General features: G+C 42.0%; 30 protein-coding genes, 5 long non-coding RNA genes and 1 other non-coding gene across 117 annotated transcripts; 17 read left to right on the top strand and 19 right to left on the bottom strand.

Annotated features, from left to right (window-relative positions):
• Positions 1-8,453: 8,453 nt before the first annotated feature.
• LOC118508044 (sex peptide receptor-like) lies at positions 8,454-39,601 on the bottom strand. Of its 41 annotated transcripts, XM_036047471.1 has the most exons (21): positions 39,048-39,179; positions 34,813-34,863; positions 34,672-34,697; positions 34,403-34,593; positions 31,788-33,100; positions 31,362-31,648; positions 30,965-31,093; positions 28,984-29,149; positions 28,429-28,914; positions 28,185-28,329; positions 27,504-28,110; positions 27,283-27,400; positions 26,983-27,211; positions 25,373-26,894; positions 25,047-25,287; positions 24,823-24,976; positions 12,327-12,826; positions 11,892-12,022; positions 10,342-10,403; positions 10,139-10,261; positions 8,454-9,424 (listed from the first exon to the last, which is right to left on the bottom strand). In XM_036047471.1, exons 5-21 carry the CDS (start codon positions 32,365-32,367, stop codon positions 8,812-8,814), a joined length of 6,093 nt encoding a protein of 2,030 aa, XP_035903364.1. In that variant the 5' UTR covers positions 32,368-33,100; positions 34,403-34,593; positions 34,672-34,697; positions 34,813-34,863; positions 39,048-39,179; the 3' UTR covers positions 8,454-8,811. The 41 variants fall into 41 exon arrangements, with proteins under 41 accessions (XP_035903364.1, XP_035903361.1, XP_035903348.1 ...); XM_036047468.1 differs by lacking the exons at positions 34,672-34,697; positions 39,048-39,179 and adding an exon at positions 39,523-39,582 and having other exon boundaries at positions 34,403-34,648; positions 34,728-34,863; XM_036047455.1 differs by lacking the exon at positions 39,048-39,179 and adding an exon at positions 39,523-39,568 and having other exon boundaries at positions 34,403-34,697.
• On the top strand, positions 16,690-21,429 carry LOC118508049 (leucine-rich repeat neuronal protein 3-like). 2 transcript variants are annotated; one of them, XM_036047502.1, is made up of 5 exons: positions 16,690-17,060; positions 17,143-17,818; positions 19,280-20,061; positions 20,131-20,523; positions 20,613-21,427. In XM_036047502.1, the coding sequence occupies exons 2-5, from the start codon at positions 17,702-17,704 to the stop codon at positions 20,884-20,886; spliced, it is 1,566 nt and encodes a 521-aa protein (XP_035903395.1). In that variant the 5' UTR covers positions 16,690-17,060; positions 17,143-17,701; the 3' UTR covers positions 20,887-21,427. The 2 variants fall into 2 exon arrangements, with proteins under 2 accessions (XP_035903395.1, XP_035903396.1); XM_036047503.1 differs by having other exon boundaries at positions 16,692-17,060; positions 17,143-17,194; positions 20,613-21,429.
• Positions 39,602-39,706: 105 nt separating the features above from the next.
• Positions 39,707-41,899, top strand: LOC118508056. Its single transcript, XR_004905736.1, has 2 exons — positions 39,707-41,301; positions 41,380-41,899. It is a non-coding gene; the product is annotated as an uncharacterized LOC118508056 (long non-coding RNA).
• Positions 40,511-40,654, top strand: LOC118508595. Its single transcript, XR_004905812.1, has one exon. It is a non-coding gene; the product is annotated as a U4 spliceosomal RNA (small nuclear RNA).
• A 458-nt stretch (positions 41,900-42,357) lies between the features above and the next one.
• LOC118508043 lies at positions 42,358-60,064 on the bottom strand. 6 transcript variants are annotated; one of them, XM_036047452.1, is made up of 14 exons: positions 59,704-60,064; positions 58,650-59,645; positions 54,546-54,665; positions 54,345-54,449; positions 52,032-53,691; positions 51,777-51,958; positions 48,910-51,679; positions 48,708-48,842; positions 48,035-48,097; positions 44,742-47,077; positions 44,578-44,674; positions 44,084-44,509; positions 43,915-43,999; positions 42,375-43,852 (listed from the first exon to the last, which is right to left on the bottom strand). In XM_036047452.1, exons 4-14 carry the CDS (start codon positions 54,377-54,379, stop codon positions 43,149-43,151), a joined length of 8,493 nt encoding a protein of 2,830 aa, XP_035903345.1. In that variant the 5' UTR covers positions 54,380-54,449; positions 54,546-54,665; positions 58,650-59,645; positions 59,704-60,064; the 3' UTR covers positions 42,375-43,148. The 6 variants fall into 6 exon arrangements, with proteins under 6 accessions (XP_035903339.1, XP_035903340.1, XP_035903344.1 ...); XM_036047446.1 differs by having other exon boundaries at positions 42,358-43,852; positions 43,915-44,509; XM_036047447.1 differs by having other exon boundaries at positions 42,363-43,852; positions 43,915-44,509; positions 54,345-54,472.
• A 63-nt stretch (positions 60,065-60,127) lies between these two features.
• Positions 60,128-62,980, top strand: LOC118508048 (feline leukemia virus subgroup C receptor-related protein 2-like). Of its 2 annotated transcripts, none has more exons than XM_036047500.1 (4): positions 60,128-62,028; positions 62,099-62,193; positions 62,367-62,544; positions 62,609-62,980. In XM_036047500.1, the coding sequence occupies exons 1-4, from the start codon at positions 60,799-60,801 to the stop codon at positions 62,795-62,797; spliced, it is 1,692 nt and encodes a 563-aa protein (XP_035903393.1). In that variant the 5' UTR covers positions 60,128-60,798; the 3' UTR covers positions 62,798-62,980. The 2 variants fall into 2 exon arrangements, with proteins under 2 accessions (XP_035903393.1, XP_035903394.1); XM_036047501.1 differs by having other exon boundaries at positions 62,367-62,541.
• Positions 62,977-63,521, bottom strand: LOC118508055. The gene is made up of 2 exons (XR_004905735.1): positions 63,380-63,521; positions 62,977-63,217 (listed from the first exon to the last, which is right to left on the bottom strand). It is a non-coding gene; the product is annotated as an uncharacterized LOC118508055 (long non-coding RNA).
• Positions 63,191-63,965, top strand: LOC118508054. The gene is made up of 3 exons (XM_036047507.1): positions 63,191-63,351; positions 63,497-63,666; positions 63,734-63,965. Exons 1-3 carry the CDS (start codon positions 63,309-63,311, stop codon positions 63,788-63,790), a joined length of 270 nt encoding a protein of 89 aa, XP_035903400.1. The 5' UTR covers positions 63,191-63,308; the 3' UTR covers positions 63,791-63,965.
• Positions 63,966-64,031: 66 nt separating this feature from the next.
• Positions 64,032-67,121, top strand: LOC118508046 (exocyst complex component 1). The gene is made up of 3 exons (XM_036047498.1): positions 64,032-65,989; positions 66,081-66,591; positions 66,661-67,121. The coding sequence occupies exons 1-3, from the start codon at positions 64,176-64,178 to the stop codon at positions 67,006-67,008; spliced, it is 2,673 nt and encodes an 890-aa protein (XP_035903391.1). The 5' UTR covers positions 64,032-64,175; the 3' UTR covers positions 67,009-67,121.
• Positions 66,971-68,403, bottom strand: LOC118508052 (DNA-directed RNA polymerase III subunit RPC7-like). The gene is made up of 4 exons (XM_036047505.1): positions 67,995-68,403; positions 67,738-67,917; positions 67,540-67,668; positions 66,971-67,462 (listed from the first exon to the last, which is right to left on the bottom strand). The coding sequence occupies exons 2-4, from the start codon at positions 67,888-67,890 to the stop codon at positions 67,085-67,087; spliced, it is 660 nt and encodes a 219-aa protein (XP_035903398.1). The 5' UTR covers positions 67,891-67,917; positions 67,995-68,403; the 3' UTR covers positions 66,971-67,084.
• A 103-nt stretch (positions 68,404-68,506) lies between these two features.
• LOC118508053 (mpv17-like protein 2) lies at positions 68,507-69,745 on the top strand. Its single transcript, XM_036047506.1, has 2 exons — positions 68,507-68,878; positions 68,944-69,745. The coding sequence occupies exons 1-2, from the start codon at positions 68,719-68,721 to the stop codon at positions 69,378-69,380; spliced, it is 597 nt and encodes a 198-aa protein (XP_035903399.1). The 5' UTR covers positions 68,507-68,718; the 3' UTR covers positions 69,381-69,745.
• Positions 69,444-72,366, bottom strand: LOC118508047 (N-acetylgalactosaminyltransferase 6-like). Its single transcript, XM_036047499.1, has 2 exons — positions 71,938-72,366; positions 69,444-71,869 (listed from the first exon to the last, which is right to left on the bottom strand). The coding sequence occupies exon 2, from the start codon at positions 71,853-71,855 to the stop codon at positions 70,026-70,028; it is 1,830 nt and encodes a 609-aa protein (XP_035903392.1). The 5' UTR covers positions 71,856-71,869; positions 71,938-72,366; the 3' UTR covers positions 69,444-70,025.
• Positions 72,088-72,736, top strand: LOC118508057. Its single transcript, XR_004905737.1, has 2 exons — positions 72,088-72,225; positions 72,306-72,736. It is a non-coding gene; the product is annotated as an uncharacterized LOC118508057 (long non-coding RNA).
• Positions 72,737-72,744: 8 nt separating this feature from the next.
• On the bottom strand, positions 72,745-75,917 carry LOC118508050 (G2/mitotic-specific cyclin-A). Its single transcript, XM_036047504.1, has 6 exons — positions 75,091-75,917; positions 74,768-75,003; positions 74,279-74,701; positions 73,999-74,203; positions 73,666-73,913; positions 72,745-73,592 (listed from the first exon to the last, which is right to left on the bottom strand). The coding sequence occupies exons 1-6, from the start codon at positions 75,313-75,315 to the stop codon at positions 73,502-73,504; spliced, it is 1,428 nt and encodes a 475-aa protein (XP_035903397.1). The 5' UTR covers positions 75,316-75,917; the 3' UTR covers positions 72,745-73,501.
• Positions 75,918-76,352: 435 nt separating this feature from the next.
• On the top strand, positions 76,353-79,635 carry LOC118503354 (ceramide glucosyltransferase). 2 transcript variants are annotated; one of them, XM_036036542.1, is made up of 2 exons: positions 76,353-76,668; positions 77,134-79,635. In XM_036036542.1, exon 2 carries the CDS (start codon positions 77,868-77,870, stop codon positions 79,062-79,064), a length of 1,197 nt encoding a protein of 398 aa, XP_035892435.1. In that variant the 5' UTR covers positions 76,353-76,668; positions 77,134-77,867; the 3' UTR covers positions 79,065-79,635. The 2 variants fall into 2 exon arrangements, with proteins under 2 accessions (XP_035892435.1, XP_035892434.1); XM_036036541.1 differs by having other exon boundaries at positions 76,355-76,481.
• Positions 79,636-81,051: 1,416 nt separating this feature from the next.
• On the top strand, positions 81,052-137,808 carry LOC118503340 (protein pangolin, isoforms A/H/I/S-like). Of its 6 annotated transcripts, none has more exons than XM_036036505.1 (5): positions 81,054-81,283; positions 82,476-84,584; positions 134,138-134,261; positions 135,193-135,360; positions 135,437-137,808. In XM_036036505.1, the coding sequence occupies exons 2-5, from the start codon at positions 83,098-83,100 to the stop codon at positions 135,560-135,562; spliced, it is 1,905 nt and encodes a 634-aa protein (XP_035892398.1). In that variant the 5' UTR covers positions 81,054-81,283; positions 82,476-83,097; the 3' UTR covers positions 135,563-137,808. The 6 variants fall into 6 exon arrangements, with proteins under 6 accessions (XP_035892403.1, XP_035892402.1, XP_035892398.1 ...); XM_036036507.1 differs by having other exon boundaries at positions 82,733-84,584; XM_036036508.1 differs by having other exon boundaries at positions 82,814-84,584.
• On the bottom strand, positions 99,690-100,423 carry LOC118503369. The gene is made up of 2 exons (XR_004905181.1): positions 99,943-100,423; positions 99,690-99,836 (listed from the first exon to the last, which is right to left on the bottom strand). It is a non-coding gene; the product is annotated as an uncharacterized LOC118503369 (long non-coding RNA).
• Positions 107,438-120,279, bottom strand: LOC118503348 (zinc finger protein 260). 9 transcript variants are annotated; one of them, XM_036036525.1, is made up of 6 exons: positions 119,862-120,279; positions 114,267-114,296; positions 112,561-114,176; positions 110,064-110,447; positions 109,704-109,982; positions 107,438-109,628 (listed from the first exon to the last, which is right to left on the bottom strand). In XM_036036525.1, exons 3-6 carry the CDS (start codon positions 113,254-113,256, stop codon positions 109,302-109,304), a joined length of 1,686 nt encoding a protein of 561 aa, XP_035892418.1. In that variant the 5' UTR covers positions 113,257-114,176; positions 114,267-114,296; positions 119,862-120,279; the 3' UTR covers positions 107,438-109,301. The 9 variants fall into 9 exon arrangements, with proteins under 9 accessions (XP_035892418.1, XP_035892416.1, XP_035892415.1 ...); XM_036036523.1 differs by having other exon boundaries at positions 112,561-114,191; XM_036036522.1 differs by lacking the exon at positions 119,862-120,279 and adding an exon at positions 117,254-119,714.
• Positions 122,146-124,304, bottom strand: LOC118503343 (tRNA (uracil-5-)-methyltransferase homolog A). The gene is made up of 3 exons (XM_036036512.1): positions 124,022-124,304; positions 122,636-123,956; positions 122,146-122,569 (listed from the first exon to the last, which is right to left on the bottom strand). Exons 1-3 carry the CDS (start codon positions 124,208-124,210, stop codon positions 122,259-122,261), a joined length of 1,821 nt encoding a protein of 606 aa, XP_035892405.1. The 5' UTR covers positions 124,211-124,304; the 3' UTR covers positions 122,146-122,258.
• Positions 124,320-130,071, top strand: LOC118503351 (protein disulfide-isomerase). Of its 6 annotated transcripts, none has more exons than XM_036036538.1 (4): positions 124,320-124,480; positions 124,848-125,073; positions 127,593-128,863; positions 128,946-130,071. In XM_036036538.1, the coding sequence occupies exons 2-4, from the start codon at positions 124,920-124,922 to the stop codon at positions 128,994-128,996; spliced, it is 1,476 nt and encodes a 491-aa protein (XP_035892431.1). In that variant the 5' UTR covers positions 124,320-124,480; positions 124,848-124,919; the 3' UTR covers positions 128,997-130,071. The 6 variants fall into 6 exon arrangements, with proteins under 6 accessions (XP_035892431.1, XP_035892430.1, XP_035892428.1 ...); XM_036036537.1 differs by having other exon boundaries at positions 124,376-124,500; positions 128,946-130,057; XM_036036535.1 differs by having other exon boundaries at positions 124,376-124,480; positions 128,943-130,057.
• Positions 136,573-142,682, bottom strand: LOC118503350 (alanine--glyoxylate aminotransferase 2, mitochondrial). 4 transcript variants are annotated; one of them, XM_036036530.1, is made up of 6 exons: positions 142,324-142,682; positions 140,702-140,999; positions 139,780-140,608; positions 139,595-139,708; positions 137,816-137,950; positions 136,573-136,927 (listed from the first exon to the last, which is right to left on the bottom strand). In XM_036036530.1, the coding sequence occupies exons 1-6, from the start codon at positions 142,352-142,354 to the stop codon at positions 136,808-136,810; spliced, it is 1,527 nt and encodes a 508-aa protein (XP_035892423.1). In that variant the 5' UTR covers positions 142,355-142,682; the 3' UTR covers positions 136,573-136,807. The 4 variants fall into 4 exon arrangements, with proteins under 4 accessions (XP_035892423.1, XP_035892425.1, XP_035892426.1 ...); XM_036036532.1 differs by having other exon boundaries at positions 140,702-141,025; positions 142,324-142,604; XM_036036533.1 differs by lacking the exon at positions 142,324-142,682 and adding an exon at positions 141,275-142,146.
• LOC118503352 (protein amnionless) lies at positions 137,966-139,780 on the top strand. The gene is made up of 2 exons (XM_036036540.1): positions 137,966-139,098; positions 139,162-139,780. The coding sequence occupies exons 1-2, from the start codon at positions 138,057-138,059 to the stop codon at positions 139,578-139,580; spliced, it is 1,461 nt and encodes a 486-aa protein (XP_035892433.1). The 5' UTR covers positions 137,966-138,056; the 3' UTR covers positions 139,581-139,780.
• Positions 142,683-144,506: 1,824 nt separating the features above from the next.
• On the bottom strand, positions 144,507-145,443 carry LOC118503367. The gene is made up of 2 exons (XR_004905180.1): positions 144,760-145,443; positions 144,507-144,653 (listed from the first exon to the last, which is right to left on the bottom strand). It is a non-coding gene; the product is annotated as an uncharacterized LOC118503367 (long non-coding RNA).
• A 478-nt stretch (positions 145,444-145,921) lies between these two features.
• Positions 145,922-156,990, top strand: LOC118503335. Its single transcript, XM_036036499.1, has 8 exons — positions 145,922-146,668; positions 147,131-147,308; positions 147,403-148,320; positions 148,417-148,758; positions 148,818-153,107; positions 153,322-153,598; positions 153,663-153,929; positions 154,020-156,990. Exons 2-8 carry the CDS (start codon positions 147,270-147,272, stop codon positions 154,457-154,459), a joined length of 6,573 nt encoding a protein of 2,190 aa, XP_035892392.1. The 5' UTR covers positions 145,922-146,668; positions 147,131-147,269; the 3' UTR covers positions 154,460-156,990.
• Positions 156,991-174,030: 17,040 nt separating this feature from the next.
• Positions 174,031-175,249, bottom strand: LOC118503356 (exosome complex component RRP43-like). Of its 2 annotated transcripts, XM_036036547.1 has the most exons (5): positions 175,080-175,249; positions 174,877-175,019; positions 174,550-174,774; positions 174,364-174,484; positions 174,031-174,304 (listed from the first exon to the last, which is right to left on the bottom strand). In XM_036036547.1, exons 1-5 carry the CDS (start codon positions 175,097-175,099, stop codon positions 174,079-174,081), a joined length of 735 nt encoding a protein of 244 aa, XP_035892440.1. In that variant the 5' UTR covers positions 175,100-175,249; the 3' UTR covers positions 174,031-174,078. The 2 variants fall into 2 exon arrangements, with proteins under 2 accessions (XP_035892440.1, XP_035892439.1); XM_036036546.1 differs by having other exon boundaries at positions 174,550-175,019.
• Positions 175,250-175,307: 58 nt separating this feature from the next.
• Positions 175,308-177,545, bottom strand: LOC118503349 (probable maltase). Its single transcript, XM_036036529.1, has 3 exons — positions 176,354-177,545; positions 175,687-176,282; positions 175,308-175,624 (listed from the first exon to the last, which is right to left on the bottom strand). Exons 1-3 carry the CDS (start codon positions 177,413-177,415, stop codon positions 175,543-175,545), a joined length of 1,740 nt encoding a protein of 579 aa, XP_035892422.1. The 5' UTR covers positions 177,416-177,545; the 3' UTR covers positions 175,308-175,542.
• Positions 177,546-178,424: 879 nt separating this feature from the next.
• LOC118503347 (maltase A3-like) lies at positions 178,425-180,655 on the bottom strand. Its single transcript, XM_036036519.1, has 4 exons — positions 180,084-180,655; positions 179,444-180,010; positions 178,773-179,380; positions 178,425-178,695 (listed from the first exon to the last, which is right to left on the bottom strand). Exons 1-4 carry the CDS (start codon positions 180,558-180,560, stop codon positions 178,557-178,559), a joined length of 1,791 nt encoding a protein of 596 aa, XP_035892412.1. The 5' UTR covers positions 180,561-180,655; the 3' UTR covers positions 178,425-178,556.
• LOC118503346 (maltase A1-like) lies at positions 180,643-183,502 on the top strand. Of its 2 annotated transcripts, none has more exons than XR_004905174.1 (3): positions 180,643-182,201; positions 182,264-182,367; positions 182,449-183,133. XR_004905174.1 is itself a non-coding variant. In XM_036036517.1 (3 exons), exons 1-3 carry the CDS (start codon positions 181,101-181,103, stop codon positions 183,031-183,033), a joined length of 1,794 nt encoding a protein of 597 aa, XP_035892410.1. In that variant the 5' UTR covers positions 180,643-181,100; the 3' UTR covers positions 183,034-183,502. The 2 variants fall into 2 exon arrangements, 1 of the variants encoding a protein (XP_035892410.1); XM_036036517.1 differs by having other exon boundaries at positions 182,260-182,367; positions 182,449-183,502.
• LOC118503357 (COP9 signalosome complex subunit 7b) lies at positions 183,119-184,784 on the bottom strand. The gene is made up of 4 exons (XM_036036548.1): positions 184,414-184,784; positions 183,874-184,347; positions 183,627-183,765; positions 183,119-183,374 (listed from the first exon to the last, which is right to left on the bottom strand). Exons 1-4 carry the CDS (start codon positions 184,609-184,611, stop codon positions 183,349-183,351), a joined length of 837 nt encoding a protein of 278 aa, XP_035892441.1. The 5' UTR covers positions 184,612-184,784; the 3' UTR covers positions 183,119-183,348.
• Positions 184,785-184,905: 121 nt separating this feature from the next.
• Positions 184,906-185,797, top strand: LOC118503365 (DNA-directed RNA polymerases I, II, and III subunit RPABC3). 2 transcript variants are annotated; one of them, XM_036036562.1, is made up of 3 exons: positions 184,906-185,045; positions 185,130-185,413; positions 185,483-185,797. In XM_036036562.1, exons 2-3 carry the CDS (start codon positions 185,203-185,205, stop codon positions 185,722-185,724), a joined length of 453 nt encoding a protein of 150 aa, XP_035892455.1. In that variant the 5' UTR covers positions 184,906-185,045; positions 185,130-185,202; the 3' UTR covers positions 185,725-185,797. The 2 variants fall into 2 exon arrangements, with proteins under 2 accessions (XP_035892455.1, XP_035892454.1); XM_036036561.1 differs by having other exon boundaries at positions 184,934-185,045; positions 185,116-185,413.
• LOC118503362 (gonadal protein gdl) lies at positions 185,614-197,419 on the bottom strand. 5 transcript variants are annotated; one of them, XR_004905175.1, is made up of 5 exons: positions 197,206-197,419; positions 196,979-197,139; positions 196,573-196,905; positions 188,053-188,493; positions 186,070-186,603 (listed from the first exon to the last, which is right to left on the bottom strand). XR_004905175.1 is itself a non-coding variant. In XM_036036555.1 (3 exons), the coding sequence occupies exons 1-3, from the start codon at positions 197,376-197,378 to the stop codon at positions 196,628-196,630; spliced, it is 612 nt and encodes a 203-aa protein (XP_035892448.1). In that variant the 5' UTR covers positions 197,379-197,418; the 3' UTR covers positions 196,291-196,627. The 5 variants fall into 5 exon arrangements, 1 of the variants encoding a protein (XP_035892448.1); XR_004905176.1 differs by lacking the exons at positions 196,573-196,905; positions 196,979-197,139; positions 197,206-197,419 and adding exons at positions 185,614-185,911; positions 188,858-189,041 and having other exon boundaries at positions 185,976-186,603; XR_004905177.1 differs by lacking the exon at positions 196,979-197,139 and having other exon boundaries at positions 197,206-197,416.
• Positions 190,856-192,668, bottom strand: LOC118503359 (peptide methionine sulfoxide reductase-like). Its single transcript, XM_036036551.1, has 4 exons — positions 192,444-192,668; positions 192,156-192,358; positions 191,812-192,072; positions 190,856-191,498 (listed from the first exon to the last, which is right to left on the bottom strand). The coding sequence occupies exons 1-4, from the start codon at positions 192,453-192,455 to the stop codon at positions 191,264-191,266; spliced, it is 711 nt and encodes a 236-aa protein (XP_035892444.1). The 5' UTR covers positions 192,456-192,668; the 3' UTR covers positions 190,856-191,263.
• On the top strand, positions 192,744-194,843 carry LOC118503358 (peptide methionine sulfoxide reductase-like). Its single transcript, XM_036036550.1, has 4 exons — positions 192,744-193,248; positions 193,334-193,536; positions 193,620-193,880; positions 194,195-194,843. The coding sequence occupies exons 1-4, from the start codon at positions 193,237-193,239 to the stop codon at positions 194,427-194,429; spliced, it is 711 nt and encodes a 236-aa protein (XP_035892443.1). The 5' UTR covers positions 192,744-193,236; the 3' UTR covers positions 194,430-194,843.
• Positions 197,420-197,967: 548 nt separating the features above from the next.
• Positions 197,968-202,488, top strand: LOC118503360. 3 transcript variants are annotated; one of them, XM_036036552.1, is made up of 5 exons: positions 197,968-198,206; positions 199,060-199,138; positions 200,805-200,944; positions 201,174-201,233; positions 201,297-202,488. In XM_036036552.1, exons 1-5 carry the CDS (start codon positions 198,011-198,013, stop codon positions 201,473-201,475), a joined length of 654 nt encoding a protein of 217 aa, XP_035892445.1. In that variant the 5' UTR covers positions 197,968-198,010; the 3' UTR covers positions 201,476-202,488. The 3 variants fall into 3 exon arrangements, with proteins under 3 accessions (XP_035892445.1, XP_035892446.1, XP_035892447.1); XM_036036553.1 differs by lacking the exon at positions 197,968-198,206 and adding an exon at positions 198,213-198,908; XM_036036554.1 differs by lacking the exons at positions 197,968-198,206; positions 199,060-199,138 and adding an exon at positions 199,289-199,335.
• A 122-nt stretch (positions 202,489-202,610) lies between these two features.
• Positions 202,611-205,210, bottom strand: LOC118503342. The gene is made up of 4 exons (XM_036036511.1): positions 203,997-205,210; positions 203,337-203,907; positions 203,110-203,273; positions 202,611-203,032 (listed from the first exon to the last, which is right to left on the bottom strand). Exons 1-4 carry the CDS (start codon positions 204,876-204,878, stop codon positions 202,694-202,696), a joined length of 1,956 nt encoding a protein of 651 aa, XP_035892404.1. The 5' UTR covers positions 204,879-205,210; the 3' UTR covers positions 202,611-202,693.
• A 2,605-nt stretch (positions 205,211-207,815) lies between these two features.
• On the bottom strand, positions 207,816-210,471 carry LOC118503364 (mpv17-like protein). Of its 4 annotated transcripts, XR_004905179.1 has the most exons (7): positions 209,981-210,471; positions 209,462-209,772; positions 209,206-209,391; positions 209,045-209,133; positions 208,677-208,874; positions 208,422-208,534; positions 207,816-208,348 (listed from the first exon to the last, which is right to left on the bottom strand). XR_004905179.1 is itself a non-coding variant. In XM_036036559.1 (6 exons), the coding sequence occupies exons 3-6, from the start codon at positions 209,332-209,334 to the stop codon at positions 208,128-208,130; spliced, it is 552 nt and encodes a 183-aa protein (XP_035892452.1). In that variant the 5' UTR covers positions 209,335-209,391; positions 209,462-209,671; positions 209,981-210,334; the 3' UTR covers positions 207,816-208,127. The 4 variants fall into 4 exon arrangements, 3 of the variants coding, with proteins under 3 accessions (XP_035892452.1, XP_035892453.1, XP_035892451.1); XM_036036559.1 differs by lacking the exon at positions 208,677-208,874 and having other exon boundaries at positions 209,462-209,671; positions 209,981-210,334; XM_036036560.1 differs by lacking the exon at positions 208,677-208,874 and having other exon boundaries at positions 209,462-209,692; positions 209,981-210,334.
• Between the last annotated feature and the right edge of the window lie 33,147 nt (positions 210,472-243,618).

The raw sequence follows: 243,618 nt of genomic DNA on the forward strand, positions 1-243,618 counted from the left end.
AAAACGCGGGAGGAGAGCGACATTTCAAAAAGCTTAGTGAGGGGAGAGGCTAGGCTAGGGAAAACGTAAAAGAATAATAATAATATAAAGGATTCAAATATCTTTCTACAGGCGCAAAGCTGCGCATTGCCTCGGTAATTCCAGAACAGGAAACGGGAACTCTGTTTTTAAACAGCCACAGGAAACAGCCAGGCTGATTTCCACAGAGAAGAGAAAACGCGGGAGGAGAGCGACATTTCAAAAAGCTTAGTGAGGGGAGAGGCATGGCTAGGGAAAACGTTAAAGAATAATAATAATGTACAGGATTCAAACACTTTGCTGCACGCATAAAGCTGCGCAATGCCTCGGTAACTCGACGCAAAAAGCTGCGTAATGCCTCGGTAACTCGAGATCAGGGAGCGAGAACCCTTTTTAAACAATCACAGGAAACAGCCAGGCTGATTTCCACAGAGAAGAGAAAACGCGGGAGGAGAGCGACATTTCAAAAAGCTTAGTGAGGGGAGAGGCTAGGCTAGGGAAAACGTAAAAGAATAATAATAATATAAAGGATTCAAATATCTTTCTACAGGCGCAAAGCTGCGCATTGCCTCGGTAATTCGAGAACAGGAAACGAGAACTCTGTTTTTAAACAGCCACAGGAAACAGCCAGTCTGATTTCCACAGAGAAGAGATAACGCGGGAGGAGAGCGACATTTCAAAAAGCTTAGTGAGGGGAGAGGCATGGCTAGGGAAAACGTTAAAGAATAATAATAATGTACAGGATTCAAACACTTTGCTGCACGCACAAAGCTGCGCAATGGCTCGGTAACTCGGCGCAAAAAGCTGCGCAATGCATCGGTAACTCGAGATCAGGGAGCGAGAACCCTTTTTAAATAGCCACAGGAAACAGCCAGGCTGATTTCCACAGAGAAGGGAAAACGCGGGAGTAGGGCGACATTTCAAAAAGCTTAGTGAGGGGAGAGGCTAGGCTAGGGAAAACGTAAAAGAATAATAATAATGTACAGGATTCAAATATCTTTCTACAGGCGCAAAGCTGCGCATTGCCTCGGTAATTCGAGAACAGGAAACGGGAACTCTGTTTTTAAACAGCCACACGAAACAGCCAGGCTGATTTCCACAGAGAAGGGAAAATGCGGGAGGAGAGCGACATTTCAAAAAGCTTAGTGAGGGGAGAGGCTAGGCTAGGGAAAACGTTAAAGAATAATAATAATGTACAGGATTCAAACACTTTGCTGCACGCATAAAGCTGCGCAATGCCTCGATAACTCGACGCAAAAAGCTGCGTAATGCCTCGGTAACTCGAGATCAGGGAGCGAGAACCCTTTTTAAACAATCACAGGAAACAGCCAGGCTGATTTCCACAGAGAAGGGAAAACGCGGGAGTAGGGCGACATTTCAAAAAGCTTAGTGAGGGGAGAGGCTAGGCTAGGGAAAACGTAAAAGAATAATAATAATGTACAGGATTCAAATATCTTTCTACAGGCGCAAAGCTGCGCATTGCCTCGGTAATTCGAGAACAGGAAACGGGAACTCTGTTTTTAAACAGCCACACGAAACAGCCAGGCTGATTTCCACAGAGAAGGGAAAATGCGGGAGGAGAGCGACATTTCAAAAAGCTTAGTGAGGGGAGAGGCTAGGCTAGGGAAAACGTTAAAGAATAATAATAATGTACAGGATTCAAACACTTTGCTGCACGCATAAAGCTGCGCAATGCCTCGGTAACTCGACGCAAAAAGCTGCGTAATGCCTCGGTAACTCGAGATCAGGGAGCGAGAACCCTTTTTAAACAATCACAGGAAACAGCCAGGCTGATTTCCACAGAGAAGAGAAAACGCGGGAGGAGAGCGACATTTCAAAAAGCTTAGTGAGGGGAGAGGCTAGGCTAGGGAAAACGTAAAAGAATAATAATAATATAAAGGATTCAAATATCTTTCTACAGGCGCAAAGCTGCGCATTGCCTCGGTAATTCCAGAACAGGAAACGGGAACTCTGTTTTTAAACAGCCACAGGAAACAGCCAGGCTGATTTCCACAGAGAAGGGAAAACGCGGGAGGAGAGCGACATTTCAAAAAGCTTAGTGAGGGGAGAGGCTAGGCTAGGGAAAACGTAAAAGAATAATAATAATGTACAGGATTCAAACATCTTTCTACAGGCGCAAAGCTGCGCATTGCCTCGGTAATTCGAGAACAGGAAACGAGAACTCTGTTTTTAAACAGCCACAGGAAACAGCCAGTCTGATTTCCACAGAGAAGAGATAACGCGGGAGGAGAGCGACATTTCAAAAAGCTTAGTGAGGGGAGAGGCATGGCTAGGGAAAACGTTAAAGAATAATAATAATGTACAGGATTCAAACACTTTGCTGCACGCACAAAGCTGCGCAATGGCTCGGTAACTCGGCGCAAAAAGCTGCGCAATGCATCGGTAACTCGAGATCAGGGAGCGAGAACCCTTATTAAATAGCCACAGGAAACAGCCAGGCTGATTTCCACAGAGAAGGGAAAACGCGGGAGTAGGGCGACATTTCAAAAAGCTTAGTGAGGGGAGAGGCTAGGCTAGGGAAAACGTAAAAGAATAATAATAATGTACAGGATTCAAATATCTTTCTACAGGCGCAAAGCTGCGCATTGCCTCGGTAATTCGAGAACAGGAAACGGGAACTCTGTTTTTAAACAGCCACACGAAACAGCCAGGCTGATTTCCACAGAGAAGGGAAAATGCGGGAGGAGAGCGACATTTCAAAAAGCTTAGTGAGGGGAGAGGCTAGGCTAAGGAAAACGTAAAAGAATAATAATAATGTACAGGATTCAAACACTTTGCTGCACGCACAAAGCTGCGCAATGCATCGGTAACTCGAGATCAGGGAATGAGCACCTTTTTAAACAGTCACAGGAAACAGCCAGGCTGATTTCCACAGAGAAGAGAAAACGCGGGAGGAGAGCGACATTTCAAAAAGCTTAGTGAGGGGAGAGGCTAGGCTAGGGAAAACGTAAAAGAATAATAATAATATAAAGGATTCAAATATCTTTCTACAGGCGCAAAGCTGCGCAATGCCTCGGTAATTCGAGAACAGGAAACGGGAACTCTGTTTTTAAACAGCCACAGGAAACAGCCAGGCTGATTTCCACAGAGAAGGGAAAACGCGGGAGGAGAGCGACATTTCAAAAAGCTTAGTGAGGGGAGAGGCTAGGCTAGGGAAAACGTAAAAGAATAATAATAATGTACAGGATTCAAACGTCTTTCTACAGGCGCAAAGCTGCGCATTGCCTCGGTAATTCGAGAACAGGAAACGAGAACTCTGTTTTTAAACAGCCAAACGAAACAGCCAGGCTGATTTCCACAGAGAAGGGATAACGCGGGAGGAGAGCGACATTTCAAAAAGTTTAGTGAGGGGAGAGGCTAGGCTAGGGAAAACATAAAAGAATAATAATAATGTACAGGATTCAAACACTTTGCTACACGCACAAAGCTGCGCAATGGCTCGGTAACTCGGCGCAAAAAGCTGCGCAATGCATCGGTAACTCGAGATCAGGGAGCGAGAACCCTTTTTAAACAGTCACAGGAAACAGCCAGGCTGATTTCCACAGAGAAGAGAAAACGCGGGAGGAGAGCGACATTTCAAAAAGCTTAGTGAGGGGAGAGGCTAGGCTAGGGAAAACGTAAAAGAATAATAATAATATAAAGGATTCAAATATCTTTCTACAGGCGCAAAGCTGCGCAATGCCTCGGTAATTCGAGAACAGGAAACGGGAACTCTGTTTTTAAACAGCCACAGGAAACAGCCAGTGTGATTTCCTCAGAGAAGGGAAAACGCGGGAGGAGAGCGACATTTCAAAAAGCTTAGTGAGGGGAGAGGCTAGGCTAGGGAAAACGTAAAAGAATAATAATAATGTACAGGATTCAAACACTTTGCTACACGCACAAAGCTGCGCAATGGCTCGGTAACTCGGCGCAAAAAGCTGCGCAATGCATCGGTAACACGAGATCAGGGAGCGAGAACCCTTTTTAAACAGTCACAGGAAACAGCCAGGATGATTTCCACAGAGAAGAGAAAACGCGGGAATAGGGCGACATTTCAAAAAGCTTAGTGAGGGGAGAGGCTAGGCTAGGGTAAACGTAAAAGAATAATAATAATATAAAGGATTCAAATATCTTTCTACAGGCGCAAAGCTGCGCAATGCCTCGGTAATTCGAGAACAGGAAACGGGAACTCTGTTTTTAAACAGCCACAGGAAACAGCCAGTCTGATTTCCACAGAGAAGGGAATACGCGGGAGGAGAGCGACATTTCAAAAAGCTTAGTGAGGGGAGAGGCTAGGCTAGGGAAAACGTAAAAGAATAATAATAATATACAGGATTCAAACATCTTTCTACAGGCGCAAAGCTGCGCATTGCCTCGGTAATTCGAGAACAGGAAACGAGAACTCTGTTTTTAAACAGCCACAGGAAACAGCCAGTCTGATTTCCACAGAGAAGGGAAAATGCGGGAGGAGAGCGACATTTCAAAAAGCTTAGTGAGGGGAGTGGCATGGCTAGGGAAAACGTTAAAGAATAATAATAATGTACAGGATTCAAACACTTTGCTGCACGCACAAAGCTGCGCAATGGCTCGGTAACTCGGCGCAAAAAGCTGCGCAATGCATCGGTAACTCGAGATCAGGGAGCGAGAACTCTTTTTAAACAGTCACAGGAAACAGCCAGGCTGATTTCCACAGAGAAGAGAAAACGCGGGAGTAGGGCGACATTTAAAAAGCTTAGTGAGGGGAGAGGCTAGGCTAGGGAAAACGTAAAAGAATTATAATAATGTACAGGATTCAAATACCTTTCTACAGGCGCAAAGCTGCGCATTGCCTCGGTAATTCGAGAACAGGAAACGGGAAACGGAAACGGGAGAACAGGAAACGGGAGAAAGGGATAACGCGGGAGGAGAGCGACATTTCAAAACGCTTAGTGAGGGGAGAGGCTAGGCTAGGGAAAACGTTAAAGAATAAAAATAATGTACAGGATGCAAACACTTTGTTACACGCACAAAGCTGCGCAATGGCTCGGTAACTCGGCGCAAAAAGCTGCGCAATGCATCGGTAACTCGAGATCAGGGAGCGAGAACCCTTTTTAAATAGCCACAGGAAACAGCCAGGCTGATTTCCACAGAGAAGGGATAACGCGGGAGGAGAGCGACATTTCAAAAAGCTTAGTGAGGGGAGAGGCTAGGCTAAGGAAGGTTTGCAGCGGGAGAGCACGAATGCATGGTTACTATCCGGTCCTGATGAGAGGGGGGAATGGAAAGGAATCGTAAAAGAATAATAATAATGTAACATGTAACGTTTTCTGCTTGCTGCGATGGTACGGCAAAGATGGCGAAGAATCAGCAATGGCGTACGGCAACGATGGCGAAGAATCAGCGATGGCGTACGGCAACGATGGCGCCTAATCTGCGATGGCGTTGCTCTACGCAGTGTCGGCTCGTGTTGCGGGTGCGATGGCTTCGACGCAATTTCCCCGTTGCAATCCTAGTCTTGATTTTTCGTGATTCGTTTCGCCTGGGTACCTATCCTGCTAGCTGGAAAGCCTCGTGGTTGGTTCCAGTGCTTAAAAAAGAAGACAAATCCAATGCCTGCAATCACCGCTGCATCACATCGCGATGCGCCTGCGCTAACGTTTTCGAACTTGTTGTGTATAATGCTATTCTCGTTGCTGCCTCGAATTTCCTCAGCACTACTCAACACGAATTTGTCCCCAAGCACTCAACCACAACCACAAAATTGGTTGAATTTGTCAGCCTTTGCCACAGGACCATCGACTCCGGTTTGCAGGTGGACGCTGTATATACGGACATCAAAGCTGCCTTTGATAGTGTCCCGCATTCCTTGCTGCTCGCTAAGCTCCAGGCGTTGGGTACACCCGTTTAATTGCTGACTTGAAGCCGTTCATATCTCGCAGACCGATCATACCGCGTGAAAATGGGGCCCCACATGTCGCGTCGTATTCCTGCTTCTTCAGAGGTGGTGCCTCAAGGGAGCCCTGGTCCTCTGGTGTACGATTAAACTTTAAACGGTTGATAATTCTGGTGGCGTACGAAAAAGCTGAAGAAAAATGCTGCAACACGGTGGCACGCTGTCAAAAATAAGTGTACTTTCGTTTTTCAGGTCATTTTCTGGATATTGATTCATGCTGGTTTAAGGCAGGCATGCAGTAATTGTTTACAGTTTTTTTTTACGTGGAGTGTAAAATAGCAAAATATAACTACTGCGAAATACAGCGAAATTGCAATGCTCAGAGATTTTTTGTTGCGTTACTTTTGAACTACTGGATCGACTCCCCAATACTATTCTCTGGCAGTGGTGGGTCAAGATATTTGGAGGCCCCTCTAATAGTGATGTTAGAGGGAAACAACAGGATTTCCCTCACGGATGAGGCCCCCGTGGCCGACGAGGCCCCGAGCGGCCGCTCCTTCCACTCCTATGTTGATCCGTCTCTGCTCTCTGGGCTCAATTTATACGTCCCAACCAGGACGCTTCGCCCAAGGTCGCTGCTTGACATAGAGGATCACCCAACCCGTTTCGGCATCATTGATCCCTATCTCCGTATGTGCCGTGAAACCACCGTATTAGTAATCGCCACCAACCGGGCATGCCACGCGATGCGCCTTTAAACTGTATTCGAATCGTTCGTCATTCTTACTGTTAAGTGTTTTATCAATTAGGCTTCAATGTTCTTCGCGTTCCCTGCGTGGCCCGTTGATTTATTGAACAATAAAAAATAAACCTGCGGATGTCTCAGAGGTAAAAAATAAAACTTAAAATGACACAGCCACCCTTAGAGCAGAAATCCGCGAGCTACGCGAAGCAATTAAAAAGCTTACGATCAAGGAACGAATGAGAAGTCCATCATGATCGAAACATTCTCGATTCAGAACATTTTCTGGGTCGGGACATCGAGCTCACGGCCTCGTCAATGCTGGTATCATTTTCGCTTTAGAAAAGATGACAAAAACTATACTGAACCGTGTACATTGTTTTGCTAAAATAAAATATGTTCTAAATAAAAGAGCAAACCTTACCTAGGCAGTCATTGAAACAACGGATAATACCACTCGGATGCAGAGAATTGTGATATATTTCACTTAAAAAATTATACTTCAACATTTTATGGAGCAGCGGCAGATTAAAACAACCCGAGAGAAAAAAAAAGAAATAATAAAATAACGTGCAGGGATGTAGTTATTTACAACGACTGGTCACCCTTGTTTTGCGTCGAAGTAGAAAAATTTAACTTATTTATTGATCAGATGGATACGATGCGATCATTAAAAATTTGTCACATCATAATAGGAAAACTTTTTGAAATTCTCTTGTCTGCTTCATCTATAGAGTTTTAACGGGTTTCAGCAAAACCTTCTTCTGGTGCCATACGTTGCTCATTGTGCAGCAACCGAACGAGACCCTGTCAACCGGTACGCAGATACTTGTACTTGAGCGACAGTCGAAGCCCCTCACAGAGCAGATCCGTTAATCTCACTCGGATGCACGGAATTGTGATATATTTCACTTCAAAAACTATACTTCAACATTTTATGGAGCAGCGGTAGAATGAAACAACAGCGAGAAACAAAATGTGATTTCTAAAATGTACTACAATGTTAAACAAAGTGTTACTTTCAATGTTCTACATCGATTGTGACTTTTTTAATTCCGTAACAACGGCCTGGCTTAATTTTGCTGAATAAAAAAGAACGTTATAGGGATCATAATCTCGACGTAGGATCGGAATGCGGGGGAGGCAGGATCTAGCAGCCGAATAAAGAACGCAAGGTGGTGCGGAACCGGGGCGGTCCAGTAGCCAAGGCGATAGAGGCACCGGTCTTCACACAGCAGAACCGGAGTATCGAAGTACAGTGACGTAAGCGTTCTCAATTTTATGCACTACACTACAATAGAAACCCCGCGTATTCGCGCTGCAGAAAATTGAAACATTTTACCGAGATTTTCACCAAAATTTTCTTAAAAACTTGTTTGAACCCATAAATCATGAAAAAATACATATTTTTAAGCAGCTTAATTGCACCTTTATTACAGTCCAGAAGAGCTAGGATGGAAAACATGTGATTTTCCACAAAAGTCCAAATGATCATCGCTGTAAGAAGTTGAGAATCGCATTCACTGTTAGACAAATATTTTACACAACCAACGACAGCCGAAACTTAGTCTGGAAACAATGATAATCTTGTGCATGTCAATTTTTACAACCGTTCTGAAATTAAAAACGAAACCAACGCTCAGTTTTAGCCGAAGGTGGTGCCAAAGGTGTTATGGAACGCACCAATGTTGTTTGTTTCCATGGATGAGGGTATCACTAATGATTAAATTTTCCCAATTTTTTGTTTCTTTTTCCCTAGCTACTGTCACATTCACCTTTTATACCCTGGTATAAATGTTTATTAATGTAGACTATTATGACTGCATTTATGGCCATATATTGCGATGCACTTAACGTACGGCAGTTAAAGTTTTTTAAACATAAACATATGTTGCAATTTATTCAAATTATCATTTATAATTATAATCATAATCATAGCTCATAATTCATAAATTTTTATTCATGAAGAACGGCCTGGCTGTATTGCTTAAAACTAAATTACAAAAAAGAATACAATTCACGATGGTTTGGAGACATTTCCTTCTCCAAACCGTGAAAGGGCACCTTATACCGGGTGAGCTCGGCCTTAATTCATAAATTGATCCTAAACAAATTATTTCCATCCGATTTGAAATTATGTCCATTTCTATCTTGTTAAAACAGTATATAATTCATTTGGTTAAATAACTGTTTCATTGGTAAATGTTCGCGGTCCATTCACTGAAGTGTATTTAGACGAACTATATTCATTTTTTATCTGAATTAACGATTTTGATTTCAAAAAAATTTCTTTGAAGGTTTCACGAAACTGACGCGACATTCCACAATAAATAGCAAAATTAATGGGATAACTTACGATAAGGAAAAAGTTTGCGAATAAAATAAATAAATTGGCTATGTAATAATCCAGGAATTCATACAAAAGAGATGAAATAATATGTAAAGCAGTTATGACGCCTAATGGTATTTCTACAACTAAAAATACCGTAACCACAACGATCAACATAAGTGTAGTGCAGTTAGAATCGCGTACTCGTTTACTTTCACGTTTTTTATTATCTTGAAAAAGTCGTTCCCTTTTCTGTTGAGCTTGCTTCATCGCCCTAAAAAGTAAAATATTGAGGGTTACAAGACTAGCACATGGTATCAAATGAACAAATAAAATACGAAACGTAAAATAAGACGTATAATATAAGTCTTCGCTAGTGTATTCGTGTATCCATTTAGCTGTTTCGACGTGACAAACGTTCGTTAATTGACCGCCCCATTCTATGGTTATGAGTGTATACGACCTGAAGGAAAGAAATCGAATGAAACTTGTAATATGTTGAATAAACCTATTCGAATCATTAATGCCTATAAACTTTTTTCTTATCCGGTAAGAACAGCTTATGAAGTTTTTGTAGCGAAAAATAAAATATGTTTTCATCTGAACAATTTTAAGCAAACATGAGAAACATTGAACTATTAATATAAAACGAATAATTCATTTAAATCTTTTTATGACAGTTGCAGTGAGCAAGCGTGATTGCACCACACGTCATCGAGACCAAATCACATCGTGATCGAGGCTTCTTTCTATAAAATTGCGTTGATATACAACGTATAGAAATGTATAAAAGCATGAGTGTATATGCAATCTGAATATGATGTTGATAAAGTTCATTAAATATACATATGGGAGAATTTCGGCACGTAACAAATCATATAACCAGCATAAAAGTGAGTTATAGGTCTAGTTGATAACTGGAGAAGATTATTTGTTAAATTTGCTTAGAGTAATGGGTGTTTGGCTTCATCTGAGCTGCTTTGTTAATTAATGGCTATCCGTTCGTTTAACCATCCACCATTTCATAGAAATAGATGAAGACTTGTCAGTGCACCTCTTCAACTAATATCCCATATAATCCTATTCTACACAACGATAACTTCTACTTCATCGATAAGTTATAATTAGGCTTCGAAAATTTTCAAATATTTACATACCACAACGATAAACTACATACCTGTCAAAAAATCTACAACTTTGATGTAACAGTGCTGCAAAAAATATACAGCCAATGCATTTCTTTACTCTAGAAATAGTACACCAAGTTCGAGCTGCAGGAGCATGACAAACGTAAATGTATCTGTAAGAAACAAAATGTTCCATTAAAAAAATGTTTGTTTTAAAAGTTTAAGTAAATTAATTGAGCATTATAATTCTTACCTTTGTACCGCTAAGGCTAATGTAAGCCACACTGATGCTGTGTGACACATTGCGGGAAGAATCTGCAAGAAATTACAACAATATATATATATATATATATATATATATGTATATATATATATATATATATATATATATATATATATATATATATATATACATATATATATATATACATATATATATATATATATTATAAACAAGCTTCTTCTGCTTTCTTATGAGTGAGATTCAATTTTCTATTATAGGAGCAATATATTGCTCCTCCATATTCAAAGGCTCAACCACTCTTTTCAGGTTTTCGACGTCTGCAGTCATTTGCCAACCTTTTTCTACTATTTTAGACTTAAATTCGAGCTTCTTGCATAGATCTGACGATTGCTTCTACGCGCGTTATCAACGCGTCATTCCCAAGTCTTTTTCTATCTTCACTGTATTTTTTTAAAGTAAAAACTAGGTGGTTTTCAGTGTTTGGTACTTTCTCTGTCTGGTACAGTCTCTTTGTCCCACTATTTTCATAATGCTTACCCAGTATTTGGACAAATCAAGTCCAGATAATATGCTGTTCGTTGTTCGTGTGCTCTTTATATTAATTCCTTTATTCCATTGCTTTTTTTAATTCGATCGATATTCTGCAAATTTTCTGCCCCTGTGTTTCACTTCTGCTCTATAATATTCTCTCGTGTTCATAATTTTCTGTTTTAGAATGATTTCGAAATCTACCATTATATACAAGCTGATGTTTAAATTTATAAATTTATGCGAAAATGCTCAGAATGCAAAGATGTAATATATGTTATAAATGTCAATTTCTACTATGCGCAAATGATCAGATACGATGACCATGTTTTGGAGGTAATAAAGTCTATACATAACAATACATCATGACAATACGGCACAAGCCGTCATAATTAAAATATAAATAAATAAAAATAAATCATAAGCAATACGGCCAGTCCGTGCCTTATGAACAAAAAATAAATAAATCGTGTAAGTTAACGAGCTATAGTATGTTAGATGTTTATTTTGCCCTTATAAATTGTTTGATATTAGTGTATAGTTAGTGTAACTTATTTAAAGACTAATTTAGATTATGATTTTTTCCTAAGTCAATTTATGAATATCATGTATTATCTAACTGAGCATCGACATCGGCGGTTTTATGGACGCAATAAATATAACGACTTTTACAGCAGCATTAAACTTCGTGTTGTAATAATTCTTATCGTTATGTGCATGTGCACAAGGCAAACCAATAGAAATATCCGCGAAAGTTTATCTTTATGTATATAATAATGCTTAAGCATTTCATGTCCAGATCTGGAAAAAAATGATAAAGGCAGCGCAACATTTTTCCGCATAATACAATCCCTATCCTTGAAATATAATTTTCATCCATATCCTACATGAAATTCGATAGAAATGTTGGAGTTACGTATGCCTTACGTATAATAAGGAAAATTAAAAGCATCTATTATGATGAAACAAAAATGTTAAGGGAACAAATGTTGTTGGATTGAGGCTGTATGTGGTAACATATAAATACTTACCTCATTTAGTGCATTCCACACATAGCATGCTATTATAGGAGCCAGAGGCTTGTAATGATTTCCAAATGTGTACATGTAAATTAATCCAGGAGCCGGAAAAAGAAGAGTGAACATGTCGCACAGAGCCATTGCTGCAATAAGTAAAATCGAATGTTTAGAATAAGTGAAATAAAAAAAAGGATTTTTACACTGTTCATGATGCTCAGCCCATCAAATATGGCGTTAAGCAGACGTAATGAATTATAAATAAACAATTACACAAATTAATTGATTTATCCCGTGCGTAATCATCATCATTACGTCCCTTGCCAAACTTAGCTAAAGCCTAGATAGATGAGGCATCACAATTATAATTTGGTAGCTAACACGCGATTTATTTATAGTGCTCTTTTTAAAATAAATTAAAACTTTTTATGCATAACATCTTTGACTCACCCATAAGTATAACATTTGTCGGTGAAGCCATAGTTCTTTTTTTAAGAATAACGATTATTAACGAATTTGCTGCCAGCGTAATCAGTAGTACAAAAGGAATGCAGTACCCATACAATGGAATGCTATAGTTGAGAATAGTTTCACATGATACATTCAAGTACGATGTATTTCCTTCAAATGTAGCACAATTATCGTAACTGTATGCTGTGTCTTTGCTATACTCTTCAATATGTGTAGTATAGAAAGCACTAGAGTTGATCTGAGGTACTTCATAGTTATTGGAACTTGATTTTGGAATTTGATATTTTGACTGCCGAGATAAAGATTTATTAATGAAGTTATAAGTTTCATCCATATTTGGCGCGTCTGTTAAAACCATCGGAGTTTCGCTGTTTCCTGCATTTATGATATTAGAGACATAATGATAATCACGAAACATACGCAACGAATTATATATGATTATTTCATCCATGCCGCAGTTGTGATGTTTGAAGAAAAATCTGTAAATAAAAAAAATGCTTCTTAACACTCTCATTAATGCTTTCTTGGTATTTAATTTTTGTTTCAATATCTGTTCTATTTATTCGAACTTTCTGAACCATGTGCAAGATAAATGGCAATAAAATTTATAAATAGTTTCTCGTAGATCATCATCGTGACGAGGGTGACGAGTAGTTTATTTAAAGCATTACCAGATTGCCCTATATAAAAGATTGATGTGTCTTTATTATTGTGTTTACTACTCTTACACGGGACTTGTTTCTCACTCTTTCTAGCAGAAAGAGAGAATCATGCAATCTAGTAAAATAGATTCTGATATTTAAGAAAAAAATCATCAAAACTATTCAATACCCCGAGATGTAAATCTCGGATATGGAATAGAAATTTACTTAAATTGGTAATTAAGAAAGAGTTACACACATTTTTAACGTTTTAACATCACAATTTTTGTTTGTTTCCATTTTAATTGATTAATTTTTTTAAATCATTACTTTCCCCGAATTAAAATGTGTATATTAAACCAGTTCACCTTAGGATACTCATCGAAAACTGCAGAAAGAAGCGAATAAAGCGCAAATTTTCCACACTAAACGATGTCCACGATACATTGAAGAAGCATAAGTTTCAAGAAGTGAAACTGCATTCACAACAAGGAGGATAACTGACTGCTTATTTCTGCCATATTCTGCCATTTTAAACAGAACGTTCCAATATCTGTGTCGTGACAATAAAAAAGCAACAAGTAAGTGAAATCAGTCATAGGTCTTTTGCTGCTTTTTACCTGTCTATTTTAAATAACATTTGCAATATACTGTGCAGGCATTGATTATTGAACTTTGTTGGTAGAAATTTAATTTATATCATTTCGAACATAACATATGTTACGTTCATGATTTATTATAACATGTCCTCAATATTATTCCTGATTTTTTTAAGTATCACTAAGCCAGGGAGGAATACGGCCAGGCCGTCCTTTATGAATAAAAAAAAAAATAAGCCAGGGAAGCACACTTTTTTGCAACTCTAAAATAAATGCTAAAGTATTATATTATTTAATGGAAATTTCCACTCCACGCTACGGCTATTACTCAATTCGAGTGTTCAATCACTTTAGTTGTTCAGCACTTATTACATGTTTTAATTGAATTCAAATGATTTTATACCGATGAATCACAATTTAATACACGCCATCGCTGCAATTTAATCGCGTATTAAAATTAGGGTAAACAATAGGGACACGTCAGGAGTCGAACACTGTTTCTGCCGGACTGAAATGTTTTCTCAGTTCGCTCAAACGAGAGCTTGGATGTTAACTATCGTTTGGAAGAAAACTGTTCTATGTACATCTCTCAACGAACTTTCTAGGATCGGGTTTTAGTTCGATTGAGGAGCGCAGTTGCGCAGATGAGTGCCAACTTTTATCGGTGCAAGAGAGCGATATGGAACTCAAAAACATGCTACGCTACGAAACAATACAGTCTTTGAAAGTAAGCAAATAACACCCAACATCTTTATAGAACAAATAACAGTAATTGAACTGATTTCTTAATGATTGAAAACACGATGTATTACTTTTGACTTCCAACATCTTAATAGAACAAATAACAGTAATTGAACTGATTTCTTAATGATTGAAAACACGATGTATTACTTTTGACTTCCAAAACTGAGTTTCGCAGTAACGTCAACTGATGAAACACACAGTGCAAAAGATGCCCACTATCTTTTATAACTGTCTGGCTCCGTGTATCCGTAATTACTGTGCGAATGTTTCGGGGCCCAATAACTCAATATTAATCTGCTAAACGCCGTTGCAGATTACGTCATTTTTATATACGTATCAGCTATCATATGTATTGCTTTAGGTCCGAGTTTTTTGCTCATAAACAATGTGGGATGGATATAAAATTCCTAGCCTAGAGAGATCCGCACTACATGCATATCTAGTAACGAGTCTGGAGCCTGCGGATCAGAAATTGCTCATAGAAAAAAATGTGCAGATGTGAGAAAATGTAAAGAAATTTAAGTTAATAAAAAACTAAACTATTGAGTTACATATGCTGTTACAGCTACTAACAAGATGTATTGCAAGAGCTAGTAACAATATGTCTTTTTATACTCAAGTATCGGTTAAAAATAGCTACAATGTGCGACGCACATGTAAGAAATGATTTATCACAATATTGCTTTTGATGATCAACAATCTTTTTATCACAATAGCTTCTGTCGTCAAAAAAATAATCTATTGTTATGTCTTATTTCGACACCTTAAATTGCATAATGTTGCGAACGCATTTGTTCCAATACACGTGTACTAAAATATAGTTCAAAATAATTTATTTTTGAAGTCGAGTGTTTATTTTGTAGTTGGTAATTCAAGGTGTTGGATGTAATGTTATCTTAAATGTTGTGGAATTTCGATCTTCAAATCTTTATCAATGACTCCTCGGAGCGTTATATAAAAGAAAGGTGAGCGCCGCAGACACAGACTGCATGTAAAATCAGAACAAAAAGTTTTTGATGGACGCACTGCTATATATATATATATATATATATATATATATATATATATATATATATATATATATATATATATATATATATATATATATATATATATATATATATATATATTGCTGGCAATGAAGGCGGCTCAACTTTTAAAAGTATGAAATCTTTTTTTAACACACGGTTGTGCGGACAATTTACTGCGGGACAATCATTGAACATACGATTGTTCTTCACTGTCCAAATGCAGACACTGTAATTCAAGCCTCACACACTCTACACTCCAACACCGTATGCATCGTTCCCCAAATCAATCTGTAACAAGTGGCACACGAGTCAGTGTGTTCTGCACTTCTGGTGTTAAAGTATTACTAATCATTATATTTCTGCAAGAGCAAAACTCCGCATATTCACCGATGCCTTCGCACCGGGTCACGGAGCATCCATTAATGCGCGTTTTGAAAACGGGGAAGCCATGGTAAGCCTACTAGCGTCTAAGTTCCGCCACACTACCACTCTTAATAGTGCTAGTTAACACTGCTAGTTTTTTAAGAGGCGAAGGAGGTCTCAAATACCCAAAGCCTCTATAAATAAACGATAAAAAACTGCAAGATGTAGTCTCCACGCAGTAACTGGGAAACATTTATGGTCTAAGTATAACCGTTATACCCTTGAATCTCCGTCCCTTTTCGCGAACCCTTTCGAGCAGCAACGTCATAACGGAAAGAAATCGACTTTGATTGATTGAGCTGCATTCGATTTAGAAGCATTTGTTTCGCACGTACGACCGGGACAACATTTATAAATAATTAAATAATTGAATTGTCTCTAGCCGTAATACTTATTATATATAGTTGAATAATATAGCGTCAACACATGATGTGTTGACAATACGGTGACAAACCGTAATACTTAAATTATAAATAAAATAAATAATTGAATAATATCCACATCAAGGGATATTATTGAACTATTGAAGTATAGAAATAAATTTTAGCGTATAGTGCTAAAAACTACCGTGCGCTCCTATGGCTTACATAAAACAGACAGTTGAATTGGTCAATTTGTGAAAACGTCGTCGCGATTATGTTTCGAGAAAAAAACATTGTGCGTGAAATTATCGTGCGCAATTGTGATTTTTTATTAAGAGTTTTGGAACTGACACGGCGGGACAACTATAAATACAGGAAAGAAAACTCATTTTTAAAGACTTGAAAAATATACGTTTCGCCAAACGTCACCCGAAATGGTCACATTGATCCGAATGTTCAACATGCTCAGAAACTCACCCTCCCCCCCCCCCCACCACACCCTTTTCTCTCCCTTCCGAACTCAGCCATCTACAAGCCAGTATCTAGCAAACAGTCTTACTTGCTGATCGCGAGAGATCACGCAAATTCTGCGTAGCAAAATCCTATTATCAACATATATTTGTTAGATTTAACTGATTCAAATTAAGCACAACTTTTTGAAAGTACAGAATTTTCGTTCATCAAATTCTTCGTTCTACTACCATCTAGCTGATTAAAAATAAGGGTTGTCTCATGCGAATTGTTATGGTATGCTTTCGTAAAAGTGGCTTATAATTCTGCTGCATCTGAGCCGTTAGCGTGCTTGTGTAGTGTTGAAACGTGGTTGGCCTTGAGTCAACACGACGTATAGCGCGCGTAATCGGTTTCGCATTATGTGGTTGAAAGATTGGAGGCATATAATGCTTTTGTTGTGGTATGTGGTATGAATAAATATGAATGATAAATTCTTATTTAATTTGTTTTCTTTGTAAAATCAAATCTCTTTTTTTACTCAGGTAAACTTACAGGTCGTCTGAACACCATAAATGAATCCTATATTCAAGCTAGGTAACACACAATCAGGCTTACCTTATCTATTGAATTTTTTGATAAGATAGCAATGACTTCTGAGCTGCTGTGAAAATGAAAAAAGCTTATAAGCTAGAGAAAGACGCATGAACAAATGACAAGGACGTTCCAAGATATGTGAGGTGCATGCGTTATCTACGGTGATACGATTTTCTATGCGCCGATGTGATACGGTGTTCGATGTGCCGCAATGTAAAATACGACATCATTCCAAGCGTTCTAACACCGGCCTTAAGTTAACACCTGCGTTCCAGTTTTCGAAACCGACTGTGGGGAGGATCGAGAAATCATTCATGTTTCTATTTGAAGCGAGTACTAACGCCGAAAAGTGAAAACAAGCTAAATAATTATAGTGCAAAAAAACAAAATTCAAAGTTGTTCGCTTTGACTACAATTAGTAGTTTGAAGTGTAGATTAGGGCGTGTCTTGTTCAAATCTATCAGTGATACCTTAGTAATATAAGTAACAGCATACAACGGAGTGAAAATGAGATCTTCAGTGCGACAGAAATGTTGTTCTAATTGGATGTTTATTTTAGCTACAACAGCTTTATTACAAGCATTTACTTCCGGTTTCGTTTTTGCAGTCGATGTTGCTGACCAGGTAAATTATAGCCTAATTTTTACTGTACCACTGAGAATCTTACAAATTAATTGAATTCAAAGACAAAATATACTTCGTTGCTCATTGGTTTAATTAATTTTTTATATATTGGAATAACGTTTTGTTATATTTTTGTATTGCATACTTAAATTTAAATAGCATCTGCGAACTTTTTTTGAAAACATAAGTTAGTCTAGTGTTCGTTTAGTCTAGTACTATGTTATTCTGTTATTACTGTTACTGTTATTCCCTTTTAACAAATTCGCAGGTTAATACTGTAACTGTAACAGCTTTAGTATTTCCTATCTCTTATCACATCTATGAACACTTGGTACGAACACCGCCTTATCGAAAAGATAACAAAATTGACGTGCGGCGTTTTTAAGGTTAAGGTTTTTAGGTGCGATTGCTTTGCTGATGTATCATACCCGAAACACACATACACATTTTAAGCTCTAAGCTTAAGGTTTTTATATCGATGACAGTTTAAAGCTGTGTGCAAAAACAACTTCACAAAATAATGAATCATGCTTATTTCAAGGAAACATCTTATACAACGTTACTCCACTCGAGTATGGTATGATAAAAAACAGTACCTTTTCAACGCAATAAGCTGAAAGTATATCGAGAACTGGAAACAATCTCTAGATTAAGAATTGTATTTATTTATTAAATATGACGCTCCGGTGCCGTATTGTCATTAAGAATTGTATCTAACCGATTTTTCTAGACGGGACGACGTGAATTATCCAGTGGCCGAGATATAGTGGTGTCAGTCTTTCACCATTCAGGAATGGATATTAATTTCCATATAGATCGTTTCTCCATAGAAAAGATTTACCATCTAGTCTATCGAGCTTTGGTGACAAGTGTTTATAATGTTTTGTAGCCGTTTTAAACCTTTAACGCCACATGCTTTTTTTTCGCTTAACAACAGTACAAAATTCTAACGATTAATACCGAATGAAAACCATATTTTGGATACACAATGTTAATGAGTGTTCACCCACATAACGGTCGATACAATCAATTATTCTGTCATGATTAGTCAACTTGGTCAGGCTTCTTTTGTATACGATATTGAAATTAGATCATTTAATTTGATTAAATAATCATTTTATTGTTTTTACACTGATTCTAACAGAAAAAATATTTATTCAATTAATAATTGATTATCACCAATAATAATTGATAATAAACGTATAATAATACAGTGTGGTGAAATGTTCGCATCAATCCAGTCGTCATTGCATTGCTCGTACAGCGATCGAGTCGATCTGGTACCGCTCTCGGGAGCCAGTGGTGAATAGTTAGGATAGCCGTTATTAGTCTTTTTTTGCCGCCTTACTTATACGCTCCTACGCCAGAAATCCTTTCATTCAACTTTTCATATTTAAAAAACTTTTAATACATACCTACTTTTGTTGTAAAAATTAATGTTATGTTTCTTTCCTGTTACAGAATACGACTATTGCCAGCACTGTGACCTCAGCTGAAAACTCTACAAAAACGACAGCTTCTATATTGCAAACGTCTAACCTATGCCAAAACTGCAATTGCAAAGTAGATTTTGGCATATTTGATTGTAGCAACAGAAAGATTGATCCACAATTTTCCCCAGATGACTGGCAATCGTTAAGCACAAGCGAATTTGATGTAAAATCAGTGCTGCTTGTATCTACTGGCATGAAAGAAGTGACGCAGTTCCCGTCAATGAATGTTACTCTTTTAGATTTGAGCCACAACGAGATTGCTACTATTGAAAGCAAGTGTTTTATGAATTTAACGTTGTTACAGGTTTTAGATCTGTCACACAATCGGCTTAAAAGTGAGGCACTTACCCCAGACATCTTCGTTGGGCATTATTCGCCAAACGAATATGTACCGATGAAACATCTACGTGTTTTGCGTCTTAGCGCAAATGAGTTACACTCATTAAACCAGGATTTATTCGAAAATCTACCGAGTCTAGAAGAACTGAGCCTGGATCTAAATCCATTCAAGGTCATTGATCAACAGTCTGAAATTGCCATAGCCAGTATCGATCGTCTTGTCAGTTTAGATTTAAGCTACATGGAGCTAGAAGATATTCCTAAATATCTTTTTCATACGCCTCAACGATTGCAATATCTCAACCTCACCGGAAATCTTTTACAAATAGTACCACCAGCATTGACCTACGCTAAGGGTCTGAAATGGCTAAGTGTTGATGAGAATCCAATCAGTTCGATCGTAGTGGGCACGTAAGTTCGTCAATCTGAATCTTCAAATCAGGAACATAATCCGCAAATTAACAATTGTTTATATTCTAGTGAGTTTCCATCCTTGAAGCAGCTTACATTCCTCAGTCTATCCTACATGACTCAGCTAAGAGTGATAGGCCGAGGAGCCTTCAGTGGACTGGAGGCATTAGAAGAAATACATATTACGAATAATCCACATCTGAGCTTTATTCATGGACATGCCTTTATGCGAAATGACACTGATAACCCCGAACGGTTTGATTGGTCACCGATCAAGCGTTTGTATTTGCACAACAATAATATTTCCTACCTCGACGCACAATTACTAGTTCAATGGGATTCAATGGAAGTGATTGACATTCGCGTGAACCCATGGGCTTGCGATTGCTCTAACCGGTGGGTTCTGCTCTCTCTTCTACCCATCATCGAACGAACAACGCCAGCGATCCTCAATAATATTGAGTAAGTTTATAGTCTCACAAGATCTAAAAAAGACATGATAAACTACATGTATTATTTTTTTAACCACTTTCGCAAAATCCGCTCCTTAGCTGCAACAGCCCACCGCAGATGGCAGGTTTGTCCATGGTGGATTTGGAGCACAAGCACACGCACATGCGATGTCCTGACGGGGCTGGTAACAATCCTTCAAATGATGGTGCCTTGCTGATGGGATTATTAATCGGCGTACTCTTGGCGATTCCATTCACTGCAGCGATTTGGTGTGTATATAAACGAGGTTGCTTTGGGTTGTTTGGTCGTGGAAACTCAACCGCTTACTCACGTGCATTCTATAGTCGCACTACACTCAACGAGGAATTTTAGTGCATACAAAGGGAGAGAGGAAACAGACATAACTTACTGCGTTATAAAAAAATAATTCTGTATTCTTGTACTTCGAACATTGTTACTCACCGCATTGTAACTAAATGTAGCTGCAGAAACATCATGATTACTAAGGTGTACCAATGGACGCGTGCGTATTCGCATGATAGATAAAATCGATTATAAAATTAAAAATATGTTCAGCATATGCTTTCCATAGAATCATTAACTAAGCTTGATATATTTGTTTACACATTTTTTTCAACACTGATTATAACAATCTGTCTGAATGAAAATTTGAATGATTCAAAACAGGAATTCACATTCAACACCCTTATCAAACACGAGGAATTACACGAATCCAAACTGTTCATTACACTTGTAACCGTTCTTCAGTCGTTATGTATTGCAGCTATTATATTCCGTAAACGAAATGGAATGATAGTCAAAGATTAGTGATATTTTGAAGTATTTTTTCTACCAATGAACAATATCCAAACAAGGCTTTAAATAAAATACGCAACATTTGGTTTTGTTTCAAGACCTTTCTGTGTTCTCTTCTATGGTACGAAAATTATTTTATTGTACCCTTCTCTGTGTAAAATTAAACGCCTATCCTACCTTAACGCAGTATGATTTTAAATTATAATTTTATCTTTCTATGTACATCATTAACTTCGACGATAGCTTCTATTCAAAATTACCTACCACATTTACATAAACTGCTGTGTCGAATCCTGATTTCAAACTGATTTGTTTTTACAATTTTTGTGACGCGAAGTTTTGTTGAATGTCAGTAAGTTTTGTTTGTTTTTGTTTGTGAATGCTGGAGATTGTTTGAATTTGTATTTTTTATTTACTTTGAATAATTCGCAATATTCGTAACAGGATGAAAGAATCTAGTATTTACTGAAAGATGATGTTCATGATATCTAATGCTAGTACTACATTCAATATACTGCTAATTCGAGTAATATACTCGATATTTCCTGACCGTTGTTTTACTTCCGCCGCACACACATAATAAACGCACTAACACTCTTGTACCCTAATAAAAACACATGTTAAATAACAAAAATCAATCGTCGAGTTACTTATATCTAACTCGCCTGGATATAAAACAAATTGCTAACGAAAGATTTTTGGTTTCTCTCAAATAAATTATAAAACTGCCTAATCATGCAATTACATAGACAACCTTTTGGTTTTTCCTGTATAACCCAGCTTGCCTGCTCCATAAAACGGAAAGACAAAAAAGTTATTTGGAAGCAGTCGGATGGCAGATGAAAATTGTAACTGATATAATTCACCGGATTATTCGCTCCTGGATTTCTGGATCTTTATTTTCCCTGTCTCTGACACACTCATTTTAATTTATCCTCCTTCTATTAACTTTAGCTTAATTTCAACTATATTACAGCTAGTATGTCAAATGATTCTTTTTAAACAAACCCCCATCCACTACACAAAAAAAGGATCATGGATAATTGAACTCGAAATTCGTCTTAAAAATGGCGAAGAAAAGCTTAACAGCAGTAAAATTAGTAGTACGCGGTGGCACTATTGTTTATTTAGCTTTGCAGCTAAGGAACTGTGAATTGTTGATATACTTTCTTTCCTCTAAGATTTACATAGAAACTGGCATTTTCCTGCTTTACTGTTGTTTTCATCTAGCCTTGTGTCCTATTCGCTTTTTCCATAACACTTTTGTTATTAAATGAGCGGCTTTGCATGTCAAGTAAATTAAGCAGGTAAAGAATTCCGTTTTCTTGCAATGAATACCAAGAGAGAGTTGGTTTCTATAGTAGTATCATGTGAGGACACTGCAACCCATGACGACAAACTAATTCTCTTGACTTTTGTCGTTTTGTCTAGTTTGTTCTTGATGTCTCTTCTATATTGGCTTTTAGCGAGCTTAGTCAAATTAATTTACTAACAAAAATGTATAAATTACACATTCTTTACACTCAATGCATTCCAGTTCTTCGTAGCAACTATCATTTGAACAATCAATATTCCTCAACTGATTTTATTTTGAAGGAACTGCAATTTGAAAAAATACATCATCAACGTGTTAGTTTGTACCATCGGAGCTATTTTATCCATTCCGTTTTAAAGAATCAGGGAAAAATATTCGCTGATTCTTCTGGCCTTTCGTCCTGCGGTCTTGAATTATCAGTCAAATAGTTCTTAGTTTTCTGCAGCGATGTTACTTTTTATGTTAAACTCGTTTTTGTTTTGCATCGTATCGTCAAATACATTACTACAAGCCTCAAATTTCCACAGTTGATAATGATATTTTACATTTGACAATTTTGCCACCAGTAAGATATATTTACATTCCATTCGGCCAACTGTAAGCACCTTTACCTTTGTATGTTCCGCGTAAAGTTTGTTTTCATAACTTAAATTATAACCAATATCTTACACTTTAACCTTACGTGCTATACCATCGGGATCCTTGCGACTAGCAAATTAGTGCTGTCAGTTAGTTTACTTATAATATTCTTTGATGCTTAAGCGAGAATTATGTGCTAATTTGTGGGTGTTATATGTACTTGGCTTTTAGTGCATTTTTTCATGTTCGCGAAAAAATCAGGTAATCAAGACTCACAAATATAACTAAGAATTGTCTAATATAATTGGCGTTCACTCTATCGAATTGAATTGTTACGGTAATTTCATGCGAATAAAATGTAAATAAAAAGACTCTGTTGCCAAATCTAAACTGGAAAGAAATGAAACTTGCTTAAAAATCTCATTAATGATAATCAAAATATTTTCCTTTCTATTCCTTTATGCAAGACCAATGACAGCTATGCTCGTGTAAAAGAAATATAAATTATATAAAACTAAATAGCTGCGCTTAAGCATATTTTCTAAATTAATTAATAAATGATTTTGATTTGGAAATTTAAAATCAAATTTGAAAGAGCGCGAATATTGTCAATGATATAAAAAAGTTTTCAATTATTGTTCACGAATAAAAAAATTATTGACCTATAGCCACGTAACATACGAAACCTTTGTCTTGAAATTGGTTAATTACTCAAAGAATCTAAAATTCGAATATTAATAGGAATCGCGATGTGCAGAATTCCAGGGAATTCAGAATAACCTGTATTGAGTTTCCTCTTGCAGGGGAACTGGTAACAAAGTAACCAATAATATTTAATTATACAACACCAGGAGCCGCAGGGATGTTATGGTATTAAAGTTTTAACGACCCTTGGCATAGTATTTGGTGGTATTCGTTTCCTTTTTTTTTTTGTTCTTTACACCCTCTATACCGTCACATTTCAAATGTGTGTTTAATTGGGCTATGAAACGATTGCTTTACAGTTATCGTAATAACAGCATTCCATCCCAGTACATGCGTGATGCTCCCGATACTCTAAACTATACAACTGTTGCATGGTATGAGATAACATCACTGCTGGATACAGGCATGAAGTTTAAGATAAATCGTGTATCAGTAGCACAACCTCTGTAGTAGGCATTTAGAAAGGCGGTCGCAAGAGTCTTTTAGAATCGTTGCTATGTTGAAAACAACGTGTCTATTTTGGATGCCTTTGCGCTATTGTCTAAATCATTGTGGACCGAAGTTGCTTGTTATAAAGCAATGCTTATTTGATTGCTACAACGATTGTGAGTACTGCTTTACTATAGGTTCCCTCGGACAAAAAGACTTCGTAATGAAAATACATTTTCCATTAGTCCTTGCACCTTTCATCGATTTCCTTTTTAGTGTTCTGTATATATTCGTTAATTTGTTAGCTCACAGTTTTTACAGAGCTAACATATTTAAATGTAACTATATATTGGTAGACCGGACGAGCGTGATTGCAATGATTACAATTAAATCATACAAGGTTGCTCGATCTATATAATACATTCTACTTACTTCAGCCTCAGTCGCCTGAAGGTTTTGCTCACCTTTGCGGAGAGTGAGGCGACCGAATATCAGGTTTAGGCCCATTATTCTGCATTAGTCGACTATCGGTTCCTTCTATTGAATAAGGATCATCCTCATCTTCGTCGAAACCATCCTCGTGGGCACGTAATGGTTCTGTAACGTCATCCAACAATGCTATAAAATACAAAAATTAATAATTTAGAAATACTCATGAACGTACTTATTAACTTTGTTGATTGATTACCTTGTCCAGGCTGGACGGAATTATCAATGGCATCTGGAGAGAAAAAGAAGGATACCATCTTAAAATGATCATTTGCATCTGGCAAGAGCATTCGAATAATGTCCACGAAGGAAGGTCGTGCTGTAGCCCTATGTTGCCAACATATTCTCATCAGCTCGTAGAGCTTATCAGGGCAATTCTCTGGACGTTCCATGACACCACCGTCTATAACGTATCGCAATACTTGATCATTGGTTAATCCCTGCAGAAACAAAGGATATTAAAAATCAGTTCAACTGCCATTATTCCAAGATATCCGTTCAAAAAATTCTGATTAAACCATGTACCTGATACGGTTGTGAGGCAAGGGTCGCCATTTCCCACAGGACAACGCCATAGCTGAATACGTCGCTGCTGCTTGAAAACATGCCATCTTTCAGGCTCTCTGGAGCCATCCATCGTACTGGTAAAAATCCTTTCGTACCTTTTCTATAATAGTCTGTTTCGTATATATCGCGCGTCATACCAAAGTCACCTATTTTAACAGTTAGATCCTCGGCTACCATACAGTTTCGTGCAGCCAAGTCACGATGGACGAATTTTTTCGCCGAAAGGTAAGCCATTCCATCAGCAATTTCAATTGCCATTTGGTAGATTTGCTTTAGTGTTGGAGGCTGTGGTGACGATTCTTCACCATTTTCGTAGTCCGGCCGATGACGCCGGAGGTAGCTTTTTAAATCACCATTCGCCATCAGCTCCATGATAACTAGCGTCGGCTGGCCGACAGAAACGACACCATAGAGTCTTACAACGTGGTGCGTATGAAATTCTTTCATAATCGTTGCCTCAATAAGAAAACTATCGCGCTCTCGCTCAGTAGCATTCTCCGTGACAGTCTTAATGGCACAGGGTACGTTTGTGTCGTTCCCCAGCTTCGTCATGATACCCTTGTAGACCATACCGAACGAACCTTGGCCGAGTTCTTCTAGTTGAATTATATGCTCACGAGGAACTTCCCACTCGTCTACCTTGTATGTGACCCCTGCATAGTCAGGATTAACCTGTGCAAACAGTCGCATATTTGACATTTGTTTATATTTGTTCATAATGTAGCAGACACCAATTGTCAGCAGCGATACTAGTACCACTGCAACAGCACCAATTGTTATTAACCAGCCTACAGTGAGCGTATCTGACTCACGCTTCTCCAGGCTCAGAAATTTCGGAGGAGAATATGGACCATTGCCTGCGGTCGTTGTGGCCATAATACGTATGCTATAGTTTCCTGCATCTAACTTTGTTAGTAAAGCATACCCAAGCGATGTGTGTACATCCACAGTAACGCAGCGCACAGTGGGTTGCACTGAATCTAGATCAGTTCGATGATACTTTATCGAGTAAGACACTAATGCCCCATTAGGCTTTGACGGACCCTTCCACCGCACTCGAATTACACGTTGGGTATGGTTAGACTGATCGTCAAGTTCGATAGAATCTAGCGGTATGTCGTCTGCGTCTGGTTTTGTAGGTGTTCGATATATAAATAACACTTCTGAACCACATAAATCTGCCATATCTTGCACCACTACCCCAGGTACCTTAGTCGCCTGCTCACGGCAAGCGTGGACTCGAAAGGTATAAAGCGCAAAATGTTTGAAATATGATAGGGGAAATGTAATTCGTGTTTGATTAGTTGTTTCTCCGAGGGTCCGGTAGTATTCTTCGTTGGGATCTTTCATGCTCTCGTAATTTGAAGCTATTCTTGGCTTGTTTTCTGTATTAGATGGAAATATGTAAGAGTTGTTCCCAGCTGGGACAGTTGCACTGCTTCCGCTGTCTTCCCGCCGTTTTCGACTGGATTTTGGATTTCTGAAATATACAAAATATGTTACTTCAAGTTTTTAAATCATATCGTCATGTGCAAACTTGTGGTATTGTGTTAGACAAAAATACCCACTTGATGTAAACATAATTATGCAACCAATCTTCGAAGCCTATTGACATCTCCACCTCATTTACATCTATCTTCAATCCACTCTCCGACTCCGTTACGCCTGATGCCGAACAGAAAGCCGCACACTCTTCCTTTGAGCATTGATTTTGATTATCTTTAACCGGGGATGCTGTAGTAGCAATTGATGTACTTTCTACAGGGATGTTTGGCTTTGTTTCGGGTTTTTCTATTTCTGTGAGAAGCATAAACAAATATTTTCATAACGATACACTTTTGCAGCATAAATAAATATGTAAAGCTTACCATCATGACAATAATTGCGTTGTTTTATCATGTCATTTCGCTCGTCGTTTAAGGTTGCACCTATTTTGTATGCTGATAGTTTCCCATATATTTTTGTCGGTTCTTGCCATGAAACAACCTTTAGTTTTTTGGAGAATGAAACAATGTGTTACATCTTCTAAAGCATCCCTTTTCAGCCCATAACTTTATCAATTATCGCAAATTGTTTTAATTTTACTCACCAGCGTATTATTTTCTATGTAAACATGTAAATCTCGAATGATTCTTGGGGTGCCGGGTGAAGTTCGAAAGTACGTAATATCCGTTTGCCCACCTAGGTTCTCTGAAGACAATGTATACGTTTTAACGTAATATGCATACTGTGTGAAAGGTTGCAACCGTGTCAGAATGTGTGTTGCCTGGTCTAATTCCTGCATGTTAGCCACGTCGTCAACACGCCATCCTTGCGAGTTGCAAGCATCGCGTCCGTCATAGAACGTAACATTTTCGTGCGGTGCCTCAATATAGTATACGACGTATCCGAGTAGTTGCCGCATGTCTGGCAGGTCTTTGAATGAGTCCCATTGGATAATAACTGAATCTAACGATATCTTCGTCGGCTTTGTTCTTAGCTTCTTAATTTCACAAGCTACTCGAACCCCGTTAGTTTTATTTAACTGTTCTTCATTTTCAATGCCCACACCATCTCCGAAATGGCTTTTTAGAGAAGTAATTTTCTTCACACATAACATTGGATTGTCATTGAAACGAACATTACCACGCTTTATGGTAACATTTTGATTCCAAAGTTCTTGAAGATTCTGATTATCGATCACACTCAACGAAAGACTGCAAATTTGAGTGAATGGTTATTAATAGTAAAAACTTTTCTACTATTAGCAGCAGTAGCATCATGTACTTACTTTGCATTTAGAACAGTGCCATGGATGATTTTTAGATTCCTGAAAAATCCTAAAGACATCAGAGCATAAGAACGAACAATGGTGAGATAGCCGTAAATTTCTTCGATCGAGTAAAGAACTTTCTCCAATTCACGAACGACATTTTCTATATGACAGCAAAAAGAAAACAAAATCAATGTTAATATTTTTACACTACCCCTATTCCTAATCCCTTCAGTAGAAATCTACCATTTTTTACACATACCTCCCCCAAGTTGTCTCAATCGAATAGAAAGAGATCCTTGAATGATCGTACATCCGCGTAATTGTTGTATTTGTGATATGCTTTCAATAACCATGCCCTTGCATTCACTGCGACACGGGCCCTTACATGGAACACAGGTTAGCCGTTGAGTCCCAGGAGCGGGCGTCAAAGTATATCCTACAGGGCAATCAAGCCGACATTCACCCTGTGCAGGAACATACGGATGATCATCGGTAATATCAGCAACTCGCTGAAGTGGTTTGTACAACTTATAGCATTCTTCTTCCGTTAAGCACCGGCTTTCGCTAAACAGGAACATATGATCTGGACATTTGTCCACACACCGAGTGTGATTGTTTTGAATATAATAGTAATTGCGACACACCATGCATTGCGATTTATTTCCACTGCTGCACTGACCAAGACAGGATGTGTTGCAACATTCACCAGTTTTTGTGCATGATTTCGGACAGCTTGTAGGACATTCTAAGGCAAAATATAGAAGAAAAAAATCATTTTCATGCATTTTTGGCACTACAATAATCCAGAACATACTTTGTTGGCAGTGGTTTGATGACCAGCATAGATGGCTTGGTTTATCGTTGTGAATCAGACGATTTACCTCTCGCGATGGACATCTGATCATCTGCGTCATTCCATTTGGAAGTAAAACGGTAACATTACTCGGACAAGTTGTGCATTCATTTGCATCTTGATTAGCCTAAATGAAAAACATGTAAAAATAAAAAAATAAGAAACAATTAATGAGCAATTCCACGATAAGTACGAAAAAACAAATTCAGTACAGGTGTATAGTACAGCGAGAATCTGAAGCTACTTTCCATCACAATGTTTTGCTGAAATTGATACAAAATGCCCTCTTTTTAAAATAATTACTGTTAAGGAATGATACAAATATTAATGACTTTGTTAGTTTGTGTTATACATGAGAGACAGCCTGGCATGCCATGGCAGCATGGGGCTGCCAGGTACTTTGTTTTGTAGGTCTTCCTTATCGTCTGCAAGAATCTTTAAAAATCACTACAAAGCAGATTTTTTTTAACTTCTTATTATTCCAGAGCGATGCGACAAACCATCCTAATGCTCCATCTTACTTTTCCTTATTGTTATTTCGACGTTATCGCTCTATATGACGCTTCAATCCGTTTGCTAAATCGCTTTATTCATGTTGTAAACATACTTTTGAACTAAATATACGTTATTTTCTGAGATTTTTTTTTAATTATTATCTAACGTTGTTTTACCGTTCTCATAATGCTTTATGGCATAACATATCAGCTCTGATACCGGCATTATGTCATTGTTCGGTTTGGGCCTACGACCAAAATCAAATTTGTTTGATAACTGTGATCCTACCTTATCTGTCATTTCCCATACGAAGTTTGTACGAATAGTCGTATACGACCAAACACTCACACCAGCCTAACATAAATGTCGATGTAAGCTTTATATAACTAACTGATGAATGAATTCCAAAAGTTGCATCCGGTGTTAGACAAGGCTTTGTGTTTCGTAAATAAACAAAATTGTGATGCACAATCTTAGATTCTACTAGCTTTCATAATCTTGTTCTTTAATCAATTCAAAGATAAGGACAGCTTCCTTTTCCGTTGTTTAGATGGAGAATCAAATATAAATTAAAACTACTTGTAATATATGAAATAGTGATACTTTCTGGCATAGTCTTAGATACGCTAGCTGCTATAAGCGAAGGGATTGATATCATATCCTATCGAGGAAATTCCCACTTAAGCTGGAATGACTGTCACATCTACAGGGAAATTAAATAAAGGAAGTTAGGATGGCAGGACTAGATTTCTAGAGGTTCTATAGGAAAACAAGAAGAACTACAACGGTCTCTAAACACTAGCCACCAAGCACGCCAGTTGCATCATATGCAGGGTAGAGAATACCTAGCCAGATATTTCATAGAAGTACCGGGGGACATACATTATTACAAACATTGCAATAAAAGCTTATTTTGTATGAAAACTACTGAGTCTACTCCCAGTGTACGACGTGGAAGACACTTTGAATGGTGGTTTCAAATGGGATACAATGAAATTTGCTGCACATGCAAGACTTTCATCATAACAATTAGAAATGGCCAATTGGGGCTAAGGAAGGTATCAATTATAGCTTAGTCAAACGGACAGTGTTAATCTACGTAATAATCTAGTTAACCAATAGTTCATCTATGTGGTGGAATCCTTCTATTCTCGCCTTTTTCTTTCTTGACACTACAAACTCGAAAGGTCTCGGCATGCCATTTCTGGCTTTTTGTGACATGATTTTACCCGTAGATGGAAAGTCAGTCAGTCCTAGTCCATATCTGCACATTATTTGGTTGTACATTTTTTCGCAACCGCAAAACAGCATATACAATCGAGTATGCACACGTATAAGTTGGCTATAATTATTTGCAAACACTGTACATTTTATGTTACTCTTTTTAATCTTAGCTCGGTAACATCATCACAGCGATGTTACATTATTATTATGTTTTGCTTATTACCTTTATCCAGTTCTCTCCTTCAGGTGCTATTGTCTTCCAATCAATCGTATCTGCGTGACATAAATTAGGATTTTTCTCAATCCGTACACCTCCTCGCTGAATGTCGATCAATGAAGTAAGACCCAGCTCCTAAAATGATGAAGGAAAATGATCTTTTTACAAAGGCATAAATCAATCATAGCAAACAAATAAGAAGTTTTTTATAAAGATAATGTAGTTCTTATATTGAAGAACTGTTTCTGGACATGTTGAACTATCAGACGGCAGTTGACGCTCTTTTCTCGTGATCCATTAAGAATACTACAAAATTAATGTTGCAAATTACGATAAAATGGGTGACGAAAATAACTAATACAAAATCAACCGCTTTTTTACTATTGCTTACATTTTAACTTACCTTTATATGCATTAATTCGTAAACTACTAGAGCATAGTTGTTAGCAAGCTCGCTACCTCTGATGACGGTCAGATTCGGGAAAAGCTGCCCCAGAGTTTGCAGTCCATTAACACGGAACAACAGCAGATATCCCGTAATTTCCGTAAGCAATGGAAAGGTGTAATTGTCAAAACTGTCGTTGCCATACTTGTCAATCAGCATAATCTGTACGAAGCCCTCCACCACTCGACATTTTCTTAATCGTTCCAAATGAAGAGGTGTATTACGTACATCGACGCTCGAACACACTACAGCGATAAAAAATCGTAAAATCATTAACATATGTAAACATATATTAACATTGTGTAATCAAATAGATATCTAGCAAATTCACCATCGGTTCCAAACATCGAATATGTGAGTATGTAGGTTTTCACATCAACCTACCTTCACCAGAGCTTACTATAACAGCTTCTTCCTTTGGAGATGATGCCCCAATCCGATTTGTGCTCTGCAAAGAATCCGTTCCTTGAGTTGCTACGACGTTTGCGCTTATTGTGATCACATAGAAGAAAAAGAGTGCCTTTCCAATTGCAGAAATTCTTTTCCAGCGCCATCGCTTCCACAGGCTAGTGCGACTGTGTCGTCTCACACCTCTAAGGTACTCGTTCGCAAAGCAATGCACAATGCTCCAACGACTATCATTTTCTATATAGCAACCACTATCACTCTTCCTATCCTTATGATGATTTTTAACGTGATTGTTAATCATGTTCCTATTGCTATTACTGTTACCTGCACGTGTAACAGATTCGCTGTTTATGCTGATATCAGTTGACCAACTGTATTTACGAATAGGAAGGTAGTATGAACAAAATAAACTCAAGGATAACCACTGATTCTTCAGCTCACGTTCATATTTTAAAAAGGTGCCTAATTCATGCCAAAACAAGCCGCTTGTCAAGTCACATCCATCGTAATATTCATCAGGCGCATCGTTAGTGTTCAACAGATGCGTATCGCTCATCTTGGTTAAGGTGAAGCAACAATTGTGCTTTTATGTATAGTTACTGATTATTACTTCCACGATCGTTCATGTGTCGAACACATATCATACCGACAAACATCATTTCAAATCGACCCTACATTACTTGTAGGTTTATGCCACGTTTTAAAACACCGCACCGTTATTGCGTTACAATTTTACATCTCTTCGCGTTTGTTATAGTTGCACTTTTTATTCGTAGTTCATGTGATTGCTGTATGTAATCACAACACGATGATGTGTTCGTTTTTTCTTACGTATGTTTAGATCGAAATAGATTGTGACGAATTGAAACATTTTCAAATATTTTTGCCAGTTTCAATTCTTTCTCATAAATGTGTAAGTTATTCATGAGTTTTTTTTTTCTTGCACGATACATAGTCCATTTTTATAATTTCCTGACACGGAATATAAGTGATACAAATTGCACTATTATCAATCCTCGTTTAAGCACTGTAGAGTAAACCACACTTGATATTCATCGCTCACTTCATTTTGTCGTCGACATTTTGTTTTGTTGGCAATTCACAACTTTCTTGCACCAAACACCAACATTATATCTGTCAATGGTAAGTAGTGGCAGGTTTAATCGGCATATACTCCACTACATGATGAACTACGGACCAGTACATACAAAAAAAGTATGTTTTAAATGTACATTTCTTAATCAACCCAAAGCAGCTTTTCGCTGCTCCATGTGGAGGTCGTTTAAAATCTGTAATGGGAAAACATCGTGATTAGAAGTCACAAACCAAATGATTTAGCTAAAATAACAGGCATACAATTTTACAAAATAGCGATGCGAACAGAAACATAATTAATTACTATTACGAAACATTTGAACCGTTAATCAGATTTTGCATATTCCATAACGAGATGTCTATTACAAGTTAGTTTAAATGATCATTTATATACAAGAAAACCACAAACATACAATAACCAAAATAATTTCAACTCAAATGAAAATTTTAACAATGTTTCGTATTTTTTGTTCACCAAATAAACTATTGTACAACTATAATGCAATTATATTTGAAGACAAATTTTATAATTCAACATTGCACTGTCTTCAACATAATGTCTTAACATTTGAAAAGCGCGTAAACAGATCATTCAATTGTTCAGGAAAGTCATAATAGAGATAACAGCTTTCGAAATACGCACAATGTATGATTTGTAAAAGAGCACTAGTGCAGTGCACCGTGCGAAATGCAATCGAATTTGTTCGTGAGCCAAATGGTACGCTTTGTAAACGAATCGGAAAAAGGGCAAATCCCACATGCTTTCATCAAACCATCTTCAAATGTACCGTACACAAAAACACATCACGCATTTTCCTTATCCCTAGCGACGGCATCCAAATTCGTTCCTGCCTCAAAAGCGTTATGTTTACGTGCGTATATGTGTATATGCGCTTGAATGTATGTGTGAATATTTCTGTAAGAAAGCAAATATCAAGCACATAACGAAGTAGGGGAATGGAACTAAAGGGCAAAAAAGGCCCGACGCACTGAGGATGCGGCGTTCGTCGCGAGAAATGAAACTCTGAGCCGGCGTCAATCGACCGTAAACGGTGTCAACGACCTCAGAGTGTACACAGATACACATACACTTCTCCCTGTTATTCACACATTTCACACTCTTCATGAAGCGCACTAAACCCGAACCTGGTACAATTCCAATAAAAGCGCGAGAGCGCTTATGCTGCAGAGTGAAGAGACAAACTGTGAGAATCATGCGAGAGATATCCGAGAACTACATTTTAAAAGTAAGCAAACATTATGTGAATAAATTACATGCAGATTTTGTTATGTGAAACATATACTACTGACAGTGATTTTTGGATCATATTCGTTACAGCTAATAACACGTATTCTAAGTATTTCAGATAAATCTTTCACCACGTATTTCAAAGCGCTGTTATTTGCCACTTTTTGGAGTCATAGTCCTTCCAGCCCAAATCTATCACAACAACAGCTCTCTTAACAGAGTGTATTACGCTCAATGTAAAATTTACCTCAATAACTATTTGATTTCCAATTCAAGTACGTACACTTCAACAGCCCGTCTGCATCACGACACCGATATTCCTATTGTTGTTCCACTAACGCGTGATCCAAATGCACTGTGCAGCCCTGCATTTTAAAAGGGCTTTTTTTCTTCAATTCATCCATACACTTAAACTGTAAGCTAAACATCAAATCACGGCTGCAAGAAATTAGGGTTCAATTTCTGTTGCGGCACTTCTCAACATCATTAATCACTGAAATTTCAAATAACACATACACTTCACACACTGTAGTAGATTTTAGCTGAAAGGTATTATAAAGAAATAACCACACCTTATTATTTTCATATTTTGCACACCCTCGAGCTCGTTACTAATATGTTTTAACTCCCCGCTCGTTACATTTACACTTCATGTACTTGATTTCGAATGCACTGATTTCACAATGTCGTTCTCGTATTTTTTATGTTCTGCAATTAAAGTGAATGTATTAATTCAAAAATAATATAAAATTACAATTACAACATAAGGAGCAAAATACAGAATAACATATTTATTCTGCTTTGTCTTAATAGTTGAAAGTCACACCATAATGTCCAGTCTAAAATCTTCACATGCAAACCGTACGGTCTCTTATTGCAGAAAACTCGCCACAATCACTGATTCTTGTTCTATGCCAAACATTTAACAGCTTATTATACTTATAAAACATTTACATTACATATCGGATAAACTATATCAAAATCTTCATTTCCGTTCAATCTAGGTAGTATTCAGAAAATTATGATGATTTCTTACTTATTTTATTATGAATCAACGAAAAAAAGCAGACTAAGAGTGAAGAAGAGCTTGAGAGAGAGAGAGAGAATAGAAGACAGGATAGAGCGAGAGAGAGAGAGAAAGAGAAAGGAAGAAAAGGATTTTTTATGTATTTCCATAAGTTTGCCATACGAATTGCTATTTATTATCTATTTTTATGTAAAATCCCTTTTATATTATATAGTACACGTAATAAACACTATAACGATTAAATATACATAAATACTTGTGTTGCATATTGTATTGTTATTCGAAACATGTGTTTGCGACAAAACGTATACATCCCCAATAGCTTAACCAATCCACTTCTGCGTCACATCTAAGTCAGCAGATTGCACCACGGTCAGCAAAACACCATACGTCACTTGCACGTCAGACGTTACTTGCGCAAAAGAAAACAACACTTCATACGTTGGACGGATTAATAGAAATATAAGGCTAACAAAATAGTAGAATTTAAATACCCTTTTGCCTCCCCCATGTCATCCGCCCTCTGTTCTCTACGTTCTGCTTTTCACGATAGGCATCAATATTATCATATTGGGAAACCAGTAACTTCCAAATCTCCATTATCAACTATCACCCACATGTTCCGCTATTTCTTGTGGGCTTTCCGTGTACCGAGGTCTTGTTTTTCGCTGATTCAGAAACATGAACATGTCTTGTTCTTGGGCTAGTTATAGTTCAAGATTAAGTCGCGTTAACGAATCCTGCTTGTTGAAAGACTACAAAAAACGACGATGCTCTTATTACATTTCCGTTAAGGTAGCGCAAGCGCCGTTCTTGATTTAACGGACCCTACAATATGCTATCATGACGCAACCACATAACATGATAATGAATATGCGTAGAAAGCTGAACGCTATCCACGCAAAAATGATTGAAAGAAGCTTTAATTAAGCTTTATTACTGAACAGCTGTATGGCTTTACTTTGTTACCAAACGGCAAACGAAAAAAAGAAGAAATCCCAAATGAATTGAAAAAAGTACATTGATTGTGAGCAATTATGTGCCTATTGATGCACACAAAGCTAGGCAGTATAAAGTTAAGCCAAACAAGCTCAAACACCAAAATCTATTAAAATGTTCAGTTAAAATGTAGTCAGCAGCTAAACGTAACCTACTGCAGAAAGTTCCACATCCGATATCTTTTGTTATGCACTGTGTTATAGAAATATGGCTCAAGAGAGTCAGGCTAATTCTACATACACTAGACTTTCAATCATTTTAATTGGTATTTCGGACCCAATTTCCTCATTCTTACGTATTGCTGTGCGCCAATTTTATCCAGTATTGTTGTAATCTGTCCTTGAACAAATTTCCTTCATACATGATGTCAGAAGCAATGACTTCACTTTTCAAATCCCGTGAATAAAGCAGTTTTTTTATACGGCTAATTTAACTAAAAAACAGTTCTCTACTTTACATTTCAGCGTTTTGTAATAAAAAATCTCGAAAGCCAAGAGATGAGGTATTTTACTACTATTATTAAAAGATGATCCGCATTTTTGCGCAGGTTCGTGTGATATACTTCCAGGACTTATCTCTCGAAAAAGTTTCATCACAATAACGTCTGACAAGATCATTTGGATCAATTTCGCACAGCAAGAAAACAACAAGAAAAATTCGATATGCGCTCTTGTGTTTGTCTGTGTTCGTGTGCATATGTTAGGTGTGGGAGGGATGAGATGTGGAAGGTTTTTGCCTTTGTGTGCATTGCATTAGACAAGTGAAATAGTACAGACAGTTTTAGACTGTTTCAAATTATGTTTGCTTAAATCCTAGAAACGCCTAAAGTAATAAACTTCCAATAAGGCAATTTACCAGTTGAGTCAGAAGCTATGAAAACAATAATCTATCAGCGTCCACAAAAAAACGTCCTACTTTCTCATACTAATAACGAATAAAATATAGCAATACAGCTCGGGCCATTCCAACCCAAATAAATATTGTTATCATTCCATGAGCCGCTGAAACCCCGAGAATTGTTTCGTACAAGCAAATTATGGGAAAAAGAACAAACTGTCATGCAATTTCTACTTTTATCATTAAAACATAGACTCTAAATCTCACATTTGAGATTACAAGATTCTAACGAGAATCGGCAATATTCAATATAAATTGAACTACTAAATAAAAACGAACGTCGGAATATTTTCCATGATGATTTGTTTTGCTTTGCGCGCCTAAACATGTGCACCAACCACTGCACTACCAACATCACAATTCACTGTTGCTACCACCACTACATAAACACAACACATTCGCACAGCTATTCTCTTCGGAATCATTTAACTCCTCGCTTGCTGTAGCTTACACATAAATGCACTACACCTTATATGAACGGATATTTCCGGTTTGGGCACATCCCTCTGCTCATTATTGAATGCTTCAATATGTTGTCATTGTTTCAGGACTATCACCTTTCCCTTTCCTAGAGTGTACAAGTACCAACACTTCATACTATATTGAGCGTTGGCGTCATAGATCGGAAACGTACTACGAAAATTCTTCGGCAAACCACATCCTCGTAGTAGTAATCGGAATTTTTGTACAACCATTCATGATCCCGCTTTGCGTGGAGAAAGAGAGAGTGATGAAAAGAGAGAGTCGCACCACTTCACGCACACTTTAGCACCACGCAATCATTTCACCAACACACTAAAGTGCGAAAGGCACCAACGATAGAGCTTCAATTCCATTGATAAAAATACTCATCGTAACGTACACCGTAACTACTCTCTCACCTTATACACAACATTCGAACACAAACAACAATAGTATCGGCATTTTCCTTCCATCTGTATCAAATTGTTTTCTATGCAGTGTGAATATTTACTGAATTCGATAACGAAACCAACAACGAGCTAAATAATGTTATGAAGGCGTAACACAGCTCTGCTTAACGGTGACAGTTGGGTTTCAATTGCTAGTCATTTAAAAGTGGAATTTTTGTATACGAACATAGTAAAGTGTTGTACATGAACATGCAGAACATAGATCTCGTACTGGGACAGGCTCATAAACATAATACATCAAGGGGCTGAAAATATGGTGGTGGTAAAGTCTGACTTAATGAAACATCTTCAAGCGATTATAATATTATTTAAAAACTGTGAAAGAAGCTTAATTATGCGTGCGTAAAGGTTTCACAAACACAGAAATGCACGCACAAACGATACACCGTGTGGAATCCATCTTTTTTCTAGCATGTAGGGCTACCGTCGTTATTTACGACACATTCTTTCACGCACACTATTAAACACAATCCGTTTCGTTTCGCCTATTTTGCGTCGTTGATAAAATAATACGCATTTTCGAAGAACTGCATGCATACACGCACATATACGTAAATCATATATAGTATTATATATAAATATATATACATCATTTATTTATATATATATAAACTATAGTATTATATTTATTATATTATAGTATTATATATATACATTTTTTGTTTATATATATATATATTTACATACATAACATGACCATATAAATATATGACTATAATCACATATATATGACTACATTTCTACATATAAAAACACTGTTACTGTTATTCCGAAATATGCCGTAAACACACACACACATACACACAACAGCGCAGAGCAGACACGTTGCTCGCTTAGCACGCATTTTGCAGGCAGAATAAAAACTTTTTTTTCGTCGATTCATCGTGTGCTCATCTCACGCTCTCGCCCTTTTCCGCGTACGCCGTTTTACACATACGGACACACATCGAGCAGAAACCGGCGTAAAGCTTTTTGTCACAATCAGATGATGTATAAATGCCTTATTATTGCGTTTTTTACTTTCATACTTCCCCTACCAACTCAATATCTTTCGCGAGCCAAATTGGGCTAAAAAACACTTTTCTCCTTCACGCTACAAACACGACTGACTGCGATGGCGACGAACAGACAACGACGTGGAATTGACGTCGATCTGGGGAGATGATGCTGGCTGCGGGATGGTGGTATCCTGCTCGACAGAGCATACCTTGCTTGCACACACAACAAAACAATTTCTCAAGCAGAAAAACCAACCCAACCATAGTTTTGGAGTAACAAGTTTCAGCTATAACTCGACATTAATTTTACAATGCTGATTCGGGGTTATTTAATTGTCTCACATACTGCAACTAATTGCACACACTATGTATCACTTGGGCTGCAATGCTCTCACTTTTATGGCGGAAAACTAATACGCATAGAATATCAATTGATTTAATAAACCACGATCAGTCAATCGCTTACTTAAAAAGAAGCTAATTCTTACTAAAAAATATCAAATAAAACCTGTACTTCTGTAGAAATTATTTGCACGCCGATGGCGCAGCCTTTGCTATCGTTTGTCAAACAATCGACATTGCTTGTAATTTTCTACATACATTTTATGACGATCTCGTAGTCCCATAGTCTATTATGATCGAATGACGTTGGCCCATAGTTGAACAGATAAAAATGTGCGTAGATGATATAGCTGGGAAAATGCAGTCCAACTGTTAAAAAATAATGAAACTTAAATCGCCATTAAAGTAAAATACCCCAAAACCACAGCCGAATCGGAAAGAATTCGAACTTATTGAAATGGACAAATAATAACAAATTACTTTAATAAAACCCGATATTTATTGGTGACATTCTTGAGTAAAACTTGCGTTGATTTTGTATCGCTCCCATTAAAGGTCAAATTCAATTAAACCATCAATTTACAATACATGCAAAAACTGTTCACCATTCGTGGCGAAATGTCTTTGGTTGATTCAATTGACTATTGAAACATCCAATTGAAAATTATTCAGATTTTTTTCAGAAAAACATTTTTTGTCTCATATTGGCTTAAGAACACAAACAGGAACGCCGAGCTTTAGTGTGATGGTTTATGGTTAGACATCAGTAGTATATCCTTTTGAACTCGAAAATAAATATACGATCTGAGAGGAATATTTTGAACATTTAGCCAAAACCAACATATTTTCATCGCTTATGAAGCCTTACAAAAGAAAACTAGAAATTACATTTGTAGAGTTCTCTTTCTTGTCACAATAAAGCACAAGATAGTCGGAAAAGGAAAACGAGTTTGAAGCATATGAGCACATTAGCATAAACAGCAAATCCTTGTTGTGCATGCAACAAAAAGGACAAAAGCATTGAATTATAGCTGAGCGTAGATGAATGAAGAAGAAAGAATATTTCAGGGATTTGAAGACAAAGATTGAAGAATATTGTGTGTCGCTAGCATAATGATGCCGCGGAAACGATGGCGCCTAGTGCGTGACTGAAAGAAGCTATCTTTGCGCAACGCCGATATCGTAACCGATGATGTACAACAGAGGTGCGTTAATAATTGCTTGTTGAAAACTAATACCAACATCCCGCCTGGCAGACGTGAAATAACGTCCACTATGGCAATTTTTTCATGCTTCGAAAGAGGCGACTCACCGCATCACGTATCCACACCTAGCAGTACTTGGTTGAGCAATTGAAAGCTGACAGCACCGGTAGCTTAGCGAGCATGCAGAGATGTTTTGGTATCCCTTGCATGTCGCATCCAGTTTGAGAACAGAATCTGTAGTACCCCACCTATGCAACATTCGAATCTAATTTGCATTGACACGAACTGCGATCAATAGCTTTCACCACACACGGTTAAGGAGTAAATTGACTATCAGAAGAAAAAACAAACGATCGTGCCTTATAAATATGAAGAGTAAAGGTGAGACCGGGCACATATTTCATCGTAATTGAATTATCATTCGATTTCATACTTGACGACAAAAACAACATTCCGGTGCGTGACAAAGAGCACGATTCAATTGTCTTAATCAATGTAATGACCGTGAGATGATTGTCTTCAATGAAGATCTGAAAAAATAACAGCAAGATCATGTGCACTAGAGCACGGTTGAATAGTTTTTGCCCTGTCAACGGTATATTTTAGTGCCGGTAAGAGGACTGTTAAGAACTTTGTTTTAGACCAGTGCACTGTTTTAGTTCATCAATAAATATCCGATTGCCTGTTATTGTGCATAAGTACCTAATTGCCTGTATACATATATCTACCAGAATCAAATAAATCAAGTAATATATCCAGGCCGTTCTAGTTGAAACAAATATATAAGCAACATTTATTTATGCAGTTGCGATATTTCCATTTAGCAACACATCTCCCAGCTCTTTACCTCCCAACAACTCCCAGCAACTTTAACGATCAACTCCCAGCGATTTCCTTATGCGAGGCTCAGGCGCTGCTTGTAAATCTGCCACCAAAAAGCGAGGGGGAAAGGAGCACATTAGCCTCGAAGCGCATCGCATATAACGTCGTTCTTCAGGGCCCCCTCAACCAACTTGGCCCTAGGCGACATTGCTGGAGGGATACAATGATCCTGAGCATTAGCATTCCTGTTATCAAACTCTTTGGATAAAATGACGCTCTGACATATTACACTTTTTTATGCAACCAACAAATTATTGCAATTATTATACATCGAATTCATCAATCGTGCATATGTATTGTCCATGCTAGGGAGACAATTCTTATTTAAGGCGGATTACAGATCGCACTCTTGCGTTGATATTTGCTGCGCTCAATTTCTGAATTTATTTGTAAGATTACTTATTTATTGTGACAATACGGCGTCAAACCGTAAAACTAAAAATATAAATAAATAAATACATATTTATAGAATATATTTTAATATTCCGATTGGCTTCAGCACTTTTGTATGAACAAGAACCTGACGGATCCGTTCTGATTACAAAATGGTACGAACGTTAGTGTCAAATTACTATGTTTGTTTAGTGGGTTGTAGTAAAACGATATCTAACAGCTGTAACTATATTGAATCATATTGCATATTTTAGCGTAATTTCGGGTGAAATGATTTATCACAATATTCGGGACGAATAGCATGCACGTTCTTTCACCTCGAAAGTTCTCGACGTGCCATTTCTGCTTTTCTGTGACTTGGTTTTACTCATAGCTGAATAGTCTGAATAGTCCTTATGGAGAGGCAGTCTTGGGATATGGTACCCGGTCATGCCGTGTTAAGACCGGAGTGACTATCGCCAGGGCCACCTGCAAGTAATCTAATTATTTTTACGACAAATTTGACAATTATTCTGCATATTGATGTCTATTGTTCAGTAATACGTTCAGGTGATACGTTCAGTAATATATTTAGAATTCAGCATTTTAATTTTACAATCACACACAGTTTCTTGTGCAGCATTTTTAACCTTTTTATAATTTGCATGTCATAGTCTAAAATTCTCGATAGTAATTTGTTTCTTACTGTCTCCTCGAAATCCATAATAAAAAAAACCTTTAACGTATTAATGGTAGCTAAGCGTTGCATTATTTATGCCATGATAATCACACAAACTAGGTTCTTAATATAAAATGTGGTATTAAAAAATATCTGCATATTTGTACAATATGCTTGAAATAAACATTTAAGCACAAGCAGGTTTTTATGTATACATATGTCAATATATATCGAAGCAAATTTATGTGCAAAAAATAACAAATGTAACCGTTTATTCATTATTATAGTTTCGATAAAATAAATGTAAATTGAAGAGCCGGGCAACCTAGTTGCATAATTCAGAAAAAAGGTGCTCTGTACCATCGATCATCGTTTGCAGGAACAAGGAAACGAACTAATACACTGTTGTATCCTACAAGTGTAACGTTCTCGCGTAAATAATCTTTATACTGGGTATCTTATTATTTTTGGCTTCTTTACAATAACGTAGCAAAAGAAAACATTTTCGAGATGTAATTTTAAGTTAAAAGAGTATCGAAAATCATTGGTTTACATTTTGCAACTCGCACACGTTCAGCTATATAATTATTGGACCGATACACAAAACAATACTTACATATAGATACATATATTTACGGTATTACTGCTGTGTACTTTTTGCTACTGTTGAAACTGTTGATTTGGTAGCTGATGTTGGAACTGCTGCTGCTGCTGCTGCTGTAACATGGGTTTCGCATCTACACTATTGGAAGCAGTCGCATTAAAGTTCTCTAAATCCTGCTCTATGTCCGTGGCACTGCCAGCTCCACTATCTGTGTTACAGCCTGTGCTGTAAGATGATGCTGTCGTCATGGGCATATTTTCTGTACTGTTTACCTCATATCCAATCCTGTTCACTGCAGCCATAGTGGGCGATGAAACGTCTGTCATCATTTCGGGGGCAGAAGTCGATATCGAGGTAACGGATAGGGATGAAGAATGACTTGAAATAATTTGCTGAGTTTGGTTTGAATGCGGTCCAGACGATGCAACAATACCGGAAGGTAATTTCATTTCCTCTTTTTGCTGCTTAAGAAATTTTTCCAACTCAAGAAAATGTCGCAATTTTAATTCCTCGTGCTCTATATGCTGACGTTGTAGCAACAATTGTAGTTGTTGACGAGCACTTGGCATTAACTGCAGCCCGCATAGGTGATTTTGGATGGCGATCAAATTATGTCCAATATCTGAATTATTGAAATTTGGTTCTAATGGAAGTTGCGACGGTTGTGGTTGTGAGGCTACTGTAAGGGATTGAGGATGTTGAGACTGTTGAGAACTGATGGAATAGTTGGAGCTATCCATTGATGCCGTTTGTACGCTATCTGTAAAATGAATAAATAAATTAGCGTTTCGCAGGTAAGAACGATGATGGCAGACTCCTTACTGTTGAGATTTGCAGACATTGCAGCTGCTGGTGCGTTCATTTGCATTGGTGGCTGTATGTTTATTGATTGTGAAGGATGCTGCTGCTGCAATATGTTTTTTGTAGATGTAGCGTTTGCTGAAGATGCCCCAACATACGACTGCTTCAGAGAAGTCGGTGGTAAACCTACTTGTTGAATGCTTCCTTGCGAATTCATGCTGATGGAACTCGATGTAGTTGAATCTAAATTTGGAGTTTTTGGGAGCATTTGATTCAATTTCGCTTCCAGGTCGTTTGTTGTTGGAACTTCACATATAATTGGTGCCATCTGTTGGTTTTGTTGATATTGCGATGGAAAGGTTTGGCAGGATTTTTCATCCGTTGGTGAAGGTGAAGAGAATGAAGTATTTGCCTGACTGTCATTAGGTTTTGTTACGACTGATTTCAGCTGAATATTAATTGCTTGTGGTTGTTGATCAACTACATGCGGTGTTTCCAGAACAGGTTGAACGTGGAAACGGGAAACTTTACGTATCAATGCTCTTGGTTCATTTGGAACCCTGATTTCTCCACCTGTTTCACCACATGGGCTTGTCACCACAGATTGAGTTTGTTGCTGAAATGTGAAGAAAGCAATATCAGTTTAATGAACAGGACAGATTTCTTTTTTTTCTCAATGCTTACCGACAATGACGGCTCATCCGATCCACTCACAGAGACTGGTTTAGATGATTCCGCTCCAACTGTAGGATGTAGCAATTTCAGTTGCAGGTCTAACACACTGTAAGAACAAAATAAAAGCTTTGCTGGATAGTATTTGATTTCTTTGAATAGCTTCTTATACTGACCTATCGATGCGATCAACACTTCCTTGGTTGGCTAGTTGGTTTTCGCGATTAGACGGGATATTCGTACCAATGCTAATATTAGATTCGACAACTGATTGCTGCGAAGCACAGGGTTCTGATGAGTCTGGCGCCATCATAGATGTACTGTTAAGCTCTGCAGATGTCCGTCTTGAAACGTATAACTGTGACTGTTCCTGTAAACTGACGTTAGATGCATCATGCACTGTACTGTTTTGTTGTTGCGTAGACTGTGATGTTAATTCGCCAGCCACGACTGCTGCGTAGCTTGTTCCTTCAACTATATATTCTTGAGTTTTAGAAGCTGTGCCATCTGTTGTGCCGATCTCATTAATATCAGTTGACGATGCGCCATTTCCATCCGATACATATTCTTGCGATTGGTAAAATACCACTTGCTGCGATTGTTGTTGTTGCGATTGTTGTGATAATCCCGATTCGGAAGGATACGGAGCCGGGTGAGGCGAAACCATCGCTGACAATGCAGTGGCACTGGCCTGCGATGATAGACTCGTTGACCCGCTTGATTTATTCGTGTTCACGTGAACGTGCGTTATGTTCTCTAAGCCTATTTTGAGCTGCTCCAACGTTTCTGGCATTCGATTACTATTGGCCATCGATTCCCGAGACCCCTGGTCAACCGAAAGCTGCGCAGTTATTAAACTGCTCTGTTCTATAGGCCTCATTTGCTGATTCTGTTGCATTTGTTGCTGCTGTATCATTTGTTGCTGCTGTTGCTGCATCTGAAAAACAACTTGTTGCTGCAGTTGTTGATGATATTGATGCTGCTGCTGAAACTGCAGTTGCTGTAGCTGTTGTTGATCGCATTCTGTGAGATTTGCTTGATTAGCTTCGTTTACCAACAAGTTATTTCCTTGTTGTTGCTGATACTGTATCTGCTGCTGTTGGAGGATGGCCTGTTGAATCGATAGTTGTTGTAATTGTTGCTGCTGTTGTATCTGATATTGCACTTGCTGTTGTAGTTGTTGTTGCAGGACCGTAGGTGCTTCGAAGCTGTTCGATATTTGCTGAGTAATTGCATATGCTTGTTGCTGTTGGTTTCCTATGTCCAGTGATTGTTGTTGAAGGAACGTTTCTTGTTGATGTTGCATGCCATCGTTTAACGCATTTGGAAACATGGGATTCGCTGATTCCATATTTAACAGTTGTTGAGTTGGCGTAACTTGTGGAACATATTCAAAAGAACCAGGCTGACGTGGTACGTTCTCTGAGGTTTGTTGCGGATGTTCTGTTAAAGGTTCCACACAATCAGTATGAGTTTCTATTCCAGCGTCAGGAAGCATAGGCTTAGAAGTGTCTACCACGGTTGATTTGTCGATCTGCGGCTCGTTTACATCAACGACATCCGGCAAAACTACGGGGGTAACAGAAAAACGCGAAAGCTTACGTTCTTTCAGCTGGGGAGTCGCTATTGGTGTTTTAATCAACTCGTTAGACGGCGAATCAACCTTACTTTCACCAATTGGAAGCACTGTTTCAACACCAGCTTGTAACGATTCATTTGTCTGAATATTTTCGGAAATATTTACACTGGATGCCGAAAACTGACACATATTTTGACTAGAAGATTCCATCACGGAAAGGTTGCGTAAGGCTGTGGAAAATAAAGCACCATTGATTGGATCCTCTGCCACAGCTATGTTGGATGACTCTGAAGTGGAAATACTCTCTTGTGGTAATTCGATCTGATTTGCCATTACTGTAGTGGTTTCGATTTCTTCCGAAGTAGTAGTTCCTTCATTAAGAACCAGGGAAGCGGTCATTTGACGTTCGCCAGAACATGAAATTGTGCTCATATTGTCGTGTTCGCCGATACTTGAACGTGACTGTACAAGATCTATATTGCCTGCAGAAGTGATTGTGTTTTCCGGTGTGTTTTCATGCGAAGTGTAATCTGTACTAACAGTACTCGCTTTACGTGAGTTTTCATCGCAACTACTGTTGTTATCATTTGCGCTTTCATCAGTTATCATGCAGACTGTAGTAACAGTTGTTTGATGGTTGTCGTCACTATTACAAATCATCTCATTATTACGTTCTTGGTCCTGCAGTACAGGTGCAAAGCCAGCGCTTTCAGTACTGTTTCCATCACCTGGCTGTGTTTTTTCGAGGGAAGTTAATTCGCCGTTCGTTTGCGTTGAAATTAAAGATGCGATTAGTTGTTGTTGAGACAGCGGCGAAGACGATGTTGAAGATGTGGTTGTACTTGATATTCCTGCTCCAAGAGCCTGACGATCAATGATTGTTGGGTCGAAAATATGGGTAAAATGTGCTGCAGTAGTCGATGTTTCATCACGCTAAACATATGTATTCCCAATGCCCAATATGTATTTCCAATACATATGTATTGTATTTGTATGGAAATAGATCATGATAAAAGAAAAACAATAAAAAGAGCAAATGAATGTTCATATAACTTTTCAGTAGTGAAGTAACATACTTTTGGAACAAACAACTTATTTGTTTTTTTTTTAAACAAAGCAAACAAAAAATCGGATCACAATTTTTTTGTGCAAAATATAAAAATTGATTTAATAAAATCAAACAAAAATGATCAAATGATGTATTTTTAAAAGAAAAACAATCCTTAACAAACATAACTTATTAAAATATCACGAAAATTACAACATGCAGAAAATTCCGCAATACAAGGAATTTTTGATAAATAAACGAATGCGTGTTTAGTTTACTTGTTTATCCTATTTTTTAACTTATGCACAGTTTACGGAAAAGAGAATGTCGCTTTGTTTAGAGAATTAATGTATGATAAGTTATCATATATAACTTACTGTACTCATATTGAATGAAATTCATAATCGTTATATAATTACACCGAACAGACAAACAAAAGAATAGTTAAAAAACTATTAAGTGTTATTGCAGGAAACAAAGGAAAAACAGCAAATTTAACATTTGAAAATTTAAGATAATTTTCATTTGAAATACAGCGTTGCTATTTTGAAAGATGTACCAATTTAACTTGCAACATGTTTTGATTAATATACTTAAAAACAGCAACTAGATATTATATATCATTAAACAAACAAACAAACAAACAAACGAGCAAACAAATAAACAAAACGAGAAAAAAAAGCAAACAACCAAACAATCAAACAAACTAACTAACAGACAAACTATATGCAAATAATATTAACAGCGTGACACGAGAACATGTAGATACATTGAATTTAATAACACGAACAGGAATAAAAACGAAAAGTAAGAAAGGGGAAAATTTCATATTCTTCACTTACAGATCTATGTCTCTGATGTGTTTTAAAATTCGTACGCTGTCGTGTTAGAGACGCATGGCGCACCTGGTAGTGGTTGTTGTTTGTTGATAATTATCGTTGCGGAAAATTACAATGATGTTCGATTAATGCATTAAGGAATTAATAATATGATCTGAGCAACAACTTTTTAAAGTTTTTGCGGGCAATTTTACGAATGATATGAGAAGGATGAAAGTGTTTTAAGGGAAAGCAACATGAATGCATCTTAGCATGCATAAGTGACAGTAATACATAGGATGTACTAAATCATGATTAGGAATATTTATTATTTGTCATTTCTTGCTATCCTTTACATGACAGTTTTAAATTGATATACATCAATTTAAAAAAAAACCTCATAGGTTTAACGAATAGTTGAGAATGAGTGCATTTTCAAATGGGTCCCGTCTCTCGGAATCCTTATAACTTTTGTGGATTTGTTATACATTTTTAAACAGACCCTTAAAGAAGAAGACACATCATGCATAGCAAATGAAAGCATGAAAATTTCTTTAACGGAGCATAGATATTGAATATGATACGGTTGGTTATCAGTTGCTACACACACATGTACACCCTAATAGATTGATGTAGGTAATTCGATATGGGAAGAATAGAGGAACGATAATGAAGAAGCGATTTAAAAGATTCTTACCTTTTCCATTGAACGACGATAACATTGCGAAGCAATTGGTAGTTGATTTGGATTTTCTTTTAGTTGCCTTTGAATATCACGAACCATTTCGATGAATATTGTTGTCTGTGATTCACTGAGAAGATCTTGTTTAACCTAGTGTTGAAACAAAAATACATCGTGTCAGTATGTTTGAATTTCGTTTCGCCTTTTTAGCACTTACTAGATCTTGGGCCACCTCGACCGGGTTAACGTTGCTCGGATCGAACTTAAACTTAATAGTTTTAGGACGATTTTCCATCTCGCATTCAATTATACTGTTTTCATATCCAAGCACATGCAGTTTCGGATTTCGTTCTGTAGAACGATGATTTCGGCGTTTCTTCATTTCATTTGTCAATCGCTTTGGTAGCGCAGCCTGTGAGGCAGGACCGGCTGCGGATATATTCTGATCTTGTAAACCAGCTGATGACAACAGGTTTCCTATAGATGATGTTCCGGTCGAAATAACTGTATTGGACCCTTGTTGTCCACCGATAATCCCGCTAACATTAACATTTGTTGTTAATGGCCCAGTTTGATGCAGCAGTGTAACGTCTTGTGAAGTAAGGGCCATTTGTTGAGCAACCTGTTGCTGCTGAAAATTCTGTTGTTGAATTGAAGGCTGTTGATGTAAGTACTGTTGCTGTTCTTGTTGTTGCTGATGGTATTGTAATTGTTGTTGAAGATGTGAATTATTCTCATTCGATGAAACTGGAACAGTGTTCGAAAGCACCAATGAGCCCTCAGTTTCTTGTTGAGAAGAACCTTGTGAAAAAGGCTTAGAAATCGTTTGCTGCACTATAGCTGTGATTGGGGAGGATTGCTGCGCCATCGGAGCATTTTGTAATAGGGTCGCTTGAGCAATTTGTGGTTGCTGAGACTGTGGCTGTTGCTGATTTATTAAAGATGGTGATTGCTGCTTTACAAAGTGTTGTTGCGATAATGGGGATTGTTGTGAAGCTACTTGATGTTGCACTAAAATCGTGGTAGAAGAGCTCGGTTGTGGTGGTTGTGATGTTACAATTTGATTTGGCATGGTTTGATGTAACTGCACTGATGTATCGCATACGTGTTGGGACATGTAGATATTTTGATTTGCCTGTATTTGCAATGGTGGGTTATGTGTAAGATTATTGGTAGATTGTTGAGATTGTTGTTGTATATAAACGTTTTGCGCTTGCATTTGTTGATGATGCTGCGATTGCTGTGGGGTTTGTTGTTGTGCCTGTTGTTGGGGCTTTTGCTGTACCATTTGCTGAGCTTGTTGCTGAACCTGTTGCTGTGACTGTTGTGTTTGTTGCTGCTGCTGTGGCTGTTGCTGTGGCTGCTGCTGTGGCTGTTGCTGTGGCTGTTGCTGTGGCTGTTGCTGTTGTTGTGGCTGTTGCATCGCCTGCAGCTTCAATTGTTGTTGATTATTTTGAGCTGGCTGACTGTGAATAGGAATGATTCCCTGCAGTTGTTGTTCAAGAGTGGAAATTTGTTCCTGCAGTTCGGCCTGTTGTTGCTGTTGTTGCATCATAGCAAAGTTTTGTTGTTGTAGATGTAATATTTGCTGCACCAACTGCTGTTGTGCTCCTATTTGGTTCATATATTGTAAATTAGCGCCTTGAGATTGATTCTGATGGGTCGCTTGCTGTTGTTGTAGCTGAAGGAGATAATGTTGCTGTTGTTGTGAATCCACAAAGACTTGCTGTTGCATGAAGTTTGTTTGTTGCGTTGTTGCAAGATTAGTCTGAGCTGGTTGACCCGAAACAATTTGACTAAGGAACTGTTGGTGCTGCTGTTGCTGAATAACTTGTGACATTGGCTGCTGTAATGGAATAGCTTGTCCTATAACAAACTGACCCCCAACTGATGGCTGTTGATAGGTTTGTTGTAATTGCTCATTTCCCACAGGAACAGAAATCTGTTGTTGATAAATTACTTGTGTTTGCGCAGATGGAAGCGATGATGCTTGATAATATCCCTGATGTGCTTGAGCCAGCTGCTGCTGTGGTTGTTGAACCGATTGTGCCATTTGCGGTACTTGAAGTTCAGTTACTTGGAGATCATTTTCCAATTGCTGTTGTAATTGCTGTTGTTGATACAATTGCTGTGCAATTAGTGCTTGTTTTTGGAGAGCTTCTTTGTCTTTTTCTACTTGTTGTTGCCGAGCTCTCTCTTCTCGTTCTTTTAGCAATGTTTGAATCTGAACTTTGAGAATCTTCGCTACAGTCTTGGAGTCGTCTTCCATCAATATACCAGATTTATACATTTCATTAGCGATTTCTTCAGCATCATCAACACGAATGTCAAAGTCGAATTGAATGGCTTCATTTTCTTTGTGTTTATTAACACGTTTCTTTGGATCCATGATGCGCAATCGAAACTCCATGCGCACATTTTCCGGGTTAGTTAAGAAAAGATCTTTTGATATAGGCTCTAAGCGAATACCAATGTCTTCACAAAAAAATTCACAATTCAGTAATTCCTTACACGTAGGACGACCTTCTTTCTTATCATGTATGCATCGTTCAATGATCTCTCGCACTTCGGGATTTTCGACCTTTTCCAGACTTTGTGGTTTCACGCCTGATGTTACTTTTTTATAAATTTGCGCTGGTGTATTACATTCATTGTATGGATACTCTGAAGTAGCCATCTCCAACATGCACATGCCGAATGCGTACACGTCAACGGCCTCGTCATAATGTTCCTCGTACATTTCCGGTGCCATGAATTCCGGCGTACCAATAACCGACTTGGCAAAGCTACGATTTTTCAGCGTGGCTAATCCTAAATCACCTATCTTGACACTCCCTGTCGTTCCGGTTATAAATATATTATCACATTTCAGATCACGATGAATGATAGGTGGCGTGCGTGAATGTAAGAAATGCAAACCCTTTAGAATTTGCCGACACCAAGACTTTAGCACCTTTGGATTAATTTTTTTAAATCGACGCAAATATCTGTAAAGTACCAAACATAATTTTGATATTTGCAATCGAAGCATGTTGTTGTGTTCTAACCACGTAAAAATCTAATTTAAAAGATAATAATACTTACGATTTTAATGTACCGGAAAGCATAAGCTCAGTAACGAGAACAATATTTTTTTTCTTGTTTCCAGCCGTCGGTGCCGCTTCCCAATAGTTATAAAATCGAACGATGTTTGGGTGTTGTAATTTTTTAAGCATTTCCGCTTCTTCTCGAAATCTGGCTCGTTCAACACGATTTACTTTCTTCTCCTAAAATAAATAAATAAAAAAACACGATTTTAATGTTTTGCCAGTTAGAAAACTTCTCAAAATCTGCACGAACCAACAATTCACACCAAGCAACAGCTACCCCGGTTTGAGTATCTAATCCACGATATACAGTTTTGAATGATCCTCGACCAACCTCCTTATCGTATTTAAGAAACCTTCCACAGGGTGATATTCCAATAGCTTCATCTTCATCGTCTTCTTTCTTTTGCTGCTTACGTTGCTCCTCAAATTTCTCTAGATCGAAGATTGGACCATACTGCACCAACTTTTCTTCTGAAGGCTTAAATTGGAGAGCTAAATTTTCTGCTTCCCGACTTAAAATTTCAATATTGTCGTCCAGATTTCGAGGATATTCCGTCTCAATTGTTTCGTTTTCGATAAAGTTTTTTGAATATATTACTGACATGGCCGTATTTTCAAGACTTTTGCGCACAAACCGAAGAATGGTTCGACTTTGTGAATTATCTGATCCGCGCGAGCTTCCTTCTTCGGCGTAATGCAAATTCTCAATATCTTTTAGGCGACTCTTTACATCGATTTCTTTTGCGTCTTTTTCACGAACCTCTTTCTTTTCATTTTCTTTCATATCGTTCTCATTTATATCACCGTATATACTAGTATCATTAGTTTGCATTTTCGATCGACGTGTCTCTTTTGCTTCCGCGCTAGAATTATCGTCGTAGCATTTTGCTAAATCCTCTTTCGCTTCCTCTTTAGTAAGCATTGCCGTCATTTCGACTGGGTGATTATCCTCGGCAGAATAATCACCCACAATAGGTGTCACATTTTCCTGCGAGTCGCACAATTTTTCTATATCATCGCTGGCCTCTTTAAGAACGGTTGATTTGGATTCTTCAATTTGCTCGACCACCTTATATTCTTCTTTGTCCGTAGTCACGGGAGACGCTTTTGAGATCATCCCGTGACTTCTGACAGTATTGCGTTTCTTTGGTGACGTTTCATTGATGGCCAAAGCTGCTGCTCCAACTTCATCCTTTCGATTTCGCGTTTTACAAGTTGTTGGAGTTGCATCACGCGACTGCTGATGTGGTTTAACATGGGGTTTCTGTTGTTGCTTTCTCTCATCCATCTTATCATCGTTTTTATTTTGTGGATGGATTTTTTTGTCACCGGGGGATGCACGACGAAAATGGCCACCTGTTGCTGTTACCACGGTACAACTAGCAGTATTTGCAGATTCGCCTACGGATGAAATGGTCGTAGTAATAACAGTACCAGGAGTAGTATTTGCAGTGATATTGGTGCAGTTCGATGAATTATTACTGCTGCCGCTACTGTTGTTATGTTCGAACACTCGTGATATTAAACCCCCCGTGTTGACAGCCGTTGGATTTGTACTAGAAGTACTAGATCGGATCGTATGAAGAGGATGATAGCGTTGTTGTCTTAATGTACTGCAATTGTTTTGGTTATAGGTAGTGATATTGTTGTTGGTACTTGTATTACTGTTGCCGCTACTGCTCGGACTTGCAGTGCAGTTTGCTGTGTTGTTACAAGAAGAACTACTGATGGCGCTACCACTGCTATTATTGTTTATACTGTTCAAGCTCGTCGAAGAAGTCGATTGACTAGAAGAGCGTAATCTTCTTGCGCGATGATTATTGAATTGCTGCTGATTCCCCGAAGCAACTCTCAAACTTTGTTGTGTTTCTTGATTGTTCCCTACAGGTGTAGTTGCTTGGACCGAATTGCTGTAAAAGAAAAATAATCAATTGTTTTAACAAAAAGGTAATATATTTTTTGTAACACATTTTAAATAACAAAGCATTAAAGCCCCTGTACTAGAAACATTACATCTACCATATCAGTTTAGTAATGGCCAATAGGCAAAGTAATTATGCACCAATCGTGACATTTGTATATTTTATCTATCAACATTAAAACAATGGGGATGATTTGGAGAAGGAAATGTCTCCATACCGATGTGAATTGTATTTTGTTTTGCAATATAGTTTTAAGCGATACGGCAAGGCCGTTCTTTATAAATAAAAAACAACAATACGGGTACAAATATCCAATAAAGCATTTTTAAATGCTTTCGATTAACAAACCTTGACAGAAGAAACGGTAGATTCAGTTCAAGATAAAATCATTAGCTAGCAATTAAAATCATCTTTGTCCTTACAAAAGTCCTTAGCTCTGTAGCTGAAAGTATGCATAGTAATGTCACCAACGATAGATACATTTTACGTAATTATAGACGAATATTTATATAATAAATTGATATCACGAAGTTTAAATTCAGCCATAATTATTACATATTAAATTCGATTTTAAATAATCCTAACATTGAATGCATCATTACTATAAATAACAAAACTCAATTCAACCATAGGATGCTTACCTTCTGCCAATACATGCTCTTTTCGTGGCTCCCATTTGTAGGGCATTATTGCAACATGTTATACGCGATGTTCACAAACAGTTTTTGTATCGCGATGCGGTTTGTCTGTAGATATAACCGTGTGTTTACTTTTATAAATTATTGTAATATGACCTTTTTCGTTGCCAACGCCGCACATAAAATGATGAAAGATGGACTAACCTTTTACTTCGATTAGTGGCGTAAAAGATATTCACTTCGTATTTTTATTCGCTTGCAGCTTGAAACTGATAGTCTAGGTTGTTTCTGTTCGTCGTCATACCATACGTTTTATCAACAAATCTGTTCAGAAGAAGTTATAAATAGTGTTATATAGTATTCATGAAAGTATAGTATATATAAATATGTTATGTTATATATTACATATATATTTGTTTTTTTTAATACATACAATTGTTAAATTGATGAAAAAAATTTAATAGCACGATAAACCCTTCTTAGTATGTAGTGCCCAAGAAAAGTTAGAAGAAGTACGTTATATAACTTTTTTTTGCAGATATACCAAACTTTATAATTTCCTCATAGGAATAACAACCATGGACAAGAATAATTTTACAGCAAATTTTAAAACTAATGACAATCACAACAAGCTGATCAAGTATTGGGCTAATTGTTACTTTGCCGCAAAACAAGTGTCTCCATGTTTACAACAAAGTGCTTTTTTAGATTTAACACCTATAAGACATTGATGACGTAGATTGTGTAAAACTTATTCATGTTTTGAATCATGAAAACACTCTTTTGATAGACTGAAACACGCTATAATATGTTACGAACGTTATCGATCAACTGAAAATTTGCCTGGCAGATTTTTTCTTTCTTGATTTGAATTTACACCATTTGCTGGATAGTCAGTTCTGCGTGCGGAGATATAATACAGGTGGGATACGATACCCGGTACTTCCTTACACCGCCACTGTCTCGACCAACTCATGGGTCATCATCAGACATTACATTTCCTTGTTGGTTGAGTGCGCTGTACAATTATTATCAAACTTAGATTTTGACAGAAAACTTTGGAAGGTATGGGAAGCAACGTGGGGTTGAAGAATATTTTTTAAATTTTTAAACTGAAAATATCTTCAAATATTTTATCCTTATAGATTATGATTTTTCATTCTATTATTTATAAAAAAAATCTCCAGATATAACATACAAAGCGAAAACAAATTGAAATATGAACTATGCAGAATATGAACTACTATTCTCCTTTCTTGGCCTAACGATCTCTTAGGTCATGTCTGACATTTTTGGCTTACTAGACTTATTGTAACCGCATAGTTGGATGGCCATTCCACACGATGGGGAAACGGCCTAAATGAGACTAGAACCACAGGCCTGTCGTGTGAAGACCGGCGCTGCTGTCGTATCTTTCATCGGGCCGCCCCGGTATGGAATAAAATATGGATAAAATAAAAATGGAAGGAATTTAAAAAAATAATTTCAAAGTAACGACAAATACAACTGCCGGACCAGTACAGAGAAGTGTACAAAATATAAAAACTTCTTCAATGTTGGAATAACATTTATTTTTATTATAATACAACACTATTATAATAGCCAAAAGGGATTTTCAGTTTCAATCGAAAAAATAAAACTTAAAATTGCTTACTTCATACTACGGTTCCCAAACGTTTTGCTAGAAAACAAATCTGCAAATAAAGGTCCAAGCTAGTTCAGCACTAAGCAATGTTACAACTCTATAATAAATGCTATAGTCCATCGTTTCTAAAACTCTTAATGCTAGTTAACTATGTAAAAAATATTGTTCAACATTGAGCATCAAATCCAACGAGTTGCAACGAGCTTTTCTCACGAAAACTATGCTTGTTTAATTGCATAGGCAATATTGTCGGTGTTTGAGATTAAAGTTGATCATCAAATTCAATTTCTTTCTGGCTTCTCGTCATTCACTCTCAAGATATTATCATAATTATTGACATTCCATCTTATTCAACATGACAATACGGCGTCTGACCGTAATAATAAAAGAAATAAAATAAACCTTATTCAACACACATAGAAAAGGAGCTAAAACTAAAAGTCCCTTTGAAAGACTACATTATGCAACTGCTAGATTCCTAGATTATTATTCTTTTGACAAATTTCTTGTCATTTTCCTACTTCGTTTCCTACAAATCAAAAATAATATACAATTCATTAACACTAAAACATATTTAACACCCAATCAATGCACTAAAAGGTTTTCAAAATGAGAATTGCTTTTCAAAATGATCCGCGTAGACGGGTAAGTCGTTTATCGCAGGGTAAGACAAGTAATAACTAAATAAAACAATGATTTGATCAAACAAACAAACATTTCCCAAGGCATCATATCTGACGACATCTTGGACATGAACGATGGTATTCTATTATGCTATATTCCATCGTTTCTAAAACTCTTAATGCTAGTTAACTATGTAAAAAATATTGTTCAACATTGAGCATCAAATCCAACGAGTTGCAACGAGCTTTTCTCACGAAAACTATGTAATGCGGATAGGAACACTTTTGTTAAAGTTGAATGTCCAACAACATACAAACAACCAATACGGCCAGACCGTCTTTTATTAATAAAAAACAGTATTGTTTATGAGGAAAAAAGGTTGAAAAAAAAGCAACGCCAGTAAAAGGTGGTCCAATGGTCTGGACGGTAGTTGCTCTCATAAGACAGAATCGGGTACTGATATTGAAACCCATCTTGACTCTCCAGCTTAGAGTAACATCAAGTCAAGCAAACCAGCCCAGAACGTTTCTCGATGTTGTGGTGCTATAGAAGCCGAACTGTTAAATATTGTTGCATTATGAAGTCAATCTGCCGATTTTTTTGGTAATACTAATGGTAGCTTAGAGGGAGGGTTGGGGGCGGTCCGGTGGCCGAGGCGACAACGGCGCCGGTCTTCACACGGCCGGGGTTTAAAACCCATCCATACCGTCTCCCCGTACGCAGGGCTGACTACCTTGCTACGGGTGAAATCAAGTCACAGAAAGCCAGAAATGGCAGGCCGAGTCCTCTCGAGATTGTAGTGCCACCGAAGAAGAAGAGAATGTAGCTAGCAGTTCCTCTCAATTTGCGGGGAATATTACAGTGTTTTCTAAGGTCATAAAACAAATGTCTTGTCCTTTAACACAATAAGCCATCTTAACTTCAAGCGCAATCCAAGCAATCTACGTCGTATTGTTGTTATATATCGGTATATTGCTTGAACCTTGGGGACACTAGTTTTCTGTATCTTAATAAAAATGTTGCTTTGGGGATTCATATCTTCTTATTCTTATTATCAAAAAAAAAACTGATATAGTTTTCAGCACCAATGATTTGTATATTTTTTTATAATGGTGTACTACCCGCAATTTCCTACGAGGTAAATATATTTGAACTTAATAATAAAACTACATAATAATAAGTAGTGATTTTTGGTAGACGTTTTGTTTTGCTGATATGCTGCTTTTTGCACACGTATATCTCACTTTAACACTACTTTTGACAACAATGTATGCCTGTTAGATCATTCAATTCAACTGTATGGAATAAATGTACTACTCTAGTGAAATTTTGTACATAAAAGCTAACAACCTAAAGTTTTATAAGAGTTCTGAATTTCAGCTAGCATTTGACAGTGTTTGCAAGCACTCGCTCGCTGCCAAAGAAATGAAAACGGAATGTCAGAACAAAACGAGGAAAAGATACGGCTGTGCCGCACCGCATCCGCCAATTGACTTCAAGGAATTTTCTTACGACGAATTCGTTTGCGCACACAAAACATATACACGCATACATACACGAACACACTATGCTACACTACCACTGCTGCTAACACACGAACATTATCTTCATCTTCTTCTGCGACACGATTCGCTTGACAAGGCGACGTACAAGAATCTCTTTGCATTATTGCTGACTGGCAAAACGAAATCAACAATGTGAAAATATGGTATGGATGATTTCATCACTATCAGACTGAATTTTTTTCAGATTTTGAAAACAACACAATACATCCGATGCCAATTTTTATACAGACAAGGCAGGGATCAAATTTTGCAGGCAGGGTGGGGCGCGAGAAAGGACGAATAATCCAACAGATATCGATCTAGAATTTATGCGTTCCTTCTCCGCTACGTTTTATTCTTTGTACCCGTGTTGTATGACGTTTACACTACGTAGCAATAGCGACTAGATCATTGTATGGCAAATTGAAGTGAAAAAAAAGAATCATGAAGAAAGCATTGAGGGCACACAGTTTTTTCACCAGATTTAGCACGCACCTTACTGCTCTTATCACACTGTATGCTACGCTTTCTGCAACTAAAACTGCGCACAATTCATTTCACTCGACACATATTTTTGTTTTGTTTCCAATTATCGCACTTTAAATAAGGTGGCTTATACTTTTTTTCCAATCCAACGACACGGAAACCGGCTCGAACGAGAAGTTTTTTGAGTACCGTAGCTTTTGCATCCGAACGGCACGAACTTTTCATTACAATTACGTACGAACTCGATTATCCGTGTTGTTTCACGGATAAGCCATCTGCTGTTTGACAGCTTTGCCTGCTTATTTATGTTCCACGCTACGTTCGTCTCATTTCTTATTCCAAACAATTGAAAAAAATCTTTCTGGGAGCACATATCCATATGTAGAAGCGTACACTCGTCGGAAAGCTTTCGAAATAAATTTTGCAAGATTTAAAAATTAAGGCCATCTTATTTATATTTTAATTATGACCGCTTGAAGCCTTATTGTCAGTGTTATTTTTATTGTGTATTAGACAACAGTTTAAATAGAGCACACTGTCTACACACAGACCCTTTCGAACCTCATCGTAGTCTATTGGAACGTTGTTTGCCTATTCCTCCCAAACAGATGGCATCGGCATCGTACCTCTGTACTCTACATAGCGTGGCTTCAGAAGAAATATGATATCACATGCATTGAACTGAGACGAGCAGCTGGACCTTTCCATCCCGGAATCAGCTGCATATTTCAGTTTCTGAAATCTCACCCATTTTTTTGATTTCAAATTCATTTTTCTTCGTTTTCGCTTGGAAAGCGATATGTCAGGTGTACATGATGAATCCGCTTATGTGTTATGCCAGGGGAGAGACTACTCTGATCGTCCACTATCGAACGATCGTAAAATGGTTTCAATACAAAATTCGATGTCATGCTCGTTACGACATGGCGCAATAGTGTACAATAGCAAACGTAATGTCTTTTGATCGTTGTATATTGGGTGTGTGAGCATACCGAAGAAGGAATTCTAAAGATAAACAAATGATAGTTAAATTGGTGTTACAGTGTTTACAATAGCATCTTACCCGTAAAACGTTCTCTAATCCACAAAATTTATGATCTTGGGAAGCTAGTCGGAGGGTTCTGATAAAAATGTCCCAATCGTGCTGTGTGATGGATGTTTTAAACAGTTCCAACCAGTTTTGCCTCCAACCAATGGGCTGCACATATGCGTACGTGCTTAGTTGTTTGATAATGCTACCCTGGCACCTGAAAGAGTTGCTTTCGTTTTGTGCTGTTACTGTCGGCACCTTTTTTAGTTTTTGCATAGCACGACATAACTTTTTGCGTGATACTTTAAACTGTATTTTTGGTTTAACTTTATAACTGGAGCCAGACATAGATGCGTTCTGTTTTGTTATCCTCATTTCATCTACTGACATCTACAGGGTGGTAACAAAGTTTTGGTCGGCACAGTGGGATGCTCCATACCCTTCATTGAACCGATGTTGAACAATTAATTTAGTTGTGCTTTGTAAGATTTGTACGATGCACAACTAATTTGATTTTTTATTTTTGTTTTTGATTTTGCGTTGATTTGAGTTTAACCACAAACTTCATACTAGTCGAAGCAAGAAGGGGATATAAGAAAACTGGATTTAACTGAAAATGTTGATGAAACTTTTTTTTAACAAAACTAATGAAAATGTTGATTAGAGCATCGGTTAAAAAAATTCTTTGGAAATAGAAAGATGAATAACGTCGAATCTCATCGATCATCACCTAGGCGCCAGAATAAGACAAATATATTATAAGGTTAAGCATGTGCATTCGAAGGAACACTGCACATACCTTGCGCTGCCACATTTGCTAGCAACAGTGTGCAGCTTCTTATCATTTAAAGTAAACACTAAATTGAGGAGAGCGAGCGCTAGATAAACAATTAAAACAAACTTATCGCTCAATCTTCATACTTGTTTTGCTTTGGCAGCTTCCCTAGGATGTTACAAGCCAAGTTTAATGCATCAAATATGTATGCACGAGCAGCGCAGCCAAGCACATATTTTTCAGAAACGTGCACCTTCGGATCAGTGGTTTATTAACAAAGCTACTATCTATAGCAACTTATTCATGTTACATTTTCTGCAAAAATAAAACGATTATCTGTAAAAAGCAGTGCGATGGAAGTGCGGTGTGTTCCCAATGAATCTAGTTTCTTAGTGCATTCAGTGCGACAGTCAAATCTTGCCTGTACATTGGATAGGAAAAAGTCGCTTTCGACGCCGATCATACCGTCACAAAACGAAAATTATTTATGTGTTCCAAAGCTGGATCATAATCGATTCCGACAAAAGCTTCCGGAAATGGGAACAGATTTTTCTTTCGACGATATCGCCATTCATACCGAAGTTCAACGTGCAACAACATACCAAACCATCGCGAAGAGTGTCTCACAATCTACATTAACAATTCCCGAAAACTATAGTTTTACATCAGTGCAAATACAAGTTTACAAACGACGGTGGTTCCTACTAGTGTTGGTCGTCCTTAGTATAGCCATATCGTACGTACAATGGATACAATACAGTATAGTAGCAAATATAATGGCTAAATACTACAATATTGCACCAGCATGGATCGACTGGACGTCCATGATCTTTATGGTGATCTACATATTTGCTGTGTTTCCAGTGTCGTATATCATGGACGTAAAAAACATGCGGCAATCTGCTGTGATTGGAGCAGTTGGAACAGCCCTAGGCGCGTGGATAAAAGTGTTTTCAGCTGATCCTTCTCAGTTTCAAATCGTCATCGTGGGGCAAATTGTGTCAGCAGTTGCACAAGTATTTTTGCTTAGTATTCCATCGCGTTTGTCGGCTACTTGGTTCTCACCACAAGAAGCTTCGTCTGTTTGTGCTTTTGGCGTTTTCGGAGCACAGCTAGGAATTGCAATTGGATTTTTTCTAACTCCTATGGTTATCGTTAATCATGAAGACTTTGGTGCTATTGGTGTAGATTTGCAAGTTTTTCTGATGGGAGTAGCTGGTGTTTCCACTATGATAGCATGCATGGTAATAGCTGTATTCAAATCAGAACCACCATTCGCCCCAAGCCACGTGCAGGCCTTGCAAAGAACGATGAAGCCCCGGCGGAAAGATTATTGGCCATCGGTTGGACGGCTGTTAAAGGATGACAACTATCTCATACTGGTTATCGCTTATGGCATCAACGTTGGCTTATTCAACGCTTTCTCAACCTTGCTCAACCAAATCGTGCTGAATTACTTTCCTGATAGTGCCTCCGATGCTGGAAGGATTGGGCTGGCGTTAATTGTACTTGGGTTAATTGGCTCGATGGTGTTTGGTTATTTACTTGATACTAGCCATAAGTATAAAGCAACCGCTGTATGGGTAAGTTTCAACAATTTCACTTATCCTGTTGCTTTTACTATGAGAATTAATTTTGTACGTGGGTTTGCAGGTATGTCGGCTTTCGGCAGTAACGCTGATAATATTCGCACTTGCTTTAGAAAGCCGTTCTAAAAAATTATTAGCAGTAGCTTCTGTGTTTCTTGGGTAATTTTGCTATATTTTGCTAGCCATATGCAGGAAGACAAAATACGCACACACACACACACACACACACACACACACACACACACATATATATATATATATATATATATATATATATATATATATATATATATATATATATATATATATATATATACATTATATCTTTATAGTTTTTTCATGACAGGTTTCCAACCCATCGGATATGAGTTTGCAGCTGAGCTTACTTTTCCTGAACCTGATGGTCCAGTAATGGGAATATTGAACATTTCAACACAGATTTTTGGCATTGTTATCACACTGATGATATCCGGAATCCAAAACGTTTTAGGCGATTTTGTGGGAAACGTTGTGAGTAGTTAATGCCTTCGATGCGAAAAACAATACATTTATGAAGCTCTTTTTCTTTATCAAGGTTTTTGCAGCATTCCTCATACTGGATGCAAATATTATAGGTTTAATTCGCTCAGATTTGCGGCGTTACAATACTCATTTAGAAATAGAGAGCGAGGCTGCTAGAGAATTTGCGGAGGATGCTGGTGTTCGCTATGGAGATATTTCAAACTATGAAGATTCCGCACTGAAACTGAAGATAGACGTCTGATTCGTATTCATGTGCTGTAAATCGAAATTCTTATCCTATTTTGGGATTTAACGAATATATTTTAAGTCGGATTTTAATTGTAGCCATGAAAAAAAGCAGGTCTCGATATCGGATGTGAGTAATTTTATACCAAAATCATCTCATTGTATAATAATGCAAAATAAACATTCATAAAAGAGTTGATAGTTCTGATTTTGGGTTTATTAAATAGCCTGATGAATAAAGCGCAAATCTAGGAGTAAATATATGTTGGTGAAGAGCGTGTTATAATTTTTTTTAGATCTCTGGCGTATTTAACTTTATGTAACACAGTTGCTAACCGTTCCGCAATTCTTTTGAAACAAACGTCTGAATCATCTGACAACGCCTGCTTCGCGCATAAGCGTCTTATGTCAGCTTGCAATGAATCTGTCAAGTGTGCTATGAAGTAGAAAAAAAAATAAAAGAAATTTTCTTGTAGTTGCAAACTGTACAGTATCTGCGTTTTTCAGCTCTCCAAGAAACAAAGAAAATGCAGCCTGTTCGTTCGGTTGCCAACTTGGCCATCCGCAATGGTAATGTATAAACAAAATATCGCTATACCTGTAACATTTTGCACTTCAACTGTATTCTGTTCATATTCTCCTCCATTACATAACCTTGCTGCTTTCTGCACAATCTACCTGATCTCGCTTACGGTGCACGGATACAATCTATCAGCTGCGTTCCTGTCTCGCGGATACCATGGACCCAGCAATTTCCGTGTGTACACAATGAACGACATGCCTGTCCCTGAAGGCGATTTCTTCGAAGAACACCGACGTAAGAATCGAGTGTACAACACCGTGCTCGCCGCCGGCATTGTTATTTTTGGCATCACCCTAACCGTGGTAATTACGCTTCTGTATTAGCGCAGCGCAATGGAAGACTGCTAATCGTTTTGTTGTACCTTTTCAGGCCAAGGAGAGCGGATTGATCTACCTTAACTACAACCCTCCGAAGAGCCTGGATTAAACAAGCGTCTGGAACGAGTCGCCACACGAATGGCATGTTAGATGGTCCGTGAAAATAAATCAATCTAAATGATATAGTCATAACCCGCTGCGTGATGTTTGTTGCATTATTCATGAAATGGTCGATTAAGTTGAAATAGTTAAAATAAACGCTCATGCGATACTGCTATGATTGATACCCCTTGAACTTGAAGAGCGTTTGACAGCTAAACGTCATATAAAAATAGAATGACATATTGTGCTGGCTCACAATATAAACAGCAAAGCTGTGTTGTAACGAAACATTGAGTTGCTGCGAATAATATCTGGAGATTTTGAGTGCATTGATGCGCAGATAAAGTAAAATTTGTGATTAATTAGCAAGTGTTATCCTTAAACTGTACGGCATGGCGGCAGGAATAAAATACATCTTCCAAAAGGAGCTGTTTGACGCTCTAGACGAGCGAATATTGTCCGTATGCAATGTTAGCAAATTGCACAAAAGAAAAAAGACGTCATACTTATGTATTATTTCTACGGTAAAGCCGAATATCGTAGTCAGCGTTTGTCAGATCAAGCAATACGATAAAGGCGTGTACAAGAAAAAACGATCCTGGTCACTGCAGGAGATAAAGTGCATCGATGGGCGTAACGAAGCCGTAGACACGCATGATTTCGACTTGATCATAGATAAGCCATTCCGATGGTTTGCAGCTAATCTACACGAGAGACAAAATTTTATCTCTGTCTTGTGGAAACAAATCCATAAGCATTGCACCGCAGCGGAACGGGCCGTGTTCAAAAATATTCCAAAGCAGTGGCTTTCGGAAAATTCGCCAGAAAAACAAATTGATGATAAGTACACCAATCGAGGCAATGCAGGTCAATGTGACGAAGAAGAGGAATTGGAAGAGTTCGAAAATGAAGATTTTCAAGCTCTTACCGAAAAAGAAGAATCGCATCTTAGCAAACTTATTGCAGAATGCGACTATGCGATAAGTAATGCAGAACTGTTTATGGATGATTTGAGTCACAATCTTTTACAACTGGACGGTGCCAACATTCAAAGCGTTCTGGCATCCGAAAAGCAAGTGCAAATGCTTATGGAACGGATTGAGGAGGCCATCAAGGAAGCTGAGAAGGTTGAAAGCAGGCTCGATGACTACGATGAGATTCTCTGCCACGTACGCGATACGATGGAAAAGATGGGAGAGAAGAATCAAATGATTGAGATTGCAAATACCAACAACGTAAGACTGTTGCAAGAACTTGAAAAGGTAGTAACGCAGCTAGATTTGCCACATGTTCATCAGCTTGCTCTCACAGATACCGATCTGACACCGAAAGGTTTGCCAGCGGCAATTGCGGCAGGTAAAGCGCTGCAATTGGCGATGAACAGCGACATCGATCCTGCCCTTTTGCGGCTCACGGCGGTTCAGGATCAGCGAAAGCGGTTTGAAAAATGGAAAGCGAAATTCTCGCAAACAATAAGCCGCCACTTGAACAATCTATTCATACACCTCGGAAATCTAGGTGATTCACAAACTTCGGGTTCAAACGATTTGTCCCTGCCGAAGCACCATAACGTGCATAAGGAGTTGTCTGTTTTTATAGAGCTTATGCACTGGATGAAATCTATGGATCGTAAGGCTTACGAAGCCCTCATTAAGGTTTACACTACTTCACTCAGCAAGGTTTACGACCGGGACATTCATTTATTTTTTGAATGTGCAAAACAAGCACTAAACTTCAAGCAATTCAATTCGAGAGAGGACATCAATAACAGCTCCATGAGCAACAAGCTAAAGCTTGGTCCACAATCAAATAAACAACCCGCCCAGCCGTACGGTATTTTGGGCATAAACAAAGAAGTGTGGTCCCCAGGAGCCGAACCATCGGAACGGCAACGCTTTGACTCTATTTTGGAAAAAGTGCTCGCCGAACTGGAACCGGTGGCGTTGAACGAACAACATTTCTGCATTGCTTTCTTTCAACTGGACATTATTAGTCCTACTGGAAAGAATACGCAAACGACGTTAGATGCGGCCAGCAACGAGGCAGAGAACCAAAAGGACGAACGTGACACTGCGCTGCATATTCCGCAGCGAAGGATTGATCGTCAAATAAACGAGGAAGTACGCAGGATGATGGGAGAACTGTTTGCAAATCTTGAGTCAGAAATTAACAACTTTATACTCAGTTTCGAAAAGCTGGATAACTAGTAAGTAGTTCAATTGGCCAATAACCAACAAAGGTAATTCAAAATATTAGAAATATAATGTTTTATCTGTTCCATATATTTCTGTCACTAGCTATTCCTTATACGTACTGGTGCGCCTTACCCAACATGTTATGTCGGCTCAAGATGCACAATCATTCCTGAGCATGACATTTGCTTCAGCTCTTATACACGTCAAGCGAAGCTTTGATAAATTTATGCAGATACAGCTGCAATCAATTGAGGAAGCCAAACTCCCGAAGCGATCTAAGTGTGGTCTTCTGCCGTATGTGGAAAATTTTGAAGAGTTTGCAGTAACTGCCGAAAAAATTTTCAAAAAAACTGAACGACGCAACGATCTGGACAAATGGTACCTCAAATTGGTTGAAGCCATTTTTGAACGCATTCCTGTACATGCCGCGGAACATTCAAAGACACCACATCAAGTAGTTAAAATGGAAAACTATCATCGTATGCACTCTACATTGTCCCAACTGAAAATTCCGGTACTAGAACTGCAAAGAAAGGAAGCGAAGACACGTTATAATGATGCTCAGAAAGCATATGTTACAAAATATTTCGGACGGCCATTGGAGAGATTAAACGTAAGTATTAAAAATTGCACATTCGGGTGTTTTTACAAACATTTACATTATTGCGTTCGGTCTTTATAGCAATTTTTCGAAGGAATTCAAGTACGAGTGCAACAAGGCGTCAAAGACACGGAAATTAGTTACCAAATGGCATACTCAAAGCAGGAGCTCCGTAAAGTAATAAGCCTTTATCCAGCTCGTGAAGTGAAGAAAGGGCTTGAGCAACTTTATAAGAAAGTGGAAAAACATCTTTGTGAAGAAGAAAATTTGCTTCAGGTAGTCTGGCGTGCTATGCAACAGGAATTCATAAACCAATACAATTCATTAGAGCAATGGATACAACGTTGTTACGCCGGTTCAATGATAACCCTAGAATTTACGATAAACGATCTTTTGGTATTTTTTTCCGAGATCGCTCAGTCACATTAGCCTTCTGTTGGGGTTGTTCACTACTCAACAGCAAACTTTATTTAAAATAGGTACAGTTATATACGTGTGGTTGAACTTAATAAACTGGACCATCGTCCAAATTATCGTCTTCATCATTGTACGCTTCGCCGTTATCGAAATAATTGTTACCATAGTCATTGTCGTCGTCCATTTCTTCATCGATGAGCTCTTCTTCTTGATCTTCTCCATCTTTATCATCTTCTGAATCACTTTTCTCCTTTTTAACCACATCGGCATGATCGCTTGATGATTCTTTTTGCTCAAGTGCTTTTAGCTTCGCATCAATGTCATCCGCACTTCGTATGCGCTTCGCTTTCGTTGTTGTTCCGGGCACTGCTTTCATGCGCTTGAAGCTAGGTCTTAATTCGGCAGGCATCAGTTTCCACAGAAAGTCACCTTCGCGCTTTGTTTTTGGATCATTTTCTATGACATTCTGCAGCATATAATCAACCATATACAACAATCAAACTTAAGACACGACGAGAACAAAATTATGCAAATCAAACTTACAATCACTTTATCACAATAACGCTGGACAGACAGTTTGGAACTTTTCTTGGTTGTGTAGTACGTTGATTCTCGCAAATACGAGATGAAATCTTCCTTCCACAGTATTTTATAATTTCGATCAGCGTTGGACTGGAATGGGTAAAGAAAGTAAATAAATTATGCCTAGACTACATTGTCTACAAAACTTCTCTACGTTACCTCCAGCGGCACTGGTTTGGACAGTAATGGGGGATACAATGGTGGCGGAGCTGCCGATGTAACCGCCTGTATTTCTTTGCTAGTGACACCCAACGATTGCAGTTGCTCTTGCGTTAATGTGCCACTAGTTTTACCACGACCACGTCCAGCCATATTTGCCAAGGAAGCGCCGAAAATGCACTGTTAAAAGTATTTAGATTTGGAGTTTCTTCGATAGGGTCCTTTTGTTATTGGGCGCGAATGAGCGCAGAACGAACCTGTACACTTGTGGACCGGCAAAAACAGGATATACGTTTCAGCAGAAAAGCTTATTCTTCCAGCTCCGCTGTTGATGTTTACACCGATGACGTATTGTATCGTATACACTTCTTTGGCATAACATTTAGAGAAACAAGGGGCGAAATACCCATTGCCATTTCTTGTGGGTAGAAAAGCAAAACCTTTTTTTTATCTCAAACCGTAAAACAACATAAAGGAGGCTTGAAAGAATGGTGCAGCTGTCGATGAAACACCGAATAAGTTGGAAAAACACATGCAGCGCAATTCGACTATCGCAACATTTTGTTCCGTTTTCCCCTACATATGTCATGCGTATACAGCTGTATGCTGCCGAAATATGACATGGGTGGGAAGATATTCTCTCGAAATATTCATATGTACAACGATGGACTAATGGTGGCACATTCTTTCCATAATCACCACCCATAAGATGAGTTTTTATTTTTTTAATGAATTGTAGTAAGGTTTTTTTCCTATTATTGCGCGACCACTGTGCGATCAGCTGACAATTATGCAAGTACAGTTTCTTCAAAAACATAACATAAACACTGCGCTATACAAGCCCAGCGTATTTCCTAGCTGAAGCGTTTTTCCTTCGGGCGGAATAGTGCTTTCTGTAAAAAAATTGATACAAATTGACGCCGGAACAGCAAACACATTCTAACAAGCGGCCAGTAACAGACGCAACCACAATAACCCGCAATGCGAAGAGTATGGAAGTTGCTTTTCGGACGTTATCTTTTGGTTACTAATACCGTTAGTTCCGGTGTGTTGATGTTGGCTGGCGATATGGCAGCGCAGGAAATCGAGAACAGACTCGAAAATAAAAACGCAGCTTCAGGGCGCAACTGGCAGCGGATGTGTAAGTAGCGCTGGATGCTTGTATGACTGTATAAATTAATAGCTGTTTATCCCATTCCAATACAGGCAATATGACATTGGTTGGTCTTTCCCAAGGTCCATTGCATCATTATCTGTATAAGTGGATGGACGCATTACTTCCCGGGGCTTCGGTCCGGACCGTGTTCAAGAAAATTGCCATCGACCAATTTGCCATATCGCCCATTTTCATCATCACTTACTTATACAGCGCCGGTTTACTGGAAGGCGCATCCGTTACGGATTGCACCGACGAACTACAGCACAAGTACTGGACTATCTATACTGCGGATTGGCTTGTTTGGCCACCCACGCAGTTTATAAATTTCTACTTACTAAGTCCAAAATATCGTGTCTTATACATTAATGCCATCACCATGTTGTATAACGTGTTTCTTTGCTACATTAAACACAACGACGATCTGGTTTTGCAGCTAACAGGAAAAGCACGAGCGAAAACGGATCCTTCTAGCACCTCTTCGTGATATTAACGCTGGTATCGTTAGTCGTTAAGCTATGAAGAGTAAAGACGGACAAGCACATTTCAATATTGATAGTTACCCTTTTAGTTTGTATTTTAACAATCTCAGCTGATCTTAGCTATTGGTTCGCAATATTGTACTTAACAATTGTGTACGATGTAGAAACGCTGTTTATTCTATAATCGCGTTGTGTCATAACCAGTTTATCACGCGTTACAAAGTCGAACTTTAATTACCGATTTGTCGTACGAAGTTGGAAGTTTGTGTGTATAATACATGATTGTTTGTCAGATTGTATCTAAACATAGTAAACGATAACGAACTGAAATCGATTCGTAGAATAAAGTAACAATCGGAGTGTTATATTATTCTAAATGACCTATATTCGTAAAATATCTGAAGCAGACTGTAGTTGCAGCACGTTACTATGGCAGAATGTAATGGAACTCATCAACTGAAATTTTGACTACGATCGATCCATATTTGAGCAAATGTGTACAGCTCTTCCGGTGTAGCGGTTGTCAATGTGCCGTGGAGCTTTTCGGTAGCTTTTCACAACCAATGCTTGTAGAAGAATTTATACCAGTCTGGAATTGTGTTGTGAAACATGGACTTTATCTTTAGCGATAGCAATCAAATGATGTTTACTCAATCAATGATCTTAGCGCCGTAAATGTCCCATTGAGCTATCGAGGTGGTGTTAACGAAGCCCCAGTGCCACTTTTGCCGCGGGTTACTGAGATCACACGGATTTACAAATATTTCCCGATTGTTTAGGTCCATATCTAGACAACGGTTGTTTTTGCCTTGCTTTAGCATTTGCGTTTCAGGATCGTACCGCCACAACTGATTGCCCTGTCCGCCGTGGCAATGGTACAGAAGAACTTTAGCATTAGGAACACTCTCAGAGACATCCCAACACAGCTCGCCGAATTTGATGCGTAAATCCCGATGCCAAGACAGTTGGAAAAACTGATTAGGCTGTGGCTGCGTCTTATCCTTGGCGCATGAATAAAGACCGATCGTTTGTTTTTCGCCATGGTTCAGCGTATCGACGCACAGAGCCGGATTGGCGACACTCTGGATGGCACCGTTCGCAAAGTCCGGCGGCTCTATTGGAGGATACTTTTCCACCAGGTCGAATGCAACATGCGTCATGAACCATTTGAATGGTTTACATTGCAAACGCTCGCGGATTGCCAGCTGTCGCGAAATGTCGCCCACATCGGTGTTTTCGTACTTCTTTCGATCGCGCATGTAAAGATACTCTTTATACTCGTCCATCCACACTTCGGCCACGCGTTTGTAATTGCGGGTGAGAAAATCTTTCTTGCGCGGGTTACCGAATGGTGCATACCCACGATAGATGTGACCGACTCGGGAGCATGGTGCGTCGTACATTTTGCCACCACACTGCCATATTTTGAAGCTCAACTCATACTGTTCTCCACCCCAAATATCCAATCCTTCGTCGTAGCCACCAATCTCCCAGAAAAACTTGGCACTGATCGCAAACAGCCCCCCTGCCATTACAGGGCTTTCGAACGGTTCAGTGGGGTTTTGCAAATCCTTTGGTAACAGAGGAAGTCGTTTGTAGAAAAACTTCCAATCGAAGGCACCTCTCGCTCCTTCATCCTGCGCCCGATACTCGAACGTATCCCAATCGATGACGTCAATGAAAGGACATACGCATGTACGGTAGTCTACGGCAATCGGTTCAAGTAATGGTGGCAGCCAGTTCACGTTCGCTTCCGTGTGCGAATCCAGGAAAATGAGCACATCGGCTGTTGCAATTTTTGCGCCTGCCAAACGGGCCGTAATTAATCCGGACCGCTCGGGTAGTCTTACGATCTTTACCTTTGGCATATTTTCAGAGACGTAATCATCCAGCTGCCTTTTCAAGAAGTCTTTAGTGCTACAATCGTCCACGAGAATAATTTCAGCAATGAGCTCCGGAGGCGAGCGAAGCAGCACACTTGATGCAGTTCTTAACAGCGTGCTCCAGTGTTCATTGTAAAATGGAACGACTATACTTACGTTGGGAAGTTCGTTCAGGTATTGTTTCTTCCGACAGCCGCGATGGCGAATGTCGGGAAGCGATCGATTCAGTGAAATCTTATCACTTAGGACTGCATTAAATCCATTCTTTTTGAACAGTTTGTCCTTCATCTCACTCTCGGTTTTGTCCAAGTGACCGGCCTTTCCTTGTTCTCCGATACCGCTGCGTCTGGCCTCTTCATGAATTAGATCGTAGTTGTGCCAATCGACGCGTTTGTGATGCACATTCTTCGGTGGTTCATTGAAAAACGATCCTTCTCTTGCGTGCGATTCTTTTTGGACGAGCGCCGCCGGGTCGAAAACTCCATTCAGTGCTATTTTTGCATTTTCGCTGAACGACCGGATGGCCAGTGTGAGAAACAATAACACTCCAGCTAGAATGAACGCAAACTTCACTAACGTACGCGCGTTTCTCCTCATTACCGCACTTGCCCCTGAAAAACAATTTGATTGACAATCATACAATGCAAAACGAACTAATAAATACTGCAATGCTACGTACCGCTCGTGATACACCGATGCAAACAGCCAATATCGCTGTCAATGATACGGACGATATGATGAGCTGGCAATCGTACGCTACAAAGCTACACTCACTTGGCACAAGAAGCAAAACAAATCGTTTTCAGTAAGCGAAAGAAACGCGGTAAATTATAAATCCCTGTGCTACCAACAATTCCAGATGGTGCATTCTGCGTACAATCCCTGAGCGTGATTGCACTTTCACGCCTTTCACTGAGCAAATGTCGCGATACGATAAAAACAAACCTCAGCAAGAAACTTCAAACCGGTATAACGGGACTTTTGCTAAGAAGCACACCTCGCACGGTACTTCGTATTCCCAGAATTGATAATTTGCGTTATTTCTAGTACGAGAATGCCGACACCGTTAGCGCCACAGCCGCTTATTTGGAAGCATCTAGATTCTAACAATAAAACACCCACTCCGCTGCTGAAAGATTGTTATTACATCGTTCGTGCTCGCAACAAGTGGTTCGCGTGATTAGTATGGTTAATTTTTGAGCTGCAACTTCGTTTGACATGCTGTTGAACTGTTTTATTTGTACATCGCGAGCTGCTAAGGGGCCAATGTCTCACCAGTCGTTTTCCTTGGATATTTTATGCAAATGATTAAGTTTGTCTGGTTGGATAAAATGAAGTATTAACAGCATCAGTAAATGGGGGGGATCGACGCCGTATGTCTTAATAATAACAACACAGAAAAAGCGTCGCTTTCCGTCATCATGATGAAATTGGTGGTCGACGAAACAAACGGAATAAAAAGATAATCCAATTTCGGAGACGGCTCTTTATTATTACTGCTTCTATTTATTTCGATGTAGAATGATGAAATGTTTAGTTAATTTAGAATGTTATAACCGTTGCAACTTATAAATATGTCGTGCAGATATCGTCTTTTGTTAACCGTGGTCCCTCGTAATAGTTTGCGCTATTGTGCAAGACTTAGCGTTATATTTGTTTGCCACTCGGATCCCATCTGCAGGCCTTATTTAGTTTTATTGTCATAAAAATGTTTACAAAGTTCTCACACGCCTTAGCTAGAAATGGTGGAAAGTGATTCTCAGATGTCGCGATAGTTGTGTCACAATGTGCCGAATCATTTTCATAACTGTGTAGCTACTCTACTGCAGCATGACTATGTCAGGACAAAACATTTATGACCAAAGGAATCAACTCCAAAACGATTATTATTCAAATTTGTCAAACGATGTTAACAAAAAGAATTGTAGCAACTATACAAATTCGTAAACAGTACTACACATTTCTTACAGAGAACTACAAGTGAAAAGCGTAAAGCTTTACTTAACAGACAGATCGAAAAAATACATGAAAGGCATACCAAATATATTCAGAACATTAGTCTATCTAATCGTGGACTTCAACTCAAATATAAATACATAAAAATGAAACATTATCACTAACCGAACAAAAAAAGCCGCTTGGGATACTGATGGCGTTAAACAAAAAAAAAACAACATGTCGGGCTGATCTGCGCTTTCCATACCCTTTGTCAAGTCGCTGCCAGTATGTGCTTGTAGCCGGGTTTATGCAGAAGAGTTACATAGCACCTCACACATTTGGTCGAGTGCAGTTTTAGAAAGTTCAGCAACAGCCAAGTTTGAGACCTCGAGGAATCTGAAAATTGGGAAGATAAAATGCAAAGTTAAAATAGACAATGTTAGCCCTTTTTCTAGTACGTTTCACATACTTTTTGGATTTATACTTTTCCTGAATTGCTTGTTGTTGCATCGTCATCGCATCGACATGTGTCTTGTTTAAGTCCAATATAATATCTTTTAATTCCTCCACTTTGTACCCAGTGTTGCGCTCTAACATCTTGCACCACATCGGAAGATCGAGAGCGCGTCTTGCTAATGCCAACGCTCCAGCAGCAATTTTTGATGGCATATAGGTCAGGTAAGGATCCGCTTCCAGCAGTGCTAATTCGCAGAGATACTTCACAATATGGGAGAAAAAGAAGACATGTAATTGATATTGTATTCTTGTAATTTAAACTAGCAGAAATAAGCTTATTATTTACCATAGCCAAGTATTTAACCTTGTCCGGGACGTCATTCATCACGCAGTAAGTATTGATGAACACCAATGCTGTTGGCACGGTCAAATCGAACGATAAAACCTTCAGAATCAGTTGCTCCATGCGCAATACTTGTGTCTTGGTATAAGTGTCGTCTGTGATGTAAACAAACTCGCTAACATCCGGTGGATATATTTCCTCGTATTTGCTACAATTTTAAAGAGAGATATTCATAAATGCGACACATCAAATCAGGCGAACCAATCTGAGTGTGAATGCTTACGCTGCAATAAGCATAGCAGCTGTCCCGACCAGCTGCAGTTTGGCACGCACTACCGACATGAAGCTAAGAAACCGATCGATGTACGAGACAGCCAGGGCGAGTGTTTCTCCCTGGAGTTTGTACTCGTCTGAAACTTCCACCAACCAATCGACGAGAATCGTACGCATGGAGTGAGTTATGTCCGTCTGTTTCAGCATGTACCCCGGCTTTGGGCGATTTCTCTTTTCTGCCTCTTTGAGGTAAACTAGGATATCTTCTTGGTATTCTTCTACCTCGAAGAAACGCTCACGATCATTCCTTGGAATGGGTCCATCGACAATGATCATGCTTGCCGATTTGTCTATGGACATTGGGGAATAGTTTTCTGCCACCGACATGGGAGTTACGAGCAGTTCCGCATGCTTCAATTCCTGCAAAGGAGCGCTAACGAGCCCGAAAAGTGGTAAAATTATTATACTTACATTCATTGTTCATGCCAAAGGTGCTTACCGTTTCTCGTGGATCGTATCTACTTTCTTGGGAACACACATTTCGGTCAAATTTTCCTTCGATTCGTCATATATCTCGAAACCCTTAAACGGTTCAGTTAATATAGTTGATTTTGTAATAATCTTAGCTTGCAAGGTCTGCTTTGCATCGACGGCATTTTCATCTCCAAGTTTCCCCGGTTTTGGCAACGGTTTGACTCCGACGGCACGTTGATACTTTATTTTGGTATCTTTGACCTATGAGGATCATTATTTCATAAGTTAATTGGAATTTAATATGGTACACTCTAGGAGCGTGGATCCTTCCTCACAACATAAACCTACCGTCTTTTCTACATTCGTTACGATGTTAGTTTGCACATCACTAAGAACGCTACACATCACGCTTTGTGGTTGCTGTTGCTGATTGCCCATGGAGGGTAAAAGCACATTTTTTCCAAAGGGTGCCAGAACTTTCGTAGCATCAATGACGGCGTGTTTATTTTTTCCTGCTGGGGGAAGAACCCGGTTTTCCTTTTCCATATCTTCACGAACGCGGAAAGTCGCCATTTCTCACACAATTTCGTATAGCGTCCTCGCTGGCAATCGGCAAGCTTTCGGCCTCCTTGCTTTTGTAAGCAATGGTTTATAAGTGTGACAAGCGTGCGCGTCGGGGGCTGCTTCGTTAAGAGCGCAGGAAAGGCTTTGTTTTACGTACTTGTGTATGTGTGCGTGAGTGTATCTCGGACAATTTTTACGCACTTTGAAATGTGTGGCTTACGAGTTAATGAATATTATTGACAGTAAAACTGCGCATATCTTGTCCTTGTCCAAAAAATGAGGAAAGCCGAATTCGAGACTATCGAAACAATAGCGAAAAGCGCTACTTCCAGCTTGATTGCATTCGCCACGGAGCGCTTGGCATCAGGACGCGTCTTAGCAGCACATTATAAGTATGAAGATACTTTTATCATACGAATATGAATAAAAATGCACGCAATCTCGAAGATTGAGATGGAAATCACTTGAAGAGACACATTAATACACAAGTGAACGGTACAGACACACAAAACGAACAAGCGTAATGGAAAAGCACCTTAACGAAAAGAGCGCTTCCTTTTTCAAACAGAGTAGAAAATGGAGGCAAACGAATTGAACAGCTGTCGGCAACGGTTTTCCGGTCGTACCCTAGTGTAGAGTTCGCGAAAAGGTACCGCAATCTGTGACGTCACAGTCGTGCACTGTGGTTGCTGAACGTCAAATTATATTATTTGTTATTTTATTATATTAAAAGTAGATAATTATGTTTTTATCATCGTTCGTTTAAATGAATTTGGAGCATCCGTTGTCCGTTTGTTTATTATAGTATTTAAATGTTTAGAAGTTGCATCTTAGGCAATTTTCAATTCAGCTACATTTAGTTTAGTAGCTGACGCCATTTATTTCAAACCGCATCAAATCCCAAATATAGTGGGACAATGTTATTAAACTGTCACTACTTATATTATTTTATAGTCATTTATTCAATAAAAAAACAAAATGAAAACATATTCAAATGCATTTTCTCCAACGTCATTTAAACATCACGCATGGTGTCCCGTTGTGATATTAGTGCGAGGCACCTGTCATGACAGCAATTGTACGAGTGCGTGTGTGAAAGTTTTCCTGTGATTTCCTGAGAATTTTTCGTAATCACGACTGATGCAGTTTAGGATTGGCTACTCCTATCGTGTAAAGTAATTAATATGCTGTTGTGATCCTATCTAGGGATTGTTTCTGGTGCTGTGTGTACATGCTGTTCGCACACTTTCTGAGTCACTAGCGTTGCTACATTAGTTATGCACTTTGCAAAACTCCAACCCAGGGAAATCATTACTGTTGCAGAAAAATATCCAAACAGTTGGAGTATATTTCGTTTTTGAGGTACGTATAAGTATTATACCTTTTTTCTTTCTTTTTTGTGCAAGCTAAAATGACTTAAGTTGCAAACGCAAAGCGAAACGTGTAGAACGTATTAGGAAATGAATGACACTGAGGGTAAATGTTATTCCGAACAAGCTGGATTTGTCCATTGCGAGTTTGTGTGAATATGTGACTTCTAATAGGTTATTTCGTACAAGGAATCGCAATCGACGCATTCGTTACCATATTCTTCTTAGTATCCTATCAACGGTGGTGTAGATATGGATTGGAATAAGATTTGCTGTCATGTGATTTTTCTTAGATAAATAACCATCGTCTTGATCCGAGAAGGCGCGTTTACAATTCTCCCGCGAATTCACTGTTTCCTATTCGATTGGATCTTAACACTAGCTCGTATTTTACAGTAGTTTAAAATAGGTGTTAGTTAATGAAGCATTTCAACCGGTTTTGTTTTTATTTTCACAGATATTCATCGTTGTACGAGCGCTTAAGTTTGGTCCGAAGGGTAAACGTTCTATCGTCATACAAATCCGCCCCGTTCCGATTCCGAAGGGCAATTGATTGACCTGTACATGGCGTAACGCATACCATAGTCGTGTGTCATCGATCGTTAATTCAATTCTAGTCTGACCATTCAAAAAACTAGATCACCTAGTCTTGCGTAGCGATAACCCACAATTGATGGAACCGAAATAGGCAACATTCTACTGGCAGTAATTCAAGCGAATCCAGCAAGATTGTGTCAGTCGAGTTACAAGCTCCGAATACACAAATCTTGACTCGGGATGCAGCAGCGTTTCAGCACCGGATTTTCATTGCGTTTGCCGACATTATCATTGTCGCGTGGTATGCGTCATCGTCTGTTATCAGAAGGTCGGCGTACCTAGAAAGAGCTTACGATGGTTTCAGCAGCTAGCGATTGCTAGCTCAGTGACCGTACGAATGCTGTAGAGTTAATCACAGTTCTGCATCTGATTGGCCAACGGCGGTAAAATAACATTACTCGATTAGCATCATACAACCGGATCGTGCTACAAGTGAAAACAATCGACTGTGCGAGTTATCGGAAGAAATCAAGAAGAAAAGAAGCGAAGCATAGTTTTGCATATTTAGCCGTGCATGAGTGTATCCAAGCGTGTGTAAGAAGTTGTGGTGCCTTTAGTGAACGAAAGGGCACATAACAAATCAATCATGAAACAATGTCGCCAACGATGATAACCATCATACACTGCTTGGCTATCGGTATCCTGATATTCTGGTGCGGAAAATGGATCATTCATTTGACTGCTATCACCTATGGAAAGATAAAACTCCACAAAAAAGCTTCCCAACAGCCCCGAGAAACACCATATCCCTCGGTGTCCATTTTGAAACCACTTATGGGAGTCGATCCGAATCTTCAAAGCAATTTGGAAACATTTTTTCTGATGGACTACCCGATCTATGAGTTGCTGTTTTGCATCGAATCCCAGGATGATCCAGCGATTGAAATAGTAAATCGGCTATGTGATAAGTATCCTAGCATTGAGGCGAAGCTGCTCGTTGGTGGCTCGAACGTGGGAGTAAATCCAAAGATAAATAATCTCTACCAGGGATATGTGCAGGCTCAATACGAATTAATAATGATTTCCGACGCAGGAATTCGAATGAAGAGTGACACACTAACCGACATGGTTAACCATATGACAGAGAAGGTTGGTCTTGTACATCAGATGCCATTCGTTTGCGACCGAGAAGGATTTGCTGCAGCATTTGAGAAGATATACTTCGGCACGGTGCAGTCACGCATTTACCTATGTGCCGATCTGCTCGGAATAAACTGTCACACGGGAATGTCGTGCTTAATGCGAAAAGACGTACTGGATCAACTTGGAGGTGTGCAAGCGTTTGGATGCTATCTGGCAGAAGATTTCTTTCTCGCTAAGGCCTTTCACGATCACAATTGGAAGTTGACGATCAGTAGCCAACCAGCGTGGCAGAACTCTGGGATTTGTGATATTAGCAGCTTTCAGGCACGACTCACACGATGGGCTAAACTGAGGGTGGCCATGGTACCGACGACCATCCTGCTTGAACCGATGTCAGAGTGCATCATTGTGGGTTTGTTTGCCTGCGGTGCCGCCAAAGTACTCTTCCGATGGAATCCTCTGGTATTTTTTCTCATTCATACGCTCGTGTGGTTCTTGTCCGATTGGCTTCTGCTGTCGATAATCCAGAATGGAGCGCTACCATTTAACAAATTCACCTTTTTCGTTGGATGGGCTTTTCGTGAAATCAGTGGCCCTTATCTGTTTTTCAATGCCTTGTGGAATCCAGCTATCAGATGGCGAACTCGCGTGTATAAGCTAGCTTGGGGCGGTGTTGCGTACGAACTTACATCTCAAATTAAATCATAATTTTGGTTCATCTACAATGTAGTAATGAAAGTAATTAACGATTTCTTAGGATCGCACTGTCCCCTGTTGCTGTAACTATTTCATGTAGAAACTTTTCTTTCCTTCGAACAAACTTCCCTTGGAAATAAATTGTGCATATGTAGCTCGTTTCTCTTACACTAAAGCGCACACGTCCGCTGATATTACGATCATTCCAAATGATACCAATCGTTGGAACGTCTCGTTATATTTTGGAACAGAAATGTTGTGTTTAGTATCTATTTCCTTAGATTTTCCTTTTAAACCCTAATTTCCTTTTAAACAGAAGCAAAGAGACAGAAAGAGAGAGAGAGAGAGAGAGAGAGAGAGAGAGAGAGGCATTGTTTGCTGCTGATGTACGTCGAAGCGTACACTTCAAACCTTTAATGTAACAAGATCCTTTTGTAAAACTGTTCAATGTACATAATATTTATAACGTCGGCGAGGACTACGAATTAAGTTTAAACACAATTTGGATAAAGAAAAAAGTTAATACGATAAAAATTGAACGTAAGAACACAAAAAAATAAACAGTGAAAAGTGTGAATTTAAATTGTATGATTTTAACGTTTAAACAAAATCTGAGAAAAACAAAACCATTGGATGATTTGGATTTTAGGAAAATCGCACATTAAACATTCTTCTTCTTCCTTGGCACTACAACCTCGAGAGGTCGCGGCATGCCATTTTTGGCTTTCTGTGACTTTATTTTATCCGCAGTAAAGTAGTCAGCCCGGGTGGCGGTCTTGATGGGATTTGAACCCCAGTCGGTCCTGCTCTTGTGAAGACATGCGCTGTTATCGCCTCGGCCACCGGACCACCCCAACGTTAAACATTACAAATAGAAAAAAAATCCTTCGTACGTACAGGTTGTCTGGATGGGATTTAAACCACGGACCTGCCGTGTGAAGACCGCCGCCACTGCCACCACCGGATCGCCCCAAATTATACTTTTTTCAAATGTCTTCTAAATATTGAACTTGGCCTAAGTTACTGTTCCGAATAAAAAATGGGGTTTGAATCTATTTTAGAATAGGTATGAAATAAAATTAAGAATCTGAAATGTTGGTTTGGCTGTCCTAACTAGTACTACTGCAGTAAAAGGCACCAAAACATACTCCTAAATGTTTTTGTTCCAAAGGGGTTCGCAGCAAAGATAAGAAAATCGGAATTAGTGGAAATTAAAATGAGTTCGCTGCAAAGATTGATAAGGAAAGCTTAGCAGCAACCGATTTGAATAAAGGTTAAAGGAAAAAGACTTAATCGCTGTGGGAAGATTGTTTCAAACCTGAAGACTGTCCTTATCAGCTCACATGACGAAATTTGTTTAGGAAGGATTCCTGTGCATCTTTAGCGCAGAACTAATTTCATCATACAAGAGAGAAAAGTTTTATTCTCGAAAATATGTTAATCACAAGTGTGAATGATTCATTTAAACTTAAAGCAATATTTCCTATCAATATAAAATGGAGTTTATTACCAGAAGCCATTCTGCAGAGTATGCAACTAGGCATTGGTACATATTGTATATAATCCGCTTTTATTGAAACAATCTTTCATTTAAATGAATGAGACCAAATGTCGGTACAAAGAGTAAATATGATTTAGATGGAAATGTACAACAAAAACGTCATGAATATATGGAATGATAGTTGAGCATTACTAACCTACTTTAAATAAGCAGCAGACGTTTGCAACGCTGTTACACATACCAGGTACTGTGTCAATCTCTAGCATGTTTTCAAAATAAACCATTTTAAATCTTTAACTAAAGATATTTTGTTACAATGTGAATTCGGCGTTCCGGATATTCTCCATTATTATCGCAGATTATTGAAGGCGTTCGTAATTTGACCGGGCTACAGTATTGAACCTAGGTACAAAACGGGCATTCACATCAACGAATAATCCGTGGCTTCGAATTATCCGGGAATTCTGGGAATGAAAAACCACGGATAAACGAGGCTTCATTATTTTCTTCTTCGTGAAAGCAACAACACGTAGAATACGGGACGCAAGAGCACACGAGCGATGATAGGAAAATATAGATCCAAAGCCAACAACATCAGAAGCCGCTAAAATAACGAGACATACTGTCCCTAATTAATGTGAGTGTCGTCATCAGTAGAACATCTCGTTTCCGGAAGTAAAAAATACATGTGAGACTGGTGCCAAAGTTTGAAGATAAAGAAACAACTATGGTAGGTTGCAGTTTAAAATCGATGCAGTGAAACTTTTTATGTTTGCTTGATGTGTCGCTCTGGCACGATAAAAAATTAAACAAAAGAATCATAATGTTTGGGATGTGTAATGCAAAACCACAAACTCGCCAAAACATGTGCTTAGGCCATTTTGCTAGGAACAAAGTGCAGTGTAGTACAAAGTATTAAAGTATGTCTGTTGCTCTGTTTATTGCAATTGTTGCTGCTTCCGTTGCATCTTATTAAAATTGATTGAGCTTGTGGTAGTTTTTGGCGAGTATTATATGCTGCGAACGGAGCACGGCGCGTATGATGTTGATGACGACGAGTTGGCATTTATTTATAGATTTGCCTCCTTCATTCGTGTGCTGTGTTGTTGTGTCGGAACATTCATAAATTTATGCTTATGCACGCGTGTACTGCAGCAGCTCAACCTGCGTTCGTCGCCATCTGTGTACGGCATTGATGTATCAAGAGAAAAAAGCAAACAAACAGTACAAGTTTGCGGACATGGCCGTTCAGCAAATCCTGAAAATTCGATCGGGAATGCATCAATACCATGGTAAACTACGATATGTGTAGGTAGGCTAAACATTAACGTGGAACACAAAACCAGCAGAGGATTAATGACGATATGGCGCACTGTTTAGCACCTGCAAGTTTTTGAAAATGTTTATTTGATGAATTTTGTTGCGTCACTTATTCAAACAAAAATTTCCCGGCGCACAAGGCGTCTCCATCGGTGGTATACATAGCATCCGTACGTCGGAAGTATAGGGTTAATGGTAACAGTTTGCAAACCATTTTCCTATTCCGTGTGCTCTTATAAATTTGTATGCATGTGTTTGGCATCGTGGGCTCGTGTTTGTGTGTATGTGTGACGTTTAAGGTATTTTCAAGTGCCATTGGAGAAGCGCAATACCTAAGAGTGCAACAATACGACCAAGTTGTGCTGTGCCCTATGGAAAAAGAAAAGTGATAGTGCTAATATAAGAAATATAACGAAGATTATTGGAGTGCAAATAGTATCACGTGAAGCAGAAAAAACGAAATCAAAAAGGGAGAAAATGAAATTATTGGAATGGAATGCAACCATTTGTGTGTTTTAGTAAACCGTATGGTGGAAAAGTGCTACAGGTCATCTATTTGTGTTGCGGAATTAATTAAAGAAGATTCGCATTGATCTTTACAGTAATGCTCCAACCGTTGTTGTATTGAGTGAAAAAAGCAGTTTAGAAAATGATTATCTATTGATGGTTAAATTCTCCATCATCGTTCCTGTGCTGGCTGGAGTATTGCAGTTGATGGCTCAGCGGAATAAAGTATCGTGTGAATGGTTAGCTCATCTGAGTTTGCCGTGGCAAGAACCACATTTTCACAGTGTGTAATCCGTGTGTTAGAAATAGTGATGTGCCATATTAGTGTATGTCCATTAATTTTCATCAATAGAAAAAACTGTTGGTTTATTTTGTTCAACATGTGTTGTGTACGGTTGTAGTTAAAATGAAAAGATGTTCTAATTATTGACAGTTAAAAGTGGCTTCAGCAGTACCAAGGAATGACCCCGAAACCCGCCCAGTTCTCTATTCTTGGCTATTAAATTGGTTTTCAATGCTTGGCAAAGCAAAACAAAGCGACATAGGTAATAATAAAAAAACTTTCTAAAGAAGACAAGCGGGGGATTGTGCAATATTTATGTACAGTGGCCGCCAAGACGGTTTCCGCTGTGGTGGTGGTGTGATACAGCAATCTCATCAAAAATCCAACCGAATCGTAAACGACGTACAGAGAACGTTTGGTTTGATGTGCACAGAATGCCAAACACAAACGAAAGCTCACATTCCGGCACGACTACGACGGCGGTTGCAGCGGCAGCAACAGTGGCGGCGAATGCTGGAGACGACCTCGGCAGCACAGACGAGGTGAAAGTGTTTAAGGACGAAGGCGACCGGGAGGATGAAAAAGCTTCGTCTGAAAACCTGTTGGAAGAAAAGTTTAATTTGATAGATCTAACGGAAAGCGCAGAGAATCTGGTGAAAAACTCATCTGCTCGCCAGGACCTCAGCCCCACATATGTGCCCGCGACCCGTTCTCAGCCCACTCCGAACGGAAGTGGTGCAGGGGCTGGCAGCGGTGGTACCAGCAGTGCAGAAAAGCTTAATTCTCCGGACCATTCACCCGGTTTCGGTGGGATGGGCTATTTGCCACCATATCAATACTCCAGCGGGACAGCCAGTGCATTACAGGCCGCTGGTTCGATGGGAAAAGGAGCTTTGGGGTTGTCGCAGTTTTTTTGCAATGAGGATGTGCTTTCGAATCCTCCACCCGCGCACTGTGGCATTTTGCCCTACCAGCTTGATTCAAAGGCAATCGGACTATCGGCTCGCCAGTCGTTGTATTCGTTCTCCACCAGCCAGTACCCGTACCCGTCGATTCTTTCCTCCAACATGTTACCAGTACCACCGTCATGGCATACACCCTCCATGTACTCTACTGCGCCCAGCTTCCGAAATTCGTATCCTTCTTCACTGCAGATCTACACCACATTGGCCAGCGATCTATACTCGCGCTATCAATCCTCGCAGTCGCTGCTTAACTCAGTGCACTCTCACAGCGTGCTTAACCAAAGTCTACAGCAGGTGAAACAGGAAACAGGAGTGAGCTTGGTGGGAGTTGGTGGGAACGGCATTGGGCAAGATATCGGGGTCGGACACAATTATAGCGTGCGACAACACGTGCTTAGTCCGGGAAGCAAATCGACAGGAGTTGATCTGCCCCAAGAGTTGACAAATCGCTTTGGTCGAGCACAAAGCGTTGGCAGCACGGGAAGTGGCGGTGGCGGCGGCGGTGGAGGGGGTGGCAGCAGTGCTATCGGTAACGGGGCTAGTAGTGGAGGTAGTAGTGGGAGTGGTACGGTCAGCGCTGCCTCGAAGAAAAAGTGCGCCTCCGAGCGGTCTCAACAGCAGCAGCAAACGCAACAGCAGAACCAGCAACAGGCAAACCGGCCACATATCAAGAAGCCACTCAATGCATTCATGTTATACATGAAAGAAATGCGTGCGAAAGTGGTGGCCGAATGCACGCTGAAAGAATCGGCCGCCATTAACCAGATCCTGGGACGCAAGTGGCATTCTTTGTCGCGGGACGAACAGAGCGTTTACTACGACAAGGCGCGCCAGGAACGTCAGCTACACATGGAAATGTATCCCGGCTGGACGGCACGAGATAATTATGGATACGGTTCAAAAAAAAAGCGGAAAGCGAAAAAGAAGGATCAACTGGGCAACGAACCCCCGAGCAGGTATGTTTGCTATTAATGCTACCGTCCTACTTGTATCGCGCATTTTCATTTCTTTATCATTTATTATTAAATAAGACGACTCGTAGCTGTATTCTCAGATATTTCATTCTTAGTAAAGTCATGGGAAAACACTGACAGCCGGTGTTCATGAATGTTGATTGATTTTGGTATAGATCTTTCATACGCACATGGTGTATTCAAACATACACTCATCTGTCTAGATTTGTTGCTTTATACCATGTTTTGTTTTGCTGAAATATTGAATCATGTAACGATGACTGCCCGCAAGACATAACATCCACATCACACGATGTAGTAAAAGCGTGTATGTGGTCTTTTCAGAGCTGTTTGGCAAAAAAAAAAAACATGAAAGGAACAGCCTTTTCCACGCTTCAGTGTTGGCATGTTTAGCAAAAGTAATGTCTAGTCCAATAATTAATGTTAGCTGTTTCCAGCTTGGCGGTAATACACCGTTGTTCCACATTTCACAGTTCACATTTGTAGTGTTGTGGAGCAACGATAATGCTGTTTTAAGATTTGTATACCGGAATTTTTCCTTTGGATTTTTTTGATAACCTTCTTCGTTATATTTGTTTTCTCATTCTATTGAGGAAGAGTTTCTGCAGTTTTATAGCTTTTGAATATTTCTGCATAAAATATGAAGGTTAGGTTAGGATGTGCTACCATAGACATAATATCTTAACGCACTATTTAGCTATGGTCCGATGATAGAGGCGACAACGGCGCCGGTCCTCATACGGCAGGACCGGGGTTCAAATCCCATCCAGACTGTTCCCCCTGTAGTGAGGATTGATTATCCAACTACGTGGTATCATTAAGTCTGGTAAGTCAGAAATGGCAAACATGACCTAAGAGGTCGTTAGGCCAAAGAAGGAGAAGAAAAAAAAATGTAACAAAAGCGTATATGGTGCTTTATTTAGTTTCTTGACAAATAAATATGGAACGAATAGCTTTTAACACGTTTTACCACAGTCTATTTTTGCGGCGTAATATAGCGTAGATAGAATGCTGTTTTCTATCCTTTAGGTAATTCTTTTTTTGTGGGAATTTTTGATTGAATTGTTGCTGGCTAATATACTATATAATGCAGCTTAAACTAACACATTAACTTCGAAAGGTACTATCGAACGTACTACTACTATAATATTTTTTATCTCGTTGCTCACGACGCCTTAAAATATTTCTTATTGTTTATTTCTGTTAAAATTTCAAGTAGAACATAAGTTTTACTTCTATAATGTTGTAAACTGCATCCCCTATTAATTGAACTCAGATTAAACTCAAAAATGTAGCATTAATGAGACTGAAAATGAAATGAAGGATTCGTCAAACAATTCGTTTTATTGCAGGCGTAAAAAAATTTGTATACGTAATGAGGAATCTGACAACTACGATGGATCGCGTATGTCGGACGAGTACATGGGAAGTTATGGCACGGTAGTGTAATAAAACACCTCTATCGCATCTCCCTCACCAACCTCTAGCCACCTTTCGTGCCGCCACCATGAAGCTTTTCTAGACGATCGGGAAACCTTCTACATCCCTTTTAAAACAAACAACAGCGGCAAGAACAACGCGAAACTTTACCCAATAAGACTTTAAACGACAAATTGTATATGTGTAGGAAATAGAGGCATAAGCGAAACAATCGAGCGAGTAAGTCTAAGCTGACAGTAGTGCGATGTATCTGTTAGCATTTACGCAAAGATCGAAAAAGTTGTACTTTTAGGTCAACCAAAGTGACGCCCTAACGGCGTATGTATCGATTAATTTTTTGTGTTAAAATTATCTGTGTTCTATTGTAAAACATACGATTAAGTGGTAGGAATACTTGGCCAAAGATAATGTAAGCGGAAAAGTAAATGGTGTGGGATAATAAGCAATGTAATTGTTGAAACAAATTTCAGTGCAATCCGAGATATGATGAGACACTCCTAGTGAATTTTTAGGATTGTGTATGTCATGTATTATTAATTTCTGTTTTAAGAAAAAAAAACAAAGCATAGCGTCGTACTTATGCCGGTCTCTTTTTCTTATTAAACGAAGAATTATTATTTTATATTAAACAAAATTGCGTTGCACGCTCAGACTAGCATGAATAGGTTGTTCAGTTATAACTTTGGTTTTACCGAATTAATGACCAATTACAGGGATGCCTTCGATGTCACACACACAAAATGACATACTTTTCAAACAAGGCATAATAGTTTCATATTTACTCTCGTTCATGAGCAGAGTCTGAAGCATGTTTCATGATTGAGATATAATGTTTTTTATTTAAATTTTATCATCACGTAAAACAATCTGTCGGAAACCAGAGAACGAAAGAGCTATAGTCAATCCGTACGTGGGGAGCATCTAAACATGAGCAATGATTGCTATCTGCAATTTTTTTTTTCAGTCAGAAAGAGATTATTTGAAATCAAGTTATAGCCCACTGGATGTACACATATATACATATATAGTTTGCAAAAACAAGATTGATACCGAAGATGCTGTAGGCAAGATTTTGAAATTAGAACGAAATTTCCGTTTCTTTAGCAGTTTTTGGAATACTGTGCGGATATGAATTATGAATTTATAATTTGGTTATTTCAATTGCTGAATAAGAAATGTATATGAGCTGAGTTTTAGTCAAATCATTTTCACTTTCATTCAATCAGTATCGCATACATAGCTTGCACAAACTCTGATTTACGGACGTGCTGTTATTCAATTAAACTGTTTGTATAACAATTGTTTTATCGAATAACGTAACGTTTGTCGTCATCGTTTGTCAATTTGGGAAGTAAACACCCCAACCGGAACTTCGTTAATTTTCCTTAGAGCTGTATTTTTGTCACCCTTGGTGCTAGATAAGTTGGAACTGATAAGGAGGCCAGACACTAGTAAGGCTAATAATTTTCTAGTGTTCGTCTCCGCATAATGGTAACAGAAGAATAGATGGTACCGGAACAAGGCTAATTAAAAACTTCCGCAAAACCGAACCGAAGTTCTTTCGTAATCATCATTCTTTTTCAATACATCCATTCATCGTGGGTAAGGGAACAGTTATACTTATCCCTTCTGTTTGTTCGTATATGGGTTCTACACGGTTTCGTGCGCCATTTTGTGCCCCTAATTTGTGTGGATATGGCTCTGCTTCTATGGAGAAGCGAAATTGAACCTTTAGTTTATTCTACTGCATTTCAGACGAAGGATTGTTCAGCATCTGCTTCCTACCGGGGGTGAAAGTAAGAGTGTAATCATGTACATGTACCGCTGCCAGTTTGAAGATGGACTGCGCTCGGTCCGTTGTACGATGCTGCCGTTTGCAGCCAGCGTTAGTGAGTGTCATCATTAGAGAATTCGCTAATAATCGGGTTCGCGCTCCGTTGGCATAGGCGCTCCGCGCAGGAGTAACAACGTGTTCCTAGTCTCGTGGTTTTGTGAGGGATGGATGAACGCATGCGATGTCATGGCGAGTGTTTCAGTTAGGGGAAATAGAATCTTTTCATTTTGCCACCTTCACCGTTTTCCCTCCAATCGTCAACGTTCGCGGTGACAGGCTCTCGTAGCACAAAGAATGCTGTTTAATATAATAGGCAAGAACAAGGGAGTAACAAAAATGATGTAGGGTAGGGGTTGAACATTCATCATGTGTTACGAATAAATAATTTTAAGCTTTTAAATTAATTGATAAACGAAAATGATGCAATGCAACTATTCTGTAGTAATGCGAGTTTAAACGCCAAAAATGGTTTGCAGAGGAGTGATTAATGTGATTGAAACACCGTACGATGCCAAACAGTTAAAATAAGCCAGTTGTTAGTGTGATGTTTGTACCTTTTTATGTGTTTAATATGCATTCATGTGATGAGCCACATTTCTTTGAATATTGCATGACAACGGCTTATCGTTGCAATTTTAAAGTTGCTCACTTCATTTGCCTTACCTCATTCGTGGTTACAAGTTAACTGCCGGTTCCCTCAATTTCTGTTTGTCATCTTTCTTACTATCTATTGACACTACTTTTCTTGTGCTCCCCAGCAGGCATCATTTGAACTGTCCATTAGTACTTTACAGAAATGTCAATGAGACATAATCCTATCGTTACCAAAACGATGTTCAAATTTGGTGTTACTCACACTACTCCATGATTTATTTCATCCCAAGATTTAATGAGCGGCACAGTTAAGGGTTGGGTATCGCATTTCCATTTCCCTCTTTTTGCTGTGGTCTAGGTAGCTAGAAAAAGGGATCTATGCATTGTATGCACCGTTCCTTCCTTCATTCGCGCTATGCAACGAACAATACAGTAAAATACGAACCAAAATGACACAACTGCATGTGTGTAGCGCATTATCTTAGTAATGATTTTGCTTGCGAAATGCGCTATTCATCGGTGCGTCGGCTTTGAAACAGAAGGTAACCAACAATTGTTGCTGTTTGCTTTTCCTGAGAGCAAGGCACATGAATTGCTGCACCATTCTCGGGTGCCATAGTTTTGAATGGTTTGCTCCGCTCGGGTATAGGTTTAATCTTCAAATGATTTCCAGGGCGTCTGAAAGGATTCGGCGAAAGCTACGAGCGTCCCTACATCTTTTGGGAAGCAAACACAAGGATCAGGGCCAAAGCGTATTTACAAAAGAAAAGCAAACAAAAGCAGTAACTTTTGAGAACAACAATAACAATAACCACAGCGCACCCTGCACTTCTGTGTAAAGCCACATTGGAACAAATGAAACGGTTGATGCGAGCGAAAGAGGAACGATGCAAGTGTTGGGAAATGGGAGAGTGTAAATATAATTGTAAACAATACTTTACCCCTATTCCTTAATTCTCAGTTTTTGTTTCATTCCTCGTGAACAAGTATCTTGTGGAAACTCTCCGGCCAAAAGAACTTTTCTCCTCGATTCGCCCGATGGCGAAGCAATCTTGTAATAAGCTTTATATGCTGTAAAAAATGTACGCTCTAAAAATGTACAGAACGGTTGTCGCAAACAGCACATGTTTCATACGAGGAAACCCATCATCGTTGATATGGTTCAGTCGGTTAAACTCAAATTTTCACGCATACAAATTTTAAGAAGGCAATGAAAACATAATAAATCCCGCATCGAAATATTGATTGTATAACGTTCCGATTTTCTCCCGGAGGAAAAGTGTGTGAACATTATTTGTGTTACATAATCATTTGGCAATGCATACAATCTTAAAATTTGACCTGACGATGAGCAATTTCGTATTTTGTCATCTTGCCATATAAGGTAGGGATACAGTAAGAACGGACCGTAGAGTGAGCGTATTTCACATTGGTTGATGTGATTTGCTCGGCGGTTTATTTCTACAAGAAAGGTTTTGAATTATTGATTTGTCTACATAATCGAGGAGCAGGTTAAGAAATAAATATCTCCAAATTTATGTATTTGATAAATTTCTGTTCATTCATGGAACATATCGTCTGCCTAAGAAAACCCATGCTCCAGTCTGAGAACTCGCTCAGCAAATTATACCCACGAACTAAATGGTTTGCCAAAATCTCTATACTTTCGTCATATTTCAAAGATCGCACGATTGGGAGCATTTTTGCGAATCGAACTTAATTCAATATGAGTTCCATATTTTTTGTGCAAGAATAATAAACTTTTTTACTTATTGCTTATTAAGTATAATCTTTAATTAATCTGTTTGCATTAGCCGATGCAGCGAGGTCATAAGTCGAGCTAGCTTAAAGTAGAATAGTTGCTGAAAATAATTTCAAATTGGCTTTCGGATGAAAAATCAAAACTATTTTTCACAGACCAATTGCATCCCGACTATCCTAAGTAAACACTTACAGGGTAGGGTGTCAATAGTATTTATCCGCATTGAGCACGAGCGAGTGTGGAACATCAAACGGAACAACGCATACTAAATTCAACTGGAATGAACATATCTATATCCATTGTAGCATCCATTTCTGGCGATTAGGATACGTTGTCCAAGTCTGATCTGAATGTAGCTCCCACTCCCCTTCAGATGAGAGGAATCGGACGAGAGTGAAGGGACAGGATAAAGTTAAATAAACACATATCGATGTGTTGTGCTCCCTTGGATGTATAAATAACCGAAACAAAACAAAAACAAAAAGATTAATGTTTTGTTATGATGAACGCCTACCATCTATTCCATCCGTAGTCGGAATGAGCCAACGAAAGCAAAATGGGGAAAGGCAGACACAAGGCAATGGATGCACATGAGTTTTATGTCGGCTTTCTTTATAATTCCACACCTTGAAAAAGAATGAGAGTTTACCTTGTTGACAGAAATCGATTGATTTTATTTTTAATATTAGTTTGACTTAGCAATACGGCCAGGCCGTTCTTTATGAATAAAAAAAAATAGTTTGACTTCACTTAATTAAACTTAGTTTGACCTAGTTTAAGTGTGTTTTGTGAATTTATGATTCGCTGTCATGACACGCGGTGGTGACAATACGGCGTATGTCCGTAATAATAAATAAATAAATAAAATAGTTTGACTTTTCCTGCACATAGTATCTGCATACAGGTAAACTCGTTTGGCATTATATACTACCACATATAGAAAATGAGCGTCGTCCAAAATCCTGTCTTTTCTGTTATGCTTTTAGACGGAGCAGTTAATTCTCTCCCATGCTCTATGCGGGCATAAATGGAAAATTAAACACTACATAAAAACGAATTTATAACTACTTAGCCCTATAGAGTTTATTGGGAAATTATGTAAATTAAATCCCTGAGCATAACGCAAACGCGTCCTTCGAAAAGATAAATCAAGTTAACGCTGTCCCTTGGTGTTTGTTTTTTTTTTTCCTAATCTAATCTCATCTTATATTGTTTTTGCCAATCTTAGGTGCTTTTTCTTCAAAAAAATGATCTGCTCCCGGTTTAGGCTTATCGTCGAAGAACTTTCTATTGCTATTGTGCAAAAGTTTCACTTTGTATACGAATTCAATGCGATTAGAACGGTCTCTTACTGGTGCCCTGCAAAATTGATCCCGATGGGTTGAATATATCATGACACGTGTTCAGACCAGTTCAATGTTAAATATTTCAATACAATAGAATATTTGAAGTATGCGCGTGAACATTACCAACCGAAGGGGTTTGCGAAGAAAGATATATTACATGCATTGGAATGTTATATAGCTTCGTATAAAAGCATTTGCCAACATTGAGCAAACGCTAGCGCACTACTTATGCATATAGGAAGGCATGATGGTGTGACATACTCTGCGGACAAATTTCTTCTTTTTCTCTCTTTTGTTTCTAGTTTTTCTTGACTTTATGCTAGTAGGTGGTAAGACTTTTCCACACAACAAGGAAATGATCGGGATGAGACTTGCTATCAATTCTTTCGGATAAAGTCCGGCATTCACAACCTGCAACATCTATGCAAATATTTCGAAAAAGAATGCCAACCATCTTCTTTAGTCTATCAGAATTTCCCAGGATTGCACACGGATTAGAATAGGCTGAAGCTTTGTAGGGCCCTAATTCTCTTATACATATATATATACATATATATATATATATATATATATATATATATATATATATATATATATATATATATATATATATATATATATATATATATATATAAGGGGATAAATGTTGACTGCACGATCCGTTTCAATTCTTCGAAATTGTATACTGTATAAGAATTTGTGTGGGGCGGTCAGGTGGCCGAGGCGACAGTGGCGCCGGTCTTCACACGGCAGGGCCGGAGTTCAAATCCCATCCAGACCGCCTCCCCGTACGTAAGGCTGACTACTTTTCTACGGGTAAAAATAAGTCCTGTGAAAGCCAGAAATGGCAGGCCGAGACCTCTCGAGGTTGTAGTGCAAGAAGAAGATAAGCATTTGTTTCATAATTCTTTAACACTGTCTAATTATGCATCTACAAGCATAGTAAGAAATTGTTCTTGGAGTGTAACACAAAAAAGGAATGTATCATAAAGGGCTTTTTGTACTGATAAAATATTGTGCACTATTGTACGTATTCACTACTTCTGCTTGCTTTAGCTGCCATACAGTGAACTAGAAAAAATCGAGACATCACTCTTATCCTGTCGAAATTAATTATCTATATTTATCACGGAACAGTGTTTGAAACTAAATGTGTATATCAGATTGCTTCAGGTTGTATGATTATGTGGCGCGGGTCTGCGGAAAGAGTCATTCATTATGTTAAATGTGTCAGAGAACAAGTTTTCACCACACTTCTGTTCTCCTCTGCGCTCTGTCGCTTGTATTAACCTTTTTAAAACATAATTAAACATTCAATTTGAGCCATGCTGTGATTTGGTTCGTAAAAAAATACTTTTTCTGTACACACTTATTTGCTTGTAACCGGATTTAAAACTGACTGTCAAAACCGGATGCAGCAAGCAATCAAACAGGATTTTTTCGATCCGATCCCTCACAGCAATACGGTTTGGACACGTTTTTGATGGTCACGTGCCGCCTATAACCAGTACGGAAAATTTGGGGAGTGTAAAAAAATGTTTGCTACACATGACCAAGAGCCTATTTTCAAACGGCAAACGACTGTGCACTAACAATAGATAGAAAAAGAGCATTTTCAATGATCATTCCAACGTGCAGTGCGAAAACCGAAAAATTGAGAAGCGAGGTTTATTTCCGTTTTGCCAGAGCAATTATTGTGTGTAGTAGAAGAATGATATCAACCATTGAGAAGCATTTATTCCTTGCGCACCGGACGAAAATTCGTTATGTTTTCTGGGAGCTATCATTAACATTTTTCTGTAACGGCCTGCAACTGAGAAGCCAAGTATTGCCTTTAAGAGCTGGCATATACAATCGCTCTCAAACGTAGATACGGCACGAAAGTTTTCAATATACTCTATTCAGTTCCTTTTACGGCACATGGGTATTTCCTGCACATGGAATTGTTTTTGTGTTGGTAGAGGGATTTCGTTTTGTTTCTAAGGAGATAGAGTTGAGGCTGTTGCAGTAACGCTTGCAATTGTAAAGGACAAATTCACGCTAAATCGGCAATTTGACAAACAAATACGAAAAATATACTGTTTGTAGCGGAATAGCCGAGGAAATAAAAGGTGCAAATGTGCAAATGTGGGCGCGACAACGGTACCGATTTTCACACGGCAGGACTAGGGATCAAAACCCATCCGGACCGTCACCCCCGTAGTGAGCACTAATCCTCCAACTACGTGATATCATTAAGTCTAGTCTAGTGCAATAGCTAGATAGCAAATACACCTCTACACCATCTGTGTATGTATTGATACTGATAAATGCAATTCTGTAAGTTGAAAAGTCAACCTCGCTTTTGGTAGCTGGCGGTTGGCAACTTGGCTACCGCGGAGCAGCACATCTGTTATTTATTTGGCATAGCTATTTACCGAGCTCACTGGAAGAAAACTTGAACAGTAAATCATTATTCAAAAATATTTTATGTTTCTTATATATATATAAGAAGCAATACGGCCAGGCCGTTCTTTATGAACAAAAAAAAAATGTATATATATATATATATATATATATATATATATATATATATATATATATATATATATATATATATATATATATATATATATATATATATATATATATATATATAAGAGGAATATAATCCTTTTGGCCCATTTTAAATTTGACTTACTTATTTTATATGTTGTAGAAATGGTTTTATATCAAACCGGTGATGGCTGCTTGCTTAACTAAAGTCAGAACTGACGAGATATTGTGTTTAAAATATTAAGACTGCGGCGAATTTCAAGAGTTCACAGCAAACGAACGAAGCAATAGAACAATAAGGATAATAATTTCGGACGTAACGAATGCATTAAATTTAATTATCCATTCAACGGTACTTCTGTCAAAGCTACTTCAGCTGTTTTACTACATGCGAATGTGACAGGTGAAATCAACAACTTACTTCCTGTTGCTAATGTATGCTTTTACTCTCAGGCATAGTGTCACGAATGGTTCATGTTGAATATTAAATCCTTTTTTTGGTAAGATATTTCACAGACGTAAAAGATATCATTCGTCGTTTTGATGCACTAGCTACATCTGCAAGCTTGATATTAGTGATTTTCTATCTTGCCCTCAAGTGATTTATAATATGCATCCTTCACTTGCCTTTTTCTTGTCCAATAAAAAATATACACTCAACTAAGATATTTTTCAGACATGTACACAAAACAATTGCTTTTTTCCTGGCTAAATAGTTTGTGCGGAGCGGTCCGGTGGCCGAGGCGACAGCGGTGCCGGTCTTCACACGGCAGGATCGGGGTTCAAACCCCATCTAGACCGCCTCCTCGTAATGTAGGGCTGATTTCTTTGCTAGGGGTAAAACCAAGTCACAGAAAGCCAGAAATGACAGGCCGAGACCTTTCGAGGTTGTAGTACCAAGGAAGAAGAGGAAGAAGATAGTTTGTGCAGACGGGAAAGAAAGGCATTTTACATTTCTTCCATGATGAAGAAAAGTGAATGTTGAAGTAAGCCGATGTGATTAATGGTTCTTGTGTTTGTCCTTCAGCTTTACAATTTGTTCTATTTGTTTGGAATCAACAGAGTACAGTTGGTTGGTATTGTATTCATCGAGTATAATTAGCGGGAATTTAGCAATGGTTCGGTAAAAGTGTAACCCATTGCATGAATGATGAAGCGAATCAATACCCAATTGCTTTAACAAGCGTTTGCGACATAAAATACGCTACTTGTAACCGTACCATCCTTTGTAGCGTTGAACAAGAAGCAAGTTTTTAATGAGTATTTACCCAGGGCATCAGAACTGCTGCTGATCCGAAGCTAAGAACTTTGTTGTAGAGCCTTTTGGAGGGTCACCCAATGAAGGATTCATTGCGATTAAAACCTGTTCGCGTAACACATTTTCCATCTACTACTGGACACTCACACAATTTTGTTTGAGAAGCAGATTACAGTTTCTGTTTACAAGATTCTTTCCGAACAGCAAAATGCGAATACGATCAGAATGGTTGAGGATGATTTGAACTAAAACTGCTACCTATATACTGATGGAAGGCTAGTTTATAATCAAACAATACAATTTTCAAAAGAAGTCAGCATTAGACAAAGCACTATGGTAGTCATAAATGAGCTAATTTGAAGCATTTGTGCCAAAAAGGGAGAATCGTCATTTAAGGCTTACGCAATATATTCTGTTCGTAGCTAGTCAAAAAGAGATGCAAAGTACTATTGAATTGTTTGTATTGTGCCAGATCTAATCAAAACAGCATGAAAATTAGAGTTTTATGTTAAATAGACCAACAACGAAGAATTTAATTCGAAACATTAGCTATTACACGGCGTTTATCTTTTACATTTTTTTTGTTTCGTTTTGAATATGTTGTTCCGGTTTAATTGTTTCTTTGATTTTTTAAGTACATTAGCTGACACTTTGATATCTAATTTTCTTTATTTAATTTTCTCCTTGAGGCAATGAAGAGAAAGAGACTTGATTATAGAAATACAGGGAAAATTATTGATAGCCGTTCAACTGCGACAAATCTTACAAAGCGGTATGTTGCAATGATGAATTATTTTAGATTAATTTACTACAAAGAACTGGTTATCAAACAGATAGGTAAGAAGTGTAACACAATTTGGCAAAGAGTATACACTTGATCTACGATTGAGATTTTTCTTATTATATGTACTTTAGAGAATTTTCGATTGAAATCTCAACTCAGCACGCAAACATGTTACTGAAAGTCTGCAGAATTATTCATTTCGTAGACAAATTCGTATCGAACGTGTACCGAAAGAGGATCATCAAGCTCGCAAAAGAAGAGCATAAGTAAACTTCGGCATGATCCCTATCGAGGAAAGCAAATCGCGTATCTCTAAAGATGACAACCAAATAAAGCTTGAAAGAGTAATATGAGGGCGCCAAAAATATATATGCCAAAGCAAAAGCATGTTTGAGGAGAACGAATATGCTTAAAGGTAAAACGATCGAATTTATCACGAAGTAATTATTTTAAATAATGACTTTTTTTAGACTTTTGCAAAAAAGGATTTTTAGAGCTTAACAAACTGCGCAATGTGAACGACACGTTCACCGCCAAAAAACAAAGGTAAATCTAGTGGATAAACAAAGTTGTAAAGCGGAGTCAGGCAGATAGTGATCGGAAGGCCATGAAATATGTTGCGGTTTGAGTCCGAGCGTATAGGGAACGCAAATGGGACAAATAATCTTAGACCATGAAAAATACCGAAAACAAATGGAATCGAATCAAAGCTTTCGAATATAAGTGAAAACATGTAAATATCCCATAAAAAGAATTATGGCATGTCTATATTACATGTCATACAAAACCATTGAATTATTGAAGAAACCTGTACACAACGCACCAAAAAATCGAAGAATGATGAAGCAAAGATACTACCAAAAAAAGGCCTTTGGGATTAAGATCAGTTCTTGCACAAAGGCGACTCTCTCATAATTTGATGTCTACCGCAAAGACAATGATACAATATGAGGAATATTGTGTGAAAAACCAATGTGAAATGCTAAGAGAGCCAAGAAGCATGTGTGTGAAAAATTAAGAGTAAATATTTGTGAAAATAAAAGAGCTATATATACAACAAACTACAACAACAAAACAGGTAGAAAGAAGCAGAAAATGGCAAAAGCTAATTTGCAGTAGAGTAATGATGAAAAAAACAAAAGAAAAGGAAAAACAAAGGATTATAAAATCACATTAGACGAAAACACAGTACATGTTATTGTAAACATTTAAACCGTGATTCATATCGTATAATTTATTAAAAAATTGAGAAAAAAAAATCAAATTTTGTTTCCTTTACATCTGACTGACTATCCTTTGTCACTGTGGTACGTTGCACATGGTAAGTATGGTATATAATTTTCCAAGCTTCTTCTGCCTGTCTTCTTAAGCTCTTCAATCTCATTTAAAGCCACCATAAGACAGGTACAGTATACACTTAACTATGTTTATCCTGGAGGTTATGGCAATGGATCGTTTATACCATAAAAGAAAATTATTCACTCATACTCTGAAGAGCTTAATGTGGTAGAACAAAAACTCTTATTGTTTGTGTATGAAGCATAATTGTACACGTATTCAGCGAATGTACAACATAACTGTACTGCAATACCATAGAAACGTCGACTATTATTGATGGAGTTATTGCTCGAGACGTTATCAAAAGCTGCCTCCAAAAAGGAGCAAGAGTGCACGAGTATGTGTAGTGCAATCAGTGTAGAATTAATTCGAAACGTTGATGGGGGCCTGTTGGTGGAGACGCCTGGTATCTAAATGGCACTTATACTAAATGCACTGTCACTCTATGGGCACGATTTTATTATTTTTTTTACTTTATAGTTATTATGAACGTCATATATTAGAAAAAATATTATGTCTAGTTAATTTTGCCCGGTTACAGGACCATGCAACACATTTTCGGAGTGTTCCGTAAACTCCGGAGTGTTTACTTGGAGGATTTCGTTTATACATTTATTTTGAGCTTTGATTTGCCTGCTTTGTCGCTGAAAGTATCTATCTTCAGCAGATAAATCGCTACACCAATTGTTGAGATATAAGATAGAACTATTGAGTGGAAGATAGTTGCAATGAACTTCTGTTAACAAAGTTAATTGTTCATTTATGTAACATTTTACATCATCAACAAAAGATTTAAAGAAACGAAAATACACTTACAACAAAATGGTTTCTTTTACTTTCGTTCGATAAGTTATGACGTATTACGGAAACTAATGTCACATCGAATACGTTTTAGGTAATCTGTGAGCGTTTGGGTGGGAGATTAATTTATCCACCACTACAGCACTGAGCTTCTCCTGGCCATTTCTGAGCGCCACAATATACACATAATTGTCTTGGAGCTATATGATGTCGCGTTGGCCAGGTATAGCCGCAATCATCGTGATAAGGGTTATCTGATGTTCCTAGGACAAATAATTACTCGTTTTATGCTTTCAAAAATCGGTTGTAACATTTGCAATTCTACAGTACATTAACTGTAAAGAAAAGCAAATCATCTTGCTTGGAATGTTTTAAAGGACATTTTTTGAAACCCCAGTTTTCTTTCTGTCAAAAATCGTCATTGCAATTTTAAATTCTGCCGTATAAAAATAACTGTGCTCGTGATTGATTCGGTGGTTGTTTTTTATGTTGAATTGCATAATTTGTTGTGAATTATTGTGACCAGTTTCGCATTGCTTTCCCGTAAGCATTTTGTTCATTGCCTTATTTTTTCTTTCGATATAAAATCAAAACGAAGTGGCAACCGACTTTTTTATACAAGGATAATATGTATATAAACAAGGATAATAGGTTGGAGTAGGGACAGGATGCATTTGAAATGCTCAAGGCAAATAAAACTCCACAGTCCATTGTTTGGCACTACCCAGCATTATTGCATGACGTGTGCGTGAGTGATATCCCTCCTAGCAAATGTACATTTCCTTTCTTGCGACAATAATCGACTGGAAGGTAAACTGTGATTTTACTTGTTTTGTCTGGTGATAAGAAGGACATTAATTGTGGTGTGGCAAGGTGTTGGTTTTTTGTACTTCTCTTTTTTTTCTACAGCCGACAGCGCCGGTAGCAACGGCCGGAACAAGAAAACAACAGGAAACAAATTGTGCAGCCAAATTCGAAGAGACGGGCAAGTGATAAATGGAACTGGTTCGCAATTAATGAGCGGCACCTCCAGGAACATTGCACACCTCTCAAAAAGAAACAAAAGAATCGTGCTGCATTCATTCAACCAGCGCATGGCAGGCGTGGCGAAACAAAGAGCGAATGATTAAAAAAATTTGCGCCTACAGCAAGGTATATAGATTTAGGAGGTAGAATTATATAGAGCAATTTGACATTTCGCGACTTGACGTTTTTGTTCCGTGGTGAGGTGGAGAAGAAATGGTTGTGGAATGGTAGAAGGTATTGGTGGAGGTATTGTTTACAAATATTTACCCTCATAGCTTCTTGTACTTTCGGTTTGCTCGGTTGTGGATTGCGTGTTTTTGGTGGCTTTGAAGTGATAAATATTGAATGCCCCGTAAACAGTTTACAGTATCATTCAATATAAACGTTCTTACACCGATGATCGATGGAGTCCTTACCTGGATCCAGTGGAGGCAGCACATCATGATACTGATACTTTACGGTCCACGCACTGGTGGTGCTGGTGCTTTCAAATCATAGTGAAACTTTCCGAACAATCTGATGGCAGAGAATCGAATTAGTCGTTCGTTGAAACCACAGATGAATGAAGAATAGAGGAAGCATCCATACAATCTACTGGACAACGAATGCATAAAATACTTACCTACGCATAATTGCTAATGCTATCCAGTGAAGCATTATACGCCTGACGGGTACGAAAGATAAGGGTTTCGAGGTGGATGCGGCACAATTCTATCCTATTCCTTGTAATTTATGGTACTTAGCACGAGAATCGAACAGCTTCACTTAATCTACCAGTGTAATTTTATCGAGTGGTATGCCGTAATTCGATACGTCCGATAAGCCTTTGGTAGCTGTATGAAGAAAACAACGTCACGCAAATTTCTTTTTAGAGCTGGTAAAGGAACTGTTTATCTTCAGTGCTATGTGCAACGACGATGATAAATGTAGAAACTTGGTTTACTGAACCGAAAAACGATGCTTTATGTTTGTTTATTTTGGTAGTCCCAAACCATATGATTAAGTAAACAAACTTTGAAGTTTCTCGACCGGCCAAAATCCAAAATGTCTACCTGCCAAATCGACAAAAATTCACCTTCTAAATATATACACCTTGGCCTACAGCACACCGGACATCATGTCGCTACGTCCGATCTGTCATCGTGACACTCACCTAGCTCATAGCACTTGCTGCATGATGGTGCTGTTAACACAGTTGGGGACAAACTGTAACAAAAAAACAAAAACAAGGTAACAAAAATGTTACATGTCGGCTTCCTCACTTACAACATCCATAAAATTGATGCACTTTGTTTTACGTGGCTTATCGGGGATGCAAAATCACTTCAACCAAGAAGCGTATGGTATGGGGCAAACACATCGTATTTTTTTCTTAAATCATGTTGAATTATCCCTTTTTTATTATAACAAATAACAAATTTTTTTGAATAGCGAATAGTCGAAGCTCAAAATGTAAAGATGTAAGATGTAAAAGTACGATTTTATCGCATTGAGCCACTATTAACGATAAACGTAACTATCGTATTGGTTTGCTGTATTTTAATTAATTTATCTATCGTTCATCAACCAGTTCCGCGTCAAATCTTATGAGGCGTGAATATTAACTCACTGGTTGGAAGTATTTACTTGAATACCTAAAGCCAATTTGTGCCGGTGTTGTGAAATTTTTTTTAAACACATGCCATCTGCCCAGAGCAGTAGAATGATTTCAACAGCCTGATTCGAATCGACCCGGTAATGCTCTTGTTTTATCTCAGAAGGAGCGAATCCGATAATTTCGAGGTTGAGTGAATTATTACATGATGAATGTTGTAAATATTTGGATAAGAAATGTTCATCTCTACCATTTCTCTGCAGCCTGCTGGAGTAGCTACGCAGATGACGACATTGGCCAGAAAGGGAAAAGACTAGCTTTATTGTTTTACACTTCCATTCGGAGCATGCGAACGAAATGTCAAGCGGAAATATCATTCGGTAGGTGTTTGACAGCGCATAATACTACAAACAGGATGAAATATATACTGAAGGGAAAAATAACATTCAAATAGCCAACGCCGCGGCTGGCGGATGCAAAACTAATTGGTCAGAACCTAGGAGCTTACATCAATCACAATTCATGAATAGAAGACAAACGCAAGACAAACGATTCAAATCAAAATCGTCGTCCGAACTGCTTGTCAATCATTACAAACAAAAAATTACCTTCCGTGTTTTGGTCCAGCAGCGTTTTGCCTGACAATGAGACAACTACTTTTGTACGGTACACAATGGCATAAAGTGTTTTTGAGACGTATTTATTTGTATAGCTATGACTCTCATTAATTTATTAGTTGCCTCATTCGTTTGGAAGATGAGAAATAATGAGTGTAACTGCAACGAATTGACAACATTCCACCAGTAATATCCCGTGTGTTTTTGAAAACATGTTTGGAAAAATCTCAACATTTTTTTTATAATACACTTAAAAATGATGACAATCATTGACAATCCAAAGCAGAGTTCTACTGCAACACATTCTTGTTTTCTGTTTTCGAAAATCGAAACATTCTTGCAACCATTCGGTTGCATCCTCTGCGCCCATTCAATTTGGATGCAACTACTTGCCTTTCTTTGTCTCGTTCATTCTTGTACTGCTTTCTTATTGCTCAACTCGTCTGACATATCTCGCGCGGTTTGCTTTGGTTTTACCTCTCACCTACTTTGTTGTAAATGTTGGCTGATGGCGAATGGCGGGAGCCGGAGCTGAAATGTTGCCTTTTTCCAATTTACTATTATTGATTAAAATCTTGCAAGCGCAACAATCTACAAAACGAACGAACCGAACGAATCTGAACCGAGATGAACTGAACTGTACCAAACGAATTCATGGCGCTGTTGCTGTTGTTGCTGGAGAAATATAACCGGAATCGAGATGAAAATTGAACGACGGAAACTGGAAGGACGATTGTATGGATGCGAATGAACGGTCGGTATGGTTTGCCATCAACGTACCTCTAGCCACCACCGCCCTGCTTGCCCCGATCTCGGTTTGTGGCATTTTCGAAGGGTAAGTGATGTGAAAGGGAAACCAGGGAGGACAGCTAGGGGATTTGTGGGTGGGTGGGTTGGCTGGTTATGCTATAGCATGCCGTTCTCCATCGACGGTGCAGCCTCAGGGTTGGTTGGATGAGTTTGATATGGTGTGCTGGTTCTGGCAAGTGGCAGTATGCCTAGTCCTCCCTCCTCTTCCACCTACTTTGCTTCTTATATTATCCCACGCTTAGCTCCGGCTCTGCACTGTTCCCTTCGCTTCCAACCCATTCCATGGTTAGGCGGCGAATGAATGAAAAGCTTGTACATGCATTACAATGGAACAAAAATCTGACTAATGTACATGACACAGAGTCGAGATGTAGGGTAGGACATGTTGGGATAAGCAAAAGGGGTGTGGGAGAATTGTGGAAAAATGTGAAAAAGAACAGTCTTAATATTGAGAGGAAAAAGGAAATCTCGACGTACATTCTATACCCACATGCACACCAACACTCTCCAACAGAAGAAAGTCCCGGCGCTCGTTCACGTTTCGCGTGCTTCGAAAAGTTCTATAGCCATGTCATATTATACCGTTGTGCATAAAGTCAGCGCGCTCTTCAAACGGGGTTGCAATCTTTTCATAACTCACCTCACGCTTACATCCTCGTTTCTCCACGGTATTACGTATTACGGAAGAATATACACACAATATCGGGTTCAGCTCTCAGCTGCTGTTCGGTTTTGCATTTAAACCAGAAACACGCGAAACTAACGAGCAAACGAATGAGTGAACTTTCGCGAAGGCCACCTCTCAGCGCGCTTCTCCTTCCTTGCTCTAGGCCCTTTAGAAGCCCGGTATCACCATAATCTTATGGAGGAACCAAGGGGAAACCTAGCTTCTGCTGGTGAACGAATTGCAAAAATTACTTCTTCTTTTTCTTTCCTGAAAGTAGTGTAACCAAACCACGAAAGTGTGAGAGAGATGCATAAGAAATGAATAGAAATATGAAAGCAAAAATGTGACAGCAGATAGAAGAAATAGTAAAAACTGGGATCAACTCTAGCTTGAGCTCGAAGAACATAATTGCACCAGTGCTGCAAAATGTTCTCTCTATCACTCTCTTTTTTTCTCTCTCTCTCAAACGGAAAAGCATCCTCCAACAACCCCACAGGAGAGAGTGCTGAGTAGTAGTACTGCAACGGTGTAACACCTCGATTGAGTTGACTAATGGATGGAAGAAAACACATGCTTTTTTATAGTGACTCTGACGCGGATTGCATCATGCATCTTCAGACAGTCAAATTGCGAGTTTGACGAGCAGTCCCTTTTCTTTTTTATTTAGAGCCTTGTATTATCCTTTTACCACCAGTTCGCGGATTGAATAAGCTGGCAGAAAAGTTAATATTATACAGTTTAAAAATTGCTAGCAATTTTTAGCAGGATATTTCTAATGCTTCTGGAAGTTCCTATCATCTTTTGCCATATACATCTTTTGTTCAAAATAAAGGCAATTAAATATCCACTCCGCTTCTTATATGATTATAATTTGTCATACCCAATGGATCGGTATCTCTGACTTGTTGACCATAATCCATAGATGCAACATAAACAATATTCATTCCACATTGCTACATCAGGCTTAAACTTTTTTTTAAAGATAGTAGCGCCATCGTGTCATCGCGAAGAATGCGGTGAACTCTTTTCATTTTGTGGCACTGACCTGTGGGAAGGTACAGCGGAATAGTAGTAAACATAGACCATCGGAGCGGTATTCTACCGAAAAGAAACTGATCGGCGGGGGTAACAAGGCAATAAAAAGAGTAAATACGCTTCAGCGCATAATAATCGATATTGAAAAGCAAAAATGTTGCGTGAAATGAAAGGCAAAACAGCTTGACTCGTAACCGCGGGCCAAATTACTGCAGGGGCAGGGATGGTTAAAATCCTTCCCGCTAAAGAGACAGTAACTGAAGACTCTGCAGTTCACAAGGAACAGTAAACGTGAATGAGGACAGTTTCCGTCGCTGACATTTCGTGCCACCTTGTAGGAGGCCAGGTATGTGCTTTAAACATGCTAAGGTTAAAACTAACGTTAAAAGCATTTAGACTGATGACATTTCGCGAAGAAAGTGCTTGGTACACTACAAAGAAAGTAGAGATATGACTACTTGACGGAATTCTATGGTCGATTTATTAATGACTGGAAGTTGCTAGCATCAAACAACTTTGGCAAACAAACCGTGGGGTTGAAGTCTCGTAGACAGCGCAAAGAACATAAATAAATCAGCAAAACATAAATGATTTGCCTCACAGGTTTGCCCTAACGAACAAATGGATCTAAGCAATATCGATGAAATATTGACAAGTGTAAGAAAAAAAAAGAAAAAGGTGTATTATCGGGGCGTATCTTTGTTTCGAAAAATACTGAGAGGTTTAAAAAAAAGAGAATAGGATGAAGCCGTCTTGATATACATGGTTGCGTCGCCGATCGTCACACGACTCGGGCCGGGCACCTAATGCCGTCCGGACCATCTCACCTTACGCCGCACTCATTTTCCAACAGGAGTAACTTACGTCACTAACGCAACTCAATTGTAACTAACTTCCAAACTAACGTCCAACACGGCAACAACAAAACAAACTTTATCAACTGTTAAGCTATCTTTTTGTATTTTGTTATTCTGCATATTTGTATACATTTACATATTTGAAAATGTATGGCCTCTTATCTTGATCTTTCAGAAGAAGGCTGTGAGATTGCTAACCAATACTGGGAGTAAGCGGTCCCATTTGATAAATTGATAAAAACTGATTGTGTCTAGTGTGTGAGCCAATCAGTAGAAACAAGCAATATCTGACATTTACGATATATAATCGTCTGCAGAAGACGTCATCTATCGCCGTATGAAGTGGATTTCGCCCATCGCAAGCACGGGATCTAGTTGGTGAACAATTAAATGATTCAATTAAGCCTGCCATTTTTATGACGAATTGAGCCATCGCCTTCTAAAAAGCCGATTTGAAATTTTCTCAAGCGTTCCTCTGCTAGAAGCTGCTCCTGGCGGTTGATACCATTTCAACCCGTGCAGACAATGCAAGGGGAACAAAAGAAATTCCGGAAAACCTTCGGCAAGACGGAAAATGAAACGGCCGCCTGACTGAAACTGTCAGCCAGAATTGAAGGAAAAAAACTTTATGCTTCTACTAGAAACGAGCGGCAAGCTTTTCCAGCATACCGACCCTCGCACACGCCATCTATCTGGGCGCGGAGTATCGTTCTAAAATCACGAAAGACTTTTCAGTCCTTACAAGACTATCTGAGCTGCAGAACCTATGGCTTGGCCTGTGAGACAAATGAAAGACTGGGCAAACGAATCGGGCAGGAAGGATGTAAAACAGAAAATCAGCATTGATACGATTGAAAAGAAAATCTTCATTGAACATCGAGGTCCCCGTCCTGGTCTCGTCTTCACTGATGACGGAATCATGGGACGATACGATAAGCCAAAGCAAAGCGGGTGTGCAATGCCTGGACCTGCGGCATGAATGGTCTTGTTGAATGATTGGGCACGGACGAATTCGAAGCGTAATTCGAATGGGGCGGAAAATCGAGTCGAGAGTTGATAGAATGTAAAAATAATTGGAATAGGGTTGTTGAGTACGACGAAGCAAAATACTAAGGAACAAGTGATTGTGAAACCAGTGTGCTAAAAAAAGGCACACAAGTTAGTCGTATGAATGCGGGGAACAGAGTGTGGTATGTAAAATGGTGAATAAAAATGGGTTCGAAATGGTACAAGGAATGTCGTGCTTCGACAGAAATACGAAAAGAAACGACGTAAAGTTTCGTAGGAAAAATAAAAAGAAAATGGCGAACAGAATTCAGGAACAATCTGAAAATTATCGATTCTGTCGTCGTGGGAGAAGATGGATGGATGTGTTGGGTCACAGTGGCATGTAGGGTTTCTTACATACAAATAATAATGTTGTACGTGTAAGTCAGCAGTGTCGGTGTGCATTTTTTTATAATGTAAAGCATTAATTTCGTACTGCGCTTGTTCGCAAATGAATTATTATGACAACCGAGAGAACTGGCGACCTGTAAGAGGATATGGGACGCGGTTCGGACGAAGAATTGCAGGAGATCAATTAAGAGTTAGGTCGTGCTGACATTGCGGTCTCCATGCCATATGGTGCGAAAGAGAAACTGGCTGGTGATGTTGATTTTCACCGACATTGCTGACTCGAACAGAAACTACTTCACTCAACAATCTGCGCTCTGAGTTCTGCCGGGTTGAATTCGATCTGCTTCGGATCCACATTATCTCGCTACGATGCAATACCAGGAATGCCAATCGAGCACCACAGCTCTGTGCTGTTCTCTCCATTATGAACTCGGGACGATAGTACGTAATGAGGTACCAACTTACAAGGGAGAAACAAGCGAATTTCGACGATGAATCGATTCAGATGATAGCTGGCGCTAGTGAATAGCACTGGCGGAGATAAACATATGTGCATTTGAATGCATTTGAAGTATTGCAGTAAAACCTGGTCGTTTTGACGATATCCTGGTTTATGCTTGAAACAAACAGGGACATGTTAGTAAGCTTGTAGTATGTGGTATAAGTGTGCAATGCCACTCTTTTATTTTATTTTTGATGAACTGTCTGTCCGTATTGCTATGCATCACTTTTTATGAATGGTGGTTTTATCGATTATTCTTCTTAATCCTTAATTTAAGCAGTAATTTATTGTGAAGTCTGCTACTATATGCAAGTAATCTAGCCTGTCTAAAATATATGATTCTTTTTTGTGTAAATTCATTGAATCGCACGAAGCAGATTCGTACATCATCGTAAGCCTCACACAAGAGGGTTTTTAGATAGCTATACCGGATCTTCGACGGAAATGGAATGAACAACTGAAGTAAATATTTTTATAAAAAAGAAGAGCATCAAATGCTTTCCATGCCGGATCTGCCGAATCAAGATCGGCTCCAAATGAGCCTTTTATGATTCGGAGAGTTCGTCATAAGATACAACAGTGTTGGAACTGTGTCCATCAAGGTATACCAACATTCATGATTTATAAACATTTAATGTAGAGTTGGTTTCAAGTCACAATTTACATGGTTTTATTGTTCACAATATATATTTTATACAATTGGCCACGGAGTTTAACGCTATTCATCTGGTACACTTTCACTGTACATAAGAAGCGGATTAGTCAATGTTTGTATTGATTCACATTTATTCTAAACATTGTTGACATGTGTGTTTTTATTCCACACAAAATATTAGTACATTTATCTACCAATTACTAAGATTATATTTTTGGACATAAAAGTTAATAAGCGCAATACATAGCCGCATTTGTGACTTTATCGGTCAAAATTCAAACTTTTGCGCTTCTGTTTCAATTACCAAACATTCGCAAAGGCATGGATTTCCACAGATATGGCGCAACAGCGACCTGTTGCAGCGCGTACTATTTGCGCCGCTATCAACGATTACGGGATTCCTAATCTCGTTAAAGAGCTAGCTAGCTAGTAGACACAGCTAGTTAACATTTGTGTTATTTCTTGGTGAGATTGGGTTTCAATTTGGTATTTGTTCGGAAAAACGACCGTCACAGCGACATCAGATAAACAATAAGATATAAAATTTACTATTCTACTTCATTTCAGAATACATGCGAAACCGCTCAATATGGCCACGTAACGTTTGCTCAGCAAGCGACGCCAAATTACGGTTAAACACTAATTCACTTGAGATCGATTTACATCGATTGGGCCTTTTGATCTCACACTGGATTGAATCTGATTTTTTTGATTTACACTCACATCCTACGTTCACTATTGTCTGTATTCCTTAATGCAGACACAGATGGCAAGCCGAATTCCAAACTACAAATTGGTAACAGTGCTGAGTTCAGATTTTTTTTCGCATGATTTCGTATGGAATACACAAACATATCTACTACACGAATTACCGCGCAATCGCGACGCAGCGAGTTAGTATTTGTTACGTTTCATGTTTTTGGTATTCAGCTGAAAATATTCCTTTTCCTGGGAATAATTATTACAAGTGTATTATAAATTCTTACGAAAAAAGGTAACTAAGAAAGAATCGGCGCCAAATTTATGCTTCCTAAATCTTAAACAAGATTCTTCATACAATTGGCTAAAACATTTCATACCGGAAAATTCATTTTTAATGCATGATTTGTCTAATCTACCGAATGACTTAGCCATGCATGGACTTTGGGTGACTCTATTTCCATGTAAATTAGACTAGGATAACAACAATGGCGACTAAACGTGTAGCTGGGTAAAGGCAGATATGCATATATCCTGTTTCATGCTCTCCACGATTCCTCAAGGAACGTTCGCCGATTATGTGTTCTGTTTGCTTGGAATTTTTCAATTTTCTGCGCAAATTGTGAAGCACATTTACATAACGTTTGCCTGTAACTTATCATTTATTCAAACGAAATAACTAAGCATAAAAAATGAAATGGCGTCGAATAATCGTTTGTTTGGCATGGCTTTCAAGCGCCAGTTGTGTGCGCAGTCATTGGTTTGTTTGTTTGTAGGACTTTTCCTCATATACTTTGTGCGTTTCTAGGCATTGCTCCCTACATTTTCTACAAATATTTTGCACTTGTATATATGTTAGTAGGACATTTGAAAGATATTATTTTTGTTTTTAATTTTTAACAAATAAAGCACCTTTCCAGTCAATAGTATTAATAGAATAAGAGAACAAACATATTTCTCAAAAATGCTCCCTCCACCAATGCTATACTAGTGCTGCACAAGAAAGGTTATCTGTTGAGTTTTATCGAAAATAAAAAATAGAAAAGTAAAAACAAGATAGAAATCACGAATAGATAAAAACAAACTGAACATTACTTTTAAAACTCCCCCCGGCAAAACTGAATGATCGGTCATTCAATAGGCGATCTTAGTTGGTGAGCTCCTCAAGTAACTCCTCAGTGCTACGATTGGCACCGCGAAATTCTTTCATGTAGTTTGGCGGTACAGTCCATTCAAGTAGTTCCTGTACGTTTAGCTTCAATCGTTCCAGTGGATCGTATGACTTGTCATCGCAAACCTTGCGCCCAGCACACTTCAGTGAGTCGATTAGAACGTTGTCAATAAGTCGCTTATCGAAGCCCAGCTCCTTCAGTCGATCCTCGCTGGATATTTTCTTCAACAAAATTGCCACCAGAAATCGCATGCGTGAAATGGTCATGGGGGGATCTATGCCGTTAGTTTCAGTCGGTCGATACTGTGTACCAAAAGAGAAGGTTACAATTATACTAGGTTCTGCCAATCAATCACAATATAGCGGCGATATCCTTACCATGGGGTCCAGCATGTTGTCGAGATTTTTTACTGCGGCCGGATCTTTGTAGCACGCCGTCACGTGTAGTTGGTAGTCCATTTTTGTTTTGAAAAATTCTCCACACTTTTGACATAAGTACGATTTATCCTGCTGGTGAATGGAGAGCATATGCTTCTTCAAATGTGGTAGCTGTGAAAAGCTCGAGCTACATAGCGGACACTCAAACGGTTTCTCGCCCGTATGTTTACGAATGTGCAACTTTAGAACGCTTGAGTGAGCGAATGCTTGCCAGCACACCTGCAACATAGAACAGAACAAGAAAAATCGCAGTTTAGCAATCTGTAATCTGCAAGCTATTCAATATATAAATGATTTTACCTGACAGCGGTATGGGCGTTCACCACTATGAATGCGCTGGTGAACGATCAGCTGCGACCTTTGTGAGAAAACCGCCCCACACACAGCACAACCGTGCGGACGCACCTTCAGATGCGTCCGCATATGCTGCGGCAAGTGTCCTTTGAACATTTTGTTGCATATGTTGCAGTGGAACGCTTTGAGATTAGCATGGTAACAGAGAAGATGTTTTTTAAGTGCATCTGGTCGATAGAATCCTCGACCGCAAATGTGACACGTGTAGTCGCGGATGTCCATGTGGCTTTTAAGGTGCATTTTCAGGTTAGCGGCACAAGAGAAAGCTGCCGTGCATTGATCACACTTGTGTTTCTTGACCCCGTTGTGTGTAGCAAGATGCTGCGTTAGCTAAAATAATAATAGCGAAAAAGAAATGAAAATCAGTACTGTTTCTGCATTCATGCAGGCACATATTCACGTTGTACAAAATCGACACAAAGTAAATAATTCCGCTCAGTTATTTTCCCCTTCAGCTATATGCTCTACGCGCCCATCGGTGAGGGCATACATAATCCAAACCAAACCAACATGGAGGGGCAAACGTAAGTTCTACGGCTTATCGGAACATGTATGCTGTTGACAGGTCTGCTACGCCCTCAAGGAAAATGTTCTGCCGAACAAAAATACAACGGGTACAAAACGGTTAGTTGAATTACACTTTACCGCTCCGAAATTCATTTACCGTTCACGTTTCGGGAAGCAAGCGTACGAGGTTGTTTGTTTAGAGATGGGATAAAATAAACTTATGTTGTACTTATAAACTTTTAATTATCTGAAACAAAAGGCGTTTCGCCATATACTAGGAAATCTACTATACTACAAACTATATTTACAATTTTTAGCCAGTTCGCTTACCTGCAAATAGTTCCAGCAGAACGCTTCGAGATTAATTTTCGTACAACTTATATTTGAAAGCTAACAACAACTCTTTTCTGAGCAAGCCCTGCTACACGGAACCATGGATACGTACGTGCATCAGCGCATAACATATTGCTGTTTCACGCTGACCTCGAAGCAAATCATACCTCATCTGAAAGCCTCTAGCCTTACCCAGTCAGAAGCGGTAGTAAAATCGGGCTTTATGATCATCCTACATTCGTGAAAATAATTCTTGTTTCTGAAAGAAGAATTCTTCTTGCCTTTTTCTACTCTACTTTACTCCAGCATCCCTCTCCATCTACCCGGTTTACGCTTTCCGTTCAAGCAAAATGGCAGGCAATTTTTCGGAGACGATGAATTTTCCAATTACCCGATACTTGTATCACATAACGATACGATTTCAAACTACTTTCACCGAATTATATCATCCCCGGAATACACAAACATATGTACTAAAACATTATAGTTTTGTTTTGTCTTCTAAATATGTCGTTGTTTGTTGTATTTCGAACAACCAAGTCTAGTGCCTCCTTCCATAACCCCCTAAACTACACTGACTCAATAAAACAACAAAGTCTATATAGTGAATACGACCATTTAGAAACGAAAATTACTTTATTTATCATCAATATAAAAGTGAAACCATGTTGAAATTCATTCCGATCATGTTGCGTTTTTGCAAACGATTGGTAACTTTCGGTTAAATTTTTACCTAGAAGTTTATATCCTTGGAAAAGGCCTTGCCGGGAGGCAGCAACTCTAATGAGTGTTCCATAGGACTCGCTCAACCAGCTAATCGTATCACAAAAAGCGTAACACGATTTTCATCGTGTCGTGCGCTGTCGTATCCTTCGAAAAGATACGAACGGAATAGGTTGGATGTAATCAGAAAGACGTTAAATTGATTACATATACAAATATTACTTCTTGTCTTGTTTGTTGGTGCTCTTTTGCGTGAAGTTTGTGCTACAGTGTCGCCGTAGCACACATGCAGAAGCCTGAGAAAGGTACAACTTTCAATCTCTTTCTTGTTTCTGTCCAAAGGTGGTAACATTACACAGCACCAACCGACACTGGAAGTAAACTCAAAGACGCTATTTTATCATGTGCAAAGCTGACTAAACGGAGACATACATTCTTGGCATCGACATTCCGTTAGATCTTTCTGAAAACCTTCACTCAATAATTGTGCATTGGCTTCGTTTGTTTAGTTGACTTTTCGCCATACTGTAAGCGTAAAAAGAGCGACGGGAGAAAGCGCTAGAGCACGCTCGTGCGAGAATCGTTTGCTTTCCTTTCATCTTTTGCTGATAAATAGAAAAAAAAACTGCAATCAAAAGAGACAGGCTTTCCCTACAGGACAGGAGTACAGCATGTAAAGCAACATACACAGTTTACTGAACACGGAACTGATTGCACGATTGAACAGGAAGCAAAAAGTGCGCTTTGCAGGAAGGATTTCTGGCCCATTTTTCGTGCAGCCGGTGCTTTTATTCTCCCACTTTTTGGAGACCGTATCGTCAAGTGTTTAGAATTAGAATACATAATAAAGGTTTCCCAAATATATTATATTTAAACTCACCTGTCCACCACGTGCGAAGGTTTTCGGGCAAAGCGAACAGCTGTACGGTTTTTCGCCCGTATGAATGCGCATATGTAATCGTAACCGCTCCTTAATGGGGAACGATTTTCCACAAAGATCGCACGTATACTGCTCATCCGTACCGTGCTGCGAAGCAATGTGGTTCTTCAGACATCCTGCCTGTCGAAAACGATTTTTGCAGTGCGGACATGGGTACGGCCGTTCATCATTGTGTATACGCAAATGTTTGCGCAAATCGTTCGTGCCCATGAACTCCTTTTGGCATACTTCGCACTGATATAGCTTCCGTTCTTGGCGCTTTCGACCGCGCTTCGACGACGCCGATCCCCCGGCAGAGGATAGGGTTGCATCGGTGCCACTACCAGACTCGGCACCGTCCGCTTCCTCGCCTGCTTCGTCAACTGCATTGACTAGCTTCTTCACATCCGACTTATCATCCTCGTCATCGCAGTGGGCAGATGTTTCGTTGTAGTTGATCGGTTTTTCCGCAATGAACGAAGGAAGTTCCATTGCGGACATTTCTTCCTCGCCACTCGACATCTTCGCGGGAGTTGGGATGGTGCCCTTGCTGCTGATGTTGACGTTATTGTTGCCTTCATCTGGGGTTGCAATCTTTGGCGAATGCTTACCCACGTACCGAGACATTCGGGTTTGACGCGTTGATTTCTTCATCATGTCGTTAATAAAGAAGCGGTACCAAATGGCCTCGAAACGTCGAACGAGCTATACCTCTCAGCCGAAAGATGTCTTGTGTGTCCGGATTGTAATCGAACACGCTGTTTACAAACGCGTACGGAAAGAAATAAACGCACCACGATGCCGTATCGTTCGTTAAGTTCTCCCGGGGGGAGAGTGTTTCTAGCAATGCGTCTTGAGACTGAATCGGTACACGTAAAGTTCGGTCGTTTACAAGGGTTTGAAGTTTCGTAGCTGCACAAGTCTATTCAAGCACCGTGGTATGCGTTCTCGCACCGTAATTGTGTTAGTGGAAAGAGTTTTCAGCTTGCTGATAAGAGCCGTATCACCATCACCATCAGCACTGTTAGTTTAAGAAAAGCACCTAAAACATTACCACAACCAAAAGCACCAACACCACCACCAGAGAGAAAAGATCACATAATGCGTTATCGCACTAACACATTGTATTTTGGGCGCGAATTCTATCAACTCCTGGCTTCAGACACCATCCAGTTATGAGGTTAGAGAAAACGCTCAGGTACGGGTGAGGCACGCATCATGCCAGACGCCCACTCCACAATTTTTAACGAATGTTTCTACATGTTAGGCAAAATGATCAACAGTCTTGAAACACTTCTGCTAACAAGCTTTAAAATTGTTCTTGATAGTTCATACTCTTACTGCAGGGATGCTTCCGAAGACGGTGTTCGGTAGGTCACGTCAATTTCCGTCTTCCTGCCCGTCGCATTCGGAGTCGTTGAACGAGTTAAGGTCGAAATTATGCATGCACCACATTTCAAAAACTGAAGCCCCGTTGTTCACCTCCTCGTTCCGCCACAATCAGACCGTACCGAATGAGCTTTCAGGGGTTGAACCATTAGTTGACCTCCTGTCGTACCTTGGTTGCATATACCCTCCTGTAGAAGATATTCCTGTGTATATAATACACGCATAGGAGTTTTTCTTCGATGAATCATGAACATGTACGATTAGCAGTAGAAGCTTACTTCCGATGTGGAGCGTAATATAGAGAAGAGCTGGAAAAAGGAATTGAAATGTTTATGAGAAATCTGTAGAACATATCCGATGGGTTCACTATTGTCCCACGTATCAATAACAAAAATCATTCAAACAGGATAGATACATTTTTACACATTTACCTTTTGAAGATGCGAGAAACGTCGAATGCACACCATCCCGGCTAGTAGCAGCAGGACATTTTCGATCATATTATTTTGAACAGGCTCACCACTGTTGGCCAAGCCGATCGAATATAACCGCACGCTACAAAAGTTGATTCAGATAAGCTGAACAAACAATCTCTATTACGTAGCCGCCAGCACATTAGTTAAGCCCCTATCAACACAACTTATCACGTCCTATATTGTTGACTCCATGTTCCAGTACTCGAGCTCTGAGTTAACCAAAAGTCGCACACCAGCACCACAAGGGGAAAACATCATTTTGACTGTCCGGGTTCGTGTTCTTTGAATACACTGAGCAAACCACGGAGATTTCAACTGCTATGACCCCTCTTTCAGAATATCATCCTAATGCAATGCTAACAAAAACATCGCACAGAAATGCGGGATGATCCCTTAACCAGTAAACTCGGACGAATCGTGCCGATTCAAGAAAAACTTCAACTCGCCTTCAGACTGGAAACCCATGGTGTGATGCTACCCATGCTGTTCATGATAAGTCGGTAAACGAGCGGCGAAAAACTAAGTTGATAAGAACCATTACTATCTGCAGCAATTTAGAGCCTGTTATTCGACCGTAATGAAAATGGAAGTAAGATTCAACTATGTTGTTGTAAAAAAAAATCCATTAATACACGAAGCACAAGCCTTTCTTGTTTCTCTTTTCTTCTATCAATCTTATGTCGCATTTTATGTATCACCACGCCTTCGGTATGAATGTTTCTTTTGCTGTTTGCTTTGTACGACCCAAAGTTGTTCTGTATCGGCCTAGCTTATATCCTGTTCGTTTCTATTATTTATCTGTTCTGCTGTATGTGCATCAACATCTGTGTCGCACGTGCTTCTTTTTCACAGTTTGCTCAGTTCCTTGTGGATTCATGGCATAGAGTTCATTCGGAAGCCAAATCTTCGTCTTCTTCACTTATCACCGTCACATTTGCCACCGAGGTTTCTGTGACAGACGGCGTTGAAATCTTTATCTCGAATCATTAAAAAAAAACCCACCGGACCGAGAAAACAAATGAAGTCTGCATCGTGGGAGAGAAGGAAAAAGTCACTCAAAAGTTCATACATGTGTGGTGCAATATGAAACGATCGCAAGCAGGCATCAACGAGCGTCACCCAGAAGAAGAGAACTGTTACTGTTTCCCTACATTCGGGTTTGTACGTCGCATTCCGTTTCCGCTGCTGGGATGCTGTATGATTAAGCGCAACCCTCTGACTGATGTCAGCAAAAAGGAAACCGTTGTAGAGAATCCCGTGCATGTGTTGGAATCATGTTAAATAACCCGGTTCGTGGTGGAATTGAAAACCGAAGCTTCAGGCAGGCCAGTAGCCTCCGTGTTCTAGAACCAACGGGCGGGACGGGTCGAGAGCGATACGGGCCAAGAAACGCGCCATCTCATCAACCAACGATAGAATCGCTATTGCCGCGTCTGGTGAAGATATTCTTAGCTCTGAGGCGTAGTGTGGTGATTGAAGGCAAGGCAATATGCGTTCGGCGCACAACATGCGCTATAATATAGCTCTGGGCAACATACATACGCAGAGAGCGAGGTTCGATGCTACCAATCCCCGATCCAATACATACTCTCAACCGAGAGGAAAAAACATATCCATATGCAATGCTTGAATGATTAAAAACAAAACAATTCCATCGGTCGCTCGATCGTTGCTGATTCAAGCCTGCCTGCCTGCCTTGGGTCAATAGACCGACTCAAAAATTGATTCAAAGATGCCATAAGCGAACGCTTCTAAACATAAGATTTAAATTTTATTATTTCCCTTCAGCTCAGTTTAAAAGTATTTTTTGCTTTACTAAACGTTATCTATCGCGTCTAAGTTCGGATGGTTTTGGTCGATATGGCAATAGTCAAAAATTATGCACGATTTGTGCGGCTTAAAGACATTTCTTGTAAGTCAATCCTGTCTTCGGAGAGACAATCTGCATAGCTAAAATACTGTCATACATAAATTATCGCCTTTGCACTTCGCATGCCGGTAATGAGATAGCATGCATTCAAACGCAGAAACATGTATTTCTGTGCTTATTTAACCAGCATAGTAATTTATAATATTTATCGATTCGTGTTCTGGTAGGGGGTGGCTAGGCTAGGCTATAAATATAACGTCTTTATATTTGTTTCCTCCAAAGCACATTCTACACCTCGTTGAAGTCTTTCGTCGCTGCGATATCGCATTGGTTCAAACAACATACCAACAGATAAAAGCAACGTTGAATGTAGCTGTTGTGTTGGTTTTGTGTAAATAAAATCTTATCAAAACTGCGTTGCTCATAATTTTCCTTTCCTTGCCCTCAACACTCTCTAATTTTTACATCTATGACGCACAAGACTTAGCGAAAAAAATCTAGTCTGTTCGTCAATGTATTATTGCATTACGTACTTGCCAAAATTTAATCGTCGTGTGTATTCAACTATGTGCATAATAAGCCTATCTATCTCAGAATTTTGGGATAGAACATTTTCTATGTTATTATTGAACGAATTGCTCTTCAAACCCGAGAACGCTGGCTGAAACCTGAGAACACGCATCCCTGTTTTCTTGATTAATCACAAGTAAAATCAGAACAGTGAGTCCTGGTGGTACGGCCAGTATGGTGTGTCATTCGACGGAACAAACATCAATAAACACACCACATATTACTGTAAACTCAGACATAGAGATAAAGGAACAAAACACACTTGTATACGCAACACACACACACACACACACACACACACATACAGGACTCACAGTAAAAATTGATACCTTAGAAAACTAGTACTTACCTACAATAGACGCTTCCGGGGGTTGTAAAACTGTTAAGTATCCATGTAATGTAAGTAGTCGTCAGAATAATCACAATATTCCCTCCCTGAAGAAACGTTAAAATCCCACGATCAAGCTGTGCTGTGGCGTTCACCGCGCTAGCTGCGCGACCGGTCGATGAAACCGCACACAAGTGAGTGAGTTTAACGGAATCAGAGCAGTCCTATAACACCACAAAAACGCGCTTCGTGGTCCAACTCGGAGAGAGAACTTCGACCAAGAGGAAATACCATGTAGAGGAAAATGGAGCAAGAGTATATGTTGCCATCTAAATCTCGCGACACGCGGAACAGCGAAAAGTTTAAACTATGCTCCGACTACTCTAGTTGTGAGGTCGGTAATGTTAGCGCATCTTCAGAACGATGCAAAGAACAACACACACACGCCGTTTTCTGAGAGTCTGAGCACAGAATTATGGCTACATATGTATGCGTTGTTTTATTTATCTAACGCACATTCGAATTCGCCCGTCGTCACTCATCACGGCGCGAGACTTAGTCGTATGAATTTTACATGTTGGAACGGTTTATACGTACAGGAACCGGGCACTTCTGGGGAATGGGCGCTGTTGTATCAACAAAAGTTCGATTTTTCATTAGTAGCTTTTGCTCATGCTTTACGATAAGTCCATCGTTTCTTAACCTAACCGCTATCGCGTCGCGAGTAGATAACACGTGTACGGCGACCTTGTACGTGACATTGCACCAGCAAAATCCTCACTACAGAAGAACGTCTCCCAAGCAGGAGACCCCACAAACTGACTGCATGTGTTGTATTAGGCTGCATGAAGTAAAACTCCCAACAAAACGATGCCACCATAGTACGCAAGAACGCAACGTGTATGTTCGGGCTTGTCGGTTGTTTTGATAAGCAAACGCGATCGCACCAACACGTGCACTGGGTGAATGCATTACGTAGAAAAACGCGTCTTGATCGAGGGATTTTCGTTCGCTTGATTGTATGTGTCAGTGAGAGAGCGAGAGAGCGGGAAGTAAAAGAGCGGGGGGGGGGGGGTTGGAGGGTAAGTGTAACGCTATTGGGCGGATGATTTTATGTTTAATTAAGTGGCAACGATAGATAAATTAATAAAACGGTTCCCTTTCATCGACGCGGCCATACTCGCGGTGCCTCAACAGTATGCCAATTCGAGAGCGCCCGCACAAAAGAACCAGAGAAGAGACAATTGTTGCAATACTTCTCAGTTTGTGTTCATTGCAGTGGGCGGCGGAAGTGATCGCACTTACTACATACATACAACTGATTTAGCAGAATTTGGCATTTTCTCTACACCAAAAAATGCTTTTCTAGAAGCAATGTAATTTGGGGCGCTGGCATGTTAAGTGAAAAGCACAAGCTAGTTTTTGTTACGATTTATTCAATGTGTTGCATGCTCCTTCTGTAACCTACCTATTTAATAAATTTGTTAAAACGAAAAAAGCCAAAAGAAAAACATACGATAGGCGTTAGTGATAATTATAACATGATGAAGAATATTCTCTAACACAAACGTAAGACATGATTCGTCGAAAAAATCCTCCATTGTGTTCAAAGAGCATAGCGTTTCTGCTAGGACGCAAGTAATACAAAATCATTTTCACCAACGACCAATAATGCAAACCGATGCTTCCAGCGGACGGTGCATCCGGAAGTTTTACTAATTTCCGGAAAAGGTACGCCTAGACAAACTGCTCTCTTGATGTTCCCAGCTCATCTTCGGTGAGAGCTTGCTCTTACGTTGGCTCTTTTCGCTAATAATCAAAATGGCATTCAAAGTTAAAGTGCCAGGACTAGAAAGGCCTGTAGGATTGTCTTGATCAAGAAACCGATTTACCAAACAAACAGAAATAGGAAACCACGCATTGAAGTCTTTTTCTTAGGCTTTAATTCCCGGTACTTCTTTATACTGATAAGAATGCAACAGCCAGGCGGTGCCAAGAAACATGCGCGATAGGTACAGCACGGAGATAATGGATGAAATAAAAGAAAAAAAAAATCCAAGTTTCGATAGTGATAAACGTTTCAAGGTTTTCGGCTGTGAGCCGTATTTAGGAGAGTGGGAATACATCGTTTATTCAATTATGTCGTATTTCGCATCAATCCTGGCTATAGCGTTTCGACCACGGTACATCTGAATTTTCGTTTTCTATGTTTGCTTACGCAACGATCTATTTTAAGATTACTCCCATTCGAGCTGCACACATTTTATAGCAAACAGCATGCACACATGTGGCGAAGAGCTGAGAAAACACTGTAAAATAATTGACCATCTATATTTGCAACTCACTAGACAATGGCTCACTTGTAATAAATGCTGGATCAAAATATAGAGCCTCTCCCCGCCCTTCTCTAAACTACTTTGGATCTTTCTAATTTACTTTGCCTGCTTTAAACTACCATTGGACAATAAACAACGTTCATGCATACGTACCGTGTAACACCATTCGTCATCAGGATCGAGCGATAAACCGAAAGTTTCTTTCTTTTGCATGAACGAATCACTTTACAAATCGCATGCATAACATACCATACGAGTTGAGGCTCGCATCGTCATGCAAACAAACTTCTTACCTACGATTAGCTCTCTTGTCGCATATCACTTTTCCACAACCCAGGACTTTTCCATTTTGTTGTAGTACGAATGCACTGCACAGGAACAACAATCAATTAGAAATCTAGCACCGATTTGGTTCTTTTACATGAACCTGGTTCTTGTGAATTAATATCAGCCGTAATTTTACGCTCTACCATTTGACAGTTCACACACACTGCGAAGTTTGTTTTGTTTACATTTTGCGCAAGCGCGGCCGTGCTGCCATCTTGCCCGGTTTGCACGAAATTGTATAATGTGAAATAAAATTAGTAAACGTTGGTAGAGAGTTCATATTATGAACATTTGTTTAACACCAATGCAACTCTTGAATATTTAAAATCCGGATTTAGCCGGACGCCCTAGGTTAGTGAACGTTACACAATAGTTAAGCGAATTTCGATTGCAATTAGTTCGATGTATTCCCAACTTTTAAACGCCAAAAACGCGAACGAAATCTATCAACATGGTACTATTCACATTCCATGTAGGATACCAGCTGTCTCGTGCGTTCCAAAACGTATACATCGCTTTTACGCCTAAATCTTTCCATGGCTTTCTTTCGACATGTTGAAAATCGTAATGACCACCTACACCTACACCTAGACCCAGATAAAACTCTTTGTCGAACGGGGCCATTCGAGTTCCGCTCAGTCGCCAGAGGTTTGCAAGTTCAGGTTTGCTAGATTGAATGTCATTGTGAAAACCATTTTCCGGATCAACCGTACAGTAAACTTCTCCATCTACCTCCATCCAGACTCCCTCCGGTGTCCATTTGAGGCCGTACTCGTGAAAGTCGGCGCTCCATTGTACATTCCTAGTCAACGTGCACATCTTAGAACAGCGTAAAGGTTCCCGCTCGCTCACTATAAGTCCTCCCGATAGCTGATTTCTGAAACGAGGTCCGCCGAGCACAAATGCAACGCGCATCATCCCAGAAGCATAATTATCTGGTCCATAAAAGTCTGTAGCTGGGATGATGAATAACTCTTAAAAGAAATAATTAACAGATTGTTAGTTGCATGTCATTTTGTCCGAGCAAAACCGCTAGTGAGCATTTACTTACGAGGGAATATCCAATTTCCTTGTGGCAGCTTCGCTCGGATTAACACTCTGCCATAGGTAAATCTGAAACTGTTGATGGTAGTAATCTGCGCAGTAAGCACCGGAGGTATCATATCAAAGTCGATCTTCGTGTCCCGTATACAGTCCCGTGAACTACGGTGACCAGTGCATTCTTCAGCGAAACGAAACTGCTTCGACGTCGAACCAGGACCGAATTTCTCTTCGAATAGAGTGGGCCGGATAGCCAGGTGACCATTCTGCAGCTTAATATTGTCCTTGAAATCTGCGTAAACCACAAACTCGTTATCCGGATCGGAAGCAAAACGGTTCTCCATACGCCATTTCTGCATATTTATCGTGTGCCCGTTAAAATCGTCCTCAAACAATATTTCGCCATCACAAACTTTTCGTCCATTAACAGTACTACGTCCGTTGGCGCAACCTTTCATCATGCGATCCTCGTAATCATCAGTTTGCGTTGCGGTTGATCTCACCTCTTTAGTGCGCCGTTCATTAGGTGATAATGACGCGTACGGGAACAACTCGGATGTCGCGGAACGTGGCACAACACCGGATGCAGATATAGGCGACGGAGTAGCCGCCGGACGTAGCTCTTGAACGATGAATGATCCACCATTTGTACGGTACGTTTGTCCGTTACGAACTATCACTGTACGAAAGTATATGGTATCACCAGGAACTAGTTTTGCTTCACGGTCGATAAAAAGGTATCGTCCATTCTTTATTTTGGTTATCGTTTGTGCCCATCGCCCCACATCGTAGTACTGCTCGAACTGTTGATTAAGTTTCCCGTGAAATGTAAACGAACTAATTCCTGGATCAGCGTTAATCCATACGATCAGTCCTTGTGGATCAAATATTTCAAATCGTGGCTTCGGTGGTTGATAACGTCCACTTCTACGCGGATCGCAATCGGAAAAGTGCAGCACAACAAAAAAACTAACAAGTATCAGAAAGATGTGCATCATCATTCCAGTAGATGTAGCAGTTCACTAATATTACACACCGAAGCAACAAACATCTTACCTTTACATCTTTTCGAGAGAGTGGGATTCCCGTTACTTTGCTACACCTTTGAATCAGAGTGTGGGAATCGTTGGAAGTAATCGGTGTGTAATACAATGGGTGCACGATCTAGATCAAAGATGCACACGAAATCATTGTATGAAGCGGAACGACTACGTCATCAACGTACGTCACTGGATTGCAAACACAAGCATATATTTGCCATTAACCGAAGGATATTTATATGTTCCATGAAATCGCCGAAAGGTTATTCATATCCTTCCTACTTAAGTATTTCCCATCATCTCTCCTTTTTCTTTTCCACTTTCTTGTTCGTCATTCTTAGCTTGTTCAGCGACGGGATCTGGATTAGGTTCTGGCTCACGTTCAAATAGTATAACCAATTCCGTGTGAGGAGTATGCGGAAATAAATCCACTGCGATAGCTTTCTGCGCAATGAATGGTTCTCCACGCAGCTGCTTGGAGCAAGGACGCATTAAATCGATCCAATTTTTGATAGCACTTTGCGGTGAGCATGACACGTATACCAGTTTATTTAAACCTCGTGCGTTTCTCAGCTGCGTAATCGAGCGAATATCTAAAAGAGAAGACAACAAAGTTAGCCAAAATGGTTTAATCTGTAGCATTTTTGCAAGTTACGTACGTAAGCCAGCTCTCGGTGGGTCGACAATTGCTGTCAGTGATTCCTGCTGTTCCGGGATAACGTTTGCTTGTCTAAGCAATGACACTATAAGGTCATCAGAGTTTCCGGCGAAAAATTTACAATTCTTCACTCCGTTCCTTTGAGCGTTGTACTCCGCATCTTTAATAGCTTGCTCAACAATGTCGACACCAAACACTTGCTTGCAGTGACTCGCGAAGCATAAGCCGATTGAACCCGTTCCGCAACAAATGTCCAAAATACTTGTGTTTTTATCGGGTGCAGCAACATCGATGGCGCACTGATAGAGCAGCTCGGCTGCAGGAGTGTTGATTTGGAAAAATGCTCCTGGGCTGATGCGAAATGTGAGACCTAATATTTTGTCCTCAATGTGTGTATCTCCATACAAATGTTCCATTGGATTGGTGTATTGGCCTTGCTGCCGTTTTTGAATCACTTCAAAGTAGATAGAACAAATACCTGCCTTTTTACCGGCTTCCGATGTTAAGCAATCGACGATGGCCTCTTTCATTATCTTTTGCTCGTCTACGGATAGTGACTGGAGATGCACGCCTACGATCACCATCGCCTGACCGGTTGCATACGACATTCGCACTGTCATTTGACGAAAGAAGCCCTGATATGTTTCGGCGCTGTAAACTTCGAACGGTGAACGTTGCACGTATTCTTCAAAGAGCGCTACTATTTGCTTCATCGTGCTCGGGATGTGCTTGAGATGCGCTATTGATTCAACCTCGAGAAAGCCATTAGAATAGCTTCCAACCCGAAATCCTACGCGCTTTACACCTTGTGCATCCTTTCCGATAGAAAACTCGCATTTGTTACGATATCCATCTTGGATAGGAGACGGTCGAATCGACTCCAAAGCGCAAGGTAGACCGCCGTGCTCTTGGCGTTGCCTTTCCACATACGGTCGTAGCGTCGGAATGGACGACCATAGTTCATTTCCAAACTTTTGAAGTACGTTTTCCATTTCCGATTGCTTTTGCTTCAGCTGCTGCTCGTAAGGCAGGTATGCGAGCGACGTTGACGATGCTTCGACAGTGCGTCGCTTTATGTTTAATGGCTCTCCTTCAGTTGAGGATGCTTCCTTGCGTCGACGTACCAAAGGATCCGGAGCAGGTTTAGCTTCGAAAGCTGACAATTCCCTGCCTTTCCATTTGTAACCATCAAGCGATTTAATTGCCGCTTCACGATCCTCTTGGTTGCGAAAGCAAATGAATATGAAGGGACTGCCGGGCTTCATAATTTTTATTTTGTTCATAGATAGCTTCATCTTCACGTTCAGCAATTTTTTAAGTTCCTGCAAAAATGTTCATAGGAAATGTCGGTTCAAACTTTGAACTAAACTATCGTCAGTGTACATACCCCTATGCCATAGTATTTGGGGAGCCCTCGAAGTTCGATTTTGAACAACTCGGATGTGAAGCCGGTAGCATCGAGGTACGCGTATTCTTCGCCTTTCAATTCACATTTCACATCTTGCTCAAGGACCGGTTCGCTTGCCGAGGATTCCTCCACTGCAGCAGACACTTTCTCTGGTTCCATTTTCTGCATATTTACAACAATGTATGTCCGTTTTATGCCAAAGCTTCACTCGTAGCAGATATATAGAAAGCACGTGTTTTGTAAACAAATATATGTGACAATTGTCAGCATTTATTGTATACACCTTGGTTGAGAGAACTGCACTGTCATGAGTGACGTTAATGGTAGAATTCGAGTTCAGTGCATCGTGTGAGTGTAAGTGTGTGTGTGTGAGTTCATTAAACGACTCGCCGCCACGTCAGTGGTAAAAAAACATTAATTTGTTCCTTTTTCGCGAATGTAAGTGATTCCGGCGAGTTGTAAGTAAAAATTGTTTTGCTTTTCCATTCCTTGTCCTTATCAACGTGTTTCGAGGCATCCAGTTGGGGTAGCTACATATCTGCAGCTTTCGCTTGTGCCGCTAGTATGTACCGCTCCTCACTTTGCACACACTAGCGCCCCGCTTGAACCACATATTCGTGTATCAAGCTCACAGAGGCATAAGCATAAAGTGCTTCCTTTCTTCTTCGAGCTTCCATTGATCAACTTTCCGTCTATCAGTTCGGTCAAGTCGGCGCTCGAGACAGTGGTGGTCCGCGGTTCGGCCATATGCGAGGCTAACAGTATTTTCGCTCTTATTCTTTCATTGCCTCCAACTCGCGTACAGTTTTCCTGTGCACAGTTTCCGACCAAACGGCAGTCGCATTTTCCTGCATACTTAAACAAGCACCGAGCCACAATGCGAATTCTATCGGTATTCGCGTTAGCGCTAACGTTCGCCGCTGTAGCGCTTGCAGAAGAAGAGGTCAAAACCGAGGATGGAGTGTTGGTTCTGACTAAGGACAACTTCGATTCCGTCATCGCCAACAACGAATTCGTGCTCGTGGAGTTCTGTAAGTACCTTTAAAATTTTCTCATCAGCTTTTCACGGTCATTCATCCATATGTGATCCAGCAGCGCACTATGGCATAATTATCATACTGGAGCTGAGTTTTTTGTCCTCAGAGCTTCAGATTCTATCTGAACAGCGATCACGAAATTCAATGATATTGCTCGATTGATATTCGATATGGAAGGAACGGATATTAATGCCATTCGGAAGTTTGTTAATGCACAAAACGGCAAATGCTTACGTGTACAGAAACAGGAAAACAGCTAGCCCGAAGCCTGAGAAACATCTGCTTGGGCGCTGTTGCGTTAAATTGCACGTTCTTTCTACTAGAGTGTCTAAGCTGTGATTCTTGAATCATTCGAGAGCTCGCTCTAAAACACCGACTGCCACTTTTAGTGATGGAGCATAGCGAGCGGCACCAGTGAATTGTGTGTGGGAATGGTTAACGCGCTTGCTCTCTGGTTGGCAGAACCAAGACGACCAGTGGTCAGGGTTGTTACAGTTGCCTATAGGAATCTTTGTATACGTGGAACTTTTCAGCGTTACTCGTTCCACCACCATTACCAGTCGCAAAACACACAGCATCGAGTGGCTTGCAATGTTTGGTTTGATGAGCCAAGTTGTTTCCAACCGGTTCCAAAAACAACCGGCCGGCAACGAAGCATATTCATATGCGTAATTTTGGCTTGCGTCTGGTTCCACTAGGTTTTTAGGTAAAGTACAGCAAAACATTCAGCAACACAGTATAATTCAATTGAAGCATTTTGCAAAGTTGACCAATTTTCGACAGCTGTTAGTTTTAGAAAGCAGTACCAAATATAGCTTCATCCATATCCCGGAAAGCTTCTAGCAGTTGGCTCGTTTTCGAAGATGCTCCATATACACTCTCACTCACGCCTACATAGAATTGCATCATTGACCATATTACGTGTACCTGTCGCTGAAGCAGTGCTTGGCGAATACGCTTACGTGTTCGAAGATTAAAGAATGCGATTGCAGCGGGCCACGTCGATAGAAAAGGATGCTTTCTATGTTTCTTATCAACCGCTTGTCAAAGTACTACAGCGGAGTTTGCCACCATTTTTGTGTGAACTATATCTGTTCAAACACGCAACGTGCAGCGGAGTTGGTATAGAGAATAAAAAACGTTGGTTCAGATTTTAACATGTTTACACACATGTTTCCCTAGGAGTGTGTCTGTTTTCAGTTGAGTGTCGCCGGCATGTTTTTCCACCTCAAAGTGCCTTAAATGTTTGCCCTTTGGGGAGGCGCGATTTAAGCTTGTTTCTTCGGAAAAGCTTTGACGTGTCCGAAAACCTAAACATGGGCCCTCAAAGCTTGCATTTCATCAGTCTTTTCGGTGCGTATGAGTATAATTTGGTTACGTTTCTGTTCATCTTTTTGCACCTTTTATATGCGGGTTTTTTATACTATTCCTCTAGCGTGATGTTATCGCTTTTTTTTAGCTTTTCAGAGCAATGACGTTATGTTGTACTAGTTGCTTTTATCAGATATAAGCATCGACGTCTGTTGATAAACTTGGTACCCATAATGGAGTTGGTACCCATAATTGTTTTCGGTGAACGAACCGGACTCAATGAAGGAAGACAATTTTGTGATTGGCATTTTATTTTCTTTCCTAAAACAGGAGAAAATCATTCTGTGGAAGCATCTGCTTCATACTTTTTTAACCGCGAGATATGCATACCAAGTTATGCTATTTGACCGGTTTTTAAACAAGCTGTCCGGAACCGTGACGTGTCGAATAGTGACGGGCTGGGAATACTAATACATAGACTCTGCGGGTGTATGCACTGCATTCGTATTTCGTACGCTTTTCCTTTGCTTGTGTATGTGTCTTAAGACGAACTACACGGGCTTTCATAGTTGGTTGGCTCGCCCGCGGGGTCGTTTATGTTCACGGTCAATGACCTCCGCCCGTTACCGTTTGTACGATCATATAAATTAACGAAAAGAATTAAAAATTGTGGATAACTTCGTACGCACGTAGGATGTTTGCCAGAGGCTGAATCAATACGATACGATCGAGCAAGCAATCTTTATTTTTAGCGCGGAACTGGTTCCCCCTAGTCTATCACCCTTGCTGAAAGATATACTGATGATAGTGATTTTGTGCTGCTTCATGAGTTTCAAGTTCAGAGGCATATAGACGGTATTTTTTCGCTAATCAATTGTTTAAATCAAACCAATTATTGCTTCACATCTTATGTCAAGTAAAGCGAAATTATTATAAACTGTTTTGTGTACGTTAAAGGCACACTAATATCTTTCTTTTTTCGTTTATGAGCTATAATGCAACTGCAGATTATGATTGTTATTGTGATAAAAACGCATCGCAGTTTTAATGTACTGTACGAAATATTGCAATGGTTCAATAACTCATACAAGATAAAAGTGTACATTCTATCAATAATACGGCCCTAAAGATCTGATTCGAAATTTTTCGGTCTATGAATACTAAAATTAACTTAAATTGTCATGTGAAACCTCCCACTACAGACGCTCCCTGGTGTGGACACTGCAAGGCTCTGGCACCGGAATACGCTAAAGCTGCTAAGGTACTAGCCGACAAGGAATCTACAATTAAGCTTGCCAAGGTAGACGCCACCGTCGAACCCGAACTTGCCGAGAAGTATGGCATCCGTGGATACCCGACTCTCAAGTTCTTCCGTAGCGGATCTCAAGTCGATTACACTGGTGGACGCGAACAGGACACAATCGTGTCGTGGCTGGAGAAGAAAACGGGCCCCGCTGCTAAAGAGCTCGAAACGGTCGAGGCTGCAGAGGAATTTTTGAAGGAAAATAATGTAGCCGTTGTTGGATTCTTCCAAGACCGTGAGTCGAAGGAAGCCAAGGCGTTCATGGCAACGGCGGTCGCCGTGGATGACTATCCTTTCGGCGTTACAAGCAGTGAGGATGTGTACAAGAAGTATGAAGCGAAGTGTGGCTCTGTGGTTCTGTTCAAACATTTCGATGAAGGAAAGGCTGTATTTGAAGGAGAAGCAACAGAGGAAGCGCTGAAAAAGTTCGTCACCGCTCAGGCACTGCCATTGATTGTTGACTTTAGCCATGAAACAGCGCAAAAGATCTTTGGCGGAGAAATCAAGAGCCATCTTCTGTTCTTCATCTCGAAGGAATCAGGACACTTGAAGGAATTTGTTGAACCAGCCAAGGAAGTGGCCAAAAAGTTCCGTGAGCAGATCCTGTTCGTGACGATCGATGCCGACCAAGAGGACCACACTCGCATCTTGGAATTCTTTGGCATGAAGAAAGATGAGGTTCCGTCGCTACGAATCATCCGTTTGGAAGAAGATATGGCCAAATACAAACCCGAAACGAACGACTTGTCGGCAGATAAGATTCTGGAATTCGTGCAGTCGTTCCTCGATGGTAAGGTGAAGCAGCATTTGCTGTCTCAAGATCTTCCGGAGGATTGGGATAAGGAGCCAGTGAAAGTGCTCGTAGCCACCAAGTTCGATGAGGTTGCATTCGACAAAACTAAGGATGTGTTGGTTGAATTCTATGCTCCGTGGTGCGGCCACTGCAAACAGCTGGTGCCAATCTATGACAAGCTTGGAGAGAAATACAAGGACAGTGACAGTGTAGTCATCGCTAAGATTGACGCAACCGCCAACGAGCTGGAACACACCAAGATTTCTTCATTCCCTACCATCTATCTGTACCGAAAGGGTGACAACGAGAAGATCGAGTTCAAGGGAGAACGCACGCTGGAAGGATTCGTCAAGTTCCTAGAAGGAGAAAAGGACGAGGTTCGTTCATGCTGGATTTGTGCTGCTTTGCTTAACGTGGATACTAATTTTTAAAAAAATACTTTTTCTTTGTTATTAGCAGCAGCCAGAGGAAGAGGAGAAGGAAGATAAACCGGCGAAGGACGAGCTATAAGCGCAGTGAGAGTGGGGCCTCACCAAAACACGATTGTCATCAGTGTCTGTCCGGCCTCGTACGTTGAGCAACACGCAGAAAAGAAAGAAAAGCAAATGAATTAATACCATAATAAGCTTCACAACTATTCAAAGTCCAAAATCATCATCAACAAATTGGCAAACATGTTTCCGTGTAACCGATTTTAAAACGTAACTCGGCATGTAACAAATGTACGGTGAAGCCTCATATGCAGATTCCACTGAAGAGCAAGCGTGTGTGCGTAATGGTTATATGAAACTTCGCGAAGAGACTGTAATATACTATATTTTATGATGGAACCTGTAAGATGTTAGACGAAGCGATATAGATAAATTACACAATCTACAACATCCAATACGTTCGCGATTCAAGATCTATTTTTTGTAGGCTTTCTTTGCAGTAGGTACTGTTTTGAACATTTAATAATCGTTTGCCTGACTTTCCTTCAGTTCGAGTATCCATCGTCCTTGGTTGCTGCAAGGACGGACTTCACTGAACGTAGGCGAAAATAGTAAATCACTGCTGAAAAAATCGTGCAAACAGGCCATCATCATCAGGCGAAAAAAAAACAGAAACTTTAAGATGGTGTATGAATTCCAATTAAAAACTAACTTCGATCCCGTAGGGAAACAAATAGTAGAAAACGTATACAGTTGTATTGCATTTCATAAGATCCTTCTTTAAGAGCACGCCGAGCAGAATGTTATATTAACATTATGAGCTAAACCTCCATAGTTTTTCCGTGATGGTTAGAGAAAAGCAGATGAATTCTTCCCACACACGAGAATTATGCAGAATCCACATTTACAACTACACTCACACACGACAACAAAACATGTAACACTGGAGTCATTAAAATGAAACCTTCACAAAACTGAAATGAAGCGGGTCTTTCCTTGACTTACTGTTTTACAAGTGCGATCCTCGTTTGCTTTTTTGGCCCGCATTCCTTTGTAATATTATTCATTGTATGTTCGTTCTTCTACTCCTTGAACGACTTCCTTTTTTAAATGCATAACGGTAATAAAATAGCGACCGGAGGAGTGAGTGTTCATTTATGATTTGTATTATTTGGACGATTTAGACGAAACTTTGTAAAAAGCATTCAAGCGGCGATAGGGGCAAAACAAAGTGACGATTAACGAATACATGTAATTTTAGTTGGGAATATTCTGTCTATCTGACCGTCTTGGCCGTGCCTTCAATAATAGTTTACATACATGCGAAGTACAGGTATGAAAGTATTTTGGGTCATTATTTTCGATGCGTTTGTATCAACAACCTGGACGGTATGAAAGTATTTTGGGTCATTATTTTCGATGCGTTTGTATCAACAACCTGGTCGCTTCACAACCATGGGAGCATATGAATTATTTCGAATTGGGTCAGAATCATTTGAAGCGAAGGATTTTAAGGTCCACGAAATTGGGTGCATATAAGTTATTTCGAATTGGGTCAGAATCATTCGAAGCAAACTAGCGCGGCGAGGGAAAATGATATGACATTTTCGATGACGATTTGACGTTTCCTGCCCGCGTAGCACTAGCATAGACCACTGGCTAAGTTATGTATCTCCTCTTTTCAATAAACAAATGTATCACTCTCTCTCTCACACTCCCTCTCGCATGAGATGCGAGATGTCAAAAAGTCTCTTAACTAATACCACAAACAACATCTCTCGCATTCATTTGATGGAAGTCGTCCAAAGAACAAACCTGCCAGTGCACACTTTCCATGTCTGCTTGAGGAAAAAACTCGTCAACGTGAAACATGCACGGTTCGTGAAACTTTGAATCTCTTGCATTACTAATTTCGCGACGGAACTGGGAAGAGACAATGAAGAGAATTACAATGTAAACGCGTTGCCTACGCTAGTGACCTGTGAAGTGAAATTCCAAAGTAAGTGCAGCACAGTTTTTGTTATGTGGAACCCAGTGTTAATGTATCCAACTGTTGTGCGTTGGTAATAGCCACTTTGCGAAAAAGCAACCATCCGAATTGCATTGCAAACCAAAAGCACGTTTACAAATACATCCATTTGGTGTGCCTCAGAGTAAGTGAGTTGTGACGCGGAAGGTTCCCTTGGTACGAGTTGTGTATTGGCTTCAGTTCCCGTGAACTCTATGTGGCTGAAAAATGGACACAGTTACTCAGGAACTACTGCAATTAGTAACAGTCGGATCAGCGAGGAGTGGCCAATGTGCACTGTTTTCGTGCAATTATGGTAAATTTGTGCATAAGCGCATCCTCTTTCGGTGGTGGTATTTTCACGGGCAAATAAATATCTTTATTATAAGTGATCGTGTTTACGCTGCATCGAATATGCCCGAGGGAGAGAAACATTGTTTATAATTGTACACGTTATTGCGTGTTTTGTTTCGATAATACTGCAAAAGACAGATCGATATTTCTACGCGAATGTTTTGGATGGTCTGTTCTGCTCGACCTCGTGTTAGAAATTGTGCATTGTCGTCAACAAACCAACCGAAAAACGTCCACAAAAGAAACTTCGCTTGTGAATGGTGAACATTGTACAGTCTTAAATCGTCGTTTAGTATTGAGATGCGGCATGTGTGTATCGCATTTGTAGACGAAAGGCAGCTTTCACTCTTGCTCTATATGCATGTTTTTGACGCCATCCGCCGATGACGGCGCCGATTTAACATGGTCATGGTGTCAGCGTTTGTTAGCAGGGGCTAACTCCAGCTCTCCCTAGGTTTCTAAACAGAACGGGGAATCACTAACTCGCACACTCAGATAGCTCTTTCAAGTGTAATGATTGGTGTTATTCGTTTTAAATTAACCAGATTCAGCATCCTGCGTGCGAGCATTCATTCCCAGTCAGTATGAGCTTCCTGGACGAGGATGGAATCGAATTCGATGAGCAAGCAGTACCATTTCACCAAACGGCGAACACAGCTGAGGACCATTGCCAGCTACAGGGGCAACCTTCTCCTACATTCGTTTTATCAAACACTCCAACCACAACGACAACGACAGTTCCAACATATTGGGGACCGCTTTCCAAAACTTCACGATACCTATCAAAGACCACGCGGTGCTCTACTTTTCAATTCTCACATCATCGGGCGTCCTCGTTTTTTGGACCTGAATTTGCACCAGAGGCAGCAAGTGGGTACCCATCCACACCACCATTGACACTGCCATCCGAGGCATTCTACACTGTCGTGTCACTCGAGGGAACATCAAGTTCGAAGACAACGGCACCCAGAAGCTACCTTATTGATTTCGACAGAGTATCAAAACAAACGGCCAACAACGACCATCCATCGGTGTTTGATCACCCACGATTTGAAAACTGCCCTCTCTTCGAGGAAACACCTGCTGCAGCAGTTTTATCAAGGGCTTCTTTGCTGCCCGTTACCAGGGGAGCGGTTGCTAGCGATAGGAAAAGAACCGTTTCTGCCGACCCGATCGCAATGCGCGATAATCTGCTGGACCGGTTGCAGCGAATACTGGCTACACAGCGCAAGCCCATGTTCAACCTATTGCTTCCACTGTGCCTGCTGATCGGGATTATGCTGCTGATCTACGCGTTCCGAGACACCGCCAAAGGGGTTTTGTACTGGATAGAAACTCAAAACACATGGATCATATTTGTCATCTTTCTGTGCATGTTCATCATCGTCAGCTTCCCCATTACAGTCGGCTATCTGGTGCTGATAATTGCCAGTGGTTACCTGTTCGGATTCCTTCGCGGTTTGTTGACCGTGATGATCGGTGCAAACCTTGGTGTAGCCATCGCACACAATACAATCAAATCACTCCAAAGCAAACTGCCCGTGCACAAGTGAGTATTTCATATTTTCACCACAGTGCGTGAGCTCTGTGGAATACAGTAACGAAGCTTTGAAACCCGTTAATTAATACTGCACACAACAAATCCATATCGAGCACAAAAAGGACAATCTGGGATTATTGTAGTTTGTGTCAGGACGTTGCGTTTGGGATGAACAGGCCTGATCGCCGAGGAATAGCATACACTCTACACAAGGCATCGAACAAATAGATTCGACGTTGATAACGTCAATTACGAATGGTGTGTTAGGCATGATACACTCAGGAAAAGTTTATGGGTATCACAAACACTAATCATAATATTAGACAGACCGGTCAAAGACATCAGAATCCCGTACCGGTTACGCGAGGAGGAAAAAAAACTTGCATATGATCTTGTGTTTATTTTTCTAATCGGATATGCTTTAATTTAGTTTGTTACATCGTTGCAATTCATTAGCCAAATGTTAAAGTTGTATATTTGTTAAATATTTGAAACAATTGCACACGCAAAAAGACATTCTATAACCATTTAAAATTATGGAAATGTTTACCGCAATGTGTTTCACATTTCAGTTCCAACAATTATATTATATACTAATTGCTCGAAAGTATGTTGACAAGCCGAAATCAAAAGTATTTAATTACGTTTATACCAACAAACCAAACGCTTTTCATTCTATCATCATAACGTAAGCTTGTACTCGTTTCGAGGCTAACCACATGTCTCACAACATACGTATGTCGTATGTGCCGTCCTAATCATGGATATGGTGTTTTTCGTGTAATTGAATTTGAACGTAACCAATCGTGACCAATCGAGTGGCCTTGTCATTGCGCTTTAGGTTTTTAAAGCGATGACACTAATTTCTAATCTCAAACGGACTGCCCTGACGTACGCTGGATTGGTTATCCAGCTATGGGTAAATCAAGTCCAGGAAGTTTGAGGTTGTTGCAGCCTAAGATGAAGAATTATTCAATGCACGTAATTGCATTGCATGTACGTGTGTTATTTTGCATGTTTGTAACGATTTTCCAGGCCATTCTTTATGAATAAAATTGGTAATTGGTAATTGTGTATTTGAACATGCAGAAAAGCATTTGCATTAGCGGAAATTGCCATTTTTTTTACGGCACAATTAAACTTTCTCTAACGAAGTATCGCATATGCTCTTAACTTCTCTTCTCATGCTATTAAAAGCAGCGCGGCTTGTATAGTAACTTAATATGTGGTATTTATTTCTGTTTGACAGATTAATTTTCTCTTTATATACTATACATGTAGTTTGCTAATAAGTGACGTGTGTTTTCTTTTCTTTTAGGCTTATCAAAAACGAAACGGGTCGTGCCATTTTGCGCGTGATATCTGGACCAAGGGCCTTCAAAATTGTACTCTTTGCTCGCCTAACGCCTATACCCTTCGGCCTGCAAAACACCATATTCGGAGTAAGTACATTTTTTAGTGCTTCCCATGTCATATATAACCATTTTGAAACATATCCGTAAAACGTATTCTTATTAGATTGTATTTGAAGTGATGTCGATGAAATGATCTACCTAGAACGGTATTGTACAATGGATCTACGTTAGAAGCAGAACGCACATATATATATATATATATATATATATATATATATATATATATATATATATATATATATATATATATATATATATATATATATATATATATATATATATATATATATATATATATATATATATATATATGCATTGACATGTGTATGTAATTGCTTAAAATGTAATTTATTCAAATAGCTACATGCATGTTCAATAGGTTTGTTAGTAAGGTGTTTACATAAAATACCAACAAATGGATGCTCCACTTTGGCGGTGTATTTGTATTTTAAATATCGAGCTTATTAACACACAAATATTGAAAGGCGCGTAGCTATTGGTATATCATGCATCTGTTTCTAGTTCGTTTGCAACTCATACAAACGATCCACTGAAAATTGACTTACAATGATGTCAGCTATGTTTGCTGCAGGTGCCTTTTATTGCAGCAGCCAAAAACGAGAAATAGCTCATCCTAAAACAGTAACACCTGAAAACGAGTGGTTGTTTATTTTCTTTTCGAAAAAGTAAGAACAATAGAGCGCAATCGGTTATTTTTTCAAGCCGTCTCATGTTCCTAATGGGCATATACTTTTGATAGAACGACGCGTTTAATACTGTGCGCGACTGTGCTAACACAGTTTTGTTTCCTAAATTATCTTAGCAAACTAAACCGTATAGAAAAAATATTGTTCTTTCTCTCTAAATTCGTTACTTCTTTTAATTTCGCGATAATTTAGTTTTTGTGTACACAATGTTCGATACTTCAACTACTTACCATGGATCTTGTAACCAACAGATAAGTTCTGTAAACACGCGAAGCTACCACGCAGGGACGGTAATTGGACTGCTCCCAGCACAAACTATCAACGTTTATCTTGGCTCAAAATTGCGATCTATTCATGAAGTGCTAAATGATCACAATGCTGCCCTTGGTCTGGCTGGATACGGTGTATTTGTGGTAGAGGTAAGAAAAGAACGATCTCTTTGAGAACACCAATCATAAGCGTCTTATACTAATATGTTCATGTTTCGGGTGGTAGGTGATTGTTGGCGCCGCTCTTATGATATGGGTAATACAGAAGGCCCGTTTGGAACTTTCAGCGGCGCTGCTTGCTACGGCTGATGTGAATTCTGATGAAAAGATTTTGATTGAAATTGAGGCATAGTTATGGCAAAATGACCGGTAACGGCTCGACTGTGTGCGAGTCTTCCACGCTAGGCTAGTGAAAAACGTCAATCAGTTGGTATATTTGTATTACTCTAGAAGATATCAATATTTATTGGCCGGTCAAAGGCTAGATTTGAAGGAATAAAAGTGTGTTAATAATCTGTGAGCGCAATACATGAAGCAACAGTAAACAGCTGGTGGTATCTGTTTATATATGTTGAAAATATGCATAGAAGAAAAAAAAGCGTAAATAAGTATCTCAATCGCCAAGTTTACGTCAACCTAGGATCAGACTGTACACTTTCTCGACTGTTAATAAGCCGTCCATAAGCAAATATGTTTATGTTGAAATATTTTAATGCATTTTACTATTCATTTTTAACATGCTTACGGGGACATTTTTCCTAGGATATTAAATTTTTGAGAAAACGTGATTATTAAAGAAATTCAGAGAAAATCTAGTAAGGGTTGTGCATCAAATCAAGATTTGTAAATATGGTTTGCAATGCTTTTGCCCCACGCTATTTGTAAGAATCGCGTCTCAATCAAGTGCTGTTCTATATCTATATTTAAGCCTATATTGGCTCAACCGATTCTATTAAAAAATATGTTTGTAAGATTTTTATTTGCACCTTTTTAACTAGTTAAACCAAATGAAGTATTGAAGTGTAGTAGTACACCAGACCACCGTAGGCTAGTAGGTAATCTCGCATACACTCTTTAATGCTATTTTACGTGTTGTGGCGTTTCGCGTAATCGGCGGTAAAAACAAATATTCTCAGTAAAAAATAATTAATTCGCAGAACAAGCTGGACACGCTTTAAAAAACCTTATTCCAAAACCCAACAAATCAACACATTAATTATCCACTAAGAACGAACGGCTGATACATCTGCCATGTCAAAGGAAAAAAAAGGGAATTCGAAAGACAGTACAAAAACACAGAAACGAATATATTCCAGAACACGTGAAAGAGTAACATAAAATCTAGAAACGAAATGTAGCATATTTTGTTTGCTGTCCAAAGTTGAAATGTATAATTTATTCTTTCCCTTTACCTCCGGTATTCTTGGCATACATCACAGATCATAATATGAGGAATGTTATGTTTCATAACAGTGGCAAAGAAAAAAACTTAACGTAAAAATACTTGCACTATCAACGCTTAGCGTAGGTGGCGTACATTCGAGTGATATTTCCCAAATTTCGTAGCAGAACACGGTTGAAAAGTCGGCACGTTCGTCTAGCGCGTCGATCCACGCTTTTGTTTCTTCATGTACTGTTCGCAGCAGTAATCGATAACTGCTAGTGCATAGTCAGCATCCGTTCGAGTAACACACATAGGTGGCTTGATACGTAGTACCTATACCAGGGAAATTTAAATTTAGCATAAAAAAAATGAAAATTAGTCCCAACCTTGAGAACCTCGGGAAATTCGTGTTTAAAGCCAAAACAAACGTTATGGATTAATTGCAATCAAAAGCATGAAAAAACATATTTTGTAAGTGGTACAAAAGATGAATATGTTAATAATTAAGCTCACACACACACACACACACACACACACACACACACACACGCAGACGTAATCTCAAAATTTTGAATACGTGTCAACCCAAGTGCTGGAAACTACAGGCTAACAATACCGTGATGATTCTGTTGACATACGTTCACCCGTGACAAGTAGATGCTGATTCTTCTTCAAACAATTTGGTAAATAGTCTAAATTTGCTAGTTAATGCTCAGCTCTTTTTTCCTAACGTTATGTGTTTGCAAAGCCAAATGATCGTTAAATGAGGAGCGAATGAAATTAATATACGCGAACGTTGTTGCATTATTTATTCAGTTATGTTAATTTATTATTTTTTTCCATTTGTTAACCAGCTCATTGATGCACAATCCTTATATTCCGTTAATGTATTGCAAAAAAGAACATCGAACTGAAACGATTTTAAGAATTTTGGCGCACTCCTTCCGAGTGCTTGCTCAAGGCAGTGTCAAGAATATGCAAGGCAAAATCGACGTCCGCTTTTGTTATGCACATCGGAGGCTTAATTCTAAGCACCTGTTGAGTGGAAAGGAATAACACAAGATTCATTTCGTTAGTTTCGAAATCGCGCTAAATGACTGGTCATTTGCTGTTAAAAACAAAATCAGTTCTGTTCGGAAGGTGAACTGACGAAGAATACTAAGTGTGTGAAGCTTAGATAGAGGAAATAAAAAGATTTTAAATAATATGAACAATACTTACATTGGCATTCAGTCCGCCCCGTCCAAACAAAACGCCCATGTCTTTGCACATCTCCCAGATATCGACGAAATGCGGAGCGCTTAAATGCTGTCGCGTTTCCTTATCGGCAACTAGCTCCACACCAATCATCAATCCCTGTGAGAGAACCAAACAACAACGGAAGCTCGTCAGCGATTAATGTGTTGTGTATGTTTGTGTCTTCCTATTTCTACGCCCCCGTTCCGGGTATGGAAAAAATCTAATGTACAGTCTATTCCAAGCCGCCACTATGAAAGCAACTCGACTAATTGGTGTCATCGTGATTCTGCAAGTGTTTTCTATTAATGTTACTCAGAGTGCTAAAGTTTGGCTGCCACGTGTAGATTTCATGGATATTTCGAATTGGATACCGTCGGGATTGCCTTCTGGGCAACAAACGATCGTTTTTCCCAGTAAACTAAATGCCCTCGTTGCACTGCCCGAGGGTATTTTAACCGTGTCAGCGCTCATCCTTCCGCAGCAAGGAGGATTACTCTTCCCTGTACATTCATTTTTGCTTAACGTTGTGTCCCAAGATCCTGCGTCGATTTCCGTGGCGCTATTCAAAGTCCCCGGCCGTACACCGTACTATTCTGGAAACAACTGGGCAACTTATGACGAGCAACGATCTTTACGCCAAGCGCCGAACGCCGCCGTGCCACATTCTGAGCGTGTACCGTGTCAATATGAAACAGTTATTTTTGAGACGGGAAAGAACTTGCCTAAACCAATTGACATGCAGTACCACGAGTCAATCGAAGTTGGAAACGTACGTTTCGGGGACACGATCGAAGGTTTCGAAAATTTCCACAATTTCATGTCGTCCGAAGTGGGTCAATTTTTATTCTACAATGCAGAAGACACACTCATTCGACCCGGTAAATGTGTCAACGCAGAAAAATGTCCTTGCCAGGAACCACGTCAAATTGATGCAATTTGCTCGAACGAGCGTTGCGCTGAACCACACTGTCTATCGCCGATACAGCCTCCAGGACACTGTTGCCCGATTTGTGGAAGTTTATTTCGCATAAATATGGCTTTGTTCCAAGGGGTGTTTAATCTGCAATCGTTCACGGAAAAGCTTCGTCGCAAGATTATTTCGGCGGAAGTGGATGATGCGGACGTGGAGTATCATATTGGAATCGATCGGTTGAAGGGAGCGAACGTGGTGCAGCTAATTGTCGTTGACAAGGGCGAGTATGGAGAAAAGAGCATTCGGATGATGGACAGTTTGCGACCGTTTTTCGAGAAACAATTTGCATCCGGTAAGGTGATTGTAACCCACACTTGCCGGACGTAATCGAATCCTTAATATTACTTTTCCCCAGGTTTCCATATAACGCATGCTGGTCAACCGCATACACCGCTGGATAGAGGCCAGGTGCTAGCGTTTGTGCTGTTAACCTTTATCATCATCTCTGCTTTTTTCACCGTCCTTTACGTATACTACTACGATGGCACGTTACTTCCGCGGCTTAGAGTGGCGGTTCGCAATCGCCAGTTCTTCACAACACCTTTTGTATTTGCACGTTTCCACCCCAGCAGTGACGTAGATGGGCTCTCGGTGGACGTTAATTTTCCCAGCGATAGGCAGCAACCAGCCGAAGAAACTGAAGGATCAGTAACCCCGGACAGCGCAGACAGTCATCATGCCACTTCATTTAACAATCCTATGTATGAAAAGCCTACACAAAAGTTGGACCCCGCCCTGGAAGTGTTTGACGATGTGAAGCTACGTGCCAAATGACAGGTCATTCTTACCTTTCCACGGACATCCCCAATAACATCGTGCTTGTCGCGGAGTTGTTCCAGTCCCTTCAACAAGTAGGTACCCACATCTAGTGAGTTTTTTTGCATTTCTTCCTCATCGATCACCTACGTGAGAAAGATAGTATTATTTTGTTTGTTCGTTCCTGCTACGAATAAAGTGTATCGTTTTAGCTCACATCGAGAACTGCCATCCCTACAGCACACGCTAACGGGTTGCCTCCGAACGTGTTGAAGTGCAAAGCCTGGGAAAGCACCTCCGCGATTTTCCGCGACGTTATCACTGCTCCCATGGGAAATCCGTTTCCAATGCCTTTCGCCATAGTCACTATATCCGGTACGATATCATGGCCTTCGAAACCCCAATAGTGTTCTCCAGTACGCCCAAACCCGGATTGTACCTCATCCGAAATAAACAGTCCACCGTTAGCTCGCACGAGCTCCGCGGCACGCTTGATGTATCCCTTCGTATACTGTACAGTACCTCCAACGCCCTGAATGGACTCGGCGAACATCGCGGCCACCTTGCCACGGGGAAGTGAATATTTGAATATTTGCTCCAGCTGCTCGTAGTACTTGTCCGATGCCTTACATTCACCTTCTTGGCAGTCGCAGATCCGCGTAGTTTGCACTGGCGAGTCTCTGCATTGCTTACCACCCCATATACCCGTGTATGGGTCGGGATTCATTGCATGTAGGATGCCGCTATTGAGTCCGGGAAGCGGATATCGCCAGGTGGAATGTGCCGTAAGTCCCATCGTATAAGGGGAGGCACCGTGATACGCATTTCGAAAGCTGATGATGTCATGGTTGCCTGTGTACAAACGTGCAATCATCATGGCTAAATCGTTCGCCTCGGAGCCTGAATTGACAAAATAAACGTTTTTAAGATCGCCCGGCAATTTGGTCACCAGTTTTTCCGCATATTCATGCAGCTTAGGGTGCATGTAAATATTTGTCGTGTGCCACAGGGTGCGGAGTTGTTCCTCCAAGGCAGCATTTACTTTCCTAAAAGTGAAACGTAGTGGATTAATGGTTTTCAAGAAATCAACTTAAAAAAATAAAAACTCAATCAATCAAACTCAAGCAATAAAAACTTACGGATGACAGTGGCCGACGGACACAGTTACGATTCCACCGAACATGTCCAAATAGCTTTTTTCCTGATCAAAAAGCTGTGCGCCGCTGCCTTTGTGAATCAAAAGCGGCTTCTTGTAATATGAGGTCACATTTGGCGTTAGAAACTGTTTGCGAAGTCTCACGACCTCTTCATAACACTGTCCTTTGTACGCCGGGAAATCGTGCTGTTGTTGTCGATGCTGCTTTAGCGATTCTGGACGTTGAGTATTTGGTTGTGTTGTGAGCATACGGCGAAGAGTTCGGTCGCAAAATGTACCAGCTGTTACAAAAAAAAATTGTATATATCTAAAACACGTTTTTTATGCATTTCAAAAGAAAGCTCTTGTGTCAATATGCAATTTCAAACGTAATTGAGTAGCTTTACTTTCCGCATTGATGTAATGTTTTCTTGTTTTTCTTTAATCCGATTGATACATTGTGGCTGCCCACTCGTGGCGCTTACAATATTACATGTAAATTTATTATGTCACGTTAACCTGTAAATTCAATTGTCTGTGCTTTGTTGTTTGTTTAAAAGAAGTCTATTTAATTTACCTTATCCGGGTCTCAAAGCCTTATCACAAAGCGTTGGTAGATTGATTTCATTATTTTAACACTTTCTGTCCGCCATAGCACCGAAAGCATTTGGGGTCTTAAACGAAAGGCCAAACGACAGAACTTCGGTTCGAGTTGATCGTGAAGGTCAAGTTTATTTACATTTTTATTTGCGCAGCAAAAGAGCCGTTCAACCCTCTATTTCCTCTAAGGCTAGAGCCGGTATTTGCTGCAACACAGGATAGAGCGTAAACCGGTTCAGTGAAAATTGAATGAGTTAGTTCAAAACTTGGGTTTTGTTGCACAAGCTATAGAGGCAACCTGATTGTGTGGGTTGCTTAAGGTGCATTATCAAAAATCGGGACCAAGTAAAGATGATTTTTTTTTTCATTACGTTCTTCGCAAAACCTTCCTTTAGAATGCCGACCAGTTTGTGATGCTTTATCAACAGACAGAACTTGAAGCACTGCGGCTAAAAATAGCCCGAAACCAACGGTAATCATCATCTGTGCAGCATATCATTCTTCGTTAACCAATGAAACATTACGATTGCGTGCGCGGATATTTGTCGTTGACGAAGCTTTGTTAACAGTTGAACTATACGCGCAACTCAATCTTGAGAAGTTTCTGCTGAACATTTTTATAACTAGTCAACCTGCAACAGTCGTTCCGACGTATTCGCGATCAGGTATATGCCTGTTTCATTGATGATGGACTCTCTTAATTTGACCTCGAACCGCAATGTCCGTTCGAAAGAGTAAAAACTCCTGCAAGAAGAGACACACGCAACACCGGGTGCGTCGTGCGTATTTTATGTACGCGCGTACTGTTCGATCTTCACGTACGTGTTCACGACACACTTTACGATCATGTATCTCAACGCACATGAAACACGTGTAGGGACGTGAAATATACATAAATTCGTTGGCTAATTTCATACAAAGACATGCTGCTGGACAACATAGAATCTTTTTCTTTGTGCATTTGTTGTTCGGTTGAAAATAATGTTTGGTGCTTTAATCTTACGATCACTACCATCACGAACTTACCTGATAAGGTCCGCAGGTTCATCGGGAGCATCTCAAAAGGCTCGTGCTTTCCAGGCTTATGAAGTAACACAGCTGAACTAGAACACGTCCCACGTGAAATGAAAATTAATTGTCACTAAAGATCAGGGAACGGATGTGCACTAACGAAGTTGTGGACTTTGTTCTCGATCACCGTTAAGGCATATAACGTTGTGTGTTTTTGATTAAAATGATTCCACTGTTTGAGTGTTCCGCAACGACGAACTTTAACGCTTGGCGGTCAACGGAAGACTGGTGGGATCAGATGAAAATGAATGAACATTTCCGACCCACACCAACCAGCAAACCTACCACAACCGTTCTGAACATGGATAAGTGGTTGTGTGCAACCTTTCTTTTCTTGTTGGAAGCTAAGCGCACGCAACTCGTGCACTACGGAGCACGTATTTTACTTTAAAATTAAATGAAATGAAAATTCAAAAGCTATTTTCAAGAAAGCATAATAATAATGAATTTTGCGTTGATAAACTGTTGTGCGTATTGCCATTTATTTTAGGTTATTCTGTAGCAACGTGCTTGTCGTCGCATTCAACTAGATTATGTAGCTAACTTTTCGCAATGTTAATTGAACTGTTCGCTTAATATTTTACTTAGGAAAATTGTGAAAGCGTATAATCAAAGCAGCATTTACATAAGAAGACCAACATCTGGTTAAAAATCAACAAAAGCGCTTAATTTATGTCCGAATGTCGGAAGAGAAATTGGTTTGGTTTAGTAAAATAATGGGCGCAATACGACCTGATGAATAAAAAAAATAGCAATGGGCTTTAAGTGGGCGGGTCCGGTAGCAGAAGCGCTGGCGGCGCCAGTCTACGCATGGTAGGACAGGGGATCAAATCCCATCCAGATCGTGTCTCTCCATACGCTGCACTGACTATCCAGCTTCGGGTAAAGTCAACTGACGGCAGCCAGAAATGGCAGGGCGAAACATTCAAGGATGTAGAGCCAAGGAAGAAGAAAAAGACGACGAACATGAAATAACTATTTGTCTGGAAAGGTAGTATGCCTCAGAGTATCTCTTCTTCCTTGGGCACTACAACTGCGAGACGTCTCGGCCTGCCATTTATGGCTTTCTGTGACTTGGTTTTCACCCATAGCAAAGTAGTCAGCCCTACGTACGGGGAGACGGTCTGGATGGGATTTGAACCCCGGTCCTGCCGTGTGAAGACCGGCGCCGTTATCGCCTCGGCCACCAGACCGCCCCGCTAAGTATGAAATGTCAAATTTCATAGGAGGTTACAATCTACACACAAAAGAAGAAGAAGAAGAAGATGTCCGGAAACAAAGATAGATCGCCTTTATATAAAATTATGTAGTCTTGAGCTGCAGCATTCAGCTTAAATACATAAAGGATCGTGCATCAAATCTCATCTAAGGTTGTCGCTAATAGCGCACGTAGGTAAATAATGCAAGCGCTTTTTTCGCAGGGTTGATCGAGTTGACAAGTCACTGAGAATATCGAGTTTATAAGAAAAAATATAGTACGGAGATTAGAGAAACAGCAAGATAATTGCAACATATAGTTGTGAGTATAAGATAGATTTCAATATCACATTATCGACGCACGTAGTTTTGGCGAACTGATGACTTTTCATCATTTTTGCAATAAAAAGGTTTTGAATCACCACTATGGTGTCGTTACAAATACAGTTTCAACGCTTTCTAGAACGATCTAAACTATGTTGATTAAAATACAAAAAAACGGCATCCAACATATCGATGTATGGTACGTGTAAACATGGCCTATTAAGCTGACGAATAAGATGATGTGTAGTCAGTGCATTATTTTTTATTTGATTGCATCCGATGTTTGGCAACGCTGATGTCAGTTGCGGAATGTAGGAAACGTCATGACTATGTTTATAAACGAGAGCAACATCGGAAAATCAATTTTGGTCAAGGTATATAGATTTAGGAGGTAGAATTATATAGAGCAATTTGACATTTCGCGACTTGACGTTTTTGTTCCGTGGTGAGGTGGAGAAGAAATGGTTGTGGAATGGTAGAAGGTATTGGTGGAGGTATTGTTTACAAATATTTACCCTCATAGCTTCTTGTACTTTCGGTTTGCTCGGTTGTGGATTGCGTGTTTTTGGTGGCTTTGAAGTGATAAATATTGAATGCCCCGTAAACAGTTTACAGTATCATTCAATATAAACGTTCTTACACCGATGATCGATGGAGTCCTTACCTGGATCCAGTGGAGGCAGCACATCATGATACTGATACTTTACGGTCCACGCACTGGTGGTGCTGGTGCTTTCAAATCATAGTGAAACTTTCCGAACAATCTGATGGCAGAGAATCGAATTAGTCGTTCGTTGAAACCACAGATGAATGAAGAATAGAGGAAGCATCCATACAATCTACTGGACAACGAATGCATAAAATACTTACCTACGCATAATTGCTAATGCTATCCAGTGAAGCATTATACGCCTGACGGGTACGAAAGATAAGGGTTTCGAGGTGGATGCGGCACAATTCTATCCTATTCCTTGTAATTTATGGTACTTAGCACGAGAATCGAACAGCTTCACTTAATCTACCAGTGTAATTTTATCGAGTGGTATGCCGTAATTCGATACGTCCGATAAGCCTTTGGTAGCTGTATGAAGAAAACAACGTCACGCAAATTTCTTTTTAGAGCTGGTAAAGGAACTGTTTATCTTCAGTGCTATGTGCAACGACGATGATAAATGTAGAAACTTGGTTTACTGAACCGAAAAACGATGCTTTATGTTTGTTTATTTTGGTAGTCCCAAACCATATGATTAAGTAAACAAACTTTGAAGTTTCTCGACCGGCCAAAATCCAAAATGTCTACCTGCCAAATCGACAAAAATTCACCTTCTAAATATATACACCTTGATTTTGGTCCACTTTCATCTCATGATTCCTTACGTTCCGGATACGAAAAATATCGTCGCCAGCTGCTGGAAATACGTTAGTGTGGGCTGAACTTGTGACAATTATGAATCAAAAACATTTCCCCATCCATGTGTAATAGCGAAACAGTTTCACGCTGCTTTGGTTCGCACAACTATCGAATTGTAATTTTCAGCAGGTTCATAGCAGAAAGTAAACAAAGTGAAAGTGAAAAATAAAGCCCAAAACAAAGTGCATGTGTGGTTTGGTCATTTAACGTATCGAGTGTGTTGTATATAGAAATATGTACGCTGCTATTAGTCTGTAAACTAAAATAAGGATAAGTTTGTGTACCCTCAGATCAGTATGCCAATCATTCGCCCAAACCGCATGGATGATTGTTGGTGCAGATCGTCCTATGCCAGAGTACCAGTGCAGTGTTGTTCCAGATTGTTTTTTTTTTATTAGTGCATTGCTTAAACTTATTATTGTGGTGGTATGATAACATTATGCATGGCTCTTTTGACGCTCCACACGACGCTTGCACGCTGGCAGAAGTCAAATAGATAGGCACACATATTTTTTCGAAAAAAAGCGTACAATAATCTAGTAATAACAGAACCTTTAAAAACTAGTGACCTGATACAGATTTTTTTGCAGTAAAATTGGTAAAAGATGCCAAAAAAAGATTATACAATAGCGGACGCCGCAAATAACCGCATAGCTGAAGTGTCGAGCTCCTCAATGTAAACATGTGGTTCGGGCATGCTGCAGATTTTCCACGAGAGAACTGTCAGTTTCGAATTGTCAAATTCGCATGAGAGCGAAAGGGAGAGACGAACACAGAAGAGGCTCGGAAAGAGGGTACAGAGAACACACGGAAACGGGTGGTGTGAGCGAAAACGAGAAAAACTGAAAAATCCATCAAAAAAGCAGGGACGAAAGGCGATTGAATGGATTAAAAGAAAACGGGAAAAGAAATGAATGTTTTGTAAAAAAAATAACCGTTTTAGGGCTGTGTTACGCCGCGTGTTGAAGTGTGAACGGAACATGTCCGGAATGTTCGCCAAATGCTACGCTACATAAAGGATAAAGCAATGCTTTGCGAATAGTGGCTACAAGGATTCTGTCTCTGTTGTTGTTGCTGTTGTCCGATTGCGCCTCTTCTGCAGACGTCGGATCCTTCGCAAATTGTATGTTATATGGTTAACTTCCATTCAGGACCCCGCTGCTCAGGCAGTCGCAGCGCAGTTATCAGAATATATCTGCTTCACTAGCATTGGGGGTATAAAACTACGGCTAAACATCCATCGTGTGACAACAACACCATTGCGGTAAGGGCTAACGAAGCACCAGCGCCAGTCGGATTCCTCACTCGCTGTTGAAGCTTGAACTGTCGCCAACAGCAGCCGACCAAACACATTACAAGCAAAAAAACGTAAGGATGTCCGTCAAATGTTGATTTGTGCTGCATGTTTAGCAGACAACGAGGAATCTAACCATAGTCGTTTATCAGTTCAAGAAAACGCTGAAAACAGGTTTTGGATCTGTTCATCCAGGATGCTCAAGGACGAACCAGAATGGTTTATGAATGTGGCATATCTCGTAATGCTAATGAATTGTTGAAACTACATTGTAAACTGCTCGCCAAATGAAGAACCTCAATACGTCTTCCCATGGGAACAAAAGTGAATATGAAAGTTTGTGTTTGTATCAAAGGTTTACTTCGAAGCACATGGTTTACATGACGCATATCGAGCCTTGGGCTTATCATGAAATGATGTTTTTTTTTGTAGACAATACGAAATGTAATATTTGGCCGTGGTTCTAAAATCACTTGACCGGCAACACTGCTATCATTTAAACCCCAAAATCTAACTAAGCGTTCGTTTCTTTGCAGATTTCTTATGTAAGCAGTTCAATGTAGAATACAAAAAGGTTTGCACTGTAGAGTTGTGTCCAAAGAGTGCGATTCCCTCAATCGTTATCTGGGTGAATGTATCAACAAGCGGTACCGGTCTGTGGTGGCAATAAGCACAATGCAAAAGTTAGAAACAACAGCATGCCAAGAAGCCGACGTAAGTATACCTGGACATTAGTGTGTAATGCAACATGCGCGGAACAAGCGTGTAAAAAAATAACTAATATTATTGTCCTTGTTATTGGTTGTAGTTCATGCTGAATGATGCTTACTGCAAGCTGAGAAAGTCTCCTGCGCGGCAATCGTCGTTGCTCATAGATCCTGCACCGCAGTATCCGAATCTTCCCAGCCCCTTACTTAACGACAGCACGCCACTGTTTAACACATCGTCCGAAGGCAATAGTCCTAGTCCCGCATCACCATCAACTACCTTCACCTCACTTAGCGCCGGCCATCACACCACGTCGCCGCCGGCAACATTACTAGCCTCGCCTTCACCATCATCCTCGCCAAACAGTAGGACGACGACGACCACAATCACACCAACTATAACGGCGGAAAACACGTTGAAATCCTTGTCCACATCTTCGGCTAAGCTTAATCATCATCACGTGGAAAAGCGGTTGGCAAGCGATTCGTCCTGCTATGGAAGTCCTTCCAAGAAGACGAAACTCTCTCCCACGTCGTCAACATCAACATTGTTTTCCTCAACATCTTCAGCTTCTTTTCACGTGTTGGCTCCGTCGCCGTCTTCGTCTTCCGTCCTATATCGTCATCACCATCATCACCACAACAGTGGAGGAGATGCAGGAAGTGGAGGAAGCAATATTGGTGGCAATGGTGGTACTCTGCCTAGCTTAGTACTGCCACAAAATCAAAGGCTTGTCGATAGTCATTTGTGCTTCTCGTCGGCTTCAAGTGGCAGCACCGGGCACGGTGGGACAAACGAGAGTTTAAACATACATGACAAGCTCAGGGAATTGTTTTTGGAGTTGCTCGTGGAGGGTTCGAGCGACAGTGACAGACTTAGTTTAAGGAATACATCTTTTCTCTTGGAAAAGCTTATCCTGCGCGAACAGCTCAATACCTTGATAGTGAACCTCTACCCTGGCAACAAAGGATACTCGCTTGCATTTCGAATAGGATCGCAAGAGGACGGGGGAAGAAATGTATGTAATCAATTCTATATTATTAAAACTAATTGCATTATTTCGCTAACGTCCTAAAATTTATCTAAATTTCATGATGGTTGTTTTCCGTTTTAGGTTTCAAAAATTGGACCGTCTGCAAATCTGACAGTCTTTTCGACAATGGGCACAGGTGTTGGCCCACCGTCCGTTTCCGGCAATGATTCACTGACGGTAAATGCTAGTGATCTCAATAGTGAAAATCTGCAGGAAACTATACGATGGCCATATGAGGAAGAAGATTTGTTAGACTCTATCGATCGAGAAGAACTACCGTTGGTGTTAGTGGACATCCTTGAGAATAAGTGTCCTGCGCTGTTCTACTGCGGTTGTGTAGTTGCGGAGGTACGCGACTATCGGCAATCGTTTCCTATTTTTACCTGTGATACTTTCCACGTGTTACTGAAACCCACCAATCAGGTGAGCGAATTCTTGCACTTAAATACCTAGTCAGTTTGCTGATGAGTTTTGCATTTTAGACCTTGTTGGCCGACGTGAATATTCTAACAGCGGAGGGAGAGTGGAGTCCTGAAGACAAGCTGGCGCTTGAGAGTCAGCTCGTGCTGGCAACTGCCGAACCGCTTTGCCTCGATCCAAATCCGGCGGTCGGCATGATGTCCATAAACCAGTATCATCGAAGGCAACTGCTCAACACAGCTACTATTCGGCGTCAGGCAAAGAAGTTCTCCCAGATTGCTGTTAATCGCAAGAGGAAAACCGACCAATTTACACACAACTTTGGGCTGGAATTAAGCGACTTTATCAACAAATACCGGGCACGTCCGCCGCGTCAACAAAGCGTTAGGCGTGGTGTGGTCAGTTTCACTCTACCTAAGAAGCCGTCCGAAGTGGTGCCAACGGTAAACTTGCCCAATCTGGAGCTACCCGAACTATCGATACCCTCTGAAGTGAACGTGGAAAAGTACGCCCGCAAGTATGAAGCTCCCAAGGAGAGTCGCGACTGCATACCGCAATTGATTGAAGAGTACATTCTGGAAACGGACCGTGTCGTAAATCGGGGCGATACACGAGTGTACCATATTAAGCTTTCCATTTTTCAACGACCATCGAATTCGGAATATCTTGGCGAATTGTACGTTGATCGAGATTATCGTGAGAATGAACGAAATGGCGAAGCTTGTCAATTTTCTTTAGGAACAAGAGCGCACGCCCACCGCTACATTCAACAGTTTACGGAAATTTTTACCGAGGAAGGAAGAAAATCGGTCAAAATTACACATCTGGTTCCGGGACAGGTTCCCAAAGTGCTGCACACAGCCGGTATGCGAGAACAGAACGTTCAGCAACAACAGTTACAACAACAACAATTACAACAACAGCAGCAGCAACAACAACATCAACAACAACTGCAGAACCAACAACAGCACTTGCAACAACAGCAACAACAACATCATCAACAACAGATACAGCAACAACAAACATTGGTGCAACAACAAATATCTCAGATTCAGCAACGGCTACAATCTCATCCAACACAAGCACTGCTTACGCGGTTGCAAGCGACAAATCCTGCTTTGGCGTCACAAATTGCGACGGCCACGGGTGTTAATGGTAACATCACATTGAATGCAACGAATCCAAATACACTACCTGGTAATCAAACACAACAGGCGCATGCGATATTGACCACATCGCAGTCAGCTGTTCATCAGAGTTTATCCCAGCAGCAGCTTATATCGACCTCATCTACTGGTCCCAACATCTTAAGCATCGGACCGACGGCTTCAGCTACACAGCCACAACAGTCTCCCGTCCAGCAGTCAACGCAAACGCAGATCCATATTCAACCACAGCATCTGATAGCTTGTTCGGGCCACCAGCAGCAACTGTTCAACACAAATTCCTGCGATTCAAGCAATGCTACGACTAGCATCGTAGGCACTGGCGCAGGAACGACATCAAGCAACGTAACGGCTTCGCAAGGAACGACGATTACGCTGCAAACACAGTCATCAACACAGCAGCAACAGCAGATCCAACAGAGTCAACCACCACAGCAAACATTGAGCCTAAGCAACGGATCACTGCTGCTCGTGCAACCTTCTGGACAAATATCGAACCTAACGATGACCACTAACGCTGCAGGACAGCAGCAACTATTGGCAACAGCTACTGGAGCTGGAGCTGTTGGCAACACGGTCGGCAATGCGGTTACCGGCGCACAAAGCTTCACCTTTGCCTCAGGAGGGCAAACGGCCACAATTATAAATCAGACCGCAGCGCGAACCTTGGGAAATACCGTTCCGCTACTCGTACGTCTCGACAACACCAAGGTATCGCGTGATGCAACGGGGAATTTGATATCAACTATTGCAAACCAGACAACTCCTTCTGGACAAGTACAACTGCAAGCGCAACAACAAAATGTGGTACCAATTCAACCGCAACAACAGCTGATGCAGCAGCAGCAGCAACAACAGCAACAGCAACAACAACAGCAACAGCAACAGCAACAGCAACAGCAACAGCAACAGCAACAACAACCACAGCAGCAGCAGCAACAACCACAGCAGCCGCAACAGCAGCAGCAACAGCAGCAGCAGCAACCGCAGCAACCGCAGCAACAGCAGCAACAGCAGCAACAGCAACAGCAGCAGCAGCAGCAGCAGCAACAACAGCAGCAGCAACAGCAACAACAGCAGCAACAGCAGCAACAGCAGCAACAGCAGCAGCAACAGCAGCAACAGCAGCAACAGCAGCAACAGCAGCAACAGCAGCAACAGCAGCAACAGCAGCAACAGCATCAGCAACAACAACAACAACAACAACAACAACAACAACAACAACAGCAGCTGCAGCAAGCACAACAGCAACCGCAACAGCAACCACAACAACAACAACAACCGCAACAAGCACAGCAGTTGCAGAATCCAGCTGCGTCGATTCACACAACAAATCCGGAGATAAAGGCTATTGCTATAAGCATTATGAACTCAGCTAATCAGTTCACGAACCGACAGCAGCAACAACAATCCAGCACGAAGTCAAATAGCAATGCAGCTATTCTCAGTCTTCTCAACAGTGCGCCGGCAGCGATGACCAATTCACCGGTCCTAAGTAGTAGTCTTACGCTTCCAGCTGGGAAAATACTGAATGAGCTGCAGCAGCAACAACAACAACAACAACAGCAGCAGCAACAACAAAGCCAGCAACAACAACAACAACAACAACAGCAGCAGCAGCAACAACAAAGCCAGCAACAACAGCAACAACCACACACAATCCACCATCTTCAAGCAGCAGGGGGGGGTACAGCTACAACTATAAGCGGGAGCGCTGCAGCGGCCCTGTTCAACAGTGTAGGAGGGCGAAAGATAAGTATTCAACAAGCACAGACGAACCAAAACCGTATTCTCAACCATGCCAATCTAATCACCGTCAGCGGTGGCGCTGGCACTAACAATCATCAAACACAAATCATCAATATTCAAGCAGGCGATTTGCAACAACAGCAACATCAACCAGGACAAACGTCGACTCAATCAGTTTCGCAGCAACAGCAACAGCAATCGCAGCAGCCAGGAAATATTCGCGTTACTATGTCCGCGCTCGCTACACAACTAGCATCACCGCCCGCCATTCTAACCACCTCTAACCTGCCACAGAGTTTCAATGTTGCTGCCGCAGTTGGTGCTACATCGGCTGGCAATGTTTCTGGCACCGCCGTTTCGACGGCGACGGCGAACGTAGGCTCGTTTAGCGGTGGTACACCATTATCATCAGCGGGAAGCAAGCTTATTATCAATAACGCAAATCAGCGTATACTGAACATCAATTCCAACCCCGGAACATCGACTTCAACGGCGGCCGTCGTTGCTGCCGCTATCGGTGGAGCAATTCGACGAGTTAGTGCAACGGGGAACCCTAGCGCTGCTGATGGAATACAGATGCAGATTCAGGGACTCACTGCTTCGCAGAGCACAGGCAATCTTTCTACGGGTGCAAACGTTAGCAATATTGCTGGCATCACTTCGGACAGTGCATTGCGACGCACAATGGTATCGGAACAGCTACAGATACAGAGCATAGCTTCGCCTGGCAGTGATCACTCCAACGCGTCGTCAGTTTCTCTAGCTAGCAATGGAGGTGGCGGTAGTGGAAGCGGTACTGCAGGAACACTAAACGGTGCCAACGCAAACAACATCATCTTCAATAACATGTCCGGTTTAACGGCTTTGCTTGCGAATACGGCCACTTCTGCTGTAGCACAACCTTCACTAGCTACCAGTATCGGTGGCAGTAGCGATGGAACGATACAGAACTCGATGTCTGTAGTCGGAGCATCGGCCGTCGTTGGCCTAGGAGGAGTATCGAACAGTGCAAATAGCAGCACCAATTTACCCAGTAGCAACAGCAACTCTACCGTGTGTGGCAATAATAACACAAACTCAGCATTAATCGAAAGACTGACTTCATCTAGTAGCATAAATCTATCTAATAATAGTAACCTGCCAGCAGCGAGTCCCGGACTGCAATTTACCATACCTTCGCCAAAAACGCCTCAGCAGCAATCTCAAGCGCATATACAGATACAATCACCTGCTGGATCGATATCGCCTCTCTCTAGTCCGCCGCCCCAGGTCACCATCCATCCGCAGCACCATCAAACCCAGCAAGCGCAGCACAGCCAGACGCAGGCTCAAGCCGGTCATCAACCGCAACAACCTACAACGGTCAATTTGCAAGGATTAAACTTTGCCAGCCTACACGGTGCGATGACTTCCATCCCCGGATTGCAAAACGTACAGGTAAGCTTACGCCAGCCTATTGTTGTAAACGAATCGAGGAATGAATAGAACCTTGAGCAATAGTCTTTGTATCATACATACATTAGAAGTTATAGAATTCTGGAATATGAAGTTGTTAAGTTGTTATATTAGAACGAATTTCAATCATCGTTATATTGGAGAGTGAGAGGGCTCGTTTCGATTAACTACTTTTTTTTTGCTTCGCCAATTACAGGTACAAATTCCAGGACTTGCGCAGCCCATTTCTTTATCCCTTTCCTCTACGCCATCCGGGGGATCTACAGGCGTGCTCAACAACACGGCGGCAAACAACGCAAACCAGACAACCAGTTTACTAGTATCAGTCCCAGTAACCAACACGACGCAAGTTGTGAATACCATTAACGCCAGTGGCACTGGCAATATACTGTCCGGTAACTCTCAAACGACTCAAACAGTTGTTCTCACGAATCCACAGACGAGTGGATCTAGCTTGCTTTCTCTTCCAATTGGTAATTTAAAAGAAAGACAAAAAGGGTTTCGTTAGTACACACTCAATGGTTATAATTGTTTCAGCTCAAATTGTGACATCCGGCATGAAAGGACTTGGTCAGCAGAGTATACGAACCGGCACACCGTTAACTGTAAATGCCGGTCAACCTGGACAACAGATTCAGCTACTTAACATTAGCCAACGTCCCCGAGCCGGACAGTTGCCCGTAGTGAGCTGCTCGGGAACAACACCGATAACGGCCAAACAGCTGGCAGCGCGTGTGGTTCAGCATCGACAGCAAATGGCTTCGGCAGGCGGATCCACATTGAAAATAGCAACTCCGATTTCTGGTGAGTAAATAAAACCTGTTTTTCGAATGCTGAACGACGAATGCAAGGATTTGGAACAATACAATGGCATCGTGTGCGTGGCCTTTTTAGGATCGCATAATGCAGGGCAGCTGGGCAATAACTTAAACGTGACCTCTAATACCACGACGAATCAGCTGATAATGAGTACCAAGCAGCTGCAGCTAAAGCTTCAGCAGCAGCAGGTGCAGCAACAGCAGCAGCAACAACAGACACAACAGATAATTGCAGCAACTAGTAGCCAGCCACAGCCAGGTACGACCCAAATTCATATTCAACAACAACCACAACAAGCGTCACAATTGTTGCAACAGCAAGCACAACCGCAAGCTACTCAGCAAATCAACATTATTAACAACACGGTGATGACTCCATTGTCGCTATCTAGCCCGGTTTCAGTGACAAATGCGGTGGTTTCCCAATCCACAGGCCATCAGAACGTAAATGCTATAACCGCAGCAACTGCAACCGCGAAGCACCGGCGAAGATCGGCTGCTGAAATGAACAAGTAGTGGAAGAAAATGATAATAGATTTGAACTTTTAGCACTGAGGCAGTCATCGGTGGCAATAGTCCAGGGCGTAAGCGCTATTACCACAAGTTGTCCGTCGTATCGCGACGATTATTACTATTTTGTAGCTGTGCAGTGAGTTGGTTGGTTAGTTGGCATGGTTTTAGCTGCTGTCGCTGTGTCTGATCAAGCGTCCGGCGACGAACAGGAAATGACACATAAATGTACGTGCTACAATTAAAGCCGCCGTAGGTGTAGTGCGCAAAAATTGTAAAGAAAACTTGCACATGGCTTACCGAAATGATACTGAACTTTGTTACGGTGCCCGCAACAGTGTAACCCTGACGCGGTACGCTGCTGCGCGACTGTGCAAAATGGACAGCACGCTTCCCACTGCGAGATTCGGCATTGGAGTGTGCTCTACTGTACCTTTTTATTTTTAATACATTTTTTTAAAACACTGCTATTACCGAATGGTGTTACCTTATCCTGCAAGAGTAGTAGTTAATTTCCGAAGCGAAGTCATCCATATAACTTTTCCTCTTGTACCTGTAGACCCATGAATTATTTATACCAAATTTGTCGCGAATTTCTTCAGTATGCGCTTTCCCCCCCTTTTTGGAAACTTTTTTTCGCTTCACGTGCGATTAGTTTGTGAAATGTTATGTACAAATTTAATTAAAAAATAACAATTTATGAGCGTTATTCAACGCTTCATTCTGCAACATACCGTGTCTTGTTGTTGCCTATCCTTACTGCTGTGTGTGTGCTACACTTCGATGTTCAGAGAGCTCATCGATTTGGGGTAAGGACAATGCGAAAGTAACACATTTGTCACCTTGCTTACATCCCCTTCGGCTACTGAACTCTGAGTACTTTGGGACAAATCATCAATAAGGAGTCGATATTGTTTTGGAAACAGTGCGTCGTCGAAACTAATATATTACCTTGCCGTTATGATTCACTCGCTGTCCATGGCACCACGATACATAAGCAGACCTTTGTTCAAAATTGATCCAACACACAGGAGAAGAATTATGTCTGATAGCAATGGCATTCGGTCGTCAGTACCCGGGTATTTTGAGATGAATATGAATGGGTGTTTGACAAGTGTGGCGCACAACGCCATTACTACAATTTCAAGATAGGGTCAGCAAATGGCGATGAGGATGCGTTGCGTGAACGGTTCGGAAGGTGGGTAATAAATTGTTGATATTACATGTACCGAATGCTACGGGTGAATGGAGAGAACAGTAATGCAGACATCAAAAACAAAACGAAAATTCATCGGGAACTCGACAAAGGGACACACACACAATTCTATATATACACACATATATTTAAATAGTAAATAATATTGCGCTGTTAGGAAGAATAACGATATAATAACGCAATGGTAACGCAGGAAAATCAGTAAAGAAGTTAGATAGACCACGGATAAGGAATGTTACAAGCGAGATGTTTCAAATTTTAGTTTCTAAATGTTGCTGTAAATTAAAATTGCAACGCCAGTCAGAGGCGCCGCTACTCATTTTCTGATATTTGACGCTAAACGACGCTTTGCGGTGGTGAAAACGAGACATTGACCGCCCGATAATTCTAAAGCAGTAGGAATCCAGGCCTTCCAAACGGAATGAATTGTGTTTTGAGCGTTTCAGTTGTGGCATCATTCTAATAGCGTCAACAAACAAACAAACCAACATGCATACAACAGTGTTATGTGTTCAACATATCTCAATGTAGGCGAGCGAGAACAACCGACCGTAGCGCGATATGTTTTAATTTGAGTTAGTTGTACATGCCCAAGTTATGATGATGTGTAAGCCGGAACATCGTTTCTGACTGAAAACGGAAAGCAGCTGATTTACTTTCGGTGTAAATAAATTCTGTATTATTTAATAAAAGATGTTTGTTTTCGGTTCTTTTCGTGCTCATTCAGTTTGTTCCAAGAGCATCACAAACAGGATTACACTTCAAAATGTAGGTTTAACATGTTTTGTTGTTGTATTCAGTCGCTCTAGTAAGTGCAGTAGGTTGCAGGGCTGTCCAGCTCACGAGGGAAAGCTAGTTCTGCTGGGCTCAGCTACTATCTAGATTACAGCCATGTTAGGGACGTAAAATGCGTGTCCGTAGGGTGCAAACACAGATACGTTCCTGGTGTAACGCTGCGATTACCGAATTGTGAAGGGCATACAACGGCATTGCTATGAATTATCTTGTTGACGGGTTTGTTCCTGATCGATTCTGGGTAATGGCCACTGTCTTAGCGATTGTCGAGCTAACTGACGCAGTAATTTAGGATAGCATTTATTGAAAGGAACACAGGAGTGAGACCGATGAAAGGAGAGAGGCTACATAGACAGAGGCGTGTTATTCGTGAACAGCAGTAGTAGTTGATAAAGCCAATGGTGGAATTCTCATCTTCATATAGGCACTTACTCTACCCATATGTCGGCAAAAGCCGACGTGTACGTTACAAAAAGGAATAATGAACTGAACCCCAACTGTCATTAAGTGATATTCATGACCGAAACCGAACGATTTTTTTCATTCATCATGATTTAATCCATGCATTTTACAGGCGTTGAACCTTAAAGCAGCTGCGGACATGGAGTGACTAATCGACAGTTTCCCAAAAAGATTTTAAAACAAATCGATCACAATATTGTCATTCCTTTCAACCAGCACTGGTTGCCATTTGTACTGAGTACTTAAAACTACTTCAAAATTGTGTTTTATCCTTCGGCTTGGCTCCAAAACAACACAGGTAAAAGTTACTGCCAACGATACATCAATCCTTCGGTATGACAATAAATGAAATCATTCGAAAGAAACTTTCCTTACTTTCAGATTTTTACACAGCAAAAGGCGCGAAAATCCGACACACGATTCTTCCCTGCAAAATGCTCACAATCTGGTCAAATTACATTTTTTCTCCGGATCGGTTGCGCACGGAGAAAACGACCCGTTTCAAATGTTTCGATACCAGGAGAGCATACCAGTAGCGGAGGTATCACTAACCCGACTCTGGAACCAGTTTTGAAAGAAAATACAAATGGGCGTGTACTTCCACTATCAGATTATCGGGATAGTGTTCGTCAGTTGGACAGGGATATCTCTTTCGAATAAAGGGGATAGTGATCTATAGACGGAGAGATATCAGCTGATATTTCGTGTTCCCTCCTCGTTTGGATGCTCTCTTGGTGTCGAAGGCGAGAAAATTAACCAAGTTGACATGGGAGAAGCGATCCGCCGTCGCGGCTGGTATTTCGTGTTACCTCCTCGTTTGGATGCTCTCTTGGTGTCGAAGGCGAGAAAAGAAGGCAAGTTGACATGGGAGAAGCGATCCACCGTTGCGACTAGTATTTCGTGTTACCTCCTCGTTTGGATGCTCTCTTGGTATCGAAGGCGAGAAAAGAAGGCAAGATGATATGGGAGAAGCGATCCGCCGTCGCGGCTGGTATTTCGTGTTACCTCCTCGTTTGGATGCTCTCTTGGTGTTGAAGGCGAGAAAATTAACCAAGTTGACATGGGAGAAGCGATCCGCCGTCGCGGCTGGTATTTCGTGTTACCTCCTCGTTTGGATGCTCTCTTGGTGTCAAAGGCGAGAAAATTAACAAAGTTGACATGGGAGAAGCGATCCGCCGTCGCGGCTGGTATTTCGTGTTACCTCCTCGTTTGGATGCTCTCTTGGTGTCGAAGACGAGAAAATTAACCAAGATGACATGGGAGAAGCGATCCGCCGTTGCGACTAGTATTTCGTGTTACCTCCTCGTTTGGATGCTCTCTTGGTATCGAAGGCGAGAAAAGAAGGCAAGATGACATGGGAGAAGCGATCCGCCGTCGCGGCTGGTATTTCGTGTTACCTCCTCGTTTGGATGCTCTCTTGGTGTCAAAGGCGAGAAAATTAACCAAGATGACATGGGAGAAGCGATCCGCCGTTGCGGCTAGTATTTCGTGTTACCTCCTCGTTTGGATGCTCTCTTGGTGTTGAAGGCGAGAAAATTAACCAAGTTGACATGGGAGAAGCGATCCGCCGTTGCGACTAGTATTTCGTGTTACCTCCTCGTTTGGATGCTCTCTTGGTGTCAAAGGCGAGAAAAGAAGGCAAGATGACATGGGAGAAGCGATCCGCCGTTGCGACTAGTATTTCGTATTACCTCCTCGTTTGGATGCTCTCTTGGTGTCAAAGGCGAGAAAATTAACAAAGTTGACATGGGAGAAGCGATCCGCCGTTGCGACTAGTATTTCGTGTTGCCTCCTCGTTTGGATGCTCTCTTGGTGTCAAAGGCGAGAAAATTAATCAAGATGACATGGGAGAAGCGATCCGCCGTCGCGGCCGGTATTTCGTGTTACCTCCTCGTTTGGATGCTCTCTTGGTGTCAAAGGCGAGAAAATTAACCAAGTTGACATGGGAGAAGCGATCCGCCGTCGCGGCTGGTATTTCGTGTTACCTCCTCGTTTGGATGCTCTCTTGGTGTCAAAGGCGAGAAAATTAACCAAGATGACATGGGAGAAGCGATCCGCCGTTGCGACTAGTATTTCGTGTTACCTCCTCGTTTGGATGCTCTCTTGGTGTCAAAGGCGAGAAAATTAACCAAGTTGACATGGGAGAAGCGATCCGCCGTTGCGACTAGTATTTCGTGTTACCTCCTCGTTTGGATGCTCTCTTGGTGTCAAAGGCGAGAAAATTAACCAAGATGACATGGGAGAAGCGATCCGCCGTTGCGACTAGTATTTCGTGTTACCTCCTCGTTTGGATGCTCTCTTGGTGTCAAAGGCGAGAAAATTAACAAAGTTGACATGGGAGAAGCGATCCGCCGTTGCGACTAGTATTTCGTGTTACCTCCTCGTTTGGATGCTCTCTTGGTGTCGAAGGCGAGAAAAGAAGGCAAGATGACATGGGAGAAGCGATCCGCCGTTGCGACTAGTATTTCGTGTTACCTCCTCGTTTGGATGCTCTCTTGGTGTCGAAGGCGAGAAAATTAACCAAGTTGACATGGAAGAAGCGATCCGCCGTTGCGACTAGTATTTCGTGTTACCTCCTCGTTTGGATGCTCTCTTGGTGTCAAAGGCGAGAAAATTAACCAAGTTGACATGGGAGAAGCGATCCGCCGTCGCGGCTGGTATTTCGTGTTACCTCCTCGTTTGGATGCTCTCTTGGTGTCAAAGGCGAGAAAATTAACCAAGATGACATGGGAGAAGCGATCCGCCGTTGCGGCTAGTATTTCGTGTTACCTCCTCGTTTGGATGCTCTCTTGGTGTTGAAGGCGAGAAAATTAACCAAGTTGACATGGGAGAAGCGATCCGCCGTTGCGACTAGTATTTCGTGTTACCTCCTCGTTTGGATGCTCTCTTGGTGTCAAAGGCGAGAAAATTAACAAAGTTGACATGGGAGAAGCGATCCGCCGTTGCGACTAGTATTTCGTGTTACCTCCTCGTTTGGATGCTCTCTTGGTGTCGAAGACGAGAAAATTAACCAAGATGACATGGGAGAAGCGATCCGCCGTTGCGACTAGTATTTCGTGTTACCTCCTCGTTTGGATGCTCTCTTGGTGTCGAAGGCGAGAAAATTAACCAAGTTGACATGGGAGAAGCGATCCGCCGTTGCGACTAGTATTTCGTGTTACCTCCTCGTTTGGATGCTCTCTTGGTGTCGAAGGCGAGAAAAGAAGGCAAGATGACATGGGAGAAGCGATCCGCCGTTGCGACTAGTATTTCGTGTTACCTCCTCGTTTGGATGCTCTCTTGGTGTCAAAGGCGAGAAAATTAACCAAGTTGACATGGGAGAAGCGATCCGCCGTCGCGGCTGGTATTTCGTGTTACCTCCTCGTTTGGATGCTCTCTTGGTGTCAAAGGCGAGAAAATTAACCAAGATGACATGGGAGAAGCGATCCGCCGTTGCGGCTAGTATTTCGTGTTACCTCCTCGTTTGGATGCTCTCTTGGTGTTGAAGGCGAGAAAATTAACCAAGTTGACATGGGAGAAGCGATCCGCCGTTGCGACTAGTATTTCGTGTTACCTCCTCGTTTGGATGCTCTCTTGGTGTCAAAGGCGAGAAAATTAACCAAGATGACATGGGAGAAGCGATCCGCCGTTGCGACTAGTATTTCGTGTTACCTCCTCGTTTGGATGCTCTCTTGGTGTCAAAGGCGAGAAAATTAACAAAGTTGACATGGGAGAAGCGATCCGCCGTTGCGACTAGTATTTCGTGTTACCTCCTCGTTTGGATGCTCTCTTGGTGTCGAAGGCGAGAAAAGAAGGCAAGATGACATGGGAGAAGCGATCCGCCGTTGCGACTAGTATTTCGTGTTACCTCCTCGTTTGGATGCTCTCTTGGTGTCGAAGGCGAGAAAATTAACCAAGTTGACATGGAAGAAGCGATCCGCCGTTGCGACTAGTATTTCGTGTTACCTCCTCGTTTGGATGCTCTCTTGGTGTCAAAGGCGAGAAAATTAACCAAGTTGACATGGGAGAAGCGATCCGCCGTCGCGGCTGGTATTTCGTGTTACCTCCTCGTTTGGATGCTCTCTTGGTGTCAAAGGCGAGAAAATTAACCAAGATGACATGGGAGAAGCGATCCGCCGTTGCGGCTAGTATTTCGTGTTACCTCCTCGTTTGGATGCTCTCTTGGTGTTGAAGGCGAGAAAATTAACCAAGTTGACATGGGAGAAGCGATCCGCCGTTGCGACTAGTATTTCGTGTTACCTCCTCGTTTGGATGCTCTCTTGGTGTCAAAGGCGAGAAAATTAACCAAGATGACATGGGAGAAGCGATCCGCCGTTGCGACTAGTATTTCGTGTTACCTCCTCGTTTGGATGCTCTCTTGGTGTCAAAGGCGAGAAAATTAACAAAGTTGACATGGGAGAAGCGATCCGCCGTTGCGACTAGTATTTCGTGTTACCTCCTCGTTTGGATGCTCTCTTGGTGTCGAAGGCGAGAAAAGAAGGCAAGATGACATGGGAGAAGCGATCCGCCGTTGCGACTAGTATTTCGTGTTACCTCCTCGTTTGGATGCTCTCTTGGTGTCGAAGGCGAGAAAAGAAGGCAAGATGACATGGGAGAAGCGATCCGCCGTTGCGGCTAGTATTTCGTGTTACCTCCTCGTTTGGATGCTCTCTTGGTGTTGAAGGCGAGAAAATTAACCAAGTTGACATGGGAGAAGCGATCCGCCGTTGCGACTAGTATTTCGTGTTACCTCCTCGTTTGGATGCTCTCTTGGTGTCAAAGGCGAGAAAATTAACAAAGTTGACATGGGAGAAGCGATCCGCCGTTGCGACTAGTATTTCGTGTTACCTCCTCGTTTGGATGCTCTCTTGGTGTCGAAGGCGAGAAAAGAAGGCAAGATGACATGGGAGAAGCGATCCGCCGTTGCGACTAGTATTTCGTGTTACCTCCTCGTTTGGATGCTCTCTTGGTGTCGAAGGCGAGAAAAGAAGGCAAGATGACATGGGAGAAGCGATCCGCCGTTGCGACTAGTATTTCGTGTTACCTCCTCGTTTGGATGCTCTCTTGGTGTCAAAGGCGAGAAAATTAACAAAGTTGACATGGGAGAAGCGATCCGCCGTTGCGACTAGTATTTCGTGTTACCTCCTCGTTTGGATGCTCTCTTGGTGTCAAAGGCGAGAAAATTAACCAAGTTGACATGGGAGAAGCGATCCGCCGTCGCGGCTGGTATTTCGTGTTACCTCCTCGTTTGGATGCTCTCTTGGTGTCAAAGGCGAGAAAATTAACCAAGATGACATGGGAGAAGCGATCCGCCGTTGCGGCTAGTATTTCGTGTTACCTCCTCGTTTGGATGCTCTCTTGGTGTTGAAGGCGAGAAAATTAACCAAGTTGACATGGGAGAAGCGATCCGCCGTTGCGACTAGTATTTCGTGTTACCTCCTCGTTTGGATGCTCTCTTGGTGTCAAAGGCGAGAAAATTAACCAAGATGACATGGGAGAAGCGATCCGCCGTTGCGACTAGTATTTCGTGTTACCTCCTCGTTTGGATGCTCTCTTGGTGTCAAAGGCGAGAAAATTAACAAAGTTGACATGGGAGAAGCGATCCGCCGTTGCGACTAGTATTTCGTGTTACCTCCTCGTTTGGATGCTCTCTTGGTGTCGAAGGCGAGAAAAGAAGGCAAGATGACATGGGAGAAGCGATCCGCCGTTGCGACTAGTATTTCGTGTTACCTCCTCGTTTGGATGCTCTCTTGGTGTCAAAGGCGAGAAAATTAACCAAGTTGACATGGGAGAAGCGATCCGCCGTCGCGGCTGGTATTTCGTGTTACCTCCTCGTTTGGATGCTCTCTTGGTGTCAAAGGCGAGAAAATTAACCAAGATGACATGGGAGAAGCGATCCGCCGTTGCGACTAGTATTTCGTGTTACCTCCTCGTTTGGATGCTCTCTTGGTGTCAAAGGCGAGAAAATTAACCAAGTTGACATGGGAGAAGCGATCCGCCGTCGCGGCTGGTATTTCGTGTTACCTCCTCGTTTGGATGCTCTCTTGGTGTCAAAGGCGAGAAAATTAACCAAGATGACATGGGAGAAGCGATCCGCCGTTGCGGCTAGTATTTCGTGTTACCTCCTCGTTTGGATGCTCTCTTGGTGTTGAAGGCGAGAAAATTAACCAAGTTGACATGGGAGAAGCGATCCGCCGTTGCGACTAGTATTTCGTGTTACCTCCTCGTTTGGATGCTCTCTTGGTGTCAAAGGCGAGAAAATTAACCAAGATGACATGGGAGAAGCGATCCGCCGTTGCGACTAGTATTTCGTGTTACCTCCTCGTTTGGATGCTCTCTTGGTGTCAAAGGCGAGAAAATTAACAAAGTTGACATGGGAGAAGCGATCCGCCGTTGCGACTAGTATTTCGTGTTACCTCCTCGTTTGGATGCTCTCTTGGTGTCGAAGGCGAGAAAAGAAGGCAAGATGACATGGGAGAAGCGATCCGCCGTTGCGACTAGTATTTCGTGTTACCTCCTCGTTTGGATGCTCTCTTGGTGTCAAAGGCGAGAAAATTAACCAAGTTGACATGGGAGAAGCGATCCGCCGTCGCGGCTGGTATTTCGTGTTACCTCCTCGTTTGGATGCTCTCTTGGTGTCAAAGGCGAGAAAATTAACCAAGATGACATGGGAGAAGCGATCCGCCGTTGCGGCTAGTATTTCGTGTTACCTCCTCGTTTGGATGCTCTCTTGGTGTTGAAGGCGAGAAAATTAACCAAGTTGACATGGGAGAAGCGATCCGCCGTTGCGACTAGTATTTCGTGTTACCTCCTCGTTTGGATGCTCTCTTGGTGTCAAAGGCGAGAAAATTAACCAAGATGACATGGGAGAAGCGATCCGCCGTTGCGACTAGTATTTCGTGTTACCTCCTCGTTTGGATGCTCTCTTGGTGTCAAAGGCGAGAAAATTAACAAAGTTGACATGGGAGAAGCGATCCGCCGTTGCGACTAGTATTTCGTGTTACCTCCTCGTTTGGATGCTCTCTTGGTGTCGAAGGCGAGAAAAGAAGGCAAGATGACATGGGAGAAGCGATCCGCCGTTGCGACTAGTATTTCGTGTTACCTCCTCGTTTGGATGCTCTCTTGGTGTCGAAGGCGAGAAAAGAAGGCAAGATGACATGGGAGAAGCGATCCGCCGTTGCGACTAGTATTTCGTGTTACCTCCTCGTTTGGATGCTCTCTTGGTGTCAAAGGCGAGAAAATTAACAAAGTTGACATGGGAGAAGCGATCCGCCGTTGCGACTAGTATTTCGTGTTACCTCCTCGTTTGGATGCTCTCTTGGTGTCAAAGGCGAGAAAATTAACCAAGTTGACATGGGAGAAGCGATCCGCCGTCGCGGCTGGTATTTCGTGTTACCTCCTCGTTTGGATGCTCTCTTGGTGTCAAAGGCGAGAAAATTAACCAAGATGACATGGGAGAAGCGATCCGCCGTTGCGGCTAGTATTTCGTGTTACCTCCTCGTTTGGATGCTCTCTTGGTGTTGAAGGCGAGAAAATTAACCAAGTTGACATGGGAGAAGCGATCCGCCGTTGCGACTAGTATTTCGTGTTACCTCCTCGTTTGGATGCTCTCTTGGTGTCAAAGGCGAGAAAATTAACAAAGTTGACATGGGAGAAGCGATCCGCCGTTGCGACTAGTATTTCGTGTTACCTCCTCGTTTGGATGCTCTCTTGGTGTCGAAGGCGAGAAAAGAAGGCAAGATGACATGGGAGAAGCGATCCGCCGTTGCGACTAGTATTTCGTGTTACCTCCTCGTTTGGATGCTCTCTTGGTGTCGAAGGCGAGAAAATTAACCAAGTTGACATGGAAGAAGCGATCCGCCGTTGCGACTAGTATTTCGTGTTACCTCCTCGTTTGGATGCTCTCTTGGTGTCAAAGGCGAGAAAATTAACCAAGTTGACATGGGAGAAGCGATCCGCCGTCGCGGCTGGTATTTCGTGTTACCTCCTCGTTTGGATGCTCTCTTGGTGTCAAAGGCGAGAAAATTAACCAAGATGACATGGGAGAAGCGATCCGCCGTTGCGGCTAGTATTTCGTGTTACCTCCTCGTTTGGATGCTCTCTTGGTGTTGAAGGCGAGAAAATTAACCAAGTTGACATGGGAGAAGCGATCCGCCGTTGCGGCTAGTATTTCGTGTTACCTCCTCGTTTGGATGCTCTCTTGGTGTCAAAGGCGAGAAAATTAACCAAGATGACATGGGAGAAGCGATCCGCCGTTGCGACTAGTATTTCGTGTTACCTCCTCGTTTGGATGCTCTCTTGGTGTCAAAGGCGAGAAAATTAACAAAGTTGACATGGGAGAAGCGATCCGCCGTTGCGACTAGTATTTCGTGTTACCTCCTCGTTTGGATGCTCTCTTGGTGTCGAAGGCGAGAAAAGAAGGCAAGATGACATGGGAGAAGCGATCCGCCGTTGCGACTAGTATTTCGTGTTACCTCCTCGTTTGGATGCTCTCTTGGTGTCGAAGGCGAGAAAAGAAGGCAAGATGACATGGGAGAAGCGATCCGCCGTTGCGACTAGTATTTCGTGTTACCTCCTCGTTTGGATGCTCTCTTGGTGTCAAAGGCGAGAAAATTAACCAAGATGACATGGGAGAAGCGATCCGCCGTTGCGGCTAGTATTTCGTGTTACCTCCTCGTTTGGATGCTCTCTTGGTGTCGAAGGCGAGAAAAGAAGGCAAGATGACATGGGAGAAGCGATCCGCCGTTGCGACTAGTATTTCGTGTTACCTCCTCGTTTGGATGCTCTCTTGGTGTCGAAGGCGAGAAAATTAACCAAGTTGACATGGAAGAAGCGATCCGCCGTTGCGACTAGTATTTCGTGTTACCTCCTCGTTTGGATGCTCTCTTGGTGTCAAAGGCGAGAAAATTAACCAAGTTGACATGGGAGAAGCGATCCGCCGTCGCGGCTGGTATTTCGTGTTACCTCCTCGTTTGGATGCTCTCTTGGTGTCAAAGGCGAGAAAATTAACCAAGATGACATGGGAGAAGCGATCCGCCGTTGCGACTAGTATTTCGTGTTACCTCCTCGTTTGGATGCTCTCTTGGTGTTGAAGGCGAGAAAATTAACCAAGTTGACATGGGAGAAGCGATCCGCCGTTGCGACTAGTATTTCGTGTTACCTCCTCGTTTGGATGCTCTCTTGGTGTCAAAGGCGAGAAAATTAACCAAGATGACATGGGAGAAGCGATCCGCCGTTGCGACTAGTATTTCGTGTTACCTCCTCGTTTGGATGCTCTCTTGGTGTCAAAGGCGAGAAAATTAACAAAGTTGACATGGGAGAAGCGATCCGCCGTTGCGACTAGTATTTCGTGTTACCTCCTCGTTTGGATGCTCTCTTGGTGTCGAAGGCGAGAAAAGAAGGCAAGATGACATGGGAGAAGCGATCCGCCGTTGCGACTAGTATTTCGTGTTACCTCCTCGTTTGGATGCTCTCTTGGTGTCGAAGGCGAGAAAAGAAGGCAAGATGACATGGGAGAAGCGATCCGCCGTTGCGACTAGTATTTCGTGTTACCTCCTCGTTTGGATGCTCTCTTGGTGTCAAAGGCGAGAAAATTAACAAAGTTGACATGGGAGAAGCGATCCGCCGTTGCGACTAGTATTTCGTGTTACCTCCTCGTTTGGATGCTCTCTTGGTGTCAAAGGCGAGAAAATTAACCAAGTTGACATGGGAGAAGCGATCCGCCGTCGCGGCTGGTATTTCGTGTTACCTCCTCGTTTGGATGCTCTCTTGGTGTCAAAGGCGAGAAAATTAACCAAGATGACATGGGAGAAGCGATCCGCCGTTGCGGCTAGTATTTCGTGTTACCTCCTCGTTTGGATGCTCTCTTGGTGTTGAAGGCGAGAAAATTAACCAAGTTGACATGGGAGAAGCGATCCGCCGTTGCGACTAGTATTTCGTGTTACCTCCTCGTTTGGATGCTATCTTGGTGTCAAAGGCGAGAAAATTAACCAAGATGACATGGGAGAAGCGATCCGCCGTTGCGACTAGTATTTCGTGTTACCTCCTCGTTTGGATGCTCTCTTGGTGTCAAAGGCGAGAAAATTAACCAAGATGACATGGGAGAAGCGATCCGCCGTTGCGGCTAGTATTTCGTGTTACCTCCTCGTTTGGATGCTCTCTTGGTGTTGAAGGCGAGAAAATTAACCAAGTTGACATGGGAGAAGCGATCCGCCGTTGCGACTAGTATTTCGTGTTACCTCCTCGTTTGGATGCTCTCTTGGTGTCAAAGGCGAGAAAATTAACCAAGATGACATGGGAGAAGCGATCCGCCGTTGCGACTAGTATTTCGTGTTACCTCCTCGTTTGGATGCTCTCTTGGTGTCAAAGGCGAGAAAATTAACAAAGTTGACATGGGAGAAGCGATCCGCCGTTGCGACTAGTATTTCGTGTTACCTCCTCGTTTGGATGCTCTCTTGGTGTCGAAGGCGAGAAAAGAAGGCAAGATGACATGGGAGAAGCGATCCGCCGTTGCGACTAGTATTTCGTGTTACCTCCTCGTTTGGATGCTCTCTTGGTGTCGAAGGCGAGAAAAGAAGGCAAGATGACATGGGAGAAGCGATCCGCCGTTGCGACTAGTATTTCGTGTTACCTCCTCGTTTGGATGCTCTCTTGGTGTCAAAGGCGAGAAAATTAACAAAGTTGACATGGGAGAAGCGATCCGCCGTTGCGACTAGTATTTCGTGTTACCTCCTCGTTTGGATGCTCTCTTGGTGTCAAAGGCGAGAAAATTAACCAAGTTGACATGGGAGAAGCGATTCGCCGTTGCGACTAGTATTTCGTGTTACCTCCTCGTTTGGATGCTCTCTTGGTGTCAAAGGCGAGAAAATTAACCAAGATGACATGGGAGAAGCGATCCGCCGTTGCGACTAGTATTTCGTGTTACCTCCTCGTTTGGATGCTCTCTTGGTGTCAAAGGCGAGAAAATTAACAAAGTTGACATGGGAGAAGCGATCCGCCGTTGCGACTAGTATTTCGTGTTACCTCCTCGTTTGGATGCTCTCTTGGTGTCAAAGGCGAGAAAATTAACCAAGTTGACATGGGAGAAGCGATCCGCCGTTGCGACTAGTATTTCGTGTTACCTCCTCGTTTGGATGCTCTCTTGGTGTCAAAGGCGAGAAAATTAACCAAGATGACATGGGAGAAGCGATCCGCCGTTGCGACTAGTATTTCGTGTTACCTCCTCGTTTGGATGCTCTCTTGGTGTCAAAGGCGAGAAAATTAACCAAGTTGACATGGGAGAAGCGATCCGCCGTCGCGGCTGGTATTTCGTGTTACCTCCTCGTTTGGATGCTCTCTTGGTGTCAAAGGCGAGAAAATTAACCAAGATGACATGGGAGAAGCGATCCGCCGTTGCGGCTAGTATTTCGTGTTACCTCCTCGTTTGGATGCTCTCTTGGTGTTGAAGGCGAGAAAATTAACCAAGTTGACATGGGAGAAGCGATCCGCCGTTGCGACTAGTATTTCGTGTTACCTCCTCGTTTGGATGCTCTCTTGGTGTCAAAGGCGAGAAAATTAACCAAGATGACATGGGAGAAGCGATCCGCCGTTGCGACTAGTATTTCGTGTTACCTCCTCGTTTGGATGCTCTCTTGGTGTCAAAGGCGAGAAAATTAACAAAGTTGACATGGGAGAAGCGATCCGCCGTTGCGACTAGTATTTCGTGTTACCTCCTCGTTTGGATGCTCTCTTGGTGTCAAAGGCGAGAAAATTAACCAAGTTGACATGGGAGAAGCGATCCGCCGTCGCGGCTGGTATTTCGTGTTACCTCCTCGTTTGGATGCTCTCTTGGTGTCAAAGGCGAGAAAATTAACCAAGATGACATGGGAGAAGCGATCCGCCGTTGCGGCTAGTATTTCGTGTTACCTCCTCGTTTGGATGCTCTATTGGTGTTGAAGGCGAGAAAATTAACCAAGTTGACATGGGAGAAGCGATCCGCCGTTGCGACTAGTATTTCGTGTTACCTCCTCGTTTGGATGCTCTCTTGGTGTCGAAGGCGAGAAAATTAACCAAGTTGACATGGAAGAAGCGATCCGCCGTTGCGACTAGTATTTCGTGTTACCTCCTCGTTTGGATGCTCTCTTGGTGTCAAAGGCGAGAAAATTAACCAAGTTGACATGGGAGAAGCGATCCGCCGTCGCGGCTGGTATTTCGTGTTACCTCCTCGTTTGGATGCTCTCTTGGTGTCAAAGGCGAGAAAATTAACCAAGATGACATGGGAGAAGCGATCCGCCGTTGCGGCTAGTATTTCGTGTTACCTCCTCGTTTGGATGCTCTCTTGGTGTTGAAGGCGAGAAAATTAACCAAGTTGACATGGGAGAAGCGATCCGCCGTTGCGACTAGTATTTCGTGTTACCTCCTCGTTTGGATGCTCTCTTGGTGTCAAAGGCGAGAAAATTAACCAAGATGACATGGGAGAAGCGATCCGCCGTTGCGACTAGTATTTCGTGTTACCTCCTCGTTTGGATGCTCTCTTGGTGTCAAAGGCGAGAAAATTAACAAAGTTGACATGGGAGAAGCGATCCGCCGTTGCGACTAGTATTTCGTGTTACCTCCTCGTTTGGATGCTCTCTTGGTGTCAAAGGCGAGAAAATTAACAAAGTTGACATGGGAGAAGCGATCCGCCGTTGCGACTAGTATTTCGTGTTACCTCCTCGTTTGGATGCTCTCTTGGTGTCGAAGGCGAGAAAAGAAGGCAAGATGACATGGGAGAAGCGATCCGCCGTTGCGACTAGTATTTCGTGTTACCTCCTCGTTTGGACGCTCTCTTGGTGTCGAAGGCGAGAAAATTAACCAAGTTGACATGGAAGAAGCGATCCGCCGTTGCGACTAGTATTTCGTGTTACCTCCTCGTTTGGATGCTCTCTTGGTGTCAAAGGCGAGAAAATTAACCAAGATGACATGGGAGAAGCGATCCGCCGTTGCGACTAGTATTTCGTGTTACCTCCTCGTTTGGATGCTCTCTTGGTGTCAAAGGCGAGAAAATTAACAAAGTTGACATGGGAGAAGCGATCCGCCGTTGCGACTAGTATTTCGTGTTACCTCCTCGTTTGGATGCTCTCTTGGTGTCGAAGGCGAGAAAAGAAGGCAAGATGACATGGGAGAAGCGATCCGCCGTTGCGACTAGTATTTCGTGTTACCTCCTCGTTTGGATGCTCTCTTGGTGTCGAAGGCGAGAAAAGAAGGCAAGATGACATGGGAGAAGCGATCCGCCGTTGCGACTAGTATTTCGTGTTACCTCCTCGTTTGGATGCTCTCTTGGTGTCAAAGGCGAGAAAATTAACAAAGTTGACATGGGAGAAGCGATCCGCCGTTGCGACTAGTATTTCGTGTTACCTCCTCGTTTGGATGCTCTCTTGGTGTCAAAGGCGAGAAAATTAACCAAGTTGACATGGGAGAAGCGATCCGCCGTCGCGGCTGGTATTTCGTGTTACCTCCTCGTTTGGATGCTCTCTTGGTGTCAAAGGCGAGAAAATTAACCAAGATGACATGGGAGAAGCGATCCGCCGTTGCGGCTAGTATTTCGTGTTACCTCCTCGTTTGGATGCTCTCTTGGTGTTGAAGGCGAGAAAATTAACCAAGTTGACATGGGAGAAGCGATCCGCCGTTGCGACTAGTATTTCGTGTTACCTCCTCGTTTGGATGCTCTCTTGGTGTCAAAGGCGAGAAAATTAACCAAGATGACATGGGAGAAGCGATCCGCCGTTGCGACTAGTATTTCGTGTTACCTCCTCGTTTGGATGCTCTCTTGGTGTCAAAGGCGAGAAAATTAACAAAGTTGACATGGGAGAAGCGATCCGCCGTTGCGACTAGTATTTCGTGTTACCTCCTCGTTTGGATGCTCTCTTGGTGTCGAAGGCGAGAAAAGAAGGCAAGATGACATGGGAGAAGCGATCCGCCGTTGCGACTAGTATTTCGTGTTACCTCCTCGTTTGGATGCTCTCTTGGTGTCGAAGGCGAGAAAATTAACCAAGTTGACATGGAAGAAGCGATCCGCCGTTGCGACTAGTATTTCGTGTTACCTCCTCGTTTGGATGCTCTCTTGGTGTCAAAGGCGAGAAAATTAACCAAGTTGACATGGGAGAAGCGATCCGCCGTCGCGGCTGGTATTTCGTGTTACCTCCTCGTTTGGATGCTCTCTTGGTGTCAAAGGCGAGAAAATTAACCAAGATGATATGGGAGAAGCGATCCGCCGTTGCGGCTAGTATTTCGTGTTACCTCCTCGTTTGGATGCTCTCTTGGTGTTGAAGGCGAGAAAATTAACCAAGTTGACATGGGAGAAGCGATCCGCCGTTGCGACTAGTATTTCGTGTTACCTCCTCGTTTGGATGCTCTCTTGGTGTCAAAGGCGAGAAAATTAACCAAGATGACATGGGAGAAGCGATCCGCCGTTGCGACTAGTATTTCGTGTTACCTCCTCGTTTGGATGCTCTCTTGGTGTCGAAGGCGAGAAAAGAAGGCAAGATGACATGGGAGAAGCGATCCGCCGTTGCGACTAGTATTTCGTGTTACCTCCTCGTTTGGATGCTCTCTTGGTGTCGAAGGCGAGAAAATTAACCAAGATGACATGGGAGAAGCGATCCGCCGTTGCGACTAGTATTTCGTGTTACCTCCTCGTTTGGATGCTCTCTTGGTGTCGAAGGCGAGAAAAGAAGGCAAGATGACATGGGAGAAGCGATCCGCCGTTGCGACTAGTATTTCGTGTTACCTCCTCGTTTGGATGCTCTCTTGGTGTCAAAGGCGAGAAAATTAACAAAGTTGACATGGGAGAAGCGATCCGCCGTTGCGACTAGTATTTCGTGTTACTTCCTCGTTTGGATGCTCTCTTGGTGTCAAAGGCGAGAAAATTAACCAAGTTGACATGGGAGAAGCGATCCGCCGTCGCGGCTGGTATTTCGTGTTACCTCCTCGTTTGGATGCTCTCTTGGTGTCAAAGGCGAGAAAATTAACCAAGATGACATGGGAGAAGCGATCCGCCGTTGCGGCTAGTATTTCGTGTTACCTCCTCGTTTGGATGCTCTCTTGGTGTTGAAGGCGAGAAAATTAACCAAGTTGACATGGGAGAAGCGATCCGCCGTTGCGACTAGTATTTCGTGTTACCTCCTCGTTTGGATGCTCTCTTGGTGTCAAAGGCGAGAAAATTAACCAAGATGACATGGGAGAAGCGATCCGCCGTTGCGACTAGTATTTCGTGTTACCTCCTCGTTTGGATGCTCTCTTGGTGTCAAAGGCGAGAAAATTAACAAAGTTGACATGGGAGAAGCGATCCGCCGTTGCGACTAGTATTTCGTGTTACCTCCTCGTTTGGATGCTCTCTTGGTGTCGAAGGCGAGAAAAGAAGGCAAGATGACATGGGAGAAGCGATCCGCCGTTGCGACTAGTATTTCGTGTTACCTCCTCGTTTGGATGCTCTCTTGGTGTCGAAGGCGAGAAAATTAACCAAGTTGACATGGAAGAAGCGATCCGCCGTTGCGACTAGTATTTCGTGTTACCTCCTCGTTTGGATGCTCTCTTGGTGTCAAAGGCGAGAAAATTAACCAAGTTGACATGGGAGAAGCGATCCGCCGTCGCGGCTGGTATTTCGTGTTACCTCCTCGTTTGGATGCTCTCTTGGTGTCAAAGGCGAGAAAATTAACCAAGATGACATGGGAGAAGCGATCCGCCGTTGCGGCTAGTATTTCGTGTTACCTCCTCGTTTGGATGCTCTCTTGGTGTTGAAGGCGAGAAAATTAACCAAGTTGACATGGGAGAAGCGATCCGCCGTTGCGACTAGTATTTCGTGTTACCTCCTCGTTTGGATGCTCTCTTGGTGTCAAAGGCGAGAAAATTAACAAAGTTGACATGGGAGAAGCGATCCGCCGTTGCGACTAGTATTTCGTGTTACCTCCTCGTTTGGATGCTCTCTTGGTGTCGAAGGCGAGAAAAGAAGGCAAGATGACATGGGAGAAGCGATCCGCCGTTGCGACTAGTATTTCGTGTTACCTCCTCGTTTGGATGCTCTCTTGGTGTCGAAGGCGAGAAAATTAACCAAGTTGACATGGAAGAAGCGATCCGCCGTTGCGACTAGTATTTCGTGTTACCTCCTCGTTTGGATGCTCTCTTGGTGTCGAAGGCGAGAAAATTAACCAAGTTGACATGGAAGAAGCGATCCGCCGTTGCGACTAGTATTTCGTGTTACCTCCTCGTTTGGATGCTCTCTTGGTGTCGAAGGCGAGAAAAGAAGGCAAGATGACATGGGAGAAGCGATCCGCCGTCGCGGCTGGTATTTCGTGTTACCTCCTCGTTTGGATGCTCTCTTGGTGTTGAAGGCGAGAAAATTAACCAAGTTGACATGGGAGAAGCGATCCGCCGTCGCGGCTGGTATTTCGTGTTACCTCCTCGTTTGGATGCTCTCTTGGTGTCAAAGGCGAGAAAATTAACCAAGATGACATGGGAGAAGCGATCCGCCGTTGCGACTAGTATTTCGTGTTACCTCCTCGTTTGGATGCTCTCTTGGTGTTGAAGGCGAGAAAATTAACCAAGTTGACATGGGAGAAGCGATCCGCCGTTGCGACTAGTATTTCGTGTTACCTCCTCGTTTGGATGCTCTCTTGGTGTCAAAGGCGAGAAAATTAACCAAGATGACATGGGAGAAGCGATCCGCCGTTGCGACTAGTATTTCGTGTTACCTCCTCGTTTGGATGCTCTCTTGGTGTCAAAGGCGAGAAAATTAACAAAGTTGACATGGGAGAAGCGATCCGCCGTTGCGACTAGTATTTCGTGTTACCTCCTCGTTTGGATGCTCTCTTGGTGTCAAAGGCGAGAAAAGAAGGCAAGATGACATGGGAGAAGCGATCCGCCGTCGCGGCTGGTATTTCGTGTTACCTCCTCGTTTGGATGCTCTCCTGTTATTAAAAACTGTGAGCGGAGTATCTACATGTTTCTAATATTTGGAAGTTTTTTGGTTTTAGTAGTTTATTCGTCAACATATTTATAATTTAAGTGCGACGGCTTGCGCCGTATTTTCATATTATTTTTCGACGTTATTGGCATTTCGTTTCTAGCATGCGACCAACTGCCGTAAAATAAATACATGGAACCAAATGAGTTCAACGCATCAACATTTTGCGTGCCATCGCCACGTCATCAGCAGTTTTTATTGATCTTTTCCACCCTTCAATTTATTCATCATGCTTTGAATCATCCGCCTCACAGAGCGTTCACGTTTCAGTGCGCTATCGGTACAATTTTTAAGCGCAGCGCTGTCGAAAGGATCACCTCCGGATTGGTTAAAAAAGCTCATCTTGCCATCGCTCACCGTTACAGTAAGTGTCGTGCTGGCAAGTTTTTCTTCTTCCGAAGTTGGATCGGTTATTAATCGACTGAAAGACAAACCACATTATTAGCAAAACGTTTCATCCGCAGGCCACAGAAAACTTACTCGGAAACCATCACAAAAGTTGTCGTTACAGGCACACAGTGAACCGACAGCGGGGAAAACGTGGATGTATCCGTTCTTGTTTCTCCTGTATCATGGTTGTACTGAATGGTGGGAAGTTTCACTGCCAAAAACGAGAAGGATATTTAACCCAATTTTGCATTCCTATCGATCTACTCCTTTGCTTACCTGTGTGTAAAGCGGCCACCAGTGATATAATAGCGACATCGAAAACGCACCCATCATGATCCAGGCACGTTAGATCACAATACAAAGCCCATACGAGTTTTCCGGGCGATATGCAAAGATCCTGTAGATCGATACAGTGCGCATTGCTTATCGCATCTGCCAACGATCGGCTGTGAACTTGTGCTTCTTCCGACGGTGGACCCGGCCGGTAGGATGGTGAGCATACTGGGGAAAAATCGACGTTCGGAACGAGAAATCCCTGCCGAGGTTCTAGCGCTTTTGGTGCAGCTAATTCCGCCTTAATCCCGCACACTACTGTTGTGTTACCTAGTTTCACAATCGCTGATCCATCTGCGCTGTTGATTACACCGAAGCTGATTGCCAAAGGGCGAAGATCTTCCAACTCCCGCCCATCGGGACGGATATTGTTTTCCAGATAATCCTTGTAATACTTCACGGGATGCAGCAATCTGTGGGGAGCCCATGGATCAGAGTCACAAAGAAACGTGTATTAGAAAGCGAAGACATACTTAAATGTTTTGAGATCCATTGCTCGCTAAACCGGCCAGCAAACTGTGTTTACAATATCGGCGTGCACTTGTGCGTGCGTACGTTGAGGTTATGCATTAATGTCAGATTGTGCGTAAACGTCAAACTTGTACTAAAAGCAGACGGTTGTACTAAATTTCAAATTTCAAAACCAACTCCCACTGTGCCCGTTGAGAGTGTGCCATTGTAACTCAAATAAAAAAGCAGCATTAATCACGCTTTACTCAATCCGCGTGTTAGCCCGAAATATTTATTTGGAAATTATGCAGAAGGTTCATTTTTCTTGCCTAACTGTAAAGTATACTTTTTCAAAGTTGTGATATTAGTATAGTAATTTACTTGTCTTTCTCTCAATTCATGGGACCACGAGCTTCCCAGACACTTGTTTCTTCTTTTTTTAACTCTATGGCTTTAGGTTTGGCGTGATACGCAAATTCGCTAAAATTAAATGCCGTTCTCAACATTTCCTTCCAGAACAATTGCTGCATCAGCGGGCAGGGTGATTTCATCTCTTCCCACGACCGTTCTGAAATAAAAAAAATCCTCAGTAATAAACAAAGGTGGTGCCAAAAGTGTTACGGAACGTACCCATCTATGTAGTTTGTTTGCATGGATGATGTAATCACCTCGAACGCGGATGGCAACCCTTGAAAGACGGACGATAGCTTGATGGTTTCTGTCGTTTTGTTAAAGTTTAGCACGGCCACAATGGTGCTCACGCCGTCCAAGTGTCGCTTGATTACGATTATGTTCTCCCCTACAAGCTGCATTTCCATCGTGCCCTCGCGCAACGTTCGCTGCTTGCGCAGACGAACGAGTGCTTTAAATATTTTCACATGGGAACGTGGCGCGTCTTTCTGTGCCTTGTAGTTGAGAGTTTTGTAGTTCGGTGCAACCGGTAGCCAGGTGGAGCGATTAGTGGAAAACCCGGCACTGACCGAATCATCCCACTGGAATGGGGTTCGGACCGGATCTCGACTGTACATCAAATAGTCCTTGGCATTAGAGTTACATGCCGCCGGGTCAATAGTATCCTTCCACGAAATGAACACGTCCTCCATCGCTAGCTCATCGCCGTTGTAGGTAACGGCAATGCCCGGAAGCACATTTAACGCTATTTGGTATAGATCTGCACGTGCGACACCTAGGCGGGACGATACTCGTTTGTTGTCATGATTGCCGAGCTGAAAATGGTAAAACGTGTGATTAGCCTTCAAGCACAAGCGATCGACCCACCCAATCCTGTCCTACATACCACCCAATTCGAGAACCTATTTGATGGTACCACATCAAGCCAACGCTTGATATTGTCGTGAAATTGTTTGCCCGTCGTATCCTTGAACGTATTGCTAAGCACCTCAAAATTGAACGGAACGTGCGCTCCTTCCGAATTTTCATCTCCAAATAAACGAATAATGTTCATCAGGGGAGTGTACGCTTCTGCCATCAGCACTATATCTTCGGATTGTTTCTCTTGCTTGTAGTCATCGACAACCTTCCTCCATTGGTACACCATATCAAACGTTTCGTTCAGATTTTGCGTGAGCGTATGCACTAAATACGAAGGATTATCCGGATCGTCGGTTTCCCCACTCTTTTCTTCGTCCGGATACATTCCATTGACCGGCGTAGACTCAAAGAGATACGGTACGGCATCGATGCGGAATCCGTGCACACCTTTGTCCAGCCAGAATTTTATCACATCTTTCATTTCTTGTACCAGTGCCGGATTGCGGTAGTTCAGGTCGGGCTGCTTAACGAGAAACTGATGGAGATAGTACTCCTTCCGGACGTCGTTCCACTCCCAGGCAGGGCCGCGGAATACGCTCACCCAGTTCGAGGGAGGCACACGCGTTCCATTGGCCAGCGTCTTTCCCGGGTGCCAAACGTAGTAATCACTGTAGGTTGGGTCTTTGTTCACGGACTTTATGAACCAATCGCTCTCATCGCTGCTATGGTTGGGAACAAAATCCAAGATCAGCTTCAGACCCTCGGCATTGCAGGTGGCAGCTAATGCTTCCAAATCGGCAATTGTCCCAAATTCGAAATGTATATCACGAAAATCGGAAATGTCGTAGCCGAAGTCGGCCATCGGCGATTTGAAGATCGGCGACAGCCATATCGCATCGATGCCTAGCTCGCGACGTAGATAGGGCACCTTTTCCATTATGCCCCGCAAATCGCCCACCCCATCGCCATCACTGTCTTTGAACGATCGTGGATAAATCTGATAAAAGTTGGCATGCTGCCACCAGTGTTCTTCAGCCAGCAGCGACGGAGCAAGCAAAAGCAAGCCGGTAATGACTGAGAACCACATTTCAACGAATTATGCACTACGTTGCCTAACACACTATGATCCAAGGCACTTGGTAGTATGCATTTTTATAGGCTTTTCCCACAAGGTTGGAGCCGAGCAACCGGTAGTTGATCTTGTTGATGATGATGAGTGTTTGCTATTTGATGCGCAAGCCAAACAATGGCTTTTACAGATGACCATGCGAACAAAAAAACCATTCCTGAAGCGATGACTTGATAGATGTTTGCCGATTGATAACAGGGTTCTGGTGTTGGTGTTTTTCCTGACACTCACGAGGCGACAAATCGTTCATTTGTGTGCCCCTTGAACAGCCCCCGTGGCGTCTATTATCGTTTTTATGTTGATATATGCACTTACCCATGCTCAGGTCTTACTGGTGCGCAGAGGTTCAAACGATTCTGTTTATTTGCAAAACACTACTCACTATACGGCAATACGGCTTCAAGCCGTCATAATTAAAATAAAATAAAATAAATAAAATAATACTCACCATACAGGTAAAGTATTGATTTCAAACAAAGTATAGAAAGGTGTCAAGCTTCTAGCTATGCTTCCTTACGAAGTTTGCTGTTTGCCAACTGAAGTTTATTGTTTTGAAAATTATTCTTTCGTAATACGTTGTGAATGAAACCAGGTGCCAGCGTATAGAGGAACAAGGTAGCGACCAAGGCAACGTGGGTATATTGCAGCTATATTTACGTCCGCCAATATTTTCATTTGTGAATCCCTAAAATTTGGTAAAATGCTTTTTTCCAATAAATTGTTCGTTTTTGTGGCTTATGCTTGCCTCCAATTCGTCCCTCAGAGAAATCGAACAAGAAACGTTGTGAATGAAACCAGGTGCCAGCGTATAGAGGAACAAGGTAGCGACCAAGGCAACGTGGGTATGTTGCAGCTATATTTACGTCCGCCAATATTTTCATTTGTGAATCTCTAAAATTTGGTAAAATGCTTTTTTCCAATAAATTGTTCGTTTTTGTGGCTTATGCTTGCCTCCAATTCGTCCCTCGTAGGAATCGAACAAGAAACGATTCCAACCTTTTAGAACTATATGATTGAGCATACAAATCATTGTGGTAAGATTAGGCATTTTATGTATTTTCTCTACATGACATGACAAAACATCACTGTGGTTGCGCTACTAGTTAAACAATTTAAAAACCACCAACATAAAGCACGCGAACAGTGCAAAGCGTGGTGCTAATGCAAGCGTACCACCATTGCTTAGTAATACTGCTTCATAAGGCTGCAATTGGATACTGTTGGCCGTTACAGTTTCTCTAAAATGGAAAGAAAAGAAAATGTTACATCTTATTCAATTGATCAGCCAATCGACAAACAGCATGCGTCTGCATACCCCGGGGCATATTTTGATGATACGCTCACCACTCGAACCACAAGATCATTGGGCAAACTGCTGTCCAGCTTTGTAGCGTCTATTGTTTCGACCGTGATGCCAATATTAGTTAACGCAACATACGTCCTCTTATCGTTTGAGAACGATCGAGCTAAAGCGTACACGTTAGTGCCGAGCACCATTGAGTTGAACGAACCCCAGACAAATGTTTTTGTGCCACGTAAATTCATCAGCTCTTTAAACACCTTCAAATGGCTATTTTCGGTGGTTTCTTGCTGTACTTTTACATTTAGCAACGGGTAGTCTGTGGCTAATGGGAGCCATGGCTTCACGGATGCATTTGTAAAGCCAGCGTTCGGGGTATTATCCCACTGAAACGGTGTCCTAGCTGGATCGCGCGTTCCTTGCTGGTACGTTTCCTCGGTCAGTTGGCAAGCGGCAGGATCTTGCGTATCGGCCCATGAGATGTCTACGTCGTGCATTCCTATTTCCTCCCCTTGATAAGTGACCGTTATACCAGGAAGGGTCAGTTCGATCATAGCCATAATGTCCACCATGTGATCACCACCCATTCGCGATGAAACCCGGCGTTTGTCATGATTTCCGAGCTATAAAATAAGCATTTTGGTGTAATACCCGTTACAGTGAAGACGAATAGACGAATCACCTACCACCCAGTTGGGAGTATGCCCGGCAGGAATGATATCTAGCCACGAATCGATCACCGTTTTGAAATCGATGGCCTTGGAATTGCTATCCAGTCGCGTGATTAGTTGAAAGTTGAAAGGCATCTGAGATCCTTGCCGGTTGTTACTGTCATTAAAGTACGTCTTCACAACATCCAACGACGACCAAGCCTCCGTCATGAGTATTTTGGTAGTAGTATTATACTTCCGTTTATACTCGTCCAGCAGCTCACGCCATTGATACACCATGTCAACGGTTTCTGGTTGGTCGAGTGTGTAAATGTGACTGAGATAGTTTTGACTTAACGGATCGTTCGATTGGCCGCTGATGGGTTCATCCGGGAATCCGACCGTCTCGAAAAGCCATGGCACAGCATCGACTCGAAAACCATCCACTCCTAGGTCCAACCAGAAAAGCAGCACATTTTTCATAGCCTGCACTACTGCCGGATTGCGATAGTTGAGGTCCGGTTGCTTTTTGTGGAACTGATGAAGGTAGAATTGCTGTCGCTCATCATTCCACTCCCAAGCAGAACCGTACCATGCAGCCACCTTTTGAAGGAATGCCATTCGATTAACTACACCATAGTAATGTTGCATCGATCTAAAATCTAACTTTCCATACCCAGTTATTGGGTGGATCACGATCCGTGCCCGGTTTAGCGTCCTGCCACACGTAAAAATCTTCATACCCGCTTTCGCGCTTAGCGCTCTTCCGGAACCACTCGTGTTCGTCACTAGAATGGTTCGGCACAAAATCGAGGATGACGCGCAGTTGAAGTTTTTTCGCTTCCTCCACGAGTCGCTTGAAATCAGCCATGGTGCCAAAGCTGGGATGAATGTCGGTAAAGCTCGAAATGTCGTATCCAAAATCGGCCATCGGTGAGGGGTATATCGGCGAAAGCCAGAATCCGGTCACGCCCAGTGATTTAAGATACTGTAGCCGACTTGTTATACCGTTCAGATCGCCAATTCCATCTCCATTGCTGTCTTGAAACGATCGTGGATAGATCTGATAGAAACTGGCCGTTTCCCACCAATCTTTTTGGGCTGAGACTAACGATCCAATGGTCAGCAGAGCCATCCAGTAGTAGAACCCCATACTGAATGCAGACAACAGAGACGCAGTTTTACTCGCACAGCACACCACACTGTCGGTGGCGTTTTACACCATAAGTGCATTTATACCTGTAACGTAACAGCAAACACGTTATCAAGCGGATCTAATAATCTCGTAAAGTGTCCACCACGGCGGTTTCATATTTGCAAAACTCTCGACAACAACACCCTCAAGGAACAGTATCGGGCAGTGAAATCAATATCGTACATATGTTAGAGTGAGGGCCATGAATCCGACTAGAATGAAATGAACAGGGTAGAACAGATTGTCCATTCGAGCTGTGAATACATATCGTCTCTTAAAAACTGAGCCAAGTCCAAATAAAGCAAACACACCTTGTGCTTTCTGTGTACAATGCTGAATCAGAAAAGAACGCCCTAGAGTCAATTGTACGCGTTAGGCGATCCCGTAAACAGTAAACAAGATGGTGCAATTGATAATGTAATCATCTTTTGTTCAACACAGGATGAAGCAAAAGTACGATTGCTTCCCTCGGCAGTCAGTCGATTGCTGCACTTTGGAATGGTGATTGTCTTGGTAGTGTTACTGTTAGGCCTTGCGCCATTCACAGTGAAAAGTGTACATACTAAGCCAAAGAATGATAGTGAGTGGTGGAAATCGGGCATATTCTATCAAATCTATCCGCGATCTTTTATGGACAGCGATGGAGACGGTATAGGTGACTTGCGTGGTATGACGCAACGGTTGGAATATTTAAGTCGGAATAAGATAACCGGATTTTGGTTGTCGCCGATATTTAAATCTCCCATGGTTGATTTTGGGTACGACATTTCGGACTACTACTCCATACAGCCAGAGTATGGTACATTGGACGACTTTCAAGCGTTGATAAGAGAGGCCAACGAACTTGGAATGGAAGTTATTCTCGATTTCGTTCCTAACCATACCAGTGATGAGCATGAGTGGTTTAAAAAGTCCGAAGAGCGAGTACCAGGCTTTGAAGATTTCTACATATGGCACCCGGGGAGGCCGAATCCAAACGACGGTACGGCTCGTCCGCTCGTGCCAAGCAATTGGGTTAGTTTCTTCCGCGGTAGTGCATGGCAATGGAGTGAGGTTCGCAAGGAGTACTATCTGCATCAATTCTCGGTGAAACAACCTGATTTAAACTACCGAAATCCTGCCGTAGTCGAGGCAATGAAAGGCGTTATGCGATATTGGCTGGGGCGAGGTGTAGCAGGATACCGCATCGATGCAGTACCGACCTTGTTTGAAGTGACAACCGATGCTGACGGGCAATACCCCGATGAGCCGCTCAGTGGCAACACTGATGACCCGGAAGATCCTGGTTACCTCGTGCACATCTACACACAAGATCAAAATGAGACGCTCGACATGTTGTACCAGTGGCGTGCAGTTATGGATGAATTTACACAGCAGTATGGCGTTCGAGAGCGCATTATATTGGCCGAGACGTACTCTCCGATTGACATCGTCATGAAGTACTATGGCAATGACACCGTTCCTGGTGCACAAATTCCGTTCAATTTTCATTTCATAACTGATTTAAGTAGAGATTCATCGGCTAAAGATTTTGAACGAACAATCAATTACTGGATTGATCATATGCCAGCGATGGAGACCATCGTTCCTAATTGGGTAGTAAGTATAAGCTGTACGAAGGTGCATGGTTTGTTAATTAATTGGTGGTACTTTCTAGCTAGGCAATCACGACCAGCACCGTGTAGCAAGTAGATTCGGCGAGGACATGATAGATGCGATGAATATGATTATGTTTTCGTTGCCGGGCGTTAGCGTCACTTACAACGTACGTATTTGTATATTTGAGTATATGCCGAATAGATCGAGCACTACCGAAATGTTGCATTTCTGCTTTACATTTCTTCAGGGCGAGGAAATAGGAATGGAAGACGTTTGGATATCGTACAATGATACTGTAGATCCAGCAGCTTGTAATGCTGGCCCAGACCGATATCAATACACCACGCGTGATCCTGAACGAACGCCTTTCCAGTGGGATTCGACCAAAAATGCAGGCTTTTCGACCGGAAATCATACTTGGTTACCTGTTTCCCCTAACTACACACGGGTCAATGTTGAATTACAGCAAGGGCTAGAAAGAAGTCACTTAAACGTTTTTCGTAAACTGGTTGAGATGAAGCGCAATTTAGCGTTTGTTCCACATAGCTTAGGAACGTTTGTGCAAGAAAATGTGCTTATCATTCTGCAACATGCTACCATCAGCGGGATGCAGACCTCTATTTACACAATTGCCAACATTGGAAGACATCAGACAGTGATCAATCTTACTATATACGAGCCGTCGCTTGATGTTGGCGTATTAGGTATTCTGAGTGTGACATCTAATCGTCATGAAAATGATTTAGTCTCAATGAAGCATTTAGTGGTGGAATCAAAAGAATCTTTCGTTCTGTTGGCTTATCACATGGAGCCGGAAGTTATACAGATTTAAATTTGATATTTGCATTTTTCAATGCATAAATACATAACAATATATAAAAAATAAATTTTCGGAATAACATTCAATACGATTCGTATTCAATGAAAAAAAGGTAACGGCGATAGTTTATTTGTGTTTTGCATCACAATTCTTACTAAAGATCATCAATCAATCAAGAAACGACACGATGTGTGCATGCTTACTTTCAAACGCCGGTTTAAAATAAAGGGAAAATAACATAAGACCAAACTAATGAGTTAACATCCCAAAACTGCCCTTCGGATGGCGGTATGTGGCACCTGTGTCTTCTTGGTAGTGTTAAGCCAATCATTTCGATACTGACTTGCCTGGACCTTTCGAGTGAGAAAGGAAGTAAGATGCATGAAAAACAAAATAGAATCAAAATAACGAAAGAAAGACGACGTAGGGGGAAAAATCACGAAATAAACAATAACACAGTTTTCATTCTGAAAGAATGCAACATAGGGGGTTTCTTTAGCAGGTCTTGAGACAATTGAAGAGTTGAGTAATGCGAAAGAATAAAAAAAACTGACCGCATTTGCCTGTGCGTTTGATTTAAGTAAAATTTTTAAACCACGACTTACCCGAACCTTTTAGGCTCTTGGATTTAGTTGGCTTTTTTCGGAGATCCAGCCCACCAGCAATATCTCGGCAGCCGTCTGTAGCCATTGCCTCGTCCGATTCCACCGACTGAGTCTTTATCGTTTTCTTTAAGTTAGAAATCTACAATAAAAAATAGAAAAAAAAACAATCATTCTGTTACGCGCCGAAGTCAAGAACCCCCCCCCCTGCCCTCTTTCTCTTTCTCTCTCTCTCTCCCAGCATACGTACCTCTTGTTCAATCGCTTCCTTATGCTTTATACGTTTCTGCTTCTCAGTGTTGGCTCGGTTAATCTGTGTCTCAAGACAGAGCAGAATCGTTTCACATGAATCGCTCCATTCTTGCAAGGTGGAGGCAATTTCCTTTATATCACTCATACGAATATCGCGACCGATGGCATAATCTACTTCCAGCTGCTTGTTCTTTTGGTCAAGCTTACCGTGAATAACGTCGGCGTAGATTGCTTCGATAATCAAATCTTCCAGCACTCGCACATTCTTAATGTCTAACTCATCAAGTAATTCATTGTATGGAATGCATTTGCTTTTAATCGCCAATGATACCACCGTGAGGTGCTGCAACTTCTTTTGCATTGCCGGAGTAAGCTGTATCAGTTTCGCCTTATTCTCAAGATATTGGCGATATGTTCCATAAGCAAAAAGATTCAGCGTATTGTAGTAGCTTGCATGTGGACCATTTTGAAGCTGTAATATGCGAAAGGGGTAATCAAGCCTCTAGTTGGCTTTTCAAGAATCTTTAGCTATGCTTACCTCTTCGATGTTAGGCATCGCCAGCAGTTCTCCAAATACGTGCACTCCCGGTGCTTCTAGCACTTGTTTGATCAACTCAATGCAAGCCGCTCCTTTGGCTCCTTTAGCAAGTAAAACATACTGCTCGATCGGATTGTGCGCTGAATATTGCTGACGTGCCGAAGAGTCGGCCTCAAAACTCGATAATTCAGGTGCCATTTTATTAGCAATAATTCTTCCTGCAGACAATACCTCTGATTTATTTGTCTCTTCTTCTGAGAGTGGTTTGGAAACAAAGCTTGACGTCTACTCGCTGACGTGATGGTGTTTATTCGTTATAGTTTAAAGCTGCAAACAAAAATTTATAACCGGTTTGTTTACTTCTTTTTCCAAGATCAGGAAAGAATAACCAGCGAGACATGGATTATTGCAATGATATCATTTAGCAGAAAGCGATAAATCGTATGTAAAATTATGAATGGTTCTTAAACATTATTCTGTCATCCACGCCATGAACGGATACCACAGTAAAGTCGGATGTGTTCTGCATAAATTAAACTGTCAAAATGTCTAAATGGCATCAAATAAACAAACCAGCACCGCTACGCAACACGGAACCGGGAAGAGCACGTTTAAATACGAAGGGTTTAATTGTAAGCTACTGCATAAACTTTGGCGAAGCGATTCTAACATTATATTTCTACCACCTCATACCTCAACAAGCTTTATTCCTACAGGAGAAAAACTTCACCAAGCAGGTCATCATAACCTCAAGATCGTAAGGGCCGCGCACACTTCGCTGAGCACATAATGTCCGGAATACTCTTCGAAGACATTTTCAACGTGAAAGACATGGACCCGGAAGGGAAAAAATTCGACAGGGTCAGTCGGCTTCACTGTGAATCAGAATCGTTCAAAATGGATCTTATACTGGACATCAACTCTTGGCTGTATCCATTAGAATTAGGCGACAAATTTCGTCTAGTTCTAACGACTACACTGCATGAAGATGGCACAGCAGGTAAGTTGGTAGAGAATCATAAACTGGCGTAAAAATGACAAAGTTTGCTCTATGGTTTTTCTCTTACAGCTAGCATGGAGTACAATGCTGCAGAAATAGAAGGATCTCGCGCCGATAGCTTCGAGTACGTTATGTTCGGAAAAGTGTACAGGATCGAGGGGGATGACTCCCAGACAGAATCTTCCAATAGGTTGTCTGCATACGTTTCGTTCGGTGGTCTATTGATGAGGTTACAAGGCGATGCAAACAATCTGCATGGTTTTGAGATCGACCAGCATATGTACCTGCTAATGAAGAAACTGGCGTTTTAGGTTACAATCTTCCCTATGTATGGCCTCTCATTTGCGTTTGTTCAATAAATCGCGTATTCTTCTACTTCCCGTGTGTAAAGTGTACCACCATCATTGCCGTAACACATTCGATAGACGAATCCACAAATAGATGTTAAGTACTACACTTGTCAACATAAGCAAAACGACTAGCAGCAACGATATTGCACTGAAGGACATAGAAGAAAACTTATTTTACTCTGTTGAACAAAAATAGGAAGTTACTAACTTACCACAACCAAGAAACACTTCGAATTTCGGAATCTTGCACTGAATCCATCTGAACCACTGTTGGTGAACCATTTGCGTTACCCAAGGCATACTAAGATTGTGTTGTGCGTTTTTTAACACACAGATCGCATTTATGGAGTCTACATAGGAAGTCATGTCATCCGTAGCAGTTCTACATGTAACGCTTCGACTAAATATTAGAAGTAGGAGTGATGCTTTGTTTTCAAAAACTCATGACTAAAAACTGTTACAAAAAGCGAATGAATAAATTAGCACACGGCAGAGATTTCCAGATCCATATACGCATTGTAGTACTTCCCCACGAGGTATGTCGCACGTTAATAGAATAGATTCATCTGTTTGTATATAGTGGAGCAAATGCTTCGATTCTCATTAGCTGGCACGTATTTGGTTACGAGTGGCGTTGCATTTCAGGTGGCTTTAGTTCTGCATGTTACAGCTCCGGCAGCACTAACGTCGATTCAATCCTCGCCTAGTTTCTTTAAGCCATCTTTAATGGAATGCTTTATTTTTGATCCTGTCTCCTTGATTGTATCGGAAGCGTTCTCGTCGACATGAATAACTCCATAGTAAATAGCAACCGCAATGGCGATGGCAAATAGAATGCAGCTATAAAAAAAAAAAACAGAAAGCAAAGAATCATACGAGATTCACCAAAGCAGTAGCTTCAAGCTAAACCGTGAGTCATGTCCACCTCATACACGTTATAGATCATTTCCGCATGTTTCTTTGTTTTTATGTAGCTGTTTTGTAGGCGCGTGTGTGTGCGTATGTTTTGGAATCGTGTGAAATAGTACATCTATTGTTACACTCATTTACCCGCTTTTCCTGTGTGCATGCTGTACGCAAAATTGGTTTTAGTGCCCAATTTGTAATGTGCCAATGTAATTCTCCATTTAATAAAAAGTCCATATTTTGCAAACCTAAAAAGGCATAACCTTCCCCGGTGACAAAATCATCATCCCTTCTCGCTTTGGTAGGTTTACTTGTTACTAAGATAGAGCGAGAAAGCATTACGATTTTGTTACCAGGGTTGGAACGGTGCAAACATTGCGGTAGGCACAACGCTTAACTTATAATATTTAATACTGTGGCCACGTCTCATCTTAACAAGGCGTTTGAAGTGTAACAAAAAAACGGAGTAATGAACACAAACGCTGCTCTATCTAGCTAGCAAATCGTTTCTTTTCACTCTTTTCCAACGTGAATCGAGTCGACCTTCCCCCGTGCACGGTATTGCTAACGATCGGTATTTACTGTCTTTTCGATCATTCCACAAATATTTCACCCAACGAACGATGGATGTGTGCATAATTACCAGACAATGATTGTTCCGCAGTGACACATTGTTGGCGTACTTGTCAAACAACTTACACACTTTTTAAACGAACGCTTAAAACCACGTCTGTCGATCTAGCCGAACGACTTGCAATTAAATTCAATGTTGACGCGACCACACGATCGCACACACATTTTCCTCAACCGGAGCACCACTACAAAGGAATTCCTTCCACAGCTATACATGTATGTGGTCGCAGCCATCGACATACATGTTTAATTCAATATACCGACAGAGAGGGTGAGTAAATCCATCCCCTGTGGGAAACACACTTCCTTTTGTTGCTTGTTATTCAGTGGTTTTTGAACACAGAAGATTTGAAAACAGTCCAAACGTCCTATTTATTGAACGTGTCGAATCTTCGCTTTTCCACGCATAACATTGTTATTCGCAGGCCCATCACGATTCCTTTATTGAGGTAACCGAGGAAGTCCTTGATGGTTGATGATTCGATATATATATATATATATATATATATATATATATATATATATATATATATATATATCGGTAAATATTGGGTAATAATTAATGATTACACATGCATCGCTAACATGCTTTCATCGTTACAATGGGAATACATGTTGCACATAAATGCATATTGCATTGATACAGATGTTTTAGATGAATTTTCAGTCCCGCCATGTCTCGTTCGTAACGCGTAGTATGCCAAGGCATCGTGCAAAAATTAACACGGTTTGATTTTTGTAAAGACTTACCTTGAACAAGCTGAGATGCATTCCGTCAATGGTATGAATGTTTCCTGAGCATATTTTAGCAATTTGTTTGAATGGTTGACATATTGATGTATAGACGAATAAAGCACATTATTTGTACGAATTCCTTTGCTTACATTACCGGGCAATATTCATCCACTGTACACCCGGATGTAACGCATAAAAATATTATTTTGAGATTCATTATTGTGATTTAAATGGTTCAGAAATAAGCAACCATGCAGCAAAAAAGTCCACTAATTAAACTTGTTTTTAATGCTGTCCTTAATGGAATCGCCAGTTTTGTGGACAAAATTGGAAACATCCGGTGCTGTATCATCGACGTTCAGCAATCCAAAGTATATTCCCAAAGCGACCGCTACAGCCACCAGTATAAAGACGGTCAGAAGCGAGATGAATACGCTCATAGCGCATTGGCAGCAGCTGTATAAAAATTAGAGATAAAAGAAATCGTGATTGTAATTTAATTCGTAAGATAGATTTGTTTCTGCATATCACGAACACGAATAAACATACTTAGCATTTAATCACAAACCACCAGATCTGCACCAGAGTTCGAATAATACATTGGATACAGCGGAAATGCAATACTTTTAATTGGAAAGTTTTACGAATGAATACCATAGATTCTCATATATATTGCTATCAGTAGGAACAAGCATAGCGAGACAAAGAGATAGGATTATAAATGAGCGTCTAATTCGGTGGGTCATTACTACTTAAGATAGGATGCTGTGCAATTCATTCGCAAAGCCAATAACAGCAGTTTGTTTGATGTTTGTCTTACCAGCAGACGCAGGTTCCAGCAATGCATTTGCACATTTTGTAAAAGGCACTGTTTTCCTGGCTGAACTTATTTAATATTTCATTAACTATGCGATAACGCTCCGAAGATTGTGCAAATCTTTTCTGCTAGGAAGAGGAACGTAAACAACGATGTAATGCAGACTGACAGTTTGTGTCGGAATTGTCTGTCAAATAGACTCTGGGCTAGCAAATGGGGTACGTGATATCAATCGTAGCTAATACAACCACCACGGCGCATGCGTGATTATCAGACGTTAGACGGTACGACGTTAGACGATACTGATGGTATGCTCGAAATCCGAATTACCGATGAACATCGTTAATTAGTGGTGGTGAACATCGATTATTCACCACACACTGCACACAATCCCCCACTACTGTAGGCTGTATGCGATCTGATATGTTGGTGGAATTCCGGTCAGCGGCTAATTTATGCTTAGTTCCGTCACATGTTCCTGGAGGTGTATGAATAAACAAAAATGCGCAATCTGTCAAGCGAATTGCACTTGATAGCCCTCCGTTTTGTGGATGTTTAAATAATTAAGGCGTGATCAAATTGTTTCAGTGATCAGCTGATTCTGTATCGCAATTCTGTGCGTTTTCTTTCATACATGGCAGACGTATTCTCCGCATAGGTAAACACAGGGTGATTGACCTCCCATCGTAACCTTCTTCAAATCCATTTAAACCAATCAAAAACACCACACTGGCTTTTAAGTGGCCTTCACTTGTTGACCTCGAAAACAAGGTCATACCTCAATGTCGGTGTTAAAGGACACCAGAATAAAGGTCTCGTTTCAGGCTTTCCAAAAAGTCCACTTTCACTCCAGTCCGTCCACTGGAAAGGGGTGAAATTGCGGCTGGAAATAAAATTTGAATGAAATTCGCCTTTAAACTTTACTCGCTGCCCGTTATCATCATCACGAGCAAGGTATTGCCCCGACAGCGACGGGAAGTCTTGAATCACCGCCAAGCCAAGCGTTGCGTGAAAAGCGGAGTGAGCGCAGCAAGGAAGAGGCACGAGACAAAGACGAACCACGCCGGTAATTGCCCATGCGCACAATCTATTGCTTGCGCTAAGCTATGCCTTGATCTTGAATGGCCACCCTATTATTTGCAAACATTTTTGAAAGATTCTCATGTAAGAATGTCGACATTGTACCATCAATAAGTGATGCGCTAAGGATTAGGCCACATGTTCTGTGGGTACAAAGTGGCAGGGTGTTTTCTACGACGCAATAAGAGCAATTTTTGCAAAGGAGCAGTGAATTGGTGAATTTTGATTGGCTTTGATTATCTCAAGAATGGACCCATGTTGCACTCTCCCAGCTAACTCCCAATCCCGCCAAACATCAGGTGCTCACCGAAAAACACCAGCATCTTCTTCTTCTTCAAAAAAAAAAAAAAAACGCTCGTTTAGTGTTGAACACGATTTTTTGCGCACACTCTTACGACCGCTCCAACACTAATGTAGCCGACGTGCACATCTAGGCGTTGTCTGACAGACACAAAAGCGCACAGCTGGCACCACCCGAGATAACCTTCTCGCCACTTATCGGTCGGGAATTTTGCAAATCATCCTATTTTGCCATCCTAGTTTTGTGACGTTAAATTGTGTAATGAAGTCATGCGATCACTCGGTATCCAAAAGGATTCTGCCGTCAGCTAAGTCTAAGAAGTTAAAAAAAAACTTTAATACAGTTTTTTAAAGAGAGAGAGAGGCATAAATCATTGTTAATGTAAACTAATTATACTTCTAAAACTTTATTCATTTGGGTGTTACTATGTTGAACCAGTACTCGATATGTGATTGTACTTGCAGTGTACGATCCGAAAAGCTTTTTTGAATTTGAACGAATTGAAGGCCGGCATGGGTGATATTTGCATACAAAGCACGTGTTGTGAAGACAATGGGTCAAAAATGTAACATAATTTTGCCTGTGATCTATACATTAACTTGGACACATTTTTCTAATCGTGTTTGTCTTGTGTCAACCAATCTCATCAGATGAATGTTGCGAACGTTGAAACTGAGTGAGATTTGATTGAGAAGCATACCATTTCAGCATTTTATTGAATCATCTATTATCTAAACACGTTTGACATCTTAAGCACTTATTATCTTATTACTACGGGCTGCGCCAGTACGCAGCAGCCACCAACACGTTTTCTTATTATCAGCACAACTAAAACTAACATCACGTATCAAGTCGCCTCGCATCGATTCATCTAATCTCTTCACGATCCAATTTTTAAACGTAAGAAAGACAACGCTTTATGAAACCGTTATCAGCGATCACCCATCAGGCGAGAAATCAGGACGATCTTTCCCTCTTGCCGAGCATGAATACTATACATTGTTTCACCCCAACTAGCCCGAAATGCTTCAGCAGAAAATGCCACCACCTTCGTTATCTATGACGTATTGCCGAACGTACTGCACCTGATCCTTGCTCAATCCCAGTAGATCGGCCTCCTCTTCGAACTGCTTTAATCCGGACACACCAATGAGATATCCGTTCAGACGAGCAGCTACATGTGAGGTGTGCAGCAATTCCGGCGTCAATCCGATGCCCTTCGCCAGATCGCTATGACCCTGAAGGCGATACTTTTGGTGGTAACTAGACGAAGAACACAAAAAAGGATCATCAAACATAAATATCTTTTTAAGGCAGTGAGAGCAAATCTATGGACATTGGAGGCACAGGCAGGCGATAGCGCGTTAACATTTCTTCTAATACATGCCAAGAAAAGTGCATCTACCATCTGTAGTGGTGATAGTTTCGCGCATTGATTGCCGAACGCAACTTGCTCAATGTTGATGCACGCTTTCGCACCGTCCTCGTAGAAGCCGAGCTGACACTGAACTTGCGAGCCGCGAGTGTGCGACCGTGAAAGTGTAATGGCCTTTTGTGACCCACATAAAATACTCACTTTTCGGCAGGATAGAAGGGGCCTGCTGGGGCAATTTCGGTGATGATCTGCTCCGGTGATCGCTTAATCTGTTCCTGCTCCCGGCTTGCAGCGGCGATCTGGCGTTGCTCCTCGCTGTGATAAAGTATGAGCGACATGTACTGGCGCTTCATGCGAGTTGTCAAACCGTACTCGTGATTGTTCCAAAACAAATCCAGCAGATCAATGTAGCTGATCTTCGCCGGATCAAAATCAATCTCGATGACTTCCGTGTGATCACCCCTGTTAAGAGTACGCACAACATACCCATTAAAACCATTGAAGAGGGCACAATTGAAGAACATTATTGCACAGATTGTACCTACATTTTCTTGTAGGTAGGACACTCGGCAGTGCCCCCCGCATAACCGACTCGTGTACGCAGAACACCTTTAGTGGCTCCGAAGAGCGAGTCACATCCCCAAAAGCAACCCATGCCGAAGGTAGCCTTCTCAAAAGGCGTGTCTACCTGGTGCAAGGGTTGCTGCGGAATGTGCTCCAGCCGCTCTGCTGGACCGGTTGCGTGTTCCTGCAGGAGAATAACCATCGCACAAACAGAGGAATTACTATTGCACTTTCGGAATGTCTGCAGGGTTTAGCTTAATCCTACTTACCGTAGCTACCATGTTGAATATGTTAGGAAAGAAGATGAGCCAGAGCAGATGATCTGGTCGAGTGCTGTACGGTCGCTTGGTTCAAGCAGTGAAATGTTTATGATGCCACTTGCTCTCGCGAGCGCGATTTATATACGTCTCGTCTGGCTCCGTCTTGTGCTAAAACAAACCGGTCCACTTGCAATACTCACACAATATATTGTTTAGCGTTACGATGATACGAACGATGTGACATCATTTGAGATAGAGTATACTGTTTTTGCGATTGATTGTGTGTGTGCAATACACACTGTGTATTATACACATAATTTTCGGGTGGCATGGGAATAGTCTGTTTGCCAGAATAATATCGTGTTAAGCAGAGCTATGTGTTAAAAGCTAATAGATCATTGAAGATGCTACACATTGAATCTTGTGGTTCAGACTTTGAATGATACATTTTAGTTTAGTTTTTTGTTTAATTGGGCTACAGTTGTGACCCTCTCGTTTATGCGAACCTACAACAGCATTAAAGCAGTACGCACACATCCGAACAAGTATATTCATGCTGCTATAATAAGACAACATCGTGTAACGACAGGGCGCCCTTATCACGACGCTAAGCAATATGTTGTGTGAGTATTGCAAGTGGACCGGTTTGTTTTAGCACAAGACGGAGCCAGACGAGACGTATATAAATCGCGCTCGCGAGAGCAAGTGGCATCATAAACATTTCACTGCTTGAACCAAGCGACCGTACAGCACTCGACCAGATCATCTGCTCTGGCTCATCTTCTTTCCTAACATATTCAACATGGTAGCTACGGTAAGTAGGATTAAGCTAAACCCTGCAGACATTCCGAAAGTGCAATAGTAATTCCTCTGTTTGTGCGATGGTTATTCTCCTGCAGGAACACGCAACCGGTCCAGCAGAGCGGCTGGAGCACATTCCGCAGCAACCCTTGCACCAGGTAGACACGCCTTTTGAGAAGGCTACCTTCGGCATGGGTTGCTTTTGGGGATGTGACTCGCTCTTCGGAGCCACTAAAGGTGTTCTGCGTACACGAGTCGGTTATGCGGGGGGCACTGCCGAGTGTCCTACCTACAAGAAAATGTAGGTACAATCTGTGCAATAATGTTCTTCAATTGTGCCCTCTTCAATGGTTTTAATGGGTATGTTGTGCGTACTCTTAACAGGGGTGATCACACGGAAGTCATCGAGATTGATTTTGATCCGGCGAAGATCAGCTACATTGATCTGCTGGATTTGTTTTGGAACAATCACGAGTACGGTTTGACAACTCGCATGAAGCGCCAGTACATGTCGCTCATACTTTATCACAGCGAGGAGCAACGCCAGATCGCCGCTGCAAGCCGGGAGCAGGAACAGATTAAGCGATCACCGGAGCAGATCATCACCGAAATTGCCCCAGCAGGCCCCTTCTATCCTGCCGAAAAGTGAGTATTTTATGTGGGTCACAAAACGGCCATTACACTTTCACGGTCGCACACTCGCGGCTCGCAAGTTCAGTGTCAGCTCGGCTTCTACGAGGACGGTGCGAAAGCGTGCATCAACATTGAGCAAGTTGCGTTCGGCAATCAATGCGCGAAACTATCACCACTACAGATGGTAGATGCACTTTTCTTGGCATGTATTAGAAGAAATGTTAACGCGCTATCGCCTGCCTGTGCCTCCAATGTCCATAGATTTGCTCTCACTGCCTTAAAAAGATATTTATGTTTGATGATCCTTTTTTGTGTTCTTCGTCTAGTTACCACCAAAAGTATCGCCTTCAGGGTCATAGCGATCTGGCGAAGGGCATCGGATTGACGCCGGAATTGCTGCACACCTCACATGTAGCTGCTCGTCTGAACGGATATCTCATTGGTGTGTCCGGATTAAAGCAGTTCGAAGAGGAGGCCGATCTACTGGGATTGAGCAAGGATCAGGTGCAGTACGTTCGGCAATACGTCATAGAGAACGAAGGTGGTGGCATTTTCTGCTGAAGCATTTCGGGCTAGCTGGGGTGAAACAATGTATAGTATTCATTCTCGGCAAGAGGGAAAGATCGTCCTGATTTCTCGCCTGATGGGTGATCGCTGATAACGGTTTCATAAAGCGTTGTCTTTCTTACGTTTAAAAATTGGATCGTGAAGAGATTAGATGAATCGATGCGAGGCGACTTGATACGTGATGTTAGTTTTAGTTGTGCTGATAATAAGAAAACGTGTTGGTGGCTGCTGCGTACTGGCGCAGCCCGTAGTAATAAGATAATAAGTGCTTAAGATGTCAAACGTGTTTAGATAATAGATGATTCAATAAAATGCTGAAATGGTATGCTTCTCAATCAAATCTCACTCAGTTTCAACGTTCGCAACATTCATCTGATGAGATTGGTTGACACAAGACAAACACGATTAGAAAAATGTGTCCAAGTTAATGTATAGATCAGAGGCAAAATTATGTTACATTTTTGACCCATTGTCTTCACAACACGTGCTTTGTATGCAAATATCACCCATGCCGGCCTTCAATTCGTTCAAATTCAAAAAAGCTTTTCGGATCGTACACTGCAAGTACAATCACATATCGAGTACTGGTTCAACATAGTAACACCCAAATGAATAAAGTTTTAGAAGTATAATTAGTTTACATTAACAATGATTTATGCCTCTCTCTCTCTTTAAAAAACTGTATTAAAGTTTTTTTTAACTTCTTAGACTTAGCTGACGGCAGAATCCTTTTGGATACCAAGTGATCGCATGACTTCATTACACAATTTAACGTCACAAAACTAGGATGGCAAAATAGGATGATTTGCAAAATTCCCGACCGATAAGTGGCGAGAAGGTTATCTCGGGTGGTGCCAGCTGTGCGCTTTTGTGTCTGTCAGACAACGCCTAGATGTGCACGTCGGCTACATTAGTGTTGGAGCGGTCGTAAGAGTGTGCGCAAAAAATCGTGTTCAACACTAAACGAGCGTTTTTTTTTTTTTTTGAAGAAGAAGATGCTGGTGTTTTTCGGTGAGCACCTGATGTTTGGTGGGATTGGGAGTTAGCTGGGAGAGTGCAACATGGGTCCATTCTTGAGATAATCAAAGCCAATCAAAATTCACCAATTCACTGCTCCTTTGCAAAAATTGCTCTTATTGCGTCGTAGAAAACACCCTGCCACTTTGTACCCACAGAACATGTGGTCTAATCCTTAGCGCATCACTTATTGATGGTACAATGTCGACATTCTTACATGAGAATCTTTCAAAAATGTTTGCAAATAATAGGGTGGCCATTCAAGATCAAGGCATAGCTTAGCGCAAGCAATAGATTGTGCGCATGGACAATTACCGGCGTGGTTCGTCTTTGTCTCGTGCCTCTTCCTTGCTGCGCTCACTCCGCTTTTCACGCAACGCTTGGCTTGGCGGTGATTCAAGACTTCCCGTCGCTGTCGGGGCAATACCTTGCTCGTGATGATGATAACGGGCACGCGAGTAAAGTTTAAAGGCGAATTTCATTCAAATTTTATTTCCAGCCGCAATTTCACCCCTTTCCAGTGGACGGACTGGAGTGAAAGTGGACTTTTTGGAAAGCCTGAAACGAGACCTTTATTCTGGTGTCCTTTAACACCGACATTGAGGTATGACCTTGTTTTCGAGGTCAACAAGTGAAGGCCACTTAAAAGCCAGTGTGGTGTTTTTGATTGGTTTAAATGGATTTGAAGAAGGTTACGATGGGAGGTCAATCACCCTGTGTTTACCTATGCGGAGGATTCGTCTGTCATGTATGAAAGAAAACGCATAGAATTGCGATACAGAATCAGCTGATCGCTGAAACAATTTGATCACGCCTTAATTATTTAAACATCCACAAAACGGAGGGCTATCAAGTGCAATTCGCTTGACAGATTGCGCATTTTTGTTTATTCATACACCTCCAGGAACATGTGACGGAACTAAGCATAAATTAGCCGGTGTCCGTTCGTACGCATACAACAGTGGTGGAATTTGTACAGTGTGTGATGAATAATTAATGTCCACTACCACCAATTACCGGTCTTGATCGAGAACACACGCACACCAGCATCGCCTAACGCGTGGTAAGTACGCAACACATTTCTTGGTGATTGTGTTAGTTAGGTAAATGTAACTGTTACCTGTTATGGAATTGATTTCAGCAACCGCTATGAATTATTCGCCTTCCTCCGAATGCTATTTGTTCGACTCAAATTTAAGTCTACTAAGCCGAAGAATGAAGTCTAATAGATACATCTGGATATTGATCTCCTTCGGGTTGTCTGTTACATAGAATCCGGGCACTCCAGCCTTCTCAAGAGTGGATTGCTGATCTTTCACTTTTTGGTCTAGATGGAGTACTAATTTCATGTCGGTATCTTTCATATTCTTTCCATGTTTAATTTTCATCAGTGCAATAATGTGTTCCAGCTCTTCGGGATCCTGTATTTTCGACTCCCATTGTTTCACCTCCACTGAAATAAATAAAGAAAAAGATCGATATTATTAAAATGGAACCTGCACCGGTACCGTTCCACCTCAACCTACGCTGATGGTCATTCTCAACCTTCTCTCGAACTTGCATCAAATGTGCCTCAGTCACGTGCTGAATCTCCATCAACCCTTTGACGATTTCAAAGATCGTATCGTTTAGCAAGGAGTTGGCAAGGCCGGCTAATAGGTCGTAAGATATTCTCATCTGATATTGTCTAGCAATGAAATGCTTATGAAGACATTGCAGCAGCGTCAACACTACGGAGAAGCCATTTACTTACTCTGGGAGATCGCTGTGCATTTTCTTAAGATGTTCCAGTAAAAAATACAGCTTTCTTTGGAGATATTCTTGATTGCTGAACGGGTCTGTAACAGTGGTGGTTAATATCTCAGGCTTTTTTGTCAAATTTGTTTGGTTTTCCATGTTTTCGGTATTGCCCACTTTTAGCGGCATAATCTAAACAACCTGGTTTGACACTTGACGGTCACAGTGGAATAAATCAATGGTCAAAATTCATTTCAACCAACGGTCCCACGTAGCAAAATAAAGCGTTCTTGCTTAACCATTGATTATTTAACCATTAGCTATTGAGCCCTAAAGTAATTTTGGTTGGAATAATTCCGGAATTGTGCTGTCAAAATTTCTTCTCCCCTGATTTTGCTTTCACGCTTCAACTGATTTGCCCCACGCTTGAAAAACCCAACGGCATCTGCATCTTTATTGTTATTTGGCGGGTAAAAACACATGAAATGTCATGTCGTTAAAATAAGGCCTACCTGTAAAACATTAAAAGTTTTTTTGGTTGGACTGTTATAACGAGCATAATGTTTCGCAGGTATACTGTAATCGCTCGAGAGGTACATGAAAAGATTTTGGATATCTTGCAGCAGTGAGTTTCGAAAATATAAGGCATTCAAAATGTTACCCTAAGATGCGCATCGCATACATTGTCTATGAAGCAGGTAACTATTGCTGTTATAATCAATTCCGGATTTGTTGTTGTTGAGGTCATTTTAAAACGAAACGCGATATGTTTCTCCAGTAGATAAAACAAACCAAGCGGGAACGCACGCATCGAGCAAAGTATGGAATTGGTGGAATGGATAAGCGCAATCGTTGTGACTATAGTGATTAAAATTGCTTGGACTTTACGGCAAACTATGGAATCCTTGCATGAGCGCCACACGGAGAATGGTCAAGCATCGCATCGCATCGTACAAGAGCTGGTAGAGCACGAGAATGGATATTTAAATGAATCAAGTGCACCGCAAACTCGGAGAGGTGAAACTGAAAATAGATTTATTACATCAACTCCAGTTTTGGGCAGTGGACCGCGTAACGCACACACGTTAGAACCAAGTAATTGCTCTAGTATTGTCGAACTAGAAACTGATCAAATGGAGTTTCATAGATCAGCGAACGAAATAAGAAAAAGCTACGAAATAGATAACAATTTGATTAGTCAGTTCGATTGTATACGTATCCCGAAAGCCCCAGTGCAGCTATCCCCTGAAGTCATGAAGAAATATGAACGCATCTACAATAGACATCCAATAAATCAAAGAAAAAGTTTACGAATCTAACCAGTCCCATTTCTAGTGTAATAATGAATCTCGATAGGATTAGGAAGTCTAAAAGAAAAAAATGCTAAAAATAAATGAAGCTTAGCACTGTTAACGAATAAATGAATGATTAAACTTATTATTATTTCCTCATCTTGTGTTATCGTGAGCGAATGTGTGAAGCAGCTGGGTTGTTATTTGGGTCCCTGGTTGCCTTGGCAGTGCACGGACAGAATCTTCCAAATGAAATTGTCACTTGGGCAGGTTCGGTCGATGCGGTCGAAGTGGGTTGTTTTCGTGGAGGGATTTTTGTTTGAATTGAAATTGTTAGCAAAAGTTTATTTGTGATAAACGTGAACGGCACAAAACATGTATACGGTATCAAAGGGACCTAGTAAATTGGTGGCAAAAACAAGACGAGGTAAGCGTAGGAAGAACACGTGTGTAAATTAAACAGCGATTTTGCAGCTGAGGCAATGTTGTGCAATAGAATCGGTGCCTAAAAGCAACGGAAACGTGATTTTAGCAAAAAGTAGAATTATTTTGATGTGCTTTCTCATTTGTGACCGCAGGAATACCACAAAACTACGAAAAATATGAATTGTTTCGCGATTTGGGCCGAAAGGAATGTGATATAGCGAGTGAATTCAGGTGAGTGTAAGATTCGCAGAAGTTTACATAACAACTCTCGAACCGTGGGCCGTGCTGTGTGGAACGGTTGATGGAAGGAAGAGGACGACAGTGGGCAAATGCATTGGAACTAAGAACTGTCTTTTAAGGAACATTCTGATGGTGCTCTCTGTGCGGAATTATGTAATGAACCGACATGGACCATGTACTCCGTGGCAGTAAGTGTCTCAGATTCGGTTCTTTCTGGAACGGTGGCGAGGTGCTAATTTAATTCACATGTTCGGTGAACTAGCGTTTCAATTCGGTTATTAACCGTACAGGCGAAACAAATGCTACACGTGGTTTCCATGCTAGGTCAAGTTTTTTTTTCTTTAATTCAGGTTCGATTGTTGCTGCAACGGCTACTCACAATCGTTTGCTCGAGCATGAAAAATCAATAGGAAGAATGTATGCTAGGTTGAAAAATGCTCAACATCCCCTGCCAAGTTGCACGACCGGCATCCGTATGGCTGTCACGTGGTTATACGCTAAGAGAACAGTTTTTACATAACATTCCTTCTGCAAAGCAGTTAAAAGCAGCATGGAAAATGATTGACAGGATTATTTTTACCACGCCAGTCCCGGGACGGATTCGTTTGGGATTCATATGTTCAAATATATCTTCCGCTTTGGTAAGGACCCAGCATCCATTGTAAATCAATTTGCTGATTCGTTTGCAGTTGCTAACGGCAACATCTTAAGAGGTTGTTTATGGTGCTGAAAGCATAAGCAAGTGATAAGGCGTTTGTGGTAAAATGGAGTGAAATCTGTTCATTGATTTGTTTGACAAGGCTCCCGAACGTGGCCCATTTTGATGAACGATGTGTGTATGTAAAGACTATTACAATTATCATGATCGTCAATTGCCTTGTTTCCTCTAGTGGAGGGCTGGTTGATGATGATCATCATGTTTCGCAGCAAGTGAGTGAAGTTCAAAGTTGCATTGGATTGCATCCAAGGTATTTTTACATCGCGAAACACAAAGTATGTGTAAACAAAATGTGGCTTCGTGAGGCAGTGTTCCATCAACATTGATCATAAGAGAACTGCTGCTTGTTGCCGTTGTATGGTGAACCTTTTGGGACTTAATAAACGAAAATGGTAGATACATTGCACCATTGACCTTTACAGTGAAGATTGTTCACATGCATTCTCAGCCTTAATTGTGGCGTTGTATATAGTCTAAATACAAACGTTATCCGCTTATCTTTCCTCCCTATCATTCACGTTCATATGTTTCAAGCATTCGTACCTCGTTGGCGACGGGATCGGTACCCTGATTTCGGGATGAACAAATAGCATTGTGTTATCTTCATAAAACAGACTGATGCTGAATGCATAAAACAGACCTGTGAAAATCAGAGATACACAAACACGGAAGACAAATGAGCCAATATAAGGAAAGGCTTTTATTATGTGCTTGTGTTATGTGCTTTTACCATCACAAAAAAAAATCTCGTATTCCACCCTTTTAGTCTCTCTCTCTCTCTCTCTCTCTCTCTCTCTCTGAAAATGGCCATAATCTGCCAAAGGGAGGGTACAGATCTTGTGAAATAAATATTTAAAGTTACTTTGTGCGAGTATGGATCTGTTCAAACACTGTGGTCATACTATTTGTCTTACATATCTGTTTTCTTTTCTGTTGCAGTGTACCTCGACCTGTATTCCAAGCGTCCACAAAATCTGCTGCAGTGCAATATCTGAAAGCGCAACAGCAACAACAACAGCAATCGTATGAACAGAAAGCCAGCCCGCAGCACGAAGAGCTCATCAAATACATCAATGACTGTACGTATTTAATAGTATGCAGCCAACCAACCCAGCATTCATTGATCGACTCAAAGCCTCCTGCCAACCAGCACATTAAACATATGCTTGGCTTACGGTGCACTTTTCAAATTTCATGGACAATATTTGTAACATAGCTACTCAACAACCTTTTTGGTTGGTAGGACGGGTCCTGTTTGTGGAACAGTTTGTTTAAGATATACTAAGAAAAACATTGGTTTGCTTACAGCATGGAATATGGTAGTCGCTGCTAATCCTTACGATGTACCTGGATCGCCTGACAGTACGGGTAAGGCTAGCTCTCACCATTTGTGATTTTTATTCCTATTTTAACGTTTGTGTACCTTTTTAGGATCGCATTGTTCGTTATCATCCAACAGCAGTACATCGTCCGTATCTTCTGCAGCATCAAGCACATCGACAGTGTATTACAACGAACCACCCAATCCGCTGCTAGTCGATTTCAAGCCATTCGACCTAGAAACCTGGTGGGGGAAAAGAATATTTAACAACATTACTAAAAGTCTGTAAATTACCTCCTCCGCTTACCTACCCCGTTGTATTTTAAGCGTTTAAACGAATACCAAACTCTAGTGATCAGTGACTGTCCCATGGCGCAAAGCCGTCGTTTACTCGAGGATTTAGAAAGACGTTTGCGATAGGGGCGGCGTGCTCCGCAATGAGGCATACGACACATGTGGTTGCTTGAGGTCGAGTAGATCATATCGGGGAAAACTGCTGGAATCATTGTTCATCTCCTGTGTTCTCGATATATTTCTTTCTGTTGGTTTTTGTCGTTAGTTATTTTGGCTATATGTTTTGTTTCGAAAAAGTTCAACCGACGCCCGGTCTAGATCTTACTGTGTAGTTCCTATCAAAGAAATGTATTCAAACGTTTTATCATGCATCATGATCATTTATTAATGTTTAACGTAGGACATGTGGAATCCGTTCAACCGATTGGCTTAAGAGTGTTGTAATTAACAATCAATTAGTTAACAGGAATCGCTGGAGCATGTTTCGATCGGTTTCCTCATTCAATTGATGTTACTGGGAATGATGAAGCGTTATCGTAATATGCTCCTTAGAAAAACACATCACATATGTCACGCAGAGCGGTAATACCAGATATGTATTCCCTCGCACAGCTCAGACTACTCTCAGCTATCCAGGTATGTTTAAAAAAAATTACATCTTGCCTCTGTTTGTTATCTCTTTTAAGAGTGGTCTCTTTATCCTTTTAGTCACACATGTTTGAAAAGTGCTTTAAACGAAAGTAAGTCAACCAGATTGGTTATAAGTGGTATGCTAATCATTATGCCAATGGATAGTCTGATATGTGTAATTGAGAGTAGTTTGTAAAGAAGAAAAAAAAAAAATAGCCGAAAAAATAGCTTGTCGTAAAGCGGTTGTACCGTTTTTTCGACAAGTGGGGGTAGTGGCAATAGATTGTGGCGTAACGCATATACGACGCTGCAAGCAATTGTTTTGTTTAATCCAACTGCGGAAACTATGAAAATATAGCGTCACATTATTTGATATAACATAACAGGGTAATTTATGATAAGAAAGAAATGTAACAACACAACTGCCTAGCAAATTAGTCATTACTAATCATTAATGAGTGGTCTAGTGGTAGATCTAAGAAGAAAGGCAGCTAATTTGCTTTTGCTTTTCTGCAAATGTAAAGTTATTTATTGCTTATACCAGTAAATCAGGCATAATGTGTAAACCACGTAATGTAGGCAATTACATTTCCTCCAGTAACTGACTCATTCGCTCGATCTCTTCGATTGTTCCCATGAGAATGCTGTGGGCTTCGTCCTCAGTACGAATAACTGCACGATCAGCTAGTATTCCAAGCTGGAGTTTACCACCGTACGTAAGAAGCGTAATTCCAACGGCGGTGGTGCCAAGGTTGGGAATGAAAAAACTGAGGTTTTTCAGTTCTCTGCCCTGAATGCGAGGCAACTGCTGGGGTCCTGGAAGGTTCGAGATCGCCAGTGTGCTGTGTGCGCTTTTCAGAATTTTTCGCAGTATAGCTTCCGGAAAAAGACATGTCATTTTTGACATGATCCAATAATTGATCTGAGAATGAGATAAAAACAGCAGTGTATCGGTGGCCCCCCATTAACGAAAACTATTCATCGCGTGATGCTACTTACCAAATAGTCGGATGAAGAGCGTAAGCTGTCCGAATATCTTTTAACCGCTCGAATACGTTTGGAAAAAGCATAATGTCTGTTTGAATCGTTCATCTGTATACGGGGAGCTATCGGCAGCGTCTGAAGCGCTACCGAAAAACGATTGTGTAGCCTTAAGTGCGGTGCTGCAAATGGAAATGTAATGGTAAAACGAAACAGGCAAATACGTGTTATATGCAGCAACGTACTTTCTTTTTCTATTCTTGCTGGAAGCACAACGGTGAGATTTTTCGGAGGTGTACTTGTTTGCTTGTTGAAGTAAGCTTCCAAGCTGGACGACAGAGCAGTGAGAAAAACGTCCGAGAACCTAGTCCCTGGGATGAGTCGCTTGGTGCGTTTGATAATCTCAACCCAGCTTGTGCCACTGTTGTGATCTTCGTGTATCCAGCTTACAACCTTGTCATTGGCCATCTGTGATGCATGTATACAATTGTTGTCTGCCTGACGGCGCGATACATCATGGAAGAAAGCAGGAGCCGTGTAAATTGTCCAGATTATTCGGACAAGCTTGTCCCTCTGCGCTGCCAGCTCTGACGCAGAGGGAAGAATTTTCCGCACACGCTGGAAGAATGTGTCCCCCACAGCTAACCGGTGATGGTTTGCAGCTTTTTGCTGCTTTAAAATGTAGTTGATGTTCATGACCTTCAGCTTAGACAGATGCTTCCAGCGTGATGGTACCTCCTTATCGACAATCGCTTCCAGCAGCAAACGCATCAAGGCCACCCCATCTCCTAGTGAGTGATGAACACGAAACAGGATCTAGCGGAAAATGGCGAAAATCGGAACGTTACAGAGCTCCCACTGGTCGATGCTACTGGTAAGTAGTTTTGCGGGATTATCATACGTACAGGATACTTAAGCATGTTTCGTTTCTCATCAAACAAAGGTTGCTTGCCAACGAGAACTTCCCACGAGGCGGAATGGTTTGCCGGAAGCTGCCGATTGTTAATTTTGCTGAGCAAAGTTCGTAATTGGTGTTCTTCGATGAAGTGTAGCCCCGCTTGGAGGGGAACAGTGTCCATGTAGCGAATGTAGTCCTCTACGGTAAGTTCGGATTGGTCGGACCAAAAGTAGTAGCCGAGCTCGACGCTGCGCTTCCAGAACATTTTTGGATGTGGTTGATAGTTGCGCATCAGCCGCGCGGATATACGTTTGCGCAAAGTCAACAGAATGCCTGCACTCGTGGAACCGTCAACTGATGCCCAGTCCGTAAAGGGCTCCTCTACATTGGCCATAATGTTAATCATGCCACGGGAGTTTTGATCCTCAATTGCCCAAACTACGTCTGCACCATCCAGCAAACCTTTGAAATGTTTCCCATGGCGGTGTCGCAATACTGTCTGTATTGCAATGCGGTAAACTTGGAAGACGAGTAGAATAGTGAGCAAAAGCGGTGAAATCGCTAAGAACTCAAGAAACGTTAGGAATGTAAAGACTGCACGGCGTACGTCATCGTTGTTGGTCACTTTCAGGTGGCTGTGCTCCTCTCTCCATCGCGTTATTTTGTGCCTCAGAAATAGGAACAATACCAATCCAGAGAGTAATCCAAACTGTGTGGGCGATATGAGTATATCGAGACGGTTTTCGTCTGCTGACAGCAGTACACTGCCGGGTGTTTGCATCGGGCCGACGGGACCATGTTGTGTAAAGTTGCGAGCCATGACTTCCCAAAAGGAAACACCCTGGCTTGAAGCCCAATCGAAGAAAGTGGTGGTCTCTTCGTGTGCCATCTCGGTACACTGGTGGAAACAACGCAGACACGATGGGAACTGGATCGGTTTACACTTCACTCAAGTAGCGATGGAACGCGACTGAACGTCACGCCAAATAACGAAAAATGGGAGAATCACTAAGTAAAGGTCAGTTGTGGTAGCACCGTTCTAGCAATCAGCTGTTGATTTTTACAGTTCCGAACACTAACAACACAAAACAGGGTGGGGTGTAATGTGTAAGGATGCTTCCGCCTTGGCTCCAGCACGGTGATATGTCGTTGTTATCAGGGGATCCGCTGCGGACCAAGTAATTTGAATGAAATGTTGTTGGCGGCTTTTTATAGCTTTCTACCTTTCTACCGTCCGTACGTTCGGGGCGGTAGCTGTCAGTCGGGCATGGTCTTTAGGGGTCGCGGACGAAGCTCGCAAAGATGTATATTAAATTATTGCGGTTCCGGCTGCATGTTGTGCTAGCTGTTATTGCAAAAGCATTAGGTCGTGTTGAGCATGTTTTTCTCTGAGACGCATAACTGGGGACATGTATGGTGGGCTAGACAACACAGGAGTGGAGCGGTCCCTGGCAGGAATCCTTATCAATTCTGCGAGTATGGCGACAACAAAGTCCACAAAGAAACCATTACTGGGCATGATCCGGTAGAATTTGTTAGTAAAAATTTTTATGTGCGGGAAAGATAGAGTGAACGAACTTAGAAAGAAGCAACGGCGTACTAGCAGTAAAAACGACCGAAGACAATATAATGTCCATACGTTATGCTTTAAATGCTAGACAATGCTTTAGGCATAGGCTTGTTTTTTGCATACCGATAAGCTCTGAAAAATCAATTATCTCTCAGTGAGTTGTTGACCTAAGGTTGAATTGCCGATAGCTAGCGAGTGTTTACCTTTTTTATTTCACTACAAAGTACTGCAGATGCAACACCATTGCGCAAAAAGGTTAAGGTAGAACATCCATTGCGGTTATTTTATGATGGGGTCAGTGTTAGATTTGTACGAAACGAATTACAAAATAGAATCAGACCAGAGCAGCACATTTTTGCATTTTCATTAAAGACAATGGTAATGGAGCAAGCCGTTAGTTGTAACAATTAGTGAATTGTGCATTGATCTGTTATAAGCACACCACCTGAACCTGGGCAGCATTTTGCGTTGGTAAGAATGACCAGGCGGCCGCTTTACTGGCACGCGGCGCAACGGTATTATGCACCATTCCACGTTACGACGCCTTTTTGCTGTACCTCTATTCTTGGGGGCAGCCCTGAAATGTTACGATTGCTGGATGGGCTAAGATGGTGCCCCAGGGACAAGGTGATAGTAGAAGAAACGGTGGAACATATATAGAACACGTGTTGCAGTTTGTCGAAAAATTAGTTTGTTTTCAGTTCATCGATCTGTATCCTTAACCTGACACGTGTTCGAAGCTTACGTGGTTGATTTTTATTGAGCCGGTTGACGAAATACGGTCCAAACCACACTATAACATCATCAAGCCACCGTGCTGCTTCGGAATGAAGGCGTAAAAACGAAAATATGTACATTTCCTTCCCTTGAGTCGCACTACTATTACGTTGTTTAACCAAACATTTTCAATGGATTGTAGCACGTTTTCTTGAGCTGTGGTATGGCGGGAAATGGCGTTCGGGTGAGGGTGGGAATTTATTTTCGCCCATAATAATGTTGCGATTGGTCAGCGGAAAATGCGTGGGGTCTCTTGTGGGGGGGGGGGGGGGGGGGTAACTGTGCCATGCGGCGCGTTTTACGACAAACTACCTTTCTCTCTCTCTGTACATAAACCATGCGTGTGCGTGAATTAAGGTGGGTACGTAAGGGCACGCGGGGTCGAGGCGCTAAATACACGCGTCCATCGTCCGCTCGATCGTTAAATAAATCGTACATCTCTGGGTTTACGCACTGCTCACCGTCGAGCCTGTGCATAGGTTCATCTCATTCGTACGCCTTCCCGGGACTCTGCTGCTTTGTTGATCGAGCTAGACGATCGTATTTGTTGGTGTAGTGGGATTTTCTAAGCGATCGAGCTCGACTGGAAGCTGTGTTGTTTTTGTTATTCTAAATTTTTTATTATACACAATATACGTCTGACTGGACGGGCGGAAAAGCAGGGTAGCGGGTGTGGAAGTACTACTCACTGAGGCGAGATGCTGACCGGGTACATCCATGAGCACACAAAACGCAGCCGGAAAAGTGGTGTAAAAGTATTGTATCTCTATCACTTTTTTAGTTGGACACTCGACTAAACTCGAAGAATGTGGAAACCGATCGTAATTCGCAAGGATAAGCTTCGTTGGTATTATTCGACATTGTGCACATAAGGATGGAATTTCTTGTGCGCATTCTACACGGCCGTATCAACTCGCTCTCGTGTGTGAAAGGTGATGAGAGCGAAATACGATCGAGTAAAATCATTTGTTTATAATCAATTTTTCAGTTTTGTATACAACAGCGAAATGCGTTGTCGAAGTCCAGCTCTCGGCTGCATTACCGTAAGGTTCTTCGCTTCTCACGTGCATACCTCAGGGCAGCCGTGTGGCATTAAGACAGCCCAGCAAACCGTTCCACGCGCACTATGGTCTGTGCTGGAATTGTATTAATTTACCGAGCATGGTGGGTGAATAGCATCGAGAAGGTGGACGGTGAGCGCAGAAGAATGGTGTGAAATATTTTTATAAATCGTGGCTAATATTAGTGTGCCGTTCCCACTTACGTGGTCAGGCCTGGCGTGTGTGGCTTCCAGAACAAGAAAGTGGGAAAAGGAGCAACACTGCTGAGAAAATGGACAGAACTGACTAGCACGTCGGATTCATTATTTACAATATGCTAGTTGATGTAGAACGAACGTTGGCTTAAGATTTTGAGCCGGTTAAACCAATACGAATAATGTTTCTCCGGTAGCTCGGAAACGGACTCGAACTCGAACCATTTGCCTGTTAGGTTTGTAATTCATGCCGGCAATTACTTGATCTGTCGATGACTTTATTGTATCTAATTGAAAAAAGAACGGCCATGAATATAGTTCCATCGTTTACGCGGTAACTTATGTTATTATTTTAACAGCATAAAATGCATGCCCTGTGTGGCCGTATTCTACGAGATTGATTGACTGAAACGTGTCTGACTTTGGTTTTCCTAGCTAAGCGCCAACATTCTAACGCTGTGTCTTGCTTTTAACAATGAGCTCGTAATCGTTATAAGATGCTAGAGTAACGTAGTGACAAGAACTGGCAGAACTGGCTAGTTCGAGCCTAACATTTTCTGGCGTTTAACCCAGCACAAAATGTTCACCCAGGCAAAGGCACAGGAACCGACATAGACGACTCGAAACTTTGGAGGCACGAGGACAAAGTTGAGTGTTTGCGCAGGAATCCAGAACAGGCAAGATCGCGCGAAAGTGGGCACAAACTTTTGACGGCACTCTTCGGTGATTGACGATTGTTGTTCCATTAGGGACATTCCTGAAAGGGGAAAAATGAGGAAAACTACAATGTTCAGATGTTGCAACACTTAGGAGCAAGATGTTGCACAAACCGGTAAAGAATATAACTAGCAGTGGTGGAGTTAACACAAACTGATCCAGCAGTAGTTTCTTCACGATGATTCGTTTGGCAGTGCCGGGGAAGGTTTTATCCAACCATTTGTACCTGAAAATAGATAGGACCTAATGAAAGCGGCTCAATTGTTCAATGCGCAAATTCTTAGCATCCCCCTAGTATCCTGGACATCCGTGGCAACACACACAACCTTTAGGGCTAAAGTTAACATTTTCTTCAGTTAATAAATTACCTTCGTCGGGTAAAGTTCTGCGATATCCTTGATCCTCGTTTGTGCGGAAATGATTGACAAGCGATGGCTTAATGAAAACGTGATTGCGTGTGTCGATGGTTTGCATTCGAAATCTTTTGTTCGTTTCGTACCAATTGATTAGTCAGTGGCGGCACGTAATGATCGGTGGACATGCATGCAGGTTGAATGATGTTGGAACTGAAGAAAAACAGATGTGTGGAAATGAAAAAGGAAACGAAGAGTTGTTTGTTTTATTGGACATGTGATTAGAAAAGAAAAGCTTGATTAAGAAGTGCATTTGTTCTGTCACTTTCCATGTAGTTATGGAACCATTCGGGAGAGTGGTTCGTACGGTCAAGAATGCTCACCAGTTGTAGAGTATTGGCGAATAGATGAACGTGCCCATGACGGCGTATCGTGCCAGAGTGGGTTGATCGATAGCCTGGGGAGGGTCGGTCTGAAAGGAGTATACAGCAGAAAGATGATTGCTTATGACTGCTAACCAATAGTTAATGTTTTTAATACCTACCAAGAATTTTCGCGTAATTGTTTGTTGCGAAAATTCTGCACCGACATACAGTGTACCGTACACGAGTCCATTTCCCGCCAAAGGATGCTTCGTAAAGAAGCGACCGAAAGCTTTCAGCATCGTTGCCATGGCAACGTATCAGACCGAGTCCGGCGGGATACGCACTGCTGACTAGCTGCACTTACGCTGCAATGGAGAAAATCGACGAAATTTAAGGGTCGAGCCAGTTGCCTTAACGAATAGAATTCAGTCTTACGTTCAGATTTTCCACCCCACGCACGGACGGGTTGGATCTAGGGCAAAAATACCTCGATAAAAGCACAACCTTGGCAGGAAATGTGTTAAACCTTAGCAGGCCAAACCCTCGTGAGCAAGTATCACAAATTCACCATTTCGGTTGGAAGCCCAGTGCAGCAGATGACCGGTTCTTTGTCCAGTAGTTTTGAAGAAATCGAAGGATAGTTGGCTAGAATATTGTTTGTAGAAGCTGTTAGAAACGCAACAACACCAGCGTAAGAATGGTATTGTTTTGCACTGTGATCTGTTCAACGTGACCGCACCAATTTACTGCAATGTCAAACGTGGGTAAATCAATGGTCGTGGTTTCGGTCAACTTTGCACAAGCACCAGTGGGAAACGGTTCATGCGCAATACGCAGCAAGTATGTGTCGGATGGTTTTTATCACACGTCAACTAGTGTTTGACGTTTGCCGTTGTTATGATATTGCCTTGCATTCCGTACAAACGCGTGCTTAGCCGAGGGACGGCTCTTTACCTCTGATGGGATTGCTGCTTGCGATATCCGATTTGCGATGCGACCGGCTGACATCAGATAACCGTGGTGTCGGGTAAAAGACTGAACCATCCGTCGACGAAATGCTCGCAGCGCGTGCAGTTCCTCTGCTGAAGCATAAAAAAGCGTGCGCTGTAGTAATCACCGCCAATTGATACTAATAAACTCGCCACGATCGTTTTAAATTGAAATCGACCAAATGTTATCGGGCGGCGGGCGACGGATGGTCCCAGATAGCATGTTTTGATTCGACAATCCGCCATCGCCCCTGCGACCGAAGGAAGCCCATTCGGGGGAAGTTGCTTTTCCGAAACAATAGTAAGAAAATTGAGCTACCTCTCTCTCATTGTTCGAATAAATTCTGACTAAAGGTTTCTTTGTCCTATGAGTATCTATCTTCAGTATATACTACTACAATGAATATTCAAACAAGATGCTCGTTTCAATTAGAAAGTTTTTGATGGTGAACATATTCGTAATGCAGCATGTGTGTATTTGTACGAATCCACTTTGGACCTAGCGCCGTGAATCAGTAGAACTTTGCGCGAATCGATTGCTCAACCATTCGTTCTTACTGTGGCTCGTGTAGCCGTTGATTGTACTGGTTTTCTCCTGCACACTCAACAACGTTGCAGTTGCTTCATGTGTTGCGTTTAGTGCAATGGAGCTAACGACATTAACAAGCGCCTCGGCCCACGCAACGATATATTGAGACCGCTATTCTTGTTTTGGCGCAGGGTCATGTCGGTGAGCGGCGCATTGTAGATAGATCGCTCAACGAATGCTGCAGTAGCTGAACTCGCCCCAAAGCGATGGCGCCAGATCGCCAGATGATCGTTCGATGACACGTTCGATGGAAATGTTCGCCCGTGTGGTATATATACGCTGTGCGTAAACACGTGGCTAATAGCAATGTATAGCATGGCCAGTTGACGGTGCAGTCAGAAGTGCATTTACGTTCTGCAAAACAATTTTTAAGAGACAATCGTTGTGGCAGAAGCTAAATGTACCGTCCCGTTTACTGAGAGATTTGGTGCCAATACGGACGTATCGAGCACTGGATAACTACGCTCGACCGTCGGTTTCTGCTGGTATGGAGGGGACACATGAAAATATCGCTCAATTCTCCATAAGCGACAGACACTGGAATGACATCACTGAGTAGTTGCGGCAGTAGTTGCTGCACTGCACCCTGTATGGCAGACGGTGCGGTAGTCTCTTTGAACGTTGCGTCACGTACACAGCTCCGTGAATGAAACGACAGAATCGGGCGGCATTCGACGGCCGGGCAGCTAGGCGCTAGGCGGGCTCACCCAAAAAGGCACCTGGGAACGCAAATGATCGTAATGAAATGAGCATTCCGGCGTATCTTTCGTATGGTGTTGGTAAATAAAACTATTGGAAGATTGATATGTTTTCATTTCCAACTGTGCTCTCGGAGCGTTCGAAAACAAACAGCTATAGGATGATTAAATACCACAAGAAGCCGTAACCGTGGTCAAGACCGTTTGGCATTGAAGGTGAAGAGCTTTCGAGCGAAGTGGTAAGAAAACGCTCGGCAGTCGGCTCTTATCCACACGGACGGGCATGCTTGTTTTCTGCTGTGGTTTGCAGAGTCCGCTCACAATCGCTGCACAGCGATGATTAGCGATATTCTTCACCCAGCGCATAGGTTCTTAAAAATGAGAGCGTTTTTATGTGGCTTCGGTGGAGGCGGGCAGGCACCGATCGGTGATTATGAGAATCGTCCGGGAGTCCGTCCGTTGAGGAGAAAAGCTCAGAAGGTCCATAATTTCCTATATCCGATCTGCGCCCGTCGGGCGGGGTAACCGATTGGTGCTCGATCGTACAGAGCCATGGAAGCAGTCTGATCGAGCGAACAGACAGCTACAGCTGCAGGTTTTGGACGTGGAGGCGAACTATTAGGTTGAGCAGTGGAGCGCAGCATTACCATACTAATCAAGCAAATGAATGCCGGGCAACGTCGATCGATGTGTGGTTTGGCTAGAACGATCCGGACGCGGATCGAAAAATCCATGCTAATGTGGTCGAGGAGGCAATCGGGAGAGAAAAGTACTTCCGGCCGCCATCCCGTAGTGAATGCGTGATTAAAACCAAAATCCTGACTGATCAACCCGTTGCTTGATGCGTGGAAGGAGCTTGTCGGTGTGGCTGGTTGGGAAAACTGAGAAGAAAAGTAAAAAGAAGGAAAGGAAGAACATATACGCCGTGTTCGACGATAGTTTCCCTCGCTCCGATGTGCCATTGAAAACAATTTAAGCGTAATTGAAATTCTCACACAATGGATGTAAGTGCATAATTATAATTTATTCACGAAACGAGAAGACGACAGACACAACACGCCTTCGAAGCGGAGGCGCAAGAAATGGCGCAGATGCAATGGTGCACTGGATACTAGCCCGCTTGTGGCAGAGCGGTTGCGCCTGTGCAAACTATGTATTTCTTTCTTGACTTTGGCTTCACGGCTAAATGTGTGCTACTTTTGTCGGCTGTGCTTTGGCGCAGCGAATGATCGCGAACAGGACATAATATGTTGCAGGGCTCGCGGCAAAACGCGCCGCGTCATCGGACTGATGGGGTCGATGCAACAGTCAGCAGCCAGAACCAGGCCACCGATGGGAACTGCATGTCATTTTCATTGTAGTCCTTTTTGTCCTTGAACGCGCGTCCACAATGGTGATCCGTTCACCGGAGCTCGTTAGAGAGGAGTAGCTAGTGAGGACAGGTCGTTCGACGATCGTTCGATTCTGCGCGCGGAGCGGTCCATTGCAATGCGATTTGCGTGATGCCTTCCGCCCAGGAAGCGGTCAGTACACGTTTTCCGGTATGGCTTCCTTTGATTTTATGCTCTAGCCCGCGCCATTTTGGGCACCGTCACAATGACTTTGGGAAGGCCTGTGCTGATGGTACAAACACCGTGCAGACCGGTGCAGTCGCACTCCCCAGATGAGCCTGCATCGCTTGTGTGAGGTTGATAATTGGCATGCATAACGATTGGCTGCAATGCCATGGCGGTCGTGAGTCGTGTCGGGGCGTTCGATGCATTCGAGACGGCGAACCGGGTGCGTCAATTGCACTCTCTCTCTCTCTCTCGGGTTTTGCATGCGGGGCTGGTCACGTGTGCGTGTATGTGTACATCAAATTTGCACAAAAAGGAAATCAATTATTGATTATGCCCGCTTCTAACGCACCATTCGAAGTATGATGCAATGGGTTAGTCAAACGCAACGGTCATTAGAATGCGGATCCTCGGAACGGAACCAACGCAGAAGAGCGGCAGAAAATGGCGCCATAACCGATCGAAGATAAAAGCGATGATGGGCGTCCGAGCTCATTGAACTTATTAGTCTGGCACTTTTTGTTGTTGTTTGAAGCAGTTTCGCGGTTGAAAGCTACCAAACGCTCATTCCAACTCACCTGAATGCAGAAACAATTTTCTTGTCAAGCTATGCAGCATAGATAATTGTCGCAAATTGAACCGATAACGGGGCCGATCCGTTGAGAGCAGGAAAAAGGTGGTGGCACGATGCGTTTCCTCCACACACTTATGCGACGGTTGCATTTTGCGAGAGGGAATCTGTCATCGTGTTGGGCGTCCGTGCAAAACAGGCCAATGCGTAAACTGAGTGCGAGGAAACGCGTTAAGTAACAGAGCATACCCTGGTTGAGAGTTGCGCAGAGAAGAACGCAAGGAAAGGAAAATTATCCTAAGAGCAGTGGCGAAACGGTAACATGCAGGGTTTGGCAGCGAAGTTCTACCCCTTGGCATTTGTTTTCATTATCGGTGTTTGCTATGCTAGCTCATACAAGCACCGCGAACTACTATGCTTTTGTTGGTGATGTCCATTCGATGCTTGGATTTTATAAACGTGAACTCTGTGGCAAAAACCCTGCAGAAGGAGGTAGCAGTAACGCAGAAGCTGACGTACTGCATGTCCTGTCCGTGCATGTAGAACCGATTCTTGCGTTGTAGCTCCTGAGCCGGGTCATGTTGCACGCGCACCTAGTGCAAAATGTACTCGGCGTCGACGCGTCCGAGGACTCGGCGGGTAAATGGGAGGAAATCGACGAGAAGAGAAAACGAGAGAGCATAAAAATTATTACGCTCGATTAGACATCATTCACTTAATTATCCAGCCGGAGTGCTGAGTCCCGGGTGTCGGGCGTCCGTGCACGGCACAACCACGGAACAAGGAGGGAAAAGCTTACACAGATGATCGTTCTTAAACTCGGCTGTGCCGAGCCGGGGTCGACGCGCGCGATCACGCAGCGCGAGGTGTGCGAGAACGACCGAAACCTCGGAGCCAACGTCAACCGCGGGGCTGCAAACATGGTCCATTCTGTGCGTCCATCTTCATGCTCTCGCAGCGCCACGAAAAAGTGGCGGTCTGCAAAGTGCTGTTGAAGAACATTGATATTGTTGTTGTTGTTGTTGTTAGTTTCGTCTTTTACCTTACTCTTTCTCTCGAACACACGGGCAGCTGTATGGGACACGATCGTTCGAGGCTCTTCGTGGCCAACGCCTCGGCTCATCCATCAGCGTGGAGCTGTTTTCACCATGTGCTAATTGACCCAACTCAACTCTTCTAACGAGCCCTGCAACCGGATCGGCGGGGCAGCGAGTGAAGGAAGGTAGCCGGGTGCTGGACGCGCACTCGTTAACGGGTCGCCCTTCCAATGCGCTGCTCGCCCGCCATTCCGCCCGTCCGAACGACGACGACGACGAGGAATACGGAATCCACGTCGTCGTCGTCGGATCAAGTTTCGCTATCGCCGGAGGTGTTTTTATTCACCTCACTTTAGATGATTCGCTTTCGCTGGATCTCGAGCCCCGAATCGCCTCCTCCCATTTTGGTGGCATGGGAGAAACCGGGGTGGGAATCAAGTTCTCTGCTTCCTTCGTGTTCTTCCTTCAAGCCCGTTCCTCACATCGAGCCCGGTTTCGTCCGTGTCTGCGCGTATTTCTCATCGTCTCTTTCTACCAAGGATAATTTACGATCACGCAACGCAAAAGGTGTTTTGAAAAATTTGGGAAGTTCATTCTTTCGCCTGCTCCGCGATTTGCTTTCGAATCGGACAGCGCGCACTACATCACCCGCCGCGCATTCTATTCGCGAGCAATGGGGCAGACACGTTTTCCCCGTGTCCGAGCGATCGAATTTTAGATCAAACGCAAACGGTTCGCTCGTTCCGTACTCATATATAAATACATGTAGTTTCCGTATTTGCTGTTGCGTCGTTCCCCGTCTTCAAGGGCCTTCAACACTTATTCGGCCACCTATGCGCAGCGTGTTCCGAGTGTTGGAAAGATTGTTTTACATTGCGTCGGTCTGCATGCGGCTTCTGCTCCGGACCTGCTCCGGAACCCTTTACCGACTTCACCGTGCCAGGGCCAATGTGTAACGGGGCAAATATTTGTTTTGTTTTCCTGGTGCTTTTCTTTTTCCCCGCCCAACACACTCAGGTGTGTGCTTGATCCGACTTTTAAGAGTATCCTTGGCAGTGCCCTGGAGTGGCTCCAGCCACTTGAGCCTGCCCGTAGCTGAGATGGGCTGCAGCCATTGCCGCCATACGCGAGTGCGCACAACGCACACGTACACACGAACACTCGGCGATGGTCGCCTGCTCGTGTTCTCGTGTGATTAGGCAAATGGGTCGAGATGGATCATGACGAGTGTGCCGGAGCTGTGTGTGTGTGTGTTTTAAGACGTGAGCCTCTTAAGCTGCCTTCATGACTTCAAGACGCTTCGGTTCGGTCTTTGCAACGCGACAAATGCAACAGCAGCTCCTAAAATGCGGCACGCATGGAACCATAATCGAGCGAAACGCTTGTAAGCTACGCACCACTCACACGGATCGGCTCAGCTTAAAATGTAATGTATGTAAAATGTTAAGTATCGAACCGTACCCTTGCGCCGCGTTGCAGCACATGATCCGCGGTTGGCAAAGGCGGCCTACTGCGTCCCCTCGAAGTACGTTCTGGTTTCCCCGCCATCAACTCCTTTCCAACAACACGGGAGTGGGAAGCGGGAACCACCGTCTGTTGTCGCTGGCAAAACTGGCGCAAAACCCTGTGCGCTGCACCAAGCCGCGCACGAAAGGAACGCGCATTTGATCGCTGCTGCTGCGACCCAAGTTTTAGCGCGATGGCGGCACCGAGAGTTGATTTAAGAGAGCGCACCCATAATGTATCAATAAAATGAAGTGAACCATTTGTAAACGATTATTTATGCATCGAGCACATACCGAACGGGAGGGAGAAATTGAGGAAGGGCGGAAGGAGGGGGTGGGGGATGGAGGCCCGATAAAGAGGTGGAAACTAACCTTGCCTTCGAAACAGCTGCACATCGGTGTGGTGTATGTGTTTGTTTTGCATTTTCTTCGCGAGACTGCAACACGATGCAGTATACTTTTCTGTACCAGAGTCTGACTTATCACTAAATACCGCAGCTACTACCACACAAGAAGCGATCTTAACTCTCGCGCGTGCGCCCCTTCCTTGCATCGTACGAAAGGAATGCGCCCAAGTGCCACTGGATTGACCAAAAATAGGCACCTCGACGACAAGCGTTCGTTGGTGGCGGTGGTTTGTTGAAAGGATTGCAGTTCATCACTTCAGCCCACTTGTTGCACCTTTGAAAGGAAGATCGTTAAGATCCGTGTCATAGTTGCTTCATGTGAGCGTTAGTTTGCGTTTTCTTGTATAAATTTGCACTATATGTACTAGGATAAATAAATGATGCAAAGAACGGATCATCGAGCATATGATGTAATGCCAAGTGTGATCGTCACTCTAATCGTTGCTACGTTTTTACAGTTAATGTTGCATGCATCCTCCTTATTATGAATATGTTTCAACAAATTTCAGGATACTTGCAGAGAAGCAACACGGATGCCTTGCCCGCTCAACAGACGACGGTTAGAAGGAGACGCAAAAGATACAGCAACTTTACGCATACCCACGATCGCGTCCTATCGATCGACCAATCGATCACCTTTTCTCGGCCAGCGCTATGGTTTTTTTTCTTCTCTGCTGCTAGTTTGACTGGGAGGGGGGCGGCGGCTGGGGGTTCAAAGATGGTGGCACGAGGGAGGCTCATCCGTTCGTGCGCATGCTTGGAACATAACAAATGATATGATTATTATTATCATCCTGCATGGAAAATCATAGGGAGAGGTATTTGGTGGCAGCGCAGGAATGGGGGTGTGAAAAAAAGATTGAGAAAGTCGAATAGCAATAAACTCTGTGCGTTCTGCGTTTTGCGTTCTCCTCCGGAGGAAATGCTAACCACAGAAAATGATCGGAACGTCGAAACAGACAGGCAAAACAAACGATAACACGTCCAAAACGATAATCGAACGTACAATGGCCTGCCGGACCGAGCAAAGGAAATGGAGGCACATAATTTAGAAGCAACATGGCGCGCACGGCCGACCGTTGGTTGAGCATCTCGCACCGGGGGGCTGGCAGAAATGAAGAAGGACCATCATTATGCTGAACGGTGCTAGCCTGCGAGTGCGCAAAATAAGGCGTTAAAACGGTTCCTCGTTCTGCGCTCACCGATGCCTTTGCTGTACATGAATCATCGTCGTCGGCAGGGTGTGTTCGAAGTGCTGAATCGAGCGCGAATGGGACAACGCTTTCTTTTGACTGATAACGGCAGATAAAGGTAACGGGTGGTGTTAAGGATTATCAGGTTTGATAGGATCGATTTTTATGCAACATTCTACCGAACAGATCCGATAGATTTTAGTGTACTAAGAAGGTTTATATTCTACTAAGAAGGTTTATTGATGATGATGTAGCTTATATTAGAATTACTTTGCTAATCATAATACGAATCATGATCTACCATTCCTTCCGCTTCAAACATGAAGAGAGGTATGTTGACGATGCCTCGGTACAAGAGATGATCGATCGATCGATGCCACAGCCAAAACTCAGAGCTTTAACTAAATTGGTGTTAATCTCATTAGTAGAATGACAATTCTTCTACTACTTAGTCTTCATTCTTGTACCAGTCATCTTTGTGCCCTGCTCGTCCATCTTTCCGTGTAGTTGTGATGCTGTTTATGCGCTCCAACGAATGATTAACATGCTTTTATCACGCATCGGCTTGTCATTCGAGTCCTTTGGTTAGCAGTGTGTAGGTCTGAGAACAATCTCGATCCTCCGATACGCACCGTTTCCAACTGGCAGGCAGTGAGGACAAAGAAAAAAGAACAGACACACCATAAACATAAAATGCCATCCACATCCAACGTCGCGAACGGTTAGGGAGAAACAGATTCGTCTTCCAGAAGCCTGCCTGGCCCGGGGTTGATACGCGAAACGATCCGAACTGGTTTGGTGGTCGTTTTTCTTCGACTTGTTACGTATTTTTAAAGGATTGGTCATTTGTAAGATTTAATTTTGGGCCGGTTCTGCTCTTTCTCACACTCGCTGCCTACTTCCGGCTGAATGGACGGCATGAGCCGTTCCGTGGAATTCGCGTTATGCTAATTTAAAATCATGTCAACTACCGGTGTCTCTATTTTAAGGAGTCAGGAGGTTGGCTTCGGCGTTCCCTTGGCTACAGCGAAACACATGGGGGAAATAAAATTTGCCCGCTTATTGCAGGGCGTGGTACGCGAGCCTTATTTGTTATGTCAGTCAATCGCGACAATGAAGCGGCCAGCGAAAGTTTTAAATTGGTAGGAGACATACTGCTGGAGATCGTAAACCGATTGCGGTTGGCAGATTTTGGCCGTGGTTTGAAAAAAAAAATGAGTGTCGAGTAGTAAACGGCGAACGTTGGACTGAGTGTGGGACAGTGCGAAGGATTGTTATTTAAACGCAACGCATGACGCCAACGACACAGCAAGTTATTTGTCAACAGCGCTACGGTTCAAGCGGTAAATCACACAGTTTCAGTGAACCGCACAGCACATTTTCGTGCCCGTGGAAGACAGTATCGAAACCACACCAGCTTAAGAAGGTTCAATGTGTCACCTTTAAGTCCGGAATAATGGAGCTGATTAGAATAAATTAGACATTCTGCGGAGGCTTTTCCATTCCGAAAGCGCGACACGACGTTTCCGTCCAGCGTGAGGCTGTGCGTTGCGAGCCTTTGAACGGGTGTGTCTCGTCATACGGTGTGATTGGTATGATGGCCTGGGTAGACGTGGAACACTGAGCCAAGAATCGAAACTGAAGTCAGGAGAATTGAAATCAGTGCCAAATGTTTATCCACACTGGTGTTCGCCATCGAACTCTTAATGCAACATACTAACTGAAATCTACTTACGAATCGTCAGTCTAATGCGCTGGGAGTATGAGTGTGGTTAACAAGTTTGAAAACGAAAAGATGTAGTTTAACAAAAAGTAAACGTGTCCTAACCAGCTCATATGAAGAGCATTCTACATGTGGTGAACTGTGTAGATCCTTGGATCGTACTGTTGTAGCATAAATACAGGAAGGATACCACCACGATCGACGGCAATGGTAAGAGTGGTGGTGGTCTGTTTTAAGATGCAAAAGACAAATCCGTTTCTACTAAACGACTGGATATTCGTTCTCTCTCTCTCTCTCTCTCTCTCCCTCTTTCTTCGGGACCTTGAATCCCTTGACATGAGTTTACTACAGCGACGGATTCAACGGGGAGCTGAGCCCCGCCCATTCCCGGGTGGCTCTGGACCGAGAGACCTGTTTTCAATTTTTCGATGCTGTGCTCGCACAATGGATACCGTAGGTTGGTGGGCTGGAAGCAGGGAGGCCACAAAATACGACACCCAAACGCGCGACACGACACAGATCCCAGCAACGGAGGTTGAATCATGAGTCTGCACGGGCCAGGTGGTGGTAGGCCTCGTTTTTACGATCGCTGTGCGCGAGACACCGGAGACAGCACCGGAGCCGGCGAAGATGCGCGAGGGCCGAGGCTGGCGGGAGACGGTTGCGGCTGAGTTTGGGGCTGGTTCTGGCGAGCAACCAGGCAGCGCGATAAGAACAAGAACGCGTTCGCGCAAGAAACAGTAATAAATTTATATCTCGTTTATGCTGAGGTTCGTTCGCTCTTGTCGTTTCCTTCTTTTCACTGACCCTCCGTTCTGCTGTTAGGGGCTTTCTTTCCATTCCGCTCTGCCACTATCATCGACTCCACCATAGCGTGTTTTCCTGTTCATACCACCCTGTAACAACTCTTTTCCATCTCGAGTTGGCGGTGTTCCCGTCGCACATACGTTACGTCAGCGAGATGGGAAAAGTAAAATAATCTTAACTATTTTTTGAGCCCCGCTGCCAAGAAACGAGATTGCGATTCAATCTTCCTTTTATCGTTCATATGTTCTTACTGCTCAGCTTTGATTGAAAAGCCATCATCAAAATTCTATTGGTCGAAATCGTCAGCCCTCTAGGCGGATCGAAAACGGATGCAAATCATTGCTGCTCATCGCCGAGATGTGCGGTTTTTTAAATCATTTGGTTTCTGGTCCCCGTCACCTTCCGAGGACCCCGATTGATTTTTGTTTAAGTTGTTTTTTTTTTTCAGCTCGGGAGGTATTTGGTTTTGTGTATACAAAAACATGCCAAGAAATATACGGTCTCATATCGTGATGCTCGATAGATGGGTGCCTTATTTGGTGCCTCTGGTTCTCGATGTTGGTTGGTTGCATCTTCCCCTGACGCGTTCGCCCGGCTGAGGATTCAAACCGTTGTCTAAGCGCGATGGTGAATTGTGTTAAAGTGTGGTTCGAATGAAAAGAGTATCGGTGAAGTTCGATACACGAAGACGAGGAAGATGAGAACAAAACGACTTCAAATATCCAAGGTCAATTGCTCTCCTTATAATGGTTTTTGATTTTGATGGCGTCCAGCACGTTCGCGTCATTCGAGAGGCTTGCCACCCCGATCCAAAGATCGTCAGAATCCTATCGTTTAGGTTGAGGGTGTTGAACCAACGGCACAGCATGACGTTTGGAGAAAGTTGAGCTGAAGTACCAGCGTTATATGCAGCACTTTGGATACGGTTGGATTTGTTCCTTTGCTGCATAGATGCACCCTTGCATTCTTTCCCGGAAGCAACGGTGCTCTTTCCCGGTGTGGATGACGTTCGACTCAAGTCATGGGTACAACGAGGTAGGGAACAGGAACAGCAACTAGCTGTGTACCACCGACAGGCGGGATTCAAATTGTTTCCTAATCATTTCCTCGATGGGTTTTGTTTGGGAGTGTTTGCGCTTGATTATTCGAACACAAACAAATAGCACCAACATCGGAGGGTCCTATGTTTAGGACCAGCCCTGATGGAACGTACAAATGAATGCAGTACACCTGATGCAAAATTACTGCTCCTATAGACCCGGGACGTTGAAAAAGAAACCAAAATTTCCATGGCTGACAATTAGATCGCTCGTTATGGGTTCTAATGGTTATCGTTGCAATGAGTTTGGTTTGGTTTGGTTAGGTCCTATGATCGACAATTACTGAGCGTTTATTTCTCTCTGTCAAACCTCAAATCACCGTTGCTTCGTTTCGATGAGACAAACCCCGACCTCAAGACGCTAAGTGAAATGATGAGATTACGGAACGTACAGAACGATCTCTACGATATCGGTACTACCAATATACTCGACCTCCCATCAACAGGGACCAAAGTCAAATAATGTTTGATTGTTAATGACTACAACGTCTGTGTAAGCGAGCGTCTGTTTTTTTTAAGTCATTTTGTTTTCTTACTGTGGCTTTTTGTTCCAGCACTGGTCGACAGACGAGACCCCATTGGTGTCGTAGGCTGACTTGGCTGGATCAGAACGTCCAAATTCGACGTTGTTCAGCTATTTCCCGCAACGTGCCGGTCGATGATGGCCGTGTAAACAGTCTTATGAATCTGAGTGTTTTATTTCTTCCCCCGGCATTGGTCCGTCTACGCCTCTGCCTGCCTTTCCTTCCCCACTCCATCGTAGAGCGATGTGGTTGGGGTTGCCCACGAACAGGGCAAAACCCGGGACAGAACCTATCCAGAGCCATGCCTATCTGTGTATGATCTTCGGGATCTCGCATCTCTCATTCCCGCTGAAGAACGTCCGGGTACAGCCTTCTGCGCCCAGAATCTCTCAAGCTTGTTGTGCCATGATGAGCCTCTTGTGGTTAGGCTAAACATAATTTTTAAGAATGAGGTTTCAACTTTTCTCTTCCTCATTTTCCTGCATGGTCACGGCTACGCTGTGGGCTAGGCATTTCGTACCACTCGAGGATGATCGTCTCGCCCGGGCGAACGACTGCAAACGTTTGTTTAATGATCAATTTTGGTCGAAGATTTGTCTACGTCTGCTCCTCACTGGTTACCTTTTTAAATAGATTTCGTTCGTTCTCTTCTACATTAATTTGACCCGTTTTTGGGATAAATTATGTTTCCTTCAGGTTACTAGAATGAGAAGCGTTCTGTGACTGCGTGTGTGTGTATTTTCTTGTAACTTAACTAGCTTAAGGATGAAGATAGAGTGGAAACTGCCTATTAGGCATTCAAGAAAATGTCAATGTACAAAGTTTACGAGCTGGTTTTGGCCGTTAGTATGGTCTGCTGCTGAGCATATCAACAGTGTATGTTAAACTTTTCACAATTGTCCGAAGCACGTACATCAGAAACAGCAACCATTTCACGTACCGTACATGCACACAAAGATTCGGCCAGTGCCACGTTAGCACACCGTCCAGGGACGAAAGATGATGTATGGATTAGAAACCATTTGTCATACAGCTGAGCATTGAAGGCAAAGAATGTTTCCGGTAGTAAATGGGCGCCGAAAACCGGAAGCCAGACGATTGCCAGAGTTGATCCCGTTGGCGGGTTGGACTGTCTTGAAACTTCTGCCCCAGCAGAGCGAAACTTATTGTTCTTGTGACACGAGTAGCCAAAGTGCTTCCGTGTTGCGTTGCTCGTCGCTTGCCGAAAAGCCGAGATGCAGGACAATTTTGGATGGGCTGAATTGTTTTCCGACCACTACGCTATGTCGAGAGCGTGTCCTGCTGGGTCGAGGGACTCTAGCAATTTGCAGCTTCTGGCCGTATGCTAATGGACAAGTTTATTACCATCAGTGAAGCGTGTTTAGTCGCCTGTGGGCGTTGCATTTTGACAGTCAGGGTTTTTGGGAAGTATTTAGTTTGAAATTAAACCACGGATCAACACTTTTGTGGGACAAGGGAAGCAAGTATTGAAGGATTTAAGTTAGCCACTCGTGTTCTGTTCTAACCACAGCTTTAAACTATACCGCAGAGTCCCTTTCAGATGCAATGCTCTGTCACAACGGTACCGAGCTGGGTCTGTACTGGCGTCTTTGAATGTGTTCTCTGGGCAGAGCAGGAAGCTATATTGTTTATCCCAAAAGTCGATCCACAGTTGCCCAAATGGCAGTCTTTCGGACTATGGGGCGAATCTTCCCAAAATGGGATCCACGCTCCCTACGTAGTGAGCGAGAGGGTGGGAGGGAGGAGAGGGGCATATTGGAGACGCATTGTAGATGGCCGTTTACGCCATTTTCCAAAACGAAACGCGCAAGCTCATTAGATGTTGCCAAACGAAGAACAAAACAGGATCACTGACACTTGCATGAATATCTGAGCAGGGCAAAGTAGCGCGAATCTGGTAAAAAATCCAGAGCACGGCAGTCACGGGCACAGCATGGGCTGTGCGTGATGCCATTTCCGTTCGGATTGCGGAATTGATGATTTCGGTTCGAACGATGCGCGTCCGTTTGCTCGATCCATCTTTGGGTGGTCGTTCTTCCTTTAGCGGGAATCTTCGAGCCCCGCAAGTATCGCGGTAAAGGGCAACGAAACACTGCGGCGAGCGTGAGGTAACTTCGATCCCCAGTCTGAGGCAGGCTGACACTGATTGACAGATTTTGATTTAGTATTGCCTAAACAATACGAGGCTCAGTCTGTGCTGGGCAGAGCGCAGCTAAATTTACTTTCCTAACCGTATTTCCTCCATTTTGTCCACAATTACACCACTGGCACTGACCACGATTTGAATTCGTAGGACAATGGCGCGAGTATCGGCTGTCCACGTCGAAAGTTCCATTCTTTAACGGATGCAGAGAATTTATGTTGACTCATTAAACTAGTGCAACAGCAGTTTAGCGCATCTTTTTCCGTGGGAGAAGACAAGTCATTAAATACTTTCATGTGTGAAAATTGCTGCAGACAGGGATATTATGGTACGCAAGAAGCGAGCAAGGCGACGCGGGAAAACGAACTCAGTGACGAAGAAACTGTGCCCTATGTTGCTGTCAGTTCCCGTTTTCAGTACATTTGCACCTCTGCGCAAGTGCTACCTATTCGGACCTGTTGCAGCTTCCACGGGACAGCAGACGAATCTAGAGGATTGTGAACCGATCTCATTGACGATCACTGGCCGGTTGTTGGCTCAGTGTAACCCATGGAAGGTGTTAAACCATCGGTCACGGTTTGCCGCTAAGGCAGCAGGGATTGATGAGATCCACCAAGTGGCAGGACTTTGCGCCGTGCTATCCAGGGAAGTTGCTGCAGTCAGTGTCAGGCGGGTGCACAAATGATCTCATTCCTCTTGGCGGTGTCTTCAGGAAAAGGGAGGTGAGTTGTGGAGCTTTCGCTTCAATTTCAATTTCCTGCCCATCGGTTCCGGATATGGGTAGTGTTCTCTGGCAAAAGGGAACGAACGTTTCCGATGTCGTTGCGCTGAAGGTGATTCATCGTGACTTTCCACCGTACGGATTCGGTGCGCGATCTTTCCAGACCAGATCAGGAAAACCGGAATGGCGAACGGCAAGCTAATCATTTTCTTGTCGACTCCCCGTCCACCCACCGCAGGCATAGCGGTGAGACGCGGACGGCGGGCATGGTTGGAGAACGCATTAAGAAGCCTCCAAATGCACGGAAACCGTGACGAACGAGCCGTGTAGCCATCGCACCACGGCGACGAGCCTTTACGTTGCGAGCATGTTCCGGTACTGTGGGACGCTCATTGAATGCGTCTGGCTGCAGCGGGGCTTCGAACCCACCTCCCACCTCCTGCCATCGTTGCCGGTCATCACTTAGCGAGGTGACGAAAAGGTGGTTTTAATTGATTGGTATTTTAGTGCTCTGCCTTCGCGGTGTAAAATGATTGGGCATTTGTGGAAACTTGACGGTCGTGGTCGGGCTTTACATCGCGCGACAGGAACGTCGATACAGCCGTCGACGATAATGATGACGGCCGGTGGGAGCGATGCACGGCTAGAAACTAGAATTCACCGTGACGCAAGTGTAAAGCTTTGCGATGCACTGGCATGCAGTTTCGAGCGGAAACAGCAGCAATCGTTCGGCTGGGGCAGTTGTCGCAAGTGTGTGTAGTGCTGATTTTCAGACGCTTTCGTTACACCGGATGCTGGTGTATATTGGAACGCGTGTATATTGCATGTAGCGTCTTTTATATGAATACAATTAGCCAAAGCTTTCGAAAAAAGCTGCTTATTGATCGAGTACTTTTGTGTCCAGCTTCACTCCCTACTCGACACGTTGACATTTCAATCAAAACATCTCTGCAGCCCGGCGCAGAACGCGGTTGGAAAATCCAGATAATGTTTTAATAACGCGTGCAAACTGGTGCAGGCACACGGTTAACACCGCTGGCTTCCCCCATTCTGGCGCTGGCACCCCAACTTGAGGGGTAGTTTAATAACAAAGATGTCACTCAATTTTAACCGGAACGTGCTATGGAAGATTGAATGGCTTCTTGTGTTGATGTGTTGCGTTGTAAAACGGAAAGAAGTAGAAGCATTATTGATGGTGTGGTTCTTTGGCCGGACTTTGGGTTGATTTTTCGTTCCAGGGCGGTTTATTTCGATATCCGCCGAAGGCTCTAGAAGTGGCCGTTCCTGTGCCATTAGGAAGGGCTAAATTATGTTGGCAGTGCTTTAATTGAGACTGTTATCGGGTCTTGAAATCGGAACCATTGCGCTGTTCAGGGTTGAAGGTGGTGCCCGTTCCGCCGTGGATAAGGCCGACTCGTTATTTGTCTCCTGCATCGGAGATGATCGTACATTTCGTCTCGCCGACTTGTATTTCCATGGGTTGCAGCACTTTTTGCTAATCCCACTCGAGCAATCAAAGGGTACCATCTCGACAATGCTACATTTGGTTCCGTGCAGGTTGTCCAGCGAAGAGATCGCTTCAGGCTGTAGTGTGTACAGCTTATGCTCGCGGATATCGGACTACTGTTTCTGGGCTGGGGACAAAAAGGGAACCTTTTTTGAAAATACACGCTTTTACGAGAAATTTTATTTTCGTGTGTGCTTTTTCCGGTGAGGTTTCTTGTACATCTCGGAAGTCTTTGCCGTACAAACCTTGCGGGTTCGTGCAGCGACATCTTTCCACCGATTCCCAATTTTCGGTTACTATGCTGCTGAGAATGCTTCATTGTCGGACTCGAATGTTTGTATCCCGTGCCAGTATGGCGGTTCACATTTGCCACGCACTGCAAACAGGTTCGATTTGGCCGTCGTCGATCGTCCGCCGGACTTATGGCGTTGTCTGTGTTGCGTTGCCTTTCCTGCATTCGCCCGTGATAATAACGATTGTATGTTTTTGTGCCATGTTGCCTCTACCCAACCGCCTGTGAGAGTATTCTTTCGTGCAGTTTATTTTGGTGTTATTATTTTTTTACCAGCCATCGTTGTCATCATTAAATTACTTAACGGCGACAGGGTTGTATTTCGTGTTGCCCTATTTATACACGCCCATGGACTGGCCGGGGCAGTTGCAGTATCTTTCACCGGTTTTCGACTCCCAAATTTGGCACCAGTCCCCGGAACCTTGGCGAAGAAAGGAAATGGACGAGAGAAAAAATGCACCCCACAGAACAGAAAGAAATCCCTACTTTATACCGTTTGGCGAACGATGCGAACGGGCAAGATGCAGGAAGCGTTGTTCCAAGAATTCAGGGCGAATGTGTGTCGTTTAGGCTGATGTAGTTCGAATTGTTCGAAGCTGCATTAAATGTTTCGTTTGTTAGGAAACTCTTCATTGTTTTCGTCTAAAATCTTTTCAGATGATTTTGTTTTACCATTTCAATTCAAACATTGAATCGAAGACAGCATTTTAGCAGTACAAACATCAGGATCAGGAACTCATCCCCGAAGGAAGCTGTAAATTGAAAAGATGAAGCTGCAGTCGCCATCCTTCCAAGTTGGTTGTCCCCTTTTGTTGGCGTGGCCCGATGACTGGCCATTTCCTTTGACTGTAGACTGCAGAGAGCTAAAATATTGCCGATAGACGGTCTCTTCGTATCGCTCGGCGCGCGAAAATTAAACCAGTAATAACGCTTGAAAATGGTTGAGCTAATTAAATTTCAATGAATTTAAATGGACCCAACAACAATGTAATCACACACACAGCTGCCGCAGTATGATTCTCTCCATTAAAGAATGTTTGCGCATGGATATGTTCCACGTTGCTCGAAAACGACACACTGGGCCGCTAATCGGTGAGCCAGACAAGAGGAAATCAAAATGATTTCCACCGCTATTAGAGTAATTATTCCATGATTTTCATATTTCTCACTCTGTAGCCGCATTTGAGGAACGAAACGTTTGGAGGTACACACACACACACACATGGGTGGTTTTGAGTGGAATGGATCTTGAAAATCGAAAGATTTAATTTCCCGCACTGAAGGAGGGAAGTTCGTTGACTCACCGGTAATTTATCCACTGGCAGGGATAAGTGTTTACATTATTGAAACTGCTGGTATCAAAATGTTCTCAGACGTGCATAGTTGGACGCGCTGTCTGTTTCACACTTTTGGACAATGGTGCTAGAGAAGCTGCACCACCATGGTGCGGTGTGGTGTCAATCACGTAAGTTTTTAATACCATTCTGGCCACTAGCATCGGTCGCTGCAGGAAGCATCGGGTTCAATAGCGGCCATGTGTTGGTATTTATGGTTGCGTACACATTTTTTCCTCCATATCCCGGTGGATGTGAGCAGCATGCAAAGCAACTATTATTAAGGCTTCGAAAAACATGTCGCGCGGGCGTTGTGATTGTGGTGACAACAAACGCAGGACGAAGCATGTGTGCGTGTGTGCTCGTGGATGTAGTCTTTATTCGGTGCGTATAAATAGGTGCGCATTATGCATCAATTGCTCGTATGCAAAGAAGGGAGGAGCGCTGCACACGCTGGCCGCGAGTGCAACAATAGTGACATGGAGGCGACGACGCATAATCGAAATTCCTCCGACACGTTTTGTTTTGCCCGAGCTGTTCATAATTCTCGCCCAAATCACAGCGAGAGTGGCTTTTGCGGGCTCTGGCGGTTCTGGTTTGGTCCGCCCGATGTTGTGTCTCGTTCGTACCGTGGTAAGGATAACTATGGCCGTGATTGTTTGATGTGTGCGCATGAATATAAACGACAACCGACCGGTACTTACGGTGCGACTGCAAGTGAGAGATGTGTTTCACCATTTTATTTTGTCCGCTCGTATCGGCCGCCGTCGCCATCTGCACGGGCTCCAACCGGGGCCCGTTTATCAGCCATCACTCCCCCGACTTGTGTAAGTCTCATCTGTCATTCGATCGTTCAATCTCCTGCTTCGGCATAGGGGCAGCTCCGGTTCACTTCATCCGCCTAACGATGCTCCTTTATCTGGGAGGTTTCATCTTTCGCCTGTTCCTCGATTACTTCCATCAATTTAAATTTTATGAATAATTTCTTTTCTTTTTGTTCTCGCGTCGTGCAAAAGACGTTTCTCCGTTTCCACGATCTCTTCACGACCTCTTCAAAGCGGTGCTTCTCCTGCTGATTTCCACCGTGTACAAACTATCATAGCTTCGCACGCCTCGTCTGCGCTCGCGTTTCGTCCCTTTCCGCGAAGGATGCAAAGCGAGACTGCTGGGCAGGATCGGTTGGTTCGTGAACTATTTTCTTGAACGATCGTCATGATCAAGTTGGAAGCATTTTGTTCGTGTTTCGTTTGTAGTTTCTTGCAGTGACAGAGTGCACACTCTTTGATCGCTATCGGTCGTCTCTAAGCATGAATGTAAAGCTGAAAGTTGAACGGCGGACTTTGTTCTCGGCACACTTGGGTGAAATCCACATCCGTACAACATAGTTCACTGCTTTGTTTTATTGCATGCGCTAAATGCATCCATGTTTGATGGTAGAACCACCCGACTCTGGCCCAATTTGGCGCTTGGGTGACTTATGTTTGTTGGGATGCAGTTTTCGTATAATAAGTTATTACAGATGCAGTACGTCGCTTCTCTATTGTTGTCGAAGTGTTTATGTTCGAAATCGATGACCAAAACCAGAAACGGGTGATACGATAACGTCTTCCGTCCGAGTTGCACGTGTAGGTAAGGTGGTTCGACATTCGTTTCTTCTGGGCAGCCAGAACTTCGAGAAAAAGGTCATGTGAGGCTGCAAAGGTTCGTGGCATCAAACCGAAGCGAACCTTGAGAAAAAACCTTGCACCGTCCTCAATAATGCAACATCGGATGTGTCCTTTGCCAGGATGAACGATGTGTGATTTTCGCCGAAACAAATGGTACCACACATAGGACTGGACACAATTGTGGGACGACAAACACGCTCGCCTTGACACACTGGGTGCAAAAGCATTGTCGGATCAAAACAGTGCAAAAGCTGGTGCTCAAAATTAAGCAGTTTTCCCTTGCATTCATTCGTTGACGATCCAGGAATGGCGAAGCTATTGATGCCTGACCCTTAAGCCCGGAAGAATTACGTGTCAATCTTTCTCGTTTACAAGCAGTTTCTCTACTGTCCAAAGGTGTGCTCAAAGGGAACCATACTATTGCTGCATGATATGCTGGTTACAGTCATACCCTAAATAATAACATGTCTGTTACAGCTTTTTAAAGGATCATTCTACGTTACAATTTTATTGTTTATAAACATTATTTTCCAACTCGCCATCTCGCAGGCTTTCTTGCTGTCCAAATAACTTTGAATAATGGTACTGATAATGGCATTCAAATCACCAATATCCCTTTATACGATTAACTGAACATAAGACCTTAGCTAGTAACTAATACACTCAAACGTTGGCCGCACATTGCACACGGTGGTTACACTGCTGGTTTTACCTAAACGAAGCGTTCATCTAGCAAGGTGTCTCCGAACGCTTACACCCAATGCCCGTGTTCCCTGATCCTGCCTGCATAAGCTATATACACAGCTTTCACATTAGAGTGTGTGTGTGCGCACTGATCGATGCGACAAGATCAGATAAAGAAGACGAAAACGGCATTGCCGAAGGTCATACGCGGCGGTATTGTGCCGTCTAATCACGTATCTGATAAAATATTAAGGTTGTAGTAGTAAAGCACCCACATGATCTGATTGATGATATTAAGACCACAGATGCGTTAGTAATCGATCGCAATCCGGTTGGTGATTATCAGTGCGCCTTTTTCCATTACGGTGACGAGCGATCTGTGGTTCTGCGCGATCGATAAGTTATGCAAACTACATTGATTGTGAATTAAGAAGGTATTTAACATTATTTAACATGTAACATAACATAGAATGTCCTGCTCTCGGGGTTCGGGATGTGCCTAGCTTTGTGTAAAGTGGAACTGTGCTTTTCACAGGTAGTAGTGTTAGTGAGCGCCATTTTCCATAGTTGGTGGTGAAGTGCGGTGATTTGTGAGTTTATCGAAAGCATAATTAGTGGTATTAGGCTGAAATGCGATCGATGCTCAAATCAATAGCAAAGAGTGTGCCTTTTGCAGGTAGTAGTGTTAGTGAGCGCCATTTTCCATAGTTGGTGGTGAAGTGCGGTGATTTGTGAGTTTATCGAAAGCATAATTAGTGGTATTAGGCTGAAATGCCATCGATGCTCAAATCAATAGAAAAGAGTGTGCTTTTCACAGGTAGTAGTGTTAGTGAGCGCCATTTTCCATAGTTGGTGGTGAAGTGCGGTGATTTGTGATTTAATTGAAAGCATAAATAGTCGTATCATGTTGATAGCATGTTTTAAAGATCGATACTAAAATCAATAGCGATAGTGCAGTGTGTTGTTTGTTTGGAGTGGTGCCAGTATCGTCAATGAAAATGACAACGACCGTACATAGACCTGTTGACATGTTTTCTCAGGTAACTAAACGTAAGTACACCAAAAGTGTCTATTTTACGAAACCACAAAGCTTAATAGTATTTGATGTGCACCAACTGTATACCAAGCGAAATCACAAAACCACAAGACATAGCCGGTGGTTTTCACAGTTAATGTCGATTGCACACGAACGACCTACGGCATAGCTTGCCCGGGTGTCCTTTATCAAGGACTTTCCATCGTCAGTGTGGTCCAGTCGGCTCAGGTACGTGGGCCATAGAGAATGCAGGGTTAAATTTTAAAGGCAAATATTTACAGCAGGTTGCCTTTCTTCGCACTGCTTCACCACTTCCTTCTCGTAGACTGTTGTCGTGGAAAACATTCCAACCATGGAAGGATATTGTCCTGTATACCTGTCCAGACCCTCGGGACGGGATCAGATAATTGCAACATCATTATAGATCGTCGGGAAGATCGCCGCCAGCTTATCCGACAGGACGCCATGTTTTCGACAATGGATAGTTAGGTTAGCATCACTGCCCGTGGTTCGCGACGGGGTCCGAACAGTTCATCGAATAGTCACCGTTGTCCAACGAGGACGAACACATTTTTCAAATCAATTCCGATCGGTGCGGAAACAGCATGCAGCCCTTGCAGCAATGAAGCAATGAATCAGAACAGCACTTTGGGTGCGATTCTGGTCAATCTGCTCGCAGCGTGATTCGGGCTAGCGTTGTCCCGTTTTCGTACAGTTATCTGTTCGTTTGCTTTTCGGTTCGTCCCACTTTCCTGGGTGGAGGTTGCTCCTGCTGGACGCGTTCATTGCGTGTTAGCAAAATATGTTTTCTCACTATCAGTGCTGTGGCAGCGGTAATGGGGAGCAAGCGCACGAGTCTCGCGTAGAACCGCCGTAGCAAACAGGACACCTGCATACGGCAACCGTGGGCTACGTTCGTGTATTTGGTCGGATTCGGGGAACGACCAAATTTGGATAACGTCGGAGTTCCGGAGTTGTGATCGGGATGTGGGTTTACGTTTTTCGTTTTCGACGATTGCATTGACGCCGGAACAAACGCACGGTAGTGATGGATGCCAAGTTGCGGTTATGGTGGCATGCAGTGGAGGATAAAATAATATTTAATGGAAAACGGCCGAAATGGTCAGGCCCCGGCCGCAGCAACGGTCAGAGTTAAATTTGACTTTTCTTTGCTCCCCGTTGCCGCGCTCAGTGTCTCTGGGAGTAACGGAAAGAGCGGGACATGAGATCATGGATGGAAAATCATAAAGAAAAGGATTGTGCAAGTTTTATTGTACATGGAAGCAAAATATGTAAACAAATCACAGCGGAATGGCATCGGCATGAAGAAGCCGGACGAGATTGAGCCGGGATTTTTCAGAGAATGGGTGGACCGAATGGACTGTGGTGGGTGAAGACGGTTCCACTGTTTCTCTCATGGCATGCCACGCTTTCGGGATGGCGCGGGTTGTGGATGAAGCTCCTCACACGCGTATAGAATGTCGGCCAGAATGCCTGCCATCCCGAATACAGGAATGGGTAAAACGAAGCAGAGGATTCTCATAAAAAAGGCAGTATAGCAGAGGGGTCCATCGCCGTGCCATTTTGGGAAAGAGAGCGCGGATCAAAAAACATACGCGCGTCAGATTTCAAGATTTGCAGTTAAAATCCGAAAAAGGATGAGCTCTACTATGCAGGTCAAGCGTCCTTGCTGCTGCAGGTTACTGTCGGTGGTAGGATTTGTGAAGTTTTGTGAATTATGCTGTGCGTGTGTATCTTTTCAATGCGTTCAAAGCCTCTTTCGCAGATTAACGTGCGTTGTGTTCAATGTAAGGTACAGGCCATTAGATAATAAAATGGAGTTTCGAATACACCACATCGGTCAGTTCGTTGGTGGTGATATCATATTGAACGGTTGTCCGTGCAGCGACAAAGGGATAAAGTTGAATACTTTTACGCAACACGCCGATGAGCAAAAATCCGGTGTGATTGCAGAAGGGAAGAAGGCAACAAAATACGTTCCTGTCCATATTATATTCATATTTAACGATCTGTTTTTGCGATGATGGTTTTCAACTCTCGGCTGGGTCGTAAATCAATGCGCAACATGGGGATATTTCGAGTTTGCGATTCTATGGAAAAACGATTTATGCAAACCTCAATCCTTGGAAACGTTGATTGAACAATAAAGTTTTCCATTGTGCAAGTTTTTTTGCTGTTGTTATCGTCCGGTCCTCTACGGCGAAGGCTGTTTGAGTGGCAGTTAATTGATTCGGAAATACAATTAAAATCCTCTTTTCAAAAAATACTGTCGTGAGCTGAACGGTTGCGGAGAGGGCAACCCAGGAAAGAACACCAAAATTGAGGGTTTTGAACGATCGTAACAAAACGGAGCGAAGGAATTCCAGTCGCGGGATCGTTGTTTTTCTTTCGCGCTGCGCAGGAGCCACCAGCGCCACCAAAATTGCTGTCGTTTGGAATGGACGCTGTGGCCGTGTTGGTTTTCTGATCGTGGTGGTTGTATCCGACGCCAGACAGGATCTCCGACCGAGGCCATCACGCGCTGGAGCCACCGCGATCGTCTTATGTTAACGAGGGAATGAATATTTGTTTAGATTATTGCATTTTTTGCCCTCTCGCATTCGTTTGCGCCTTCGCACCCGAGTCTCCAGAATGCCTCGAGCTCTCGTTATGTGCGAGTGGTGAGCATACATTTTTTTGTGGTTGTTGTTGTTGGCGCCCTTCTCTTTCTCTCCCGCGTCTTGGCATCCTTCTTCTGGGATAATTCCATGACGTTGGCAACGTGTCATGTCTTGTGATGGGTTTTTTGGGATTTCGTTTTCGTTTATCCAGCGGCCCTCGGATTTCTTTCCGTCGTCCTTCGCCATCCATTCGACTCGGTTTGCCCAGTGTTTGGTGGGTTGGCACGGGAGCTGAGGCGCCTGCTTGGTGATCGCCAGCCTTGGAAGAATGTCCTGTCCGCCTGAGGGACGGCCGACCGGGGCCTAGGATACGAGCGGGGAAGGGTCTTTGCGTGCTGTGGTTTAACACTCGCATTTTTGGCACGCCAACCCAGATTCGACACGATCCATCTGCGCGATGGCGATCAAGTGCGATAATCATGTGCTCGTCGTGAGCGCGGTACGGTTCGACCGGTGTTGTGGCGGTGGTGGTGCAATAAAATTCTTCCGTATCGTTCGAACGCACAGCATAGCGTTCCGAACCTACGTATTATGTGTTATTTAACAATTTATGACATGCAATTATAGAAAACATACACTTCGTAACGAGCTAGAGAGAGCACGGCAAAGGGATAAATGTTTCGTTTTCCATCGGTTTCTTTTTGCGAGGGCCTTTTTTGGGGAAGGAAGGTCCACTTTCGGTGGACCATACAAGTAACATACTAAGAACATTGTTGAACGACAAATATTCATACATTTGCGCTGCGAAAACGATGGTATGCCTAGCACGTGAGCAGAAGGTGGTAAGCGATAATGCATACTCTAATTTGACCTTTGATGCAACTCTCATAGAACTTTCCACAGATGTGTTTATCAACCATGGTTTCTGTTTAGGGACAGAGATGCCAAGAAATGTGAAAATATATTACGAACCGGCAACTGTCGGCTAAGTGATCGTGCTAAATGTCCAACCAAAAGCGATTGTCACCTCACTCTTTTGGTAGAATGTGTTTTTTATTTCCTCTGAAATGCTCGTAAGCCCTTTGTATAATTGTGCATTCCTGAAGATATTGCAATGGATCCCTCCTGCCGTTGAATTGCAGAACTGGGAAATGCCAACATCCTTCCAAGACCTCCTTTAGCATAGCCGTAACTAAAGAGCCATAAAGAATGGAATACAACCCCAACGCGCGGAAACGCAAACAGCAGCGAGCATCCCGCGCGCGTCTCTTTGGATCGATGGTCGTGTCAATACCTGATTGTGCGTTCGAATTCGAACACACCAACACCAATAAACAAGCGTCCAGTCCGCGATCGTACGCATCATCGCCACTCTCGCAAGAGCTGCGCAAAGATGAACTTTTTTTCTATTTCGCGCGAATATTACTGTTGGTTCTGGCTCGCGAGACTGCAGCCTCGCGTTCCATGTTGTAGAATCGTGAAGCTGCCTCTGCCCGTTCACACACACATACACTTACGCCAATGGCCGTGCGATCGTTTGGCCCGGCAGCTTCTTCGGTTTGCCTGATCGTTAAAATCTCATCCTCATCGACCCTTATCGACTCTTCTCACCTTCGCGGGTGAGAGAGCCGGGGGGTGAGAAGTGCCCGGGCAGCGCAGGACGGATGCTGATCGTTTTTCTTTACCTTGTTGCGTTTTTTGGGCCTTTTCTTTTATTCTTTTCCGTTTGCGCTGAAGCTACTTCGAGATGCTCTTATATTCTTGTTGCTAATTCGACGGTTCGTTTTCGGGGTTCCAGCGTGTGTTCGCTCGTTTCGTCGAGTACAGTGGGTCGTGTTGTGTTGGGCTCTTACGCCTCTTCCTGTGGGATCGGTGTAGGGCGAATATGTTCACGTTCGGAATCAAGCCTCTGTACAGTTTCTCTGCTGAAAGTGCTTCATGAAAAGAAAAACAGAAAGACAAACGATCATGGATGATGAGGATCAATCGTCTCGCGTAGCTCCTGCTGATGTTGCTGATGGCAACAAACAAGCGGTCAAATTATGCTCCGATGTGCTTCTGGTAGTAGTATGATGATTGCAACGAGAAACGTCCGGGAAACTCACATTAGAACCTTAGGTAGCAAGTAAATAGGGGGTTGGCATATGAGAAAAATCACCTGATTATTGTTTCTAATTTGTTTGCTCAAATGAGCGAACCAACTTCGAATGGTAAAGCCCACTGACTTTGAACCAAATTTTGCATAAGTTTATTGATAACTCGAGAGCCAAAACAAACTTGTAGGAGGATTTGTTCCATGTGAACACGTAACTCCGATTATGCTATTTTCGGCCCAACCTCGTTCGACTTGGGCTCCTTCATTGCCTTCTGCTCATATTCTATTTCCCTTTCAAAGCTCATCGGGCGTCGTGTTTCTCTGATCCTCCACTCCCCCGCGCCCCACAAATTCACTTCATTTTTCGCTCCTTTTCTTTCGCTGACTTTACCCCTTTACTGAATCCGCGTAAAATCTACCATCGCGTTCGCTTTTGGCATTCAATTCGACGTACGCTTTACGTGGCGACGTTGCCCACGCTGGCCTTCCTACCTCCGGTGCCGTTGAGAAGTTCTGTGGCCAAGCCTTGCCAAGAGAAGCAAGATGAACTTAACAAGAAACGAATTAGTGGGGATAAAGAGGAGCGAGAAAATAAAAATAACATCAGCAGCGGCATGGCCCAGGCCCAGTCAGCCAGCACTAAATGTGAAAAGAAAAACAGAACCGATCGCAAATGAGCGAACGAGCGCAAAGCACGGGGCAAAGAGTGTGGCGAACGACCGGTGGGCACACACACAAACACACACACACACACACACGAAACGAAAACCGCTGGCTGTCTAATAAGAATATGATTACAGGCAGTTCGCTGTTGCCCAAGAACGCATAAGAATCTCGATTCCCTGGTACTGGAAGAAGAACCCTTTCCCTCGTTGTTAGAAGCGGGGAAAGGGGGGAAGTGCAAGTGAACCTGGCGAGACGCGATCCTGGCAATCGTGTAGTGCGCGAGAACGGGTCGAAGAGCGAGCTAAACATCGATCGGTATGGGTGGAAAAGAGAGGCCAACAGCGGTGGCTGAGGGTGGGTGGGCGAGTGGGTGCAAGGGACAAGAAAAGCTCCCAGGGGAAAGGTGATGTGTGCTTTTTTGTTTTGCTTCTGTGCTCTCGATTACGGTTGCTGCTGTATTGGCAGCCAGTTTTCCATTTTTTTTTCCTTTTCCCCTTATGCTGCGCTCCGTAGGGTTGTCAGGCTCGTTAGCTGGTTACAAGAACGTGCAGTCGCCTCGACCCCTTCTGGCAGGCTGTGGCCAACACCAACCTGATACTCGGCACTCGGCAGGCTCGGGAATGAGTCTTTGCGTAAAAGAGCCACGACCACAGGGAAGTCGCTGACTGGAATCTCCCCGTTAGTTTCGAGCCAGAGAAGAAAAGTTTCCTTGTTCTCACCTTTTTTCCCGAACGAATTCCTACGCCGTGAGGCTGTTCTCGGTGTGCTATTCTCGCGGCCAGCCGGTTCCGTCGCTGCTGGGGTGTATGCATGCATGCAGCGTATTGTTATTCTCATGTTTCTTCGCTGTATCGGCCGGGCTCTCTGCGTAAAGGGTGTCAAAGGGGAAAAGCTTTTGTTTCTATTCAACTTCCCTTTGGGGCTGGAGCCATTCAAAGTTCTCAGGTACGTAACGGTGTGCGCTTGTGTGCGTGCGTGCGCGGACCAAGATTTGTAGGATTTAAAAAGAAGCCAAGAAATTGAACAAACGAGGCGTCGAACGATTGCTAAGCGTTTCGTTGGGGAAACGACCCATAAAGGCGAGAAGGAAGAGATGGTTGGAACATGATCGCAAAAAAAGACGACCAACCGGCACCGTGAAAAATCATACACACGAAAGCCGTTTTTGCAAAAACAAACGAACAGCAAGGGATAGGTGAAGGGTGCCACATCCCAACAAAGGGGGCGGAATCGGGGCTGCAAATCCGACAACCTTTTGAAGAATTAACTATGTGTTGATGTCCTTATTATAGGGGGCGTGCGTGTGTGTGTGTGTTTGCCCATTTTACCCATTATGCTGCAATGGCTGAAGGGTTGTTCGAAACCGAACCTGTTTTTGGATAGAAGATTAACCATTGATCGACACCGGAAGAAATGGAGTCGGGAGAGAAACAAAGAGATTCGATGGGGAGGGAGTGTTTTTATTTGTGGCCAATGTGTTTGGGATTTCTGCTAATCGCATTACAGACATCTTTCAATCATACACCGAGGGTCGATTTTGGTGCGTCGTTTTGTTGGGAAACACTAACATGTAATGGAGTTTCGGTAGCTTTCGGGTCTGTGAGGCGATTTCGCAGATGCATTTTTGCAGGATTTACGGTTGCTGCCGTAATTCGTTTGTTACGAGGGCATTTTTATGGGCCAAACTCGTGTTGAACATGGATCGTACAAATTCACATGGTCCTTAGGTGCACATGTAGGCGAAATTTCATATCTCATAAAGCTCACATCATTCTAAAGCTCGGGTAACGGCTACCTGGACCGGGTCGGGCAACGGACCAAAACCAAACAAAAGCGACTTTCGCACAGCAATTTTGCACAAATTAAGAGCATAAAAATTGATCACCCATTTAGCAGTGCAGAGAATTACCGCTGCAGAAGAATGTTAACGCGCCTCCCGGGAACTGGATCTCATCGTCCATCACCTCTCGCCGGCGACCCTTTTTCCACCGGCTCGTCGCCGTATCGGTTCGGATCGAAATAAGTGATAAACAGTTTTATGAAATTTCGTTTCATTAGGACCCGAACGTCGAGATTCAATCGTTCGTGACGGGCTTCACAGAGTGAAAAAGTGAATAGATACAATCATGGCCCGAACAAACGCTGCTTGGGCCTGTCAGTGGAAACTTGAGGACTTGCGAAACGTTGGAAGAAACCGAAAACCAAACAAAAAAAGAGCAGAATTTCTCGAAACGAAATGCTGATTCAACTGGTCTGTCTTCCCACAGCCGGGAGCATGGGTTCGCTGCTGGGAATTGATTATAAATCTTAGCCTCTAAATGTGAAAGACCCTAGGCACTGCCGTCCCAATATCAGCATTGACCATCAGAAAGCATACCTCCTCGAGCCCGAGAGTTTGGACGCCGACTCCGTGGCTGATCTAGATTCTAGCAGGCTTTGTATCGTATATGACAGCCTCGAGCTTCATAGTTGCCTCTACCAGGGTTGTCCTGGAGGGTCGGGCGGCAGGGTGGAATTTTTTTTACGATCCCTGGCCAATTTGGGATAAAACCAAACTACTGTTTTTCGCTCTCTCCGGTGACAACCGAAGGCACCGAGGAACGAGGATCGTGCGTGCCTCCGCGTGTACGTGTGCCACCGCTAGGAGGGGACACACATACACAATACATCGGGCGGCTTCCGGACGTGCTCGAATCAAAGGTCGGTTTCGGTGTCATCAGGACACGAGTCATTAGAGAAAGGGCTCACACAAACACACTCGTGCACAACAGGTACAAGGGTGGTGCAATAAGGAGAAGGAGATGCAGGAGATGAAAAAAGGGAAATGGAGATGGCTTCTCCCGGGTGGGACTCGAGTTCTATCGGAGTTTCGGAACGCTCGGCGAACAGACCGTGCATGTGTGTATAATTTAATTAATGCTGATGGACACAATTAAATTTTACGGCCACCGAGCTCCACTATCTCCGTTTCGTTCACCCTTCCAACACAGTTTGACTGCTCTGGCGCACTGGTGCTCCTTCGCAACTGGCGGCTGCTGGTTGGTGCTGGTGTGCTACTGCTGGCTGTGTAGTTCTCGTCGTTATTTCGATAAGATTTTTGGTACGCTTTTTACGATGGGCCTGCGTTGATATTCGCTGCCTTCAGTACAATTTCGTTAGTGAGTCACTAAATTTTTGCTCCCGAGCGTTCTTCGTCATACTCCAGCCGGGGCCAAGCGACCCCTAGTTTGTGCGCCGCTTGGCAGGTTAATTTCATGCGTTCTCCATTCGTTTGGAGCATAATTTATGTGCCCTTGGTCCACCGTGAGTTGTCCCCCGTGCCTTTCCTGCTAATGCATTCATACACACACATACAGACACACACACACACACACGTACGAAAACCAACAGCATGTGCCAGGGAGTTGATCTTCCGATTCGAATTAGCTTTCACGAGTTGATGGTCCGCGTGTCTTTAGGCGCCTATTTCCAGCTGAAAAACACGCATCATATATTATCTTTGGCACATGGCACAAGAATCCATCCGCAAAAAGAGTGGGGAGACGGGGGGGAAGGAGGATGGAGGTGGAGGACATGGACGCAGGGTTTCCGGTTCGAATACCCGTTCGCCTTGTGTGTGCGCAACGAGATTCTTTTCTAATCGCTTCCTTTTAGCGAACGGAGCGGAATGAGAGCAGCATGTTCCCATTCGATCGGACGAACTGTCGGATTAAGATGGTTGTAAAGTGCTTGGCTCGATCCGATGGAAATGTGTCCGATGGACCGACCGAAGAGCAAAATCTTGTTCGATGCGAATCGTGATCCGTTGCACTTCCAGCTTGCCCTGGTGTGGGGATGGCACTCATCATCGTCATTCCTCAGCCGGGGAAACCGGGTATGCTCCATTACGCTGGAACGGGACCGGGGTGGCTGGCAGCCCACGATGGATGGCGCTACGTGACGCAATGCAGTGCGCAATGCCTGCGCTCCAGGTGGCAATGACTGGGCTTTTGCGGAACGATTGTCCGTCTTACGTGCAGCATTTAGAAATGGTTTGCATAAAATGGTTCGACCTGCTAAGCAGCTAAGGAGCTTGCAGTGGCCTTTTGCTTGGAGGTGCGTGCATCCTGGACCCCGAAACAATGCCATCTTCTCCAGTTGGCCGCATAGAAGTTGGCAATGATTCGCCTGCTTAAAGCATCTTTGCTGCCGGTTGCAACGGGGCCAGTTGCGGTTCTTGTAAGTAATGAGTTAAACGATACCATTTCCTCAGCTTCCATTACATTCCACGGGTCGGTCGGAGACGGCGGAGAGAGAGTGGCCGTTGTCGGTACATGCTTCCACGCAACGTGAAGAAACGAAATCGCGATGCAGTTCAACCCTTGACGCACCTATCGGACGTTAGTGAAATAATTTCTATCATCGTAGGAGTAATGTGATCTTGAAACAAAATATAAATTCTACAGTTCTAAGAACCAAGGATTTAGAATTTTATTACGAAAATTTAACGATTTTCCTATCGGCCAAATCCTATCGGAAGCATTGAAGGGTTCGTTTACGCGTTTCTCCCCATAAGTGCATCTTTGCATCACTGCATCTCCTCCTAGCTGTTCCCACTGTCACGCGACTTTGTGTCTCCCCGGACTGCAACCGGATGCAAGGAAATGAGCGCTTCAGAACGCGCACGGGTTGGCCATCGAACCGGTAGCTGCGCTCGCAACCATCAGTTACTCATCGATATAATTCTTTTACTTACGAAAAGTGTCTAGTGTCTGGCCTACGTTTTTCTGCTTTGCCGGTATCATTATTTCCACAGTGTTCTGCAGGAGGAGCCGCGCGTGTTGGCCATCCAGTTCAATCGTAGCAAAATTATGACGGAACTAGGAGACATGGGCAAAATTTTCACGCCTTTGCTCGTTTTATTGTTTCCTGTTGCGGGACGAAGATGATTATTTTTAGTATACACATGCTCTTGTTGATCGAATTGTAGTTTGGTTTCCTAGCTCGTTGGTGACACTGCACGTTCCTTCTTCACGTATCGACGCCGTAAATTCTAACGAGAACCAAATGTGCGCCAGTCGGTACGCGGAAGACGCTCGATCGGATAATGCTACTTTTTCGCGTTGCACTGTCAGCCTGGTTGTCCAGTCGTAAATTTTGTTGTCTTGCAGATCTTGTCTTCAGCGCTTGTAAGCTGCCTAGTAGTTGAGGGTGCCTTGGGTGAATAATTTCACGCCAATTGCCAGGTTGTCTCCCTCACACGCTTCCACGCGCTCCATGAACGATAAATCGAGCAATGGAATCGTGAAGCTGGCGTGGGATACATACGGAACGCCGAAGAACTAGAACGCTAAGTGTACGAAATTAGCATAGGATGTGTCGGTCTCGGATGCATCGTGGGATTTTTCCATTTTTCACACTGCAGTTGTTGATCAACTCGACCGGCGGATTCTGTGCGCACGGGGATGGAAAATAGTTGACCAGTGTGTCACGTTTTTGCAACCAATAGACGAACGAATGGGTGAGCAAATCGATTCACAAATTTTGTGTGTACATTGTGCATACAGTAAAAAAAAGGTTAATTTGTTTCAGAAAGCGGCTAATAGTTGCAATAATTTTTGCTCGCATTATTTAGCTGTGTTGTGGACGTGAAATATTGCGATTAGTTCTAGGCGAAGCAAATAAAATTGGAAAAGTCCGATAGCGTTAGCGCACTTGGTAATCCAGCTTAGACTTTGTCCCGTGTGTGAGTTAATCCATGCCTGAAAAGAAATCCAAGTGCAACGAGTGCAATTTCTGGTGTTTTTTTTTACAAACTCTCCTCCAGATGGCAACATGGGACGCGAGACGCATGCACTTCTTGCGACCGAAAGCATGAGTGGCGACTTTGCATTTTATTCGCGTTTCAAAAGCAAGGTGGTACGAATCGATGTGTAACGTGCTTGACGGTCACTGGCTGAACATTCTCACACATTTCATGGCCGGTATCGCGCAAGTTAGGTTCGATCTGACGAGGAATACAGGTGAAGACCGTGTGACGGGCTGCGCTTTTTTGGTTTTGCAGCAAAGCGTTGAATCATAAAACAGTTGTCTTCGTGCGATATTTACTTACTTCGCCGTTGTCCTCTCAGTCAATGGCAGGTAGATTTTAATGCGGTCTGCGAACATTGGCGACTGAGTTTATTATGTTGTTGCCGGTGGGTCACTACACGTACGAATCCTTCCGTGTTTCTGCAAATTAGCACAAGTAAATGTCAAAAGAAGGACGGTTTCCATTCTTCCTTGGCAGCAGTGTGGACGCTTGCCGGCAAAGAAAAGCTTTCGAAAATGATCGCGTTTTGATACACACTCACACACATACACGCCGAAGGCGTGTGACAAAAAAAAACTAAAACTAACACTGTTCGCCAACAGAACACAACAAACCTGCCAACGATGAGCGTATGGAATTGTACGCGCGTGGTAATAAAATCCCATCAAACGTTGAACAAAACACACAAAAAACGCGGAGAAACGGATTTAGCGGAAAGCTAAAGCGTGAGGATAGATTGGCCCAACCCAGTCGGGCGTCCAGTAGCAGCAGCAGCCATTAAAGCAGCGATGTTGGAGGCAGCAGACTCTACCGAGTGGGAAACGTTCTCGTTCTCTAATCACGTACCGGGAGTTGGAGCGAACGGGGCCAGAAATTGAGCTTCCTTCGCACGTGACGCTGGATCCGGGACGGTGGCGGATGGGGGTGGGATACTGCGATTCGGTTTCCATACTCGTAGGAATCGATCTTATTGCTGGTCGTAATCCAAAATGAGCGATCGAATTGGGCGAGCTTCTCGCTTTTTTAAACTTTTATGCTGCACGATTCGCTTACAGGAGGCGTGAGCTTGATCGTGGTAGGCGAAACACGTCGTCATAGTAATGAACCGGCTCACTGGGATCATCGGACTTGTTCTCACCATCCTACACCACCATCGGTTTGTGATTATCAAATGGAAATTATGGGTAATGTAACAATCGGTGCAAATTTTATGCCCAACATTCATCCGAAAACAACTCCATCTACGTTGCGAAAATAAGCTGCCATGTAGCGGTTGCGTAGTATTTGTAAAGGAGAGAAATAGCTAATACTTCGTC

Source organism: Anopheles stephensi, chromosome 2, assembly GCF_013141755.1.
Source record: "Anopheles stephensi strain Indian chromosome 2, UCI_ANSTEP_V1.0, whole genome shotgun sequence".
In the NCBI taxonomy this organism is placed as follows: Eukaryota; Metazoa; Arthropoda; class Insecta; order Diptera; family Culicidae; genus Anopheles; species Anopheles stephensi.

Excerpts from the sequence above, each read along its gene's own strand:
- LOC118508049 (XM_036047502.1), top strand. The coding sequence starts at position 17,702 with ATGAGATCTTCAGTGCGACAGAAATGTTGTTCTAATTGGATGTTTATT. Across the intron at positions 17,819-19,279 it reads CAGTCGATGTTGCTGACCAG|AATACGACTATTGCCAGCAC; the intron begins GTAAATTATAGC and ends TTCCTGTTACAG. Across the intron at positions 20,524-20,612 it reads GCGATCCTCAATAATATTGA|CTGCAACAGCCCACCGCAGA; the intron begins GTAAGTTTATAG and ends TCCGCTCCTTAG.
- LOC118508044 (XM_036047458.1), bottom strand. The coding sequence starts at position 32,367 with ATGAGCGATACGCATCTGTTGAACACTAACGATGCGCCTGATGAATAT. Across the intron at positions 27,212-27,282 it reads ACGCAATTATTGTCATGATG|AAATAGAAAAACCCGAAACA; the intron begins GTAAGCTTTACA and ends TGCTTCTCACAG. Across the intron at positions 10,404-11,891 it reads TGTGGAATGCACTAAATGAG|ATTCTTCCCGCAATGTGTCA; the intron begins GTAAGTATTTAT and ends AATTTCTTGCAG.
- LOC118508043 (XM_036047446.1), bottom strand. The coding sequence starts at position 54,379 with ATGGGAGCCACGAAAAGAGCATGTATTGGCAGAAG. Across the intron at positions 53,692-54,344 it reads AGAGCATGTATTGGCAGAAG|CAATTCGGTCCAAGCAACTA; the intron begins GTAAGCATCCTA and ends TTTCTTTTACAG. Across the intron at positions 44,675-44,741 it reads AGTGTTGATCGCATCGATAG|TGTGTTAGACCTGCAACTGA; the intron begins GTCAGTATAAGA and ends TTGTTCTTACAG.
- LOC118508048 (XM_036047500.1), top strand. The coding sequence starts at position 60,799 with ATGGAAGTGCGGTGTGTTCCCAATGAATCTAGTTTCTTAGTGCATTCA. Across the intron at positions 62,029-62,098 it reads ATAAAGCAACCGCTGTATGG|GTATGTCGGCTTTCGGCAGT; the intron begins GTAAGTTTCAAC and ends GTGGGTTTGCAG. Across the intron at positions 62,545-62,608 it reads GCGATTTTGTGGGAAACGTT|GTTTTTGCAGCATTCCTCAT; the intron begins GTGAGTAGTTAA and ends TTCTTTATCAAG.
- LOC118508054 (XM_036047507.1), top strand. The coding sequence starts at position 63,309 with ATGCAGCCTGTTCGTTCGGTTGCCAACTTGGCCATCCGCAATG. Across the intron at positions 63,352-63,496 it reads CAACTTGGCCATCCGCAATG|CTGCGTTCCTGTCTCGCGGA; the intron begins GTAATGTATAAA and ends ACAATCTATCAG. Across the intron at positions 63,667-63,733 it reads TTGGCATCACCCTAACCGTG|GCCAAGGAGAGCGGATTGAT; the intron begins GTAATTACGCTT and ends GTACCTTTTCAG.
- LOC118508046 (XM_036047498.1), top strand. The coding sequence starts at position 64,176 with ATGGCGGCAGGAATAAAATACATCTTCCAAAAGGAGCTGTTTGACGCT. Across the intron at positions 65,990-66,080 it reads TTCGAAAAGCTGGATAACTA|CTATTCCTTATACGTACTGG; the intron begins GTAAGTAGTTCA and ends TTCTGTCACTAG. Across the intron at positions 66,592-66,660 it reads GGCCATTGGAGAGATTAAAC|CAATTTTTCGAAGGAATTCA; the intron begins GTAAGTATTAAA and ends CGGTCTTTATAG.
- LOC118508052 (XM_036047505.1), bottom strand. The coding sequence starts at position 67,890 with ATGGCTGGACGTGGTCGTGGTAAAACTAGTGGCACATTAACGCAAGAG. Across the intron at positions 67,669-67,737 it reads CCAAACCAGTGCCGCTGGAG|TCCAACGCTGATCGAAATTA; the intron begins GTAACGTAGAGA and ends TACCCATTCCAG. Across the intron at positions 67,463-67,539 it reads GTTATTGTGATAAAGTGATT|AATGTCATAGAAAATGATCC; the intron begins GTAAGTTTGATT and ends TATATGCTGCAG.
- LOC118508053 (XM_036047506.1), top strand. The coding sequence starts at position 68,719 with ATGCGAAGAGTATGGAAGTTGCTTTTCGGACGTTATCTTTTGGTTACT. Across the intron at positions 68,879-68,943 it reads GCGCAACTGGCAGCGGATGT|GCAATATGACATTGGTTGGT; the intron begins GTAAGTAGCGCT and ends ATTCCAATACAG.
- LOC118508047 (XM_036047499.1), bottom strand. The coding sequence starts at position 71,855 with ATGAGGAGAAACGCGCGTACGTTAGTGAAGTTTGCGTTCATTCTAGCT.
- LOC118508050 (XM_036047504.1), bottom strand. The coding sequence starts at position 75,315 with ATGGCGACTTTCCGCGTTCGTGAAGATATGGAAAAGGAAAACCGGGTT. Across the intron at positions 74,204-74,278 it reads GCTGCTATGCTTATTGCAGC|CAAATACGAGGAAATATATC; the intron begins GTAAGCATTCAC and ends TTAAAATTGTAG. Across the intron at positions 73,914-73,998 it reads AGGTTAAATACTTGGCTATG|TATCTCTGCGAATTAGCACT; the intron begins GTAAATAATAAG and ends CATATTGTGAAG.
- LOC118503354 (XM_036036542.1), top strand. The coding sequence starts at position 77,868 with ATGTCGCCAACGATGATAACCATCATACACTGCTTGGCTATCGGTATC.
- LOC118503340 (XM_036036505.1), top strand. The coding sequence starts at position 83,098 with ATGCCAAACACAAACGAAAGCTCACATTCCGGCACGACTACGACGGCG. Across the intron at positions 134,262-135,192 it reads TGCAAAACACCATATTCGGA|ATAAGTTCTGTAAACACGCG; the intron begins GTAAGTACATTT and ends TGTAACCAACAG. Across the intron at positions 135,361-135,436 it reads ACGGTGTATTTGTGGTAGAG|GTGATTGTTGGCGCCGCTCT; the intron begins GTAAGAAAAGAA and ends TTCGGGTGGTAG.
- LOC118503348 (XM_036036527.1), bottom strand. The coding sequence starts at position 113,256 with ATGATGAAGAAATCAACGCGTCAAACCCGAATGTCTCGGTACGTGGGT. Across the intron at positions 110,448-112,560 it reads CCTTCGCACGTGGTGGACAG|CTAACGCAGCATCTTGCTAC; the intron begins GTGAGTTTAAAT and ends TTATTATTTTAG. Across the intron at positions 109,983-110,063 it reads AACGCCCATACCGCTGTCAG|GTGTGCTGGCAAGCATTCGC; the intron begins GTAAAATCATTT and ends TCTATGTTGCAG.
- LOC118503343 (XM_036036512.1), bottom strand. The coding sequence starts at position 124,210 with ATGCAGAAAATGGAACCAGAGAAAGTGTCTGCTGCAGTGGAGGAATCC. Across the intron at positions 123,957-124,021 it reads CCAAATACTATGGCATAGGG|GAACTTAAAAAATTGCTGAA; the intron begins GTATGTACACTG and ends ACATTTTTGCAG. Across the intron at positions 122,570-122,635 it reads CCCACCGAGAGCTGGCTTAC|ATATTCGCTCGATTACGCAG; the intron begins GTACGTAACTTG and ends CTTCTCTTTTAG.
- LOC118503351 (XM_036036535.1), top strand. The coding sequence starts at position 124,920 with ATGCGAATTCTATCGGTATTCGCGTTAGCGCTAACGTTCGCCGCTGTA. Across the intron at positions 125,074-127,592 it reads ATTCGTGCTCGTGGAGTTCT|ACGCTCCCTGGTGTGGACAC; the intron begins GTAAGTACCTTT and ends CTCCCACTACAG. Across the intron at positions 128,864-128,942 it reads TAGAAGGAGAAAAGGACGAG|CAGCAGCCAGAGGAAGAGGA; the intron begins GTTCGTTCATGC and ends CTTTGTTATTAG.
- LOC118503352 (XM_036036540.1), top strand. The coding sequence starts at position 138,057 with ATGTACAGTCTATTCCAAGCCGCCACTATGAAAGCAACTCGACTAATT. Across the intron at positions 139,099-139,161 it reads CGAGAAACAATTTGCATCCG|GTTTCCATATAACGCATGCT; the intron begins GTAAGGTGATTG and ends ACTTTTCCCCAG.
- LOC118503350 (XM_036036530.1), bottom strand. The coding sequence starts at position 142,354 with ATGCTCCCGATGAACCTGCGGACCTTATCAG. Across the intron at positions 141,000-142,323 it reads GAACCTGCGGACCTTATCAG|CTGGTACATTTTGCGACCGA; the intron begins GTAAGTTCGTGA and ends TTTTTGTAACAG. Across the intron at positions 136,928-137,815 it reads GGGGCGGACTGAATGCCAAT|GTACTACGTATCAAGCCACC; the intron begins GTAAGTATTGTT and ends TCCCTGGTATAG.
- LOC118503335 (XM_036036499.1), top strand. The coding sequence starts at position 147,270 with ATGCAAAAGTTAGAAACAACAGCATGCCAAGAAGCCGAC. Across the intron at positions 153,599-153,662 it reads CTTGCTTTCTCTTCCAATTG|CTCAAATTGTGACATCCGGC; the intron begins GTAATTTAAAAG and ends TAATTGTTTCAG. Across the intron at positions 153,930-154,019 it reads AATAGCAACTCCGATTTCTG|GATCGCATAATGCAGGGCAG; the intron begins GTGAGTAAATAA and ends TGGCCTTTTTAG.
- LOC118503356 (XM_036036546.1), bottom strand. The coding sequence starts at position 175,099 with ATGGATCTCAAAACATTTAA. Across the intron at positions 175,020-175,079 it reads ATGGATCTCAAAACATTTAA|ATTGCTGCATCCCGTGAAGT; the intron begins GTATGTCTTCGC and ends GGCTCCCCACAG. Across the intron at positions 174,485-174,549 it reads GGTGGCCGCTTTACACACAG|TGAAACTTCCCACCATTCAG; the intron begins GTAAGCAAAGGA and ends CGTTTTTGGCAG.
- LOC118503349 (XM_036036529.1), bottom strand. The coding sequence starts at position 177,415 with ATGTGGTTCTCAGTCATTACCGGCTTGCTTTTGCTTGCTCCGTCGCTG. Across the intron at positions 176,283-176,353 it reads ATAGGTTCTCGAATTGGGTG|CTCGGCAATCATGACAACAA; the intron begins GTATGTAGGACA and ends TACCATTTTCAG. Across the intron at positions 175,625-175,686 it reads CAAACAAACTACATAGATGG|AACGGTCGTGGGAAGAGATG; the intron begins GTACGTTCCGTA and ends TTTTTATTTCAG.
- LOC118503347 (XM_036036519.1), bottom strand. The coding sequence starts at position 180,560 with ATGGGGTTCTACTACTGGATGGCTCTGCTGACCATTGGATCGTTAGTC. Across the intron at positions 180,011-180,083 it reads GTGATCCACCCAATAACTGG|GTGGCTGCATGGTACGGTTC; the intron begins GTATGGAAAGTT and ends TTCCTTCAAAAG. Across the intron at positions 179,381-179,443 it reads GGCATACTCCCAACTGGGTG|CTCGGAAATCATGACAAACG; the intron begins GTAGGTGATTCG and ends CTTATTTTATAG.
- LOC118503346 (XM_036036517.1), top strand. The coding sequence starts at position 181,101 with ATGGTGATTGTCTTGGTAGTGTTACTGTTAGGCCTTGCGCCATTCACA. Across the intron at positions 182,202-182,259 it reads CCATCGTTCCTAATTGGGTA|CTAGGCAATCACGACCAGCA; the intron begins GTAAGTATAAGC and ends GGTACTTTCTAG. Across the intron at positions 182,368-182,448 it reads GCGTTAGCGTCACTTACAAC|GGCGAGGAAATAGGAATGGA; the intron begins GTACGTATTTGT and ends ACATTTCTTCAG.
- LOC118503357 (XM_036036548.1), bottom strand. The coding sequence starts at position 184,611 with ATGGCACCTGAATTATCGAGTTTTGAGGCCGACTCTTCGGCACGTCAG. Across the intron at positions 184,348-184,413 it reads CGATGCCTAACATCGAAGAG|CTTCAAAATGGTCCACATGC; the intron begins GTAAGCATAGCT and ends CGCATATTACAG. Across the intron at positions 183,766-183,873 it reads AGGAAGCGATTGAACAAGAG|ATTTCTAACTTAAAGAAAAC; the intron begins GTACGTATGCTG and ends TTTTTATTGTAG.
- LOC118503365 (XM_036036562.1), top strand. The coding sequence starts at position 185,203 with ATGTCCGGAATACTCTTCGAAGACATTTTCAACGTGAAAGACATGGAC. Across the intron at positions 185,414-185,482 it reads GCATGAAGATGGCACAGCAG|CTAGCATGGAGTACAATGCT; the intron begins GTAAGTTGGTAG and ends TTTCTCTTACAG.
- LOC118503359 (XM_036036551.1), bottom strand. Across the intron at positions 192,073-192,155 it reads TGTCCTACCTACAAGAAAAT|GGGTGATCACACGGAAGTCA; the intron begins GTAGGTACAATC and ends TACTCTTAACAG. Across the intron at positions 191,499-191,811 it reads CCCTTCTATCCTGCCGAAAA|TTACCACCAAAAGTATCGCC; the intron begins GTGAGTATTTTA and ends TTCTTCGTCTAG.
- LOC118503358 (XM_036036550.1), top strand. Across the intron at positions 193,537-193,619 it reads TGTCCTACCTACAAGAAAAT|GGGTGATCACACGGAAGTCA; the intron begins GTAGGTACAATC and ends TACTCTTAACAG. Across the intron at positions 193,881-194,194 it reads CCCTTCTATCCTGCCGAAAA|TTACCACCAAAAGTATCGCC; the intron begins GTGAGTATTTTA and ends TTCTTCGTCTAG.
- LOC118503362 (XM_036036555.1), bottom strand. The coding sequence starts at position 197,378 with ATGCCGCTAAAAGTGGGCAATACCGAAAACATGGAAAACCAAACAAAT. Across the intron at positions 197,140-197,205 it reads ATGCACAGCGATCTCCCAGA|ACAATATCAGATGAGAATAT; the intron begins GTAAGTAAATGG and ends TTTCATTGCTAG. Across the intron at positions 196,906-196,978 it reads GGTTGAGAATGACCATCAGC|TGGAGGTGAAACAATGGGAG; the intron begins GTAGGTTGAGGT and ends TATTTATTTCAG.
- LOC118503360 (XM_036036552.1), top strand. The coding sequence starts at position 198,011 with ATGGAATTGGTGGAATGGATAAGCGCAATCGTTGTGACTATAGTGATT. Across the intron at positions 198,207-199,059 it reads TGCACCGCAAACTCGGAGAG|GAATACCACAAAACTACGAA; the intron begins GTGAAACTGAAA and ends TTGTGACCGCAG. Across the intron at positions 200,945-201,173 it reads CATCAAATACATCAATGACT|CATGGAATATGGTAGTCGCT; the intron begins GTACGTATTTAA and ends GTTTGCTTACAG.
- LOC118503342 (XM_036036511.1), bottom strand. The coding sequence starts at position 204,878 with ATGGCACACGAAGAGACCACCACTTTCTTCGATTGGGCTTCAAGCCAG. Across the intron at positions 203,908-203,996 it reads GAAACATGCTTAAGTATCCT|ATCCTGTTTCGTGTTCATCA; the intron begins GTACGTATGATA and ends ATTTTCCGCTAG. Across the intron at positions 203,274-203,336 it reads AGCAAGAATAGAAAAAGAAA|CACCGCACTTAAGGCTACAC; the intron begins GTACGTTGCTGC and ends TTCCATTTGCAG.
- LOC118503364 (XM_036036559.1), bottom strand. The coding sequence starts at position 209,334 with ATGGCAACGATGCTGAAAGCTTTCGGTCGCTTCTTTACGAAGCATCCT. Across the intron at positions 208,535-209,044 it reads TCGCCAATACTCTACAACTG|GTACAAATGGTTGGATAAAA; the intron begins GTGAGCATTCTT and ends ATCTATTTTCAG. Across the intron at positions 208,349-208,421 it reads GCTAGTTATATTCTTTACCG|GAATGTCCCTAATGGAACAA; the intron begins GTTTGTGCAACA and ends TTCCCCTTTCAG.